This window comes from Phyllostomus hastatus, unplaced genomic scaffold (genome assembly GCF_019186645.2).
Source record: "Phyllostomus hastatus isolate PE091 unplaced genomic scaffold, TTU_PhHast_1.1 phas_contig_86, whole genome shotgun sequence".
Lineage (NCBI taxonomy): Eukaryota > Metazoa > Chordata > Mammalia > Chiroptera > Phyllostomidae > Phyllostomus > Phyllostomus hastatus.
The window spans coordinates 34246535-34534892 of NW_025333977.1; the positions used below are offsets into that span (position 1 = coordinate 34246535).

Consider the following 288358-nt stretch of genomic DNA (forward strand, 5'->3'; position numbering starts at 1 on the left):
ACCCATGGTAGTTATTAGCATTCATCAGGAGCTAGATGTTTGGCTGTGAAAGCAGGATGAATTAGCAGGGTGACACAGTTGCCAAAGAAAGCTAATGTGACACCAAGAGGAAAGGATGCTGCTCTGCACTTGTGTCGTGCCCCCCTCCCCCCTTTCTGGGCCACCATGCTGTGTTTGGTTCTGGGAATCGCACTTTAAGAGGGACTTTAACAAACTTGTTTTTCCAGAGAAAGTTGCAAGAATAGGTCAGGGTCTGACAGGCATGATGTATCAGAAACCATTGAAGGATTTAGAGGATGTTTAGTCTGGGGGGGGATAAAAATAATACTTAGAACAAGGCAGCCATTTCTAAATATCTAAAAGCTGTCTTGCAGAAGAGAGGTGAGATTTTATTTTGTGTTGCTAGTGGCCGCCAAGTCAGGGCTCAACGGCGGGAGTTAATGACAGGCAGATTTGAGTGCAATATGAGCTGATCTAAGGCTCAGAGAACTGATCCCAGACGGGCTCCTTGGGAAGGTGGTGGTCTGCCCATCAGCAGGGCTTAGAGCAAGGTGTCTATGTACACACAGGTGCAGCGCTGGGCAGTCCGGCTGAGAGGTTAGGCCAACTGTTCTCTGGGATCCCTCCAATTCAGAGACCTCGGTTATCTCCTCCGATCTCTCTGATCTTTCTCTCTGATCTACTTCCTCCTCATTTTTGCAGTCTTTGACTTTCTGTTCCCTGTGAATAGCTTTAGGGTTTTAGATTTGGAAATATTTCTGTAATGATTGATAGCCCGGTTTAATGGAAAATAGGAGGGAAGAACATTTAAAAACAAAGGCAGTTTTGTTACTTTTAAGGACACACAGTAACCTGTTAAGCTGGGGAAGGAGCAGCAACTGGGGTCCTGTGTATCAGAAAGTCTTGTAAATGCTACAGCAAATGGCTTACTCTTTGCTAGTGTTTAAAATGCAAACACAACTGCTAAAGGCCTTTGTTCTTGAATAGACCAGGATCCTCCTTGTTTAAGCAATGCTTTTGTTAGCTACAGACTTTCAAAAACATTGTTACTGTAAGAATTCTATATTGTAAACTACTTTCTGGATTTATAATTTAAGTGTTTTTGCAAATTTGGTTATATTAAATTTGGTGTAGGAGATTTAGAAAAAATTTCTTGACTGCAGAAAAGCCATTTTCTTGAGGAAAATATTTTTCACGCATAGTTAGTGTTGCAGCTGGGAGGGTCGCTGAAGCTCCTCAGTGGAGTGGGCAGCTGAGCTATTTCCAGTATTTTGTCCTGTCCCTGAGTGGCAATTATGTTTCTGTCTCACAGTGCCCCACCTCAAACGTCACAACCTCCATTTCAGAAACCTCCACCTAGACCGAGGCACAAAATAGAACTCAGCAGGCTCAGGTTGGAGGGGGAGGGAATGGGTAGGAGTGAGTAACAGTTTGGTTAGGATCTCTGAGGCAGAGTCCTTGCCCAGCCCGGAGGATAAGAGTAGGGGTGTGGTGAAGACTGAGGGTGCTGTGCCTGGGTTCCAGGGCTTTTGGAAGCTAGACAGTCAGTTGAGGCAGGAATTGCTGGAGGGACAACAAAAGTGGCTCTTCACACCCCAGGGAGTGGCCAGTCAGGGCAACAAGGCAGGAGCTGAAAAGGCAGCAGGAGTCTGCAAGCAGCTGCAGAGCATCCATCGCCCCATCCTCCCAGGGCTGCTGCCCCCTTGCAGGCCGCCGTCCCTGAGGCAGCTGAGCCCACACCTCCTTGCCTAGCCCCACCCAGGTGTGACCTTGAATGCTAGGCTCAGGAAAACCTCAGCCTGAGGCCAGATAATAGACTTGTTGCTGGGGTCTAAATTCTGGGGAAAGGGGCCAGCCAGCTCTGATATGAAGTCCACGGCTTCACTTATTCTATTTGCTTTTTCATCCCAGACCATCATCCTCTCCAGGTCTCTTCTGTCTCAGGTTGCTCTTCTACAGGCTCCAGTTTCTGAGTTGTTCTAAAGCTTCTAAAGCCCGAGCTTGACTCTGCCCTCCAGAGTCCCTGCCCTCCAGTGCGGTGTGTGTAGTGGTTCTCAAACTTTTGTGAGCATAAAATATCAGATGGCAGGGTTGCACTCTCAGAGATCCTGATTTAGGAGTTCTGAGTGGGACCTAGGCATCGGCACCTCAGGTGTTTCTCTCCCTGCACCCCAAATATTTTATTTATTTATTTTTAGAGAGAGGGGAAGGGAAAGAGAACGAGAGGGAGAGATGTGTGAGAAAAAAATCCGTGGGTTGCTTTTTGCACACCCCCACCCCGGGGACATGGCCAGCAACCCAAGCATGTGCTCTGACTAGGAATTGAACTGGCGACACTTGAGTTTGCAGGATGATGTGACGCCTAACCCAATCATACCGGTCAGGGCTGGACTTCAGATGTTTCTAATGTAAACAGTCCATGGGTCACGCTTGGAGAAACACTAGTTTAGGGGAGAGAGCATGCATGTTGGGGTATGAGACAGAACTGAGTTACTTACTGTATTACTTGTTGAGCAAGTTAATTATCATGTCTGTGCCTTTGTTTTCTCACCTATAAGATGCTAACCACTTCACTGGAGAGTTTTCAGATGTCAGTAAGAATATATGGACATATATATGTGTGTGTATATGCATACAGTGTTTAGCAAGGGGTTATTTAATAGGATTTTTTGGCCTCCTTTCTCCTTGGTTCAACACCAGGGAAGTGGCAACAGAGAGTTTCAATTCTTCCCAGTTCTGGATTATCAGTGGAACCTCCCTGGCAGTGGGCAACTGTGGAAAGGTTACAGAATAGTCTAAGGAGCCTGCATGTCTTCAGTGCTCTGTGGTGGATCAGACAATCTGGATTCCTCAAGCAAAGGCATGAAAAGAAACCACCAGGAGGTCAGAGGTCAGCCAGCTGCTGTCATTTTTATTTGCAGTAAAACTACAGTCAGGACAGACATATATATATACACAGTGCATTACAGAACAAGTCCACGGCACTCTATGCAGGCAGACGGGCAGGCTGGAGCAGGCAACCATTATGGAACACATGTCTATGGGTGGGGGAGGCAGTGGAGGTGGACAAGCAAGGAGGGAAGGACCCTGGCACTGCACTAAGTAGTTACTGCCTCAGTCTCAGCTGGTAGAGCTTACATTTATGGGCCGCCGTTGAGGTGTGTTACGTACAACCTGTAGCTTCAGCTTCTGTCCAGGGTCACTCCAAACACTGAGGTTTAGCTAAGTTCCCTAAAAGGAAGCAGTGCTTTTCCATTAGTGGGATTGAATTCCCTCCAAACACACTGCCAGTTACAATGGGTAAAATAGATTTGATACACAGAAGGGAAAATGCTCACACTTCAGGAGTTGAGTGTGTGTGTGTCTGTATATGTGTGTGCAAGTGTGTGTATAAGGAGGAGGGCTTATCAAAGAGATTCCTTGCAGTGTTTTTTTTTTTTTTTCCATGTTGGCCGCCCCAAAGCAGTTGATTTCTAAGCATGATCAGTCCTCAAGAGGGAAGATCGATTCTCAGAAGGAGGGCTGGCAGTAGCCCTCCTGGGTCAGCAGGATGGGGAAGATGCATGAGAACAAGGACCCTGCTGTCTCTCCAATGGCCACAGCATTTGCCCCAGGTGAAGGCAAAATCACTGAAGTGGGAGGGTCTTTAGAGCCTCCTTGTTTGGTAGATCAAGAAAGATCTCACAAGGCTAAAGGACATGTCCAAGGTCACGTGGCTGAGTCAGGCTGTAGCCTACTCCCCGTGTTGCTCTTGTTTCCCAGGAAAGTTTCTTCATTCCTCATACCATAATGGAATGTGGAATGGCTCCCTTCCTCAGCAGCCTCTAGGGAACATTTGTCAGACTTTTCCAAGATAGTGGGGTCTTACTTGTTTTCTGCAGAGAGAGAAAAGCATTCATAAGAACCCCCTTCACTGGTGGCTTCTTGGAATTCTGATTACTTGCTAGCAACAACAACTTCTCTGAGATATCTACCGAGCATTGAGGACAATGGTACAGACAGGCACAAAAGGTTCTTCTTCCCATTCTATGGAAGAGGGCAGCTGTGCTGTCAGCTGGGTCAGCAACTTGCTGTAGGATCCTCTTCTTTTCCGTTCAGTCTCCTGCCTCTTGCTATCTAGGGAAGGAATAAACAAATAAAACGCCACATGTTGTGAAACCTGCCTCCTTGCCATGTGGCTTAGTCCCTAGACACAAGGCCTCTGTCATAATTGTAAGCTGCCTTGGCCAGTTCCCACAGATCAAAAAGGGCAATATCCGGAGCGCCAGGTACTGTCCCAGTGTGTAGACCTGGCCCAGGGGTCTGGGGGAATGGCTTTGGGAAGGAATTCTGTACATGCTGACATAGGAACCAATGCTGACTGGCCACCATTCATTATTCAACCACAATCGTCAGAGTGCAGACATTAGGCTACGCTGGATCCCAACTCTGTGTGCAAGATTGGACCCGACATCTAAAGAAGGGCCTTTCCAACAAGACTGGCCTGTGATTCCAGAACTCCCTGCTTAATGGGCTTTTCACGTTAATTGAAATAGTTCTATCAGAATTGTGAGTCTGACGGTTATGCTTACTTGTTCTGTTTCGGCTGATTTTACAGAAACGAAATCTTCTTAACTTCTATGGCCTCTGTCTCTTCTTGGTTTCTGGTTCTGCTGTTTTTACATGGAAACTAACATCCTTATGATCTGGATGTTCAACTATGTCATTTGGGTTAAGCTTCCCAATGAAGGTACTTTATGCCTGAGATGTGACTCAGAGGTAAAGAAAAAAGAAGAGTAGTATTGAACAGAGGAGTTTGAGTTAGACATTAAGGATAATTTGTTGAAGGGAGAAGTTGTGAGACACTTGAATGAATCCTGAAATTGGGCCGTGAACAAGGTCCTCTGATCTTTCTAGGACCTTTTAAGCACAGACTTGCCTAGAGATAACAGAGTGGGCAGATGTCCCCTTAAGATCCCTCTAGTGCTCTGATTTTATGTGTGAACACTCTAAAAATAGAATCATGGGAGGGGGGAGAGAAACAGTGTGAGAATAAAAGGAGAAAAAGTGAAAGAAGCAGGCACTGCGGGTGGGTGGAGGCTAAGAAGAGCAGGATGTGATGGGAAAAGATGGAGAAGTAAGAGGACTGCATTGAACCATGTGCAGTTAGGGGACAGTGCCTGGTACACAGACATTGTTTAACAACAAAATACTTACTACTGAGTAAGTAAATAATTGCTTACATGTTGGAAAACTGAGATATAGTATGACTTGCCCGGGTGTCTGTTGCTAATTGGTGTTAGGATGGGAAGCAGAGCTGGCCCCACGGGAGAAGCTGTGCAGGGCCGAGCAGAGGGTGAGGAGTGCACTTTCCGACCCGATGCTGTGTGGGCAGGAAGCGCCCTTGGGCCGTGGTCTGTGAAGCTCAGGAAGGACAGCGAGAACGGGCACAGACTCAGACCCCAATCTTCTCTGGCGCTGGCTCCAGCCGCCCAGGCCTGGAGTAACTGAGGCAGCAGAGAAGAGCCTTACTGCAAAGGGCCTCGTGGGGCCTCCCGTCTCCCCAGTAGATGGAGGAAAACCAAATTCTGACCTTTAACCTTCCCTCTCCTCTTGAGAGCATGACCTTCCCTCATTTTCTCTGTCTCTTCACTTCTTTTGAGCTTCCTGAGTACAGAGCCCAAAGGTTTCTTTCTGCCTTCAAGAAAGTGGAGTCTGGGGAAGGCAGGATCGACTTCCGGCATGACTTGCCTTCATTCTTCCTCTGGAAGGGAGATGGGAATTCCCACCTATTTCATCTCTCTCTGCCCTAGACCCTGTTCACAAATGTCTCAGGAGGCACATTTGAGCTGGAGGCCTCCGAGACATCAAGGAGGCTTCTGTCCTCGGGTCCCATTTTATTTCTCTCATTGCTCCTCTGGGGTGATCCAAAGAGCTGAGACAAGGGGCAGTGACACCATAAAGGGGGTTCAACACGTGTAAGTAAATTGGTCTTTTGAAAACTTATTTTCACCCATCAGGAAGCTGTGCTAGGTTTAATCACTGGGATATAGGAGGGAACACTGTGCTTCCTTGACTCCCCGCTACAAATGACTAAGGCATTGCAGTACAAGTAAGCCTCCCTCTTCTGAGGAGGTAGAGAAAAGAGAAATCTTATTGCCTAGACAAGGCAATGAGAGTGTGGTGAGCCCCGGCTGCCATCCATCTCCCTGGAAGGGCTGCCAGCAGCTCTTACATAAGCTCCAGTGAGCTCATGTGTTTTCACGCCCATCAGCAGATCCTGGGCTTCAGGGCCAAGGGTTAGGCTGGAGGAGGGAGCTCAGAAGAGACTGTGCTCTTCCAAAGAGGGGGCGCTTTGGGAAGAAAACAAATTCCTACTCTCAGGATGGTGAAAACAATTTTCATTTCCATATTAATTAACAAAGACGTTCATCCTCATGGCAGCAATGTCAAGAAAGGAGAGGGTGATGCGTGGTCTTATGAATGCCATGCTGTGGGGGAAGGGAGGCTGGGGTGGGGTATTTCATGAGTCAGGGTATGCAGATGTGCACTAAGAAACATGGTTAAGAAAGCTTTTCCTCTTTATGTGTGGGAAGCCAGATGGGTGCTCAGTTAGATCTGCCAGCCACAGGCTGGGAATCAGGCCATGGTTGAGTGTCAGGTCTTGATTTCCATTTGTTGCCACCAGCTAAGTTGTTCTTGAACAGAAAACAGGTTGAATATTCTGGAAACTGCGGTCACTCATTTTACCTGCTTCCCTTTTGTTTGGCAGAATCACCGAGTCAGCAGAATTTGCAAGCAAACCAACCAACACCTTGCCTTCTATCTTGTCCGGAACATCTGCAGTCAGCTTGCCTTGGCCACAGCAGCAAAGCACAGAGCAAGTAGAATGATGCCTGCCTCCCGAATACTTTGCCTATTGAAAGTAAAATCTCACCCTGCGTAAGTGAGCCAGACGTTCTCTTGGGTGTTGACACACTTCCAGTTCTGTTATGCCCTAGTGGGGGGGAGGCTCTGTCTGTACGTCTCAGTAGCTCCCCCCTCCCCCAGTCTAGCTTCATATTCTTCACATATGGGGGCAACAGTGATAATGATCTTTTATATGATTAAATGAACATGTAGACATGAGGCTTCCCTGTTTGACCTGCCCCAAATCATACTGTTTCCAGTCTTTCTGTAACTGCTAATGTTTTAAACAAATTTTATTTCAAAAATAACACGCATTGTTCAGGTAAATTTCTGACTCCTTCAAGTGCTTTGCATTTTCTCTCTGGCATCATTAGTGCTTGTAGCACTTCCCAACTTAGTGTCTTTTGAGAATTTAGTTAATGTGCTGTTTACCTTCCTCTTTCCAGATCAATCAGGAAGATTTTGAATATTTTGAATATGGCCAAACCCTTCCTCAGGTTCCTCTTTCTTTTGTAAATGATTCAGTCAGTTGAGAAATGACTGAGCTCATATAGACACAACACCCTGAAATCTTGTTCCAGAAATGTGGAGGGCACACACACACTTCGACACTTAAGAAAGGATCCCCCATAATGATGTGCGTGTGATATTTTGGTGTGAGATGTATGTCATGACATCTGTAATTCACGTCAAAATATTTTGGTGAAAGAAAAGATAAAATAAATACGGCAAAATGATAACACATTATACTCATGGCTCTACTTTTCCGTATGTTTAAACATTTCATAATAAAAGAAATTATTCCCAGATGTTCTAATTCCAGGAAGTATATTTAACTGGGGAGTGGGGGGATGGGAAGCTTTAGAAGGCTGACAGGGAGGGAATGGGAGGTGGAAATTGCTTAATCCTCTTAGGTTTATTATTATTACCTTAATGCCTGACAATAGCAGACTATGATGATAGTAAACCCTAAATAACAATTCAGTGACACCCTCTATTATTAAAACCCTCCCTGCAGTTGGGTTCGCTAAGCTAAACGATCTAGTTCTTAATCCTTTTACCTCAAGAATGTTGGGGAGAGAGGAAATATTCACCAGGAAATATTTTCTTTTTTTGAAGATCATGCCATTTTCTGGTAACCAATTGGTACCAGTTTTCTTAAAAAAAAGGGGACAAAAATAAAATTCATTAATAACTGAAAATACTGTTGTCTCACCCTTCAGCAGAAAATACTACCTTTCTGGACTTTTTTTCTGGATTGACACTTATATTGTGAGGTTTATAAATTCCTTTCCTTTTGTACTAAAGTAAAAAGAAATGACCATTTTATTATCCCTCATCTTGTAATTCTTAGTAAGATTTCATTCTACAAAGAATTTTTTTGGAAAGGAAAAAGTTCATTTTTTTTTGCATTATGCTAGAAGCAGCAAATTGTGATCCATCTCACGGATTTTTAAAAGGGCACTCCGAATCTCCATTCCACCTTTAGATATCAGTTACTAAATTGGATGTGTGACTGCCTGACCTCATTTCACTGCTCCTGATCTTTAATATAGTCTGTGTATCTTTTCATATGACCTTTTATATTACGTGAATACTCTAGTCTGGTAGAGTTGGTTGGTAGGTGTTTATTGCTGGCTGTCTATTCTCTGAGTAATGTCTTAGGATATGGCCAAGCTGGTGCCTTGGAGAGAAGACCTAACAAAAGGGCGGTGGGTAAGCTGTGCGTGGGCCTTCTGCTGCCCAGATCTGCTCCTCCTCAGCGTGCCTCTGCGTGCAAATGAATGGTATTTGCCGCTTCTGCTCTGTGGAAGGAGAGAGGCCTGGATTTTCAGTTTGAGAGGGAAGTAAGTCATGCACGGGGGACTGGCTTTGGTAAATCCCTGTCACCGTACTTGCAGCTCAGAGCAATCAGTGATGGCACTACACGCATGAGCGTGGAGTTTGAAGGCAGACGGTGGCAGATCTAAATCCTGGATCGGCTACCTGAGGTTCGCTCTGTTTCTCAGTTTCCTTGTTTGTCAAAGGGGGAACTACATAGCACCAACTTCATCAGGTCCTTGTGAAGTTTAGAAGTGCTTGTAAAAGTAATAGTCTTTGGACTGGACAATAAATGATAGTTGTTATTTAATAATAATTTCATCAATGCTTGGACATTTTCATTTTCCCGTTAACTCAACTTTAAGCTTAAAAAACAAACAAACGTTTTCTCAGTCCTTTCTTCCATTTTTGGACCATAGTGCCCATCCTCATCTCCCTTGCCCAAATAAACCTGCCAAAAAAACCCAGTTCTCTATCTCTTTCATCTCATGAGCCTGTATCTTATTATGTGGATCTCTTACTGTGTTGTAACTCCACCTCTGTGCTGTTTTTTTTTTATTCTTTGTTAATTCTGACTTGATCTCTAAGAAGTAGAATGCAAATATTTCTGTCTTTCTGTCCAAGTTGAACTTCATATTTTCTGAATCATGAAACTGCCCTCCATGTGACCTAGAAAGCCCTCTGATGATCCATATTTAGCTGTATCCATCACTCAACAGATGTCTGGGTAGTTAGAGGCCCCCATGAGCTCCCTCTACATCCTGTGGTTTCAAGTTCCTGAGTTGTTAGTTAAAAAGCTTTCATCTCCACTCCCCCACCCCCCCTTCCCTTATCTATTCCAGGGTAGAAGGACAGATACCCACTATATTCACTATAAGTATTACTTCATTGAACAAATATTTACTTATTATCTACTACACGTTAGATGCTGGGTTTGATGTTATCCTCTTTACTTCCAAATTGCATTTTCCTGATTTGACCTCTTTAGAGCAGTCCTCCACGTTTTCTGATTACTTCTCTAGAATCTGCATTGAGCATCCAATTAAATGGTGTCTTCTATTTGCAGTGTTTCCTGACCCCTGGGAGACTTAAAGGTTTAATTGCAAACTCTGAAGCCTTGCTGTAGTGCACCTGCCACTGCATCCACAAATTTCAGGGTAACATACATTTACCGTGGGCTCTGCCTAAGGCAGTTTAGTTAGCAGGTGAGGCTGTAGGGCTCTGCTTGCCATCCTGCACCATGGATGTGAAGAATGAAGTGGTAGCAACAGTGGAATACCCCACAAGTTAAGTAGCTAATTTCCACGAACCTTTGGTTTTGTGTCTTTGGTTTCCCACAGAGATACCCATGAGGAAAATTCCTCTCTGTTTTTTGAGCTTTCTGGATCTTCCCATTAGATAGCATCTCTTGGCATCTGAAAGGCCGCCTGCCATTCTGTTCTCCTGTGGAACACAGATGGCCCAGCCCACGCCTATCACTAATGAGGATCACATGCAAACCCTTCTTGCTGGAGGCTCCCTTCCCCAACCCTAGCCCTCCTTCCCCAAGCAGGCCAGTCACTGCTGACCATGGCATTTAAGTCTGAGAAGGGTGCTTGCTGCTCTCCCACTCACGGAGTTAAATAGAAAATCTATTATGTAGGCCTCGGGAAATGAGTCCCGTTCAGCTAGCATCTGAAACATTGATTAAGGGATGGCTGCCAACTTGATTGCAAGAATGAGGTACTGGGACCCAGCTGTCCATGGAGGTTGTTGAGCTCAAATGTGGACAAGCACTGGAAATGCTTAAGTAGGAACATGATTAGATGGCTAGACAGGGGTTGACCAGGTAGGAGATCAATTGGTCAATGCTATCTAATCTTACCCAGGATGATAGTAGTGGGGGGGATTAGTATTTAAGAATGTTAAAGGCACCAACATATAGTAGAAAAGCATACATTTTGATGTCAGATCCATGTCAAGTCCCAGCGCTATCACTTGCTATCTGTCTGACCTTGGACAAAGTACTTCACCTTTCTGTATACTAATTCCTTAGCTGTGAAACAAGTACAATGACTACATCATAGGCTACTCTAAGGATTAAATGGGATAGCACATAAAAAGACCTAGACAAGGTGTCTTGCACCCAATAAATAATAAGTGGGAATTCCCTTTGCCATCTCCCCTTCCTGTTTTCTCTTTGTAGTGGAAAGTTGAACGATGCACTCCAACATGGTGGACTGTCCGGTGAGCTAACAATGACGGCTCCACGTGAAATTCTGTACAGTCCTGTTTCTCTTTCTCTTTTTTTAATCTGAAACTTGATGGATATTTGAGATGTGGATAGTTTATTTCTTATTGTTGTTGCAAGTCAGATGCAGGTCTGGTATTTATGACTAGGAGAAGAAGTCCAAACTACTAATGTGGACCCCGATAAAAGGCAAAATTTCTTTTGTTCTTAATCCATGAACTCATGCCTTTAATTCTTACAGCTGCCACGGAGAGATCACTGCCACTGGCTCCCCTCGAGGGTACCAACGAGTCTGACCAGTCCTTCCGTGTGTGTGTGTGAGTGTGGTTTAACTGGTCAGCGCCCACTGACCCAGAAAGCTCTCTGGGAGTCACTTTTCACTCTTTCAGACAAGAGACACGGAGGTATGTTGTCCAAGAGGAAATAATAAACCTATTGATTTAACATTAATACCTACAAAAATACTTCAACAGCTTTTTGGACAAGGTAGATCAACCACTGCTTGTTTCCCACCCAGCTGGGTCAAGGCTCTCCCTACAAGAGCTGGTGGCTGTTCATTCCCCCACAAGGCAGCACTTTCCTTTTAGGTCAGGGCTAAGAGCAGTCATTAAACTGAATAAAAATAGACCTCTTTACAACTGTGCTCTTTAAACCTAGTGCTGTTCTGTGGAACCACACAGAAGTCTGACCCCTGGCAGCTCTCATGTTTTCTCCTGAATTTTCTCCTAATCCCTTCCCCATTCAGGGGACAGTCTTTGGTTCTTGCTTGAAGACATGTAGAACAATGGGAACATGGGAACAATAAAAGTAGTCAAATAATCATCCCTGGCTTGTGTGGACTGAGTGCCAGCCTGTGAACCGAAGGGTCACAGGTTTGATTCCTGGTGAGGGCACACGAGAGGCAACCTATTGACATATCTCTCAGACATTGATGTTTTTCTCTTTCTCCCTCCCTCCCCCTCTCTTTAAAAAGAAATAACTAAAATCTTTTTTAAAAGTAGTTAATCACATAGAAGAAATAAGAAAGAGTGTCTTAAGAATGAAGACTTTCCATCCTAGAAAAGTGCTTTTTGGAGTGTTGTTGCAGAGGATGGCTACTTGCACATTCCCTTCTTTCCTGAAAACAAAAAGAAGAAGTGGTGGGCTTAAGCCAGGGTTTCTAATCTGTCGATGTTGGCAGGCAAATAAAGGCCTCTCTGGTTCTTTACTGCGGGTTCTTCGAGTTAAGCCTCTCTATGCAACTCCTAGAAGGAGATCGAGTACTGGACCACAGGCCTCTTTTTTTCATGGAACATTTCATGGTTACTAGTATTTTGTGAAACACCTTTTAAATAAACATGATTTCAGATATGCTGTTTGAAATAACTTCCTGATAGATTATCACTGGGTCCTGGAACTGGTGGCAAAGAAACACTCCGAAGTTTCCTTGCTTGGAGGGTTGGTAGACTCTTCCTCCCTCCCCTTCCCCCCTCCTCTCTTCCTTTAGCATTAGCGCGACGCACCCACCTGCCTGCAAGTGCTGAGGAGTAGGCCTGCGACAGGGAATCTGGGAGTCTAGATCCTCCCATCCCATGATTCTATTTTTATGGATCCCAATTTGTGGTAGTGTTCCACAGAAGGTACTAGCTGGGACAGGAGGTAACTGAGAGCTTTGGCCAGCAGGAAAGGGGGATAGAGATGGGAAAAGTTGATGCAATTATTTTTGGCAGGAGCTGGAACCAAAGCAGCAGGAGAGAGTAAGTTTTAAGACTCTCTGGCAAAGAAACTTCCTAATCTGTCACCGAGTATGTGTAAAAAAGTGATTAGTGTGTCTCTATATTTATCATGATTACTCACAAATATGCAATTTACATAATATATACAGCACATTAAGTACTATGTTACCTTATATAATGTGCATATGTATAATGTATATGTATGTTATGTAACGCCAGTCTGGAGGCTCTTCCAGGTTCTGCCAAGTATTTCCTAATTTATTTGGCAATTTTAACATATCTTTTCCATCTGTGGAAAGAACTCTTTTGAGAGGATCTGGTCTCTGACCTGAAATATAATCATCCTACTAAGTCTATCTTAATTCTCAACTCAATGAAGGAAACCCACAAAGACCAAGCTGTAATGAGGCACAACTCCTAGCCCATTAGTCCAGGGACAACACAATGTGTCAAAGATTTCCTGTTTTATTCTTTTTATTGCCAGTGGGGTAGAAGCACGGGGGCAGGTGAGAACATGTCTGTGGCATGGCCAGAATCAGAATAAGATGAGGAATAAGGACTGGATCCTCCCCTGACTGCCTGTGTGACTTTGAGAAGTTACTAAACCTCTGTAAGCCTTGCTTTCCTCATTGTCAGGATTGGGATGATAATAATACCTTCTCTGCCAAACTCAAAGGTTGCTGTGAGGTCCACTCTGATGAGTTACTCTCTAGTAAGAAACCACAGTCACAGTAGGTAAGGGATGAATTGCAAGGTGAGAATAAACAACATTAGGCTTACTGAAATTACCAAGTTGGAAGTGCAATTCCACCCAAGTTTGTTACACTCTGGCTCTAAGGAAGACTTGGGACATGTCCCTTAAGCAACATTGTAAGTCCCATGCACTACAGTAGAGGGGGCAGAGGGCCAGTCTCTGCCTTGTGAATCTTTGAGAATCAGTTTCATCTGTTCATAGTGCCGAGTGTTAACAGCCTCAATGTTGGGGGATCAGGGCAGAAACACATGCAAAACTTCTGTAAGTGCCTTAGAGTAAGTGATCCCAAACCCGAACCTCTGTGTCAGAACCAAGTGGCTTCCAAGATAGTACCTGTTGTCATTCTGGAGCTTGTTGGTCCCATCATCATGGATGCCATCACTCAGGAGATTCTTCGGGTGGCCCGGTCTTCTCCTTGCCGAGTGTTCTGCACTGTTAGGTTCAGCAGGATGGTCCTCAATGTCTGTCCTACATGGTCCTAGAAGACTGCTTCCTTCACAGTTAGAATCAATTTGTACACACAATCTTAATTTCCCCTTCCTTGTGCAAAGCTCCTGACCCAGTGCAAGGAGATTAGAGGAAGCTCAGTGGAACAATGTCCAGTGGGCCCAGGTTTCCCCTTGAGAAATCTCAGACAGTGTGGAGGCCTGGGAGAGCAAAAGTGTTGAGGCAAATGTTTCTCCTACCAAAGAAGCTCCATAGGCACTGGCCCTCGGGAAAGGAAGGACATGCTGGCACCTGCTGAATGAAGCCCACTGAACTCTGCTGAGACCCCTCTGGGTACTGGCTGGAAGTACCTTGCAGAAGGTACCTCAGTCCTTTTGTGACTCTCCACTGAGGTTATCCCAGCAGCCAGGGTTGTTTCCATACTGAGAGTCTCTGATGACCACAATGAGGTGATAAGTGGAGAATGCGATGATCTGTCCATTGCCTTCAACCCCAGACCAACTTCTTACCAGTTCAGGCCAGAGAGAATCTCTGGGAAGCATCACAAGGCCTCATTTTCTCACGGGGGCTTGTCCCATCCACACATGTGTTGCACATTCATTCTCCCCTGGCAACCTGGATCCAAGTGGAGTAATTTCTCAGCGACCAGAAATGACTCTATTCCAAGGAGTGTGGGTTATTTTCTCTACTGAATATCTTAGATGGCACCTTTCCCAAACCACATTAGCCAAGATACGATGGACAAGTCTCTTAACTAACTTTCGTGAGACTCAGTTTCCTTATCTGACAAATGGGAGAATAAATCCTGCCCAGCATCTATTTCATGGTTGTTTTGAGGATCCAGAACAGAAACTCTCAGTGTCTCTGTGATACAAAGCTACTTTCATTTTCCTTAAATCTCACAGCCACCATGGGGCAATGTGTCTTGACATGGAAATGGTGGAATGAGGGAGTAAAAACTTTATCTTTCCCATTTTCTGTTCTTATACTATGTACTTTTTTTTTCAATCGGGAAAAGTCCATTAGTAAATAAATATTTATATTTATAAATATATATGCTACATATATGTACACACACATAAGACCATCAGAAGGGGCTTCAGGTCATACTCTGGGAGTGCTAGGTGCAAAGAGGTGGGGGCAGAGAGGAACCTCCCGATGGTTTGTCTACTGGTCTCCTCAGCAAACGGCCCTTCCCTCCTGACTCTCTGCCTTCGGGAATACACTGCCACCAGGACTTGGAACTCAAACAGGAAACACGCTTTGGCTTGAAAAAGAAAGAAGCTGGGGGTGTTTTTTTCTTCCCTTTTTTTACACAATATTATGACACCAATTTGAAAAATAAATCCCAGTTTCTCTGCTTTCCCTCCCAGGTGTTCACAGAACTAAGAAAATAAATACCACATTTAAGGTGTCCTGTGCAGGCAGCTCTGGGGGCTCTTGGAGCCGTCTCTAAACAAACACAGCCACCAGGAGAAGGAGAAGGCTTCGGGAAATAACAAGTGCCCACTGACAGCGCAGAGAACCAAGAATGGAAACACAGCTTTCCACAGCCTTTCTGCCTCCTCAGCAGGTTCAGGGAGAAGCTGCCGCTCGAAGGACAACCAAGAAACCAACGTGCACTGGCTGGGCTCTGCCAAGGGTTATGTTCTGAGTGTCGGAGGCCGTTTGTCTCATTACAGAGGGACCTTTGTGTAAGTTGTCTGGAACAGGAGCTCATTCCCTTGGCCACATCCGATCTCACCATGGGCAGGAAACCTGCAGCCCGCTCCTTGCGAGTGTCCATGAGGAAACTTACAGGGCTGGTGGGAAGAAAGGGGGGTTTTTCCTTCAATCTCAGAAAGTCTCACTCAAGGCCTTCTGGGAGTGGGGGCGGGGGGGGTTGCTGCATGAGCCAACCATACCCTGGTGGGCCCTACATCCATTCAAAATGTTCTGCTGTCACTGGCTCTGTTGGGGTATGTCCGTCATTGAAATAGAGAGAATGCATGGCAGGGTGAAGATTTCCTCCTAAAGGGTGGCTTCATTTCCACTGGTTAGAGAGGAGAGTGTGTGTATTTGTATGTTTGTGTGTGTGTGTTACAGTTTCTTGTTTTCTCTCTTGGTTTAAGTGGCAATCAGCACACAGTTTAGTCTTTTGAACGGCTCTTCCTCCTCAGCGAAAAGAAGCTGCTCTTCTGGGGAGGTCCCATCATCATGGGTGCTTGGTTCTTGTGAGTAATTTTAATCTAAAAGCAAAGAGGCAGAAATGAATTAGTGGCACACAAAGCCCAGTGGCCTGTGGGAGAATGAGTCTCAGAGAGGAAGGAAGGCCAGCTTCGGGTTGGAAGGAGCCCTGTGCAGAAGGACGACTGTCCTTGAACAACTTCAGAATTGGCAACTGGATCCTGATCAGGCCTGGCGTTTGGCACTGCTGGAAGTGAGGGGCGGAAACACTGGGGACAGACAGGTGTGAGCTTCCCACGTGGTAATCAGCTCGCACCTGTCTTGTATCCTTGCTATTCATAGACTTTCAGAATGTCACAGCCGGAGAAGACCTCAGGGCCCATCTCATTCAATCCCTCTGCAGGATAGAGGCCTAAGGTCACACCGAGTGGGGCAGAACAGCCAGGGCCCAGTTCTTCAGATTCCCAGCTTCCACTGCTCCTAGCCATTCCTGCTTAGGCAGTGCCAAGATGTCAACCAGTAGCTCAAAGTTGACTTCCTGTCTGACCTCCGACTCTAGCATCATCATCTGGAGAGTTTCCAAGTGAGTCTCTTAGGTCTTTCCTCTTTTCTGTGCCTTCCAGGAAAGACCTGACTTTCTTTTAAAAGTGTGCGTGTTTCTTTTCTGCTTTCCTTTCTATTTTTCTTTTTTAACTTTCAGGTTTTATGAGTATTTTCTCCTGTAAACTTTAAGTCAATTTGAAGTGAAAGACACTGGTGAGTTCTCATTTTTGCCTTTCTTCCCAATCTTATCCCCAGGGCATGGCTTCAAAATGCTTAATCCCTGTTTGCACGTGGCCTGGTGACATTGCCACACCAATAACCTGCATTATTAGTCTATCGACAACATTTATCAAGTATGACGTGTGTTCAGAGTGTAGAAAGATGATGTGGAAACAAGAGGCACTTAGGGTTCAAAGACCTGGGTTTGGGTCCCAGATCTCAAAGATTTCCCAGTCTTTGGAAAAATCCTTCAACCTTCAAAACCAGATCTCGTCAACTGTAATATGAGGATATTTGTCCTGTTTTTCTCACAAATTTGTTGTGAAGATCTAATGATAGATTGTCAATGAAAGCCCATTGTAAAATGTAAAATGTAAAGTAACAGTTAAATAATTGTTGTCTTACATTGGAGGAGAATCTATGAGCCCATTCTTGTGGTTTTTATACATACCTGAAAAGGACAGTGTGACCACAGAAAGCAACACAAGAACTATCGGGGAGACCCATCTACATGTTTACATTAATGCAGCATAAACCAAGTGGTGTCAAAAAGAAGTTAGGTAAGGAATGAGAAGAGTCTGAATGGAGTATTTGAGGAAGAATTTTAAGATCTGAAAGGGAAGGAAGGAAATGTGTTGCTGACAAGAGAAAGAGAAGGCACTGGGTAGAGGGCCTGCGTATGAACTGGTTGAGTGGGGAGCAGGGATGGGAAATGAGGTTGGGGATACAGGGGAGGCAGTTGGCATAGAGCTTTCAGGGATTTAATATGATGTCATGGGGAACCATGACAACTTTTTAAGCTGGAGAATAACATGATAAAAGAGTTTGAGGGAAATTATTCAACAGGTGTTGCCAGGGTGAACTGGAAATGGGGGAGACTCTGGCCAAGAGGGGTGCTCCTGCAAGCCAGGCTTACAAGGGCCCAGGATATGGAAAGGAAAGGGTGGGACCAAAAGATGTAGAGAATTCCTGAATGATGGGAGCTGAAAATGACTTTGATGTTGGTTCCCACCAGCCTGGAGATCTAGAAGGGGAGTCCATCCTTCTGTTTTGTGGTAGTCACCAGGGAAGAAACCAAGAACATACCAAGCACCATTTTGTGTCATGTGCCTTATTATGGACATTATATTTATTCCAGAATTTATGGAAGGGAGGCACAGACATGGAACTCTGACAGCACTTCTCTGTGGCATGTAGTTTAGCATTCTCTGATGCCAGCAATTTGTGGCACACTTCCTTGTGGTAAGCCTTCTCTTACTCCCTCAGCGCACCAGTCCCCTGAGGGGAAGCACTTTGTCTTCTTCACTTTGGTATTCCCTCAGCCAGTGCAGTGCTTATTCAGAGCACACGCTATGCACGTACTAACTGGTTAGCACACCAAGAAGAGAGAGAGAACGTCCCGGCATTGGGGAATGGCTATGCTCAGGGCAGAGTGGCAGCTGGTGCATTGCCTACATTTCCCGCTGATGGAGCCCATTTTTTTTAGATGATAGGAGACCCTGGCTTCTCCTTTTTCTCCCTCTAGCCCAGCTGTTTATTCACTTGTTAGCACCTCCAGGGCAAAGAGGAGGAAGTGAAACTCAACTCCCTCTCATTTGGTTTATCAGCAATTTTGATGAAGGCCTTGATAGGGTAGGAGTTTGGAGATCCTGGATAACATGAGATTTTGATATGGCTTATGAGTCTAGTAATACAGATAACTGAGAGTTGACTATACATATACACACTGAAGGCAAGAAATAAGAGATCATATACTTTTTTGGAGTTAAAGAGATGTCAGTCCCTTACCCCCTCATCCCCATATTGGGAGGAGCTAGTGTAGTTAAATAGCGAAGATCTCATTTTAGAAGACAGCTGGACGTGGCTAAACCTGACTTTTAAACCCCTGATGGAAAGAGAGCATTCATGTTTCTGTAGTTAGAACTCAAATTTCTCTGGTAATTGGGCAGGTCAGGCAATTAACTAAAGTCTCTGTGATTTTCTTAAACACCTGTCATAATATTTACAACATCTGACAAGCACTAGGGACAGTAGCCCCATGTTCTTAGTTCTCTGCTCTATTATACAGAAAAGTGATGCAGTAGACTCTTGTGTGATAGCTCAACATTCACAAAACGACTGCAGCATATAATGCCCCCTTTAAAATGGAGTAAATTTTAAAATTTAACTAGTGCTGGGAGTTGACTTTGTTTGGGGGGCCGTCTTCTGGAAATCATCACATTTTTATTACCTCGAGAAAAGCAATAAACTGAGCGACTTATTCCTGAACGTCGTCCTCTCAGGGCAAATAATTCGCATCACGCCCAGCAATATGGCCAATAACTGCAAGTGCAGGCCCTTCCCTGATCATCAGGGAAGCACCCAAGCCTGCCCCAGCTTCACTTAGAGATAAATAGAAAGGCCACCCTGAAAGGTCTCAACTCGTCTTTGTGACATTTTAAAAAGTCAAGGAACTATTCCTGCCTAAAGGGAGCCTTGGGGAGGAGAGAGGAGTTCGCTCAGTCTCTCAGGGCTTAGCTATTTCTGGGTGCTCCAAGACCCTAGGGTGCCCTGCTTCATAAGAGTGTTTCCTGCCATCAGAAGCTCTCAAATGTAGCTGGACAATTGGGCTTTGCTAGCGGTGGAGCAGAAGTCTGGCATTTATCGATAAATCAGGAAGTTCAACAAAATGATCTGTTCTCAGTGTGGCCCCCAGATCAGCAGCATCAGCATTTCCTGGGAACTTGTCAGAAACGCAGATTCTCAGGCATCCAGGCCCACTACACAGGAAAACCAGCAAGCTGTGTTTTAGAAGCTCTCCAGGTTATTCAAATGCATACTCAACTTTGGGAATCACTGAACTAGACAAGTAGAATCTTTCTAATTTTGGGATTGTACTACCTTTAACTCTGGAAGAAGATTCTTAATTTCAAGGTTCAGGTGATGCCGCCTCACTGTGATGTTAAAGCATGAGAGATCATCTTACAGTGCTGTAAGCACAAGGCGATTGTTTAAGTTATGTATATTTTTATACATGTATCCTAATAAACAAATATATGCTCATCTTTGAGAATTTAGAAATTATGGATAAAAGAACAAACTCACAGTAGCCAGAGAGGAGTGGGGAGAGGGATAATAGGGGGAGGGCCATCAAGGAGCATGTATAAAGGACATGTGGACAAAGCCAAAGAGGATAGGTTCAAGGGTGGGGGATGGGTAGGGTGTGGGGGGGGTGAAAATGGAGACAATTGTACTTGAACAACAATACATTTTTTTTTGTCCAGAAAAAAAAGAAATTATGGGAAAAATTTAAAAATCATCTTAACGGAATTGCTATTAACTTTTTGGTATGTTTTTTCTAGTTTGTTTCTGTGCTTCTATGTTTTTAATAACGTTGAAATCAAATATTTTCACTTAACATTATTTTGCAAACATTTCTAATATTATTAAAATACATTAAATATAATTTTCAGGGGCTGGAAGTTATTCCATTTGAGGAATCTCACAGCTGATCTAACTCTTTCCATAAATGTTGGGCTTTTAGGTAATTTCCAATTTTTTTGTTATTATGAATAATATAGAAATTGACATTTTTATACATTGGTTCCTGTATTTCTTGTAACCTGTGTTTTATTTAGAATAAATACCAAGAAGTATTTGAACAACTTCAAGGTAAATGAACTGGATTGATGTATATTAATGTTTGCAAGGATCTTCTTGATACATGGCTCCAAATGCTTCCCAGAAGAGCTGTATCAGTTCACCCTCTGGTCTCACTGGTTGATGGGCCTGCCTCCCCACACCCCTGACAACAGTGAATATTACAGTATCTTTAAAACAGAAACAAATTGTGCTAATTTGGTAAGTGAAACACGGCAGGGATCTCTCACTACTTTAATTTGAAATTCTTTCTCCCCCTTTTTCTTAAATTTTTATATTAAATATTATTTCATAGGTTTACTAGCCCATGGCATTTCTTCTGTGACTTGTCTATTCACAGCTGCATTCCTAGTATTTCTCCTGCTGGTTTCTAAGAGCTCAGCGTACATTATGGGAATTAACCTGCTTGTTGAGATCGCTATTGGACACATCTGGTCCTTAGCCTTTGAAAGATGTATATTGATTCTTGACTTGTAGAGACTTAAAGTTGTTAATAGTCAACTATGTCACATTTTCCTTTTTAGAAAGTCCTTGCTCACAGTGTGATTATAGTCACCTATATTTTCCTCCTAGATAGTAACATTTAATTCTTTAATAGAATTGGAGTTTTTCTGTTTTGTTTCTGGAGTATAGTTTGAGGTGAGAAGTTGGTATATAATGACATTTTCTCAAACAGGCAATTTCTTGGATAGCATATGTTAAAACAGTCCATTCCTTTCAAATTAGTTTATGATCATCCTTTTTCCCTTCATTAGTTTTTATGTGCTAGGGTCTCCTAGGGCCCTCTTCTGTACTGTTGATTTATCTATACAATACTGTGCCAACTGTTGTGGCTTTATAGCTGTTTTAATATCTTGTGGGAAGCCCTTCCTCATAGTTCTTTCATTAAATGCCTTAGCTATTGCATTATTTTTTTTTAAGTTAAAAAACAATTGGATTTTGTTTGGGATCTTTACTTAGAAACATGTTTCTAAATTCAAATTTTTTTTTTATATTTGTTAAGTCTTTAAGTCTTCCTTTATTTTTATATCTTTCTTATTATGTAATGTATTGAAATTAAATAAAACAATTACTATGTTTATATGTGTATCTTTATTACACTTATTGTATATTTTTTATACTTTACTATCTATGATCATTGATTTTCTCTTTTTGAAATTAGATTTTCAAACATTTGACATGTTTAAAAAACTAGATCTATATTTTCTTGTTTTTTAATTATTTAATTTCTACTTCTACATTATTTTCTTCACTCTGCTTCTTCTAAGTTTGTTTTAGTCTTGTTCTAATTTTGGATTTTATTATTACTTTTTTTTATCTTTTTAAAATGAAAAATGATGGATGCATATGAGACTCTGAATATACCTCCAAATACAATTTAAGCTATATTCTCTGTTTTGAATGGAGGCTTCTAATTTTTATTATTTTTTAAATAGTCAGTAATGGTGGTTTTGATCTCTTGAACCTATTGTTCTTTAGAAAATTTTAAAGTCTCTGAGTAATTAAATTTTGTTTGTTTATTCACTTAATCTATTATTTCTAGTTTTATTGCCTCATGGTGAAATAAAATAACCTTTGTAATTTCTGCCTCTGGATTTTATATAGATTTTTTGTAAACTAGTTTATGATCTATTAATTTGTTTATAAGTTATTGAATTATTTCATCCAAGTTTTATGTCATTTATTTTTTTGCTACTCAACTTCAAAGGCAGAAACAAATATTTTAAAGCCTCTCACTCCTGTATTGCTATCAACTTTTTCTGATATATCAATTTTTTCTTCAGAATATATATTGATACTGTTTTTCACACTATATATTTTGATTGTTATTAAATATCTAAAATTTTATGACCATTACATCTCATATTTGAGTGTACTTTTTATCAAATAAAAATGAACTTTTTATTCCACTGTATGCTTTTGGCATGTTGGAAGGTTAACTTTTCTAAAATTAATATAATTAACAATATCATTTATTTCTTTCAAATTATCTATCCTTGATAAAGGATACAATAAATAGATATAAATGTTCTTTTGTTTTAGGTATATTTCTTATAAGAAGAATGTCATTAGATTTTAACCCAATATGAGATTACTGTTATTTATTAAGGGACTCAAACCTTTATTAAGGGACTAAATTTTTGTCATTATTGATCTCTTTAGTTTTAACCTTTTCATCAAACTTCAAAAAATTTTAGATGTACCCTGGCTGGTGTGGCTCAGTGGATTGAGTGCAGGCCTGTAAACCAAAGGGTTCACGGGTTCGATTCCCAGTCAGGGCACATGCCTAGGTTGCAGGCCAGGTCCCCAGTAGGGGGATGCACGAGAAGCAACCACACATTGATGTTTCTCTCCCTGTCTTTCTTCCTCCCTTCCCTTCTCTCTAAAAATAAATAAATAAAATCTTTAAAAATTTTCATATGTTTACTAGTCATTTGCTTTTTGTTTTTGCTACACTGATAAGGTTCATACATTTTAAATTCTCCCAGATTTGAAAGGTGTATGCCTTGTTTTTAGTTTCACTAAGTAACTATTTAGTTATTAAATTTTTTTCTGAGTAATACTTTTAATTAATTATTAAAATAAAAAGATACAATGAAAAATTTAGCATATTTTTACTAGTCCTTCAACAATGTCTCCTAAATGCTTTCAGCCTTAGTTAATAGAACCTTAAATTTGGGATCCAGGCTACTAATGTTTACACTATGTATCTTCTTTTGCAAAGAATGATTTTTGCCATTTACATTCATTTGTATAAGTGTATTTAACAGTTTTTTAAAGCTTCATGTTAGTTTAGCTAATTTCAATTGTTGCCAAAAGTTCTCTTGTGCTGTGACGTCCCACCATTAATCTTTTTATTCCGAACCACTTCTGTGCACCTTCGGGAAAATGTTTCAGTAAGTGTACTTCTGTTTTAATTCTTGTAAGTTTTAAGAATGGCTTTCTCTTACCTTCTGTTATGGACTGAATGGTGTCTGTCCCCCTCCCATTTCTATGTAGAAGCCCTAACTGCCCATGTGACTGTGTTTGGAGCTAGGACCTTTAAAGAGGTAATTAAAGTTAAACGAGTCATAAAGGTAAGACTCTAATCCAATAGCACTGGTGTCCTTACAAGAAGAGGAGGGCACCAGAAGCGCATGTTTACAGAGAAAGGACCATGAGGGGAAACAGTGAGAAGGTGGCTGTCTGCACGTAAGGAAGAAAGGCCTCCCCAGAAAGCAACCCTGCCAGGCCCTTGGAATTGAACTTCCAGCCTCCAGAACTGTGAAAAAATAAATTTCTGTTGTGTAAGCCACCCCGTCTCTGGTACTTTGTTATGGCAGCCTGAGCAGACTAATATACCTTTACGTATGGGTTTCCATGGACTGCATACCATAAACTCATTGGGTCACGATGTTTTTCATAGTGCACTGTAGTCTCTGAAGAGTGGCATGGAGAGAGAGTGGAGGTAGGGCTTGGAGAAGTATTTGACTATTTCAAAAACCAGTGCTTGGGTTTAGGGGAGTGATAACCCAGTTTTCACTGAACCAGGTGGGACAGGGTTTGATGTCTTCCAGGCTTTAATGTTTTTTTTTTTTTGAGACAGGAGGAGCTTGGATAGATTTTTCTCAATTTGGCTCCATCGAAATTATAAGTGTAGACATTTCCCCCATCTGTTCTAATTCTAACAAGGTGGTAAGATGTCATTAGTTTTTGGTATAGTGTGTTTTCTTTTTCTTAGTCTTTGTAGAAACATGAGATTGAGGTAATATTTTTCAGAAAAATGTCTGCTTTTTATGGAAGATGCCATCACCACACTCTGTCCCTAGGAGCCAGTTCTATGCTCTGTAGAAGTTACATGGAACAAAGAGTTCATAGAAATACACCTGCAGTTTAGGCCCACTAAAATCTCATGGAGACCCTTTTCATGTAGAAGACCACTTGATGTTCTCTGAAGGGCTCAGAATAGCAGGTTTTTGAGGTATCCGAATACTCCACCAGGGCGAGAAAGCTTAGAAACATTACTTTTGTCTTTTGAGATCTGTACACTGAAGATAGTATAGAGAATATTGCTAATGTAATATTCTCATGAGCACCCTGTGCCCTGAACACCAGGACAATGGTCTCTCTTCACCACAGAGTTTCTAGCTGGGTGTCTAACAGAGAAGCAAGTGAGAAGACAGGATGCGTGTCTCCTGTAGTAGTGCTAAGTGGAGAGCTAACATAGGTATGATAGACATAGGTATCATAGGTATGATGAGTCAGGGAGTTAGGATGTCCCTTTTGTTTACATTTGTTCATTTGTTCAGTCCTTTGTTCACTGTTCAACAAGTATTACTGCACAACTATCAAAAAAGCAGGCACAGTAGGTGCTGGGTGAACACCATAAACAAAATAGATAACTCATGTGGTTCCTCTTTCAGTGGAGTTTTTCAGATAGGTCCTCAGAGCTGTGGTGAACCCAGGGTGACTGTGTCCATGCACTGTGGGAATTCTCCCCCAGAAACTCTCACGGGTGACTGGTTGGAAGTTGTAGGTTAAGTGTGCAGATCCCAATTATATATAAAGAAGCCCTTCCTAACAATTAGACTTGTTCATCAGCAGAACAGTCTTCCTTTTGGAATGGTAGGTTTCCTGCCACTGCAATGATTCAAGCTGAGGCTCTCAAGGATATTGTAGATGAAGTCTCAGAAGAATTGAGAGCTCTTTGAAGAGGGGTCCACGTCTCATTCAGTTTTGGAACTGGTGCCTTACAGTGCTTGGCACATAGCACATATTCAATGAAAGCTTGGCAGGTAAAAGAATGGGTGGATGAATGAAGTGGAAGAGGGGCTACAATAGATGATTCCTCAAAGCTTGTGCTACTCTGGGATTCAGCAATTTCATATTAAGTCAGTGCTCCAAAAGGACCCCAAATAAAGCTACCCTCCCTCAGCTCAAAGATTGGCAAACTTACTGTGCAAGGTGGCTGCATCCAGGGCTCTCCATCCACTTGCATTGGCAGCAGCTTGTTTGTCCTGGAACCCCAAGAACCAAGATAACACAGTGAGCTTCTTGGAGTCAGAGAATCAGGGTTGTCCCTTCCAGGGAGACAGAAGTGGGAAGACCTTATCTGCCCAGCTAGGAGTAGTTCTCCAGGGCTCTCCTGGGGGGTTGTTAAAAACAGATTCCTGAACCCACCTCAAAGATACTGACTCACCAGGTCCAGGAGTCTGCATTTTGATTAAGTGCTATGGGTGATTCTGTTGCTTTGGTTCTCAGACCCTACTCTGAGGAACACTCTCCTGGGTGAGCAGAGAAGTCCACAGAAGCCTGGGATAGAGTGGCCAACAGGTATGGCAGCACTACTGCCGAGCGGACCCTCAGTCCAGCAATCAGCCGGAAGGTGTGCAGATGGTACCAGAAACTTCACTTTGAAATGGGGAAGGTTATGAAGTGGGAAAAGTCCTGGTTTCCATGTTGTGTGAGGGTTTGCACCATATCAATGATGTAATGTCTCTAACCTGTGTAAGAGACAGCTCAGGTGTGTGTGTCTTGCCCCAGATCCTAACCATTCCCTCTTTTATCTCTTGAACAACACTACACTCTATGGTTGCATGAACCGTGGACTTGGCTTAGCTGGGAAATAAGGTCATTGGGAATATTGTCCCCATTGGCAGGAGGAGAGAAGAGAAAGTGTTCCTTTCTTGCTTGGGACAAAGCTTATTTGGCGTACGGACTGTTAAAAGGAGACACAGGTCTTCTTACTCTCTTTGGCTGAAGAATTGTGAATTGGTGCTACATTAGCTTTAGGAGAAAAGGCTGGTCCTTTCAGAAGCCTCTGGTCTAGGTGAGCAGGGGGACAGATCCTCCCCACTGGCCAGGAAGCCCTCACCTGGCAACTGCCTTGTTTTTGAAATTACAAAACGAAGGAGGCAAGTTGTGTTTTAATGCAGATGATTCTCTGACTGACCCTGGGATATTTAATGATAAAAAACAATAAACCTAATAACAGAAAAAATAATAAGAGGAGAGAGTGGATTTTTGTTTTAGGGGCTGGGGAGAGAATCTGGAAAATGCCCAGGAGGATGAGGCTCCCGGCTCACCCCCTCTGTTTCAATTTGGCAACGGGTCTACTGAATAGGAAGATAAATCCCTCCCTCTTTTAGAGGGCTGTTTTTTGACTCTCCCAGGATCAAGGTGTTACATTCTCTGTGATCTATTTAAGTTACAGCTTAGAAGTATAGCTGACTAGGCCTACTCAGTGTCAGGGTCATGGAGACTGGATGGGGAACGGAGTACAGAGATTAATCTGGAAAACAGGGGCCCCAGCCCAGCAGCAGCCCAGAGAGAAAGAGGAGCAAAGCTTTGGGGGAGTAATAAAAAAGACAGAGAAGCTATAGAGAAAGAATGAAGAAAAGGGGTTAGTGGGATAGACCTTCAGCAAAGAGATATCAGGAAACAAGCTTAGGGGATCATTCTGAGGGATGCAGGGGCGTGTGAAGAGCAGTTTCCCTAAATTTGCTCTGAGGTCACTTGCCCAAGAGGTTCTGGGAGAAAAGGGGTCTGTGGTCAAGTAACTTTGGAAAACCTGCATGCTGTGGTCCCCTCTAGGAGATCCCCAAGGCATGCTAATAGATTTGATCTGTAGAAACTGAATGGGAAAGGGAAAGGAATAAAGACTTCTGAAATAATCAGGTGGAGAAGAATCTGACTAGTTGCACTGATGAAACAGAAGCATCTGAAACCAGAGGACCCTCTCCTTTAGGCTCCTTCTCTTCTAGGAGCCTGCAGTGGCTGACCTGTGTGGTCCACACCCTGAGAGTCATCATCCTCTTACCCAGTTAGGATGGGTTTCCTGATGTGGATGGTTTAGTGCTACAAAGACATATAGGAAATAGTGTTACTAAGGCCATTATCCAAAAAAGAGCAGAGCAGAAAACCTGGTTGTTGTCAGAGTGTGCCCTCTGGCATACATCTAGCGTTTTAATTTGTAAAGATTAAAAAGGCAAGGAGTCTCAGGAGTCCTGTTTAGAGAATTTCACCAGTTCATTCTATGATAACAGCAATCTGGTGGTAGCGGTCCCCCTAGTTCATGTTCTGGATGATGGCATTATATCCAGTTTGGGAAATGGTCTCCAAAGAAAGACCTTCTTTATAAGTGTCACCAAGCTTCTACTTCCCCCACCCCCACCCCCACCACTAACCCCAACCCCAACCCCAACCGTGCTTCCCGCATTCAAATCCAGGTTGGGAGACTTGGAGGCTGCTGGGTAGTGAGGCGCATACCTGATGGTGACAGAGGAGCACTGGGCCAGCCTCCGGCCCGCACTCTTCAGGCCGGTGTAGATCTGCCCCATTTCCATGGCTCCCTCCAGCCCCACCACTTCAAGCAGCTGGTCACTGAGGTCTGCAGAGTGAGACAAGCAAAAGCAGCACACACGCACCTCTGTGTTCCTCAGGCAGGGTTTGGCCAGAAGATCTGGTCGTTAGCAGCCGACCCAGACCTGTCTGTGTCTCTTCATCTCCCACCACGCAGCATTTTCATACTCATGCTGAATAGGGAATTTCATCAAAGGCCATTACATATATCTTTTCATGAACAGAAAGCTAGTTCTAGTGCAAAAAGGTTATGATTCAGAATATGAATATGCACCTAATGGGTAGGTTGGCATATCAAGAATGTGGAGTAACATAAATGACGAACACACTCTTTCTGAAATTATTTTCAAGTTAAAATGACATTGGCTTGGGATGAATACAGGAAGGAATGTTGATGAAGTGGTCGTTATCCGTAGCTGGACCAAGTTTCTCTTCTCTGAATGTCTGAGTAACAGCTTGGCCCTCCTGATGATGACTGATGGCTAATTAACCTCAGTTCTGGCCTTGCGGCAAGCCAGTGGTGAGCCAGCCTCCTTGGACATCCTTGGGGAAATCAATGACCTCTTTCAGGACACCAGGTGCTCCATGCAAGCCAAGGAAAAGAATACCTCACCTTCACCAGATTATTCTGTGTCCGCAGTAGGAAAAGAGGAATAGAAAATGCTAGCCTTCAGCCCAGAGTCACATAGTATCGGTGGCCCCCCCACAGCTGCAGTTCCCTCTGATTTGGCCCCTGGAAGGTGTCCTTCTCCTCTAAGTTCCTGAGGCTTAGACTGTGCCTGCCCGATTGCTTGTGAAAGCAATAGTAGGGTTAAGATTTGATGTTGGGCCCAAGACTCATTTTTATAGCACCATTTCTATTTATTTAAAACAGAAGCAAAATAAAAGGCAGATTCTTTAAAAGCTTCAATTCCTTTGCCTACTAGGACAAAGGTAGGTACTTATCTCATATGTTGTAGCTAATCACTAATATCTTATTAATATTCACAACTAGAAAATTGTGTCTGTGTTAATGCTTTTTTTTTTTAAACAGTTTCTGTCTTGTAAGGAACCTCCTGATATATTGTAGTAGTGTTTGTTAGCATTGGCAAGCAGATATTTGGGTTTGTTTTTACTTCTTTTTGTTTAAAAGACTATTGGGTTTGTTTTTACTTTTTTTGTTGTTTGTTTAAAAAACATTCTCTTGATGGATGTTTTCTAGTGAAGGCAGTTAAACAAACCACCGTGCTGACCACGAATGGGTCAACGTCGCTCATGTCTAACCTACTGTGCTCACTGACAAACATCGACCGCCAGCAGATCCAGAAACTACCACAGTCTTTCTGTGGCAGGTACATAGCTTTCTCCCCTCCATCCACTGACACTCCCATTCTCCTTCTCTGGTACTCTTTTCTTTTTTTCACATCTATGAAAAGATGCTGTCTTCTTAAAGTCTCCATCTCGTTTGGACTTTGAACAAGAAGTCATTAAAGGGCAATGTTTGTTTAGGAGAACGCTCCAGGCTCTCTTAAGGAGTTGACTTCCAATAAACAACACATGTCTAAACCTCTAGTCACTTAATTAGTTCCCTTCTTACAAAAGGGCATTAAATAAGCATTGGATACTCCTAGCTTACTGTGTCATTTCAATAGTGTCTGTGAAATCCACATGGGAGAGAGAGGGAGAGAGAGAAGGGAGGAGGAAGTGGAGGCAGAGAAGGAGGAGGGAAGGCGAAAGAGGAGGAGGACAAGGAGAAAAGAGAAATACATAGAGTGTGTCTAGGGGTGAGGAGGGTTGAAGAGTTAGTTATGTTGATTTAGAAGAAAGGAGGAGAAAAGAGAAGCAGAACCTGAAAGTTTCTCTAGTGGCAGAGACAGAGAGATGTCTTATAAAGTGTTGCTCTTTGTAGCGACTTTGGTATCTGGCAGAGCTGTGATAGTTCAATACTTTCCTTCTTTGAAACATTCCCTGGTAACAAAATGTTCTAAGAAGCAGAGGACTTAATGGACTCAAGTTTTTCCAGCTTTTACAATGCCTTGGTCTTTTAACAAAATTTCCTGTTGAATGGCTTTAACTCTAAAGTTGTTATCACTTCCCACACATTACCTTGCAGTTACCACTTCCCACACATTACCTTGCTTCCTGGCTCTAGAAGAGAAGTAATGAAGGCTGATCTCATCAGCATGGTGGTGGTGGGTGTGTGGGGGGCAGGGGCTTGCACAAATGTGGGACTGAGGAGATAAATGTAGGAGCTAGGATCTTTGTACACTTTTTGCTGTTCTGCCTTTGAATTTGTGCTCTGAATCTTCTCGCATGAAGGAGCTAGGGTGACTCCTGTCTACTGCTGAAGGAAGGTTCGGCTGCTCTTCTCTTTCTCCCCCATCGCTCAACTGATTTTTCTTTCAACTTTCTAAATACAATGCCTAACAGGAAGTTTGGAGGTAAAGAAACCTACAGGATTTACCTCTGTTTCCTAAAACTTACTGGACCATGAGATTCTTCTTTTGTGTGATACCTATAAACAGTTCATGGTCATTTTCTTTGGGATACATTTTAGGAAATTCTGGCATCACTGAATTCCCTTTACTGTCTCTAGCACAGAGATACTTAGGCGCAAATTAAATTTGATATTAAAATGAAACAGAACAGAATGCAAGTCAATGACCAGGCACACAGAACAATGAAATGTTCCAGACTTAGAATCCAGCATCAGGACAACTGGTATACCAGGTTTTTTTACTTTAGGTACCAATGATTCAGAGTGTGGTTTCGGCAATCCATACCCCAGTACTGTCTTCACACTCTTCACCTTATTAGTTTTTAAGATGAAATGTGCATGCACCTTAGTAAAGCAGGAATTAATTTATTCACTCATTTATTCATTCAATAGTTACTGAGTAGCAACCAACTACTAAGCACTGTGTTAAGAACTACAAATACAAAGCATTTTAGTTTTGAAGGATTTTTAGCCAAGAGGGAGAAAAGTGTTAGGTGGAGAAAATGCTGTAACTGAACAACAGGAGTAAGGAGGCCTGGGTAACGGATTCTGACTGGCCAAGGTGTGGAAGGGAGGTGTCACTGACACTGAAAGAAGGTTTTGTAGGATGATGCCAAGATAATCTGCTGGGTTAAGAAGGAGAAAGAGAAAGGACATTCCAGGGCCAGGGATGCCCATGTGTATTACTGGATAGTCACAGGATGCAGAGAGAAATTCATTTAGCAATATACTCACTTGAGAATTTTGCTGAAGAGTACAAAAAATATTTCTCCCTAAGGACAATTAGTGTCTAGAGATTTATTTCTTTTTTTACAGAATTATAAAAAGAGGGTCTCTGGGCTGCGCACAAGCTTGCAGCCACAAAGCCAGGCCTCTCAGCACTGTTCTGGGTACGGAAACCCTGTGGAGTGCCTTGTGTGCAGGGAGCCCTACCAATACGCACTGCCCAAGGAAGAAGAAACAGGAACAGGGAAATGGGACAGGGGGAATGTGGAAGCAGAGGAGGAACAATAGCAGAGGAGAAGCAAGGACAATAGCATTTCCGATTTGGCCCACTAGTCTCCAGTACACAGTTTTATAAATGCAAGTCTGCTCATGTCACGCCCAAACCAAAAATCCTTCGGGCACAGCACTGGTAGTGGGGAAGAGAAGACAAAATGTGCAGTCTCTCACACCTCCGATGAGAGTGGATCCTGGCAGAAAACTTTTTGGAAAGAAACTTCGATACTGCTGATTCATTAATTTTTTTTTTTGATACTGATCACAAACAATCATTGACAGAATCTAAGTTTATACAAATACAAACATCATATCACCATTCATAATACAGGCATACCCTGTTTTATTTTGCTTTGCCTTATTTCCTTTTTTTTTTTTTTTTTACAAATTGAAGGCAAGACCTACCAACAAAAAGGTTGCCACCTGCTTTATTGTGTTTGGAACTTAACCTACCATGTCTTGGAGGTATGCCTGTAGTGAAATCTCCTCCCCCACTTCCATCTGTTTGAAAATAGTTAAATAAATTATATGGTATCCACATGATAGAATTTTATGCTGCGATTAAAATATTTAAAAATTTTCCAAAACCTTAAATTGGATGCACATGTTATAATGTTAAGTGCATAGAGGGCACACAAACTTACTCGTGCAGCCTGTTCTCAACTATGTCAGAACACGCATAGAAGAAAAGGACAAATCACCCTAAAATCTTAACAGTGGTGAGTCCTGGAGTATTAATTTAAAGGTGATAGTTATTATGCTTTTCTAGGTGTTTCATATTTTCTGTAAGTATGTACTAGTGTTATAATTTAAAAGCCTTAAAAGAAAACCTATCAATATCAACTGCTCTTCATGCTTGTAAAGATGGGGTAGACTTCCTGACTCAATGCCCAAGGCCCATTGCCATCTGGCAAGAGCCTTCCTGCATGGTTTTATTTTCCAGCAATGTAGGACTAGGTACCAGCATCCACATGTAGTGCCCAAGCAAACCCTGCTGTTTCCCTCCTTTGTGCCACTACACGTGCTGTACTCCTGCTTGAAATGCCCGCTTCCACTTTGTACTGTCCAACAAAACTCAGCTCAAGTGTCATCAACTTCAAGAAACCTCCCTGGGCTGCCAGGCCTGCAGTCTGATTTAGATACTCCTCTTCCAACTCCCCCGGCAGGTGTGGTCAAAGCAAGGGCAAGGGGCTGGATGTGTTGATGTGACAGCACCAAAGGGCTGGTTTGAGAGGGGAAGAGCTGAAGGACTGGATGAAAAGGGAGAAGGCCGGTAGGAGACCTGATGAGTTCTAGGAGCAGGTGTTCTGGGATGGTGGGAGACACAAGGTTGGAAAGAGATGCTGTGAGCAGCGGTAGTACATGACAAGTTCCACCTGTGCCCCAGGGGTGGGCAGTCAAAAAAGAGGGTGGTGACAAGGATGAGGCAAGGAGAAATGAGGCAAGTCCAGGAGTTCCTAAACTTTGCTGCATGTTAGAGTTAACAGCAGGTCCTCAAATCATGTCATTTTCTTCAGTGTTGTTTCATTGTAACATTGAGGAAATATCACAGGAACTTAACTCTTTGGTTTCATTGTATGTCATTTCCCTTAAAGTCACAGACCCTATCTATGATATTAAGTGAGGACTTATTGTATCTGAGGAGTTTTTACAAATAATAATGCCTAGGTTGCACCTGTACCAGTTAAATCAGAATGTGTGGGCCTGGGAGCTAGGCATCACTATTTGCTTTTAAAGATTCCAAAACAAAGCACAGTTTGGGAACTGCTGGGCTAGGTTTTTGGATGGATCATACCCACAGGCCAGTGTTTTCCGCAGTGTGGTCTTGGAGCAGTGGCAGCATCGGCAATGCCTGGGAACTTGTTAGAAATGCAAATGCTCAGGCCCCTCCCCAGACTCCCTGAGTCAGGAACTCTGGGGCTGTGCCCAATGGTCTCTGTCCTAACAAGCCCTCTGGAAGATTCTCAGGCATGCTCAAGTTGCCCCAGACATGTGCAGGAGTTGGCGGGGAAAGGAATGTCAACAAGTTACTTCCTAATTGCTTTGATCTAGAGCTTCCTCAATTGAAAATTGGGAATTAGGAGTAAGATACTGACCTCAAAGTACGTTATGTGATTCAATGGCAGAGCTGTACAGGAAAGAGTGGGCAGTAAAAATATATTAGTTTCACTTTCCTTTTCTGCCACATCCATCCTGATTACTACCAACAATCTCTAACTGTCTATCCACCTTATAAGAGCTGTAAACAAGAGGCCCCAAACCAAAATATTTGGGCAAAAACATTAAAAAAAATCTTCCATGTTCCTCATAGTTTCATACATTCAGAGAGGCTGCAAATCCAGGTGAGCTTTAGATTAGGTGGACATCCTGCTCAGTCTGTTTTTTCCTCCTCTAATCTCTTCCCAGATTCTGCTCCTTTGTCTACTTCTTTGATCCCAACAGCCCCGTTTTGCTTTTATTTTTTTAGTCCTCCTCTCCGTCAGGAGGAGGGGCTGGAGCTCAAAGCTGACAGGTAAGGGCTGGCAGAGCTCTTACAGTTAGGAGGTACATCCGACCTGTCTCCTCCCCTCTTAAGACCCTTTACTGACTCTGGAAGTCCAAAGGACAATGTTTTCGTTTCTTAGCCAAGCGTGCAAGATCATTTGCTGTCTAGCTCTGTTCCCTGCACAGCTATTGCTCTGGCTGGAGAAGTCCCGTTTACCCTCCCAGGGTACCCCAGGCACCATGCTTCTTCCTTCTCCTGTGCTGAGGTGGTGGATCTCACCCACAACATTTGTTTCTAGTCATCTCACTCTCCCAGATCCACTGAAAGTTGTAGGCAGGGCTGTGTTCCTGTTTTATTTCTTTGTATCCTTAACAACTAGCTCAGCCCCAATAAATGTTTGTTGAACAAACTAAAGAAGATACATGCTTTAGTGTCAAAAACCTTGACAGGTTTGGCCTAAAAGAGGGAAAGATAATGATTACTAATTAATAATAATAATGATAATGATAACTACTTGCTTTGACTGAACTGAGTAATTCATGGGACTTTCTTCCATGAATTAATTTATTTAATTTGCATATAACACATAATGGTGACCCAGTCTAGTTTTGCCTCTTTCCCTGAATGCATAATGTTTCTGCTCATTCTAATCTTGGCTGCTGGTTCACATTAATGAAAACTGTCATTTAAGATGCAAGGGAAACACGGGATATATAGATGTGATGATCTGTGCTCTTCACTTACGGTGACCTAGGGAAGTGTGGGAGATCCTTAGCCAAACAGGATGCCCTGCTACCCTCAGTCCAACTTCCACCCCATTTCCCTCTCTATCAACCCTCCAGGATGTAGGGCAGAGGGCTGCAATGGGCCAGCCTAGGAAATCTAGCAACTGCCAGTGTGGGTACTGAAACCCTGACCACGTATGTGGTAGCACCAGTGTTTCGGAACCATCCCATCACAGTGTTGGGGGAGCATGCGCTCTACCCTTGGGCAGCTGTGTGATGCAATAAATAACCTGCAGGTACGGTCCCTTTACCTGGGTTACAGCAGTACAGGTAAACTGAAGTGTTACCCCCCTCAGTTTGGGGGGTACACTAGCTAGCCAACGCTGATCTGAAGCTCTTCCTGGCAGGGGTGTGTGCCAGACTCTATGAAATTCGCCATTGATATATTGATAGGAATTGTGTTGAATCTACAGATTGTTTTGGGTAGTATGGACATTGTAATGACGTTACTTCTTCCTATCCATGAACACCATGTGTTTCCACTTACTTGCATCTTCTTCAATTTTTTTCTTCAATGTCTTATAATTTTCTGAATACAGGTCTTTTACATCCTTGATTGTTTATTCTAAGGTATTTTATTATTTTTTAATGCAATTGTAAATGGGATTGTTTTCTTAGTTTCCTTTTTCTGACATTATCAGTGTATAAAAATGCAACTAATTTCTGGATATTTATTTTGTATCTAGTTCATTTAATGAATTCATTTATTGGTGCTAATAGATTTTTTGGTAAAATCTTTAGGGTTCTCTCTATATAATATCATATCATCTGCAAGTAATGATAGTTTTACTTCTTTTCCAGTTAGGATACCTTTATTTCTTCTTCTGGTCTGACTGCTGTGGCTAGGACTTCCAGTACTAATTTGAATAAGAGTGGTAAAAGCAGACATCCTTGTCTTGTTCCTAATCTTAAGGGAAAAAAAGGAAACACTTTTAGTTTCTGCCCATTGAGTATGATGTTGGAAGTAGGTTTTTGTATATGACCTTCATTATGCTGAGGTATGTTCCCTCTATTCCCACTTTGCTGAGCATTTTTTAGTGTAAATGGGTGCTAGATTTTATCCAATGCTTTTTCTGTATCTATTGATATGATCATGTGATTTTTATCCTTCCTTTTGTTTATGTGGTGTAATACATTTATTGATTTGTGAATATTGCGTGCAATTTTGCATCCCTGAAATAAATCCCACTTGACCATGGTGTATGATCTTTTTAATGTATTGCTGGATCCAGTTTGCTAATATTTTGTTCAGGATTTTAGCATCTATGTTCATTGGGGACACTGGCCTATAATTTTCTTTCTTTGTAGTGTTCTTATCTGGTTTTGGAATTGGGATGATCCTGGCCTTGTAAAGTGAACTTGGAAGTCTTTCTTCCTCTTGAATTTTTTGGAAATAGTTTGAGAAGGATAGGTGTTAAGTTGGTTCTTTGAATGTTTGGTAAAATTAATCTGTGAAGCCATGTGGTCTGGGACTTTTATTTGTTGGGAGTTTTTTGATTACGGCTTCATTTTTATTAGTTGTAATTGGCTTATTCATATTTTATGATTCTTCATGATTCAGTTTGGGAAGATTGTATGTTTCTAGGAATTTATTTATTTATTTATTTTAAAATATGTTATTTATTTATTTTTAGAGAGAGGGGAAGGGAAAGAGAAAGAGAAGGAGAGAAACATCAGTGTATGTTTGCCTCTTGAGTGCACCCAAATGGGGACCTGGCCCACAACCCAGGCATGTGCCCTGACTGGGAATCGAACTGGTGACCCCTTGGTTCACCAGACAGCACTCAATCCGCTGAGCCACACCAGCCATGGCTGTTTCTAGGAATTTATCCACTTCGTCCACATTTTCCAATTTGTTAGCTTATAATTGTTTTTAATATTTTCTTACAATTCCTTGTACATCTTGGTGTCAGTTGTTACTTCTCCTCCTTCATTTCTGATTTTATTTGGATCCTCTTTTCTTTTTCTTGATGAGTCTGGTTGAAGGTTTGTCAATCTTGTTTATCTTTTCAAAGAACCAGCTCTTGGTTTCACTGCTCTCTCCTATAGTTTTTTTTTTAGACACCTTTTCATTTATTTCTGCTGTAATCTTTATTGTTATTTTTTTCTCTACTCATTTTGGGCTTTGTTTGTTGTTCTTTCAAATTTCCTCTTCTTAAATGAACACCAATCAGATTAGATCAGGGCACACCCTAACTGCCTCATTTTCATTTAATCACCTCCTTAAAGGCCTTATTTCCAAATAGTGTTACTTTTGAGGTGCTGGAGATTAGGGCTTCAGTATGTTAATTTTGGGGGGAGGTGGGCAAAAATTCTCTCTATGGACAGGAACAATAATAAAACCTACTTCATGGGTTATTTGGAGGGTAAAAGAGTTTAAGAATGTGAAGGTGTTCTGTACATAGCAATTAATAATGTCCTTATTGCTGTGCTACTGAGAAGCTGGTGTGCACTGGGGTTGTGTGGGACCTTCTTACTCTCCTCAGAATGGAAAGGTATAAGCCCCACACTGCCTTGTGGTGGGGCCAGGTTTAGTCCTCACAGTCTAGACAGGTGAGTGTAGTTAGCCGGCCTCTCTCAGGCTTGGCCTGCTGACACTGTGGCTGGTGTCACCTTGGGCTCCTCTCCTGCCTCCAAATTTCCATGGAGATGGGCCACGTGCCCCTGGTGGCTCAGGCACCCAAAGCCCAGCAAAGCCACGCACTGATCTGCCCGCTTAAGTTTCCCACTGGGATTCGTTTGTGCAGATGAAAGACTGCTCCTGGCAAAAGAGCTTCAAAGCCGCTTAGGAGCAGGGCAACCTGAAAATAGCCTGGGGGTGGGGAGATGGAAAAGACCCCAAAAGATCGTTTCCTGGTCTTCTGAAGGGGAGGGGTCTTTGGGACGTCCTTGGGCGCAAAAAGTGAGTAAGAAAGGAAGACCGTAACTGGCCACACAAGAGCCCCACAACTCACAGTGTTCCCACCTGGTATCTCAAGTATCCCAATCATAACTAACTTGAAGAATGATATATGACCAATACGTTCTTTAGAGATCTTAACTCAGACACAAGATAGAGGCAGATGGCCCCTGGCCAGCCAACTACCCAGGTAGGAGGGCTGATTCTAAGGCATTCTGTAAATGCAACAGAAAGAATGTTCTCCTGAGACAGGTGGTGTAGCTTAGACTGTGGGCTGCAGACAGACTTGAGTCTGAATCCTATTACTTGTCACTCACTAGTCTTATTATCTTGGGAGAAGTCACTTAACCTCTCTTGAGTCTTTTATCTGGAAAACGTGGATAGAGCAGCTCACTGGCAGGGTTGTTGTGGGGCTCAGAAGTGAAGCCAACAAGTGCCCTGTAGAGAGAGCACACACAGGCCCTCAAGAAACAGTTGCTGTTATTGTGGTGTTTTGTTTTCTTAGAAAGGGACTTCCTCAGGAAATTTTGATTTTGCTACATGGTAAGTGCTTGCCCTTCTGCAAATGGTTAATTAATGTAACCCAGAGAAAGTAGTGCAGGAGGAGCAAGGGGGAGGTCAGGAAGAGGGCTAGGGGGACAGGCATGGGAAGGAGAAGAAGGAGCAGAGGCAGGGAAAAATAGGGCGCTGAGGAAGAGGAGTGTAGAAATTCTATGAAGATCAGAGATAGTGTGACCTTGAGATTTTAGGGTGACTGCCCCTACTAGTGAGTAAAGTATCCATATTTCTTCTTCTTTTATTCAAAAACAAGGAGGATACTCATCTTTTTATTCAGAAATGAGGTCATTAGTTCCTTTCTTTTCCTTGTGTGTGCGAGTGTGCAGTGCAACCCCACGATGATCAGGCCTGCCCTTGTTCCTGGGCTGAGCAAGAGGGCAGCAGAGCAGGGTCTCAAGATCTTTCAGGCATCGATTTGACACCCCTACTCCAGCTGGGCACCCCCTCTGAAGGGAGTTGCCTTTGTGCCCTGGCCTCATCACACTGGCTGCAGGTTTCTTCTGCTCCCAGGGGTCTGTAAAACCCCACAGGGCATAGAAGTGGTCCTGGACTCTGGGTAATCCAGATGGAAGCAGGCAGAGAAGAGAACCAGCAGAGCCTCTGCTTTCTGACGAGGAGAGAGGCTGCAGGATCAGAGAGAGAGGGAATGTGTTGGCCCAACAGGAAGGGGTTGGGATTTTGGTCTCTTCTCTGGCTATCTTGTGTGATCTTGGGCAAGTCACTTCCGTCCTCAGGGCCTCCATTTTCCCATATTGGGGGTTGGGGTGCTCTATCCTTAAGGTCTGTCTGAGTTCTTCCAATGATGTTAGTGGAGGCTGGATTTTCTGACTGTCTGGGTCAAGAGCAGACTGGCGGCAGTTCTTGCCATTCCTCACACGGTGCAGAAGACGGAATGTTCAGCACAGGCCGATGGGCAGGCAAGTGCTGGCTCACAGTGACCAGTGTTGTTGCTTCCTGAGAGCCTACTGGAGGGGTGAGGCCGGAATCCTCCATTCCAGGTGGCTTTCTCTTCTGGGGTTGGGCAGGCTTCTGATGAAGGCTCTGTACATGGGGGAAGGGGCTTCTAAATCTCTCTATGCTAAGAATCAGGTGTTTCGGAAGGGGAGGAGTGTGCTGGCAGGGTTGTGTGGTGGGAAATTTCTCAGGAAGACAGGATCTCCTGGAAATGGCTCTGAAGTAAGGGTCTAGAATCATCATGCCTCAGAAAAACCAAAGGTGAGCATGTCTCGTAAGGCTTGGGAAACAGTGGAGCTACAGAAAATCTTGACCTGGTGGTCCCAGTGAGGACATGGAGAGATTGACCATTCCTGGGCACGACTCTAGGCCAGTCCTAGAGCTTTACAAAGGTTATTGCTTTTAACCATTGTGGCAATTCTGTTCTGTAGAAACTATTATCTCAATTTAAGAAAACAAACAAACCAGCAGCAAGACTATTCTTGAGGCTTGGAGAGATGGAGGAACTTGTCTAATATCACAAAGTTGGCATGTGGTAAAGCTGGAATTCAAACCTGTCTGACTCCAAAAATAAGCTTGGTACAAAGGACTCAAGGCAGAGACAAACTCTTAAAGTGATAGGGTGTCTGAAGCCAGGGAAGTGAGCTTGGTATGGATGGGGTAAGCCTCATCTCGCCTTCTCTCAGGATTCTTGGCAACACAGTTCTATTGAGTGGAAAGCTGAGTTTCTTGACCTGATAGCAAAAGACCAGATGGTGTATTATTATCTGGCATTACTTTGCTCACTGAGCTCAGGAAACTTCAATTTCAGGCATAGTGTATGTAATAAAATGAACCAATGGTGAGATTTTCTAGTTCAACTTAAACCTGATTCTCAGGCATGACACACATAAGGCACACTGTACAGATGCACACCGACCAAATGCATCACGGCTCAGAGAGAGGCTCACACCACCTACCTGCCCCAGAAAGGCAAAGCTAGAAGGGAGCTACAACTGGGAGGGGTGTTTTCTGGTTGTCAGCTCAGGATCAGCCAGAAATGGGGAGGTAGCAGAGGGTACGGTGGTGTGTTCAGAAAGAATGCCACGTCTGGAATTCTAGGACTTGGCTCTAGTTCCAGATCCGCCAATTAGTGTGGCCTTGGACAGGTCAATTAACCTCTCTGGGCCTCATTTTTCTAATTATAAAGTGTCTCTGTAGGGAATTAAAATAAGATGATGAATGTAAAATGTTTCTAGCATCTAGTGCTAAATTGAAGTAGGTGCCTAGCAAATGTTGAATAAATTGGCCTGAAAATGGGAAGAGAGGGGACCTGGCAGCATGCTGAAGCTGGGAGAGACGCAGGCCCCTGTTTAAGGGCACCCATTCTGTGAACAGGAGCTGCTGGCATCGGGGAGGGGGTTGGCTGTGGAGGCAGACAGGAGAAGGCTGAGCTTGCGGGTAGACATGGGATCCTGTTGGCTGGTTTGGGGGGTGGTGCATCTCCCACGTGGCAATGTCCTTCTTGTCTGTCTCCCACTTCCTGTTGACTTTGTCCCTCTTCCTTTTTGGGCATTGACTCTCCCAGTTCAAGGTCTTAGAGAGCTGTTTGTCTGTCTTCTGTACTGGCCTCCCCACTGGTCTCCTTGCTACTAGTTCCTTTCCTTTTCCTCTAATCCAAACTCTCCTACTAATCCTACTCTCACCTCCTGGTGCTCCTGGCTTAAAACCCTTCATCTCTTCCTGTTATTCAAAAGATCATAAACAAATTCCATGGCCTTGTTTTTGCTACTTCTGTGTGCTAGTTTCCTGGCCCATCTTCCCCTTCTCTCATTCACTGTCTTTTCACATCCTTTTGAGCTTCAGGTATTAGCACACACAGCACATTCTATCTTGTTCATTCATTCCATTCATTCATTCATCAAATATTAATGGATCACCTTCTAGGTGCATGGCACAGTGCTGGACAGCTGGGGATAGAGTTTCTAAGGAGGGACCCTTTTTTCCTTATTTTCCACACTCTTATGATTTCCACACTTTGTTTCTGCTGCTCCATGCTGTTGCCTCTCATGCCAGTGTTAACATGGTTGTTAACATGAAATATACATATATTTCCTATATGTATACTGTGAATCACTGAAGGGCTAGACCATGTGGTCCTCTTGCTTGCATCCTCTACAGCACCTGGAGCACTAGGTTCTTGAAGGCCAGGCTCTATTGTGTATTGTCTGTGTGTTATTAGCCTCAGTGTCCTCAGCCACAAGATAGATTAAATTTTTTAAATATGCAATAGGGTTGGCCCATAAGTAAGTGCTCAGCAAATAACAGCCCAATACATACTTATTGGTTAATTAAGAAGATGAAACACTTCTTGCACGCATTAGAAACAGACCAAGAAGAACACTAGCATTGACGCTGTGCAGAGCATGTGGCCAGCATGGAATTTCACTGTGGGTTGGGTCTCAGGAGGCAGCTGATACAAAATGGCTGAGCAGTGGATACAGGGGAATGGGGCTGTGCGGGGACCGAGATGAGGGAAGGATAAGCGGGAAAATGTAAGATGTCTAGGCCTGCCAAAGAGACAGCCTGGAAGTTTCTTCTGCATGTGAGAAATGAAAGGTTCCTTGGCTCTGTGGTTCTGTTTTGAGAAGCAAACCTCCTAAGGCAGGATTTAAGTTGGAGTTTAACTCCAGCTCGAACCTGTGTGAGCAAGTTTCCTCTGCAGAGGCTGAGCAGCCTCTACCTCAGCAGCCCCTCCCAGGTCTTTGGGCGGGGGGTAGTGTGAGTCTGAGTCCTCTTGATTTAGAAGTCAGCTGGAGAAGAATGAATGCTTGCTTAGCTTTGAATTTCCAGTGAATTCCAATTGGGCCAGGGTGTGTAGAAAAGAACTGTGTGTTTAAACAGTAGGACTTAGCTCTAGTTTCAGAACCACCTTTTCATGTGACCTTTCTGAAGTATTAAGTTTCTTCCTGGCATGCTTTAGGGGAGTGGCCCGCCCACCAGTGTAGTGCTTCTCAGGCTTTAGTATTCTGGGGAATCTTGTTAAAACACAGATTTGGCTGCAGGACGTCTGGCCTGGGACTTGAGGGTCTGCATTTTTGACACTCTCAGGTGACGCCAGTGCTGCTGGGTGTGAACCACATGAGGTTCTAGTACAGGGTTTGGCAAACCGCAGCTTGAGGGCCAAATTCAGTCTGCTGCTTGTTTGTGTAAGTAAATGAGCTGGGACATAGCCATGCTCTCTTGTTTATGTATTCTCCATGGCTGCTTTTAGGTTAATGGACAGAGATGAGTGGTTGCATCAGAGACTCTAAGGCCCACAGAGCCTATTTTAATAGTTACTATGAGGCCCTTTATAGAAAAAGTTGGCCAATCCCTGCTCTAGTGGACCTAGGGCTGGCCTGTGTGACCTAAAAGACTAGCATTTCAGTCTGGGTTTGGCGAAGGGCAAGCGACTTCACCTTGCTAGTTCTCACTTTCTTTACCTAGAGGATAAAATGATCTCTAAATTTCTGAGAGACCTGTGACTCCAGGATTTCAATGCTACATAGAAAACATCACAATTTCTATAGAAACAGGCATCTGAGAAACAGGTTGTGTGGCCTTTATGGGGAAGATGCAAAAATATACCTGGTCTCACTTGCAGAGTCCAGCAGGCAGCCCCTGCCAGATGCCACAAAAGCAACTGCCTGATGTTGAGTCAACTGGGAATGGATAGGGGCTTAGGAGACTGTGGACAGGAGGCAGGTGGGAGGCGGACCTCCAGGGCCAGCTGTGAGGGCAAATGCATGACTTTGGGTCGCTAGATTGGGCAACAGGTGAAGCCATTAATAAGGCAGGGAATGTAGGGGGAGCAGTGGGTTGTAGAAAAGGAAGTAGGGTATGTAAAGAGGGGAAAGATAATGCCTACTTTGGGGCATGTCGATTGCAACAGGGGCACCTGAAGCACTAAATGACAATGCTGTGACTTCCTGTAAAAAGCAGAACGAAATCTCCGTAGGCCTGCAAGTGTTTGAGAGGAATGACATATGTGTTGCCATGGTTACTTCCCAGAGCTGAGGGGAATCCCAGGGCACACAGTCCCCCTCAAAACTCCCCCAGGCTCTTTAGGGGTCACTCACTCTATCTCAGCCCCCAGGAGAGACTTAGCCAGAGAGACTTCTGTGAAACGCACACTTTCTAGAAACATTTCTATTTTTTTCTCAACCCAAATGAGCAGTGAGTGGCCAACTAGGGCTCACTATGATTGTCTTTCTGGTCAGATCTGTACTGAATGGGAAAATTGGGAACCTACAATCTTGGATAGCTTTTGAAGCTAACAGGTCACTTTCTATTATGGTTTCACATAAGTGAAAAGCAAGTCCCAAGAAACAAGAAACTCATGTGCTTGCAATTACTACATTGTCTGCTCTGAGCTCTAGCTCCTCACCTGGGAGTGTGACTCTCAGATGGCTGCATGGCATCCTATTCCCTTGATTTGGAATTCAGAGGATGGTCCCTATGACGAGTGAAAATCCATGCAGGCAGAGGATGCAGCAGATTGAACCATGTGTATCTGCATAGTAGTGAAGTCAACTGACTGTGAAGCAGGAGGGTTTTCCCTTCGCCAGACGAGACCTCGGCATCTGGGCGAGATCTGATGACTGTATGCATTTGTCAGGAGGGAGCCTCTGTGAGTGTCTGCTCCATTGGTTTGAATACCAGGCTAGCAAGGTGCACCCCTGAGCTACACTCTGGCCTGCTGGCTTTGCTGTGGTGCTGGGTAGCCATATGACTGCTTCTTAGCACTTACCACCTAATTATGTGCCTATGTGTGGGATTATTTTATTGACTCCTGGCTCCCATGCTCTATACTGGCTATGTATGGGGACTGTGTCTGTTTTTGCTCATTGTTACCCAGTGCCTGGCACTTGGTAGGTGCTTCATGAATGTGTTGAAAAAATGACAGAAAGCATGTCCCCACTGCTGGGAAATGGACTCAAAATGTACATTCTACTGTCTGCCTCCCTGTCTTTGTCCACCAGGAACTGCAATGAGTATAAACCGGTGAAGCTCTAGGGAGATTTTGCCCTCCCTCTTCGGAATCTTGTCTAGGATACCCCATTTGTCATACAAATGGGATTGACTACGAAGTCACTGAAAGTAATGTTGCTTTGATATCAAATAGCCAGAAGGGCCAAGTATGGGTGACACTGCCTCAAGGTTGCTGCTGGCTCAAGCCTGAAGGCTGGACTGGGGCAGATGTGAGCCTCAGTGAAGTCTGAGAAAAGGCGTTGGAAGTCTCACATTCATATCTAGGGTGGGGCCAGAGAGAAACAATGGCACGGCTGCCCAGGGCTGTGCTCTCCAACCTCACTGGGACCGACCCAGTTTTGTGCCATGCCCTTGGTGCTTCAGCCGGACTCAAGACTTAGCACGCTTATCCTAACCTTGCTTCACTGGGCAGCCATCTCTGGTAACCACTCCCCTGGCAGCAACAGCCAAACACACTTAGGCACAGTGACAACTAGATTTAAAGGGAATCTAGACCAAATTCCTGAAGGTCAAGACAGTGAAATTCTAAATTTGGTCCTTTTTAAAAAATCATACATTAAGTACTTATCACCTTCCACTTATCATGTAATGATAACTCTGAGTACTATTGATCAAGAGCTCACCGTGTTCCAGGTACTCTGCTAAGTGCCCCACAGGGGTGATCTCATATAACCTTCAAACAAGCGGAGGCAGAGAGACTATTGCCGTTTCCATTTTGTAACAGGGGTTCAGTGAGTCAACCAACTGTCACATGGCTGGTCGTGGGAAGGCCTGGGTCTTCTAGCTTTTAGTTCAGTGTTCAATCCCTTACTCTACAATGACTCTCAAGTACAAGTCCTCTAAGTTATAGCTGAATTACTTATTTGAAAATAGCCAGCACATCTTTCACTTACCAAATGAGTTTGTAATGGTTCCATGAAGTGGAATTTGCAGTCTCACTAACACTCACATATAACTCTTTATGAGACTGTTCCCCTGCCCAAGATCTTTCACTAAGTGCCTGTTCCCATCCCGCTCCCGAATTCACCGCCCACTGTGCGGGCAGACAAAGGCAAGATTTGATCTCCCTCCCCACTTCCCTCCAACAAACGTTGCTGTAGGACAGCGTGAGCCAAGTAGAATGTTAGGCTTTGAAGGGGACACGAACATGAACACATGCTCCCCATTTTCTAGCTACCGGCAGAAGATATGACGAGCATGCACATGCCTATGGAACAGGGCAACCCATCATCAGTGCACTGTCAAGACAGAAGGCAAAGCTAAATGCTCTAGGAGTTCAGAGCTGGACTCACTTCTGTGGGCCCCAGGAAGGAGAGGCCCTTGGGGTAGGCCCTGCAGGAGGAGTAGAATTTCAACATGAGTATGTGGAGACTTTCCCGGATGGGGTCATAAATTCTTCCCATTTTATAGGTATCTGGCTTTTGAAATACACACTGTAAGACCGCAAATACATTTTCTAGTTGGATACTAGCCACTTAGGGCTAGGCTAGAAATCATGAAGTTGGATCTGATGCCACCACTAGACATAAATTATATAAGCCATACCCCTCCTGTGGACCTGTGTTTTTCTCCAATATGAAATGGACGGGAGTGGGCATACCCTTGCTCATGGGCATCTGCTTACAATTTACTTGATGTTAATATATGCAAAACTATTTACAAGCCAAAATGAAATGTAAGAGACTATCTGTCACTATTCTTATTGGTGTTATAAAAACTGAAAAGAACCAATATCTATATATGTTTCATTTATCCAACAACCTTTTTTTGACTAGCTACACTGGGTCAGGCACTGGGAATACGAAGATAAATAACGTCCACTTGCATCCTTGGAATCTGAAAGGCCTGGGAAAGGAGGCCCTGGGTACAGTACAATTGATGGTGTGAGTTTAACGTGCTAGGACAAAGGCTGGTCTGCAGTTTGGCATGAGTTCTGCTCTTTCTTAGTGATGGTGCAAGTAGATGGAAATACTGAAGATAAAAACTTCAAAATCAGGAATCCAACTGGTATGCTCCAGCATGTAATGGGATTAAAGGTAAGGGGAATTTTTTTAAAGGTTCGAGCTTAAATTATGTTCCAGGAACTTTCATATCCATGATCCTCACAGAAAGCTAGGTGGTATTATGCCCTTTTCAGAGATGAGGAAGCTGAGACTCAGGGAGGTGAGGTCACTTCCCAAGGTTTAGAAAACTAAAGTGTAAATGTAAACCCTAGTCATTTAACTGCTTGGTGCTTTTCCCAGTTCCCTTTATTGCTTTCTAATCAGCTTCTTTCTTTCTTTTTTAAAAGATTTTATTTTTAGGCAGAAGGGGAGGGAGGGAGGAAGAGAGGTAGAGAAACACCAATGTGTGGTTTTGCGTCTCTCGCAACCTCTACGGGGGACCTGGCCCTCAACCCAGGCCAGTGTCCTGACTAGGAATCGAACTGGTGACCTGTTGGTTTGCAGGCCATTGCTCAGTCCACTGAGCCACACCAGCCAGGGCATAATCAGCTAATTTCTTACGGAATTCATTCCATGCTAATCTTGACCGATGATCTCTCTTGGATTGCTTTTCTAAGGGCAAAGATGGATTTATAAGGAAGATTTGATACTAACCCCTTCTATTGTCATTTTCCTCTTATACTTCCTATGATACAGTCCTTCCCTCCTACTACTCTTTCCTGACTCCACTCTCACCTCCAGTCCCAATGAAATTGCCAAGGAGTGAAGAATCCCAACAAATGAAGAGCCTACAAAGAGAGACCCTTGCCTTCTCAGCTGCTGGCCTATAAACTGTGGGACAAAACACACTGAAAGAAGGAAGGAACTGGCTATACAATTTTGTTCAAGGAGTCCACCTACACCAAACCTGTCCATGCCTTAGTTTTGTGGGGCCACAAAGAACCTATGATCTATAGAAACTAATATGATTGTTAGCCTCACCTATTTTATAGATAATGAAAATTAAAACCCAAGAAGGTGAAAGGACTTGCCCAAGGACACACACCAGTACGAGGCAGTATGAACTGCAATCCAAGTCTCTTGACTCCCAAGATGATGCTTTCCCACTAAAGTTGTCTCTTTAGCTTTTCTCTAATATCTCAACTTATATGAGATCATGGCTTTTTCAAAAAGAAACTCAATGCTAGTGTCTCTGCAAAGCCCAGAAGCCAGGGTGCCTTTCTCAGCCTCTGCTCTGATCAGCTCATGTCCTCCTCCAAAGAACAGGAAGTAGCTTCATTTTTAGCTCTGAAAGCACATTCTGGGGCTGAGAGAGGGGGATTTGGGGAAGAGAGTTCCTGTATAGGGAGTTCCTGTATATGATGGTCAAGTGTGATCAGCAGACACATTACTCTTGCTTGGAAGGGAAGAAATACGGTCAGATATGGAAGGGGAAGATGTAGGTTGTCCTTGCATCCTAAGCAGAAAACATCCCCAGCAAGAGCTTTCCTAAGCCCCTGGGCTGGGGGAGGGGAAGAGTCTTCCCTGATGCTGTTCTGATGGGACAGATGTCAGAGTGGGAGTTGAGGTAGGAGTATCAGGGTGGGAAAAATTTTCAGGAACTTTCTACAATTTCCAGTGCTTCCCCCACCCTCTGCTAGCACCCACAACTTCCCTTGCCAAGGGTGGAAGAAGGAACACATTATTCAGTTTAATAATTTATACAAATTGAAAAGTTTACTGTGAAATAAAGGGGACTTAAGAGGTCAACAGAAATAAAAACTCCCGAGTCCTCTCTTAAAGGGTGGAGATGTCAAGATGACACCTCTCGATGATTTCACCTGGAATATGACAATCTGGTTGTCTTAGAGATGGGTTCAAAACAAGCAAGTAACCCTTCCCTATATAAGTGGTCAGCCAAGTTTTGTCTCCTTTTACTGGTGGGATCACATCCAATCTTAGCACTGATAGGCTGGGAGAGACCTAGATTCATGAACACTTGTCTATGTCTGTGGTTCTCAAACCTCACAATTCATTAGAGTCATCTGGGGAGCTCATTACCAGGAACCAACCCAGAAATTAATTGGGTATATCTGGGTTAGGGCCTAGGAATCTGCATTTACAACAAGGAGGCCTGGTTTAAGAACCAATGATCTGGTTCAACCCCATCTATTCACCTATCAAAATTTTACATATGATGTTTGGTTTATAGCAAAGGAAACTGAGATGTCAAAAAGTAGGTTAGTGGCAGCACTTGGACTCTAATCAAGTCTCCTGTCTCCTCTTGTGATGTCTTTGCGAATGCCTTCACACATGGCTTCTCTTCCCCAGCTCACCAGTCTACTGAGTACCCCTGAGGACCAGTGGGACCCTTTCCTCCAATCCACAGAGCAGTCAGAGTTGCCAAAAGCTCTGATTGAGTCCCCACTTGGTTCATTGGTGGACACGGCTGGTAAGGGGTAGAGGTAAAGGTAGGTTTAAGGGTACTCTTAGAGGGGAAGGAACAGCTGATGGCTACCAAGGCACACTAACAGCTTGTTCCAGGCAGAAAGAATAGTCAGTTCATGGATGCAGCAGCCTGCAGTGCTAGAGAAGCCAGAGGGAGTAAGGCGGAGAGCAGTAGAAGATGAAGTCTCAGAAGTAATGGGAGGCCAGACCATCTGGACCCTCCAGGTCACATGAAGGCCTTTGGCTTTTACTCCGAGCCACTGCAGGATTTGGAGCAGGAACATGACATCACCTGACACCTTTTGGCAGGGGTACCCTGATGCAGTGGTGGGACAGGCTGTACAGGGCAGGGGTGCATGCAGGAAATGCAGTTAGGAGGATTTGCAGCAATCCAAGGGACAGAAGATGGTGGCTTGACAAAGGTGGTAGGAATGCAGTGGTGAGAAGTGGGTGCACCCTTTACTTTTAAAACTAAAGTTAACAGATTTTTGATAAATTGGATATGAGATGTGAGATAAAAAGAGGAATCAAGGATGATGCCAAGTATTTTGGCTCCAGCAACGGGCAGGTTGGAGCTATCATCAGCTGAGATGGGGAAGGCTGTGGGTGGAGACAGTTTGGGGGAGGGACATCAGGAGTTCTGTTTTGGACTTGCTGAGTCATTGGCACTCACGTGGTGTTTAAATAAAGTCTCACCACTGGATGAGGTCATCAAGGAGGGAGTGAGTACAGACAGAAAAGAGAAGAGGGCTGATGACCCTGCCTGGGGACCTGCCAGCAACAAAAGGTTAGAGAGAAGATGAGGAATCAGCAAGAGACTGAGAAAGAGTAACCAGTGGGGGAGGAGGAAAACCAGGAACGTGTGGAGTCCCAGAAGTGAAGTATTTTCAGGAAGAGGGAGTGATCAGCTGGGTCACATGCCACTGACAGATGAAGTGAGGTGAAGGTTGAGAACTGACTACTAGAAAGAGTTATTGGAGGGCAGTGGTAACCTTGACGGGAGCAGCGTTTGACTCCTGACCTCATGGAGTCCCACCGCTTGACTACTGACTGTCATTAAGAGCTCCCTTATTATTCATTTTCTCTTCTCAATTAGGTTGGAAACTTTGCAACACCAGGGATGATGAGTCAGTGTGTCCGCAGAGCACGAATACCGCCCACCTGAAGACCCTTTTACCAGGGCACTGACCTAGAGCCATCTTCCTCATGCCTGACTTACCTTGGACGCAGAATTTCAGTTCCTTAGGGTCAGTGACAACCTTTCTGCTTTCCCGGATCATAGCCCGGTTCTTTTTGGTTTCTCCCCAGAGATTGGTGCCACCGTACATGCTGGGAATGTTGAGAATGGCGATGCCTTCAAGGAAGATGTTGCTCAGGTCCACTCCAACCCCGTCACACTGAGGGGCAGAGAAAAGATCATCCGTTAGTATCGTCAGTACATCCTAATACAAGGTTCTGTGTGTGTGTGGTGGGTGGTGGAGGCTCTCATGAAAGATGTGATGGGCCCTCAGCCACCAGCCTGCCTCTGTCAGAAGCTGAGTCTTGGGCAAAGTTGCTCAGACCTCATGCTATGACCACTGCAGTGGGATGGAGGAGTCCTGTTTTGGTCATGTCCGGGGAAGATGGCACAAGGCTCCAGAGACCAGGTCTTTAGGTCTAAAAGGGCTTTGGGGATGGTTCACAAGGCTACTGCAAACCTGTTCTGCAGTCCAGCCACTTTAGCATCAATTCCGACCCTTTCTAACCATTGTGAAGATTTGGGTAGGACACTGAGTCCACAACCTAACAGAGTAGTTTCTCAACAGCGACAGGGAAGTTTCATTTACCACCTCTTATCCCTCCTGTGAAAGCAGACGACTTTAAGAGTTGGAAGGCTTTCAGAATGTCCCTGTCTCTGCATCTGCATCCTAAGTGCAATTTTGGCATATGTGCTTGCTGATGTAGCACAGTCTGTTTACCCAATCTCTACCACCCGCACCCCCCGCCAAGTACAAAAGACCAGAAAGCTTGAATTTGCCAGTCTCATTTATCAATAAATTCAGACCTCTCTGCCATAATGTTTATCAATGCAGCAAGAAATACATTAGCACTGATTCTGTTCGTCAGGATTGTAGATAGTTCACTTCATTTACAGAACAAAAAACTGGACCCAGGGAGGTGAGCTAAAATTGCACAGCTGAAAAATAACAGCAGGGGTTCTAAGTTGGGAATTTCACTGTAAAACCCAAGCTCTTCATCTTGCTTACTGTGAGTCAGGAAAAATCGAAAGCATGCAGCCAAAATCCATGGTCTTCAAGGTTATCTACAAATCCAAGCTTCTAGAGATTTCTCAGCAGAGGAGGAATAGGAAGGTAGGGCTTGTTGTCATTCACATTAGCTTACTTTCTGATTTCTTTGATGCTCTTCATTTATGGTATCTTATCGTCATGACTTGTTTTACCAATTACAAAATGGAATAGAGTGTGCTTCTCTGGTAACCAGAAGAACTCACTTCTTCATGGGGGACTTCTGATTTTTTAAAGGTTTCTTTATGTTGAACCAGATGCTCTTTCTTCCTGCCTTAAGCCATTAGTCCTAGTCTCCTTTTTCAGGCCAGACAGAATGACCTTGTTCCTCCTCCATGGGACAGCTCAGCAGATACAAGATGAAACATCATCATCATTGTGCATGTGTGTTAAGTATAGTCATCTGCCAGGTGAGCTTTTATATACATCCCATTCATTACCTTCATAATAATCTTGCAAGCTAGTTACTATGACTCAAATCATTCTCCTGCTACCTGAGACCTTGCTGGAAGCATTCTAGCACCCCTTGGCCAGACCCATGCTAGTCAGAGCCTTGCCAACCCGTACCTGCAAATCTATTCTTCAGGGTTCTTGAACTAGCCGTCATACAATGATTTCCCAGAACCCCAGGCCCTCTTAGGTCTCAGGAAAGGTGGAAAAGTGACGAGCCAGATTTGGGAAAGTGGAGCCAACAGTGGTAAACTGTCGGCTTAAATGGAACACAGGCCCTGAGCTGCTCCCGGGCAGGTTTCTGAGCTAAATCCTCCAACAGTTCCATGACGTAACCCGGCCCCCTGAGGCTGCTGGGACTCAGGGGGTTCCTGGGGAAAGCTCAAGGAGGGCGGTGGTCCCTATGCGCTCGATTAGCTATCCCTAATTTGAGACTGAGCTAGCCGGCTCCCCTCGAGGCTGCGCTGCAGTGGAACTCAGGTATTTATAGACCAGCTTTGGGCTGAAACAGAAAGCTCTTGTCCTGGGTAGCGAGACAGACAAGCCCGCAACCGTGCTCCCAGTGTACGTGGGCGGAGAGGTGCTGGACCGCGGGCGTCGGAGTCCGAGGCGGCGCTGCAGGCAAAGAGGGGTGGAGTGCATCAAGGCCAGCCTGCTCCTACCCACTTGGGAGCGGCTCAGGAATCTGCCCGAGCCCGGGCCGGGAGCGACCTGCGCCTGCCTCCTCCCAGCCCCAGCTCGCTGCTGCAGCTGTCAGCCACGTTCACTGTCGGTTATCCTCGAGCAGAAGATACCCAGAGTTCTGGTTTCTTTCTGAGCCCCGGATGGCTTGTTTGTTTGGTGGAGGGCCAGTGTATAGGTAACCAGAGACTGGGTTATGAAGTCAAGGCGCGGTTATGTGCAAATGAAATGTACTCGGAGTTCGTATTCATCTTGTCCCTCCCAATTCATCTCCCCTGCCCCCATCTCGAATCCCCCAAATCCTCCTAATTGTGGGCAGAACTAGGATCCACCAAGTTCTCTGTGCACCCTGAGTGGGACTGAGAGCAGAGAGGTGAGGGAGGGAGGGCATCGACGCTTCCCTGCCCCGGCTGTGGGCCTTTCCAGCCGCCTCCCTTCTCCCCGCGCTCCCCTCGCCCCACCCTGTGCCCGCCCGCCCGCCACGGTGACCTGAAAAGGCTGCGGATGTGAACCTGCTCTCCCCAGAGCACGGCCGCCTCCATTTCAGTCCTAAGGATCCTATTTCTGAAGGTCCTCAGAGAAGGAGATCCCATAATTTATTTGATGACCTGTTTCAGTTTTTAGCAACTAGGAAATTCTCCCTTCTTCTAACCTGATTCACGGTGCCACAATTACGGGGATTCTCTGGTTCAGAGCGCTGACTGTTTTTTTTACACACTCCTGCCCTTGGGCTGCGTCTACTCGCCGGAATGACCGCCCCCTGCCCCCACACCTCCCCGGCCAGATATTAGGGGCCACCCAGGCTTCAGTGGCTCTGGGGGCCCTTGCCATCTTTCAGCTTGACATTTTCTTTCTTAAGTTTCCTGCCACTGTGTTATATTGATTTGTCCCTCCCATCTTTGATGACTCTTTCTTGGTCTTTCTCTTCATCTTTTTATTATGGGTATTTCCAAATATAGAGGGTTGTAGAGAGAATGATAAATCCCACGTACCCAAAATCCCAGCCTCAGCAATTGGCAGTTTACGGCTAATCTTGTTTTAACTCCTCCCCAGTTCGTTTCCCCACCTCCATACTGAACTATTTTTTAGCAAAACCCTGATACTCTAGCATTTAATCTATAGATACTTCTGTATGTGTCTTTAAATAAGACTCTTTAAATAAAGAATTACCCAACACTATTATTACTCTTAAAAATGTAACAATAGTTCATTAATATCAATAAATATTCAGTAATTGCTCAAATTTCCTCCATAGTCTCATTTAAAAAATAGTAAGTTTGTCTGAAAAATATATAGATCAAATTTGGTTGTCTTTTAGTTTCTTTTATCTATAAGCTCTTCATACTTTATTACCTTGTTTTTCAATATTTATTGAAGGAAATGGGTCATTGGGCCTGTACAGCAGTGCTTCTTAGACTTGAATTGTGCATGAATCACTGCAGGATTATTAAAATGCAGATTCAGGAGGTCTCAGGCGAGGCCTGAGACTCTGCATTTCTACATGCTTCCTGGTAATACTGATGCTGCGTGTGTGATGGACCACACTTTGAGAAGTATAGCTGTAGCTTTCCCCAGATTCTGGATATTTCTGATGCATCTCCTGAGGTGTCTTTTAAACATTCTCAGCCCGTCTCCTCTATTTTCAGTAAGTTGATACTTTCACATCAAGAGGCCTGATCAGATCAGTAGGGTTGTATATTTCCTATTGTATCTCATCAGTCAGTTGGCTTGTCTCAACCTGAATCCATTATACAGATCAGTGGAGGATGATTCTTTCTTTTTTTTCTTTTTTAAGATTTTTATAGAGAGGGGAAAGGAAGGAGAAGGATGGGAGAAATATCTGTGTGTGGTTGCCCTTCTCATGCCCACTACTGGGGACCTGGCCTGCAACCCAAGCACGTGCCCTGACTGGGAATTGAACCAGCAACTCTTTGGTTCACAGGCCCACACTCAATCCATTGAGCTACACCAGCCGGGGCTTAGAAGATGATTCTTATCACAGTTCCTTTCTCAGCTTTACTTCCAAATTTCTACAGATGCCATTTTTCTCCATGAATTCTTACTCGTCCACTCTCCAAAAAGGATCTCGCTCTTTCTTCTCTGTGTCTACATTCTCATGGAATGAAAGACCTAAAGAGTCTTGAAAGGTCATTCAATGCAATCACTACATTTTATAGATGAGAACAACAGAGGTTTAAAGAGATGAAAGAAATGGCTCAAATCACACAGGTAATCAGGGTCAGCATCTCTGGAATTAGACCTTTGGTCATTTGGATTGACAGCCAAGAGGTCATGAGTGATTTTGTATAGAGGAATTTTTTGGCAACTGAATGAGGGCCAAAGCATAGAAAGCCAGAAGGAACACTAGATTTGGTAATCTCTAATCACTGAAATGAGAACAATGAGAGCGAGGGTAAGTGACCTTTCTAGGTTACACAGCTATATCTTGCCAGAGCTAGAGCTTAACTGGGGACTTTGGGGGTGATAGTGAGGGAGCAGTCAGAAGCACCATGTGGTTGGGGGACAATGGGGCAGGAGGGAGAACATTGGATCTAAAAGAGTAATGCAACTGAAGAAATGGTTGTTCACAAATGTTTGAGGCAGAGAAGATACTCAGTGAATTCCTGTTGGATGAATGGATAGAGGGAGAGGAAGTTGGGAATGCCTAGGATGGAAAGTAAATTGTGTGCAAGAGAAGATGCTAAACATGGTGGTGGGATGAGTATTGGCCTGGAGATGACACTGGAGCCTTTTCCTTTACAAGTGAGTGAAAAATGGGAGTAGGGTGTGTATCTGCATGTGTGTGTGTTATTGCGAGAGAGATGGGGGAAGGGAGGTAGAAAGAGAGAGAGAAACATTGTTCGGCTGCCTCCTGCATGCACCCCAACTGGGGACACGCACCCCAGGCATGTGCCCTAACCAGGAGTTGAACTAGCATACCTCAGCTTTGAGGGATGATGCCCAACCAACTGAGCCACACCAGTCAGGGTGCAGTGGAGGCATTTTTTGAGGAGGAAAAGGAGTTAGGCAACATCTTGGGAAAACAGTATTTCAATTACAGCGTGGAAGGAGGGAAAAAGCTGAGGAAGAGCAGATGACCTCTGGACACACTTGAATAGAAGTTCCGATGGGTTGAGGCTGGGATGGCAGTGGGCAGAAGAGAGTGTCCTCCCTCGGTGCTTGGCCTCCATGACAGAGCCTCCATGTCAGATGCACACTCAAGGGCAGAGAGGTGGTTAACATAAAGACCTGACCAAGATCACCCTGCCTTTTCTTGAGGGATCAGGATGCTGATAGCTATTAGGTGAAGAGAAAGCACCAGTATACCACTCTGTACAGCCCCAGGTTCCAGTAGGGTCCTGCTACGGGTGAGGTGGTAGTGTTCGTTTACAGTGGGAACATTTCTGCTTTGGTAGGTGGGGAGGATGTTCTCTCTGTGAACTGGTGTGTCAGATTGGAATGTATGTTAGACTATGGGGGAGCCTGGACACTGGTCCAAAGGCCTCTTTGATTTGGAAAAAGGAAAGTAGCTGAGGAACAGGGTTCGCTGGGCTCTAGCAAAGGCCAGGCATGGTAGCCGAAACTGATCTGCAAAATAGGCCACAGAGCTGGGCCTACTTGCTTTTGTTTCTGCTGTACTCACTGCCTAAACTACTCATCAGCTCTTCTCTGCCTATTAAAATCCTACCTTTCCAGCTTAAAAGCTCTCTGCTCTGTGAAGCCTTCCCCAGTGTTCTAGCTAGAAATTTATATTCTCCCTCTCTGAATTTTCATTGCTTTGTTTTTGTTTCATGTGGAATGTATATTCTGACATGTATTTTGCATATTTGCCTGTTTCCAGGAGACTGGAAGCTCTCAGAGGGCAGGGCCCATATGTGCATTACACTGCTCTGGGTTCTCCATAGTGCCTGCCATGTCTTACCCATGTCACATGGCCTGTATAACTATTTGTTAATTGAAAGAAAGAACACGTGGAGAAATCCCAAAATGGAAACCAAGGTATTCCTTAAAAAACCTGAGAAAGTTTTGCTCCTTCCAGATGGTTCCCCACAACTTCCCAGGATGAATAATATTGACAGAATAAAGTGGACTGAATGTCCGGGTTAGGGAGAGATATGGAAGGTTAAGCCAAGTCTGCAAGAAGAGGCCCTCAGATCACAGCTAAGAGAAATCTGTATCTGAACAGCTGGTAACAAGAATAGGGCACAGGGGCACAGTTTATATGAGAGACATTAAGAGATAGAAGACAAAGGCATCTGTTTGTCCACTGAGCAGGATGAGAATCTATTTACTCTGCTAAATCCTGGGGGTGGAACAGAGATGGGACACAATTCCTGTCCTCAAGGTCAGGTTGATGCTAGAGGCAGCAGTGCGCTGCTAAAGGCTTCACAGCAGGGTCTCTGGGTGTGAGGGGGGTGGGGCGGGGCGTTGAGTAAAGAGAAGGAGAAGCTCTGATCGCGGTGTTTGTTCCCTGGTGTAAATACTCTCACTATGGCCAGTTTCAAACTACCAACGGACATCACTGAGAACAGTGTTGGAAAGACGTGTGCCATCGTGCCATCAAGCGAGCTTGCCCCAGCCCCCACTGGGAAGAAAGTAGACATCTGCATATCTGCAGGGCCTGTGGCCAGAACAGAGAAATTTACTGGGAAAGAAAGAAAAGCAGCCAGGGCAAACAGTGATGTCTGTTTTCCCTAGAGAAGAAGTCAAGAGAATGTTTTTAGTGTCGATAAAATGATGTGTCTCCTGAGGGAAGAAAAGGTGATAAATTGAGGGGTGTTGATGAGTGGTGATAGCATTATTAGAAAGATAGTCCAGTACAATTTAAAAAAAAAATTGGCCTGGCACGGTAAATCTTACAGGACAGTGGCTTCCTTGCATTCAGAGGGGCTGTTTTATATCATTTTAGGAGCTAATGTCTGTTGTGGGCAGTTACATACTGATACTGATGCACACGTTATATGGTTAACATTAATGTACATCATTTATTGAGTAACTTGTAAACCAGGCAGCTTGTATATCTTATGTCTAATCCTTACAACCCTACAGTGTTGGTATTTTTAGGCTTGTTTTTACAGATGAAGAAACATCGACTCAGTGAAACTAAGGAAGGTCCTTTTTTTCCAAATTCATGATAGGCTTCATAAACATTCAGGTTTCCGGCATGAGGTGCAAATGATGAGATCAAGGAGACAGCCCAACTTACCTATACAGTATGTACCCGACTCCTGTTCATCTCCTGTGCTATAGCCTGAGGTCACTTGTGGAGTATTCTACATACAAGGGATTTGCTTCCTCATTTTAAAGAGCACACTGGAAAAATATGGAGTCTGGCAAGACAGGAGTGGTCCCCATAGTCACAGGTCTATGCCTCAAGTCTTATAAGGAGCTGGGGATGTTGAGTTCAGTGAAGATCAATAAGCAACAGCATGGAGAATAGATCTTCAGCCCTGTGAAGGGCAGTCATGTGGAGGAGCAAGAAGGCATGTTCCGTGTGCTGCCAGAGGGTAGACACAGGCCCAGTGGGTAGGGCATTCAGTGATATATCCCACAAACACTTACTGTGCACCTATTTTGTTTCAATCATTGTGCTAAGTACAGGCAAGGGAAGGATACGGTGAGGAACAGGACACACGCCCTTGTTGGACAAGGGAGAGGAACTTTCTAAAAGTCAGAGCTGTCCAGCAGTGGAGCAGGCATCTGGAAAAGTAGTGAGCTCCCTGCCCTTGGAGTAGTCAAGAGGAGGCTGGATGTGCACTTGGCAGCCTGCGCCAGAATGAGTGTATTGAGTGGTAAGTGGGACTCAATTCCCTTCTAGATCAGGGATTTGGAGTCTATGTTCGTTCAGCCTCGCTTTGGCAGGCCAGAGCGCTGTTCTGAAAAACGTGTCATCTGACCCCCCCTTCCCACCAGCCTTGCCCACCCAGCTGTGTGCTCTGCCTTTTCTGACAGTGAGCTGTGGTGGGCCAGCAAGACTGGGAAGTGGCTGCCATCTGTGACAGGGATGATGGAGTTTTGGCGGGTTTGTGTGGGTTCAAGGAATGCAGCATCGAAGCCATGTACACACAACCTGCTTAAGAACATCCCATGGGCAGAAAATGTTTTCTTCCTCTTCAGCCTTCCTCTGTTGCTGTGCCAGGCGGGCACAATGGTGCCTTTGAGAGGGGCAGCTGCAAGGGGGTGTTGGCAGGGAGGCTGGAAGTAGAGCACTGCAGCTGGGGGGAACCAAATTCATTTCCAGGAGTGAGCCTGTAACTGGGTGCCAGTTTCCAAAAACAAAACTGCTGTTTCTGAGAGCGCGGGGTGGTGGGTTGCCTCAGAGTTGGACAGAGGGCAAAGCCATTTCCTATCCGCTGCTCCACCCTCCCCAAGTTAAAGAAACCTGGTGTGTTGGGGCATTCTTGCTCTGGATGCAGATTAATAAGATTTTCGGTCTGTCTGAGGAGCTCTGGCTAACTTGGGGTGGATGGGGCTTTCTGTGGGGTCAGAATTTCCTGCAGACAGAGACCAGGGCTGATGGCCATAGGGACTGGCAGGGCTCAGAGGCAGGTAGGCTTTTGGGCCATGAGAGAGGGCTCAGAATGGAGACCCCCTTCTTCTGCATTTCAGGGTCACTTTCTCTGACCCCTTAGCTGCCTGGCACCCTCGGTGCCATATGGGCTCTGCCCACTCACTGTCTTAACTCTCTTTGGTGGGAAAGAGGTGGGAGAACTCTGGCATTTCCTGTCCTGGGTGCACAGTTGTCCCACACCCTCTGCGACTTTCAAAGGTCCCAGCAACAGCTCAGAGACAGGCGTGGGAGATCTTCCCACTCACCACACTGTTAGGAGAAGGTCTGAGTGCCAGGCTGCAGGCTCAGCCCTCTCCCACTTTGTGTTACAAATGTAGCAAGGTGGGCCCTGACTGGTGTGGCTGACAGGTTGGGCATTGTCCTGCAAACTGAAAGCTTGCTGGTTCCATGCCAGAGCAGGACACATGCCTGGATTGCGGGCCAGGTCCCTGGTTGGGGGTGTGCGAGAGGCAGCTGATCGATGCTTCTCTCCCTCTTCTTCTGCCTCCCTTCCCCTCTCTCTAAAATAAGTAAACAAAAATCTTTAAAAACAAATGGAGCAGGGTGGGTCCCTTTTATTTTGGTGGCTTCCAACAAAAAGGTCTCACTTGAGGCTTGTCAAGTAGCAATTTCTATTCCTGTTCACACTAATTATGAGATTTTTCACACTTTGATTCAATTTTACAATCAATACAGAGCAATTACTTCACTTCAGGCATTGTGCGAGGCCTGGGGATACTGAACGAATAAGATGGAGTCCTCGCTGCAGACGGCAGACTGCCTAATAGGTATGCTAAGTCCCCAAGGGAACCCCACTACCACTCAACAGACACGTGCACTAATCAGGTAGACAACGGCAGTGCGGCGCAGAGACCACTTCCCACCGGGAGTGCTGGGGCACCATGGGGGCCCTGGGCTTGAAACTCGTCTGAACTTGCAGTACTTATCTTCCAGAAACTCAGTTTCCTTGTGTAAATAATGGGAATGATAGACAGCATGCAGCATGGTTACAAAGATTAAATAAGGTGATGTATGCAAGTGCCAGGACAGAACCAGTCACCAGGTAAGTGCTCTGTAGGGGCTGCTGCTGTTATCAATGTGATGACCCTACGGACTTGAGATATAGCACGTACATGCACACAGTGGCATCCATCTGCTACTTTGTTAGGTTTTGTGCCGTTCCTAGAACAGTCAATTCTTCTGCCTTCTTAATACCTCTTCTGTAAAAGACTAGGATCAGCAAGTTTATTACTTCACTGACCAATGCAGAGAAACAAAGACCTATCTACTATAGCCAATAAGACATATTATATATAATATTCTCTGTCTGTTTCATAACTCAGTTGTAGAAGTGGAGATGGGTTGAAATAGTTTTCTTCCCTGAGATCACTGAATCTCCTGAGTGTGGAAACAAAGATCATGAATTATTTTCACTATTCTAAAAAGTCTAAGAGAAAGAATATATTTGCCACTGACAGGGCCTCACAGTTCATTACTACTTAGAAGATGCATTTGCCTGGGGAAAGTTTTCTTCTACTAAGGGACCCTGGCAGTAGAAATGTTAAGCTTGCTGAGGCCGGGGTCAGCCTGGAGATCTTCCAGGAAACTTTTAAGGGGATGCCTAATCCAGCATGCTAAGTAATGTGACCCCGACCTTGGTCTTATGAGACCTCCTTGGGCCTTGTCTAACCACTGGGCTGCCTATCTCCCTACTACTTTGTGAAATGTGAGCGTGAGAATTCATCCTTAAAAGTTATTCCAAAGTCCTTGGAAGACACAAAATATGGATAGCCAGGAGTCTGAAGACAAAGGAAATCAAAGCAATTCATGAAGAACAAAGGAAATGAAAAAGAACAGGAAAATAAGAGCATATGTATGAATGGAGGCTTGAAGTGAAATACGGGGTACACATTTGAAGGAAATAAAAAGGAGCGTTGTTTGAGAAAAAGGAGAAGTTATGTGTCAGAAACTGCAAGCTGACAGTAGAATTTTATAAGAGAAGACTGGCAGAAACAATTGCTTCTTAGTAAGCTGAAGGACTTTAAGGATCAGTGAAGGAAACTTGTAGTTAGTTCATGGCTAAAGAGGTGGAGAGATAGGGTGGATGAAGCTGTGTTTAAAAATGGATAAGGATTTAAGAAATGGAAGTCCTAGAGGTCCTCCAGAGAACTGCTTTTAGAGAAACAAGGGCTAATACTACTACAGAGTGAAACAAGGCCAACACTGTAACGGTGGTGAGATTGTGGGTTCCTTCTCCTTTGCCCTTCTATAGTTTAAAATGTTCTACCACGAATTTGATTACTTTTATAACCAGGAAAAGACTGTAGTGAGCATAGTCGAACGGAGCAGGAAGAAACTGGGGTGAGGGCATCACGAGCGGAGAGAACTGTAGGATAAGCAAGAAGAAGAAATCTGAAGTGGCAAGAGCTGCCTCGGGTGGTCTCACAGCAACGAGGAGGCGGGAATGATGGAGTCAGTGGCCTTGACTGAGGAAGGGAATAGACCAGAAGCAGGATCTCTCTCCAAGGCCCCTTCCTGCCTTCCTTTTGACTCTAGGGTTTGATGTACAATCAGGTTGCCACCTTTGATTTTCCATAAACTCAAAATCCCTTCTAATCTCTTCTCAGCTTTCTTTTCCCCATGAACATGCTTTCATGTCATCTCCCTGGGGATTGCTGTGGCTGGGCTGATGGGCTGAGCACCTGGCTAGTTCCCATCTTCGTTATTCCACGCTCTGAAAGGCCCGACTTGCCTAAGCTGAGAAGGTTTCAATGATGCCAGAAGAGGCCAAGGTGCTTGAAGATTTCTTCTCTTAGAACTGAAAAGTGTCCAATATTGCACGTGGACACCAAGGCAGAATGAGAGAATGCCTCCATTTGGAGCTGGAGAGCCATGGGCTCTCTTCTGCCACTTACTGGCTGGGTGAACTTGGTCAAGCTACTTCACCTGTAAAGTCCTTGACCTCTCTCTTTTGAGAAACAATGACACTTGGTTGGAATGGAGTAACTGAAACTACCTGCGCAACCTGAAAGTAATCAGATTCATTATTTATTAAGCTTCTTTACGTGCACATGGCTGTGCTAAATGTTGGTTTCAGAATTTATGATTCTCATAGACAGGGCCCACATCATGATATAGGTTAACTATCCTTAGCACCACACCCAGTGTACTCCCTTTTGTAAAATTAAACTTGTAAAAATTTAGGTGAAATTTGCATAACACAACATTAACCCCTTTAAAGTTATAATTCAGTGGCATTTAGGGCTTTCATTCACACTGTCTTTTTAAAGTGTTAGAATGACACAATTATTTGGGTTGGTTCCATTTTGTTGTGATAAAAAAAATGCTACACTGTACCTCCGTGCTTGTCCTCTTGTGAGCTCAGGTGTAGCAAATTCTGTAGGTCAAGGTTTGAAGAACCTGCTAGGTCATACGGTCCATAAAATCATTCTCAGTTCAGCACTTACTGCCACTGCCAGACAGAGAGGTTTATCACTTATGTTCCCAATGGTAGTGCTTGCGAGGCCCCATTTCTGCCCCTCACGGTTCTGGTGGGGTACTCACTGCAGAGCAGCCGAACGAGCTAGCTCCATCAACAGCAGCGCGGAAGGATCTCAAGAACGTAATGGCGAGTGAAAAGGTCAAGTTGCAGAGTGCAAAGGGGTGGTGGGGGAACTCCGTTCTGTCTGTAATATTTTTTTGGTTAAAAAATACTTGAAGAGAATAAAACAAAATATTGATAAATATCCATTCTAAGTGAGAGGGAAAAGGGAGAATTTGACATACTGTTCTCAAGACTTTTTAAAGTAGTATTTTTTAAAAATAACTCAATTGAAAAAGGGGGAACTGATGTGCAGAGATTTCCAAAAAGCACTGGGTATAACAGATTATTTTTGAGCAACTTCCAAATTTGGACTCACTTTTCCCCATGCAGAGGTTCACATTACTGGAGCTGGCGCGCCTTCCCTTGTGAACGTTGTTTTAAAGGAGATGAAATATCAAGGAATTTTGGAAGTTCTTATTTTTAGCTGGTAGAATGAAAAATTTCCACAGCATGTAAAATAAGTGCTCGAGTCGCAGCCTGCCTCGTTCGCTCCACCTAACTATGATCACATCTAAAAACTTTTGCAAGGCTATTCTGGGCCTGGGGTGCGGAGGTGACTCACTGTGTCCCTCCCTCACCCCACCCCCCTCCTGTTTATTCAAGTGAAATCAGATTAAAATGAACGTCAAGGGCAGCTTTGGAAGGGAAGTCTCTCAGAGGCTGAGAGACAGCCTTAGGCTGGGGCTGAGGAGAGTCACGTGGATGTCGCCTGCTGGCTTCTTCGTTAGAGTCGCGGACAATTCACCGAGCACCCATTTCCCAGGAATAGCACTGGTTTTCACAGGCCTTTCTCTGTGTTCCCGTGAAGGGAGCATTTAGGGTGAGCATTTGCAATGTTTTTTTTTTATGCTTTCTTTTTGATAAATGTAAAAATCTCATGCTTGCTTTTTAATGTTATCTGTGTTAACATAAATAAAAGTGCATGAATAAAAGTGGATCAGATGCGCCCTATACCGGGGCGGGGGCGGGGGGAGAATCTCTGCTGGGACTAAAGTGCTAGTAGAGTCCTGGAACTCCCTGGTTCAGTCAAATCTGTATTTGACGCCTGACCTGACCACTCATAGGCTGTGGGCTTCAGGTGAGCATCTTGCCTTCTCTCAGCTTCTATCCCCTTCTCTGAAAAGGTGATTTGGACATCAGGGCTGCTTTGCAGATTCTAAGTAACTTAGCACCTTTGCCAGTTACTTAAAAAAACAAACAAACCCGAAACTCTGAAAACTTTAATTGGAATTATAGCCTTGGGAAGTAGGCTAACCCCCCTTACCCCATCTTATAGATGAGAATACTGAGGCCCAGACACACAGTTTAGCAAGTTACTTCACCTAATTGCAGAACAGGGCTAAGGCCCAAGGTCTTGGACATCTAGGTGAGGCCCCTTTCACAGGGCCAGCCTTGGCCTAGTGTCTGCGTGTGAATCTTCTCCCCTGTCTAGAGTGATCTGGCTCAGGCGGCACCCTGGGATCCCTGAATCCCATTCCTTAGCACTCATTAGGTGAGTACTCTATTACCTCTTATGTGTTCTGTCAGCTGGGCTGTGAGCTTAACTTCAGGGGAGACCAAGTCCCCTAGTCTTTCTCAATGAGCCGCTAGCCTCAGAGAAACAGGTTGAATTCCATGTGAGAGGCTTTTAATGGAGACTTTCCCTGCATAACCTCATTTTAGCTCCAAGTTTCACCACCCAGCTCTTTTCTTTTTACCAGCAACACACACACACACACACACACACACACACACACACACACTGCAAACAGATTTTCTTATCTGTCCCCTGAACCCTTTACCTTTTGCCCTTTCTCAAGTTGCTGAAACTCTCAGCCTCAGTTTCCTCACCCGTAAAGTGAGGACATCAATGTCTGCCCTGCATACTCTGTGATGTGGGTCACAATGAGATGCTACATAGGAAAACCTTGTGTAAACGTGGAGGCAGCTTTCCTCTCTGACTCCCGCCCACCGTCCAGCCTGAACCCACTCCTTCCTCAAATGAGGAGGAGGACTGTGTCTTCTGTTCTGGAAGCCTTTGTCAGCAGACCTCCCCAGCTGCCTCAGCTGAGAGGGAACCAAACGGTCCCACATTCAGTCAAGGAGGAAGAAAGAGCACATCAGTGCTGAAGAATTCACTGAGTTTCTAGCACTTGTTAGGTGAAACTCTGTCTCTTGGCTTCTAAGCTAAACTCATTCCAGGAGACCTTCTCTCTTACCAGTTTTTAAGCAATGAAATCTCAAGTCAAGTTACTTAATGTATCTGAGGCTCAGTTTCTTCATTTAAAAAATGTGATAGTACTTTCCTCATTGGGTTACAGTGTCAAATGAGGACACACAATGGGAAGCAGTCAGGGCATGTGAAGTTTTTATTTTTCTCTCTCTTCTGTTTGCCCTTCAAAACCTCTGTGCCTCCGCTTGTTTTTCCACGAAATGGGGATAATAATACCTGACCTAGGGTTGTTGTGTGACTATGGAACATAGGCTGCGGTAGGGCTTTGAGATGGTGATGTGCAGTATAAATAGCTGCCTGGGGTTATTCTCAGGATAAGATGGCCTTGAACTGATGGGTGTGCTGGTCCTCCCAGGCCCGAGCTGTTGTGTGCAGTGGCCACATTTAGAAGGTCACTTAACATAGCTTCTTTCACTGGTCTTCTGGAGGCCCCTGATGCTCTCACGTCTACCTGGGGTGCTCTGCAGCCTCCTCACACCTGCCACTCACATGCCTCACCCTCTTCTGTCCCTCTGCTCTGGATCACAAGGCACAGGACTGTCCAGTTCACAGCTCTCTAAATGCAAAATTAGTGTCTGCCCTAATCTTGCCAACTGTCAGGAGCCGCCTGTCACATGACACCCCACCCCTTAGCCTCATGAATAAACACTAAAAAGACTCATTATGAGGAGATAAGGAAAACAGGAAGTTCCCCTAAAAACCACCACCCTCCCCCCACCAGAGGCCACCAGCATCTCTAGCAACCATAGGATCTGTCTGCTCTGCACTTGAGGAAGAGCCCTGGTGTCTTGGACCCAGAGGAGACTGTGGGCAAGGCTGGCACAGGGGTGGGAGCAGGATTCAGGATTTGGGAGGGCAGGCCACAGAGGCAGCAGGACTGAGCTGCTCTATTCTGGGCACAGTTTCAAGGCCAGCTGCAGGGAGAACAAGCAGTCGCTGTGCGCCTGCAGCTGGCAGTGGCTAGGCCAGGGCTGACCCTCACTTAGGGTATATTTAAAGAGACCCCAGTAGAGGGTCGTGCCAACAAGAAAAATGCACACTCTCTGGCAGCCACGCTCTCTCCAGCCCAGCACTCTCCTTCTTCTTGCAGCTTCCACACAATGGATTTACAGATCAACAGGATGGCTGGCTCCTTGGCCTTTCCCAGATGTAGGTGGTACCACGGGGGACATAGTCAGGGACCCTAGGCCTCTCTGCCATATAACTGAGCTGGTTAAAAATTCAGGAGATTATCTGGATTGGCTCCTCCCACCCTGGGGTTGGTAACTCAGCAACCAACAGGGAGAGGCAGACAGATGAGTCAAATGCAAGCATGGAATCTCTGGCTTTGTGTTTTGTTTGTGAACACTCCCTGTAAGTGCAGACTCCCTTCCGGCAGGGAGTGGTGGGGCTTTCCCACACTGCTTCAGGCCAAATGTTGCTTCTTATAGGGATGCCCAGGCCCCACTTGACTGCTAATGGAGGCTTAGGGACAAAGCCTATGGGCCACAGGAGCCTATCCTCTCTGGTTTGGGCTAGACAATAGGCTAGAATCCCATGGGAAGGTGGAGTTAGCAGCTGAGAACTACAGGCAAGGGAACCAATGGACATGAGATCCTGCAGAACAGAGACTGAGCCATTATGCATAGAAGTTTGGGCTTTTAGGTGGCCGGAGACCAAGAAGACCTTCTCAGAGCAGTGAGAGCACTTTCCCAGAGCAATCCAGCAGAAGTGAGGTGGGAGTGGGCAGCTTATCAACCCCGGAAGGGGAGCCGGCAGGCAAACTGTCTGAGGCAGGCAGGCTGCTACAAGCGCCGGAAGAATCAGTAAGACACGAGTGCACCGACAGGATCAGCTACATAGTTTGAAGGGCCCAGTTCAAAATGAAAACGCAGGCCCCTTTGTTAAAAAATTATTGGGAATTTCAAGATGGTGACAGAAGAGCATGAAATGGAGGGCCCGTCTGAGCGACTACAGAGGTTGCACACCTGCAAAGCCAACATTGGGTCCTCATAAGCTGGCCCCTCGAAGTAGCCATGAAAGCCCACGTGGGTGCACTGGGGGATGTCTGGTCATCTCTGACCTTAACTCTCTCTCACCCCTGCTGCCTTATGACCACCAGGTCCCAGATTTTTCCCAGGCTTGGGACGCTGCCTTTACTTCAGCAGCAGCTCCTCTCTGTGGGCTGGCGGCAGCTAAGTCTTTGCTGCCCTGCAAAGGGGGAATTGCAAGGCATGATTGGAAGATGGCTGAGGGCAGGAATGGACTGTGGCCTTAAAGTCCTCTGGGCTACTAGGCCCCAGAGCCCCAAGGACTCCCTGGACAGCCAAGAAAGGCCAGTGCAGTGACCGGAACCTCCTCTGAGTGAGGCTGCGGAGGATGAAGGTAAACATACGGACTTCACTCTGGATCACCAACTAAGGACCCAAGGGGACATGTCCTGAGGGTGTATGTGACAGTCCAGGAGCAGAACCAAGGTCCAGGAACCTTTCTCCCCACTTGGAACTTACCTCCAACTCTATGTGGTCGTGGAGTTTCTTGCAGGTGGCTGCAAAGGTCTCTGAGGTGCCAAATTCAAAGTACCAGAGCTTGTTCTTCATCCTGGACCATGAAGCAGAGACATGGCTCAATATTCTGTACTTGAAATGGTCATGTAAAACAGCTATGTTATCGGGGCTGGGAGGCCTCGGCCCTCCACGTTCCCCAAACTTCTGTTTTCGGCACTTGTTAATCAGATGAGCAAGGGTGGAAATTTTTTACCAACTGTTCTTGCTCTGAGCTTAAAGGAAAAAACTCATTCATTTCTTAGACATCATGGCTACTCTGGGTGAACTGCCAGCTGGTCTCTGAACTTCCTGGGGGAAGTTCCGAGCAGGAGACAGGCCTGTTTGCCTCTGTATCTGAATCAAGGGAAGAGTTCCATGGAAATCTACCAGTGGTGGCAAGTGACAGCATGCTCTGGTCACTGTCCTTTCTACCATGAATGCAGAAAAACTTCAGGCAGACCCTTCTCTTGGGAATAGTTGGGGTACAAAGGGAAGCTCATACAGCCTTTTGAGACTGGAGGGATGTACAGTCTTGGGGCAGTGGAGAGACAGCCCCACAATAAACCAGCCAAACGGGTGCTACTTTGTGTATGGTCTCATTGGGAGAAGCAGAGTGGAGAGAATTAGGCACAGGATTGCAGGCAAGGTGGAAAGAGAAGAAAAAGAAAAAGAAGTTTTTTTAAAGATTTATTTATTTATTTCTAGAGAGGGGGAGGGAGGGAGAAAGAGAGAGAGAGAGAAACATTAATGTGTGGTCGCCTCTCAGGTGGCCTAGGCATGTGCCCTGACTGGGAATTGAACCTGTGATGCTTTGGTTCGCAGCCGGAGCTCAATCCACTGAGCTACACCAGCCAGGGCAAAAAATAAGTTGTTTTGTAGCAGTTGTTTCCCTCACTTCTTCCTCAATTGTATTTGGCTATAACCATGTTTCATTTAGGTAGACCTTGTCATATTTGCTTCAAAGTTAGAGCTCATCATTTTTTGAGCTCTCAGTTTTTCAACATTTTCCTTAGTGGGGAAAAACAATGGGGTTCCCATGTAGCTGGGGGCTTTGCAAAGTCAGATGGTGTGTACTGACACTTGGTTGTTTTGATCAGATGGTCTCACCAGGAAGTGTTTCTGAAGGTATTCCATTCCTTCCATCCCAACTGTTGTCCCACTATCAGGGGCTGGCTATGAGAAGGGACACCTGTCCGGTTTATGAGCTGGCAGGTTTTGCTAAGGAAGGATTAAACAAAATCACATTCTTCTTGGCACATTCTTCAGTAGAGAGGAAGCTACCTTGTGTGTTGCTGATCCTCTGTGCTCAGATCTGTGAACTAAGAGATTCTCCAGAAGGAAGAAGGCTCTTATTTCTTCCTAGTTTGCCTTAGGCCATAGCAGATGACTTGCCAGAATAGCAGACACAACTTTTCTGTCTGCATTTCTCGAAAGGTCCACCCAGAACTCGAAGATAAGACTATGTTTTTCCATTGCTTGAAGATTTCTAAGTCCTAGTTGATTGGGAAGTAGCCTTTCTGACTCTTAGCTTGCACAAAAAGAAATGATAAATCATGAAGGAAATAAGAATAAGCAAGATTTGGGGAGTTATGCCTATCGTGCTGTGTCCCAGGTATGCACCTTCAGGGTGGCCAGGCAAGGGCCTGGAGCAGGCTGTTTCACAGCAGGCTTTCTCATCTGTATGCACCCTTCGCCACCCCCAGTGCTTTTGCTTTCTGTGCATGATGTGATGTGAAAAAATGTTGGAAAACATTATTCTAGGTCACAGTCTCTCTGCATGCACTGTAATGTAAACACAAGGCAAGTTGTGATTCAGCAGTTCAGGATTGGGGCCCAAGGAGACCTTGTTTTCTAACAAGCTGCTGATGCTGATCCAGGAACCATACTTCTTGGATCATCTAGAGACTTGGGAGCATCTAGAGACTACATTTGTGGTTCGGAAACATTAGTATTATAAGACTTAGCTGAGGGATGTGAATAGAATGCTGCTTCCTGGGCTCCCATCTGCAGAATTTCTATGTGATACTTGTAGGAGGGGGCCCAGGAATATGCATTTTTATGAGTGCCCAGGTGATCATTATGCAGGTGGTCGGTTGTCAGGACTTTGAGAAACATTGCTGTAGATCCCAATGAACTGACAACTAAGGAAGAGGACAGACCGATTAAAGCTGAAAGAGAGAATTTCTCAGGGAGGCTAGAATGAGGGTCAGTGCCTTTCAATAGACAGTGATGGCAAAAGACCCAATAACAGGAAAAACACAGATTGTCATAAATGTCAAGGTTGAGCATTCCTCTCCAGCAGCAAGAGCATCTCTGTAGCCAGGAGACCTGCTTTGTGATGCCATTTTCTTTCTTTTTTTTGTGATGCCATTTCCAAATATCACTCCAGGTCTGAATCATGACTTTTGAAAGTTATTGCCAGGAGATTTAGAGTTTTAATAAAAATTTTCGGAAGCCACAAGCTATTTCGTCCAAAAGTGACTCTTTTGATGATCTAAATGAGGTTAAGAGGTCATGGTCAGGTCAGTATTGAAGAATGACTAAAAGGATCAGACAGACTACTTGTCCATTGCTGCTTAGGTGTCCACCGTGGCTGTGTAACCTTTGACAGATTTTGAGGCCTCAGTTTCCTCATCTGTAATGGAGATAGTAAAAAGATCTGCTTCAAAGTGTAGTTGAGAGTAGATGAGATGATTAGAAAGCACTTCACATGATGCTTGCTGCATAGTAAGCTCAACAAGAATGTTCACTACTTATTAGCTATTATTTTAATGTCTTGAGTTGGCATATTTGGATAACACAGTCAGGCAAAAATGACAGTGCATACATGATACACTAAATTTTTGGGGGAACAGAAAAATATGTGATCATATTTGTCAGATCACATGTCTTGACTTTTCATTGAAAACATATGTTCACCACATGTCTAATCTGATAGATTTTTCCAGAGTCATAGATCACACCCAATTCCCTGGTTAATGATCTTGACTGATCACGTGATTGTCCAAAGGTGTTGATGGAGACTATGCTTCTGAGAAAGCACTCGTTTGGTGTGAGAAAAAAGTATTAATTCAAGAAACATTCATTGTGCCAGAACTAGATGGGAGTGTGCTAGGTACAGTGAAGAATAAAACGTGGCACTCCACGTGCCAGGCACCAGAGGAGGACAAACAAGGAGACAGACCGCAGTGCTGTGAGCTAAGCACTAAGCACTGTGGGTAGCTTGGAGGAGGTGACATTCAATTCTTGGTGCAGCCAGGGACAGTTAGGGAAAGGATCCTAGGCAGGCAATGCTAGGGTTGAGTTCTGAAGGATGTGGAAGGGAGCAGAGAAGGTGACGAAAGAGCATCTAAGCAGAGGAAGAAGCCGAGGCAATGGCACAGGGCAAGAGCGAGCATAAACCTGCTGGAGGGGACCTGGAGCTCAAGGTGGGATGCAGGAGGACTGGTCAGGGAGGGCTGGAGAGGCAGACGGGAGAAAGATGATAAAAGTTGGGGATGCCATGCTTCAGTGTTTGGGCTTTATCTTAAAGTCTGTAGTATGTCATGGATCATCCTTAAGTGGGGGTGGTGGTGGGAGTAGTGACAATAGTGACCTGATCAGATCTGCGCTTATTAAAGATCCCTCTGCCCCAAGTGTGGAGGGTGTACCGGAAGGGGTGAGTACAGACTGGAGGCCTGGAGAATCGTTTGGAGGTGGTATAGGAATCCAGGAGAGAATTGGGAAGGGCCTGAAGAAAGGCAGTGACAATAGAGTTTGGGAGAAGAAAATATATTCGCAAGCTAAAATGTAGGAGGTGGAATTCACAGCACTGGTTGGGTGTAAGGAGTGAGTCGGAAAGAGCAGTCCAAGTGGCACGCCCAAGTTTTTGTCTGCATAGCATGATGGATGGGAGGAGCCACTTACTGAGAGAGGGGCACGAGAGATAAATGCCCCAGTGGCAGCCCTTTCTGTAATCAAAAGGAAGCACTTGCAGTTTTTGGCCCATTCATTCATCCATTCATTCACCCATCCATCTATCCATAAAACACCTATTCAGCCCTAGTATGAGCCAGGCACTGTGTAGGACCTGGAGATAAGTGATCAGTAAGAGAAGTAGGGCCTCTGTCCTCACAGCTTATATACTTTTAATAGCTTCACATATAGGAGACTAGGTGTTCAAAATCTCAGAGTTTTTATTTCTCCTATTTTAGCTTGGGCAAGTTTAAATTAGAAGAGAATTCACTCTATTCTTATGGCCCCTTGTATTTTTGCACTCTGCTAGACATTTTACATATACTATCTCTTTCACTTCTCAGAGGAATGCTATGTAGCAGGTACTACTGCTACAAATAAGGAAACTGAGACCTTGCCTAAGGTAGCAAAGCAAGTATGTGCAGAGGGGTCACCCAACCCAGACTGTCTGACCTGAGAGCTGTGCTTTGCTACCCTGCAGCCCTGTCTTAGCATGTGTTTGCATGTTGTGTGGGCGGTGGTGTGTGCTCCTATTACACTTATGAGACTGCGGCGGTTCTCCTTCACCAGGTTGTTAAATGGATGCATTCGGGGACTGGGGTGTTAGCGGTGGCATCACATCCTGGGAAATGCTGTCTAATGAATGAAGAGCGCCAGGCCCTCCCAGTTTCCAGGGGCCAGCAGAGTTCTGGAGGAGTTTGGATCACATTTGTCACAGGAACAAATCCTATGTCTTGAATAGGATAATCCTCTTGGTCTTGAATTTATACAGTGTGAGGGAGTCAGGGAGATCAGAATTGACCCCGGGCAAAAACACATGCTCCTAGGACACCCTGTACCTTTCTTCTCTCAGAAATGGGGCAGAGGCAGTGTGCCCTTGAACTAGCTCAATCACAGAGTGGAACAGAGAAACCTAGGTGACAATCCTAAGCGGCTCTTCAGGCACCTCCCACTGCAGGTTCAACATAGGCCATGTTCAGCCGGTCATTATAACAGAGGGCAGTGTGGCTTAAAGTGAAGACCCCAGAATGGAATCAAGGCTTCCTGGGTTCACATTCTGACTCTGCCTTTTATAGGTTGTGTAACTTTGAGCAAAGCTTTCACTTTTCCGAGCCTCTTTAGCCATAAAATGGGCTAATACTTAACAGTGTTAAAAATATTAAATGAGACATGTAAAATCATTTATAACAGGTCTTTGTCTATAGAAGGTCCATGTCCCCTATACACATTAAAAGTTCATCGATTGAATGTTACTGATGCCTTGTCAATAATCAAAGTACTGTCTTCCTAATGAAGATCATTTACCTGGTTACTGAGAAAAATAGCTACTAGTTTTTATCTAAAATGATAGAAAGGGGAATTATTTGGTTGCCTGTTATAGCCACCAGAATCATTGAAAATACAAAGGCAAGGGTCATGGGGTAAGGACAGAGAAGAAAAGAGACTCCTGTGGGGATGAAGGCTGATCAGGTACGGTGGTTCCCAAAGCCCGGCAAGACTGAGGACAGCCACTCACGGTGGGGCCTGGAGTGGAGGTCGGCTTTAGGCCAAATGATATAAGAGAAGATAAGACACAGCATTTCTTTGTGTATGTTGGGGTGTTGTTGCCAAGGAGTTCACTGGCAGGCTTATCTGAGGTAGGTTCCCTGTGGGTTACGGGCTGCCCTCTCCCAGCTGCTGGGAGATTAGGAGGAAGGAAACCACACTCGCAGCCTGCTGTCATTGCATACCAGGACACCAGGGAGCAGTAATGTGGATTCTTCTGCACTGCTCTGTCTACACTGTCAGAGCAGATCTGTACAGCGGGGAGTGCTGACAGGTTCTTTGTTGATCTGCAAGTACAGAAAGCCTCTTGTCAGGGAGACTCTGGCTTTTTGGTTTCTCACTCTGCTAAACATCTTACATATACTATCTCTTTCCATTCTCCGAAAAACCTTATGAGTACTGTTGCTGAAAATAAGGAAATTCACAGATTGAAGTGAATTCCCCTTTGCCTCATCTTCCCTTTCTTCTTTTTTTCTTTACCAGCTCCAGCACCAGCACCTTTCCAAAGCCTTTGGTAAAACAGTATAGACATGTGATATCTCACAATTTGAGGGGGCTGGGGAACACAGCCTCCCCCTTCCTCCTCCGCCCCACCTCCCTGCTAACAGGGGCCTGGGTGCCGGTGTTCCTTCTTCTCTTTTGAAGATGTCTCCCAGCCACTCTCCTCTTAGCCCACATTGGAGGTCTGCTGCTGCACGTAGCATCAGCTTTTGCCTGGTTCATCTTCAGTTGTCCAAGAAACACGGCATTGAGAACCTGAGAGGCTAGGGGTCTAGAGAGACTAGCTCTGCCACTTTCTGACTAGTCAAGCTCTTTAAGTGCTTTGAACCTTCATTTCTTCTTCTGTAAAATGGGAACATTATTCTCTGCCCCCCAAAGTTGTGAAGCTCATGTGGCCAATGCACAGCACAGAGCAGGTGTTTAATGCATGGTGAGTGCTCACTAACTGTCCTCTCTTGTTGCTAGGAGACACAGTTACTGGAGACATTCCCCAGCGGCTGCTGGGGTGGAGGCAGGAGGAGTGTGCTGGAGGCAGGAGGAGTGTGGGGGTCTATCCCAGGCAGCCAATATTTTTTGAAGAAAATAAACTAACAGTGTTTTAAAGACTTCTGGAGTGTTTTTTCTGCATCTCTCTTCGTGAGCTTTTTTTGGCCCAGCATTTCTTCCCTTCTCATAATCACCTTTGAGCTAGAGATGACTAATCCTTAACCAGTTGTCCTGAGGCTGGTTTCCAGGTTTCCAAAACTCCCAGGTTCACTGTCAGGCTCTAAACTCTCCAGGTCAACCCATCCTTGAGGCAGAAGACCCTCATCTGTGCTCTGAGGGACTGTCAGTCACATGGAGCAGTGGGAAACAGCAGTGGCGACACTGTGGGTTGACTCTGTTTCGGGGTTTCTTTAATTTCCCCTTGCTTTATAAGAAAACCACATTGATTGCACACTAGTTAGTCGATCTGTTCATTTGACAGACGAGGGATTAATTAAAAACATTCTTTTATATTTGTTAGCAGTTTGGGGCTGGCTTCAGCCGCCCTGCTGACAGCCTGTGAATAGCAGTCCCGTTTTCAAGGACGGCCAGGAGTGAAACCAAGCTGGCTGCTGGGCATTTTTACCAGCAAAGGCAATGAGCTTCTGATGGCCCTTTTCTGATAATCTAAGGAGTTTTAAGGGCAACAGACTTTTGAAGTCATCAAAACATGAAAACATTTCTTTGGGCTTAGAAGGGTACAAAGAGGACACTACAGCTATTTCTAGAAATAGGAGCCCTTGAAGTGGAGGTGTGCTTCTTTGAGGTTTGGACTTTGATAAGCAGGTTCCTTGAGTGGGTTGTGATTCAGTTAGGCCTCCTGTGTCAGGCTGGCTCTGAACAACTGATTTCTAGGGTTTCTCCAAGCTCCCCAAATAACTTGAGATAACGCAATACAGGATGGGGGGAGGGCCCACGTGTTCCTCAACGGTCCCCATGAAGGGGTATGTGATGCCTAACTATCTCCACAGCTGCCATTTTTAAAAGAGAAAGAAATATGTGTTTTTATGTAAAATCTCCTGATTATTAGAGTTGGCAAGTCATTCAACTTTTCAAAAGAACATGGTTTGGCCCCAAACTACCCATCTGGGGAAAACTATGCCTAGCATACATTAATTATAAATTTTCATAAGGTTCATCTTAATTAAAAAACAAAACAAACGATCTCACTTATTGCTCTAGAGGGTTTTCTTTTCTGGGCTATTGGTTGTGTTATTGCTACTACTAGTGAAGATAATGGACTAGTGTCAGGTTATTAAGGTGAATAATCATCTAGCAAAACCAAGCAGCTATGAGAGCAACACAAAGGGCAAACACAGCCTAAGTTGAATCACAACCGAATGATGACTGTTAGTGATAATATCAAGAATGCTTTATCTGTGAACATTTTACATTTTTTGAATCTCAGGTGCCTTTGGTAGTTTAATAATGGTGTTCACCAAAGTTTAGATCAAAGGTTTAAAAAAGGTGGGGGGCGGGGGAAAGCAGGTGGGCTTGGTTCTAAGGCTGGGATGTCAAGTCCTGAAAGGGGCCCGTGGCCGTCACCTCACAGGTGCTGCAGAGGCCATCTGTGTCTCCTGCACAGCCAGCTGCCCTGGCCCATCAGAAAGCCTGTCACCACATCTAATCCACCCTGCATGCCGTCCCCCTGTTCTCACTGCTCATTGGAATGGGCACTTGGTGACCCTCAGGCACAGAGCTGTGGATGGAAGAATCTTTTCTAAGAGGGGCAGTGGCCCTTTGGTACAAGGGAAAGTGAGCCTCCGTCAGTCAGGAAGGAGGCTTTATAAATAGCTGTTTTTGTTCTCTGAGCATGACTCTTGTGCCCGCTGTTCCTGCCAGCAGATTTGTCTTGGCTCAGTGTATTTCAGCTTCATGGAGCAAGGTATTCCCTGGCTCTTTTTTCATGCTGGGGACAAGTCTGGTGTCATGGCACTCAGGAAAATCCAGGGTGGTGAATGGAGGGGTGGAGATCAGAAGTGGGTGGGCAGAAACACAGGGAACAAAAAAGATGGGAGAGCTCAGGAAGGGGCTAAAGAAAACAAGAAGAAACAGAAAAGAGGGAGAAAGCTGCCAAGCATTGGCAATATTTTATAGTATAAATATGGAATCCTCTTACTAATCTATGAAGATATTTAAGTCATTTTCATGTGTGAAAAATTACCTGTGAAATCCAGACGACAGATCATTTGCCCTTAAAGGACCTGTGGGGTCTAGGGATTCCCAGGCAAGAGATCACAGGTCCCAAGGACTCTTCCAAAGTGTGAAAGGAGTCCAGGAGTTTCTGTCAACATTTTGTAGTATTTGTGCATTTACTCATAGTAAAGACTGCATAGGCTAGCTAGTGGGTTATTATTATTATTATTATTATTTTGATGTGGAATGGAATTAAATCAATTACCTCTTAGTAACCAGAGGCACTGATTGAATGGTAAGTGGATGTTATTGAATAATAAAAATGGGAAAATGAATTATTACCTAGAACAGCTTTATGGCTGACAGAAATCTTAATCAGTATGGCTCCCAAGGTGGAGGAATGAATAAAAACAGTGCACTCTTTGATAGAACAAGGATGCAAGGCTTGCAGAACGGCTGCTCCATACCAGCTCTGGATGGGGGATCTCTTCTAAGGCATAACAGCCTTCTCATTGTACAGATTAGCAAACTGAGGCCAGTCCTTGATGATGCACTGGCTGGAATTCAAACCCCAGCTCCTGTTGCTAAGCCCCAGAGGCATCTGAGAGAAATGGAAAAGTCAGCCAGAGCCACAAAAGCTAGTGACTGCAAAGCTGGGCAATTCTCATTCTTGCCTGTGGGCTGGCTTGGCTCACAACTACTACTCCAGACATAGCCATGCCCCCCCAGATCCCAGCTCTAGGATGTGTGGCTCTGGCTGCTCAGGACCCCTTGGCACTCTTTGCCAAAGAGTAGTTCTGGGCCTCCCTACTGGTCTCTGGTCTCCACTCTTGCCCCAAAGTAACAAAGGGCCAAACCCACTGGCCAGAGCAGCCTCTCTATACCTTCAATGATAAGTCTGGGTCCCAGGGAATCTATTTTCTCTGAACAGTGGCCCTTCTCTTCCGCACAAGACAGTTTGTGTTTGTTTTCGTGGACTACAGACATATTCACCATTGGTAGGCACTCCCGAATTCTGCCTGGCACCTGGCAATATCTCCTCCTAAGGGCAGGACTGCAACACGAAGCCTGCCACAGTCTGCAGTCAGATCCTCCCATAACACGGAGACACACATGTGTGCGTGTCGGCACACATGCCGGCCAAACGGGGCTTCTCTGAGACTGTCCCTCCACTGTTACCACACACGCTCACAGACCTTGCCTCTCTGAGACCGTGGTCTCTCTGGAGCCCCACTGGAGAACGGCCGCAGTGATGTGAGTGCTGCCACATGGTCCTGCCACTTTGGGGTGACCCTCAGGAGAGACAGCTGGTGAGGCAGCTAGGGTTTTCCTCTCCTGAGGGCCTGAATCTCTAGAGTGTTTTTCCAGTTAGTATCTGTCCTTGCCAGGAGAAAATAGCTCCCTTCCCCCACCCCAAAAAAGAAAAAAAATCTCAGCATTTGGTGGCTTTTAGCAATCCTTTCTTCCTTTGAAGTTTTATTCATGGAACGAAAATCCCCTTCAGGCCGATTTGGCTGAGGCTTGAGGCCTCTGAATGAGCTTGCTCTCAGTTCTCAGAGAACAAAGTCAAACACAGGGACAAACCGAAACCCTGCTCCCGAGGGAAAAGGGCAGAGGCAGATGTGTGTCTCTCAGGTTCTCTAGTGACTGCTCAGCTGTTCTATAGCTCTGTGACTCTGAACCGTGCCTTTCCAGCTTTCACACACCCCCCAGCCCAGGAAGGCAGGCACAGTTACAGCCCAGGTGGGCGAGGACAGCTGCTTAGAACGTAAGCCCTGGACGAGGGCAGGCCACCTGGCTGGAACTGAGCTCCTGCTGATGAAGGCCACTTCCTGGGTCCTGGCCAAATAAGACCAGAAACTAGGAACTGCCCAGGCAAGCAGGGGCAAACCCCAGAAGCAGGTCTATACCCTCACTTTACCACAATTCCCAGGTGGGCCCCGAAAGAAACAGCTAAGCTTTGCCCTTTCTCTCTGCTCCCTTCTGCCCCCAGCCCCCCCCCCCCCCGCCCCCGCTGCTTTGAATCACTTATCCAGCATTCTGTATGTGCTGAAACTGCACTAGTGGCTTTACTAACCCAAGGCTCCTGCCATGGGCTCCTCATGTCTCCCTTCTGTGGTAGGTACTACGGTGGTCATTTTGTAGATGGGTTTGACATTGTTGCCTCTTGGCAAATGCAAAGCTAGATTGGAATGGTGTCATGGTGTCTGAGGAGGAGATACAGGCTGACTGAGCCTCCCTCACCTTGCTTCCTCCCACAACCGGCCTTTCTGAGTGTGAGGCAGAGTCCGAGATATGACAGGTCGGGTTACAAAAGTTCCTTGGTTAAGCCACTTGTTTGTCACTCTGAGCACATTTCCCCATAGAAACAACGTTATGTTGACATTGGGTTCCTAGGCTAACCTACAAAAGCCAATTAACCCATCTCATATCCAGTGTCTGGTTTTGGAGACAGCTTGGTGGAACTGAAGAAGCTCTAGTTAGAAGCCGTAAAGGCTTGGGTTGAAGCCACAAGTCAGTCACGCACTTATTCTGTGGCTTTCAGCAAGTCATTTAGTCTCTATTCTTCAGTTTCTTCTTCTTTGAATTGGGATAGCATTACCTGACTTGCAGGGGTTGTTAGGAATATTAACTGAGAATGACATGGGTCACAGGGTGTACATTCAGATAATGGTGCAATAGAACTCCACTGCTGTGTGTAAAACTGGCTTTGTGTCCTATGGCTTCTGAGTTCCAGCTTGAAATACAAGTGGCGTATCTTTCCTGCTGAATTTGGATTGGAGAATCTTTGCTTTCCTCAGTTCCCTGGGGGAGGGGTGGGGTGGGGGGGTGGGGAACTGGGCAACTCTTCCGCCTTAAAATCCCTGGTGGCCACCCTGAATTCTGGGCTGGAGTTCTTCTTAGGATGGGCCAGGATGTGTCAGAGGAAAGTGAGAAGGAGCAGAGGTAGGAAGGGGAGTAAAGAACATAATGTAAGGGCGCATCAGATTTCTCCTTCTGCTATGGCAGAACTACAAGATGATCTGGTTACTTTCTCCTGAGTTTCCTGTGCCTCCCACACCATCAACCAGGTGAATGCCTCCTGGTCAGAATTAAATACAGAGTAAGTAGTTCCCTCCTTGCTTCCTCTACCTTTTCAGTCATGAAATCATTAGCAAGGCAAGTCAACAATTCATTAGATGGGCAAGTGCCTGTGTAAATACCCTCTTGCCACCCCTATTTCATCTCCTTCCTATGCCAGTTAAAAAATTCTTAAATGGGAAAGCTCAGCCGGAGGCTCTCTGCCTGGGAAGACTGTAGTGTATACACTGCCAGCAAAATCCTTTCATGTTTCACCCTTTTGAAAAATCTCATCCATATGCTCTGGGCTTTGCTTCTGCTCTGACATTTGTGACTTCTTATACTTGTGTATATACTCCTAACACCCATTTCAGTGACTACGATCATGTGCACTTGTCACCGTCCCTGCCCCTCCCCCCACCCTGGTGTGACATTCTGCTGTGCGCTCAACCCCACCCTCTCTCTGCTATCATGCGTGTCTCCCCTGATGAACGCAACCCTTTCCCTTTGCTCCTTCTCTGTGCAGTGGGCAAACGTGTCCCCGCTGTGGCCATGACCCCCTGCTCCTCTCTACAGTTCCTCAGAAGAACGGCTTGGCACCTCTTCTGCTGGGTCTCTTATTTCTAGCTCACACCTGCTGTCCCTCTGTGGGCTGTGATTTTAGAGTTTCATCTGAACATTCTACTTTATCCCCCTTAAATCTCATTTTAAAGCTCTTCCATTTGGTCCTCAGGCCTCTGACCACAAATATCCCTCTTGGTTTTTGTGACAAGCTTGCCAGGGGCCTGTCATTCCAGCATTGAAATCCATGGGCCAGAAGAATAGTCCTTCTCAGATCAGCTACAGGGCAGCTCTCTGTCCCCCCACGGCATGCCTATTTCTTCTAAAAGTACCACTCGTGGCTGAGGAAGAAGCTAAAGCATCGCCTCCATCCCACGCCCCTCAGTTTCCTAAGACACCAGAGTCACAGATATGAGCCAGGAATCTCTGGTCATGTTACTTATTCTCACACCCACAGGCAGGAGGGAGACGGTGTATGGTTACACGTTTATGTGCATGCCTTTTCATCTCTGACGCAGGGGTTTCACCAGTGTGAATTCAGCAAAATAGAGGTCTCACCAGATGCTCTGGAGTAGGTGGATTCTGCAGTCAAGTACATGTGGGTGCTTTATCCTGCTTTTGCATGGTCTCCATAGGTGAGAATCTATATTATATTAAAGGCTCTACAATATAGTACAGAAAAGGAATATGTTAAATTTGGAATTTCCCAGTGTATTTGATGATTGATCCTCTACCCTCCATCTTTCTGTGAATTTCCTTTTAACTTCTTGCGGAATTCACTTTAACCAATGCTACTTTAATAGGTATCCAAAGGAGACCACCTGGGTAGCTACCTACGTAGGTTCTTATCAAACCTCACAAGGATCTTGTTAGCTGTCTGCTTTCCCTTCTGCAGGAGGTCCAAATTTATCCTTCTTGGGTACAGTCTCATGCTTCTATTTTTATTCTCCAAACAAGGATGGGGCATTTCCTATTTATTTCCATGTTACATTTGTTTATTAGTCAGACTCAGACTTTCTTTATGTTTCTCTTTGACTTTCTGAGTCCCTTTTCTTTCTGCATCATTTCTTTTACAACATCTAGGAACCCTTCAACAATGCAAATACATGGACCTCTTAAGTTTCCCTCAAGCCCATTCATTCTCTCTTTTGGTAGGAGACCAGCCTCCATGTGCAGCACCGATAATTTGTGACCAAGGTCAAGCAAGGAAAATAATTGGTCCCTATCACATCTCTAAGGGTATATTTCCTGGGCATCAGTGTGACAGCATGGAGCCCCATGGATCTTTTGGGGCTTAGAAATGTGTTTGTTTGACTTGCATATTAGTTTTTAAAATGGGAAGATTTTATATACACATGGAGCCCAGTTTCTCTTGAGAAATCAAATCTGTTAATACTTGGTTGCTTTCTAACTTGGAAACAATTGGCTGGAGCTAAGTACTGGCTGCTTCCATTACACAGGGCATATGCTCTCCACTTTGCTAGAGTCCCCACCACTCCTTAAAGCCTCACACCCACTCACTTCTTGTAGTAACATTAACTCCCTGGCCTCGGCTGGCATTTGGACTTGTGACCTCTCACACAGTCTTTTGTAGTTTCCTCCAGGAATTGTCCTAGAAGTTCCCTCAAAAATGTCTCCCGCACCTCCTTCCCAGTCTGATCCTTTCCATGTGAGATGTTGGCACCTTTGGTTATGAGTCCTAATATGTATTTGATTTCAAGGTCTGGCCAGCTACAGCAGGGTAAAAGCTGAAGCCATTGGCATTTGCAAAGATTACATACATAGAAATAAAATATCATCCCAAGTCCACATTTTCTGGAGAAAAATATTTTCAGTTGTTCACTGTTCATAAGTCAGGCACAACCTGGTTTTGTCAGCCATTTACCAGCCATGGAACACTGAGTAATGAACTTGTCCTTTAACTACTGGAGAAGTAGCTTAAGCTTACGTTTACCTTTCCTTTGATATTTCCACTTTGCAAAATTGGATGGTTATTGTGAATATGAACATTATACTATCAAGTCTTGATTATTAAAGGACAAATTATCCTGTCCTCAAATCTCTGCCTTTTTAACTCATTGACTTACTGTTGCCATTTCATTATTCTTTGGTGCACTCATCACCAGCTGAGTGGGGTGGGAAACACGATTATAAGCACAAAATCACAAACCAGGCCATCAGCTCAAATCAGAGGGCAGCCTGATACATTGTCTTCACCCTAACCATGCACACGTCTGCAGATGCCCTGACTGTGAGTGGTCTCCACTTCTCTCCCTGCCCAGGTTCAGACACAAGGTAATACAGAAAAGGAAAGGGAGAACCTAATTAATTAGAATGCTCTGTGCGGGCAGTGCCAGTAAAAGTTTTACTAAACTAACCGATTTGGGGTTTGTTTTATCCATGACATTCCTAACACCTCTTGTCCTATGGTTACCCAAAGTTGGAGATTACAGACACACTTTCAGCTCATTGAGTTCAAAGGCAAGGTAGGGTACTTGGCTTGATTGGCACTTTGCAGTGCTCTCCAAAATGGCCCACTTTCAAGATTAAAGAAACTCTTCATTCAACAGAATAGAAAAGATCTTGTTACTGGACAATGAGGAATTTCAATCTAAGTGTAGGTTCAATAAACATGAATATTCAACATTTATGTAAGTCCCTGATGCCTTGGCAATCTGAGGGTATAAGTACATTCTTGGAATGAGGAGAGCCCCTCTTTCATTGAAGAGCATTAGGAGATCAGGAAAATGTTCTTTTAGTAAAATGTGGAGTGGTAAGGCTAAAGAAAAAATTAATCACTCCTACAATTTTCAAAGTAGAGATTTGATGACCACTGCCTGACCCAGAGGGGTGTTTATAGAAGAAATACTTATACTGGAAAGGGAGCTACACCCTAAAGTTCCCTCCAGAGCTCCGGCACTATGAGTTATTATTATAGTTAAGAATCACTATGCATTTAAATTGGAGATTCTGCAAGGTAGTCACATATATACTGTGGCATGTTCTTACAAATTCCTGCAGTAACAATAGCAATAATAATTGTAATTACTACAAATATTATAATATTGTAATATTATAATAGTAATAAATAGCAAATCCATTTATTTATCTACTCTAATTCTCATAAGCAGCTTGTGAGATAGTTGTAGTTTCCATTCTTACACACCAGAAAATGAAGAATCAGAGAAGTGAGTAACTTTCTCAAAGGTACCAGCTAAGTAAGAGGCAGGGCGGGAGCTGAAACTCAGTTCTTCTGATTTTGAATGCAATGAAACCCGGGTGTTAGTTTCTGCACTTCACATAGGATGACACGACCTGCCACGTGAGTGGTAAGCATTTGCCCAGTGTTTCTTGAGAGGCAGTTCACTTATTTCACTAAAGAGGGTTACTGAATATCCTGATAAGTCCAGAACAAGCAGCTTTAAAAATTTCCTTTGGCCAAATAATAATTGCATTAAGGTTTTCTTTCGTAAATATTGATTTATATAAGGAATTAAGATTAATCATTTGAATGTTTCTTAAGAATATACCTACTCTTGTTTTTCAACTTCTTTTTAAACAAAATGTATATGTATGAACAGTTTCAGGAGAATACAGTGAAATGAATATGCTAATATCATCAGCTCTAACTGTAAAAATGGACTTTGTTGTATCACAAAATGCCATGAAGCGAAGGACAGTAATTCTTCAAAGTTATAATTAGTAAAGTATAACAGAGGGTGATGGTTAATAAACTCTGATATTCTTTTCTCTGGAGCTAAAACAAACAAACAAACAAACAAACAAACAAACAAACAAACAAAATGTCAAGCTAAGTTGAAAAACCACCTAAGTCAACTTCTGCATGAAAGAATCTGAAATCATGGCGCTGAGGAAGAAAGAATGACATGTGATTTTTTTTTCCAATATGGATATCTACCTCCACAACCAAATAACATGCTGCAGAGTTCAGGGTCTCTGTCTGACCTAACACCTTTCACTATTCTAACACTTCAGCAAGGTTCAGTATGTAATGGTCCCATGTTTCTAGGAGCCTTGACATTTTGGCTGTGGAAATACTGTGAAGGAGAATTCATTCCTTCATCAATTTGTTCAAAAAGCATTTGTTGACTGGCTGGCTACCTCACTGCTCACTCACTCACCTATAGGGTGAATGGTAGATCCAAGATCTTGCCGTAGCCGACTCCTACATGCATTTCTACCTCACTTCGGAAGGGCTCTCCTTTCCTCTCATGTCCAGTATCCACTCAGCCCTTCTTCTGCCCTGTGCCCGGGCTGCATCCCTCCTAGCATCTGGTTTCTTCTTTCCCCAGTGAATTCCCATTTCTCTCTCAAGCTCACAATCATATGTAACCCTCTTTCTGAAGTCTAATATTACCCACTTTCTCAGGTGCTCCCACAACACAATTGTTATGCATGTCCTCTTGTTAAAACAAAACTCACCATATAATGTATTTCCTTCTTTTGTGAGGGTTTGCAGGAATGCTGGTGCTGTGGGTTGAATTGTGCCCTTCAAAATGTCATGTCGAAGTCCTAACCCTAGTACCTATGAATGTGATTGTATTTGGAAATAGAGTCTTTGTGGATGTAATCAAGTTAAGATGAGATCATACTGGATTAGGGTAGGATGAGCCAAATCCAATGACTGATAACCTTAGAAGAGGAGGGAGATCTAGACAGAGAGACACAGGGGCACAGAAAGAGAAGGCCATGTGAAGACAGAGGCAGAGATTGGAGTGACGCAGCTACAAGTCAAGCAGTGCCAAGAATTGCTGGCAGCCACCAGAAGCAAGAAGAGAAACATGGAATAGATTCTTTCTTAGAGTCTGGGAAGGACCCAACTCTGCTGACACCCTGATTTCAGAACTGTAGCCTCCAGAACTGTGAAAGAATAAATTTCTGTTGTTTTAAGCCACCCAGTTTGTGGTAATTTGGTATGGCAGCCTTAGGAACCTAATGCAGTTGATAGTAGCTTCTGTATAAGCTCATCTTCCTAGCTACGCACACGGACTCCTGGAAATAGGGACTGTGGTAATCCGTATTTCCTCTTGGCCTTGACATGATGTTAACACAAACCAGATGCTCAACACGTCTGAGCTGAAGGAGGGAACATGCTCAGCACCTCCCTTCTGGTTTTAGTCAGTGGATCCCTCCAAAAAGGGTTCAGACCTTTCTGAGTGAGCAACTTTATGAACGAGGTGGAGAGATAAAGTTTAGCTTCAAAACAATGATTTATAGAAGACAAAGAGGAAAAGAATCAAAGTGGGAGAAAATGTATTAAAAATCTTGTAGGTGGGTTCAAAGAGAAAGTGGAGCCAGGGCTGGGCTGGTCAGGAAGGGAGTGTTCAGAATACTTTGGACTGCATTTTGAAGCGAGTCATAGGTGATGGTTAGGTCCCAGGAGGAGATGCCTGAGGAGCTAAGGGAATGCGTGGGGAAGGTGAGCAAATGATAAGACAGGACAGATGTTTGAGGAGAAAACTTGTTTGTTTTTGTTTTTGTTTTTGTTTTTTGTTTTTTTAATCCTGGGATATGTTTATTGATTTTGGACAGAGTGGAAAAGGGGGAGGGGAGAGAGAAATACGTGAAAGAGAAACACCAATCAATTGGTTGTCTCTCACACACTCCCCCACTGGGAATGAAACCTGCAACCTAGACTGGTGCTGACCAGGAATTGAACCCACAACCTTTTGGTATACGAGACGGTGCTCCAACCAACTGAGTCACTTGGCCAGGGCAAGGAGAAAAATTTTCTAAAGGGCCCTGAATGCAAGCAAAGCAGGTGAGTTTAAATTTTATACAGTGGGGTGTGGGCTGGGGCAGCAGGTTCCTGTGTGGCAGCAGGAGGACAAAAACACGGCAGCTCCAGGTAACGTGGGCCTGAGTGGGAAGAACATCCAGTGGGCCAAGAGCTGCTGGGGAAATCCTGAGGAGGGGACATCTTGGGGACCAGTTGGGAACTGAGGAACAAAGGAGCTGAGAGTTTTCTCAGTGGACATCCCAGTCAACGGCAGGTGGGGGGCAGAGGGATCTCATTTGTTGGGGGCAATGAGCTCACTTCTGGGCTCAGGGAAGACAATGTGTTTGCCATCCCAGCTGAGTGAAGCTGCCTTCTGTTTTTAGAAGTCTTTGAAAGACATTCCACAACTTCTCTCCAGAACTCACTTTGGCCTTGAACATGCCTTCAGTGAGCCAGGAGATTCTTTCTACCATCCCCCAAGAGAAGTACATTCCTCACTTGAGAAGCATATTTCCCTCCCCTTAAACATTCCTGAGCCAAGAAGACGAGTAAGGAGGTGTGGTCACCATGTTCTGTTGTGAATCCTTTACACACTTGAGGCCCGTTCCCAGTACATTTTCTGCTGCTGTCCACCAAAAATGCTTCTTGTTTATTTAAAGTTTTTTCATGGATCCTGTTAATTGTCTTGTGGTTCTTGCTTAGTTTCCTTCTTGGGTGCTTCTTTGGTTGTGGGGTTTCAAACTGGGTAATCAGAGAGGCAGGGAAGTGTAGCAAGATGTATGCAGTCAGGCAGACCTAAGTTTGAATAGCAGCTCCCCTGTTAACTAGTTACATGTTTTTGAGCAAGTTGCACAATCTCCTGAGCCTCAATTTTCTAATCTGTAAAATGGATCAATAATCTTTATCTCATACTTAGAGAGTTATGCCAATTAAAAATAATGTACATGAATTTCTCACAAGCATTCAATAAATGATGGCTCCCATTGTTAGTCTGAGTTGGGGTGACGCTGATTACATTGGGAATACCACCTTTCTAAGCCCTTTGATAAATGCCCTGATGGTCATGTGTGCTTAAAAAACTGTACAGCTGCAAGTTCAGATGGCATCTGTTGCTGCCTCTGATGGTCACATAAAACACAAACTGGTCTTTTTCAGATATAGCAAAACTATGTACAGAACTGAGAACCCTGCTAAGAGAACTGAATCTTTTTGTTTGCTCTCCACAAAAGGAGAACTACATAACATCAAATAGTTATTTTGCTTGCAAAGGGACTTGAGTAATGATGTCTTTAAAACTCTCATATCAACTAACCAAAATCATTGGGATTTTTTAAATTGAAAAAGACTAATAAAACTCCCACTGAAGATAAACTCACTCTAATCAGCCCCTTTATATAATTTTCCTTTAATAAGTTGTAAGTGCTACTGTGTTAATCATATTTTAAGTCAATGTATACAGTGTAATCTCAAGTAAATAAAATTGCACAGTGAAAGTGCTGAACAGAAATATGTTATCATGCTAAGAGTGTTTATTTCTTAGGGGAGCATATGATTTACTTTTCTACAACAAGCCTTAATGGTATAAAGAAAAGCTATTTAACAAACAGTAAAACAACCTTATACAAACATATTATCACCAATATTTAAAAATATGTATATCAAGTAAGCTGCTGAAGTGCACCAAAATGGCAATACTGTGTTTCTGAGTGATGGGACTATGAGTTATTGGGTTTTTCTTACTCTAACTTTTTTGAACTTTACATGTGATTTAAAATGATATTACAATATACTGTTTAAATCATACTATAGGATATATTACTAAATTATATAATAATAAATGTATTGGTACTTTATTGAAAAGATATTTTATCAAGATAAATGAAGAAAAAATGCCATATATTGCTACACTGATGACTCATAATGTGTGACCTACAGATATATTTGTCCCTCTTAGAAAATCACCAAATCCCAGAGTTTTAAGGGCTCTTTTGTCATCTAACATAACAATGATTTGATGTAGGATTGGCCTTTTTAATAATATTAACAATAATAGTTTGCACTAATGTGCCAGTTCTCTGTAATACTCACTTCAGAGGCATTGTTTCTTTGGATCTTTTAAAAATTCTGTGAGGTCAGGTACTTGTGGTAGGCAGACTAATGTCCTAAGGATGTCCCAGTTCTAATCCCTGGAACCCGTGAATATGAATATGTTAGGTTACATGACAAGGGGCAATTAAGGTTGCAAATGGAATTTCAATGGGCAGTCAGCTGAATTTGAGATGGAGAGATTATGATGGATTATTTGAGTGAGTCCAGTGTAACACCAGGGTCCTTTTTGGTAGAGGAGGGGGACAGAGAGAGAATGTAAGAGGGATACAATGTGAGAAAGTCTTGAGTGGCCATTGCTGGCTTTGAAGATGGGAGGGAGCCGCAATCCAAGGAATGTGGGCAGCCTCTAGATGCGGGAAAAGGCAAGGGATGGATTCTCTCTCCTCTGGAGCCTCCAGAAAGAAATGCAGCCCTTGATGACACCTTGATTCTAGTCCAATGGGATCTATGTCAGACTTCTGGCCTATAAAACTAATGCAATAAATGTGTACTTAAGTCACTAAGTTTGTGGTAATTTGTTACAGCAGCCTTAGGACACTAAAATAGTATTATATTCCAGTTTTACCGGTGAGCAGACTGAAGGGTTAAAAGAATAATTTGGTCAAGGCCACGCATGCATGGTTAGGGACAACTCCAGCATTTGAATCCAAGTTGTCTGATGACAGAACCTGAATCCATAGGCATCTGGCCCCACTGGTGCCCCCAAACAATTGCCCAGCATCTGCCTTAGCACAAAGTGTGGAACCCCTCCCCAGTAGCTCCCTGCACTTGAAGACGGTGCTAATTCATAAACTGACCTTATATTATTGGGGGCTCAAATTGGTCTACCCAGTCACTTTTTCCACTTGACTAATCATACAAAAATAACCTAATTCTTCCTTCCTGTGAAACACTTTAAAGATATCTGAGTCCAACAATCACTTCTCCCCAAGTCTTCTCTTCTTTGGGTGAAACAATCCCAAATTCAGCCCTTCCTTGTAACACATGGTCTCAAGTTCCAGGACTTGACTGACCTCTCCCTTCTGGAAAGCATCCAGACTGCCAACACCCATTGGAGGACCTAGCCAGTTCCTACCTTACTTTGAATTTGTGTATTTTGGTTTTCCTCCATGAGGTTATCATGCTGACCTTAACCCTTCCAAACTGGATTCTATACTATATCTTGAGTTCTTTGATGGAAATATTTCTAGAGCTCAATCAATAAATAAATACTGCTAACTTTTGAATTATCTGGCCTAAAAGACTTGAAAACATAGTTTGTTTTCAAGTTTCTTCTGATATTATCACAAACTGATTCCACTCTTTGTTGACGCAAATCACACCTTTCTTGTTCTAGCCTGCAGGGGCTGGAAGGAAAGGCCTGTTAAGCTGCAGTAAGGAGCTGTTTCCGTGAACGTGCAGCTTTGTAGGGAGACTTGTCACATCACGGGTGGCCCGTGCGTTCGTTCTGACATGGATGGGGGAGCCAGGCAGAAAATGAAGGAAATGTTAAGAATTGATGTGATTTTGTCATATTTAAAACATTTTGAATCTTTAGGGCAGAGAGAACTGTACATATTAAATATTAATAACTGCCTCCTAAAATCTTTGACCATCCACAGTTTTAAATGGTCCATATTGCTGTTCCCTCATTTCTGCAAAAAATCAAGGGCTGACTGTAAACAAATAAGATAGCCAAAAAGCAAAACAAAACAAAAACAAACAAACAGAAACAAAACCCTGGTCTTCTGCAGTTGCATAATGATGAGTGTCTGGTGAAAAAACATGAACCCATATTTCATTCATTTTGCTCTCTATTTCTCTCAAGGAGGCGTGGGAAGGATGGGGGATAAAACATTTTTGTGGGCTGGTATATAAACACTCAACTGAGTTGCTCTGTCAGAACTGACTGAGGAGTCAAAGGTATATCAACATAGCATAAGGTTTGCATTTCCTTTATAAATACCTACAGGTGTAAGAATAGAAATACAAAAAGCCACAATTTCATCTGGGGCTTTTCTGAATCCAAAATACTTAAAAATAGTTTGCAACATTGAGGGAAACAGGTGCAGACAGTTTGGAACTCTAGGTGCCTAGGGCCAGTCTCTCGTGGGTGCCAAGTACAAGATGAGGAGAAGGAAAGCCCAGTTCAGGCCACAGAGTGCAGACTACAATGGTGAGGATTTTGACCCTGCTGCACCTGCTGCTGTTGTGCCTTTTTGCTTGGGGAAGTCAAACACCTGGGCTGTAACATCGGGCCACCTCACAGGGCTCCTGGAAAGAATAACTTAGAATGGTTTCTTTTTTTGGTTAAAAAAAAATCTTATGTAATAGGCGATACATTTTATGCTGTAACTGCAGAACATACTGTAGGTATTCAAGAGAGGAGGCCCTTTTTTGCTAGAATTGTATGATTTACAGAACATCTCTGCGTTCATCTAAAGTGGGAGAAGATAATGAGAAAAGGGCAGTCAAAGGGCAGGTGTCTGACTGCCCAGGATCACTCACCTACCCACCAATTGGGCACTCCATGGCCCCCGCTGGTAGGCCCTAAGTACCCATGGTGCACACGGCACCTGCAATGCACTGCGCCACCCCTTACTTACTCCCACCCTGTTCCTTCTGTTACCGTGTGGCCTGGGGTCTGTGGCCCCCCTGCCTCTGTCTAGCTTACAGTTGGCATTTGGACTTAAAATCTCTAGTGTTCAGACCCCAAAATTCTGCCTGTTGGACACCCATGGAGTCTGTGGAGGGAAAGTTCTCTACAGCTTCAGTTCTAGAGAATCTAACCCTGGCAGGCTAATTGGTGCCACTCCTAGAGAGGGATTTGGGGATTCAATGTAACACAGTTGGTCTCCTCCAGCTTTTAGTTGTCCTCCAGACCTTCAGTTCAAGGGCCACGCAATGAGGCAATGGCCCTATGATAACTGAATCCCACGCCATCAGAAGACCTTTCATTGTTGATGCTTCATTGGTATCTAAGGCAATGCTTTCCTCATGCTTGCCATTCAACAATATTCAATGACAGATGTTTACTGAGAACCTACTAAGTGTCATGAACTTACACATTATCTCATTCAATACTTATAGCAACTTTGTAAGATTTTCAGAGGAGGAAGCAAAGGATTAAAGAGATTAAGTAACTTGCCCAAGGTCACACTACTAGTAAGTGGCAGAGCCAAGTTTTGATGCCAACTTAGACCATACCCTGCTGCCTCATTCTATAAATATCTCTTCAGTGCTTAGTTATTTTCAAGACATGTTTCCCACCTCTTAAGAAATCAGGCTGCATTACCCCTCCTCATTCTCCGTGGCCCTGGCTCCAGGAAAGCTAACACTCTAGAGCCTGTTAATTACTCAAGGGCTTTTAGGAAAGGTGGTCAGCTTCTGTTTGGAATGAGTACTGTTTCAGTCCCTTTGAAGGGACCAACCGGAGATATCTTGCTTCAGCCCAAACTGCTGAGGGACATATTCAAGTGGATGGCACTCAACAGGTTTGGAATAACACATTCCTCAAGTGCTCTGAGTTTCTGACCAACAACAAAAAAATTCTATAGTTAGACTTCTCGTTTTGGACACTCTCTAACAGTGATAGTGGAATTAGGTAGCTTCTGTGTATATATTACATACAAGCAAAACTCTTCATGGAGAGTTCATGGAGAAACTTCATGGGAGGCTGGTTCTTGGGTATCTGGAAGACTCGTAGCATCCTTGGCTCATCCGTGAATACTCAGAACTGCCTGTGTGAGGCACTCCCCTCTCCTCAGTGAAACCCTGTTTCTACCATTCTTTTACCTGCATTGCAAACTCCCCACTCTGAGCCCTGGCAAGTGTGTCTTTTTTTTAAATCTTTTTAATTAAGATTGCAATTATTTTTTTATTTTAAAGATTTTATTTATTTACTTTTAAAGAGGGAAGGGAAAGAGATAGAGAGAGAGAGAAACATCAATGTGCGGTTGCTGGGGGTTATGGCCTGCAACCCAGGCATGTACCCTGGCTGGGAATCGAACCTGGGACACTTTGGTTCCCAGCCCGCGCTCAATCCACTGAGCTATGCCAGCCAGGGCAAAGTGTGTCTTTTTATTAGCTTTTCTCTTCTTGCCAGGGCCAGGTCATGGGTGTGAGATCTGTGTGGTCTCACTGGCCCCACACTTACAAGGGCCTTGGGCTTGGTTTGATGCTCTGTCATCACCAACTTGAAATTCTTAGAAATTTTTGAACAAGGGGCCCTACATTTTGCACTGAGCCATGAAATCATGTGGTTGGTCCTGCTCTTTGCCAGGGAGGAGTCATTCCACACAAGTTAAGAGTGGTGGTCCCTGTTTACAACTCAGCAGGTACTTCCCCATGGTGGTTGGGGGGGTAAGAGGTACACCCTCTTTAGCTTCAATTTCTTCATCTCTGAAATGGAGACAGTAGCACTTACTCTTGCTTGTTACTGTGAGCCCTGAATGAGATCATGCATAATACATTCCTATCAGAATGTGCAATATATAATAGGTATTTGCTAGGTAAAATCCATGGAAGACAGAAGGTATAGTAAATAGTTTAAATGCTGGAGTTAGGAGCTGGGTTAGAATCATATCAGACTCATTGTGGTAATCATTCAACAATATATACAAATACTGAACCACTATGTTGTACATCAGAAACTAACATGATGTTATATGTCAATTATATCTTAGCTAAAAAAAGAATCACATCAGCCCTACTGCTTAAAAAGTTGCATGCCCTCGGTTAGGTGACTTGGCTTCTCCCAGCCTTAGTTCCTTTACCTATAAAATGGAAATGCTAACATTCACCTTTTAGAGTTGTTTTGGGATTTCAATGGCTAATGTATTTTAAAAACTGAGTTTATCACCTGCTATCTATTAGGAGCTCAAAAGGTAACAGTTCTTAGATTGGTTCCCTTATAACTCTATTTCTGCACTTATATGATACAACTTCCTGTATACTATATTACCTACTAAATGTAACCTCCTTGTATATGAAAATAATTTTGTGGAAAATTATTGAGGATTATTTTTCTTTCTTTGCTAGACTATGAATTCCTCAAAGACAGGGACCATGTCTTATTTCCTCTTGTACCCTAGAACACTTTCTAATGTGCTAAATCTCAGTTGTATTAAATCTTTCTTCTGCTGTTTATGCCAACAATAAGATGATAATTTTCATAACATTCCTAAATTAGCAATTAATATTTAGCTTGTCAATGATTGGGAAGTAGAATGTATTAAAAATACATTCTCTGCCATCAAAGGCCTTTTTTTCTCCTTGACTTTCACACTCAGCTCATTTTCTTGCATCCCTGCGTCTAGTTCTTGCTCCATTTACAAAGCAATTCCATCAGGGAACATAACTTAGTTTTGTGCAACCAACTACCTTCTCTAGCAACAACCCGTGTAGAGAGGCCACTGGGGGAAAGACTTTGCTGAAACCTCAATAGTTTGATGCCTGTTTGAATTCAAACATGCCACAGGACTGTGACTTTTAACGTTTTGAGGTTTATGGATCCCTCCAAGAACCTTTGGATAGTTACGGACATTCTCTCTAGAAAAGGAGATTCATCTTGCATACAATGTCAATGTGTCCTCAGAGCTCCCACAGCTCTCGTGCCTCAGGTTAATTCTAATTCTTGTTAGAACAGCCTTGAAAACTCGATGAACTGTGTGAAAGGCTGAAGTTTCCTGATAAATTCAGCCTCCACTAGTCACATTTCCATATTCAAAACACAGCAAAAACAGTTACCACTTCCTAGATTTAACCTCAGGGTTATCCCTGAGGGCCCAGCCCCTCAGCATTAATCGTAAGGGCTTCCAGCCAACCAGTGCCTACTTTTTGGAAAACCTAAATTCAGCAGAGTAAAAGGAAGCCTTGTTTGATAATATCGTTTACATTTCCAAATCCCTGGTATCAAGCTTTCTTCCTATCCCTTGTGGCCCTTCCTAAGTTTAGCTGCTGGTGTAATGGGGTAACCATGGCAACAACCACCTGCCTATTTAAAACTGTATCCAAAGCTAAATAAGGAAGCTTTGAGAAAATGGCTGCTCGCCTGCCTCTCAGTGGACAAATGGGGCACTCCTGGGTATTTTCAACATGAGCAAGCAGGGGGTACTCAAAGAAGCAGCATGAACTCAAAGTTCTTAATATAAAGTGTTCTGGGACCTTGTAAAATAGGGCCTACCTCTACACCACAATTTCTTCACTTACTAGCAAGCATGTGGATTTATATACAAATCCCCATGCCTGTCGTTCTAGGGGACCACATTACCTTGACCTCAACCAGGTGAAGGTGAGGCACGAACCTAACTGCAAAGAGTGGTCTTGTTAATGGGAACTGGGAAGTAGGAAGGAAAAACAGTCATCCAGAGCACGGTGAATTTGGTCATACTTTGCACTGAAATGCATAATTACAACATTTTTTTCTAGCAGAGGTGTTTTTCTAATTGTACTCAACCATGTGGATGATTGCTCTATTTATGTCATATGTTGACCTATGAATTTTTGGAATACAGAGCAATTTCTCCCTCCCTCTGTTCCCTTGCTTTCTACCAGCTACAGAGGTTTTGCCTCTTTCTGAGCCAAGAGCACACACAACTGATCACACTGCACAGCTTGCTCTTTCCCGAACACACTGTGTGCTTGCATTTCTTGGTGTCTTTGTGTACATTTGGTCCTTCTCCTTGGGTTGCCCCTCTCTTTTTGTCAACTCAGAAAATATGTGGCTTTCTGTGTATTGGTTTGGGCATCTTTGTCATTGGAAAGCTCTCCACACCAAGTTCCATGCCATTGGTCACCTGGATTCCCATCACTTAACGCAAATCCCAGGCATTTCCGCCTTCCAGTCTGTCTCCACCATTGGACTGAGAGCTGCTGACCGCCCCCCGCCCCTCACGTCTATTCAAAACATCTCTAGAACAGCACCTAGTACAGGTAAGTGGTATGTGTTCAAAAGACACATTCATTTTGAATGAATAAATAGAACCCTCATGGATTTCACAAGCACACGGGATCTTAAGCACATGTGCATGAGCGTGTATACGGATACCTGTATGAAAAGAGGACCACAAAAGTCTGCAGCGGGTGGGGTGTTTTTTAAAACTGGTTTTGTAAATAAACATGAGAGTGAAAAAGGTTGTGAGAAGATAATCGATTGACTTGTACGTTTGTGACTACAGTAGGAGTGTTCTGTGAGTGTGCGTGACCTGTGTGTGTGGGTGCGAGAGCAACAGAATGCACACCCTGACACCAGTTCAGCGACCATCGGATCCTGCGGATCACTTTTCCTGAGGCCGAAAGAGCTTCATTGTGTTCGGTTTCTGATCTCTAATAATCTAAAAACTTTCTTCTTCCTGGCTAACCTCTCAGGCTGTGGGGTCAGGGGAAAAGAGCAGGAATGGAAATGACGGAGTTTTTCGGGGGCTGAACTTCTAGTGAATGCTTCAGGCTCTCGGCTCTCCGCATTAACAAGATCCTGCCGTCTAAACTCAGGCCCGTCAAGCTCAGTGTGAATCCTTCCCCATCTGACCGAGGGTAGAGTGGGACCCAGGGGTCATCTTGAAATGATACAACAAAGAGGAAAAGGAAAGGATGAAAATTAACTAACGTGATGAAAAAGGGAAGAGAAAAAGGTAACTTAATCCCAGGGATAGCTAACTACTCACTTCCTGCAAATTCCCTCCAGCCAGCAGGGAGGGTTTGGTTTTATTTGCAAACGATCTGTTGTTTTTCTCTCTCCTCTCCTGTTTGGACCTAACACCCCTCACCCGAGGCAGACGGCAGAGGCTGCGACCTGGCGGGCTGGGGTCCCGCTGCCTCTGCTGCCCTCTGCTGTCGGGAGAGGAGGAGGCGACGCCCTCCGTGTCCTCCGGCCCCCCTCCCCCGCTGCCGCCCCCTCCCCTTCGCGACCGAGAGAAGCTGAGGCCCTGCTATCCTGCCTGCCCTCTCCGCAGGAATCGCAGGGGCTGGGGGTGGGGGAACGGCGCATTTGGCGCATTTTGGGAAAGCGGCGGGCCCCAGGAAGGGTTCCACTTAGCCAAGAACTGACACAACTCCCCTTGGCTGGCGCATTGCTCCATTCCTCCCACCCCCTGCTCCCTCCCTCTGCACAACGCTCTCTGGGAGGGGACGGGAGGCTAGGCGGCGGCAGTTTTCTGACATTGTTTTCGTCTTGGAAATGGAAGCCCTCCTTCCGGCAACGTGGCAGGAAAGCGAAGTCCCTGGGCAGCCGGGCCAAGAACACTCCGGTGCTATAGCAGGTGGAGGCCTCGGACTGGACCGCGGCGCTTCGCTGGGCGCCGGCAGCGCATACCGGCTGCCCCCCAAAGGCCCTCTTACCTGCTGTTGAATTTCTCAGGGTGTTTCTCTCTCATCACGTGGAACCGGTGTGCAATAGAAGCATCCTGGAAGGAGAAGAGACAGAAAGCAGATCCCTGGTTAGTTAGTGGTCATGACCGTGCAATGTGGAAGGAAGGGAAGCAAAGGTTCTCACTGGAACCCCCCAACCTCTGAGAGCCCTCCTCACAAGGGAGAACAGGTCCAGGGTTAGGGGCTAGTGGCATCCACGCTTGTAGACTCCTTGCGGTATTCGTCCTCTACCCGGCCAGAGTCCAGGGGGAGGGAAGGGGACGGCGGCGGCCCTTTGTTTGAGGAGAGAGGGTATCTGGATTTGGGAGCAGTGAGAACGCAGAAGCCCTTGTATGTCTGTGGGGGGAGGAGGGTTACTGAGGGCGAGCCTTTGGAAATGCCTTGTCATATTCACTTCTAGAAAAATGCTTTTTATTTTGGAGTATTTTAAAACAAGGAGTTGCAAAAAGAGTACAGTGAGTTCCTGCATCTCTTTCACCCAGCTCCCCCAGTGATAACTCCTTACATAACTACAACACATTGTCAAAACCAGAAAACTGACGTTTTCAAAGCATGTGCTATATTAACTCTTAATCACCCATAATAGTAGGAATAATTGGTAGCGTTGGATAACATGCCTAGTAGAGAATAGAAAGTCTGTTTAAACTTCTGGCTTCTTCTTGATTGCTCCTGGAAACAGCTTGCTCCAAGGTCCAGGAGAGGCTCATTGGCACATTCTATGGGCACTCTGCTGTCCTCCCATTAGCACACCCCTTTGCTGCTTTCCTGGCCACCATCTCCTCAGAACTCACAGTGCGGATGGCTCCTGGCGCCAGGCTTCTGGGTTCTCCATCCTGGGACCAGACCCTCTTTGCCCTGAGTCCGGTGTGTAGCCCACACTCTGTGTTGGGGCCATCTCGAGTTCTCATCATTGTTACCAGCATACTGTCTCCACAATGTCTATTTCTAGTACCAACCCTGCACTTCAAACCTAAAAATGAACTCATCTTTCCTCCTCAGACTTGGTCTTCTATGCTAGTTAATGGTCTGATTTTCCAGCAGAAGAATGTGTAATGCCCCCTTATTCCTCAAGCCCCATGGTCCCATGCCAGCGCTTTAGGTGCAGGTGATGAACTTTAGAAACACACAGGCCAGTTGGGCTGGAGTGGGTGAGTGACAAACATGAGAAAGCTGATTCAGATTTGTTCAGGGGTGGGGGGGAAAACCCAGAAACCCATTTACCGGAATATGCGGATAAAAGAGAACTGAAATTCCATACAGTGAATTCTCAGCTAGTGCATGTTAATTCTGTTTCTTAATGTGGAAACTCTACAAAATATTTTTTCTTGGAATTTTTTTTTGACATAAGGAGGTATAGTGCAGTGAAGAAACATTTTTTGAGCATATGCTGTGTGTGATGAGCAAAATACAAGCTAATGGTGGGGACAGAAAGTCCAGAGGCAAGTTAGGGGGCAAAGAGGAGCTTCTGTAGTATGTACACTTGGCAGAGGAGGAAAGCCAGCCAGCAGCCAGCCCCCTACTGAAGAGTAGACAGGGCAAGTCAAGGATATGGGCCTATTTTGTGGTTGGCAAGTACTCTTTGCTGAAATCATGTCTTAGAAATTTCAAATTTAAACTCTAGTTATTGATTTAGATTTTAGTTTAAGACACATGAAGCGTTGAAGGGCTTGGTTAGGTAGGCACCCCTGTGGACGCAGGACGCGAGAGGCACACACCCCGGGGGCCTCTGTCCTCTGTCCCCAGAGCTGCCTGGGCGGCGCTCCTGGCAGCTGTGCTCCGTGCTGCCAGGCTGCACCCACCTCCTTCTCCCTGAGCAAGTTTCAGTGAACACCCTGAACAAAATTCATGTGACATCTGTCAAATGCTTCTCTAGAATTCAAGAAAACATTCCATCTGCTTGTGTTCCTTTGAAGAACCAATTTTCTTCTGTCAGAAAAAAAAAGAAAGAAAAGTAAAGAGAAGAAAAAAAGCAATCACACGTTGCCTGGCATGATTTGTACTTCATGACTCTCCCGCCCCCAGTGCTGCTTCGACTCCTGGCTGTTTTATTCTCTGGGATGTGTGCACAGGCCCCCTCCCCCTGCGTAGTTCCTTTATCCTTGGCTTTTCCTACCTAGGTTTTGCAAAACTGCTTTTCACAAAGAGCAGCCTTTATAACATTATTAGTTAAGCACATGGGTCCTAATTTGACAATGTAATTCCTCGGTAAATGCGCAAAGTGGTGGAGGATAGTTGAGCAGTTCCTCTGCTGTTCACTCTTGAAAAGGCAATGTTGGTCCAGATTTGACCATGTTTCCCTCCCTGGGGGTTAAAAAGAGAGTTGAGGTTCACTTTTATCCTCCGTTGGGCTTCTCTCTGTCAGGCACTGAGCGGGCTGTCCTTACATTTAGTAATGATCTCATTTATATTTTGGAAACCAGTGCTACAACGGGTCAAAGCCTTTTTTGGTAATCATTACAGCAAAATGGGACTTTTGTTCTGAAAAGAGTGGGGTGTCGATGGGAACTGCAAGCCTTGTGGACCTGATGATGGCATTTTTGAAGACATCATTTTCTCGGGTCCCCTCTGTGAAGTGTTGGGTGAAGAGATGACAACAGTGAGGACACACGGCTACTCCTCTGCAAACTAAAAGTCCAGTTGCACAGTGGGACAAAATATTTCAGTACCCCTTCCAAACCTAGGCAGAAAGAATATTTTAAATTCTTTCCTTCATATCACACTTTTGAAATTTAGTGTGTATTTTACACTTAGAGAGTCTCTCAGTTTAGACTAGACCCATTTCAAGGATACAACAGTCGCATGTGGCTAATGGCTACTATATTGGAAAATGCATTTCTAAGTCCCTTTGGCAATTTATGAAGATAAAAAGACAGAGAGAAGACAGTAAAACAGATTATTTGAAATTTGGATTGTTCTGAAAAATTATGGCAGATTGGGGAATTGAAAAGAGTATAGATAGACCTTTTGGTGAAGACCCCCTTCAGTGAGTCCCATTGTTTTGGTACCTTCATGGCTCTCACAGGTGACGGAGAAAAACCTGAGGCTGAGGGAGTCCAGAGGTGAAGTTCCCTAATGGGCAGGAGGTCTATCACTGTGGAAACTGGGCTGGTGAAGTCTGATAAGTATAGTCTGTAAGGTGGAGAATGGTGCGTGGGGCAGTGTGGTGGCTGTGGCCTCTCCTTGGCCCCTGGGGTCCCCGAGCATCAAAAATAGATTTCATTGAATCAAGGGATTAGCTGTTCACTTGTCCTGTCAAGGCTCAGTGAAAGCAGAGCCTTTGAGGCATTCAGAGTTACACATACCCGAGGAATTATTTTGCAGTCCCCAACTTCCTGTCACTGATACCTGGCCATTCTGACATTTCTGCAAATCCAAAAATAAAGAGCAGAGATGAGGAGGCCAGAGAAGTCAGAGGAAGTAGTGTCCTGAATGGCTGTGTTTAAAATCTCTTGCCAATGGATGGAGTCAGAGGGACTGAGAAGGCCAACTATTTCAACTCTTCACTGAGGGGAGCTGGCATGTATGCGTGTAATGGGAATGTGGTGACAATGAGGCCACAGTCACTCCTTGGTTAGGCCAGAGTCCGCGCTGTTTATCTCTCTATCTATTGAATGGGTTCTGCTGGTAACAAGGGAACCAGTGAACTATCAAGGCAAATTCTTTACCAACTACGGGCACCACAGGGTGGTCATTGTCATCACCTCTGTAAGGCAAGGTAGCAGACATTTGATATTAATAGATATTCCAGGGCCTTCAAAAGCTGCAAAGACTTCGCAAGGCTCTCTTTGCCAAAGAAGTCCGACTCTAATCATTGTAAGGAAGTAAAACCGTGGGTTGGTTTACATACCTACTTCTCCTCTTACAAAGTTTGGGAAATCAAATAGGGAGCAAGAGCTTCTGCAAATGTCAGCCCCAGATTTTGTTAGGGTTGTCTGTTGGCTACTTGTTTTCTCAAGAATTTCCCTTTCCAACTTTTAAAGAGCGAGCACACAAACCCTGCAAACATTGAGAGAAGTCTAAGGGCACACCAAGGAGATAAAAAACGTCCTAGTTCTTCACCTCTTTGCAATAAAAATATTAAATATGTACGAGCTAAAGGTCTGTGGGGGGAAATTATAAGGAAAGATACTGTTAAGTTCTTGATAATTTGAAAGATGATTAGATTGCATTATTATAAGTCAGCCTAGGGAAAATAAATATCTTGACCACTGAGTGGGATGGAGGATCTGTTTGTATGCATTTCCCGGGGGGATGATTAGTTGGTCTTCTTCCCTCCCTTCCCAGTTATTTGCAAGAATGAATTAAAACCATGATCAGCGTTGGCTCTTGGGATTAAGCTTGGTTATCTAGTAGAGGGGAGGTTGTCTATTTTCTTTTACTGTGTTCATTTATTTGGTAAGCTAATACTAAGTGCTATTTTGTTTTTCTGTGTAGAGACAGACAGGGGGTGTCAGGAATCATGTTGTTTGTGGCAGCCAGAGTGTAGGTGTGTTCAGAGAGAGGATTTGGGGCTGAAGCCCCCGAAGGCAGCTGTGACTGTCACCTGCCCCCAGAGGTTCATGGCAGGCCACCCTGTCCTGCTGCTCTGCTTTCACTTTCAGCTGGTTGCTCATAGGTGCTGGTTTTCCCCACCTCTCTCTTTCTTCTCCTTGCTCTATCTCAGTTCTGGTTTCTGCTTCTGTGAAGAACCACTTCCTTTGACAATTCTCTGCTCTCGTAGGCTGTCTTCACTTGCTGAAGACTTTGTAGGAACCATCTACGTGAGAATTATCTCAGGGGCTTGTTAAAAATACAAATGCCCAGACCTCACCCAGACCTACTGAATCAGAGTACAAATTAGGATGGAATTCAATCAGGGGATGGAATTTGCATTCTGACAAGAGGCACAGGTAAGCTATCACACACTAAATTTTGAGTCATCCCCAGCCTCCTCCCCCCCCCACCCCCGGCCAAATGCTGCCGTGTCTGCCGTCGTGAAGGTGGAGGGGGTGTGCAGAAGCTGCGGGGCTCGTGGCCCACAGCTCAGTGGGCTCCGGATCTCGACAGCAGGGGCTCCCGGCTCCACCACTCACCAGCGCAGACATGTCTCTGTACCTTTCTAAGCTAAAGTTCCTTCTTACAAAATGTGAAAAGGCAATGACAATACCTACCAACAGAAAAACTATGCCTGGTATGCAGTAGGTACCCAATAAATATTAGCAAGTTATATCCTAGTCATTACAGGCAAAAGACTCAAATTTTTGTGAAAATGTCACGATGGAAAGCCCAAGCTCCAGAAGCCCTGTGAGTATGTCAGACACCTGTGATTTGTAGGAGGGGAAGACTGCATGTTCCCATCGGCGGAAGTGGAGCTCAGCAGGTGATCCAAAACAACAACAACAACAACAACAACAACAACAACAACAACAAGATGGGCATTTGAGCCAAGAAGAAGAGGGAGGAGTCTGCCTAGGTCACTGTCAAGGGGAGCTGGAAGAAACCTAGGGAAAGATGCCCCCACCAGCTGAGACAAAGGGAGCTGGGGAGATAAACAAGATCAGGGCACAGAGACCCCTGAATTCATGCCTGGTCCAACACCGCCATCCTCTCAGAACCCGATTGTGGGCCCAGCAATGCCTTTCTCTTCTGTTTTAGTGACAGAAAAAGAGCACTGTATTAGGAGTCAGAAAATGAAGGCAAATCCCTTAATCTGTTTCCTCACCTATGAAGTGGAAATAATACTATCCTTCAGTGTAGTCATTAGAATCAAGAAAATATCGGTAAATACGGCAAAATTTAAATCTTACAAATGTAAGGTATTACCATGATTAATCCTTTCTTTTTCCATGGTTCTTCTAGTCTTATTAAAAAACAAAACCTTTCCCTTAAACCTGCTCTTGCCTCAATATATCATCATTTCTTCTCCTTTCATGCTCTCTTTTTTTTTTAATAACCAAAATTGTCAAAAGAGGCACAGGTGAGGATGGGTGAGGAGGCAGGCATCACACAGTCTGGGTCCAGAGGGACTCAAGTGTGTATGACACTGGACAGCATCATTCCCCAGACAGGGACACAGAGCAAAGAGTGGCTGCAGAATGAGGCGCAGCATGAGTGTGCCAGCTCTGCCCCTTCCTCGTCCCGCGTCCTGAGGCCTCACCTGTAAAATGGAGATGGTGGGGACACGATACCTGCTGGATTGCTGTGAGGACTAGAATATGTAAAGGAGAGCACACAGTAGGAGCTCAATACATGATACCATCTTTGTTGTACCTCCATCCAAACCCCAGCTCTACTTATGGCAGTGATGGATCCCTTTTCTCCCCCATCCTGCCCCAACAGTTTGGGAAGCAGTGTCTACTCCGTCTTCTTTGGATCAAGAGCTGAGTTCATTGAAACAAAATAACTGAGCACTGGGGGCTAGGGGAAGAAGAGAAACGTGGGACGGTGTGTGTGTGTGTGTGTGTGTGTGTGTGTGTGTGTGTGTGTGGCAGAGGGAGGAAGAGACAGGCACAATTAAACCAATCCCTTCAATCTAATGCAGAATGAGCACATGGATGGGGTGAGTACAGAGGGCTGTGGGAGCACCAAGACGGAGCACAGAGCTCAGCCAGAGCAGTCAGCCGGGGGAGATGCCCCTGGAGTGTGGGGAATGGGGCTGAGAAGAGGAGACAAAACGGGAGAGAAGGAATTCTGAGAGCCGAAGCAGCCAAACCAGCTTGGGACCACGTAGTCCTCTTTGGAGAACAGAGTTCCAACTCTGGAAGCTCATGTGAGAGTCTCCTGCTGACCTTGCCCCTTGGTTATTTCTTGGTGTAGCTTTCCTTTAACTGCTTCGAATTATCCAAAGGGTAAATCTGTCTTTTGAAAATGACCTGTCTTTTCTTGTGTTAGTTAAAATTACAGGGGAAGGAATTTCTGCTGTCATCAAGGGTGGGGGCTGGGTGCGATAAAGATGTCCAGAGGCAAGGATGCTTGGACACAAGTCAAGGCTGGAGGTAAAGAGTAGGGACCCAGAAGGGAACAATGGTGGACGAGAACCTTTCCTGCCCATCTGGGCATTTCACTTCTATGCAGAAAGGCAATCCCTGGCCAACTCACCACGCCAATGGAGAAGTAGTTGTTCATGATGTCATACGGGACCTGGTCCCCATTCTCCACCTCTTCTCTGGGGATGACTTCCAGGTGCCAGCGGTCCAGCATCACCAGGGGGCTCTGCTCGATCTCCTTCAGGATTTTCGTCAGGCTTCCCCCTTCGTAACCTGCAGAGCATAACATTGCATTTGCCCCAAAGCAGACAGCTAAGTTGTTGCTGATGTACAGGCCACTCTCAGGGTAGGGAATCCCGTGGGCATCTGTGACCTGGAGTCCCCGCAGTGTGTCTGTGGGCCCTGAGTTCCCTGAGCCACAGAAAAGAAGAGGACAATACAGAGTAATTAGAAAGAAGCTGGGGAGATTTGAAAACTGGGGTCGATGGGGCGGGGTGGGTGCAGGCGGTACAGCTGAAGCAAGCCCCAGAGAATTGGTGGGCTGGGTGGCTGCGAAGCTGCACGTTGAAGAACAAAGGATCTATTTCCATACCATGTCATGTTGCAGAGGAACAGGGTGGTAGGCAGAAGTGTAAGATGACCCCCATGATTCCTGCCCCCTGCTCCCCTCCCCCACCCTCTGGCCAGTGTATACACCATTCAACCCCCTCAGGACCTGTGAATATAAGATGGGAGAGTCACTGTCCCAATTAGGTATGCTATATGAAACAGCTGACTTTTTAGCAAAGGGAGATTGATTGTCCTGCGTGGAGCTGACCTAATCAGGGGAGTCCTCAGAATGGACTGGGCTTTTCCTTAAGAAATAGATTGGAAGCTCGAGAGGGATTTGACATGAGGGAGATTCTCTGTTGCCAGCTTTGAAGATGGAAGGACCATTTGGCAAGTAATGAGGGAGGCCTCTAGCATCTGAGAGTGGTCCCAGCGGACAATCAGCAAGGAGACAGATCCCCGGTCCTACAACCATGAAGAACTGAATTCAGCTAACAACCTGAATGAGCTTAGAGGCAAATTCTTCCCTCAGAGACTTCAGTGAGGAGCAGAGTCTGTCTAATGCCCTGATTTCAGCCTGTGAGGGCCTAGGCAGAGAACCCCGTCACCCTGCTCCAGCACTTCCGTGGAGCACTTTAAGCCTCTACATTATGATAATTTGTTATGTAGCAATAAAAAACTAACACAGAATGTGAATCATAAGTGATAAGAGGTTAGTGGGAGACAGACAGGCTTTTCTTTCAAATAACACTTCTATTGTTTTTAATCCTTGCTGTAAGGCATTTTTTCATTGCCTTTTTTTAGAGAGAGAGGAGGAAAGAGAGAGAAGCATCGATTGGTTGCCTCCGGTGCATGCCCAGACCAGGGATCACATGTGCAGCCTAGGTATGTGCCCTGACCAGGAATTGAACCCCCAAACTTTCAGTTATGGGAGGACAATCCAACCACTAGAGCCACACTTCTGTGCTCCTGCTTACATTTGGGGCAAACTTGAAGAGTATTTTCAAGTGGCCAGGGCTTTGATCAGCTCTTTGGGGCATGCCCCACAAGATAGCACTGGTAGCACCTATATGGCGGAGGGCCTTGAGACTGTGAGGGAGCACAGGCTGGGTTTCCCGCATGAAATCTGTGCCGAGCTAAGCTGCCTAGATGCTCAGGGCCTGGGGCCACACTCTGCCTGTCCCTCTGAACAGAAGGCTCTTTTCTAGTCTCAGTGAGTGTCTGACGACCCTGAAAGCTCTTCCAGTGCCTACAAACTTCTTCCTATGGCTGTTCTCATTTACTGTGGCCCAAGCATATACCAGTCTCTGACCACTCACTGACCGCTGCTGGACCTGGTCTTGAATCGCTCTCTGAATTGATCAGCCACCTTAAGCCCCACTCTCGTTCTGCCTGCCAGACTGATCTGTGTGCCACTTGTGCTGATTTGAACTTCTCCACTCTCTGGAGTGTGTCCAGCTCCACGGGGGCTGTTGCAGTTTGCAAAGGTCTCATCTTAGCTCCTGCCCATTGCCCTGTAAGGTTACTACTCTAAGTTCCCCCTTAGGGAATTTTCAAAATGAGGACCCATGGCTATGGGGGGCTAAGATGATCTGGATGCGCCTAACAGTCGGTGATGTGGCTTTTCAGTCTGCGTTCTGAGTCTTAATTTAGAAGATCGGTAATTTGGGAAGGGGGGAGTTTATGCAGAAAACACCTAAGTGACCCCCTGCTGGGATGGGCACTGGGGGGCAGATAAAGAGGGCTCTGCCTTAAAGTGGATTTGTTCTACTGGGGAAAGCGGGCAGTAAGCAGACAGTTCCAAGAGGACAGTAACAACATAAGGGGTAAGCATAGGCCTCGGCATGGAGTGCAGGGCAGGAAATGCTCATGAAGTCAATCTGGCCCCAGAGTGGAGTATGATTCTGTGGAATGTGATCCCTAAAAAGGAAACTCAGCCTAACTTTGTGGAGCATCCCTGTCAACTGGAAAGCTTATCCCCACGGAGTGCCACTCACAGGCAGACTCACCTCCTCCCCAGCGGAGACATCTGGCCAGGTCATTTCCTGTTCCGAGAGGCAGGACAGCCACTGGTGGATGCTTTGCAAAGTTGGCCTTATCTGTAACCCATGTAGAGGAAGAGAGAACCATATGCCATGGGTTACAGAATGTTCGAGTTATCTAGTTACCCCTGGCCTGAGTCTGAACCCCTCCGTGGCGTTCCTTGTTTGAATACCTCCCATGACGGGGAGCACATCCCTTCCTAAAGTCTTTTCTTCCACCTGCAGTGTGTTGACCCCTACAATGGGTTTCCCCCCATATTTAGCAAAACCTGTCTCCCTGTAACTTATACCTCTTCATCCTAATTTCATCCTAATGTGTCCCTTTGGGATGATAGCACACCTCAAAAACTTGAGTTTGCAGAGTTTTATCCTTCATGATAACCAGCAATTATTACATTTATCCCTCAGACCAACACTGCTGGGTATTATCATTTTCCTCATAAATGAAGAAACAGGAACAGAGAAGGCAAGTAATGCCAGAGCCAGGATCCAAACGCAGAGCTCCACAGCTCCAGGGCCATGCCCGTCCTTTCTTCAAGGGCTCGGCAGGTGCACAGACAGAGACACAGGTGGGGTTTGAGACGCCAGGGAACAGTGGGGCATTTGAAAAACTGAAAATGTTACACCTAAAGTCACTCATGTTCGGAAGTTTAAACATAACATTGCATCTGACAGAAAACCTCCAGGTGTCCATTTGGTACCCAGGAAGCAGTTTGCCACTTCCACCCCCTCCACACCCCCCAGACTTGCAAATACACAGATTCCTAACCTTATTTCCCATGCTGGTGTGAAGCAGCCTCAGACTGCATTAGAGAGCGCACAGCAGACCATGGGTGTTTTAATCTGGCTAAAGATCTACAGCAGTAGTTTGGCTGACTGGGAAAGTCGGAGGCGCAGGCACCCAGGGCTCCAGGGGGCGCTATTTACATAAACCTCAGTTCACCTTGTGCTGGAGGACTGAGTGACAGGATGGGGGAGCGGTGGTGGGGGGCCGGGGCAATGCAGGAATCAGCAACCTACATGAGGTTCGTACTAGGGCTGCCCCAGCAAAACAGGAGTTCATAGGTCCCCCAGGTTGTCTGACTTATGCCAGAAGTGTCTGAGCTCAGTCGAGACCTTGGGCTGAGATTACTGATGGGACAGTTGAGATGGAGGATGGAGCAATGCAATAGACCCTCTCATCCTTCCCAGCGCCTACAGTTTGTGTTTATGTCTCCTTGCCTTTGCACATCCTGTTCCCTTTGCCAGGAAGTCCCTTGCTTCCTTAGGTCTGCTCTTTCTCCCGGAACCTCCTTCTCAGCAGGTCAACCATCCTCACAGTGTGGAGGCTACAAAGCTGGATGCCATCCTAGGTTTCCTTCTCCCTCACCCGACATCCATGTACTCATCGGTTTCTGTGTGCTTTCCCCTCAGCTATGGCTGCCAGTGCCTCCTCTTAGCCTCTAGTTCCACCCCCTCATGTGTTCTCCAAACTCCCACCAGGGTGGGCAATCCTTGAACCACACGCCCGATCACATCAGTCCACTGCTTTCACACTGTCGGGCTCCCCCCTCACCACTTCGCATGGCGCGCCAGGCCCTTCCAGGCTCTGCCTTCCTCTCTAGCCTCATCCTTTACACATCCTCCCTCCCAGCCAGCATGTCAACCACATCTTAGTGTTTTCAGTGCCTTAAATCATAGGCTCTGCATTGCTCAGCTCAGATGCTGCCTCTGGGAGGGCCCTGCCCCGATTGCCCTCATCAGCACCAGGTGCCTCTCCAGGATGTTTCTTTTGCACCGGGGAGGATCTCATCACACTGCCTTGTAACTGACTACTCATTTGTTCCCTGAATGTACTGTGACCGCCCTGGGGAACCGTATCTCATTCACCGCAGTATCTCCACACATACTTGCTGAAGGTCTATTACATGCCGGATGCTGTGTTAGTTGCAGAGGCCTTAACAGCAAGTGAAAAGGCCATGACTTAGGCTCTCATGGTACATGTAGCTAAAGGGGACAGACAGATAGGAATGAGGTCTTCCCATAAATGAGGCATCATTTCAAATTCATACTGGAAAGGAAAGGAATGTGGTCCTACAATAACGGGACGGAGGCTGCAGATATGTCAGGAAAGGCTTTCCCCAGGAAGCCACACATTGGCTGAGATCTGAAGAAGAAGCTGACCGAGCACAGACTAGGGGAGCATCCCAGAAAGGAGGAACAGCTTGTGCAAAAGTCCTGTGGTGGAAGGAATGGTTCATTCAAGGGTCTGAAAGAGGGACTGTGTGGCTTGAGTCTAGAGGGGGAGGAACGGAGGTATAAGGCCGGAAGGTGGGCAGCTGCTAGACCACCCAGGGCCCTGTTGATCATTTGAAGAGTTTTTGTCTTTGCCTTAAGAATAATGAGAAGCCACAGATGTGCTCCACACACACCATGAACCCACTGACATGCAGGAAAGATCACCCTGGCTATAGAGAGGGAATGCAGATCAAGGATCAGGGAAGGGACCAAAATGGGGTCATAGAGAGCACTGCGTAATTGCTACAGTGTTTCTTTAATGATGCGTGAATGAACACTGTGCAGTTAGGCCTCTTACCACTGCTTTTCCTCTTTGAGCCACCTGACCGTGAAAGCAGGTCATCTCACATGTCCTTCTTTCTGTTTTGAGCAGCCTCTATCAACTGTGTCCTCTGCAGGTGAACCTTCTAAAACTTTTCACCAAAGCCTACTCTCTGCTTCATGATGGAGAGGGAACCATGCAAGCAGCTGTCAGTGCTGCAGCCATCCGCCCTCTGCTGATCCGCTTTTCCTTCCTCAGTTCCCAGGGGATGCCTCCCACAAGCAGCTCAAGCCCAGGTGACAGGAGAGTGTGGGTGGCTGCTTGGCAGGGCTGTGTCCATGGAAACCAAAGTGTGTAGGGGACACGAAGGTGGCTGGTGTGCAGGTGCGGGTCCCACCCCCTCCGGGTGGTCTTCTTATGACCACCCCCCCACCAGAGGCTCAGCCTCCCCGCCCTGTTCAGGGTCTATCATGGCCCATCCCTGACTCTTCTCTTGCCCTCATCTCCCACATCCAGTCTGTCAGCAAATCCTCTTGGTTCTACCTTCAAAAGATACCCAAAATCTGACTACCTCTCACTACCTCCTCTGTTTCCGTTGTGTTCAAACCAGGGTCATCTCTCACTTGGATGACTTCAGGAGCCTCCAAACTTGTCTCCCTGCTTTGCCCTTCCTCTAACTCTGTTGTTTCCCTCCTTTGCTCAAAAACCATCCAGCACCTTGGGACTTCCCCAGTACGAAAGCCATATTCTGTATAATGTCCTACGCTTGCTGGTGACCTGGCTATATACTATTTCTGCTGCGTGCCCTGCCACTCTACCTTCACCTGCTCGGCTCCAATGCACTCTGCAGCCTGGCCTGCTCCTACCCCACGTCCTTTGTAGTTGCTGTTCCTTCTGCCTGAACTGCTCTTTTGTCAGGTATTTTCTCGGCTGACCTCCCTCCAGGTCCCGGTGCAAAGACCATCTGCTTTGCTAGGTCTTCCTTGACCACTAGGATTCAGATTGCACCCCTGGCCCCACAGCTGCATTCCCTTTGCCCCTTCCCTGTTATATTTTTATCACCTTCTGACACATTCTATGTTTCACTTATGTCTTTGTTTATTGCCTGTGTCTCCCCTGTAGAGGGAAAGCTTCATGAAGACAGGATTTTTGTCCATTTGCTTATTGCTGCATCTCCATTGCCTTGAGGAGAGCTTGGTGCAGGAAGTGCACAGGCAAGTTTTGTGGAATGAATGACAGGAAGACAGAAGCAGCCCAGGGCTTGTTACTCTGGGCTCAGTCTCCGACTTTGATGATGGCTCTCCCCAGCTCTTCCCTTTCTCATCCTTATGTTCCACGTCCCAGTGTTTACCTGAGTTCTCCAGGGTTAGATATTGAATATACTCTTATCCCAGGATTTCAGTCAGTTTCTATTATTTACTGGGGGTCATGTACCCAAGGAGCTGGACGCTCCTGATTCCCAGCTTGGGCTCTCCCCACTGCCCTTTTGAGCGAGGAGTATTGGGCACAGCCCAGTGTGGCCTTTCTTTGCTTGCACTGATCTGTGCTTTCTAGATGTGCCTTCTGGGCGTGGGCTCCTGGTGCTCACATCAAAGCAATGTGCTCTGGGAGATGTGCATCTGTGCATCTGTGTTTAGTGCTCTGGCCTTTGTCCACCACCCTGGATCTACCTGGGGTCTCAGCTCTGGCCCTCCCCCGACCACCCAATCCCTCCTGTCCTGCCACTGACGAAACCGCAGCCACCACAGATGCTTTTTCAGCAAAGCTGGAAACAAACTGTTACATCTGTAACTGTGGGAGTCTTTCCACAGTCCTGTTTCTTTGTTTTTCCACCCCAGGTAGGTATTTAGTCAAGCACTGCTCCAAGAGTAGAAACAAAGTTGACCAAGACATGGCTACATTTCTTTTTCTTTCATATTGCCGTCCTGGGACTTGAACTGTACTTAATGCTAGGAAACTGCAAAGGCCCCCCAGCCCATTCTTACCAATGCAATCCAAAATCCAGCCGACGGTCCCATCTCCTCCGCAGGCCAGGACGCGGAAGTCTGGAGTGTCACGGAAAAAGTTCAGTCTGGGAAGTAAAAGAAAGGCCCAAATGGTCTTGTTGACTAGATTGTGGCTGACCTTTGACACTGCTTGAGTGAGAGTCCTCCCCCACCTCCTTTCCTGGGAGTATGTTATGACCTTGATTCCTTTTGGGGTTGAAAGGGTCACTTAATGTTCTGAAATCAGAATTTACTAAGCAATGCCATTGAATCTGAATCTCAGGGGTCATCCTTGTATAAGGAGAATCTGACTCAACATTCAACACAGAACTTTTTTTTTCCTAGAAATTCTGTATGATTTGCGCAGAGGAATCCATAGTTTGCTTATTTTGGCAACGTTACAACTAACCCACAACATTTTGACTCTCCTCTGGCTGTCCTGCCCGCTCTGTCTTCACAACCTCCCATTTAAACCTGACGCACTGAAATAGCTGGGTCTGTATCCCGCTCTCCTGTGGGCCCAGACCTCAGAGGAGTGAGTACCACCGCCCCCGGGGGGCCTTAACCCTCACAGGACACTGTGGATAGAATCCAGAACCGTGAACTTGGAGGAGATACTATTGCATTCTTTCCTTCCCTAAGCTCTAACTGACATTTAGTGTTTCCTTCAACTGTGAAATGTAGGCGACAAATGCAGACATATTAACAACACCTGTGACTTTGTGAGGCGTTGAAATCACAGGTATCTTAATGTTTTACTGCAGGTATGAAAGCTATTTCATGCTATTATTTATGCTCATCACTACTTTTAATTTACAGCAGTTATTAGACTTGCCTGGGGAATTTGCTACATATAATATGTTAGGAAATCACATATATTTCCATACTGCAAATTTCTTTTCTTAACATTCTGATAACTGTTTTTGAATATAATTAGTTTCCCTGGTAATCCTATGTATTTCATTTTATGTTTTCAGAAATACTGGTCTGAGAAGGGGTCCTCAGGCGTCATCAGACTGCCTACCAGCTTCCTGGCGCGGAAAGGATGAGAACCTCTGCTTCAGCACAAACATGGCTCATGGACACCCTGGGGTGGGATTTGGGAAATGGAAGCTCCATATCTCCTCTTTGCCCACCCCGGAGGTCTGAGAAGACCCCTGGGGCTTTGTGAGTCACTGATGCACATGCAGGCAGATTCACATTCCTTCTCTTCCCCTTCATTCCCTGCTGTCCTATAGGAAGTGAATCCTGAATGGAGGCTCCTATCACCTAGACAGCCTGTCTGAGTACAGGCTGACCTCAGAGGTACTCAGCATCGCAGCCCTAGACGTTGTCACCAGGCTTGTCATCCCGGGCAAAAACAATTTAGAAACGATGAGGTTAAGCGACAGCGTTGCATTAAATCCTTAAAATGCCCCCAAAGAGAATAGGCTGGGAAAGGCATCTGTGGGCTGCTGCTCAGCTGCAAGTCATAAGGGAGCAGTAGCTGGCAGTCACGGTGGCTGCGGTTGCACCCGCGGCGGTGTGGTGGGCTCTGCTTTCAAATTAGCGTTAAATCATGGCAGAGGTGCTGACTCTGCACTCGGGTTTCTTTCTTCTTTTAACTGGGCCTTGCACTGCCACTTCCATACATGATAGCTTTGTGTCAAAAAACTGAAGACAGAGGCAGATTCCCTGTTTGGAGTCCTTACTCCAGCCCTTCTGCGAGGCTTGCAGAACCCAGTGTGGAAGAGTAGGTTAGGGGGTTGGGCAAAGTGGCTATGTGCTGAAAAGCCCAGCCCACGTGCATAGATCTGAGGACCTGGCCGCTACACAGCCTCTGGCCGGCACATGGTTCTAATGCAGCATCTCTTTCTGGTCAGAACAGTCTTTGGGTGCCTTCCAAGTCTGATGTTGGAGGAGACTGATAACAGGGACCCGCAGCTCATCACGTTAGTGCTAACACAAAGATCTGTTCCTCCCGCCAGATCTTCAGTCCAGTTGCAAAGGGGCTGCCTCATCTCTCTTTGCTCTCCCTCTCTAATGAGCAGTGAAAGAGCCAATAGGCATGTGACCAGAGCAGGGCCACAGGGAGCTTAACAATCTCTAAAATGGACAATTCAGAGAGAAAGTGATTTCATTGGATAAGTAATTGTTTTGATCCTACAATGACCCACAGCAGAACACGCAGCAGTGTTGTGACACAGACTGACAGTGATAGGAAATTCTTTCCTCCTCTCTGATGATTCAGTATGAAGATACCAGCTAACACGGCCTTACAAATAAGTTAAAATAATTTGCCAGCCTGCCTTTCCTGTCAATCAAATGAATGGCATATGCAGGAGGCCACTTTCTAGAGTCACATATAATGAGAGTTTCCGAGTATTTCCAGGAGAAAGTAAGAGCAGATATACGGAAAATAAGAAAAAATGAATAAAATGCCAAGAAGGGCAAGTCCACAAATGAAAAAAAGACAAAGAAAGGTGACAAAAAAAGGGATTCTTCAGAGACCAAAGGGGAGGGGGAGAAATAAGGAGTAAGGATTGTTCTCCATACCCTGGAGTAGGCCCCCCATTGTCCAGGTTGAAAACTTGTTTGGGGTTGAGCAGATAGTGGAATTTCCGAAGAATTCTATGGGGAAAAAAAGAAAGAGAAAGAGGAGAGGCAGAGAGGGAGAACATCATTATGAGAAGTCACAGTAGGGCAATTAACGGTGGAGCCCATTGATGGTGGGAATGAGGGTCCATTTAAACCCCATTGGGGAGAAGACTGAAGGCAGGCCCTGTAGGCCCTGAAGTCCCAGCTTCAGGTGCATCACTCATGCCCTAATTTCCTGGTTCAAGGCCTCCCCACTCTCCTAGACTCCAGCTCCCACCCCAGAAGTATCACCCCTTGCAGAAAAGACAGGGCATAGAAACTCAGAGAACAGAAGTTCCATTCTCCCAAAGCTTTTCCCTTCATGGAGACCTTCTCCCAAATGTTCTGTATGTTCCAGGTTGTACAATTCTGCTCTTTGTGGACTATACAGAAGCATCAAGGGATCCTCGATGAAAAGGTCACCCAAATCTTTGAATCAGAAGGAAACACAGTGGGTGGGGCTGGAGCAGGGGAGGGCTGGGGCAATGACCCCATCTAGGCTAGGTTTCAAGGCTCCAGCTTAAGCTAGTCAGGTCAGTTCAGAAGGGGTGCTCCACCCTGGGTAGGGGTTCTCATAGTTGTTGCTTCAACCCTACATACTATTATTTTTAACCTGGATTCCAGATCACATGCCATCTGTATGTTACCCCAGAGCTGACCAGGACCGGGAGGCAGAGCTGCTTTGCCCTTTCTCCCTCTCTCTTCTTACTCTCCTAGTGCTGCCAACAGACTGGGTATTTCCTTCACTGATGAGGTGAGTACCCTGCTTTCTCAGGGGCTGGATAGGTCAGGAAGTCCCAAATGGTAAGTCCTGCCATATCTCTTACTCAAGAAAATGCTTGAGAGATTAGGAAGGAAACAGGCACGTCAGAACTTGGTCTGACTCTGGGAGCCATAATAATAATGGCTCCTGTGACAGGCCCTAGGCTAAGCACTGTGTCTATTTTAATCCTCACAACAACCCTAGAAGAGGAGAAATTATTTATTTACAGAGGAGGAAACCAAGGCACTTGAACCAGACCATTAAGATATAAGTAGTAGGGCTGGGATTTGAACTCAGGTCTGCTTGTCTCCACAGCCCACTCTGTTATGGTTGAAGGGAAGAAAGGACCCAAGTGAGGCTGTTCCAGCCTCTCCATTTTGAAAAAGAAGACAACATACCTTTCTCCTTGTCTCCCTCCACTCTTGGGGTTCACCAAGACCAGCAGGGGGTGGGTACCCGGGGTGGGGATGATCTTATACTTAAAAAGGTAAGAGAAAAGGAAATTAGCTCTGTTTCAGCCAACAGGGGGGACAAGATGAGAGTTTACACTAAGATAACATCTAGGAGAGGTGGATAGGAAGCAGTTACAAGCATGGAGGAGAGGAGGGTGGGAGGTAGATCTTTGTCTACTGGCTGAGCCTTTGAGGGGGTGAGCAGCTAGGTGTCTTCAGCTTGAGTGGCCTATAAGTAGTGTGAATGGTGACAGGGTTTGAGGTCAAAATCAGAGTTGGGACAATGGCATCATAGCTTCAAAATATTTAACAATGGTGAGGCATTGTGCCCACAGCAGGAGATTAGGCTTTGTGAGAAATACAGCTGAATATGACCTTTGACGGTATGGCCATCTGGTCAAACACCTAAATAAAATAACACTCATGAAGTTAACCATGACTTCCACCCAGCACCGATTTTCCTTCTAGGAAAGTTCCACATTTCTCATTGTCCAGTGGGTCCCTTCAACCAGATGTCTCACCATCAGGTTGCTCCAAACCTCAACATGTCCCAAACCTGACCTATCTTCTTTCATCATGAAACTGGTCGTCTCTCCTGGCTCCCTGTTTCAGTTTAAGTGTAGTACTCTTATTCACCCAGTCACCCCGGGAATTCTTTCCCTGGAATGTCCCTTTCTCTCTGGCAGCTGTCTTTCTCTCTGGGATACCGTTACAGTATGCCACAGTAACCACACTGCTCGGGCATTTCCCAGCTCAGGTAAGCCTTGTAGGCTGTCCCCAGGTAGTTCCTTCCCACGACATCACATTAGTCATGCCACTCTTGCTCAGAAACCTTTAATAACACCTCACTGCTCAGAGCATAAAATCCAAATCTCCTAACCTGTCATCCAAGCATTTCAATATAGCCCCATTCGACTGTTACCTCTTAATTACTCTAACTCTCACTGCGGTTCCAGCTAAGCCCGGCTCTTAGCCTCCAGTGAGTGTGTCTCCTGCATTCCCACCCAGTGAGTCAGCTCACACAGATTCCTTCTCCTGCTCAGTGCCCGGAAATGCCCTCTTCCTTCTTTACAACCTTTAAAAAAATCTCTCAGCCTCAGGGACCAGATCAAGAGCTACTTCCTATGAAGTTTTCCTCAATTATTGCAACTGGAACTACTGCACTTGAAACACATAATACCTTCTGGATTTCTTTTGCGGTTACTTGTTTTTTGTTTTCTTTTTTAAAAAGATGTTATTTACTTATTTTTAGAGAGAGGGGAAGGGAGGGAGAAAGAGAGGGAGAGAAACATTAATGTGTGATCGCCTTTTGAGTGCCCCCTACTGGGGACCTGGCCTGCAATCCTGGCATGAGCCTTGATCGGGAATTGAACCAGCAACCCTTTGTTTCACAGGCTGGCACTCAGTCCACTGAGCCAAACCAGCCAGGGCTGTGTTTTATTTTCTTAGATAAATGCCTCAAAATGTCCATTGGATCTTAAATGCCTCAAAAGCCAGGTGTGTGTGTGTGTGTGTGTGTGTGTATAACTCTTCTACCAAGGGTCCCATGACACCAGATCCAGGAGTGGGGACTCAATAAACACTGTGGGTTTAGCTGAAGGACAGACTGATACAGAGACACAACTCTGCTCCATGTTCACGATCTCATGTTCACTTATCCAGACCCCACGCTAAACACACAGCAAACACAGAGCCATGCTGCTTGAAATGGACAGCACCATTCTTTACGATCTTTAGGAAAGTTCTTATCTGCTCCAGGGTGACTATCTGTGTGACACCCAGAGGCGTGTTGGAGCCTGAAGAGTAATTTTTACTTTTGGGGGTGGTATTCAAAACTATTTAATAACCTGTACAGCATGGGCACTGCCCAGTCAGTACAGATGCAGGGCAACCAATTAGATGCCAGCTGTGCACAGCTGGTGTGCCTGCACTGTGTGCCAGTGTGCGTGGGTCCGCGTTACCTGACTCTCTGGCCTTCCAGGTATCTAGAGCTTCCTCACATTATTGAGGTTCCCCATCATTGTTACTTACATTTTAATGTTCAAAATGGGGAGGGGAGGATGGGCAGTGCAGGGATTGCTATGTCCCTTTTCAGACAAGGAAACGTAAGGCTCAGAGGCACGGGAGGGGCCCTCATTTTCTATTTTATTTTCTGGTGCTCTTTGTACCTCACCAGGTTGTCTTTCCTGCAGTCTCTGGGACTTTGTGGAAGGCACAAAGAGACGATATTGACTGGTGAACCCTAGTAAAAAATGAATTGTTAACTATACATGTAAGGATAAAGAAGAACTTTTGGCTAGTTAGCTTCGTTTTGGCCAATTGCATTCCGGAGATAGCATGGCTGTCTTGGAAAACCCATCGAGTATTTTTAGACCACACTCTTGTTATTATTTAGGCGGTGAGCCTATTGACATTTTAAAAGCAACTCATTCCTGAAAAGGCGATAAAGGTCAATTTGACCAGCCATGGGATCTACCAACCTCCCTTCCCAACACTTGCCTACAGTATGTGGTCCAAGGTAATTCCAGAGGCTGGCAATAAAGTGTCTCGTGTGATATCATTGATCAGAGAAAGCAAAGGTTGAGATATGTTTCTCAAACCCTGTCTTCCTCTCCACAGCTCGGACTGACTCAGAGTGAATGCTCAGACTCGAGCTTGCTGAGTTACCTGCATTGCAAGTTCACCCTTAGCTGACACGCTGTCGTCAGACTTCCCTCCTGGCCTGTCCTGTGAGGAGAGAGGAGAGATAAGCATCTTTTTTTTTGGGGGGGGGGGAAGCTGAATATATTAAAAAAAGGATCAGAAGAAAAACAAATGGTTAATAAAAAGAAAGAATTAGAAAAACAATACAGAATGGCAAGGAGTTTTTCAAAGTGGCGCTTTGGACCTAAGAAAAGAAGTGTCGGCCTATTGGTTTCTCTAGGACTCCCCAGGCCTCTGTCATCGTTTGTGCTGACGTTAGCGTTGAGACACTGGAGTGGACGTGGGGAGAGGAAACACTCAGACTAACAGAAATCTAATTGTCAATTTAGAAGCTTGAGCTCTGAGAAGTAAGGTCTTAAATCCAGCTTCTCTGCTCAGTACTAGCTAAATGGAGTGAGGCTGAGAAAGTTATTTGTCTTAGTTTTGTTTGTCTTCTTTTCTTTGTTTTCAGATATGCCTATTATTTATTTTGTGGAGGTTTATTTTACATATAGTAAAATGCTGAAATCTCAATCTGCAGTTCGGTCCATTTCTGCTTACTTGTATGCCTTCATAACTACTGCCACATGTCATTCTGTTGTTACTGCTGACGCCCTACTGGTTTTGCCTGCCTTCTGAATTTCATATAAATGGAATGATAGAACATGTCTTTTTTTTTAGTGTAGTTTCTTTTTTTTCAGGATTATATCTTTGTGATTTTCCCTTTTTTCCATCTAAGCACAGTTTTTTTTTCCCTGTGTAGTATTCCATGGTACAAACAGGCCTCAACTTGTTATCTATTGTCCTGCCAGTGGTCATTAAGCTCGTTTCCAGTTTTTCACTGTTACGGATAAAATTGCTGTGAACATTCTTATGCACGTATTTTGGTGGAATAAATGTTCCTATTTCTCACATAGGAGGGACTTGCTGGGTTGTAGAGTTTTGCATTTCCAACTCAGTAGGTACAGCCCAGTGGTTTCCCCAAATGGTTCTTCTTCAGTTTTTAAAGAGAACAGAGCAGCTGGTCAAGTCGGGGATGAGATGAGATGTGAGGAGTCATGGGACCTGGCAACACCGTTAAGAGGGAAGAGAACAGTTAAGGTGTTTCGTGCTTGGTTTGAAAGAGGAAGTGTCAACGCAGAAGACAGAGACAATTTCCGATGCGGATAAAAGGAGATGAGGGCTGAGACTCTCAGGTAGAAATCGTCAGGGCGGGTGTTTGGACAAAGGAGAGAGGTTGACAAGGACAGGGAGGCCTGGGAGGCCTAGCCTGTGCAGGTGGGGACTGCGGTTCCTTGAGCTGTGCTCTGTCTGCAAGGGGCTGAGACCAACGTGCTTTCCTTGATGGGCCATTTCAGAGCATCCTGGGTGACCAGCAGTGGGAACCATCGCAATCAGGGGAGTTTTCTCTCACAATCTGGTGGGTGCAGCACTGACCTCACTTGAACTTGTGCTGAAGACACGGACCCTAAGAGCCGTGGAGGAAGCCGTCTGGAGGATGTGAGCCTCGGGCTGCTGCCTGCGTCTGAAACGTGCAGGGCGGTGGCAGTGGGGGGAATGGCGGCCCCGGCGGGGCGGCAGCACTTACCCGGGTGATGGGGCATATCGAGGTGGGCAGCAGGATGTGGTCTTTGAGCTCCCCACCATCACACACTGTGGATAATTCACATTTGCGGTGAAACTGGAGGAAGCAATGAAGATGAGTGTGAGTGAAAGTGACCAAGGAAACGTCAAATAGGAGGGTTCAAAGGTTACTGAGGAGGCAAGCTGTCTAGTGCTCCCCAAGTCCTGATGCGCTGCTGGCTTTGGCAGTATAGCCGAGTGTGTGTATGTGGTGTACGTGTGTGGTGTGTATGTTTTATGTGTGGTGTGTGGCATGGGTGCCTGTGTGGCTGTTGTGTGTGGTTGGGGCTGCCAAGTCTGCCGTGGGTGGACGAAGGGGGCCGAGTGCTACCCACGGCTGCTGCAGCAAAACGGCCACGAGTAGGCCGGTCTGTGGCGCTTCGGTGTGGCACCCCCTGTGGATTCCAGAGCTCCCCTGGGTGTTTGCTCCCTGAGCTCTGAGACACTGGAAGGAAGAACATCTTGTTGAACAAACTCGTAAGAGGCTGGAAGTAAATCCCTTGACTTAACCTCTGCATCTTAAGAGCTCTACAGTTTAATTTGGAGCCATGTCCTTTTTGAGGCTGAGCAAGGGCCTTGGTCTAGGGAACAAGACATGGCACCGAGTTTGCTGTGGCAGGGAGTTGGGCAGGTTCCAGATGTCTAGAGAGGAAGTGGACATTTGATGTTGCTGGTGGCAGCAGGCACAGGCCTCTGGCCCAGGCAGTGTGGCTGCCGTAAAGATTGTGCCTCACCCTCTGGAGCCTTGAGGAACACGATTCTAGTGTCTAATTCTTCTCCAACTCTGGTAGGGCCGCTGGCCCCAGATGACACCCAGGAGAAAAAAGTTAATGGTCCGGCCTCTTCACAGCTGACTGGCCACACAGACAGTGGATTGGCCAGCTTCTTCTGAAGCAGCCCTTGCTGCCCTGGTTCTGGGGGTGTCCTGTCTCTGGGCAGCTTGGTGATTCACTGGAGGCACTATCAGGCTTAGGGCACTGAATGGGGTTCTGGGCACCCCCTGGCTTCCCCTGGCTCTGCTCATGCCTTTGGCAGGATGTCCACTGCTCCCTGGCTGCAGCTTGAGCAAGAAACCACACTGAACAGAAGCAGGGCTGCTCTGGGCACCAACCCACCGTCTTCCGGCACCACACGCAGTGCCACGCGGTGACACTCTGGTAGCACTTGATACTTTTGTGGCACCGGTCACACTTGACGGAGGAGTTCCCTTCCACCCACGCGTGCTGCATCACCTGCAGGAGGGAAGGGAAGGATACCAGGGAAGGCTGCAGACCCACCCCCCCAGGCCCCGGGGCGGAGGAGAAGAGTCTGGGAGGAGTGCAGGGTGGGGGAGAGGGGCAGAGGGGTGGTTTCCTGTTCAGTTTTTGCACTTGTAGGATGTGGAGCTGCTTTACTGAACTGCACTGCTGTGGTCTCTCCCTGCCTAACCACCATTTTGTTCACTGAGGTAGATGAAAGGCCACTTTTCCTGTGCTTTGAATAGCTCATTCTCCCTGGTAGTCAAGCCTCTGAGCAGTATCTGGTCTGGCAGTCCATCTGTCTGTCTTGCGGAACTCCTTGCAGGGTGACGTGCTCATGTGCTCCCTCTTCTGGAAGGCAGCATGATGTGGGGAAACAGGAGGGCTTGGGCAGCTGACAAAACTGGTTGGAGTCACTGATCTTCCCTTTGGCAGCAGGGTGAGCTTTGGCCAGTTCCTGGGCCTCTCTGAGTCTCAGTTCCCTTGTCTGTAGAAATGGCACAGTCAGCCCCACCTCTGTGTTTGTGGGGGGATTAAATGAAATAGTGCCCTTGGAAGGGCCTTCCTGGCACAGTTCTGCCCTTTGGAGGTACCCACTGAGGGGTAACTTCCTTCCCCTTCCCTTCTCCTATGGGCCACTGGCTGTTAGTCAGTCTCAGCAGCCCATCAGAACCACCTGGGGAGCTCCTAGAAGTTCCAAAGCCCAGCGCTCACTCCAGACCAAATAAATTAGAGTCTCTGGGGGATGGGAACTGCCATTAGTATGTTTTAAAGCATGCTGGGTGATTAGAATGGACAGCCAAGGTTGAGAAGCTCTCCAGAAGGAAGGCAGAGGAAAAGTCCAAAGATATTAGTGTGGGTCACTGGCTGGTGTCTTTTACATCTGTTTCCTGGAAAGCTGGCTCTACTTCCTCCCTGCCAGGAAATGCCACTTCGGCGGCCCGGGGACCTGGAAACCACGGAGATGCATGTGTATGTGTGTGTTAGTGCAAAGTGACCCATGACACCCAATTCTGGGACCTGAGCCCTCGGTTGTTTCCCCTCAGAATTCTATGGAACTTCTCAAAGCTTTCCAGCAGGTTCCAGCAGGGCACCCTGGACCGCAGAAGGAATAGAGTATGGACTCCGGGGAGTGGGGGGAGGGGGCCAAGCCTGAAGGGCCAACTGCAAGCACAATATTAAAACCACATGGAATATTTGCATTGTGCCATCCATGTTTTCATTGAATAAAAGTTTCAGGTCACTTATCAATTAAGTTACTAGTCCTTCTCCCAAAAGGTTTTTGGTAAAATGCTTGTTCTAGAAGATGTGTCACTTTTATTTTGTAGCTTCTCGCCTTCTGCCATTCACCCTTGAGGGTTTAAAGAATCCATTTCGCTAATCAACGTGTCCTCTACAAGGTCACATTGAATTTATTCCAAGGCTATTATTATTTCTATTGCATGGAGAATAAAATGAGGCTTCAGAGAGGTTAAGTGACCAGTCCTAAATTCCATGGCTGATAAATGGTCAAGCAGAGCTTCATAGCCAGACCTTCTGACTCCAAGTCCATGGCTGTCTCCCAATACCACGTTGCCTTCCCCATCCTCTTCTGGGATTGGAAGAGGTGGCAGCCATGGAAGGACTTAGGTTGCCCCTGGAGACTCAGGCGATCGTGCCCTGCTGGCCCCTCAGTGGCTTCCCCCTGTCCTGTGTGTGGCAAGGGGCCAGTGAGCAGGCTGGGGGCCTGAGTCCAGGAGGTGTACCGTGTGTTGTGGTGCAGGCATGGACATGGAAAGCTGTGTGCATGAGGGTGGTACAGAAGTAGATAAGAGGCCATGCGGTGTCTCATGGGGCATGCATGTGTTTCCTCGCAGGCACCCTCGCAGGCACACGTGTTTCTCTCATGGAGTCCTTCTGGGGAGGGCTAGAGATATCCTCCCACCTGCTAAGCATCTCCTGACTCAGATCCGTCATTGGAATCTTCCACGCAGGAAGGAGTGTCCTTTCCCTGCTAATTTTGAGAAGAGGCGATTTCTAGACTCGGAGGAATGGCATCACCTAATGGCCAAGTTAGAAATCTAGGAGCCATTCCCGACCTCTTCCCTTCTCTCATTGTCTACGTCTCCATCACCAAGTCCTAGTACCTCCAAAAGATCTCTCTAGCTCTCCCTGCATCTTCTCCACCTTAACCAGTGCGACAGTCAAAATACTCAACAACTGGCACGGCTGGGAGACACTCAACACAGACGCAGCCACCGCTGTGCTACTGTGAACGTGTCAGCATAGCAGTGGGTGTGGACCCCACCTTGGCCCGGCCCTCAGGACAGCATGCCTCCTGCTCGAATTGTTGGGAGTTTTTTTCCCCTCGGATCCCTCTCCTGAACCATGGTCAAAGCAATTAACCTGATACGAAAACCCAGTATCTCGTGTGCTCAAAGCTCTTCAATGTCTCCTTAGATGCCTAGGAAACTCCTTCCCAACTCCTCAGCTGACCTCACATGGCCTTCCCAGGCTCGATCTCATCTTCAGAGCACAGCTCCTGCCACTTCCCTTTAAGTGCTCTCTGCCCCAGTCACAGCAAGCTAAGTACAGATCCCAGAATGAGCCACGTCTCCTCCATGCCTTTGCATCTGGGGGGCTTTGCCTGGGTGCCTTGCCTGCTTCGATCCCTTGTGAGTTCCTCCTGATTTGGGTTCAAGATACAAGTCAAATGCTACCTCCTTGGTGAAACCTTCCCTGACCTCCTCCTTGGTACGTCCTCTGTATGTCCCACACAATTGCTATTGTCCATCTTACTACTTTGTGCTTTGTTTCTGTGCCTGCTTCTCTCCCACTAGATTGCACTGTTCTCCCAAAGGCTGAAGACCATCTAATAACCTGCATGCCCCCTAGCACGGTGCCTGGCACATGGTGGGCATGAGGCAGATGCCAAATGAATTGATGGATGAACTAGATGGCTTAAGGGTGGTCCTCAAGGCAGAGAAGGAGCTGGATAAAGCTCCCAAGCCCCTTCCTGCCCAGGAACCTGGTGATGGACATGGTGCCGGGGACACAGCATGCAGAAGAACAAGGTAACAGTTGTCACCAACCTCACTGCCCCTTTTGGCTTTTGAGTACGTTTTGACACACCCAGGAATATTTTTGGACACACAGCGTTCGTGGACGGTATATTTACAGTCTGAAAAACAAAAGTAAGGAAAGAGCTTGTGAGTGACCACATAGGAAAGGTCCAGCCAGCCCTCCCCACGTCCCGCCCATTCCAGCTGAGGCCTGTGCCTGACCGGAGTGACCACTCAGGGGCCAGGCACATAGGGAGCTGGCCTTGCAGAACGGAAGTTCAAAACAGTCTCTAGTTGTTCATTGAGAGGAGAGTTCACGGTTACCTGCTAGACGTACTCCTTTGCTCTCCACCCTGCCACACTGCCTTCTACTGTGGGCAGTGAACTTGGCAGGAAACCACCCACCGAAAGATCTTTCTGCTTAAGGGCAGTGTGAGGAGTCATCCTCCTCACTCAGCCAGGGCCTCAATAGTGTGTGTCAGGGGTGCTGGGGGTGGGCCTGGGCCTGAGCTCTGGCTGTGCCATTCGTAACCACCCTCTTAATCCTGGGTAAATTGTTCCATATCTATGAAATTCAGGGTTTTCTCCAAAATGGGAATAAAATTGCCTCTCTTTCTCTTTGCAGATGTTTTGCAGAGATAATTTATACAAAACACTATGTGCCTGGGTCGGAATAATTTGTTCCCCAAATTATTATCGTTATTGTTGCTGATACTAGCCCTGATGACTATGCAATCAGCAGGGGCCCCCAGACCTGGAACCCTCACGTTAGGAGAGAGACCAGGTCTGTAAGAAATGTTGCAAGCAGGATTTGCATGGTGCAGGGAAGCACCGACGGCCCCCTTCCTTAGTCTGCTGATGCCCTTGGTGGACACTGGGCCCAACTCGGCTAAGAGGACTTTTGTGGCCGTGGTCACCTGTCGCCGAGCTCACATGTGCGTGTTTAGATGAAAAGCTCTGGTAACGTGACCGCACCCAACCATCCTCCCCACAGCAGCAGCTCCCCAGTCTGTGGTAGGCTCAGACCTGTCTATAGCGGGGGTGACTGGCAGGACTCTGCACCCAAAAGCCTTCTCTTTGCAGTCCCCTCCTCCACCTCCTTGAATCCACCCTCTTTCCCACGTCACCCCTGCTGTCTTCCTTCTCCATCGCTTTCTTCTGTCTCCTTTTCAGTCTCCTGCCTACTTCCCCTCCCTTGGTTTTTTCTCTTCTCTCACTTGACTTTACTAAGTGGATTATAAAGTGAAGCAAATGGATAGTTTCAATTTCCACTGCATTTACACATATATATTTTATGTTAGTATTAATAAAAAAGCCACCTAGGTTCCTCTGACGACCCAAAATATTCACTAGCAAAACCCAACTGAAATTAGTGTGAGATACTTTTTCATTATGTGTGAGCCTCAGTTACTTTTTTTCCAGGGCAGAGGGTCTGTGGCTGGGAACCATGTGGGAGGGCCCTCAAGCTAGGCAGCAGAAATACCCAGACTGTTTCTGGAATGGCTCACCCACGTGCAGCACAAGGTAGTTCTGGGGGAAAGCAGTCTGAGGGACGTTACTCACACGTGCAGCATAGGCCTTGCTTCCGAACGCCCATCAGCATGAAGTGGCAGAAGTTGCAGTAGGTTGGTTTCTTGAAATGCTTCATGGTCCAGGCGTGCCTGCCATCCCCCTTGGAGCCCTGGAGGGACAGCAAGGGAATGAATGGGGTGTGGAGCAGGCAGCCCCAGCTAGCAGAAGCCTGGAGCTGCCTCCTGCTATGTTATGTTTTCTCTTTTTCTGTACAGACTTTCTTTTCATATCTGGAAGACAAGATAGGCATTTATTTTACTGATGTAAGGATTCTTAAAAAATGGAAATTGCCAGAGGGAACTGGGGGTGGAAGCAGGCAGGAGAGGGTAAAGGGGGATACATGGTGGTGGAGGGAGACGTAACCTGACGTGGTGGACGCACAGGGCAATAATGTACAGAGGGTGTATCATAGAATTGTACACCTGCAACCTGTATAATTTTATTAACCAATGTAAATGCAATAAATTCAATAAAAATTTAAAAGATTGAAATTGAACAGAGTTCTTTGTGTGTGTGTGTGTTTTCTAAAATTAGCCAGTATTAAAAATTAAGAATATGTCAGCGGGAATGTGTGTGTGGGGATAAAATAAGCCTTCTCCCACATGGCTGGTGGAAGCATGAATCAGAACAGACTTTCTATGTATGTATGTATGTATGCATGTTTGAGCCTTTAATTGTTTATAACATTTGACACACAAATTTCCTTTCTTGGATTCTATCCTAAAAAATAATTTTTGAAATTAAGATGAACATTTTTGTGCTCTGTCAGTTGTTTGAGTTAACATTATTTATTTTGAATCATGCAAAACTGGAAATATCCTAAAGGTTTCAAAGTTACCAGAAGATTACTTGTGGTACAGCTGTATGATTTAATGTGAACTGGGCATCAGAAAGATATTTCCAAGGAAATGTAATGGCCTGGGAATGCACTCACAATTCAATGCTGAGCAAAAAAAGCAGAACGCACATCTGAGGATCTATTATAATCTCAGGTTTACATAATAAGATCTTTGATGCCAAGAAATGTCACCAAACTGTTGACAGAGGTTAGCTATGACTGGAAGCACTATGAATTTATTTTATTCTCTAATTTTTGGTTTTTGTATTTTCAAATTTTTTTACGGTCAGCAAGTACCCTCTCATCAACTTTCTGTACACAGAAAAAATAGTAAAGAGACAGTCAGAGAGTGGGTTAAGACATTTCTTCCTGACTCGGCTCAGGAGCAAATTCGTCCTATTCACTAGGTAAGCTGGGCATCACACAATCACACACCTCCCCTGGACCCCAGAGCCCCCCCTGCTGTCTAGATCCTGAGAGCACAGCCTTACTGAAGGCTGTGTCTTCAGAGACACCCCTCCACACCTGCTGTCCCCACACCTTTCCTATAGACTCCATCAAAGCAGCACCACTCTTGGGCTGGTCCTTAGGGTTGTAAAAACTACGCTTGTAAGCTGGTGAGAACTGACAGTTGGATACACAGAATCCAGTGGTGCTGGACTCAAACCCAGTTCTCACATTTGGGTCCCCCTGGCTTGCACTGGTCCCAGCAACAGTCCCCAGAGAAGCCCATATGCTTGTCCAAAAGAGGGTCCCCCCTGGTGCCAGGTTAAGCTCTTTTCTCCTCACCACCTCAAAACCCTACTTCTTCCAAGCTCTGAGTTTATTGAATTACAGACTTTTAATATAATGGTTTCTATAAGCAAAGCTTCTAATCCAGTGCCTCATAATTGAAACTTTTATTAAGTTCCTACTCTGTGCTAGACAGTAGGGGACACAAAACTAGAGTGCTTTCTTATGTGTAAGGAGACTGAGAGAAGTTATATAAATATCCCAAGACCACACAAATAATGACTGAATCAGTAGTCAAATCGAGGCTCTTGCTGGCCTCAGAGCCTATGCTCCCTCCATCTTTCCCCCTTCCTCCACACACCAGGGGTTTTCTTTAGGAAAGAGAATACAGCACTGTTCCGCAGACCCAACCCAAAGGACTGCCGTTTTACCTGAAAATACCTGTATTAGCTAAATCAGTTAGATGACTCTCCCTTTCTCAGATATTATTTTCAATAGACTTGAGGTAAGAAGCAAAACGACCTTGACTTGGGATGAAGTACCATGTGCACTTAGGTTATAGCACCATCATGTGGCTCTTCCATCCCTGCACACGGGCAGCTGCAGGATGTGGGAGCGACCTTCCCTGTGCACGGCAGGCTTTCTGCTGCCACTGCAGTTTCACTGGGAGACCGATGGTTCCCCAGACTTTTCAGTGGTCACATGTGGGTTTTGAAAAAGCCAGACAAGCAATGTGACTTTTAAGACATTTAGGAATGCTTTCTCAGAACCCCTATCTTACATGTAGAAACTTACAATTTAGAACATATTTAAAAATAAATACATGACACTCTTGGTTATTAAGAACTAAATTCACATTTGTTTTTTGTAGGTCCTTCCACTTGACCTTTTGCTCAACAACAGGATATCGAAATCCCATGCACCTGTCAGGACCAGGGCAAACATCCTCCGATATTTTCTCCCACTGGTCTCTCGCCTAAGTGTGGGCCATTAGAAGGTGAAGTATCTTTGGAGTCCAGTACAAATAAATTCTGACTCCTCTTTTTGCTCCTTAGGCTAAGAATCTCAGCTTTCTGTATGCATAAATTGGGGGAAAAGTACCTACCTTATCTGGTTGTTTTGATCGCTTTCTGCCTCTTAACAGATTAGTACTTTTTCCTTCTTTCCCCCCCTTCTCTCCTTCACTAACTCTTAGCATTTTTAAGCTTAATTTGTCAAAAAGATGAAATTCTTCCTTGAATCTTTTTCTTTTTGCTTAGTTGAATATAACCTTCTGGTGGGTGAATATTGTATCTGTGTCACCTCACAGAGCTCAGAACAGTATCTTTGTTTGCAATAATTTCGTACACGCTTGTCAAATGAATGAATACAGTTTAGCCGCTAACAGGTAAAAAGAGAGGACTTTTGGGCTGGCCTAGAGCATAGGTTTGCCCACTGGAGCAGAACCAAGGTGATATGTTGATAGGAAATTCCACATAGAGCTTAATGGTCCTGAAAGGTGAGAGACCTTTGAACTGAGGCCTGCTGACTTACGGAGTCGTCCATGCCCAGGAGGACCAGCAACGGGATGGTGGTCATCCCCCCGTGGACCCATTCCTGCAGAGACACAAAGCCGTCCCGGTCGTAGTCCATCCCCTGCAACATCTCCTTCAGTATCTGCAGAATCCACAGAGCAGCAGTTGTCCGCTTCCACCTCTGACGCCGTCACCCCACCTTCCACCCTCTTTTTTTAATTTCTTTTTTGCTGTGCATTGTCTGGCTTGTGTTTCACCCCCTTCCCCTCTGATTCACAGTGAGCAGAGCAGTGAGGGGAAAAATGGGGCTGAGGAGACCAGAGGTCCAGGCTTGGCTCCGCCTGACCTGACCGAGTGCCCTTGGGCAAGCCAGCCACCCCGACTCTCTGGGTTCTGCTTCACTCATCTGCAAAATGGAAACAATGTTGCTATGTATGCAGCACTGTAGTGAGGATTAGAGAAAAGGTCTATAAGATGTAACTTTATACAAAAAATAAAATGACTATTATTACCTGATGATGGAAGAAAATCTTTAAAATTCTTTCTAGCTCTAAGTTCTTTGATGTATGAGCTCCTGTTATAAAAATGTAGCTCTGATAAAAAGGTCTGGGGAATTAGTATTTGAATTATGTCTGCCCTTTCCCCTGCTGCCTATGGTTTTTCCCATCAGAGAAGTGGGAGATCAAGGTGTAGGACCCCAGAGAAGCTGCCTATAAGAAGATGAGTCTGGAAGAGCCTGCCCATTCTCTCCTGAGTGTGTCCCACTTTTCTCTTGGAAACTCACTCAGAAGTCACCCCATGTTTCCAGAAACTCACAGGCCTTAGCTCCGTGGGATCCCATTCAAGATACTGGGCAATGTGCAGCATTTGGTTGACAATACGATCCATCTCCTAGAAAACATCAAGAAGAGAAACCAACTGAAGATGCGTTTTTAAAAGCAAGGCTCAACATCGAACCCTGTGGGAAGATGGGCAGGGCAGAACATGAGAAGCAGCTGGTGCAATATGCTGGCATTTCACGGGGAGCTCACCCCTTGTTTCTGCTCTTATTTCTGCCTTGACCACAAAGCTCCGTGGACAGCAGATGCTCACAAGAAGCACAGTAGATGCTCACAAGGAGGCCAGAGGTATGCACAAAGTCCTCAGAACACTGACCTCCTCCTGGACCCATCTTCCTCCCCGCCCCCCCATCTGGGATTTGATTTAGCATAAGAAATACTCCTGTTTTCTCCTTTAAGATCTTCGCTCTCTCAAATGCTTACATACCAAACTGGTTCTTCCCTCCCTCTTTAGTGGATTCCCACAGCTTTAGCAACTTGACATCCATCTATACACCTTTCAGAGGCCAGTGTCAGCTGGATGAACTAGAACACTGCGTTGTTCTAGTTCAGGCACCGTGATTTAGATTCCTTTTGGCATCTCCTCTGTTTCCACTGTATCATGTCCAACACTGAAACCAGGACTCTGTAAACAGGAAATTTGCGAGGGGTTCACTGGCCAGGCTCTATCTAAAATCACACAGCATTGTTGGAGACTAAGGAATGGGTGCACCCCAAGTCCCACTGAGACGCACAAGACCAAGGAGGCATTTGCATCCTTGGGTGTGATCTAAGTAATAGTAAGGTAATAGTAAGGTCAATGTGGGGAGACATGTTGGTGAACTGAAGCAAGGTTCAAAAGTGTCACTTGCACCAAGTAGAATGCTGAGTCAGAGAAAGAATTTAAAAAATTATATTTTGCCCTGGCTGGTGTGGCTCAGTGGATTGAGCTCCGGCCTGTAAACCAAAGGGCCTCCATTTTGATTCCCAGTCAGGGCACATGCCTGGGTTGTGGGCCAGGTCCCCAGTTGGGGGTGTGCAAGAGGCAACCCCACATCGATGATTCTCTCCCTCTTTTTCCCCTCCCTTCTCCTTTCTCTCAAAATAAATAAACAAAATCTCTAAAAAGTTGTGTTTTATTTCAACTAAAAAGTCATTCATTGCAAAACTGCACATGAGGTGGTAGATGTGGGCAAGGAAGTAGGCAGAAAGATGGAGACGGCGTTCTGCCGAAGTTCTAATGGAAAGAGTTTGTGAGTCCAGTTGGGGCTAAGAGTCAACGAGAAAACAACATGATTCAGGAATTGAGGATTAGACAGATCCTTGAGCTGTGAGTGCTGATGGGCATTTTCAGGCAGCAGAGGGGGCAGGTTTCAGGCAGACCTCGCTCGCCTGATGTCTACCCGGGTCAGGCCACGTGAGGATGACTGATGAGTCATGGACCGGTGGGTTCAGTTCTGCGCCACATTTTAAGAATGCCGTTGACAAACCAGAGCTTGACCAGAGTGTGTGTTTAAGCCTGCCTTATGGGAAACAGTGTAGTAATCGGAAAATTTGAGCTTGGGGGACATTTCAGAGGAGATGTGGTAGTACCTCCAAATACTTGGAGGCTGATTGTGTAGAATCGGTTTTCCACTGGTCAGCTGTCCTGGTCAGCCACAGAGAGCAGAAGGGGTGTAGGGAGGGATTTGTTGAAGGCTGGCTTACTTTGGCCTCACGACTGTGGTGGGAAAGGGGAAGAAGTAGGTTTGATGCTGAAATTTCCCTGGCAGTCTAAAGGTGCCTTTTGTGCAGGAAGGAAGCCTTTCTAAGTCACCCTCAGCAGCTGGGTGGCCATTCTGAGGCAGCGGGTGAACGCTCCAGTACCGGGAGTGTTCACAAAGAGGCTGGGCAGCCAGGGATTCTCGGTGGGAAGTTGAATCAGGTAACTCTTTTGAGACTGCTTCCATCTACCCAATATTACCTTCCAAACATATCTGAAATTTAACTACTTCTTACTACCCGCAATGCTTCTACCCTGGTGCAACTTATCATCACTTCTGGTCTTGCTGATTTCAATAACCTCCTACCTAGTATCCCTGCTTGCACCCCTGCAGTCTAGACAGCACAGAGGCTAGAGCGAGCCTGTTATATAACCAGGTCAATCATGTCACTCCCTTGCTCAAAATCTCCAATAGTTCTCCACTTATCCAGACTAAAAAGCTAACCCTTTCAATCACCTCAAAGGCTTGATAATACTTTGCAAACTTTGTCTACCCTTCATCCTACTTCTGCTCTGATCTCATCTCCAATTACTGACTCACTCTGACCTCACCTTGAACTCTCTGCTACAGTCACTCTGGAATCCTAGTTAATATGCTAACATTCCAGGCACCTCTCAGGACCTTTGCACTCTCTGTTGCCTCTCCTGGAAGGCACTTCCTGTAGACTTAGTATTTCCTCGTGACTTACAGTCCCTCACCTCCTTCAAGTCTCTGTCAGATGTCCCCCATCAGGGAGACCTCCCTCAGCTCCTCTAGCTAAAAGTGTAGCGACCTCCAACACTTCCTTTCCCTCCTTTATTTTCCTTTTAGCACACACCTCTAGCACACATTTTACTATGTTTTTCAGTGTGTGTGTTTGCACTAGAATGAACGCTTCATGTGGGCTGCTTTTTCTCTTTGTCCGTTGGCTCACTGCTATATCCCTAGTGTTTAGCACATAGCAGATAGTTAATAAACATATGTCGACCAAATGCTTGAGAGCCTGTGATTCTTTGGTTGTTCCCTTGCATGACATAAAGCACAGCATTGCACTGTGGCTATAGGGCTCCCATAAAGACACTCGGGGGTTTGGAGGGCACTGGGATAGATGGTTTAGTTGGTATAGTGGACTTGTTCCTTTTCTCCTCCCCTCTGTTCTGACTCGGCCCTATGCACCCCAACCTCAGAGCCTTTCTGTCAGTGAGTCCCTTCTTTAACAGTGCCAGCCATGAAGACAAGGCCTGCATGACTCTTTTGCCTTCTCCCCTCTCTGCCTTATTCTTTTTCTATCCTTCCTGTCACTCCACGATCTCTGACCTATCCCTGCCTATTCCTGCCGGAGAGAAAGAGGGGTGAGTCTCAGGCTTTTTCAGGTGCAATGAGATAAGATCAGGTGTTCAGAGCAAACAGAACCAAACTCCTAAAGTTAGTGCCCTGGAGTATGAGAGGATGGCAAGGGCGACACCAGAGCGCACCTGCAGTTACCTGCCCTCCTCCTGCCCTCCTGCCCTGGTCTTGCTGCCTCTCCCAGCTCCTCCCCTCTGCTCCTGGACTGCAGCAGGAAATTGCAGGAAGAAGTTCTGAACCCATTAGGAAATTAAACTAGATAAGATACTAAAGCATCTCCCCATTCTGAGATTTTTATAATCCTGAGCTTCTGGAATCAAAAGGCAAGTTGGAGTTCACGCTCCTCCAGGCTGGCTCTTTGGAAATAGAAGGTGGGGGTTCTACTCATTTCTGCAGCCTGTGTTGAGACATTGCTATTCTTATAAAGATAGGACTCTTACAAAGAATTTTCAGACTCTTCCTCCATCTGTTCCTTTCTTCCCCAGCCTTTCGTGGATACAGAAGGGATATTTGAAGAGCTTACCACTTGATCCAGAAGACCGTTCTCATCTGAATCGTAGAGACGGAACATGACTGCAAGAAACACAGAGGTGAGGCTTGAGGCGTCCTCCAGGCACCAGGGACTGGCTGAAGCTTTGCTGCTGCCAGTTTTAGATCAGTTTTGACCATCACTGGGGCAAAGACTATTGCAGCCAGCTCTCCCACCCTCCAAAGGCACAGTCTGACTTCTTTCAAGAGAAGTAGGGAGAGGGAGGAGAACCAAGCCACCTGGCTTCTGGGACTGACGAGATCCATGTCATGAGAGTGATTCCCTATAGAGCATTCAGACCTCTCAGCATCAGTGGAACGCAACTCAAAGCATGCCTAGCTGGTGGTGGGGCAGGGGCACCAGAAGTATAGATGGAGCATTGCTTTTGTTGCACACAAAAGGGTGTGGAGTGAGGCTGATTCAAATCTTGGCTCTGCCCTACCACCTCTAGGGAGCCAACTAAGTCATTTAGGCTCAGTTTTGTCATCTGTAAGATGGAGCTTATAATGGGTTCTTTGTCTTAGATTTTTAAAAGTGAGGAATAAAATGTAAATTACATGCCTAATCTACAGTGCTTGGAATATAGAAAGCACATAGCAGATGTTATTTATTTTTATTTTATTTCATTAATAAACATTTATAAATGGCATTTAATAGGTACAAGTCACTTTATCATTATCAGTTATTTAATCCTTTGTAATGCTATGAAGTAGTTTCTATTATAGAAATTATTGTATTTCTTTTTCTAAAAGAAGAGCATGTCGACGTGGTATTCACAAATATCCTCTATCATGTTCTAGTAGTAGAGAGGTGATATAGGATAAAGAAGATTTGGGAGAGACATTTGAGCAAAGGACTAAATGTTCATTTATGGGACCTGAAAACTTGCACTCTGTTCACCTGAAAGGTGGAGAGCCTGCCTGCGGTCTCGGAAGGAGGCAGGGTGGGGGCAGAGCCCAGTATGTCTTCATTTTCCTCCCCTTCTGTAGCACCATTGCTCATGCGGCTTTCTCTGCGAGCCTCCCCTGACCCCCTTCCCCTACAGCCACTCTGTATCTCTCAGCATGCGCCCGCAGGGTCACAGCACTCCTGTGAAGTTGCCCTCGGGCTGTCACATCCTTCTACCTGTTGTAATGTCTCTGCAGCTCTTGTTTGTTCAGTGGGGCGTCCCTGGTTTGAGGTTAAGTGGTTTAGAGTAGGGTCATGGGCTTCTGATTCTTTGTGAGTCCTCAGAATGTCCTGGTCAGAGGCACACAGCATATAAGGCTGACTCGCCAGACCGATGGTTGAATGATGTGCAGAAGGACAAATGCCATATGATTGATCTCATGTATATGTGGAATCTAATGAACAAAATAAACTGACAGACAAAACAGAACCAGAGGCATGGATACATGGAACAGACTGATATATCTCAGAGGGAGGGGTTTCAGGGGGACTGAATAAAAGAAGGTGAAGACATTAGCCAAACAACATATAGGCATAGCCCACGGACACAGACAATGGTGTGGTGATAGCCAGAGGAGGGGCCGAGGGGCTGGGTGGAGGTGGGCAAAGGTGGGGAGAAATGGGGGACATCTGTAACAGTGCCAACAATGTTTAAAAAACAAAGAAGGACAGATTTCCCACTATGTTGCTCCCGGACCCTCAGTAGGGGAGACTCTAACACAGAGCTCTCTTAGTCCTACTGTGTGTGAAGGGTAGAAGCAGAAAGTGTGAGTAAGCATCCTATCTTTTAGCATCCTGGCCTGGGACAAGTCATCCTGTGCTTTCTTACATTTTCAATGAGAATAATTAAATCCACCTTCTAGGGCTATTATGCCGTTGACATGAGATGATCCACTGAAAGTGCTCAGCACATATAAGGTGTTCAATGATGAGAGTTGTTGTTGTTTTACTGCATTGGTGACCAGTGGGATTTCAGGCAATTATTTCCAAAAAGATATATGTTTGGTCATTAAAAAGAATAGCTTAACTTGTTTTTAATTATTAAAGTCAAGGGAGAATTTAAATTTGTTTGGTTTAATTATAAAAAAGAAAAAGAGATGAAAACTTTACAGGACAAATGACCAAGTTTCTGCAACAAAAAATTGCAAGGAAAAAAAATAAGCAAAAGATGAAAAGAAACTGAAGAGACATAATGATTGATGGCAATGCCTGGACAATATTGGCTACTGACTCAAAAAGTTAAAAATATGTAAGATAATTGGGAAAATGTGATATTGGCCCAAATATTTAATGATAGTAAGGGATCCTTTTCTTTAGATGTGATAATGGTATTGTGGTTATATTGAAGAACAAGTCATATTTCAGAGGCACATACTGAAATATTTACAGATCATAAATTATATGAGGTCTAGATTTTGCTTCAAAGTAATCTGGGCCAGAGGGAATGTGTGGGAGGTAGAAATAAGCCATGACTGACAGGAAACTGGTAATTGTTGAAGATGGCTAATAGGAACATTTAAGTCCATTGGACTCTCTACTTTTATCTATATTTGCAATTTTCTATAATACAAAGTTTTGCCATAGATGATGTCCTTGCCTTGGCATTACAAGATGAGTCTGAGAGCCACTGATGTGAGTGCCACACCCTCATTGGGAGTTACGAACAAATATAGAGTCTGCAACTCAAAATCCAGCTGAATAGTGGAAATAATTTGACATTTCACTTTTAACATTAGCCAGAAGGAACAGAAATCTGCTACATTTGCTTCCAAATTAGTGTTTAAGACTTGCAACTGTTAACACCTCAAACCTACAGGAATGATTTTAAGGTCAGTCAATGAGCAAAATTTCATCTGTTCTTGGCAAGTGTTAACCTTTGCCAGGCTTTTCCTTGCTGATGTTTGAATTTTGTTGATGTCTTACTAATTGCTGGAATTTTGACTTTTGCTATAACATGTATGTTTTCCCCTTAATGTCTGCTAAGGTCGTAAGAGGAGCCAGAACAATATACACATATTTTTAGCAAGGTCCTATCACCACCTGTTTTAAAAAGTTTTCCTTTAGGCTCACAGAGGCTGGTGAGACCGTCCCTGGAGTGAATCATCTGCAGGACTGTTTCAGTCACTGTGGGCTTTTCTTTCTGTCGCCAGCTATTATTTTCCTCCCGAACATACGCTTTTGAAACCTACTTTAGTAGCAGTGTGAAACCAAGCTCAGCTCCCTTAATGCACTAGCCCTCTTTCTCTAGAGGCCAGCAAATTGTGGGCGAAAAAAATGACAATATGGTTTAACAAGGTGGAGGCTGATTAGATCTCAAGAAAAAATTCCTCATAGTAATGGAGTTTCTTGGGCACAGAATATGGGAAGGAAGACAGATGCTGTATATCTTCCCTTGAAAAATCTAAGAGGAGGCAGCAGCTTCCTGGTTCTAGGCCCTCAGGAATTCCTGCCGGCAAAGGAGGGGAGTCTTGAAGTGCTGTGGAGATCTGTTCCTTTCTAAATCCTGGTTCTCAATGCCAAGGTCTCAGATGTACTTCCCACTCTCTCTGCCTCTGCTATTGTGCCCCAGGGTGGATTCTAGGAAATGTTCCTTTCATTGCTGAAGACGAGGCAGAAAAACCTCCCCGAAGGAGGCAGGACCCCTACCCATGGCACCAGAACAATCTCTGGCATGTTCACAATGATGGGCAGAACACTAGATCTTCTTCCTGGAAAAAGTTGCAGCCCTTGACACACCGACTACTTACACTCGAGCTTATCCTGAGGCCTGCCTGTCTCCAGCAGGGACAGGTAGCACACCACATCCTTCAGGGGCACAGTGGGGCCATCTGAGTCTGAGGACCGGGCAGCAGTGTTTCCCAGGGCAGTGGCAGCCACTAGGTCCTTAGCTGGCACCTGCTTCTCGGTGATCTTTGACTCTGTAATAGGCAAGAGGAAAGCATTCAAGGACTTACGTATAGTGAATATTAAATCCTTTTCACGGCGGAGGCAAGAAGTTCATATGTGTCTTTGAAAACATTGGATACATAAATATGATCAAATCAGTGGCAACCAGAAATCCAGTTCATGGGGTTTATGCCCTGAATGGACTTCATGCTGACTATTTTAAATGTTTATACCTTTGGAAGAAGTTCACCTATACTCTGTGAATTTTCAGAAAAGATGACAGTAATTTTTCATAATGTCAATAGCCAACAGATCAAAGTCACCCAATTTGTAAAGGTAATTTTGGCTTGGATTCCAAAATTCGGAGAATTGGTCATTTACCAATATATCTTTTCACAATTTTCTTCTCAAATACATTTAATGACAAATAAAAAGATGATTAGTCAAAAGAGAAAACTGGGATTGACATGTAATTAATTTCCAGAAACTAGAAAGAATTTCAACGAACTGCAAGCCGAATTAGTTGAATTAAGAAAATGCAGAGGTCGAGGGTATAATGGGACTAAATGGTAATGGAAAAAAATACAATAAAAAATTTTAAAAATGCACAAAATGGCTTACTGTACTACAGAAAGAAAGTGAGTTTTCCCTCTGAAGTTTTCCTTCTCATAGGTGGGAAAACACTCTGTCTCTTTCACATTCTTTGTCTTCTGGGCCAGAAATAGAAGGTTATTACTGACTGGAAAACTAGGTGTCTATATTTCACTGTGTGAATTATACTTTTCTGAGATACTCTGAGTGTTCTCTCTCTTCTCCCAACCTCTCTATATCTATGCACTCTAAAAACTATCTCTGAGTGTCCAGTGAGAGGGTGCAAGTCACAGAAAACACTAAAAAGGCCACAGCGAATGAGAATTCCTTCTGCTTGGGCAACAGGAAGAAGGTTGGAATGTTCAACCAATGGTCTGTCTTAGGTGATTCCAGAGCATGGCTCTTCCTTGCTGGGATAGGTCCCTCTCTGTGGTGTCTGCCTGGCCCTACGATCTTTCTTCTAATGAACGGAGACATCTAATTAAGACATCCATGAAAGATGGCCTCACAGGAAAAGGATTTTCTACTTTAAATCTTGAATCACAAAAGAAGATGAAAAAAAGGGCTCTGTACCTCCCTGGGCAACAGCCAGATAAATGGCCTTTCATGATTGACTGCAGGACACTGACACTCCCCATATACAAGCAAAAATCACTTCTCTAAGAGCAGGAAGTTGCTCTCAGACCCAGAATGATATAGATATTGCCAAGAAGCATGGTGGTCAAGTAAGTTAGCCAACTTCCATTATCGTCATCAATTATCTTTTCTCAAATATCGTGTAATGACAGCATCCCCAATAAGTCTTTCCTTGGTACCTCAGAAACTTTGGCCATAAAACAAATTATGGCCAGACAATGTGCTCACTCAGAGAAGGAAATGTAACTTCTCTCAGGTTCCTTTTGAAGTTCATGATGCTTGGACTAAGAGAGTCCATGCTGTATGGTCCAAGGCAACTCTCCATTCCCAGCCATGCTCTGCTTTCCATCCATACTGAGTTTCTGATCTCACCAGTCTTTCAGTTAAACATTGAAAGCTTGATGATCCATTTTTGTTATGATGAGAAAAAAAAAGATTTGAACTACATCTAGTATCCACTGGGAGAAATTCTCTCACCCTAGCTCACTGTTACAATGAGCTCTGATTTATTTGTATTATCTCACATCTATCCTGCTTTATGTATGTTTGAAGACACAATAAAACTGTATTCTCTATTCCCCAGCCACATCCCAAACCAATGTGACTCAATCTTTATAGACAAAAATGAGTAGGCAATTAGGTCTGACTCTCTGACTGTTTGTATTTAAACTTCCAAGAGAACCTGGGAGGGAGAGAGTCCTCGAGAGCCCTTCCATGGGACTAGGATGCCCAACTGATGCACTTGGATACTGAAGGTGCAGACTGAAGGAGATCTTGGAAGTCCATGACGAGTTTAGAATAAAGTACTTACCTACCTGAAACTAATATAATATTGTATGTTAGCTGTAATTAGAAAGACAATTGAAAATTTAAAAAAATGCATTTCTAGAGAGTGGCCCGAAAAATAATTTTTTATATTTATTGAATATTTATTATGTTTCCGGCACTGTGCTAAGCATTTTGTACACATAACTCACTTAACCTCCACGCCAACACATTATCATCTCATGATATAGGTGGAGAAACTTTGGCACAGAGACTTGTAGGAAAGAGCAGGAGCTTTGAGATTGGACAATTCTGGATTGAATCCCCAGCTCTGCAGGTCATATAGTGACTTACAAACTTTCAAAGCCTCCGTTCCTTACTGTGTAAAGTGGTGTGATTGTGAAGGCTAAATAAAATATGCAATAAAGGAGGTGCCTGGCAAATAGATCTTCAAAACAATGTTAGCCGGCTTCCCTTGCTCCTCCTCCCAACTTATTCAAACCAGTGCACATGAATGTTGTTGGACGTCAACCAGGGCACGCTCTTGCCTTCTTGCCCTACCCCCCTCCAGCCATCCACTGGTAGAGTCATCTGTCCCTTAGCCCAGAACTGTCACCCAGCCTCAGAATCCCAGCACATTTGTGTGACAGGGCCCCCAGAGATGGAGGCAGATGGGATCTGCCCAGGGGCAAACAATTACATGGAGACAAAGCTGCTGCTTAGGTTTTCCTTCTCTGCCCCAAGAATGAGGTCTTCCTCATTCCTCCCTGAATCTTGTATTCCAAAGACTTACCTGTATCAGGGGCACAGGCCTCATCTGCTTTGGCAGCATTATCTTCATTCTGTATATCAGAATCTGAAGAACAAAGAGAAGGTTTAAAGGCCAGCCCATGTCTCCAGCTTCTTAGATGGGCATGTAGGGGGCCTTCCCCAAGGTCTGGATTGCTTGGGTTGTATCTGTGGCCCCATCAGGTGTCAGCTGGGCTCATGCTTACTTATTGCGGTTGGCTGTTTCTCCCCCATTATATCCCAAGTTCCCAGAAACAGTCATTGCACCTTACCCTCCCTCTGGCAGTCCCATGCCTGGGTGCAGAAGCTGACTGTGTTCCACCCACAGACTGGCAGTCTTTGTGAAAGGCTCTCTTCTCCCTGATGTACATGAATCTGTGCCTTCTCCTCCCCCGAGCCTCCCCTATGATTCTGAGTGGCAGAAATTATGCCCTTTATTATTCCTCTTACTGAGAGATCCATCAGACAAGGCTTCCTGTGAGGTATTATGAGGAAAGGAGTCCTGGCCTCCTGGTCCTCTGGTCCCCAGTCACAACCCACAGGTAAGTTACTATGCCTGTGGGAAGTGGGTTAGGGCTGTAAAAACCATCTTCCGTGCTGGAGAATGTTGGTCCATGTACCTGGGGCACCAGCCTCGCTGTTACTGGTCCCCTCCTTTGGGTGCTCAGGAATCTCCTCTCTGGGCTTCTGGCTGAAGGCCAGGAAGAGGTGCGTGCTCAGTGGCTGGGGAAGGTCCACCTCCAGGTATGCCTTCATGAACAGCTTGAAGACATCATAGCTAATTGTCTGAGAAGAGACAAAGAGAGGAAAATCAGTGGAGAGACTCAAAGGACAGAGAACAGGGAGAGAAGGAAAAGGAATCCGGGAGCTGGCAGGCAAGGAAAATGGAAAGGGAAGCGGAAGGAAGTGGAAGTGGAGTGGAAGTGGAGTGGCGGGGGCAGGAAGGAAAAGGCCAGGAGGTGACAGAGAACGGCAGGCACAGGGAGCAGGGAGGAGGATGTAAGGAAGAGAAAACAGCAGTGGCTGCATGTCAGGGCTTAGTGGGGCACGGAACCACAGGAGGCTTTCATAACCAGACATGCCTAAATTTAGGTAGAAAAGGGAGTGATGGAGAATGAGCGTTGAGAGTGGAGGCCCCAGACCCATGTGTGAGACTTGTCTCTAATGAGCAGGACTAGCTCAGTGCCCTGGAATCCTGGTTAAGATGAAGAAGCATGTAGTTGAAAACGCAATGGAAAGAAATGGCTCTTTTGCGATACGTCAGTTTTCTCCTCGTGCTTTGAGTAATGTAATTCCTGAGGATTTAGGTCCTGAAAAATAGGAAAAACCTGGAAGAGAAAAGTACAGGCTCCATCCTTTATGACTTTCATAATTCACCTTCCTGAACAAACCTCAAGATAACGCGGGAGGGTGTCTGGCTCTGCTGCTCTCAAAACATGTCCTTGTGAAGGTTTTAGGCACTGGGAGAAGAGCAGGAAGCCAAGGACAGAAGGTAGAACCAAGAAATATGCCAAAAAGTAGAATGTCTCCCTGCTGTATCTCCCCCAGTACTGCCTGGCTTCTGGGCCCAGGCTGGGAGCGACCAGCCAGAAGGGGCTGTGGCACTCAGCAAACACTCAACAGTTTGCGGTGAGTCATCACTGGCTCGTGCTTTGATGGCATCGCATTCTTCATCAAATCAGCAGATGCTCCTGGAAATCTCTTGAGGAAGCACTACTCCAAGATCTGCTGTGCAGTCTTTTGTGAATAATAACAGCCACGAAGATAAAATCCCTTGTTGGGAGCCTACTTGGCTCTCCCTCTAAAATGTTGATAGCGTTTAACCCCTTGTCTCTTCTGGAAGCTCTGGGAACTTTCCCAGAACCAGGAGCTGGCTTGCATGTATACCATCAGGCTTGAGCTACAAAGTCTTGACCCCATAGGGAAGTCACAAGGCAGTTTCTACTTAGCCCCAGGCTGGGCTGTTCTTCTCCTTTGCAGATTGGAGGAAGCTTCTTTTGGTTCAAGAGAGGTTAATGCAGGCTCTTACTAAATAAAAAGGTCTTTAAGCAAAGGGTGGACTCATGTTTCCTGTGACAGCTACCAATCTCTGTCTCTATCTCTATCTTTTCTGTACCTAAGTCTCTATGTCTCTATTTAATCCTCTTTTTGTCCATCTCTATCCCCATAACCTTATCGGCACAGACTGTGTCTTCCTCACATATCCTCCTCCTTTTTCCAAGTATGCAAGAGCAAAATCTTTTTCTCCTACTTTCCACCCACTGTGACCCTTGACCCCACTCTCCCTACCTCTGAGGGCATCTTCTAGAATTTCTACCTGCAAGCATGTTCAAGGTCACTATTCCAAAGAAATTGCTGGCTAGTAGAGCTACTATCCTGTCCTTACCTCCTTCTTCATTTTTCTCCAAATGGACCACATTAGGCTCCTCACCTTAATTTCATTCACTTTGGATTCTGATCCATCCCCTCTGAACCTGCCCTCTTGAAGGTCGCAGATTCAGTTGTTTCTTCTTAGATTTGACTAAGTAAATGCTGATGGCACTGTTATTAATTTATTTTAAAGGCTCTTTTTGCATTGCTTTTTCCTTTGCTCTATTTTAATTAAATACTGTTTTAAAATGTAGTTTTGAGTTCCAAAATGTCTTGCTAATTTTTTTTGGTCAGCTTCAAATTGAAAACTGCTAGCATAAAATATTTCTGAAAAATAGATTGTACTAAGTGATTTATGAACAGAAATTTCAGTTAAATAAAGTCTAATGTAATGCTTTTATAAAAACAAAGCTGAAAGATCACCAAACAAGATCACTGTGAGACTCAGGAGATCTCATGACTGGTTCCCCCCTTCTTGAAGCTCAGTTTCTTTTGCAGCAAATTATGAGTGCTGGACTAGGCGAACTCAAATTCTAAACTTCTATTAGCTTCCTCCCTAAATCAGCTCCTCTTTCTGACCCTGCAGTTCCTGTTAATGTCAATGATACCACTATTTTCCCAACATTGCATGCTCAGCTTTGAATTCCCAGTAGTCTGAGACTAGTTCTTGTCTCTCCCTTATGTCTACTGTGCTTTTGCAACGTCTGTCACATCCAACTCTGTTTGTGGCCATTGCCCATCTACCGGCACTCTGACAAGGGGGCCACTGACCCTGGTTTCAGACTTCTCTTGCATGCATCCTACCCGCACGTGGCTATGTCTCAAATGCTTCCTTGTCTTCACCTCCATCTACTCGTCCTCCCATCTATCCTTCTTTGCCAGGTTGACCTTCCTGAAGCAGAGTGCTTCCCTACTCAAAAATGTCCGTGGCTTCTAATTTGCTCATAGGAGATTTGAGATCAGTTGTCTCCAAATTTCTAAAATCATGTGTCCCTCCACAATATTTTAAGTATGCTTTCTCATTTATCTTTACTTATAAATTATATACATGTACTACTGTGGTCCTCTACTATAATTAAAAACATTTACAAAAGAGAAATTAGAAAGTAGAAATTAGATTAAATAAAAATCAATATAAATAGAAGGTCTAATGTGTAATGTTTCCAGAGTCCAATGGGTTATCCTGTGCATTCCCTAAATCCTCTGGGATTCATAGTCTTCCCATAATCCCACTTCAACCAAGATTTGTAGCTACTTCAAGTTCTGAGACCATTCTGGCCTTTTCTCCTATTAGTGCCTATGTACACCTTCACACTCTGTCTACACTGATTTCTGTGTTCTTTCCTGGCCAACCCTCCATGCACTTTACGCAAACTGCTTCCATCTCTACCCATTACAGTTCAAGCTATCCTTTAACGTCTGATGACACCTTTTCCAGAAAGCCTTGGATGATCTCCTCTGCCTGAATTACTATACTTTTGCACCTTGGTTCCTATTTTGGGACCCTCATATTTGCTGCCTTCTATGAATATATAATTTTCCAGGATATTGACTGTGTTCCTTGACTAGATCTAGAACTCCTGAAGGATAGTGAAATGCCTTATTTCATCTTTGTATCACCCACACTACCTATCATAGTGTTTCCTGATAGGTACTTTAATGAATGTTGGATTTTGAATTGGTACAGTTGATTGTCAATTATTGCAGGGTCCATTCGGTCAACACATATAAACTGAGTCTCCTAAGTATAAGACAGCATGGGACACCACTGGGGAACACACCAATGAATTAAGCATTAAGCATGGGTCCATACCTTCAAGAGACTCAGATATATATGGTAAAGGTATTGAAATAATTCTAAAACAAGGTCCATAGTGGCGAGTACCATAGGAAAAAACTGACACATTGTTTTGAGAACTTAAAAAACAATAATGACTGAACACATGTTCAATTGTTTATGTCCCCATCCTGTGGCACAGAATGGCATAGAATAAGCCCAGAAACGCAAAGCATTCAGTCAGAAGAGCTCAGAGGGGACTAGATCTCCCCAGGTCACTGAGGCTCTAGAAGTTCAGTGATTTGTCCCTGCCAGCTAGTGGTAGAGTAAAACCAGAAGCTGGATCTTCTGACTCCTAGTCCAGTGCTCCTGCTACTGTGTCTGTCACAGGTCCCAGTGCTGACATCATGTTCCCTGCCACATCCTCTAAACAGCCCAGTTTCAGTAGGCCAAGAGTTATGACTGTGTGCCATTGTTACAATGATATCTAGATTAAGAGTGAGTAAGTTCTTTATGAGGACAGATCAGGCTCAGAGTAGCTGGCTGGTAAATTTGTGATGGGTAGGGAGTGGCTGGGCACTATGTGCAAACCAGGTAACTAACCGCTATGAGGCACATTGGTAATTCTCTGAGCCCTGGAGTAACGTCATAGCCAGTGCCATTGTTCAGGCCTCGTTTTTTTTTCTCCAGAAACTGCAACTTTTGTGCAAGAACTAGTTAGGCAATTGTTGCTGCAAGCTGTGTAAAGAGAATGTGTTAATTCTTACACAGGTCAAGAAAGAGGGTGGAGCTAGATGGATAGTTTACCTTGTGTTGGGCACTTTACATACACCATCTCTCTTAAGTCTCAAAACAACAGTGGGAGGTGGGACTGTTACTGCCATTTGTGGATGAAAAAGATTCTGAGAACATAAATAACTTGTTCAAAGTCATAAAGCAGTGTCAGAACTGATTTGTGCCCAGGTGTGTCTGAGTTTCAGGTGCCACTAAGCCACCGTGTCCCCCTTGTTCCACTGCCCTTGTCCACTTCCTGACTGTCTTCAGCTGCACTCTGCTCTCTAAAAAATCACACAGTGCTGGTGGGCCGGGGTACGCTTGGTGTGGGCAGCCCTGCCACTCTGCAACCCCACCTCGCTTTCCTAGCAACCTGCCCCTTCCCACAGCTAACTGGTTTCTCAATGAGACATTTTAGCAGCAGTAAGCCATCAGGTTCAAGAGAAATTAAACACTGTTGTTTCCCTAACCCCATGCTGGGACATTACACCTACTAGAAGGCAGCCACACTGTGAGAGAGAATGAAATCAGAGTGGCAAAGCTTCCCTGGGACACCACCGTGTCAGGAGCACAAAGAGTGGGGGGCCAGCATGATGGAGGTGGGGGCGGCAGCGTGCTCATAACAACCAAGCTGCTCCCTGCTTCTGAAAGCTCCCGTGGCCTTCACACCCTGGGTGGCCCTGACCAAATTGTTCTCCTCCCACTTGTCAGCCTCAGGGCCGACAGGCTGATTAGCAGCCCCCGCCAGGCTTTGTTCCTATTTGGAGGTGGGGTGGGGGAGAGGGTGGGAGACAGGGAGTTCTTTGCTGGCTCTGCCATCTTCCCCACATGGCTCCTCCTTAGGAATGTTTTTGAAATGGTTATATTCTTAGTCTAGCTTAGGTTCCAGAAACCTTCCTCTGGCTCTCTTCTCTTGGTGATTGGTGCATTTTCATCCAAAGTCCCTCCCAGATGTACCTGGAAGGCATGAACTCTGTTGATTTCTTCCCAGTGCCCAAAAGAGAAGTTGAATGATGGGTTTGTTTGAAGGATAACAATATGAATAAACAAGTGGTCAGCCTTTCCTCAAGTTTATCCTGTTGATTAGTCACTTTTCCGCAACCGGCCCTCATAAAAGGACCCAGGACCAGGGAAGAGAGAGTTGAAGTTGGAAAACATTCTTGGAAACTAGGACACAAAGAGAATAGTAAATAATGGGTACCATTTAAAAAAAAGCATATAGTTATTCTTTAGAGAGAGGAGAAGGGAGGGAGAAAGAGAGGGAGAGAAATATTGATATCAGAGAAAAACATACATCGGTTGCCTATTGCATGTGTCCCAGCCGAGAACTGAACCAGTGACTGCTCACCTTGTAACTGGGAACCAAACCTGCAACCCAGACATGTGCCCTGATGGGGAATTGAATAGGAGACCCCTCTCCTTACAGGCTGATGCTCAACCAACTGAGCCACATCAGTCAGGGCCTGGTACTATTTTTTAGGTGTCCTATCTAATTGTTACACACTTTGTAAAAAATTATATCATTTAATCTACCATCTGCAAATTTCAAGATCTTTTGTGTTGTTGTTCTTAACTTTAGGTCACAGATGAAAAATTGAGGCTCAGACAAGTGAAATACTATTCGGGGCTACATCATTGGCTGGCAGCAGAGGTAGGAATCTAATCTAAAACCATGTAAATACAGGATCGTGGCTCTTAAACTTGACCCTGTCAGTAGGAAGTTAAGTTTTAAAGAGTAGAAACTGTGTTTTCTCATCTTCATATCTTCTGTAGTGTCCAGCACAGTGCCTGGATGTTCGAGATGACTTGAATATGAAGGTGGGGGAGGTCTTGCATTCATTTATTTATCCAACACTTATTTATTGAGTGCCTGTTATGTGTCTCATACTTTCCTGGGCCCTTATGATATAGCAGTGAACAAAAATATTCTAGTGGGAGACATAGACAAATGAGTAAGTTATATAGTGTGACAGATGGTGAGAAGTACTAGGAAGAAAATAAGGCAGAGCTGGGGGATAGAGAAGGTGATATTCACTTAGAAAATAATTTGAGCCAACACTTGAAGGAAGTGAGAAAATGAATAATATAGAAGTCTGGGGGAGGAACATTCTAGGAAGAGGCAAAAGCAAGTGTAAAGTGCTGAGGACCTTGGCTTGTTTGATAACATCAAGGGACTAATATGGCTGGAAGGGAATGAGAGAAGGAGAGTAGCAAGAGATGGGGTCTGAGCATAGGGAGGATGTGCAGATTGTAATGACCTCGACTTTTATTCTGAGCAGGTGGTGGGGGAAACCATGAGAGGTTGTTGAGCAGAGCAGTAAAATGACCTGACTTAAGTATTAACGAATTGCTCAGGATGAGTGTGAAGACTAGACTTTAAAAATTGAGAGCAGAAACAGGTAGCCCAGTTAGGAGACTAGAGCAATAATCTGGGCAAAATACAGTGATGACTCAGGTCAGAGTGGTAGCACTGCAAGTGGTGAGATGCAGCTAGATTTTGGATATATTTTAAAGGTAGAAATGACAGTGTTTGCTGATCAATTGGATGTGGGATGTGAGAAAAAGAGAAAAGTCAATGACAATGCCATAGTATTAGGTTGAATAGCTTGAAAAATGGAGTTGTCACTTACTGAAATGGGAAGACTGCTAGTAAAACCAGGTTTTGTAGAGAAAGATCAAGGAGCTCAGTCTAGTGCATATTAAGTTTGAGATGCTTATTTGATTTTTAAACCAGGAGGGAAACCAGGAGAGTGTGGTAGCCTGAAAACCAAGTGAAGAAAGTGGAGGAGGATTTGACCATCCATGTCCAATGTTGTTGAGTAAAGTGGCTATTGAATTTAGCCACATGGAGATCCTTGGTATATAGACTAATGGTTTCAGTGGAGTGGTAGGGGCTACATGCTGACTGCAGAGCTTTCAAAAATGTGGGGAGAAGAGAAATTGGAGGCAGTGAGTATAGACAAATCTTTTACACAGCTTTGCTATAAAGGGCAGGAGAGAAATGAGATGGTAGTGGATGTGGAAGTGGAAACAGGAGAAAATTTTAATTGTAGGAGAAATGTCTATATGTTGACTAGAAAAATCAAATATATAGAAGAAAACTGATGTGAAGGAAATAGAAATAGGTAGATAGATAGAAGTGTCGCTGAAGCGATACTTGCCAAGAGACCAAAAGAAGATGGAATTCAGTGCACAAGTGAAGGGACTAGAATTAAGAGCATGAAGATTTCATTCTTAGTTACAGGAGAAAATGTATGTGAGTGGGTGAAAATCTTGTGGAAGGTCTCTTCTGTTTCCAGGTTTCCAGTGAAGTGAAAAACACAGTGATCAGCTGAACATGAAGAGGGGAGGGAGAGTGAGAGATTTGAAAAGAGAGAAAGCATGATGTAGTCTTCTAGGAGAGAGAGAGAGGGTGAATGGACGTGGGAAATGTATAATTCCAGGTAACCAATGGTTCATTTGAGAAAGGAGAAAATATGTTGAGAAACAAGATCTTCAAAGTGAGGAAGCTTCCAAGAGAAAAACAAATTATGGAAAGGCTAGAACATGGAGTTTTTAAAGGCTTGAAATGGAAATTTTCTTACCTCATGCAATTCATATTGTTTGAGGCTTCCACTCTCATTAAATTCAGACAAGACGTCCTTTATCTTCTTGGGAGAATCTGTAGAGACATAGTCCACATGTGAAACACTGGTGCAGAGCTAATGGGAGATGGGCCAAGTAAATTCTCCCTGCCTAACCTTTGCTGTAGTGGAACAGCCCCTCATTCCTAGGATCATATGGATATGTGTCACCCTTCTGTTCTTCCCTCTCCTTTCCTTTTTTCAGTATATTCTCTCTCTTGCTGGATGAACCATCTTACTAAAACACAAATCTACTCAGGTCATGTCCCTGCTCAAAACGCTTCAATGGCTCTCAGTTTTTCTAGGATAAAGTGTAACCCCCTTATCTTGATATACAGGTACTTGGTAATCTGACCTAGTCTATTTCTTAACTCTGACCTTAGCCTTCCAATCACCTCACTTTTCAGCCACATCAAAACACATTTCCAGAAATCCCTGAATAAATCGTGTACTCTTCATGGTGTTTCTTCTCTGTTTTGCAAACTTCACTCAATTCTCAGTGCCCAGCTTAAATATCCACCTTCTCTGTAAAGTCTTCCTTTACCAGTCAATCAGTCATCCCCTTCCTTGGTTCTCATGTGACTTGTATATAACCATAATAGCATTTGTCATATAGTGTTATTATTACCTTGTCTACCTTGCCCATCTCCTCGCTTATTTCTACATTGATAGCTGCAATAAGCTAGAGTGTCTTTGTCTAAGATACCAGAAACATCTGAACAAAAAACTTAAAACATTTAAATTTTTGTTAAATAGAATGGGTGGGCATTAAGCTGTGTGAGACTCTGTCCTTGGTGCTGAAACAGAAACTAAGAAGATTCTTGAAAAATATTGGTTTAGGAAATTCTGCTTTTCATAGAAAATAAATTAGAAACTACTGGAGAAAATAGTGGATTCTTTGGTGGGGGGCAGGCTTATAAGACAATTAAGAGTCAGGAAAAGAGGGTCTCTAATTTTTATTAGAAAGACACCCTGAATACATCAGTGTTGATACCAACACTCTAGACATTGAAGAAGACCAGGCTTTCTGAGTTCTCCATTTCATAATATTCTGGATGATTGAGAGCCTTTTAAGTTTCATTAATGCCACCATTTAGACATGTGGGCAAAGGCAATGCCATTAAAAGGTGACACAGTGTTCCTTGGTGTTCAGGTTCTTTGTAGAGGGGACTATGGTCTCTTAGGCCCACGTGAAATGCACGTGCTCGTGGGCTGGGCTGTTCTCCATGGCATTGCTGACTTGGATTCAATCAAGCACAAGTTATAATCATTTCAAGATTGAGACATATTGAAATGCCACAGGAAAATGCTGCTGATGCCTAAAAATGGACATTTCTCTCTGAAATTCAAAACAGATGTTGAAAAACTAATAGTTCTGTGAGTGAAATCCAGGCAGCAGATGCCATCAGTTTGAGCTGTTTCCATTCAATTCACAGAACACTATAGAGAATAGGATGCTGTGAGTACTGTTCATGGATTAGCTGAGGAGATGACCTGAACCACTGTGGTAATTAACAATAGCTTCCTTTTATTGGAGACCTTTACTACATATTCTCATATAATATACCCTACCATTCCATTAAAATTTGGTAATATTTTCTTCAATTTACTTATGAAAAATCTGAAATAAAAAAAAATAAGTGACTTTTCAAGGCATTGTCTGTGGGAGTGGGGGGTGGGATGGGTGGAGGAAGACAAGGGGGAAAGATTGGAACAACTGTAATAGAATAACAATGAAAAAATCTTTAAAAAGCCAATATTACTTTCCCTTAAGCACTGTTCATTATTACTGCTCAAACACTTGCTAACACAAGGAAAAGTGTAATTAATGCTATAGCGATAATATGAAGCTCTAGGAAGCATGGGCTGGAAGAAGTAAAATAAGTGGGGAGGAAGTCAAATTAGGATGGGAGTGGTGTTGGAGTGGAGACTTGGGTTGCCCCATAAAGATGTTATCATCTGAGTTATCACTGGGCTGCAAAGAATGCATAAGGTTTTGAAAGGCAGGCATAAAGTGAAGAGGGTATTTTCAGAAGGAACAGGGTGGACAAATGTGGAGATGAGTACCACAGAACATTTGAGAAAAGTGAAAACCAGAGAGTAGTTTGTGGCCAGATTTGTGGGGGCCAGATCTGAATGCCAAGTTAAGATCATTGATTTGAAATTGTTAAAAAATTTTGGGTAGTGGAATAACATAACTGGGTCTCTGTTTTCTAAAGGTCACTCTGGCAACCAAATGGAAGAGTTTAGAACTAGGCCAGAGCTCAGTTAATGCCATACACAAATTATATTCAAATTATTCTATGAGCAGCTTAGTTATTTTTTAAAAGCCCTTATTTTTAGAATATATTTTAGTGGGAGATTTTCAGCTCAGCCGGAGTGGCCAAACTGAAAAAAAAATGAAAGTGCATTTTGGAACAGGAGCCCTCCTGGTGTGGCTTCTGCAAGAATAGTATAGAGCATCATTCTGATTGAGAACCAAGAGAGTAATTTCATTTGAATTTATACTCTTTTGATTATTGTCACATTTTTGAGATTCCACAGTTCATCCTAGCAAAAATCCTTTGGTTCTCAATACTATGGATCTAATCTTGCTTTATATTTAAATGCATAAGATATATATCTATACGTAGATATACATTGATATGTATAGATTGCACACACCCCAACACATACATGCATATATGTATATATACACACACATTATACACACATATTCATCATATGTTTACATCCAAGTGAACAAGTTTTAAAAAGAGAAACTAAGTATTTATTTTAAAATTTCTGATTAGTATCTTAAAATTAAATAGCAAACAATGCAAGAAATTGCTAGCTCCTAGATTTCCCTGAGGGGTCTTCCTCACTCCACATTTACTTGTTCTATGGGCTTTTATGAGCTCACAGAACCAAGGCCTTTTCCTTTTGAAAAAGAGAGACGATCTAATTCTCAAATATGACACCCATTACTTTCTCCTCAGATGTTCTTTGATACTTTATTGCAGTGGCTGGTGTGGAGTGGATTGAGTGCCCGTCTGTGAATCAAAGGTCGCCGGTTTGATTCCCAGTCAGGGGACATGCCTGGGTGCGGGCCAGGTATCATCCAATAGGTGGTGCTCGAGAGGCAACCACACATTGATATTCTCTCCCTCTCTTTCTCCCTCCCTTTCCCCCTCTAAAAATAAATAAATAAAATATTTTAAAAAAATGTCATTTTTAAAAAAATGATCTTTAGAGAGAGAGGAATGGTGTGGGGAGAGAGGGAGAGGGAGAGAGAGAGAATGAGAGAGAAAACCATCGGTTTGTTGTTCCACCCATCCATGCACTCCTTGATTGGTTGTGTCCTGACGGGGGATCAAACCTACCACCTCGATGTATCAGGATGACGTTCTAATCAACTGAGCCACCTGCCAGGGCCTCAGAGTTTTCTTCTCAACAGATTCCTGGGTTGGGTTTCTCTCTCCTGGGGAATAAGTGGGCACTACTCCATTTTGTTTTGTCTTAATGAGGGGCTTCTTCAGTGCATTCCCTGATCTTACCTCAGGCACCATCTGTGGGCCCAGTAGCACAAGCTCAGCAGAGAACTCCCAGTCAAAGCCTGTATTACAACACCACCACCACACTCAGAGGGGATCAAGTTCTGTTTCTAAATGTCCATCATCCTTGGCAACAATTCCTATTTTGTTGAATGGTTAGACATTATCCTAGTCACCTTATATATTTTATTTAATGAACACAATGACTTTCTAGTGTGATAAATATCCCTATTTAGAGAATAAGAAACTGAGCTTTGTAGAATTTAAATGACTCTTTTTTGAAGGGCACACAGCTAGTGAGTGGGTGACTCTGATTTTTAACGTATCTAACAATGTGACTGGATTCACTGTCTGGATTCAGGTGCTGGGTCCTGGATTCACTGGACACATGAACACTGGGAAACGAGAAAAATAAGGCCCTTCCTTTATGACAGTGGCTCTCAAACCTGGCTGCATGTTATAACACACTGAAACCAGGTCTCATCCAGACCAGTGAAGTCAGACTCTTTGGGGAACCCAGGAATCAGTATACTTGGAAGCACCCTGCGGGTACCGATGTACAGTCAAGGTTCAGAACTGCTGTTCGATGAATGGGTTTTTATTAGGAGACATGAAGAATGCCTTAAGCAGCTGAACATTTTGGATAATTCTGTAAAAGGAAAAAATGTTTTTCACTCTGCTAAATCTAAAACCACCACGAGTGGCAGACATCCCCTGTTGTTTAGGTGGATAACACAAAGAACTCCACCCAACAGGTCATCCGACTCAGATGCTTGGCACGGTGGGGATATGTTTTCCATTAGCTCAGCCTGGCAGGACTGTTGGCATGCAGTTTTAGCCCAACTCAGGGGTGTAAAAGGCTTTTCTCTGTGATCAGGGTCACTGGTGGTAACAAATACCCAAGGAAGTTTCAATCCAAAATTGTCTCTTTATGCTCTATGTGCCAAGAATTCTGGGACCTTAACCAAGCACTCACTCTTAGTGTTTGAGCAAATTCAAAGCCCTTTTAAGGAGAAAATTTGGCCCTATTGACAGGCACCTTTGCTGCCTCGTTTGTGTGGGACAGGGATGCTCTCGTCTGAACATGCAGACAAATCAGGAGCTTCAGTGTCTATAGTTTATGTACTGCCTAAACTAGAACCAAAGTTTATGGACCATCTTCCAGTTAAGAACACTGAATATCTGAGCCCTAGTCAGACCACTAAACTTTGAAATAACTATAAATCAACATTTTCAAAAAGTGAATCTGAAAACCCACAGATGAGAGTGGAATTCTAAGGTAGTCTGATAACTCTCCATTCCTCAAAGTTCCCTGAGAGCCTCTCCAACCATAACATGCATCTGAATTGCCTGGAGATCAGGTTTAAAGCAGGTTCTGATTCAGTAGGTCTGGGTCAGGGCCTGAGATTCTGCACTTCAAATAAGAACCTAGGTAACATTGATTATGTCCAATAGGTGCACGGACCTCACTTTTGATGAGCAGACTTTAGGTAACCTTCCTGTATATCTGAGGCTGACTAGTAAGGCTTGCCTATGACAACATGGGAAAAAAACCAACAAAAATACAAAAATAAACAAACATGATGATGAGGCTAGATATTTTACAGATTGAGAAGACCATAAATGGCTCTCAGCCCTTGGAGGGAAAGACACAGAGAGAGGGGGAAGGAAAGTTGGCACATGAGGAGAAACAAATGACTAGACTTTCCTTTTTCTGATGAAGGTTCAGATATATAGGTTTTCTAAGTATTCCAGGGAGCCAAGAACACAGTGAGATGCACAAAAGCAAGAAGGAGGATTTTCAGGGGCCCTGGAAAAACGGAGATGCCAGGCCCAAGAGCGCTGCATCAGCAGGCCCACCTTTTCAGCCAGGTTGAATCGGGCCCCAGAGCAGAATATGAGGAGCATGTGTGAGAAGATCCAGTTTCTAGGCATCAGTCCATTCTTCCAGTTACACTTCTTTTCCAGTTCACTGTTTCTCCCCAGCCTGTAGCCCATTTCCTGGCATAAAACTGATGTTCCATAAAGATTTATGGAATGAATGAGGGCTAGAAAAGGGATGGGGCTCGCCATGCTTGTCCTATTTGCCCAGGGGCACAGAGAGAAAAGGTAGGCCAGCAGTTGTCTACCTTGGCTGCATGTTGGAATACCTGAGGAGCTTTCAACACTACTAATGTCAGAGTCTGATGCCTATGGGTTATAACAAAATGGTGCAAGGGTGCAGGGCTGTATGGGGTTTGGGCATCAGAAGTGTTTAAAGCCTCCCAGGTATCTCCAATGTGCTGTTTAAGGTTGAGGACCACCGAGACTCACTGAGTTAATGACTGGCAGGAAACCTGTGGAAGTGCTGGCTCTGCCACAGTACTGTATGGAGAATAAGAGAAAAAGACTTCACACTGAAGCAGAGGGAATTTGGGCCAAAAACCCTCTTTGGGATACTAAGATTTTCTGATTTACCATAAATGATCTGAATGGCTGGTATGGCTTGTTTGTATGAGTAAAATTTGTATTGTCAGCTTGTAAAATTTCCCACCTTTCTCCAAATAATTTGGCCTCATGAATCATATTCCAAATGAAGGTGGAGGAATGGATCAGACAACTGGTACTTTCTTGCAACTAAAAGTGTGGTCCTTGGACCAGCAGCATCAGCATCGCTTGGGAGCTTGTTCAAGATGTAGAGTCTCAAAACTACCCCAAACCTGCTGATTCAGAAACTGTACTTTAACAAGGTCTCTGGGAGATTCATGGGCATGTTCATATCTGACAGCCATTGCTCCATAGAAGTCTCTCCCTGTGCACAGAGTCTGTGGGCAGAGGCCAGTTATCAATACTGGAAAGAAGGCCAGTTGTGTTGAAAGAGATGTGGGAAGAGCCCTTTATGGGCCCAGGACCCCATGAACATTTGACTAACTCATACCCTCCTGCAAATTCAGTAGCAAAGTTTCAAGGAAGCTTACTTACAGCCTTCCATTGTTCTATAAATCAGTCCTAAACATTTTCGCTGACGCCCATATTAACATTGACAGGTCTGAATTTTGAGCTGTAAATTACATACATTTTAAAGTCAGAAACTTTGCCTTGCCTTGATATGATTTGAATAAAATATATTTCTGAATAGCACAATTTACAGATTCATTCTCTTTAAATGTTTGTTAAAATGTTGCTTTATTATAATTTAATTGATGTGTGTGTTTATATATATATATATATTTTTTAAACAATATATGGTTGAAGATTGAGCTCCTATGGGTACTGTTTTGTTTAATTTGTTGAAACTAAATTAAAGCAAATTGAATCTGACCTGGAATTGAGAACTTTGGTTCTAACTCTTATTCTGGGTGACCTTGGGCAAGTCACTGAGGTCTTCTGGACTTAGTGTTCTCATGTGTAAAATGGATAGGAGTTGGATTTAATAGTGTCTAAGGTGTTTCCCAGGTTTAAAATATCTACAAAATTAAGCAACCACTAGCAGGTGCAGCAAATCTTTGGTTTAATTTCTTAGAGAATTAAAAATCCAAATTGATGATTTACCATTTTTCTTTTTCTGAATAAGCTGGTAGTTCCTGTTTTTGATAAATTATTTAAAAAAACTGGGAATATATCCCCTCCACCCAAATATCAGGATTAGAAGGACAACAAGCCAATTATATGTTTGAAGCTGTTAGGGGCAGGGTCAGTAGGAGGAATCCCCATGTGCTCATGTCCCCTGAGGTTGAAAAACAACCTCTTAAAATGCAGAACAGTCACAGGGATGTACAGTACAGCATAGGGAATACAGTCAATAATATTCTAATAACTGTATGGTGTCAGATGAGTACAAGACTTATCAGGATGATCACTTAGTAAGTTATAAGATGTCTAATCACTGGGATGTATACCTGAACCTTATATAATATTATATGTCAACTCTAATTGAAAGAATAAAAATGATTACAAAAAGAAACTAAATACTGGAAAGGCTAATGAAGGTCATTTAATCAACAGACATCTGATGCTCTAATCTCCTCTGTAGTGTCTCCGCCAACACTGCCCACACAGTTCTAAGGGGAAAAAATTCAGTTGCTTTGAAGTCAATTCTGCTTCATCTTGGGAAGGTTTGACCATTAGGAACCAGTGTATTTCTTAATTTAAACTAAAGTCTTTCTTTAAATGATTTCCTCTGGTTAGTCCTAGGGCTGCTTCTTGAAGCGATTTAAAATTAACTTAACACCTCCTCCCCACAATAGCACTGTAGCTATTTTAATAAAATTAACCTGCTTTCACCTTTCCCTGAGTCTGCTCTTCTCCAGTACATATGCATAGTATTTTCAGCCATTCCAGGCTGTGAGGCTCCTCACCATTCAGGTGGCACTGCTCACAATAGTTACAGTTTGTTCCTATCCGTGGTAAAGTGTGGTCTCAGAAATGAATTCAGTTCTCTAGACAGGTATGATCAGGGCAGGACAGAATGTGGATATCAGTTTACCTTACTAGGCACAGCGAGTCTATTAATATTAATACATTCTAAGATCACAATCAGGTGTCTGGTTAAATAAAATGTATATGCACTCAAAAGAAATCTCTGCAAACACTAAAAACCATATTTCTGAAAAGTACGGCATGGTATGGGAACACATGACACAGTATATTGTGTGTTAGCTAGTCTCCGAGGCTGGCTGTCATCAGCTTTCCCCCTCCCCGTGTGAGTCATTCTCCCGAGACGCGGAGTCCTTTCCTTTACCACATTGAATCTGGGCCAGGCCCGGCACTGCTTTGGCTTATGTAATGTGGAGAGAGTTCCACTGAAAACCTCTGAGCTGAGGTGTTAAAAAGGCCTGGCAGCTGCCACTTTTACGCCATGGAACCCAGAGCCACATGTAAGAAGTCCAGGCTACCCTGGTGGGAAGAGAGGCCAACATGGAGAGGTCCTGGGAAAGGAGAAAGCCCTGGCAGGGGAAGCCCCCCTGGGGGACCACTGGGGAACCAGATGTGAGTGAAGAGCCCTACTGGACCACGTGAGGCATCTCACCCTGGCCCCAAACACTGTGGAGCAGGGGCTAGTCATCCCTCCTGTGCCCTGTTTAGAGGCACGGGAGAAAACACAGTGGTTGCTTTAACCCACTTAGTTTTGATGTTGTTTTGATGCAGCAATAGATACCTGAAGCATATTGTTAGGGTGAAGAAAACAACATACAAATAGCCTAAAATATATACTTTTTATATAATATTAGTGGTTATCACCGGAGATAGGATTATAGGTAGCTTTAAGTTTCATCTTCTGGTTTTTCAAAATTTTTACACTTGTTTTTATTTTGTAACAAAAAATTTCTTAGTATCACATTATTTTTTTTGACTACTGATTCACATTAAGCTTATCACCAATTATATACATACGTATATACATATATGTGTGTATACATATAAAATAAATATGTATGTCTCCAAGGGCAGTTTAACATGGCTTCTTCTGCAATAAAAGGCCACCAAAGAAGGTACAGTGTTTCTGCTATATAAACAGAACACAGCAAGAGACACCTGTTTTCAAATTTTTGGGCTGTCCTACCCAGTAAACCCTGTGGGGAAAGTTATCAATTCTCAGGCTGTCCACTTTGGTTATTCCTGTTCATGTGGTTGTGGAAGAGCAGTTGCTATGGCAATGCAATCTGACTGAACACCAGAATGTGTCTAAAATTGGTATAAGTGCCTTTTTCAGGATTTCCTCTGAGATTAATCATTTTCCAGGAACTATTAGAACAATGGTGTCAAAACACCTCATCTAGTCCTAGGACATGGACAAAATGAGGAAGGGTCAGAGAAGGACAGAGCTGGTGGTGCAAAGACCAAACCACAAAGGGGCTACTTCCTACCAGATACTCTGGTTTCTTTTCACCCCCTTCCTCTTCAATGGCTTTGCCACCTTTGGACCCCTCGGTCCCCTAGCTCCCTCAACCCTATACTCTTGTTCACTAGTTGTCTTGCTGTGTTTTCTCTTTGTGTCTCCTACTAACTCTTTTCCCTTTTCTGATGCCCAATAGTAGGCATATTCTAAATCCAGATCTCCATCCTCTCAGTTCTTTCCTCACTTTCTTGCTCTCTGAAGTGTCTTTATTCTTACTTTTTTTTCTTTCCTTGCTGTCTCCACACAAGGATTCCTGAGTCAGAGCTGTAGTCTAACCCTTCATGCCCACCCAACCCTACCACCTACCTTCCTGAGGCCCACAGGATTTCCCACTCAGAAAGTAGCATCTCTCAGGATAGGGTCCTACTTACTTTTCCATTTCTTTCCCTGACTCCCCCCATGCCACCCACCAACATGGACTCTATAGGTCCCCAGCCTTGGAACTGCTTGCAGTTCTTGAAAGCTACCTTGATGACTTTCTCACCTTGCTACCTTACCCAAGTCACGTCCTCTGCCTGGAACGTCCTCCCCATCCTCCCTCCTATTAGTGATTCTGGAGTCTGGAAGCAGCCCCCTCGGCTGTGCTAGATCTCCTCCTTTGTGCTCCCCACTCCTCAGCACCTATCACACTGATCATTGTTTGAGTCTTGTCTGTCGCCCCCTACTGGGCTGTGAGCTCTCCACAGCAGGATTTTCTCATTCATTGCTGGCTCCCTGGAGCCTGACACATATGAATGCATAAGTGGACGCCTGTCATCATCATCTCAAAATCAACATTACCAAACCATCCCCACCAGCCCTGCATCCTAATGTTGCCATTTCCCACAGATTCACAGGCTTTGAGGTATCTTTGTTGGCTTCCTTTTGTTCCATAAGTTTTGATGACACTTCCACTGCAATTTTCCACAAATTAGCATTTATTCATTGCCACATTCATCAGCTTAGTTCTGTTCCTCAGCTAGACTAGATTTCATCCAAAGGCTGCTGCCAGACCTCCCTGAACTGGCAGCTTCCTCGACCAGGCCACCCTGCATACAACCACCAAATTCATGGCTCTCAGTTTTGCCACCTTGGTCAACAGGCCATGCTTTGCCATGCAGGGCCAAGGCTGTCTGCTTTCCCCATCTCTCTTATGTCCTCCTCCCCACCTCCTGCTTCCCTTCTCCATGTAGCCCAGAAGTTCTCCTTACTACCCCCACATATGCCTCTCTTTGTGTCCCTCTACCTTTGCCTCCATTGTTTCTACTTCCTGTCCTCCCACCATCTACAAGTCACATTTAAATTGTCTTTCCTTCATAGAATTCACCCAGTGAAACCCTCTGTTATGGGTTAAGTTGTATCCACCCCATCACAATTTATATGTCAAAGTCCTAACACCTAGTACCTTAGAATGTGACTTTATTTGGAAGTTGTGTCATCGCAAATGTAAAAGTTAAAATGAGGTCACACTTTGGTAGGGTGGGTCCATTCCAATATGACTATGTTCATATAAAAAGGGAAATTTGTATTTTTCTTTAAAAGACTATTTATTTTTAGGGAGAGGAAGTGAGAAAGAAAAACATCAATGTGTGGTTGCCTCTTGTGCTCCCCCTACTGGGGACCTGGCCTGCAACCCAAGCAAGTGTCCTAGACTGGGAATTGAACCAGCAACCTCTTGGTTTGCAGGCTGGCACTCAATCTACTGAGCCACACCAACCAGGGAGTTGAACACTAAGACACACATACAGGGAAAATGCCTGTGAAGAGATAAAAGGAGAAGACAGCCAAGGAGATGAACCTGAAGCAGATCCTCCCTCACAGCCTTCAGAAGGAACCAATCGTGCCTACGTCTTGACTTTGGACTTCTAGCCTCTAGAACTGTGAGATACTTTCTGTTGTTCTAAGCCACCCAGATTGTGGTACTTTGTCACAGTAGCCTAGAAAACGAATACACCTTCCCATACCAATCTTCGCTGGCTTCAATTCCCTTCTCGGATATGCCCTCAGTTTAGCCACCTCAGCTACAGTCCTTGCCCTCTGCCTTAAATCTGTTCTCTGCTGGTGTCAGGGGCACATTTCTGACTCTGTGACAAGCTTCTGATTCCTCAAGGATAAGCCTTGTGCTTCTTTTTCTTTTGTGCTTCTTTTTCATCCTCCAGAGGGCCTGGTACTTTGCTGATCTATAGAACAGACTGAATTAAATGGAGTTTACCCTGGAGGGCAACGCCTTGCTCCTTGTCAGTACATTATTGAGTTTCTCTAAATCCATTGAGGTTGGACAAGAGGCCATGGGCTCCAGTGTACCAGGAGAGAGACTGGCCAGTAAGTTTCAGAACTCCTATTGACCCTGGGGAGTATTTGGGCCAGGAACCACAGGGAGAGATCATCTAGTCCAACTCTGTCATTTTGCAGAAGAGGATGCTGAGGCCCCAGATGGTTTAAAGCTATCAAATCACAAAAAGCAAGAGCTGGAGCTGACACTGAACCTGATCTTCTGACTCCCAGACCAGTGATATGGACTGGGGTATCTGCATCGTGGGAGGGGGGCAGGTTGCCCAATGGGCTTCATAAGGTGACCTGGGCAAGCTCTGTAGGGCAGATCAGCATGCTGCAGACCTAGTGATTTACAAAAGTACAATGATTGTGAAGGGAGAGGTGATTTAGAACAAAGGGGTAGGACCAGCAGTGCAGGTGAGAGCTCTGAAGACAGAGGGTTACAAAGTGATGCCAATGCACAATCGTGATGGTCACTCTGTGTGTGCAGAGTGTAGCAGTCAGTTGGCATTCTGCCACAGCCGGGGGAAATTCCTGTCGCCAGCCAGGAGATGCCTGGGGGGCAGGGGGGCAACGGGGGCAGACAGCTGGGTGCCAGCTTGTGAATGTAGGTGTAGTCGCCCCTGTGTCTTGATGCACTGAAATTGTTTCTGGGTGTAACGAATGAAACCAAGAGCCCCACTCAAAAGCCCAGACTTTTCCAGAACAAAGTCAAGAAACAGATATGCATCAGAATTCTTTATCTTACTCTGAAAAAAGATGATTACAAACAGAGTGTATGTTAGAGCACACAGTCAACATTGTGACCATGCAGCCTGCAGTTCTTCAGAATTATGCTCTGAAGAGGTTCTAATGACCTGAGGAAATATTTACAATAGTATGTTGGGTGGAAAATGCAGGCTTACAAGAAAAGGTAGATTCAGGAACTCAGCCACAGGGAGCAATGAACACAGAAGGGATGTGTCCAAAATGTGCACAGAGTTTAGCTGTGATTTTTTTCAACTTACTCTTTATTTTTTCTCCTGTATATTCCAAATACCTATGTTAAGAATGTATCATTTATAAACTGTAAAGATCATTGTTTTTATGTTTAAGACATTAATTCTGTGTTTTTAAGAAAATATAAGCTGCCATGGATGGGTGGCTCAGTTGGTTGGAGCATCCCCCATACACCAAAAGGTTGTGGGTTCAATTCTCGGTCAGGGCACATACCTAGGTTGAGGGTTTGACCCCTGGTTGGGATGCCTACCGGAGGCAACTGATTGGTGTTTTTCTCTCACATCAATGTTTCTCTGTCTCCCTCTCTCTCTCCCTTTCTCCCCCTACCTTCCACTCTCCAAAAAAACCCAATAAATATATCCTCAGGAGAGGATAAAAAATACAAAGAAAAGAAAATATAAGCTGTCAGGTGTGACTTTATTTTCTGTGGCCTTCTGCTCTGCTCTCCAGAAATGTTCTCCCCAACCAAGAAGAAATCCCACCCCAGATGGGTTAATTAATTTACTCACATTCTAAATATTTCTGGAGTTGGTCAAATTCTTCAGGAGCGAGGGAGACCCAGCGTTCTTCACTCATCTTGAAGCTGGATACGAACACTTGAGGCTGAGGATGGAGTTTTGTTCACCAGGGTGAAACCGTGGCCCAGCCCAGGACCCGGCTCATTGCAGGTATGTGATGGACAAGCCCTTCGGGAGAGGCGTCAGGGACCCAAGTGTCTATGGCAGTGGTGGGCCCCTCCCAGCAGGTGAGTGAAGGCCTCTGCTATTCCTCAGGGAACATCCTATCTGTAGTCAAGGTAAATTCAGAAATCCTTGCTTTTCCTGGGAAGAAATAGAAAAGACATGGTGAATGTGAGTGTTTGAACACATAGCCATCTTTTCTTATTTAAAAAATCTCCAAATTTTCTTTGCTGAAAGGTTTTAGGAGGTAATGGTTCTCAAGGGAAGGGTGCTTCCTCAGGGAGGTCTGAAGTGGACACAGACCAGACCAGCAGGACTCCAGACAAGTGGCTGACGAGGGTGGGGATGGGTGGCCTGTGGAAGTAGGTGGCCATACTTTTAAGCTCTGGGAAATTTTAAATGTCTCCCATGGAAGGTGGTAGTAGAGACAACTAAGGACATCCTCAAGGCATGAAAATGCCTCAGGCTACTGTGTGCCCCATGTGTAAGTGCAAGTACAGTAGCCTATGTGGGTGATTTGAAAGGTGAGCCACTCTCTCTTCCACTGACTTCTAAATTCCACCATTGAACTTCCTCTGATGAGTCACTCTGGAAATTCAAATACCCCCCAAGGCTGGCTAACTTCCTAGTGACTGAAGCAGTTCTCTTTCCTCTCAGAACTACAAAAAAAAATAGCAATCAGAGGACAGGCCTGTGGACACCAGTGCAGAAGATCCTGAGGGAGGAGAGGGGGAGGGATTAGACAAACACTTAACATCTTTTTCTTTGAGCCCCTCCTAGCTCTGTGGCTCTTATTGCCAGTCACTGAATCAGTTTAGTGGGCTAGGAGATTCATGTGGTGGGCCAGGCCGGCACTTAATAACATGAAATAGATGAGGAAAGAATGGAATGGAATGAAACGAAGTTGAAAATAAGAGTCTACCTCCTTTCTGTTATATATACATGTGTATAATAATCATAATGTAAAATGTATTTCTTATTCTGAGTTGAGGTTAAAAAATGTTGAAAAGACACCAATCTAATAGGAGGACACATTAAAGACTGATATTACCAAAGCACAAGCTCAGTTTCAGTAAGAGAGGACCCATTATGGAGTGTCAGACTTCAAGGCAAGTCTGGGGAGCCTGGAGCGTATGAGGAACGGCGGAGGGGCTGGAGACCAATTTGTGCAGTTTTCTGGTGGAGGGAACCTGCAAGGCTAAACTACAGCTGAGGGAAGATGTTGGAGGGAGATTTGGGCTATGCAAAGAAGACCTTTCACCGATCAGAGCTCTCCAAGAGTAGGTGGGAATGCATGACAAGGGAGTGAGATGCCTGCGTACCCTGGAGCATCTAAGTTCTAGTTTCTGTCCTTAAAAAGTCCAGTTCTCTCCGGAATCCACTGACCAGCTGGATTCTGCTTCTTGGCACCTGCTCTTATCAAAGTCCCCAGCTCCCTAATTGCCAAATCAAATAGCACCTTGCAGGCCTTCCTTGTTTCATTTGCTCTCTCTGCAAACCTTGCCATGGCAGAAAACAACCCTTGTGAGCCTCTTTTATCTTTGTAAGTGTTCCTCCTCCGTCTCTTTCTGCCTCTTCTTTTCTACCATTAAATATTAGGTGTTTCCAGAATACCATCCTGAGACTTCTCCCTCTACATCACCTCCTTGAAAGCTCCCATCCTCCTCCACAGATTCAGTGACTTCCTGTCATGCTGCTAGGGTCCTGCACTCTTTCTCCACTCCAATCTGAATTTACAACTGTCACTGTGACTCCTATGTCCCAAAGCACTCCAAATCGGCACTTTCCCAGGCCCACAACCTGCTTCTCATCTGCATTCTGGCTGTGCCCTGAGAGGAGCCAGTACTCAGCTGGAGCACCTCCCCCTTTCTTTCCTGCCAAACCCCTGGCACCAGTCCCAGAGTGTGACTGTCCACTGTGTGTTCCCTCCTCTTCATCACACTGGCCGGTTCATTAACTCAGACCCCCACCTTTTTTCTCCTGGTCTCTGTCAACAGCCTCCTCTTGGTCTCCCTGCCTTGAGTTTTGCTCTCCTCCTTTTGCCCGGCTCTAAATTGCCAACCAGATCATATCTCTTTGGGTAATAAAACTCTTCAGTGGTTTCCTTTGCCTATACAATAAAATGTAATCATCTTTTCATGGTACACAGAGCTCTTTATGATCTGATTGTTGTTTCAGTCCAAAATTGAGGAGTGACCTTTAAAAACATTTTCCATCACCCCAGGGAACTTAACATCACAACTGGTATTACCACTGCTGCTGAACACTTATTTTACACTGTGTTGTATGCTTTACATATGTTATCTCATGTAGTCCTCAACAACCATGTAAAGTAGCACTGCCTTCCCTCTTTTTAGATGACAAAGATGAGGCAAAGCACTTAGTGGATATGGTGAGGAGAAAGAAGGAACCCCCCAGTGCTTTTGTACAAGAATGCCTCTCTGATATATTGTTCTGCATACTTTCAGAAGCTCAGAGCTCTAAGAGGGCCCAGAGACACACGACATGATGGAACACCATGGAACTCAAAATCAGAAGGCAGGAGACCTGAATCTTGGCTATAACTCTTGTAGCTATTTAACTTTAGGCCTTTTTTTGGTTTCTTAAACCTTGGCTTCTTTATCTCAAAAGTGAAAATACTAATAAAAATTTCACTGAGTTAGTGTTAGAGTTAACTGAGTTAATATATGCAAAAAACCCTACCCCCAAACCCCACCTAGCACAATGCCTATCACACTGTGGGAACTCAATAAATAATGATTGTTATTATCCTATTGCAAACACAGTACAGCATTATGACTTAAACAACCAGCTGACAAGCAGTTGGGTAAATACAAAGTCTCTGTGTTGTGCTAAAGATTTCTGAACTTGATCTTATCCTGCTCCAGGTTGTGGTAATTTAGTGATTGCTTATCGAACTCTTATCCACTAGTTTAGCATCCACTGATGGTGCTTTCCAGGATTAATTATTACAATGATAGTGAATTCCTAATTCCATTGTTCCTTCTAGATTTATTAGTTGGGATTCTACTGTTAGGAAGAGTTTTTTCTTCTTTATTTTTACATCAATTTAAAAAATATTTTAATTTATACTATAAATACTATATACAGTATAAGTATGTAAAATGTAAATGTAATATATAAATATGCAAATAATATTTCTATAAATATGTATAAATGTACATTGTATTTAGATAGTATACATTTATTTATACTAATGGCTTCTTATGTTATTCAATGGGTTATAGTTCATTACTATCATTATGTGTTTTGATTCTTGAGTTGTCCCAGATTTGGTCAGTGAAAGTTCATTTGAAGTGGTTCTTTGTTCTCTAGACATAGTCCCATCATTCTTTGAGCATATTTTAATATTCTGGGACTACAAAATGTTTCAGGCTTATCTTGTCCTTCCTCAGTCCTAGTCCTAATATCAGTCATTTCCCAAGCCCTGATTCTTTTTAGTGGAGAATGGCATTTGAAACCAATGTGTGGGCACTAGTTGTGGTCATTGCTTCTAAGTCCTGTCAGGGACAGATTTAGGAAATATATGAAAGTATGTGTATACACACACACATCTCATCTCTGGCTATCTATTATCTATCTATCTATCTATCTACCTACCTACCTATCTATCCATCTATGTTAAAAAAAACCCCAAGTTCATACTCATATTTCCAAGTACAGCCCAACCCTACTATGTCAATTGTAGCCTTCCTCTTGTTCCATGTTTTTAAACTGCCTTCTAAAAAAAAAACACATCATTTCCATAATCTACAATGTACTTATTTGCTCAGTCCTGAGACACACAGGAAGTTGTTTCAGAACTGCAGCCGCCACATCCCTGTGGAAAAGAAAATGGAGCAGAAGATTTCTTTATGGTTCTTTTGTCTTTAGCCAACAGCACATTCTCAAAATACTATTTTTTAAAGTTATTTGGGTTAGTTCTTTCCCACTCCCATTAATTTCTGTTGGCATTTCACCTTAGGGTTTTTTTCTTTATTCCCATCAATTCTTTTTTAGTATGTTTCCAAAAGTCAGAACTTTATAAGAAGTTATTCTCAGAGAAGCATTTATTTTCTCCATTCTTTCACTCTGTTTCCATTCCCTTTTCCACCTTATCCCTCCTCACTCCTTCTGGTTTCCAGTTTGCTTTTCTGTGTTTATTTTTGCATCAGCGAGCAGATTCATTGGTATTTTCTTATTTCTCCTTCTTTCTTACACAAAAAATAGCACATTATGTATGGATTGTCTTTCACACATTGTTTTGCTCATTTAACAATGTATCCTGTGAAACACTTCATAACTAATCATAATATCTTCTTCATTTAGAGCCAAATTTGACTCCAACACTTAACTGCTTAAGGCCTTCAGAGGACGCTCTTGGCCTCCAGGATAAAGAGCAGGTTCTTTTGCCAGTTACAGAAGATTATCTCTGGAAAAGCTCATTTCCCCATCCTCACCCCAATTACTTCCTGCCTCACATGCTCCACATCCCAGCCAAATCAACCTACTGTCTACTCTTAGCATGTAACAACGTGAATGGCACATGGTTGGACCTCATAAACATTAGTTAATGGACTAACAAACACATCATGCCTTTAATCTACCTGGGATGCCTTACCCTCCTGCCTTCCCATGACAAACCACTACTCATATATCTGGTTACACTTCTTTTCTATAGCTTTTTGAACTCTTTGAGAAAACTAAGTTGTTCTCTCAGCTGTGTTCCCTTAGATCCTCTGTATTTATTATGGTAGCTGATGGTCTTGTGTTAGAAACAGACACCCCAAAAATATTGGGTTGGACAAAAATTTCATTTGTTGTTTTCCATAAAATGTTCTAGTAGCACTTAGTTGTCTTTAACTTCATTCAGAACAATTTTGTTAGATTGTATGGTGACAGTTGTTATACCAGTGTGCATTAAAAAAACCTATCTAAATTGGTGAATATGTATGAAGCCATTTTAATATTGAAAATGGAAGAAAATAAGCAGTACTTTTGGCATATAATGTTTTATTATTTCAAGAAAGGTTGAAACACACACATGAAAAAAATTTGTGCAGTATACGGAGAAGGTGCTGTGACTGAACGTGTCAAAAGTGGTTTGCGAAGTTTCATGCTGGAGATTTCTCACTGGATGATGCTCCATGGTTGAATAGACCAGTTGAAGTTGATAGCAATCAAATCAAGATGTTAACTGAGAACCATAAACATTAAACCACATGGGTGATAGCCGACACACTAAAAATATCCAAATCAATAAAGTTATCGGTGAAAATGAAAAATGTGTCTTTTATTTTACAGAGAAAACAAAATATACTTTTTGGCCAACCCAATAATTAGCACCCAAGCAGTAAGAATAGTGGCACAGCTATGTGCCGGGAAGTATGGGCCATCTAATGTATCTGGAGCAGGCACAGGGGAGTGGGAAAAGATTCCTGAAGGAACTGAGGAGGGGTAACAAGATAAAAAGATATATGTTGCAGTAACTCAACAAATGTTCATGTTATCATCACTTATGCTCCACTGTAGCTCAGAGTTCAACTTCCTGGTGAATGGAGCTGCACCATTCTTTATTTCTGTCAGGGAAGGTGAGAGGCTTGCAGTGCTGCCTGACTCTGTAAACGGTACCTGCTGACTGGGCTCTCCCACGAAGGCCCCCTCCGATTCTCTGGCCTTTGATAGAGAAGACAGCTACCATACAAGAGGGCTTGCTCCTGCCGACATCACCCGCATTTCCCTTTCAGCAGCCTGCCCTATCACTCCTGTCTTAGGTCCTCTTGACAGAATGAACAGTCATTTTATTACCACCCCGAACATCTTTCCTGACAGAAAAAAATGTAATAGCATTTTCTAAATAACACTCAGATTAGATATTGTCAGGCTTGGATGGAAGAAGAGTGTTTTCTGTCCCTGCAGTCCCACTCTGCACAATACTTGCAGCTCCCTGGGCCTCAGTTTCCTTGACTATAAAATGAGGGGGTGGGAATAATGGCTTCTGACTTATTTTTTAGCTCTGCAATTTCATATACTGGATCAAACTCTATTTGTTCTGAACAGATGTCAGCATGGAAATCTTAAGTCAGGAGGAAGACGGCAAATTCAATGGGTATTGAATTGCACCCCAGGTCTCTATTCATTTGAATGAATCAGCCATAGCCAATTATCCAGGAACAAACACCTCTTCATCTCCTCTTTGCTCTCATAAAAACATTAATTCATGAATATGGCATCAGATTGGGGGAGTTTATTTGTATGCCTCTGATGATTTATAACAAAACCATAATGAGCATATTTTTAAAAGATAAGAATGACTAAAAGCTAGAGAGATAAAAACCCCACTCTTGCCAGACTTGTGAGGAGTCACATCTTGATAACTGCCTCATCTCTGAGCCTTTGCTCCTACTGATCCTTCTTCAACTCTGTCACTCTTATGCAGCCTTTGGAGTTCAGTTCAAGCATCACCTACTCTAAGAAGCTCCCTTTAATTGTCCACAGTATGTGGGCATATCTTCTCTGCTCTCCAATAGCTCCTTGGACTTTTCTCCATGATGGTACTGACCACAATGGCCCTAGGAGACTCTGAGTTTCTTCAGGGTGAAAATAGCATCCTGCCCACTTTGTAGCTCTAGCTGCTACAATATCTCTAAAGCTTCACTTCTTGACCACTAGAAAGGTGGTTCTGAACCTTTCGGACTGACCATTTGTATGCGGCAGAAGATTCTACCACACCTGTTTGCATGTCCGAGCAGAAAAAGAACTGGGTGATAGGAAAGAATTGGAGAGGAACAAAAGACACAAGTTGACATAAAATTATTGATAATGTTATTTATGAGTCACTTATTTTATAATAAAAACATGAATCAGTGCACACATTTTACTAAGACTAAGACAATAACTACATTAATTAACTATAAACTATAATCTATGAGCTTATAACATTCACTTTATTATGCTTAACCTTATAACATGTTGGGAGTTACATAAGTTGCTTGACCTCATCAGTGAATTGTCACTACTGTAGTAGGGTTACTGGTGCTCCAGAAACCATGCCTCCTGATAGTTGTGCCCTTTTTAGTCCCTTCCCCTTGAGTCTGCATTGTGCCTGTGACTTGCTTTAACCAACAGAATGAAGTAGAAGTGACACTGGGACAGTGTCAGGCCTAAGCTTTGAGAAGGCCTGACAGCTTCCACGTTTACGTCCTTGGGAGCTGAACATTGAACTGTCATGCACAGCCTCAGCCATCTTGCTGCAGAGATGACAGAGAGGCCACGTGAACAGAGAGAGGCTTAATTTTACATGGAGGAGAACAGGACAACCCAGCTGATGATGAGACCTGAAGCTCCCCCATGTGAGGTCCCAGTGAAGCCATTCCAGCCAGCTCTCAGTCACTTAAGCCATCCCAGCTGTGGTGCTGGGCATGGAAGACAAGGAGCTCATTTGGATATTACAGCCTTAGTAGACATGATGGGGAGGAGAGATGACCTGTCCCTGCTGAGCCACACTTGAGTCCTGATGCACAGAGTCATGCAGAATAATAAACTAACTGTGGAGCCACTAAGTTTTAGGGTAGTTAGGTATGCAGTCATAAATCACCAAAGCAACTACATAAGCACTTTTGAGGGCAGATTACATATGTATCTGTTTAGCAAGAGGGTATGCTTGACTCATGCTTGAACTTGTATTAAAACCTAGTAATTGGAAAATTAGAGGCCTAAATACCTTTGATGCAATTATGTACCATTTCATGCTATTGGGTTAACCAAATATCCTCCACAAACTAATATAATAATGATGAAGTTAAATGAACTATAATTTCTAATTAGAAAGCAAGAAGAGCAGTATCTGAACACCACAACCAACTCAAAACAAGTCTGACATTGCAATGATAACAATGTCAGGTCACAGGATTCTAACCACCTGGCTGAATGAGGAGGCAGTAGTTGCTGAGCATTTAGAGGCAGTCTGACTTCACAGATAACTGAATTAGAGCTCCCAGGACACTTAGTAATGAGATAATTTGAGTTTATGAATAGCAAATATGAGTACTCCATAATACCTCATTTAGTAACTTACCAGCATACAGTCCTTATACAAACATAAAAATAAAAGTCTTGGGATTACGTGCTACCCATAGGAATTCAGAGACAATTTATATTTGAGGACTTTGCATCCCATTAGTGGTCTCAGACTGAACATAAGAATCCTTGCCTTCAGAGAGTTGTGAAAATGTTAGGCTGAACAGAGCTGCTCGTGTGTGTGTTGAGGAGGGCGGGGAGAGGGGGCGGTGGTACCCAGGAGAGGCATGCAGGCTCCTGGGAGGAGCAGAGATGTGCTACCTGAGGGGGCTGCCTTAGGTGCGAGCAGGTAGGCAGTGTCAGGCTGAGGAGTGTCTACAGCCCAGGACCATTGCAGCTTGTGTGTGGGTCATTCATTCATTTATTCATCCGTGCAATGAATCATTATATTGTAATAAGTCAGAGCAGCAGTTTCCATTTATAGACTATAGCGCATCTGGTGCTTTGCACACTGCATCTACAATAATCACCAAACCTGTGAGGAAGGTATTTTTCATGCCCACTTTATAGCTATAAAATGAATAAGAGACAGAACTGATGTTTGGATCCGAGTTTGTTTAGTTCCAAATCCCACTGTCCTTCCTTTCACCATACCACCTCCAGATGAATAAGCATTGAGTACATAAGGGCCAGACCCTGTGCTGGGTGCTGATACCATCAATAAGACAACTGTGGAAAGCCCCATCCTATAACCTGAAGGTAAATTGGAGGCCAGAAGAAAAACCATGGTATGCTCTTGGAAAGCCAATAGTATTTGAGGGGAAAAACATACAATATATAAAACATAAACACAATGGAATAGACTGCAAAATATGCAGGAAGTGTGAGATAAAACTTGAGACTTCAAAAAAACCTGCTCTTGCCCTGGGGCCACCTCTCACTGTTCTCAAAACGTGGGAGAATGTTCACTTGGCTTTGTCACTAGGGGTGCTACAGTAGAGGTGCTAAAGGAGTGGAGTTGTAAATTGCAACACTGAGACCTGATTCTGGACTCCACAGCTAAGGAACTGGTGTCAGGAGAGGACTGTGAGAGGAGATTTCCTTCACAAAATTACTACCAGGGGAAGGTGACTCATCTCCAGCATCAGGGAGCTAGCCTTCTGCCCAAAGCATCAAGCACAAGTCGGGCGTTGGAATGAGACACCAGAATTCAAATTTTGATTCTACCACTTACAGTAACAAGACATTAAACAAGCTGTTCTTCATCTCTAAATGGAGATAATAAAAACAGTAATGCATGGTTCACAGGGCTATTATGAGAATTACTTGTATAATGTTTATGAGAGTCATAGCAAGTAAAATTTCTTATCAGTGGTTCCTAAAGTGTGGTCCTCACACCAGCAGTGTTGGCATCACTGGGAATGTAACAAAAGCAAATTCTTGGAAACCATCCCAGACCTACAGAGATTCAGGGGGCGGGGGTCCAGCAATCTGTTTTAAGGAGCTGTGGAGATTCTGATGCTGGCCAGTGTTTTGCAAGCGTTGCTTTATATTGATGTAAAGGACAGGACTAAGAAGAGAAGCTTGGAATGCCTGAAGGGATTCCTCCTCCTTAAGGAAGACGGATTCTGGATCTCCCAAATCATTTCCACTTTCCTGAGGCAATAAAACATTATTGAAAAGCCTGGGGCCTCTGATTCCCTGTCATCCTGCCTAGCTCCTAAAATTCTCATGTTATGGCATATTTCCTGCAGAATTTTTCTTTCTTTACAATCTCAATCTATGTTTTCACACTCCTCCTGGGACATTTTGTGCCATGAATATAATCTCATGTGGGCACAGAACAGATAATAGGAGTTTCCTACCAGAAAGTGAAGGGGCAAAAACAAACAAACAGAAAAATCTGAGGTGGTGAGAAAATGACAGCTCTATTCTCGCCACAGCTCATCTCTATGTCCGAAACAGAACTTTCCAGGAAGAGACACTGCAAGGCATGGTGTGGGGCTCAGGCAGGTCTAGAAAAGACAGCACTGGAAATGTACCAGGTACTGTGGTGACAGTGGTGTGGCATGTGCTCTTGTGTGTATGTGTTTTAACAGTAACCATGACGAAACCACACCAAATAGACAACGTTCAAGTTTGGAACAGTGGGTGAAACCACATTCAGGTTGGTAAGTTCCTGTGGGCCAGGAGAACTTGTGACAAGCGTGCCCTTGAGCATTCTCTGCTTCATTCTCCTGCTCTTCCTTCTCTGACATCCTCTGATCTCCCATTCTCTAGTTTTCTTTTCTTTTCCCTTCTCCATTTGCTGCTGCTCATAACAACACAAAAAATAACCACTATTTATTGAGAACCTGCTACCTGTTCTTCATTAATATAATCCTTATAATAATCTTTCAAAGTAGGTATTATTATGCCAACATACCTAGGATCAGACCCTGTGCAGGCAGCTGAGCCGTCATTCAAAAGTCATACATGTCTGCCTGAATGCAAAGCCCATACTCCCTCTGGTGTCTCTGCTCGTTTTCATACCTGGGAGGATTGTAAACTGCCTGAGGATTCATTTTATGGTTCATGCCGGGAGCCCAGGATTGAGTTTGTGGAAGGCTCTGGGCAGCCATGTGCCTCTTCTTCTACCAACTCCACAGAATCAACAATGTCCTAATGGGCAATCATGCAGTAATTCAGCACCATGGACAACAGCACCCAGAGGCACTTACACCTCATTCTGACCCTAGATAATCTGCCCCTGGATGGCCCCAGAGGTGTCTAGGGCCCAGCTTGTAAAACAACTCATTAATAATAGCTAACCTTCACAACATGTTACACTGCCCTAAGCAATTCACATGAATTATCTGGTTGACTACTCATAATAGCCCTGTGAGGTAGATAAAAATATTTTGCCCATTTTAAAGATGAGTAAACTGAAGCACAGAGTAACTTGTCCTTGGTTATGTCACTACTAACTGATGCATTCAGGATTCAGATCCAGATGATCTGCCTTTGGAGGTGTCCTTCGCCATAATGCCACGCAACACAAAGATAACAGGGGCACTGTAATCACATGGCAGAACCTGGAATAAGACAGTCATCAAGAAAATTTATCATAATCAAGAAATTTATCATGATTTTTAAATAATATGATTTGAATAAGGCACAAAATTTGAACTATTTCATAGGGGCTCATCAATTCCTGTTTCAGAGACGCCACAGTTTGATGAGGTTTTGGTAAACTAGTGAGAAAGACACATTCCTTTCCCGAGTAAATTGGAGAAGGTGGAGTGGTGTGGACTACAGCCCGTGGGTCTAATCCTGGTAAATGTTAATATTTAGTAGGTAGGTGACTTTGAAAAAGTCACTTTCACTCTTTCTCGTTTGGTAATTGCAGAAAGTGGAATAAGTGATATTTAAGGTTCCTTCTACCAGTAATACGATTTCTTTCCAGAATTGTTAGACATCAACTCTTTGTTCTTGCCACATAGGAACTGGTGCCATAATTTTAGGCTGGGAAATGTCATTTGTTTTTCTACTCATCTGAATCATACATCATTGGATAAAAACAATAGTGAGGTATTATTACCACCTTGTCAAACTGTTAAAAATAAAGGTAGGATCTTTATCGATTAGAAAGCACAAAAACAGAAATTTTCCAACACTTCTGGTGTGGAAGTAAGTTAGCCAAAATAGCACTCTATATCAATAGCCTCAAAATGTACATTTCCATGTAATTTTAAAAGTTTATCTTAAGAAAGTAACTATGGACAATAACAACAGCACTACCTCTGTGACTACTACTACTACTTCTACAAGATTTGAACTCTAAGGATATTTGTAGCAGCATTGTATATAATAGCAAAAAAACCCCAAACAATTTAAATGTCTCACAATACAGGACTGTTAAGTACATTTTGGAATGTGCATCTAATTAAATACTCTGAAGTCAATGAAACTCAGTAAAAAAAATTATTTGAATCCATGGGGAAAATGTCTTATACAGATGAAACATCAACAACCACAAGTTAGTTAAAATGTTAAACTACCTGGTGGCATAGCTCAGTGGATTGAGCGCGGGCTGTGAACCAAAGCATTCCAGGTTCGATTCCCAGTCAAGGCACATGCCTGGGTTGCAGGCCATGGTCCCCAGCAACCGCACATTGATGTTTCTCTCTCTCTCTCTTTCTCCCTCCCTTCTCTCTCTAAAAATAAATAAATAAAATCTTAAAAACCCCATATTATTCTAAAAAATGTTAAACTATATGTTTTTGTAGTAGTTGAACTGTGCTAACCAGATCCTTCTGGAAAGAATGATTTATTCCCTCAGCTCCTTGGGAGTGCTGCTGGTAGACAGCTCTCTGTTGTCGACTCTTTTCAGGAGTTGCCTTAGCTGCAAAGAGCTGCCTTGCTCAAGGTCATGTCCCCTTCCTGGGCAACCTACATCCAGTTGCTGAATGATACAGAAAGGAGGGGTATAGAGGTCTGGTCCCCTCACCCCAACTGGGAACAACTCAGCAGGACCATCTGAGTCCAACTTCCTTTGCCAAACCCTGCTCTGTCCCTTCACTTCCGCAAGTGCTGATCCCAAGAGCACTTTAAAATTAATGGCAGTCCTACACTGCAATTTCCATCTCAGAATCTGCTTCCCAGAAAATCTGATCTGTAACAGTATGAACATTTAAAAGCCCTACATATTCTTAAGTAACTCCTTGTTTTTTAAAAAAGAAAAAAACATGAAAGGATTGCATATAATTCTAGTAAATGTGCAGTTTGCTTATAGCAATGCCTAAAGGATACTTTTAGCCTTAAATGAATTTCTTAGAAAACAAGAAAGATAAAAAAAAATAAGCCAAGCCTCCAACTCCAGAAGCCAGCAAAAAGAAAAAATCTGAATAAAGTTGGGGAGGCCAGTGCTAAATACAAAGCCAGAAAGTAATGAGCTAGCACACAAAACAAAACAACTAAACAGTTAGTAAATAAAACCAATATCTCTTCTTCTCATTGTTGTTGAAAAAATAACAAAACAGACAATTCCTTGTTGGGGGAGAGAGAGAGAGAAGAGGAAGAGAAGGAGCAGAAGAACAGGAGGAGGAGAACCACAAATATTAGGAAAAAAAGGGACACAACTATAAATGCAAGAAGAATTTTATCAAATTATGAGAGAATAAGATATTTAAGTTTACAGCACTACATTTGAAAGTCTAGATGCAATGAAATTTTTTAAGCAAATATAAATTATCAAAAGCAATTCAACAACCCAGTTATTCACCTCTGGATATTTATCTAAAGAAAATGAAATGACTAATTTGAAAGGATAAATGTATCCCTATATCCATTGCAGCATTACTAGCAATAGCCAAGATATGGAAGCTATGAGGTGTCTATCAATAGACAAATGGATAAAGAAAATGTGAACCCTGGCTGGCTAGTTCAGTTGGTTAGAGTGTAATTCCCATACACCAAGGTTGCTTGTTCAATGCCTGGTCAGGGCACATACAAGAAACAACCAAAGAATGCCTAAATAAGTGGCATATCAATTCTCTCTCTCTCCCCCATCCTCTTTCTCTCATTATATATAATGAAATATTACTCAGCAAGAAAAAATAATGTAATCTTGCCATTTGCACTAACATGATTGAACTTAGAGGGTATTATCCTAAGTGAAAAAAATCAGACAGAGAAAGACAAATACCATAATTTAACTTATGAGTGGAATCTAAAGCAAACAAGCAATCAAACAAAATAAAACAGAAACAGACTCACAGATACAGAGAACAAAGTAATAATTGTGGAAAGGGAGGGGATAGGGGTGGGTGAAAAAGGTGAAGGGGAATAAGAGATGCAAACTTCCATTTATAAAATAAATAAGTCACACATATTTAATGTGCAGCACAGGGAATTTAGTCAATAATATTGCAATAACTTTGTGTGGTGACATGGTTACTATCTTATTGTGATCACATTGAAAGGTATATAAATGGTGAATCACTGTTGTACACCTGAAACTAATATAAAAATCTATGTCAACTACACTTTAATTTTAAAAAAGTGATTCAGGAAGTAGAAAAGCCTGACTAGTCCGATAATAACTGATGAAATTGAATCAATATTCAAAAGTCTCCTTTCCTGACCTCCCTCATTCAGACAGTATTATGGGAAAGTTATACAAATCGTCAAGGAACAGATAATTCTTCTCTTACATAAGTTGTTTCAGAGCACAGAAAAGGATGTTAAGTTACAATTTACTTTACAAGGTCAGTATAACCTGGTTACAGAAGATGAATAGGGAGAGCACAAATAAAAACAAATTACAGAACAACCACCTTACTAAATTAAGCAACCCACTCCATAAAATAGCTAAATCCAGTAGAGAATTAAAAGAACAACACACAGACTTTATTCCAGGAAAGCAAGGATGGATCAAGATTACAAAACCTATAAATATAATATACTTTTTAGCAGAATAAAAGAGAAATTCATATGACCATTTCAATATAGTAAAAAAAATCTCTAAAATTTCACATCAAAATGTTACAGAAAAGCATATACACCTCTAAACACATTAGAAGGTAAATGGAACACCCTTTACTTCATAACAGCTATTGCCAAAACTCCACAGCAACTTCATACTTAAGTGGCAAAACATTACTAGGAATGTAATGTACAACGTGATGACTGGAGCTTACACTGTGATAAGTTAAGAGAGTAGATCCTATGAGTTCTCATCATAAGGAAAAATATTTTTTCTTTTTCTTTTCTTGTTCTTGTACCTACACGAAATGACAGATGTCAGCTAAACTTATTGCAGTAATCATTGTACAGTGTCTATAAGTGAAACTATTATGCTGTAAACCTTAAACTTATACAGTGGTATGTATGTCATATCTAAATAAAACTGTAAAAAATAAAGCAACAAGATACTCTGGGCAAGAATATATAAATGTACACTTATTTAGAGAATAAATGGCAAGTATTAGAAGCATCACCATTAAAATTAAGGACAAAATAAGAATGCACATTAAGATGTCTACTATTTGGCAATCTACTAGAGGCCCTAGACAACTGAGACTGAGAACTAAGAGGTGCACACATTAGAACAGAGAAGATGAAAGTGTCACAATTTTTAAGTGACTTGACAGTATACCTAGAAAAACCAAGGGAATAAAATAACAAAAACTATTATATTTTAGCAAAGTGACTGTATGTAAAATCAAGATTAAAAATGAAATGCTTTCCTTTATACAAGCCACATTCAAATAGAGAATAAAGCATAATAGAGAAGTCTCTAATGAAAAGTGAAATGTACCCTGGAATAAATCTAACAGGAAATGTATAAGACCTTTGTGGAGAAATCTATAAAAATTTACTGAAAGACCTAAAGGAAAATCCAACTAAATGGATAAATATCTTAACCATGGAAAGGATGGCTTAGTTTAGTTCTGGTACTCACTAGCTCTGTGATCTCAGAATAATTTAAAAGTCTTAATTAGGCTGAGACCTAGTGTCCTCATTTGTAAAATGAGAATAACAAAATCTCCCTTATGCAATTAGTATAATTATTAGAACTTTTAGAAGGAATTGGTATTTTTAAAAACTTAGAATTATAGGTAATATTTTAATGGTGCAAACATATGTATGCAACTGCAAACAGAGAGAGATGAAAGGGTGCACAGACATAGTAGTCATCTCCACGGAACACAAAGAAATTAGAAATTGCCATTCCATTGTCTGTAGTGCTTTAATTATTTTTTAAAAAGATAACTTACTATTTATAGAATCTTAAAAATATTTTTTAAATTCCACATTTTCACCATCTTAGTCTGCTTGTTTCTGTTTTCACTGGCACAGCAAGTCAATCTCCTTAAAGTTCACCTGCATCGGTTAGAGATCAAGCCTTGTAGCACGTTGATTTGAAGATAGATAGCTGAGCAGTTATTATGCGGAGCACACACTTATGTGTGCTGCATGTAAATGCATCATCTGTGTGGGTTTACATTATGAGCAATGCACATCATATGTCTCCTTGTTCCTTATGAGTATTATATGCATATATGTGAATTTTAGCATTTGGAACTATGCATAAATATACATCATGGTTAAATAAAGGAATTACCTACTTCTGAAGTTCTTCTACACCAGAATTGTTATTTTGTATACCATAATGGACTTTTTCTGTCTTCTATTTATCCTATCTTTTCCTGTACAGTTTGGTTAAAATAATATTGTTCAAAAGGTAATTTTGCTTGTACATTTACCCACCTCTTGGTATGTGTAAAATACTCTTTCTATGTGAGAAAAGACTCTTGTTTACTAAGTGTACCTGACATGCATGTGTTGAAGGGAGCAGCTACTGAAATCAAGACTTCAAGACTCCTAAGTTGGGTATAATTTAAAAGAGTTTCTTCTTGTTGTGAGATTATTTCTTATATTTTTTATTTCAATAAAATTATAGCTAACGAATTCCTCAGTACCAATTAGGGGCATGCCATTTCACTTCCCCCAAATCTTCCAAACTCATGAGCCCTATTTACTCAGGGGTGTGCATGGGTGGGGAGGGGGTGAGGAGGGGGTGAGATGTCAAGAGATCTACACACCAGGGCCTCTGAGTGAAAAGACCCTGCTCCTTTGTACCACTGGTGTCTGATGAGAAGAACAAAGCACCAGCACTATCCTATACTTGGAAGTCCAGATCTGTCAGAAATCAGGAAAGAGTATAACCCTGGAGTCCAACACACCTGGGTTTGCATCTCATCCATGACATTTCCTAGATTTGTGGTCTTAAGCACATTACTCATTCTTACTTAATCTGTCTGAGTCCAAGTTTCCTCAGCTGGAAAATCGGAATAGTGATATCATCTTACAGAGAAGAATGAGACATAATGAATACAGATTTCCTAGTAGTGCCTGGCATAGAGGGTTTCATAGGTGTTAATTGTGTTTCGTTCTTCTTTATCAAACACAGGTAAATGTACCATTAGTGCCTCGTATGATAGAGAAAGGGGTTTAAGATTAGAGAAGGCATGATTTAGGGATGAAAAATCTTAGACCTCAGTTTAAGGAAGAAGCTGGAAGGGAAAATAAGGCTTTTCAGAACCAGTTGTAAAAGATGAAATGATGTAAATTTTCACTTTCACTCCTAAGAAGCAATTAATGAACAAGGCAGAAAACTATGCCATCGGAGCTCTGTGGCGACTTCTGCTTGCAGGTGTTAGGAGTAGCTGCATGCGTGAGCTAGATTAGGATACTGGAGAGGTTGGCAAACGAGCACAGAGTTAGTCATGTGGCTGAATGTGTTTAATAAATGATAGTCCAACTGGAGAGATTGACCTCCCTGAGTGAATCACTTCGAACTAGACAAAAACAGAAAACAGAAATCAGCCCTCACTAAAGAAGGAAAAAAATCATTTGATTTGATTGACATTGTTTTGATCAGAGCATGAAATCACATGCTGAGTTTTGCTAGGTGAGCAAGACATTCTGTTGCTGATGGAATCACATGCATTTACACAGTTCTCCAATCGTTCACTAAGTGTGACTTTTAAGTATATAAATAGATCTACTCTCAAACTTAATCTTCCTCCCACCTCCATCCACTTTCAAAATGAAATAACATAGATTTTCCTCATTTTTCAATGGAAATGTCATTCTCCAGATTCAGTATGTTTGATAATTGGTATTGTGTTCCTCCGACCTCCTTCCACCTCTAAAATCTGCATATCAAATCAGAAACCAACCTACCAAGTTTTGTTTTATATTATCTGTCAGCTCTGTCCTTGTGACAGACCTCCAGTTTTGGGGTAACAGCTTCCTCCCCAGCCTCAGTAGCTGCCTCCAGTCTTTATAACTTCCTTGCCCCATTTCAGTCTGCTCTGCATATGAGCACTTTACAAAAGCTACTAGTTTCAATTATTCTCTTTCTCAAGGACCAACAATTGCTTCTTATTGACTATCAATTTGTGTCTAATTTATTTTCCAGGCATTCAAGGTCCTTATCATCTAGACTGAAGTAATCTCCCACTAGTTTTGGATAAGACAGTGAAAAACTTAGTACTAGGGATAATAATGGTCATGAATTCTTTCTGCTGACAGTTGGGATGCTGGGCTAAAAAGAAAGCAAACAATGTTAATACTAGACTCAGCTTCCCAGGTCATAATTCATCATATGCTGAAAGGGAGAGTTCATGTCTAGTAATGAAAGGCTTGTATCTCGTAAGTATGGGTGGGTCAAAGAAGTGGAATAATTTCATGAATCTATCAGAAAGTGCAGATTTTCTTGTAAAAAAAAAGAAAAACACAAGAGGGGAGGTGCCTGGTGACACATACAAGCACACACATGTCTATGGGATTATAAAGAGTACGAGAAACTGTATGTATGGGCTGATATGTCTACACGGCAACATGGCTTTGGACCCAAAATTGGTTTATAATGGGAATTTATGATCCTAAAGCACCTAGAGCACCTAGAACATCTTATGCATGAGCAAAAAAGGGCAAGGAACATATGTGATATATGTGATATTTCCGTGAGCATTTTCTATAGGCCACTTGGCTACAAGGAGGAAAGACAGGGTGCATTCTTAGCCACTACCATTCTGGCACAAAGGAAGTTGAAGCAGTGAAAGAGAACTTGTACTGGCTGAACATTTACAGAAAGCCTCATTTGACTAAAAATAGAGCATCATACAAATGTTGTTATTTCCCTTCTTGACATGGAGTCATAAAGCTTTACTGGATGAACTCCTCTGTGTTTCATTCTGACCAACAGAAAGACCCTGTTTGCTGAAGCAAGCAAAAGAGATGTTTTAGGAGAAAAAAGCCATTCCAACTCCAAGGTCATGATTGCCAAGAACGAGAAGCCTGTCTGTAATAAATAGCTAGAAACTCTAGATTAAGGCTAAGACAAGAGGGAAAAGAAATGATCCTTTCAAACAAAACACACACACACACACACACACACACACACACACTCACAAACAGTGCCTGCAGGACTAACCCATAGTTTTATATCTGAAAAGGACATTTAGAAATACAGAGAGGAAACACATACACAAATGTATATGAACACAAATGTATATGAATTGTATCTGGAAAAATAGCTTGAAATGGTCTGAAAATAGTAAGAAGAATAAACAAACAAAAACTATTGGCCAAAAAAAAAAGATTAGGGGAAGTTTGGGAAGTGGACTGGTTAATTTCAGAGCAAGAAGAGCAAAGAACAGTTTGGACACTGTTTGGGAACAAAGAGGACCAGGAGAACTTCTAGTGGAGGTTACTGAACACTTTTATTAATCTTTGAAGATTTTTGTAGAACAACAACAAAAGCCAAAGGGCTAGCAGCAAGCAAATATAATCTTATTTTCCATTTTCAAAAAAATGGAAGACTAATCTTAGTCAAAAATCCATGTCATATTATAAAATGGCTCTAAAACAAAAATCACATATAATCTTATCACCAACCATAACCACAATTAACATTTTGCTGTAAATTCTTTCTAGAATTTTCCCATGTATAGATGCATGCATTTAAATTTTGTTAAACTTATTTAAAACATTTTTTTTCTCTTAACAGTACATGGTGACCATTATTTGGTGTTATTAAACATTCTTCTATGAAATATTGTTTTCCATGGCTGTGTAATATTTTATTGTGTAAATGGACCATAATAATTTATTACTTGTTCCCCATTTAGTTATTTTTTATTGGCCATTTATAATGGTTAAGTCTATGATCTTTACTATTTCTGTTTTGAAGAACTTGCTGAGGTTTTATTTGTAACCTAATACAGAATTAATTTTTGTAAATGTTCCGTAAGCCCTGGAAAAGAAATTTCATCCTCTGTGTTTTAGGTAGTATGAAACACACACACACATTGCATAATACCTAGAATACAATTATGCAGCATGTATGCAAGTATATCTACTAAAATGCTTATGAAATATTGAGACATTTTCATCACATTTAAATAAAACTTTTATACATTCCAAAAAGTAGAAATTATCCTGACAGTAAGAGAAAAATAAAACTGAAGTAGAGTTACTCTGGGATAATTTATTCTAGAAACGTGATGTGGTCTGTGCACATCCCCCTGCCACTATCAATTCAGCCTGCAGGGAGAACACGACTCAAGACCCGTCACTTGACAAGCATCAAGTCTACAGAATACTTCCTTCTTTAAGAATGAGTAAAGAGCAAAACAGTAGCTAAGGAAAATCAAGATAAGGGAGTAAAGAGTAGCATACAGAATAAAATAAATGAGCTCCTCCAGCTGGACCTCAAAGGACATTTTAGGAGACTGGAATTCTCTGAAGAGGGCAAGAAGCCACGGCCTCTACAAATCAGAAGAGAGCCGGAATTGGCTGAGATGAAAATGAAAGATGGTCAGCAAAGATATGAATGAGATACGGAAGGGCAGCCAGAAAACTAGAACACAGGAACAGAATTAAGATCTATTAGGTGGAACTAATGAGCAGAGTTTATTCTATAGAAAATCAAATAACATATGTGGAGGAAGCAATGTCATAAAGGACAGGTAATTAGTACTAAAGCCAATTTAAAATTATGTCTAGATAAGTACTGTAAGCCCAGTTTCAAAACAGTATGCAAAAGCAAAATTCAAGGAGAAGATATGCATTTTACAAAAAGTTGTGAAACAACAAACCTGAACTTGAAACCCCAGATTACATTTTTAAAAGCCTGAATAAACTGGTGTCTGGAGACTGTAGGAAAGGATGGGACAATGACAATTGTTCTGAGTTGCTTGTTTCAACTATGAGAGAGTCATTTAATTTTTGACATTTTAGAAAATAATAGTTACATAATTCCTGTTTTCATTCATCTATCTCTTACCAGGGGTGCCCAACCTTTTGGCATCTCTGGGCCACACCGGAATAGGAAGGGTTGTCTTTGGGCCACATATTAAATACACAGACACTAACAACAGCTGATGAACAAAAAAAAAGGTTTAAGTAAATTTATGATTTTGTGTTGGTCTGCATTCATAGCCATCCTGAGCTGCATGCAAGCCGTGGGCTGTGGATTAGATACACTGAAGTCTAAGAAAACATACCCTATATGGCAAAATAAAGGAGATAGCAAAGAAATATATTTTTTAAAGATTTCTTTTTTTTCAGATTTTATTTATTTATTTTTAGAGAGGGAAGGGAGGGAGATAGAGAGAGAGAGAGAAACATCAATGTGCGGTTGCTGGGGGTTATGGCCTGCAACCCAGGAATGTACCCTGGCTGGGAATCGAACCTGGGACACTTTGGTTCCCAGCCCGCACTCAATCCACTGAGCTACACCAGCCAGGGCTGCAAAGAAATATTTTTAAAAATTAGCAGTATAAAAATGATGAAATAAAAAACTTCAGTTATAAAAATTAAGAGAAATGAACTAAATAACCTATTTTAAGTAAGGTCTTCAAATTAGGTCAAACTAAAATCCAACCATATATTTTTTACATAATCATTTCTAAAATGAAATGATGTGCAAAGATTAAAAGAAAAAGCAATGAGAAAAGGTATAGCAGCCAGATGCAACAAACTCTAAAACAGAAGTCATGATATTAATATGAGACAAAATGCAATTCAAGAAAAATATCATCAAATAGGACAATGTGGGTTGTTCGCTGTGACTGAAGAACCCAGTTCACAGTGAAGACACACTGCCATGGGAATATATGCTTCAACAAGTGCTGATAGATGGAAAGGTCATGTTGCATACAACACTCAATGATGGTGAAAGATTTTAAATGCCACTCTCAGGCTTTTATTTATCAAGTGATCAAACAAGAAATAATAGAAATACAAAAATTGTGTAATATAATGAATGCAATTATAAACACACACACACACACACACACACACACACACACACTCACACACAGTCTGTCCAGAAAAAGTCCATCCATTGTTAATAAAATGAGAATGGTTTGTGCGACATCAATTAACCTGGCAGCCAAGGAGCGTGGACTGGAATGCACAGGTGTGAACAATGATGACTTCACTGTACTAGTCAGTGGGGGTGGTAGACATCATTGAGTGAACATCTGTACTGTGTGGTCATCGCATTCAAAATAACTGAGCCAGTAAAGCAATGAATTTGCTTCACATTTTGTGTTAAGCTTGAACATTCCTCCACAGAAAATATTTGGATGATTCAGAAGGCTGCAGCTAAGGGTAACTGGTGATTGGCAGCTTCATCACAACAAAGCCTCTTCTCATTCATCATGCCTCATGCAAAGGTTTTTGGCAAAACATCAAATCACGCAGCTGACTCGGCCCCCATACAGCCCAGATTTGGTGTCCTGCAGATTCTAGCTTTTCCCAAAACTAAAATCACATTTGAAAGGAAGAGATTTCAGACCACTGCTGAGATTCAGGAAAACACGACAGGGCAGCTGATGGCCAGTGTGAGGTCCCAAGGTGTTTACTTTGAAGGGGACTGAGGCATCATTTTCCTATGTACACTGTTTCTTGTATCTTCTTCAATAAATACCTCTATTACAGAGATATAATATGAAGATATTATATAAATATCTTCATGTAATATGAAGATACAAATATTATATATTTATATAATATCTTCATATTACATGGGTGTATACTTTCTGGACAGACCTTGTATCTATACTCTTTCTTTTTTTCCCCATTTTTTTCTTTCTGTCCCATTTTGTTTGAAACGACATATATTTAAAGTTAGTTTTTTAACCTAACACGCCTCTTTGTCTTTTAATAGAAACAATTAAATCATTCACCCTTAATGTGATAATATGTTTGACCTTACTTCTAGCATCTTATTTTATACTTTCTTTTTTTTTGTTCCCTTGCTATTTATTAGTTTTTAATATTGGCTATAACATTCCAAATATTCCTCTTAATTTTGAAGTTAAACATATAATTTCTAGTTTTATGTGCATTTGTTCTCTTTCTCATTTAAAATATATTTAAACTTATATTTATCTATATGAACAATGGAACAATAATCAAAGTTTCCTACAGTACAAGATGAGAAATTTAGCACTTGAGTTTTCTTCTGGAGTAATCTGAGTTTTTAGCCCCCAAATATTTTAAATTTCTCATGTACCTTTTTCATTAAGAATGTTTTCTTGACAGTTGCATTGCTTCGTAACCATATTGACAACATTTAAACATTAGGTCTATATTTGACTGGTTCATTGTTCACCTCATGTCTTTTATATCAATCACATCTTCTCCATTCCCAAATTTTAATGTTCATTAATTTCCCTTTGACCAGCATATATTGAGTAAATACTTTTTTCAGTAAAGGATTTTAGTGGTCAACATTCTGAGTATCTTTCTTGTCTGAGAATATCTTTCCTTTTTCCTCACGTATTACTGAATACAGGATTCTGAGTCATATGATTATCACCTCAAAATTCTATAAGCATAAATCAACTTCCTTTAACACTCAGTGTTACAAAGTCTGACACATGCTTTTCAAAAGACATTATTTTTATGATTGTATACTAATAGATTTTTTATTTGTTTAAATTAATAACTTTCACTAGAAAATACTTTTAATATTTCCTCAGACACATGGACTATTTTGAACTGAAATTAGAAAAAAATTAATGTTTTTTTAAATTATAACTCATGTTCCATTTCCTCTTCCCCTGAAAAATTCTGATTTTTATACTTAATGTGTTGAATTGTAGCTTCCATTTTTTTCTCTTATTATTTCATTTATTTATGTGTATATCAGTACTGTAAGAATTTACACTCATCTTTAGTTTTCTGCATTATTCTAATGTTCATGCTTCCATTATGTGATTTTAATTCAACACGATATTTTTCATTTTAAAGGAAGAAAGTTTCCTAATCTCAGACTTCTCCCTTTTGACAGTTTTTGCCATGTCGTCTTAATCTCTGTAAGTATAACTTGAAGATTTTTAAAAAGTTTTTCTCTTTTATTACAGTGTCTATTTTATAGGGAGACATTATTTTTGTATTCTTAGATGTCTCCCTTCTTTAGAATTGCTAAAGACTATTTTAATGAACTTCCACCAGGTGTTTACTGAGAGTGAGTCCTGTGGTGTGTGTGTGGACAAGGCATGTTTGAGAAGGCACTAATGTGATTGAGAAGTGTTTCCTATCACCTATATGTATGTGTGTGTATATATATGTATGTATGTGTATATATACATATACATAAACATATATATGTACATACATATTTACTTTTTAAAAATGATAGTAAAAATGCATAACATAAAATTTGCCATTTTAACCATTTTTAAGAGTACTTCAGTGGCATTAAGTACACTCATGTTGTTGTGCACCACCCCATCCACCTACAGAACTTTTTTCATCTTGCAAACTAAAACTCTATATGACTAATGATAACACCCCATTCTCCCCTCCCACCAGCCCTTGGCAACTACCGTTCTATTTACTGCCTATAAATTTGACTATTCTAGTAACTAACTATAGAAATGATCCCTGAAAATATAGTTTTAAATTTGACTATTCTAAATACCCCACATAAATGGAATCATATAGTATTTGTCTTTTTGTGATTAGTTTGTTCCATTTAGCATAACATCTTCCAGGTTCATCCACGTAGTAGCATGTGTCAGATTTTTATTCCTTTTTAAGGCCAAATAATATTCTATTATGTACATATACCACATTTTGTTTATTCACTTATTCATCAATGGACACTTAGGTTTCTTCCACTTTTTGGCTACTGTGAGTAATGCCGCTATAAACATGGATGTGGAAATATCTCTTTGTATCTCTATTTTCATTTCTTATGGGTATATATCCAGAAACGGAATTGCTGGATCATACAGTAGTTCTAGTTTTAATTTTTTTGAGGAACCTCCATACTGTTTTCTATAGTAGTTACACCATGTACAATCCCATCAACAGTGCTCAATTTCTCCACATCTTCATCAATTATTTTTTTTAAATCATAACTATATTATGGCTATGAAGTAGTATACCATTGTGGCTTTGATTTATATTTTTCTAATAAATTGTGATATTGAGCATTTTTTTCATGCAATCATTGGCTATTTGTGTGTCTTTGGAGAAATATCTTTCAAATCTCTTGTCCAGTTTTGAATCAGATTGTTGTTGAGTTTTAGTTCTCTATACGTTCTGAATATTAATCCTCTTTCAGATGTGTGATTTGCAAATGTTTTCTCCCATTCTTTGCAGCCCCTGCCACCTTAATTTAGAGATGCTAGTGAAATTTTTCTAGGAGTCTCTTCTTTTTCATCTTCAGGCCAACTTTTCCTTCCACTCTGGTGACTTATAGGTTGGTTGGGTTTTCTCTCAATTCACCCTTGTGTACTATCTTTATCATGGAATGTTGTCAAAATTTCTAACATGTAGGTTATATGGTACACCTTCTGGTTGTCAGTACTGTGATAAATATCCTAAAATATCTTATGCATCAATATTTTGGTTATTTCAAAAAAATTAAAGGAATGGGTATAAGTTAAATGTGTATTCTTCATTTCCCATTTTTAAGGTCATATTTCTCAAAAGTGGTAGACCTGAACCAAAGCCTCCTGACTCCTGGTTAAAATGTTGGTTCTGGGGCCCCACACTACACCTTTGAATCATAATCTCTGAGGGAGAGTCTCCAACCAATTCTAATATGAGTGCAAATTCAAGAACTGCTGAGTTGAGTGCTGTTTTGTGAGCACTTAGAAGACACAGCAATGAACCCTTGGAACTAACCAAGGTTCACACGAAAGTCATAGCAGGTGATTCTTAATATCTTTTTGACAGGTATATGTTATGTAACTCAGAAATGTGGTAGGCAATAGTTGTATCCAGAATGTCTGATAAGGTTTCCCATGATTCTTTTCCCCAAGGTTCTCTTGGCACGAGAGAGAAATATCTGTACAATGCAAAGATGGTGATAATGTGCAGGCAAGACCAGGGCTGGTGTGCAGTGCCCAACATAGGTTCTGATACTCTAGGGTGGTTTTTAGAGAAATTGTAATGCACTCATAAGAGGTTTGCCAGAGGAGCTATGGAATTAAAACCCTGTAATTTGAGAAAGTAGTGAGGAAGTATCTTGTTTAGTAATGTCTCTTAACTCTACTGAACACAGTGTCACTTGGGGACCCTTAAAAAACTACTCAATCCCAAACCCCAACCCCAGACCAATTAAATCAGCATCTTCCCACGTGAGAATCACAACTGCTATTTTTGCAAAGCTCCCTGGGTTATTTTAATGTTTAACCAGAGTTGAGGACCACTGTTCTAGAAAAAAAAGAGATCATATTTTCAAATTTGTAAAGCTCACATGTGGAAGAGGAATACAAGCATTTCTGTAACAAATGCCATGCCTGACTTTTCACCTGGCAGAAGTGGACATTTGTGCAGCTGAGTCAGCAAATGGCTACTGCCACAGCTCACCCACCAAGCCCAGACTCTAAATGCTGTGAGTAGTTTCCTCCCCTTATTAAAGAAGCATGGAACTCCTTGACACGAACCTTTCAGATACTGGCAATACATGGATTGAGATAAATGAAAATTGACTCTCTCATGATTTCATCTGCTCTGGTGGTTTCACCTACTACTTATGCTGATCACTCCATAATCTGGGTCTATAGCTACATGGCTCAAATATCAACCACATCTCCATCTGGAGCTCTCACTGATGACTCAAATGTAACATGCCTTGAACTGAATCATTATCTAACCCCATTCTTGCTTCTGTTTCTTGTGGTCGATGGGGCAACTGCTGTCCCAGGCACGCAAGGCAGAACTGGGAATTATCCTTAGTTCCTCTGCCTCCCTCGCTATCCTTGCACCTACTTCATTACCAGTTCTTTCCTGATTCTATGCTTCCCTCCATCTGAACTACCTTAGCCTTCATGTTACTCAAATTCCCAAAACAGCCTCTCAGTTTGCTCCCTGCTTCGTGTCTTCTCCCCTCCCAACACTGCAGTAGAAGAGTTGCTCTAAGTTAAAATCTGACCATGTCAGTTCCCACTTAATTTCTCAGTACCCCCGCCACTGTCTGTAAGAAAATAACCACACTCTTTACCTTGATAGACAAGATGCTCCTGCTCGCATTTCCAGACTCATCTCCCAACATTTCTCAACATAGCGCTAAACTGTAGACAAGGACTGCCTCTGAGCCTTTGTGTATGCTGTTCCCTCTACCTGAAATGCATTACTCACACTCACTTCTTCATTTAACTTCTATCCATCCTTTAAATTTCAGCTTAAGCTCATCTACTTCAGGGAGTATTACCTGACCTCTTTGGTCCAATACCTTCCTCCTCTGACTCTCATCTAGATATAATACTACATGATATCTGATTCTGACTGTGTTCCATACAGTTCCACCCAGCTCCTGGAAACCCAGTTAGTCCAAATCCCAGAAACTAGTCCTATGCCTAGTGCAGAGTGGGTACTCAAAACAGTTGTTCATATGGAAATTAATACAATTAACTAATAATAATAATACAAACAATTCTGTGTTTTGTGTACTCAAAACTGTAAGCCTACTTTTGCCCCACCCTGTATATTTGCTGACTTAGTGTTGGTGAAATGATTGAGTGAATCTTCTCAGGGGTACCTTTGCCATTACTTGTGTGATTTAAGGATTAGGAACAGTGGGGGCTTCCTCAACTGTAGGAAAATATGACTCCTGGCTTCTTAATTGTTGGGAAAGATCACTTTGTGGTCAGCCAAAGCCTGCGGGACATCCTGGCATGAGAAAAGGAAGGAGACCGACTTCCACCAATGGGTGTTCTTGGCTAGGTTCTGGGGATCATGGACATGTTGTTGATGAAACCTTAATGTGGGGACTATGGGGGACTGGATGAGAGCACCCATTCTGTGTGACTCTCAAAGATACTGGAAAGAACACTCTGGCCTTCTGGGAGATCGAGAGAACATTTTCTAGTTCTTTTTCTCTAACTGACAAACAGAGGCCCGAGGCAGTTGGTGAGGTGCCACAGGCTGCTGTCCCAGAGCAGAGAGGTGGAGAAATGCAGCCAGGAATGAAAACATTTGGGCCAAACATTTCAAGCATTTTAACATTTTAGGGTCAAAATGGCCTTGCTGACCTCTGGCCTCTTGGAACTTTCACACCAGATCAGCCATTGGGAAAATGAAAGCTTAGTTCCTATGTAGAAGATACTGTTTATGCCTTAAGTGAGGAGAAAACTTACGTGGGCAGACCACACAGAAAGGAGTGATGGGTCCAAATGACTAGCTGGGCAGGCAAGGCCGGGGTTTGCCAGCTGCTGTGTGACCACTGAGTTTTACCTTTTATCCCTTTTCTTGCCATAGTTGACTTTTCTAGATCATAGCCATTACTTTGGTAAAATCACACCAGTGAAACAAGGCTGGTGACATCCTTGCTGCTGGCCTCACACCTATGACTGGAATCAGGAGGGGTGATGGATATGAATACATTGTTTTCTAAGTGTGGTACACATGTAAAGGACAGTTATTATCATTGCGATTTTAATTATTTCAACAGTCTTTCCTACTTGAACTGTTTCTTTCTGCGCTCTTGCCCTGAAATGGACAGGGCTCCATTTCCCACTTGGAAAATAAACGCTTTCTTCCTTTCTCTGTTTAAATCATGATCAGGGCAGAATCTTTAATTGGTACTGAGGTATCAGGGATTTCAGAGGTTTATTCCAAGAGAAACAAAAATAGACACTTCACAGAAAACAAGAAAACAAACCCTCTGGCTTCTTTAGAAACAAAGATGAAAAGGAGTTACGTCCTGGGGAAAAGTGGCTGACCTGGGCTTCTGTCCGAGCTATGTGACCCCAGGCAGGGCACCTCCCCTCTGGTTGGAGGATTCCTCATTTTGAACAGGAATCAGATGCCTGGGATCAGACGCTCTCTTGACTCCTTCCCACCATTTTTAATGATGCTAGAGACTCATAGGTCCACTGCAAATTAATACAAGTCTTTTGGAATAATTGAATAATATCCCAGGGTGCTAAGACAACAGGCAACTGAGATGACTAGACTGCTCTCTGTAATCTGTTCAGAATCATAGAGTAAGGAAGCCACCACCACCACCATCACCACCAATAACCACCACCATTATTGCCACCAACCACCACCACCACCCTCACTAGATCTATGGGCACCACCAGCACACAATCACCATCACCACTATCACCACTACCACCATCATCATGACTACAACCATCACACTATGCTATCACCATCACCACAATCACCACCAACCACCATCATCACCACTAATAACCATAACCTCATTACCACCAACACCACCATCACCATCACTACCACCATTGTCATTACCATCATCACTACCACCCCTACCACCATCACTTTCATGGCAATATACAGTTCTATTTTTTAAAATGGAAACATAACACAAACATTTCTTAACTTGTGGGGTTGATATTAATCCCAGGAAACATTCTGGGATAAGATGTGTAGTGAGATGTTAGGACTAAAGTCATCAAAATAGTTTTTGTCAGACTAACAAAATTGCTTCTTTGACAATGTTATTGGGTAGGCAGATCAGGGAAATCCCAGTGATAAAGAATATATGAACTATATTAAGACCTTTGATAAGATTCTTCTGATAATCTTTTGAAAAAAAAAGGAATAAATATGGGCCAAGTGATAGTGAAATAAATTTCCTAACAGAGTGTTGTTTGGTTATTGAGTTAATGACTGTATTTCAGGAGCATATAGTGGGATGCCTCAGCATGGTATAGTTCGTCATTTTTATTGATGACTTAGTTGAAGAGGTCATACTTATCAGATTTGAGGATGACAGGGAACAGACCAGAAGGGACAGTAACTAACAGAATCAAAGCCAGAAATATCTGGGCAAGCTGGCCAGATAGACTGAAATGAACAAGCTAAAATTAGGAGTAAATGCAAGGATTCTGTATTTGGGTCCCAGGCAGCATTTGCACAAGCATGGAGTGGGGGAGGGGGTAGATGATACACAGTTCAAGAGCAAGTTTAAAAGAGAACTGTTTTTTTTTATTGTTGTTGTTAATACTAAACTTAACATGTATTACTAGCATAGATTCCTAATTCAACCTTACAGGATTTCAACAGAAACATAAAATAAAGAAAAAGGAAAGTAATATTCTTACTCTACTTAGTGCTGATTAGGCCTCCCTTGAGATTTTGTATTTTATTCATTAAGAATGAAGACATTAGAGAAAACTGGGGCCAGAGTGATAATGATAGTAATGATGCTGAAACCAATGGCCTATGCGGCAGGGTGGAGCAGTGGAAAGGGCACTGACCAGCGAGTGTGAGCCAGGCTGTTGGCTATGAGATCCTGACCAAGCAAGTATTTCTGGAGCTGATGACAGGCCTCCCTGGGTAGAAACAGGGATGGTGGTAGTTGGCTGGTCTGTTCTGCTGAGGAGGTTTTGGCTGTCTGGTTAGGCCACACTATTTGTGGGTTCCTTTCTCCCTACCTCACCCATCAAAAGATAGGGCCTCTTAAGCCTCCCAGCAAGATTTTACACTCTTGAAAGGCCATTAACATTTGCAAATTATACAATTCTTTCCCTTGGGAAATCATAGACGCCTGAGTTAAAACTCAGCCTGTCCTACTAGCTCTGTGACCACTTGAATTTTCTGAGACTCACTTTCCTTCTTTGTGAAATAGAGTTGACACCAGGTTCTGTATGATGTGAATATTGAGTGAGACAATGCATATACAAAATATAGCACGATGCGGGGCACATTGTAGTTGCCCAATAAACGGTGTAGCTAATGTTACTACTACATTGACTACCACCATCCCTCTTTTTTATTTCTCGTCCTCCTTCTCTGCTGACCAGGCACGTGCTTGTCTCAGAGAGTACAGTAGAAAGAAAATTTGTGCTCCCTGTCTGCACAAGCTTATAGTCTGACCAGCACTATCCAGCTGAACTTTTTGCAATAATGGAAATATTCCACATGTGTATTCTCCAATATAATAGCCAACAGCCACATGTGGCATTTAAGCACTAGAAATGTGACTGATGTGACTGAAGAACTGAATTTTAAATTTCATTTAATTTTAATGAATTAAATGAAAATGGAAATAGTACCATGTGGAAATAGCACAGCTCTAGACACCTTTCAGGTACATTTCTGAGACTGGCCAATAAAGATGCATCAAAAGAGAAATGCACATAAAGCACTAGCATAGTACCTAGAAGATTTTCTTATGTGCTCATTCATCACATTTAATTATCTACTGTGCATAAGTCCTACCTTCCGGGAGCTCACTGTTGAGTGGGGGATATGCAGATAAATCCTTTTACCATAAGAAGGTAAGTGTATGCACAGGTGCTACAGGTGCAGCAGAGAGACTTCTGAAATCCAGACGAGGTGTGTAACCCAGATGAGCAATTGAAGGACATCTTAAGACCTGAGCAGTCTTGAATAAGCAGATTTCATAGTGGGGGCTTAATGGATACTTATTCCACTTACAACAACAGATTATATTCCAGGGCCACTAAGCCCACAGCTGGTAGCACAGGTGGCTATGAGGAAAACCAGGGAAAACTCATAGCTGGGGCCAATTTGTTTTCTTCGAAAACTTCCCGTCTTTTGGTATCATCTGATTCCATTTCTCTTCTGTGGCCACAGTTTCATCACCTGAGGACATTTTTTGATGCTGTACATAACCTTATTTTTTACTCTTTTATTAGCAGTCACTAACCATGAGTGATTTGAGGAGGGGGAAGGCAGTGAACTGTTACACGTGAAGTGACATCAACTCCTACTGTGGTTTGGCTGTGGAATTCAGATACTTACTATAAACAAACAGCTCTGTGAACATGGCCAATCTGTGAAGGAACTGCTACGGATCAGTTGGGCTGGCTGAATACGGCTGTGACAGTGATGCCCGTTCACAGGAGCAAGGGCTGTTCTAATTTCTAATTGCTTGGGTGAAGAAGGGGGATCTTAGGCCCATTTACATATTTTACACAAGAGTCACAAGAGTTCAAAATGGATATGGGACATCAAACCAAAGAATTCTGCAGCTGATATAGGTTCACATAAAATAGGCACAGCTTTATATTGTATGGTTTTAATAATCATACTTGTGCATATGAAGCAACATTATCTGTGTGATTCCTCCTCCCACGAGACCAGGGAGATGCTCATGTAGCCTGGCTTGGTTGCGTGAGGCCCTGATATATGTGAGATGCCTGAGGGTACCTGCTTTGACTGTGGCCGAGTTGCCTCTGCTGGATGGAGGTGTAAACTGACGTAGCCTTTTTGAGAAGCAGCTTTTCATATATACCACGGGCCTTAAAACATTTATGTCCTTTGGCTCAGCCATTCTACTTCTGGGAATCTATCCAAAGGAAGTATTTGCAAATGTGTACAACAAAGACTTTGCCCAGGATACTGCACAGTTACCTGTAGTTGCTAAAGACAGGAAACAACTTAAATGACTAACAGTGTGATAATGTGCAGTTACGAAGATAATGTTCATGAAGGACTTTTTCTATAAGAAGGCAGAGAAACAGTTACAGAAGCCAAGCAACCACCCAGAAGTCAGACAGACTGGGTTTGAATCTTGGCTTTGCCACTTACTTACCAGCTGTGTGACTTGGGCAGGTCACCTGAACCATGTAGGGTTGATAATACATAATACTTGTCTTAGGAGGACTTCTGAGGATTAATGACACAATGAATATAAAAGTACTTAATACCTGCAAAGTACATGTTTTAGGTACCCAATAAATGTTGGATGTCTGTGGACTGTAAGATTTCATGGCATAAAAATAGATGGCAAGGAAATATGCTGATATATTGACAATATGGCATCTGGTTGAACTGTGGGTGCTTTGTTTGATTCTTTGCACACTTTTCAACTTCCCAAATTTCCTACATTCAATACGAATTACTTTTATATTAAAAGAGTATATCATAACGATGTAATACAATAAGATATTTAAAAAAAAGAGTTTGACCACAACAAAACAGTACTTCTCTCTTTCTCCTTCCCTTCCAGGGGAAGAGCTGGAGGTAGCCTTCTGCCCCAGAGATCAGCAGGGGAGAATAGAGCTGCTTTATGGCTTCCTCCCCTGGCAGAGCTGCACACACGGGCACAGCCCAGACCCCGGGAGTGGGGGCTGGCTGAATTCAGGGCCACTTGTTGAAGGTGCTCTTCGAGTTGGGGTGGGGGACAGGGAACAGATGTCCTTAGCACATTCTGCTATCTCTGGGAGTCTAGATTCCAAGATGCTCTAATGTTATCATTTCCTCCCCGTGTCTTAGTTAATCTGAACCAAATACTAACATAAAATTGTGAGGTGAGAAAGACTCATCTATTTGTTCCCTACCTCCAGACCCCTCCCATAAAAATACCTGTAATAACACCTACGTCTACAGCACTGTACATAAACTTTAAGTGAGATTCACAAAGAAAAGGCTTAGATCGGGGGGCACAGCAGGGAATAGCAGGAAAGTTAGTCTAGTTGAAGCTGCTTTATTTAATGAGTATAGTTAATATTGGGAGTCTGTGGCAAATACAGCCATTACTAGCACCACAAACGGCAAGGTCCCTACGCACTTTAGGGCATATCTCTGGAATGAGAGGGTGACCAAACAGTGAGGACATTCGCTCCCTAAGATCTAAAGTCTTTCATTGACAAAGAGTGTAGCCTGTGCTCCAGCAAGTCTCTGTCTGCTGTGTTTTAGACATAGAATCTCAGGCACCGAAATAACGAAGTCGTTCCGGGGACTGGAACCAGAGAGCAGTCCTTGGCCCTGTGTCTTGACGGATGCCCTTCATCAGTGACACCCCCTGGTCCACACCTCCAAACAAAAGGTGCGTTCCCCCAAGCACCCAAAATGAAAGAATGACAAACAGCCCTCCTGGGCCCTCTTCCGGACGGCGAGGTCATCCTATGCTAATGAAGTCAGAGCAGACTAACGCGCGGAGCCTGCCTGCTAGCTCGCCCGCGGGTTCGTGGTTCGTAGTTCTCCCGCGCGCCACTGCGGCGCAGCCACAAAACCTCTCGCGCTGCAGCAGACCCATCTGCCTCCGGGGGTGGGAAGTGGGGGGAGGGGTCTTGCCCGCCACTTTGAGTTCTGCAGCTGGATCGCGCACATCTGGGTGATGCCTCCTGGTTCCGGCCCCCTGCTTTCCACTGCAGTGATGGCGGGGATGGGGGCGGCGCATCAGAATCACCTGTAGGGCTTTTCGAACTCCACAGCTCCCTTCCCAAATTCTAGTACACGCTTCCAGAGCAAGGAAATCTCAGAATACGCAGGGTGAGGTAGATTGGTGGAGTTTTTAAGCCCACAGGTGATGCTAGATGTGCGCCCCTCAAGACACACACACACACACGCACGCACGCACGCACGCACACACGGGCACATGTCTTGTGACTCGGAGACTAAACAGGTCAGCTTTACATTCTCTCCCTGTCCCTTCTCTCCTTCTCTAGCTCGCATTTGTGAACGTATCCGTGTTCTCTTCAGCTTCCCTTTAAGCTCTCCTAGCCCAGGAGCTTTGCGGAGTGCCCGAAGTCCTGAAACCCTGAGAGACGGTCAAACCTTAGGAAAAGTGTCCCCCACTCCTTGCCGCCCTCGTGCACCCTGGAGGGCGAACTGGATACCAAGCAGCCAAGGTGAGAAACCTGTCCAGTCTCTTCAGCAAACTGCCTGGAGCAAGGCCGCTTCCCGCCTGCACACCTTTGAGGTTTGGAAGGTTCTCCCAATCCAAGAGGGAGCCTGTGCCCCACCCTGAGCCGCTCCCGTGCCTTCACCCTAACAGCGGGAGATGTCCTCCTGAAGAGACTTTGGAGCAGGTGGCACGGTCAGGGCGGGCGCTGTGGCCTTGGTTGCAGCTCCTTCCCCTGGCCACGGGACCAGCTCCTTCTTTGCCCTCCTTTTCCAAGTTGCTTCAGCCCACGTACCCAAGCCCAAGCCTCCCTCCGCTGCGCCGGCCACTCTTACCTCTCACCAGGCAACACTTGGTTGCGCGGTTCCCCGGAGCGCTCCTTCCTCGGAGCTTATTCCCTTACTTGGGAGGAAAGAGGAACCAAGAGACAGAAAGGGGACCGGAGCCGGCGTCTGAGCGTGTTCCAGCCCGCGCAGCCCGCTCCGGGAGGGGATGGCAGCCACGGAGGGCGCCACGGAGTTCGAGCGGCCCTGCTGGGTTCAGGCAGCGCTGGGGTCTTCTGCCTCCTCGGTTATCCGCGGCTCCGAAGCAGTCCTCCTCCGCTACCGGCTACTACAGCACTGCGGCGCCCTGCCCCTAGCGGTTTGGTAAGTCCCGCTGCCACTCTCAAGGCCGAGCCCTGCCCCCGGGCGTAGACCCCGCCCCCACCACACACCCGCGAGAGCGCGCGCGCGCGCGCGCGCACACACACACACACACACACACGCCACCCACAAACGCGCGCGTGCGCGCACCCACGCGCACACACACATGAATGTGGATCTGCTCAGTGGGAACCCGCGCACCTTTGGTGCAACTTGGGTGCGGGCATGGTTTGGGCACTTTTCACTCGTAGGGCTTGGGTTTGGGAGGAGGAGTTAGCTCAGGAGTTCTTAGAGGTTGCAGCAGTGGGGCTCCGCAGGGCACCAGAGGCCTTCTGACTCGGGGACGGAGGACAACTGTTTGACAAATGAAATACCCACTGGGCATTTCCACAAATCAAACAAGTCCAGGCTGCCTTAGTATCTCGACCCAATAAGAAAGAAAACATCAAGAAGTTCTCTCAGATTCCCAGGAACTGCGTGTCTGTAGCCTCCAAATCCTTCGCTGCTCAGGGGCACATTTCCGACATCTCTGACCTTGGTGGCAAGGGCCTGATGGCTGTTTGATCTGAAAAGATTTGCCCATCCTCAGATATGGTGGAGAACTTCACAGGCCCATCAGAGCTAGGCTCTGAACACCACGTCAGGTCTCAGAGACTGAGGGTTGTTAATTTCCTTCTCCATTGCTTTTAGATGATTATGGACTGTTCTCCTGCACAGCAAACATGCCATATCTTCTTTTAAAAATGTAGACAAGTACAGAAAAGGCTCTGGGGTGAGGGGTAAGGAATGAGGGCCAGCATTGGCCAAGGCACCAGTGACTTGTTGCTTCTTTTCTTTCCATGACGTGTATGTCTGCATGGGGCAGTAGTGGTGATGGTGACACTACCTCAGGCATGTCACACCAGCAGGATGACTTCTGTCCATTGCACACTACATTTAGAGTCACCAGGAATTTGGACTCTCATCTGTAAAATATGTGGAGTTTACCAGTTTCCCCAGCTGAGAATTCTTTTCCACCAGCAGGCAGTGAAGGTCCCCGGTCAGGACTGCAGCCAAGAAAAGCTTTCTGCAGATGCAGAGGCGCCAAGGGGCCCTGAATGTCTGGGCATTTGAGGGAAGAAGCCTCAAACATGAATGTCAAATGTCCCTGAGGACCCTGCTGGTCAGTATCCATATTGGGTCATCTACAGGCAGGCTGATGGGACGGACAAGGAACTGAGGCTCAGAGATTTCCCCAAGGCTCCACATGGCAATGAAGGCAGGGCCGATACCAGACCCCCGTGTCCACACTGCATCCTACCATCACTATTCACTTCTCATTCTACCACCCTGGGCTGGTTCTCAAAGCTCCCTGTAGCTAGACTGAAACAATCCTGGTGAGGAGGCTCTCAAGTTCTCTATCTTTACTCGTTTCCCCTTCACTCGCTGACTTCTTCATTTCACAGCTACCTATTAAACTTCTACTTTGTTTTCAGGTACTTTTCCTGACTCTAGTCCTGGGCCTCACTTGGGAAGAAGAGGAACTGGGAGAGAGAAAGAGCTTAGAACAGTCTCTGTCCCTGGTAGAGGAGAAGGCTGGTCACAGCCTTAACTGATGTATTTTCACTGTACTAGGTGGGGTGGATGCAGAAGACACAATCCTTGATTTCTAAACTTGCATTCTCTGTGGAGGAAAACGCTCATGTACATGTCACAAGAAAAACATGCTTGCTCTGTCTATTCTTGACTCCTTCTAAAGAAGGAGAAAGGGAGAGATAGCCTATATTTAGCTGAGCATCATGATAGATTTGGAAATGTGTGCTTGCAGGTAGGGGCTGGGGCAACACTGAGTTGTTCTATTAGAGCAGGAAAGAAGTTGGGTGCAAGGAATAGAAAAGACATGCAGACACAGGGTGCGGAGACTTGACTTGGTTGGGAGCATACTGAAGATTAATGAGAGAGAAACTCTGAGAACAGGGCTGCCCAGCAAAGATTTAGAGAATGGGAGTGCTCACAAAGATTGGCAAATATTTTGCTGGTGGGACAGGGGTGGGGGCTATGAAGTCCCTGTTCTCCAAACTCTCAGAAATAAATCATTTGTAAAGGCATTATTTTCCCTCAATTTGTTTGTGAATAGATTCCTTTGGGCTACTCAGGATGGTGCTGACTGAGTTCAGCATGTGGGTTGATGCAGGGTGAGTACAAAGAAACCTGTATGGACAGATGGCTTAATGACAGTGGACCCCTGAGTGACATGCTAGTGTCATGTGGGGAAATGGTTACAGAGGTCGAAGCAACGTGGAAGGCAGGGAGAGCTGGGGCTGGGAAGAAGCACCAGGCAGACTAGTTATGTTAACTGAGACATCATGGAGGAGGTACATTTGTGGTGGAGTTTGAAAGGGGAGTAGGGACCTGACGCAAAGATCAGCAGGACAAGGGCACTCCAGGCTGAGGGAAAGACAAGTGCGGAAGGAGGGCAGCTCATGGTGAGTTCAGGGCCTTCAGTGGAAGAAAGGAAGGTTGGGACACTGTTATAGAGGGCTCCCAAGTGCCTTGCCAGCAGGGTGAACTTCAGGCTCTGAGTACTGAGGAAATATTTAAGATGTGCATTTTTGTTGTTTTTGTTTGGTTTTGACAGGGAAGGGGCTGGAAAACAAACTTGGAAGCCTCTGATGCTCCCTGACCGGCTTCCTGGTCAGAATGGGGCTGGGGGCGCTTGAGGGGAAGAGCTCACTGCTGCCCTCACGAGGAGCCAGTGCCCAGGTGGTGGGAATATTTCACAGCATGGGGCTGAAGCCCAGCCCACGTTCCATTAGCCCAGCCTTGCAGCCTGGCAAGGCCATGTCTGCCTGGGGGAAGGGGTGCCTTTTCTCTAATTTGCAGAGGTTGGACGTAGGCTAACAGAAACCCTGGCTGCTGACTTTGTCTTTGAAAAGGCTGCAGCTACAGTGAAACAAGTGAGGATTTACTAAGCATTTATTGAGCAAACACAAGGTAAAAGGGAAAGAGTCTTGAAGTCAGGAGTAATTGTGAGCCTGAGCACTCCTTGCTCTTCAGTGACACTCCAAGATACACTCAGGGTGCAGAGGAAGAAGCTGACTAACGCCCCTCAGAGCATTTGCAACCTGTGTCGGTTATAAAACAAACACTCTGACCAGTTTAGAAGGAGCAGTAAAAGGCAGTATAAATCAAGTGCTAAACTGTATAGTGCAGATTCTCAAGATGTGAGAGGAAAGACCTCCTCTGGGCTTGAACAGTCAAGGAAAGCTTCAGGGAGGAGGAGGTCTGGGCTTCTGAGTGAAGCGCCTGTTGGCTCTGGATTGAAGAGAGCCATGAGCAAAGAGGCAGAGGCAGGGGAGCTGGAGGCTTCTGAGCCGGGTTTTTAGAACCCGTGGCTACTCGAATGCCATTCCCAGGCATAGCTCAAGCACTCTGATGAGTCACCGTTGTTTCTGAGAGACAGAGCATTTTTGGATATTTAACTGGCTCGGCCCTTTACATTCCCTGAGACTTCGCAGTTGGCAGCGGACACCCTCCATGTTGCTCTGGGAACACATCATCCAAGCTGGCAGAAGATGCCTGATCACCATTGCCAAGGCAAAGCCAGGGCTGAGTCAGGTACCTGTGTCTGGAAATTTTTATGTCGGACTGTCTCTGACAAGCTGGGTGAAGAGCGTATGGCACTGTATATGGCTGAGATCACAGAGTTGGGGTCAGTGGAGCGGGACCAGGAGAGCTGGGTTCAAGTCCCTGCTCAGGATCTCAGTTTGCCTTTCTGGGCCTCACTTTTCTCACCTACAAAACTAAAGGATTATATCAGATTGTCTCCAAGCTGCCTTCCACCACATATTTCATTATTTCATATGGGATCCTTCTATTTTATTACACAAATACAGGATGGTCAACTGATACTAGCCAAGTCATGACTTTAATTCTCCTCTTTACTTTGATTGTGAAGGTAGGACCTGCTCTTTGTCACAGTTTTGCCATGATCAGGAGCCGTACATTCAGTTCTGGGAAGGTAGACAGGTCAGCCCCTCAGTGGGCCTCAGTTTTCTTATTGGTAAATAAGGCTTTTGGAAACGGTCTCAACAGCCCTTTCTGGCTCTGATACTCTAAATACTGTCAACTGAGCAATTTTTAAGTACTGCCCCACAACTGGGGTGGGCATCTGCCACAAGGCAAGCTGGGAAAATCCCCACAATAAAACTGATAAACTTGGGAAAAAAGAGATGCCCTGAGGTTTAGTCAGAGGAGAGGGCAGGGGGGCCTGGGGAGCTGGATGAAAGTAGGTGAGGGGATTAAACAAAAAAGTATATAAATCTCACAAAGGCACAGACAACAGTGTGGTGATAGCCAGAAGGAAAGGGGTAAAGGGAGTGGAGGGAGGTGGAGGGAGAGGGAGGCAAAGGGGGGGATAAATGGGGACGGAAAGAAGCTTCACTTTGGGTGGTGGATGCACCGTGCTGTGAGCGGACGATGTTTTGTTGAGCTGTGCACTTGAAAGCTGTGTGCTTTCATGAACCAGCGTCATCCCAATGAATTCAATAAAAAAACTAAAGTGACAAAAATAGAGTTACAAACAGACCAGTTAGATAAAGTTGGAAGACCTGGGTCTGTGTCTAGAAGCCTTAGTTTCCTCTTCTGCAAAATGGGGGATGGTCATGCCTGCACCACTGAGTGGGTGATGATTAAATGAAGGAGTGCATGTGAAAATGCTTGTGTATTTGGAAGTACTATGCAAACAAAAGTTATTAAAGATAGTCTGTTCCCCCAAGTCAGTCTGTTAAAAAACAGACAAACAAACCCAACTGTATTACTCACTTGCCTGCTTCCTAGGAAGCAACAACTCAAGTCAGCAACTGTCTCCACACTCCTAAGGGTAGTAATATTTGAACATGAAAACTTACCACAGGAGCTGGCGGACTTTAGTACTGACTAACAGGCTGCAAATCCACCCCATGCCTAGAATACTGCAATGCCATTCAAGCTGCTCACAGTAGATTGCTCAGGAACTTTGACTGGGTTTATTTGAAAACAAAAGAGACAGATATCCACCCAAGTTTCTGTTTTGATGACTGCCTGTCAGGAAAGGGGTGGTGGAAAGAAGGCAAGGGAAGTATGAGTAAGTAGGGAGAAAGAGAAAGAGAAAAGCCTTCCTGTAATATTTTGGGCAACGGAAGCTAAACTTAATGCTTTAATGAGCTTGTAAAAAGGCTAATTTTGGTGCCCTCACATTACTCTGGATCTGTTTGTTGCTCTGCCTGGTCAGGAGACACGCTGTGGAATTCTTCACGGCTGTTCCTGCAGGGGAAGATTTCATGCGGACCCCTGGGAAGAACCACTGGGAGGAGGAAAAGGTTCTCATTCCGTGAAAACTGCCCAACTCACAAAACTTTTGAGAGGATCAGCTCATTTTTAAAAACATTAGCCACTTCTTTATCTCTTTTTATCCAATGTAGGAGACAAAATGTCACAATATTAAGAGAGCCCCTAACTGCTGTTATTTCTCTCGCCCATTCTTCCCATGTGCTGCTGCCAGAACTACTTTCTGAAAATATAAACTCCAGAGCCCTCCCTTTGCATAAAAGCCTCAAATTTTTATCCATAAAATGGGCATGGTAATACTTATCAAGCACAGGTTTTTGCAGGGGTTAGAATATTTATAAAAACTTTAGCCCAATGTCAGGCACACAGCAAGTTCTCAGTAAATGGGATTATTGTTATGACTGCTTTAGGATAGAGTTAATATTCCCTAAAATGGCATTCAAGGTCCTCCAGGGAGTGGTCGCCGCTCACTCATCCACTTTTTCTTCCGGTAAACCCTTCAAGGACTCAGAACGTATGTTGACTGGCTCCATCACCCAAATACACCTTGTGCCCGCCCCCTCTGCACTCTCCTCAAGCTGCTCCCAAGGCCAGGAGAACTGCCTTTTCTCTCTCTCTTGCTCTTTTTATAGTGCCACCTCTTAAACCCACCCCTTTGAAGTTAATTATCCTCTTTCCTATACTCCCACTGAAATCTGTTTATAATTTATTCCCGTACTTACAAAACGCTGCTACACATCCACTGCTCTGCCATCCCTAGACAACAATTGGTCTTCCATAGACTACAACTTAATCATCTTCCTATCACCCACAGAGTAGGGATGAATAATAATTGGATTGAATTTAAAGAAGGCCACTGGATATCCCTATTTGGCCTCAGTTCTACCATTGAGGGAAGGTTTATTCCCACTTTCAAACCTGTTCAAGAGCTGCCACTCACTGAGTGCTGCCATGTGCCAGGCACTGTGCAGAACTGTATGTTAACTCTCCCCCAAGCCGTGTGGGTAGGGCACTGTCAGCTTCGCTCTCCACAGACGTTATTGCTCAAGGTTTCCCAGTTGGTATTAGAAACCAGAAGCCCCCTAGTGCACTGTCTCCACTTCCTCTAAGCGAGTTTCTTCCATACTGAGCTTGCCTGAATTTTCATTCTACAGCATTTGTGAACACATTAGACTGTACAATATAAAACTGGTTTATTGCTGCCTGGCTGCATTTTTGGCATCTTTGTCTTGATTCTCTAAGTAGTTGTAGAGCAACATAATAATAAAAATAACCATCTACTAAGCACTTATGTCTTTAGCAACATACACATTAATTCTACAAAAAGAAAGGTGTTATTGATCCCATTCTACAAGAGTTTAATTGGGAGCAGCTACTGGCAGAGGAGTACTAGGGGTTGGGATGCTCAGCACACAGGCTATTTTCCAAGAGGTACAGAGTTTTTTGCTGTTTTCATCACCAGCATATCAGCTGAATCTCAGCTCTCTCAATGTTTGTTGAATGAATGATGGAGTTTCTTTTATCTCCTTGGCCGGCACTCTTACCTCTAATTCCTGATCCATACATATCTTTTGCAGGTAGTCATTGCCACTTTCTCCCACCACTGAGAAGGCATGGGAGGAGAAAAGAGGAGCACGGCACTATAACAAAGAGAGTCTCAGGAGATGAGACTTTAGCTCTTCCAGACAAGCAGCGCTAGGTATGTCCTGGGCCAGACTTCCCTAGTGCTTCTTAAAATGTATATTCCTGAGCTCTCCCCCAGACCCACCCAATCTGTCTCCCTGGGACGAGAAGCCAGAACTCTGCATTTTAAACAGGCCCTGCAGGTGACTCATGGGGCCCCTGAGGTCTGAGCATCACCGCCTGTGCTCAGCTCCTGTCAGGGACCCTTTGTAACTGCAACTGCTCCAGATGCAACTGGCTTTTTCTCATCTATCAGCAGCCACAATAAATAAAAAGAAGCCATTTAAAATTTCTTTTTATTGCTTCCTGGTAGTGCTCCTTGTCCAAAGTCTACTGTAGTTTGACACATTCCATATGTCTCTTTTACGGTATTTAAAATAAAAAATCACTTTCACAGTATATCTTTATGGCTTCCTATTATTTTCCACTGCAAATGTTTCACATTAGAGCTTCCTTGTCAGTTACTCTTCTTAACATGGTTCTATGAGAAACTGTATTCTGAATTTCAAACAACGATTTCATAAATACGCATTCAGAATGCAACATGTTTCTAAGGAGGAAATTGTCTATATTTTAAAGTGTGGTAGTTCTTTGTCTCTGAGAAAGTGGCTTGGGGGATGAGTTTCCCCAAATGGCCTTCTCACAGAATCATGGCCGGTTTCGAAGCTGACTTGTTCTGCAACTTGTTTCTAGGTGTTCCTGGGAGTTTTGCCAGTTTGCCGTACACATTTGAAATGCAGGAGGTGGGCCCCTTTTTTCTCACTTGTGAATTTGTTCACTTAACAAATGCATCATGGATACCTCTGATGTACCAGGTGCTGTGCTAAGCATTGGGGGTTGAGACGGGAACCTCCCTCTCTGTCCCCAAGAGGCTCACAGTCTAGTAGGAGGAGCAAAATGACAGATCACACAGGGAAGGAGTTAGTGGTTAGAAAGATGCTGTGGGCTTAAGGTCTAAAGGGGAGAGAGTCAAGCAGTTAGTGGAAGGATGAAAGGAATCTTGAGTGCCTACCAGGAGTTATTATTATTCATTTATATACTGGGAGTAGGTACTCGGGACTGTGACCTCCATAACTCAGTGACCCCAACCTCTGCTGGGCTAGGCATATACAATGGCAGATGTTCCCTTGATATTTGTGACAATAGCAAAAAATCATTTCCTTCTGCTGGGGTGCAGGGTAGGGCTGGAGGCAAGGGGAAATGGACTAGGGACATTTTTCAAGTGGGTGAGGGGCAGGAGGTGCAACTGAGAAGTGGAAGGCAAGGAGGACCCTGCATTCTAATGTTTTATAAGGGCTAGGAGCTCAAAGAGACGCTAAACCTGTTTTCTGCCACTTCCTTTTGTTGGTCTTAGTTTTGCCCATTTTATTTATGAGTATAAAATGCATCCTTTTTGTGTATGACATCTCTGCAGATGCTTGATGGCAGCTTTTGTGTTCCTCATTCCCTCCTCCTTCAAACATTCACTCATCATTAATTCTGGTGTCCATCCAGTAAGCATTTATTTACCAAACAATCTTTATCAGCCTACTTTTCCCAGGCACTCTCATAGGTGCTGGGGGTATGGAAATGAAGAATGAGCCTTGTGTTTAATGGGAGGACTGGCGTGTGGACAAATGATGACACCATGACCTCGCAAGTGATCTGGGAGAGAGAGGCACAGGGGATCCAGCTGAGGTAGGTGGGTGGAAGAGGGTTAAAAGGAGACTTCTCAAAGGCAGGTGACGATACCTAATCTGTGTCTTCAATGCTTGTCAAGGCCTTCCATCTGCCCTTCTGTGACACTTGGGGCCTATTGACAACCATGGATAGTGGTGGACCCAGGCCCCTACCCACTGGCATGCTGGACATGATGGTGTACATCTCTTCCCAATTCTGCATTCAGTGATATCATGTTGGTGGTGTGAAATCAGCCGCAGAAGGAGTATTTACACCACTGAAATCCACAAATGCTGTAAATCAGGCACCCCTGCCCTACTCCGCCAGAGCTGGTTGTCATACATGTACTAGCACATCATTGGCCCTACCATCACACCCGATACCTCATGTGTGCTAGAAACTAACACACAGACAGGGAAGAGGTGGAACTTAGTTTCTGGTCCTAACATATAAATCACCTACCTACCTTCCTAGCCTTATGTCTCCGGGCTCCTGGGTAAACTCTCCCCGGGGGCCCTCATTGGGTCTCTCAACAGAAGCCCAACTGAGTGTCTAGGACTGATGGGGTGTGCCACTATGGGGTGAGAACCAGTGATCAGATTTCTGATGGTAGTTCTCCTAAGGGTGATGACAATAAGAAGGTAGATACTGCTGCCCACACAGCTCTTCTCTAATGTTCTCCCTGGAAATATCACTATCATTGATGCATAAACTTGTGATTTCCTCCTCAGGTCTTGAGGCAAAGCTTAAGCACATTACTGCAAGCTTTCAATTTCTGTATTGCTCTGTGTTTGATTAAAATTTATATACATTTGGACTTCACCTTCATGATCTTATCATGTTAGCTTAATGTAGAAATAAATAGCAGAAACATGTTGTTTATGCTCTTGCTTTTGGGTGGTCAACGGTGATGGAGAAGAGTCTCCAAACTGAGTTCCAGAAGCTGAGTTGCATCATTGGGTTACTTTGTTCTAGATGACTGTCTGCTTCTTGTATTTGAAAGGATTAAACTCAAAATCTGTATGTACTTGGATATTTCCTTCCTCAGCTTAGGTACGGGTGTTACCTCATCTCTGCAACATCAATAAATAAATAAATAAATAAGTAAATAGGAAGAATAGGAACTTGGCCAGTTTGCCATCAGTCCACAAATTCAGCATCAGCTTATTTTGCTGAATTATGGATGCTTGTTTTTCTGTACTCTTCTAATGACAAGTACATTTAACAGTCATTTACAAGATTGATTTATGCCATTTAGCTCTATGCAGTTTTATACTTAATTTCTAATCTTCTCTGGAATCTTAATGCTATTGAGAAGGAAGGAAGGGTAAGAAGGAGAACACACATCATGTGCCTGCTATGTGCACTTTCTTGTGGGCTGTGTCATAGTAGCCTTTCAAAGAAGACACAGGATCCTGAAGCTCAGGGGAGGGAGTTAGGTGAGTTGCCCAAGGATCACATAGTTGGGGTGGTGGTAGCAGAAAGCCACCAATTCCGTCAGAACCAAGACCCAGCCTCTTTCCACCTCACTGCTTCTCCTCATGATCCCCAGATGTCTTCAAACTCAAGGGAAGCCGATGCCAAATCTTACTTTTTCACAAACCAAGAGGGGCCTCCATAGCTCCTCAGGTGAAGATGTGTCTGGAGAATGTTCTGCAGTCAGTGTCCTTCTAGGATATGGGCAATTGGCCAGATTGTGTTCCTCTTAGGTCTGGGTTCCTTCAGGGGTGCAGGATTGCTGCTATGGTTGTGCAACACAGAGAACCAGGCCAGGAACAGCTGGAAGGTAGTCACAGCAGTAACAACTACTGAAATTAACTCATCACTTCCTCCCCACTCAATGCCTTGCTGGGCCAATTCTCACCCTGGTCCTGTAAGGGAGGTATTATCCTGAACATTTTATAGGTAAAGAAACTGAACCCCAGAGAGCTCCCATGACTTGGCCAATGCTGCACATCCAGGCTTATACCTGGGGTTGGAACCCAAGAATGTGGAGCTCTAAAACCTGCACTCTTTTTATTCCATGAAGCCACCTTCTAAAAGCAAATTTAAGGTCCATTTTCTTCTTACTATCCCATTGTAGACCAGGTTTAAGATTCTTATGTGTATGAGTTGTTTGTCATCTTTTGTTGTTTTTATTGTCTTTGCTTTTAATTATCCTTAAGTTTATCCCTGATATTCTCCCCAATATTGTGTCTTTTTTCTCTATAACAGCATCTGGGGTCATCTCTGACCTCTTTCTGCAGGACCCTAACCTGTTGTTGTTGTTCCTTCTCATCAGAGCTGCTGCCCTCCCCCTCCCACAACTGGAATCAGCGGAGAAAAAGTATAGTCACAATGAGCATACCTGGATGGTTAGGACAATAAGAAATGACAAATTTTGGTGTTCTGCAAAGTGAGTGAGATTGCTGGGTAGAAAATTTAGAAGCATTTCTAGACCCAGGCATGGCTACTACAGCTTCCAGAAGGACTTTCCAGGAAAACTGTCATATTGGAGAAATAATCAGATTGGTCTTGGCTAGTTGGGCTGTTCATCTTCCTAGAAATAAGGCTTGGGGAGGTGACACCTTCAGATAGGATCTAATTGTTTGCCTCCATCTGACTGGATTCTATACCAATAAGTGGAACATTTAAAATATTACCTCCAATTCAACATGTCCTAGTTTCAACTTGTTTCCTAACGTTCAATGAATTTGCTCCTCCACTTATGTTCCTTTCCATAGACATTGGCTCCCCCCAAACTGCAAAGCCACGCAAGCTGAAAGCCTCAGGACCAGTGGTACATCCCCTTTCTAGCACCCTTTCCATCTTTAGTCCCTTGATAATGGCAATTTATTTTGCTTCCTTGTTGATTTCTAAATCTGGTGGAAGAGAGGCAGGTTCTTCATTATTCTACTTCCTGTCTTCATTTAGACTCCCATCATCTCTTTCAAGATGACTGTCCTAGTCATTATCCCTACAAGCAGCCTAGTACTAATACAATCCAGACCCTATGGACCCTGTGCCCTATAGCCAGAGCAAGCTTCCCAAAATGCAAATCTCATCATATTGTGCCCCTGTGATTTTGACTGTTACAATTTCCCCAATATTCTCAGTACAAAATCATTAACTCCTGTGCCCAACCTATAAAACCATTTGTGACTTGGCCCCTGCTAACCTTGCTCTGAATCATTTCTCACCTCTACCCACCCTTGTCTATACTTCAGACATTCTGAACCACTGGATTTGGGGCTTTAAGTAGTATGTATGTATGTATGTATGTATTTTTAAAGATTTTATTTATTTTAGAGAGAGGGAAGGGAAGGAGAAAGAGAGGGAGAGAAACATCAATATGGTTGCCTCTTGAGTGCCCCCTGCTGGGGACCTGGCCCACAACACAGGCATGTGCCCTGACTGGGAATTGAACCAGTGACCCTTTGGTTCACAAGCTGGCACTCACTCAATCCACTTAGTCACACCAGCCAGCACCAGTTATTAGTCTTTGAGACTCCCCTATACAACATATTTTATACCCTTTTTTCAGGTAAAAATTCTGAACCTCAAATTGCACAGCTGATAAATGGCAAAACCTGATTTTAAAGACAAGTCTTGCTTTTTCTGAAGAACAAGTTCTTTCCAACAGACTAGGGGAGCCTGGCATACTTTGTGGAGTTTAACAGGTCTGCAATGGGGGAGATGTTGGGGAATGAACAACCTCTACTCAGGAAGTCCTGTCATTATCTTGCTGTGGCTCTGTCCTTTCTCTCTGAGCCACATGATATCACAGATGTGAGGGGTGACTGAGCCCCAAGATTAATAATCACTGCAAATTTCACTGTGACCAAGGAGAAAGCACACCATTCATCATGTGAACTGTGCTCAGATTCCATTGCTTGAGTTTAATCAGACTAATGAACCAGCTGGCTTCCTTTCTAAAGTGATTTCTGCTCTTTCCATTACTGAGTAACAGCACAGCAGGATTTGAAAGGGAGAGGGAAGAAAATTCAGCTGGGAAGAAAAAAAAACATCCTCCAAGTTAGCCAGCTGATGGGTTGGCTGTGCTGGGAGAGGTGGAGCAGAGTGTCCAGGGGAGGCCTATAACCTCTCGGTAAATATCCCCAAGAAAGGAAGGAAATTTTTAAAGTGTAGAAGAAAGTTCCAGGTGATTTAGAAGCCTGTGCCTTCAGAGGAGAGCAGCCAGGGTGGTAAAGGAAAGTAAATCCAATCATGCACCCATTCATCTAACATTGGTTGATACCACTGTGTGCCATGGCCTATTCTAAACACCAAAGAAACAACAATAAACCCAACATTGGCTCTGATTCAAAAAATCAAGGACAATTGTTTTCAAATATATTTTAACCACAAAATCCTTTGTTCAAACTTAGCCTTATAGATAAGCTTAATATTAATACAAAGAATTTGTAATATTTGGCTCTACATGGCCCCTGATGAGGCTCCTTTGTACCTAAACAGATGGCAGAGCAGGACCAGGAGTTGTGGACCCCAAGAGCTGTCTTCAATCATTTGATGGGGGTCCTGACCATTCACTGTGGTCCCATTTTAGTCAAAACTTTATTAAGAAATAGCAAAAAACAATAAAAAAAACCAAAAACCAAAAAGAACACAAATAAACTAAACCTCTGAATCACTCAACTGCAGAGCAAGCGGAGAAATGGATGGCCCTCATAAGCAACTGGGACCAGGGGCTGAATGCCCCTAGGTCTTAGCCTCTCTTCTCTCCTCTCCTCCTCCTTCTCTTTCTCCTCCTCTCACCCTCTCCCTTTCTCCTCCCTTTCCTCTTCTCTCTCTCTCTCTCTCCCTACCTTTTAGTGAGTGGTCATGAACATGTGAGTGTCTATGTACTGTGCCATGAGACAGTTCACATGGACACCACACATTGGTCCATCCTGATCACCTAATATAAAGGCAGTTGACCAATCTGGAGGCTGGCCAGAAGCTATAATTTGGGCTTGTGTTGAAATGATCAGCTGTGACAAATGAATTCTCTATCTCTGAAAGTGGGAGCTGAGAAACGCAGAGAGAAGTTAACAGCTTTGGGAAAGAAGAGAAAAACTTTTATAGATTTAGGGTCTGGAATGGCTATTATGGATTGAATGATCATAGGTTTCAGTTTGTTCTGAAGAGTCCTAGTTTATCCCAGTAAAATTTTGGGAGTCTCCTTTAACTCTCCTAAATTTCTATTTGGATGAAAATTATTCAATCACCCTAATGGTATGTGGAATGAGAGAAAGGAAGGGAGAAGAGAGAAGACTGGGGTCAGCCCTTGATGAGTCTTGTGGTTCAGGGTAAAGAGTTTTGATTTTATGCTGAAGGAAAAGGAGATTTTAAATGTCAAAGTACAAGATCAGATTTAGCTTTTAAAAAGATCACTCTGATATGGTGCAAATAGCAGATGAGAGAACAGCAGAAATAGAGTCAAAGAGATCAGCTGAACAATCTAGGCGAGAGATAGTAGTAGTAAACTGGGTGACTATAGAGATGAGAAAAGCAGATATGTTCAAGGACTATCCAGGGGGAAGATTTGAAAGGTTTCAAGAGGCTGATTAAATTTAGGGGATGAGGAAGAAAAAGGTTTGAGATTAAACAATGATACCTTTCCCTAGGGAGGTGTTGCTGGTGGCAGAAAGATAGTGAATATAGTTTTGAACTCATTGGTTTTGATGGCCATCATAGTGGCAACTAGTGATTACAGCTTGATTAGGGAGAGCCACCTGGACTGGAGATGCTGAATGGGGATTGGTGGCTGGGGATGTAGCTTCATTCATGGTTGTGGGAAGGTTGCACAGAAAGAATGGTAGGATGAGGAAGAGAAAGAGATGGAAGAGATGACAGCGGAGGATAACACTCAAGCTCCCCATGCCTCTATACCTCTGACTTGCATTCTGGGTATATCTCTTCTTGTTACTCCCCACTAGAGACTATAATCAGTTTGAGGCCTGACACCCCCCATGAATGTTGAATCACCAACCACAGTATCTTTGTGTAACATATAATTAGTATATAGTTGGTACTAGATGATGGTAATTTTTTAAAGACCCATGTGACTGAGCACCAGATCTTTGATAACCTTAGGAGAGGGTTTTCACATGGTGTGTAGAGACAGGTGCCAGACTGTAGTGCTCCACGCAATAAGGGATGAAGAAAAAGCATCAGAAACTCCAGTTGCAATCTGGGCTGCCCCACTTCCCATGAGCCCATCCTCTCCTCACTTTGAAGGCAGTATTATTTTTAATTATTCTTGACAGAAGGCCTTTAGATACTTAGTCATTTGGAAGGGGATGAGTGTAAATGGGGGAATCAGAATATCTGGGTTTTCCCCTACTAAGTACAATGCCCCCAGAAAAAAGACAGCACCATGATGTAATAGGAAGTGCTGTGCTGTGTTTGAATCCTGGCTTTGCCCTTCCCAGGGTGCCATTTAGATAGCTTAGAATAATGAGAAGAGCTTTGGAATTTAAAATTTGATCAACCTGTTAATTACTTACCTAATAGTTTTAAGTCTCAACATCTCTGAATCTTCACATGTTCATCATAAAAGTGGGGATCTAATGACTGTCTCTCAGTTTGCATAGCTGATCCATGGGAGGTAGAAACCAAAACTCACAGAGTAACTTGGTGAGTAAGTGATGGAGCTGGGATTCCACCTTACCAATTTTGTTGCTTTTGTACTTTTGAGGGCACTCCACTGCCTGGCACATGGATGACTTGTAGATGCCCTCAACTCTTTTTTTTTTTTTTGAATGAAGCAAGGCATGCATAACTAGATAAATGCCTAGGTCAAAAACATGCTAAGTTCCCTTCCCTACCTCCTTTTTTCTTGGGACATGGGAAACCCCTGTTACTGTTGAGGTCTATAAATGGGTAGGAAATTATATGACCTACTGTACAGGCTAATTATGCAGGCTAGACTAGTTAATGCTGACAAAAATACCCTTCAGAGTGTTCACATAGTAAGTGCTCATTAGGTGATAACCAAAGTTGATTCTAGCTTTGAGGTTTGAGGTTAACTCTTCTAATAAGCTTTGCTGATAATGACAATAATGGTTGTAGTGGTGCGAGTAGTTGTAGTAAGAGCAGCATTAACTAACATTTGCAGAACATCAGAAATTCTTCAAGAGCAGAAGATGACTCTCATTGAAATAATCTCATTTAAATTCACAACTCTCTTAAACAGATGTCATTGTTTATTCCTATTTTTAAAGATTCAGATAGCAAGGCATAAAGAAAGAAGACAAGTCACTTGCCCAAAGTCATCTAGCCAGTATGTAGTAGAACTGGGATCAAATCCAGGGCTCAGGGTATCGGTGTAGCCTCCACCTCCAGTGGATGCCAACACATGAATCCTGAGGTTTGGTGGGAATTTATTTCCATAAGGAGTTTTGTGAGCTAGAAAGGAAATATGGAGACACCTTTGAGGAAGCACATGACTACTGAATAGACAGACCCAATTGGCTCCCTGGCTCTGATTCCCAAAGTTGACCTTGGGTTTTTGACAGTGCTAGCTGGTGGGACAGAGGTGAGGTCGTTGTCACTAAGCCATTGTCTCTCAATGATTCTCCAGCCTCAACCTTTGTTTCTATAGCCCCCTGGCCAACCAGTCCCATTCTGGATGCTTTACCAGCCTTGGTGAAGCCAAGGAGATGGAGAGAGAGACCTGGGTGAAAGGCAGGTGAGAGACTCACCCAGTCAGAAAGGAAAGAAGGAGAACAAGGAAACCTGCTGAGTGGAGCTAGGAACGTGGCCACCAGCTCATTCATCTGTATGCGCCAGGGGTGAGGGCTGCTGCAGAAGGCTCTATCTTGGCAGAGTCACTTGGATGTGGGCACTGAATCAATCAAACCTCATGGGCGCCGGTTCTGGGTTTCTGGGGCAGGGGGAGGGCTCTGATCCCATTCTCTGCTTCTCCTTGTCCTCTGCATCAATAATAGATCAATAATAGGATCAGCCTGTATGTGTGTGTGTGTGTGTGTGTGTGTGTGTGTGTGTGTGTGTGTGTGTGGTGTTTCCTATTATAGAGGCAGAAAAAATGGAAGCCCTAGAATCCATCCCCATAGGTGAGCTCAAGACCAGAACTGTGTCCTATCACTTTGCCTGTAGTTGCTCTGGAGTCCTCTCCCCCAGATTCTTGGCAAAGCTGCAGAGTTTCTGATTCAGTGACATTTTACAGGATCACTGTGTTCTTTCTTCAGAGCCATTTGAGATAGAACTGAGAACAGGAAGCCCACTGTCTCAGAGGATGGCATCAAGAATGGGGCTCCCCAACCAACTAAAGGCTGCAGGATCTCAGCGTATTCGGGGAGAGGAGGGAAAGAACCAACACCCTTTGTATTCTAGGCCTGGAATCAGATATTGTCACACATTATCTTTTCTTTTAATCCCCTCAGTAATACTAGGAAGTGGGCAAAAATGTCCCACTTAATGGGTGAGGAAATTAAGCTAAGAGAGATAAAAGTGAATCACTTAAGGCCATTCAGTGAGTAAGAGGCCTAAAAAAATTTTAACACCAGTTCTTTCTAATACTCTGTGGTGATTCTTCCTTATGTTATGCAGCCCAAACCTTTGTCACAAGCCAGAGATCCTGGGACACATCACTAGCTCATAAGGATAAGCTGAATGGTGTGAGCATGGAGGAGCTTACACGTGCACAGTGGATCATTGTTTCTTGTCCCTTGTACTCACTCTGAATTTAGGTTCTGTCAGAAATTCTCATGGAAAGAAGATGAATACCAGATTGAACTGGCCACCTGCATGCACATAGGCATGGATGTGTACACACAAAATCAGACAGACAGACAGACAGACAGACAGACAGACACACACACACACACACACACACACACACCTGTCAAAGATTTTTGGAGCTGGAAGAGAATTTGTAGGCCATTTAATCTAAATCCCTTATTTATGAATGATAGTTCCAGCAGCTAAACTAAATAGTCTTCCAGTTTGTGCCTGGATAGACTGTAAGACTTTTTATAACGGGAGGAATTGTTGTAAGAAATAGCAACAAATGAGGTGTGACCCCAACAATGCACAGGCTTATACTGTAAATACCCAGACTGTGTGGTGGTAGAAGTTACGATGGAGATGATAAGGATGACAACAGTAGTGAAGGAGGTGGTGGTATGATGGTAGACACAGATGTGGGGATAATGATGTTGGTGGTGGCAGAGGAGGTGGAGGTGGTGGTGATGGTGGCCGTGGAGGTGGCAGCAGTAAGAGTGGGAGTCAGAGTGATGTCGGCAGAGGAGGTGATGATGGCCAATGATGGTAAAAGTGGTGGTGATGGTATGAAGGTGGTGGTGTTGGGGAGGTGGAGGTGATAATGTGTTGGTTGTGGTAGTGTTGGTGACTAGAGAGGAAGGGGGAGGTGATACTAGAGGAGGAGGTGGAGATAAAGATGAAAGTGGTGGCAGTGGTCTTGGAGGGAATGGTGTTTTACCCTCTAAGATTTAGGGTGAGCTGAACTCACCAAAATCTGAGGAGCCAGTGTACACACAGAAAGGTGCAGGCCCAGTAATGGTGGCAGGTAAGGTCTTTCCCAGAACACTGAACAACTGCCCATATTACTTCAAGGTACTTCATTGCCGTGAGGAAAATGAGATGATTATAGTTCTCCTGGCCTGTCCAGCTCAGGGTGCTAGTTGGCCTTAGTGGCCACCCAGGTTGGAATCCTGCTGGACACAGCCAGTGTCTTCCATTCCCAGGTGGCCCGAAGACAGGTCCTTGTGGCCTGGCAGAATTTTCAAAGCTTCTGTGGGAACACTTATGATGGAAACATAAATCCACATATTCAGAAGCATTTCCTCTGATAGTGGGTGCACTCATACACACCTGATACACTCTAACACCTGTGCACAGTCACACACGGCTTCTGCAGAAGCTCATGCTATTTGCCTTTAAAATCCATTATGCATAGACTGGAGTGTGTGCTTGATGTGGCACTGGCCCGCCTCCGCCATCCTGATCCAGGCGGGGTACATAGTGTCGGCAGCTGTGCCACTGACTCAGTCGCTGAGACACCACTAGTGAAGAAAATCAGTATGCTGTTTGCCTGTCTGAAATGAGAGCACGCCAGATGAGGAGTCAAAGAGTGGCCTTGACAGCAGCTATGGACAGTCCTCCTGTTGACACCAGGCTTACCTTCTGTTTAGTTTTTTTTTTAATTTTATTTTTCAATCAAAGTTTATATTTAACATTATTTTGTATTAGTTGCAGATGTACAGCACAGTGGCCAATCATATACTCTACATAATGATCTCCCTGATATTTCAGGTGTCCACCTGGCACGACACCTAGTTATTACGATATTATTGACCATACTTCCCATGCTGTACTTGGCATCCTTGTGACTATTCTGTAACTGCAAATTTGTACTTCTTAATCCCTTCTGCAACCCTTCTCCCCTTTGGCAACCAACAGTCTATTCTTTGTATCTATGAGCCTGTTTCAATTTTGTTTGTTCATTTATTTTGTTCTTTAGATTCCATATATAAGTGAAATTACATATTTGCCCTTTCTCTTTCTGATTTATTTCACTTAGCATATTACCCTCTAGGTCCATACAGTTGCAAATGGTAAGATTTCATTCTTTTTTATGGCCAAGTAATATTCCATTGTATATATGTACCACTTTTTCTTTATCCAGTTGTCTATTGGGGGGCACTTGGGTTGCTTCCAAATCTTGGCTATTGTAAATAATGCTGCAAAAACATAGGGGTGCATATATTCTTTTAAATTATGTTTTAAATTTCTTTGATTATATACCTAGAAGTGGAATCCCTGGGTCATGATAGACAGTTCCATTCTTAATTTTTTGAGAAACTTCCATACTCTTTTCCACAATGGCTGCACCAGTCCTCACACATTCCCAACAGTGATTGACGGTTCCCTTTCTCCACATCCTTTCCAACACTTGTTTGTTGATTTATTGATGATAGCCATTCTGACAGGTGTGAAGTGATACCTCATTGTGGTTTTAATTTGCATTTCTCTGATGATTAGTGATGTTGAGCATCTTTTCATATGTATGGCCATCTGTATGTTCTCTATGGAGAAGCATCTAGTTAGGTCTTCTGCCTACTTTTTAATTGAATTGTTTGTCATTTTGGTGTTCAGTGGTCTGAGTTCTTTATAGATTTTGGCTATTAACCCTTATTAGATATATCATGGGCAAATATCTTCTCACGTTCAGTAGGTTGTCTTTCCATTTTCTTGAAGGTTTTTTGTTTGTTTGTTTTTGCTGTGCAAAAGCCTTTCAGTTTGATGTAGTCCCATTTTTTCTTCTTTTATTTCACATGTCTGAGGAGATATCTCAGGGAAAAGAGGCTTTCTGTTTAGCTTTGGCAGCTCTCTCATCTGTCAGGAGTGACATATGATACACCTGATGAGGGAACTACCACTCTGTATTATCTATATTAGCTAGTGTGACTTACTGCCTTCCCTTGGTAATTAGCTATTTCCAAGGTTAGTTTAGTATAGCCTTGACCCTATAATGACTTCTGCTGTTTATTATGCTCCACAGTATCTCTTCCCCACAGAAGCATGTGCAATTCATTCTGCATACACTCCTCCATCTGTCATCCCCCAGTGCCCCCAGCAGTACTACACAATCACTGATTCACTCAAGTGTCTGCCTTTAAGATGATCCTTTACTTTCTCAGGTGAGGGGGGTAATAATCTCTGAAGCAAGAAGGTAGAAGAGCATGTTAGCATCACTTCTTCTTGGTGCCTGCTTCTTGGGAGGTGCTTAGAAAATTAATGTTCAGTGAAGGGGCACAGATGTTTTCACAGTTTTTTCAAGGCCACGTTAACTGCAATGCATGGAAAGGGTCAACTCGAAGTTTCAACAGACAGCCTCCAGGAAGCAGAGGGTCTGACTCAGTGCTGCCAGCCCACAAAGGCAACCTCCTCAACCCATGGGCTATGAATATGGCCACCAGGCAAATCTCTACCTAGAAAGGTTTGCACAGGACAATGGCACATGTTGGTACTTGGCAGTTCTCCAGAGACCCAATTTTAAGGATTTCTTCCATCTCCGGTTGCCTCAATGAGCACAGGGTCAGCCCTTGGCAGCTACAACCCCTTGCAACTCTGGACAGTGACTCAGACATTGACTATAAAGAAGAAGTCAACAAATCTTAGGCACGGTGTGTACCTGGCACTGTGTATCTCTGCCATCCTACTTGGCTCTCAGCCTGCAGGCAAGAAGGGGCCCCCAAATTCTAGCCAACTGCACAAGCAAAGGCTGGGTTTAAGGAAATTGTCTCTTTCCTTGATAAAATTATACCCAGCCTCTCTGTATCAGATTCTGTTGGCTGCCAACTGAACTTCTCCAGTGAATCCTGATTTTACTCAGGCACCCACCAATTGTCAATTATAGCATTTCACTGGCATCTTTCACTGGTCCTGGTGTGAGAGTATGGAAAGTGTTTCATTCAGACTAAGGAATTATAGTCCGTGCTTGAGGAAGCATCATACTTCCTCAATGCCCAGGTCCCATGTAGCCCTGATAGTCATTAGCAGCCATCTTAAAGCCACAAGGGAAACCAGCTCTAGGTGGAAGCTGACACTGAGGACCACTGAGTGGAATGGCAGAAAGGACTTATGTATTTGATCCCATCATTGATGCACAGATTGTATGGTGCCTAGGGCCTGCCTGCCCTAACCTTGGGCTCCTGTTACATCAAATTTCCTTATTATATCAGTTAGATGCAACATGTTCCATTTCTTGTAGCCCAAAGGATCTTAAGGGATATGTGCTGTGCAGGTTGGCTGGGGAGAAAGACTTTCCATGTGTAGAGACTCAGAAAAACAACACAGCCCAACTCTTATTACCAAAGATTCACCTTCCACAATGATCTCAGAGTTTGCTACTCCTCTTAAATGTCCTAACCTCAATCTTCCCTTAAAAATTCCCCTGTAGAAGTGATGGAAAGTGGGGCAAGAGCCAAGTAAAGGTCATTGTTCCCCCTCTGGCCCTCCCCCACAGACAGAGCTGCAATGCAGCAAAGAGGGGTGCCCTGCTCTGGCAAATACCTAAGGCTCCTCTCCCTTATAACCTAACAGGTATGCTGAGACAAAGAAATATAGCCCAAATGAAAGAATGGATCAAAACTTCAGAGAGAGTACTAAGTAACAAGGAGATAGACAACCTATCAGAGGCAGAGTTCAAAACACTGGTAATGAGGATGCTCACACAAATGACTGAGTTCATTCACAAAATGAAGGAAGAAGTGAAGGCTATGCAAAGTGAAATGAAGGAAAATGTACAGGGAACCAAGAGTGATGGGAAGGAAACTGGGACTCAAATGAAGGATTTGGACCAAATGGAAGAAATAAACATCCAGCCAGAATGGAATGAAGAAACAAGAATTCAGCCCTGGCTGGTGTAGCTCAGTGGATTGAGCCTGGGCTTCGAACCAAAGTGTTGCATGTCTGATTCCCAACCAGGGTACATGCTTGGGTTGCAGGCCATAACCCCCAGCAACCGCACATTGATGTTTCTCTGTTTCTCTCTCTCTCTCTCTCTCTCTCTCTCTCTCTCTCAAAGTGAATAAATTAAAAAAAAAAAAGAAACAAGAATTCAAAATAATGAGGAGAGGCTGAGGAACCTCTGGGACAACTTTAATGCTCCAATATCCAAATCATAGGATGCAAGAAGGAGAAGGGGAAGAGCAAGAAATTGAAAACTTATTTGAACAAATAATGAAGGATAATTTCCCCAATCTGGCAAAGAAAATAGACTTCCAGAAAATCCAGGAGGGTCAGAGAGGCCCAAAGAAATTGGATCCAAGAAGAAACACACCAAGGCACATCATAATTAAGTTACCCAAGATTAAAGATAGGAGAGAATCTTAAAAGCAATAAAAGGAAAGGAGACAGCTACCAACAATGAAGTTCCCATAAGGCTACTGGCTAAAAAGAAAACTTATAGACAAGAAGGAGCTAGAAAGAAGTATTCAAAATGATGAAAAGCAAGGAACTACATCCAAGATTACCCTATCCAGCAAAGCTATCATTTAGAATGGAAGGGCAGATAAAGTGCTTCCCAGATAAGGTCAAGTTAAAGGAGTTCATCATCACCAAGCCCTTATTGTATGAAATGTTAGAGGGACTTATCTAAGAAATAGGAGATCAAAAACTATGAACAGTAAAATGACAACAAACTTACAACTATCAACAACTGAAACTAAAAAACACAAACAAAAACTAAGAAAACAACTAGAACAGGAACAGAATCACAGAAATGGAGATCACATGGCGGTTATCAGTGGGGAGGGGAAGGGGGAGAATGGGGGAAAAGGTGCAGGGAATAAGAAGCATAATCAGTAGGTAAAAATTGACAGGGGGAGGTTAAGAATAGTATAGGAAATGGAAAAGACAAAGAACTCATAAGTACAACCCATGGACATGAACTAAGGTGGGTAGGGAATGCTGGAGGGTTGGGGTGGAGGGGGATAATGGAGAGAAAAAAATTGCAACAACTATAACAGCATAATCAATAAAGTATACTTAAAAAGAGAGTTCCTTGTAGAACAAAGGTCAGGCTGAGTTATTTAAATAATTCTGCACCCAATGTTCAGGGATACTAGCAGGAAAATAAGTATAGGGAGTAATTTGCAACTAAGTAGTCTGGTTTTCAAATATGGCTTGGTCGTCTTCAGATTGTGGCTTTGGGTTTCATTCAGTCTTTATATGCTGGGTGCCGTCTAGCACCTATGAGTCATGCCTTAGAAATCCATGCTTTCTGACCTCTAGTCTGGCAGTGAGGGAGACCTCAACAGGAACAGGAATCTTCACTCCCTCCTACTTAGTTTTCTGTGTCAGGTCATGCCTCTTATTGTAGTGACTGACTCAGGAAACCCCATCTCAACACAGTACAATGACATGCACACTGATACAACAACAAGAAATGGGCCCTAAGGGGGACAAGAGGATTATTTTTTTTTACAAGAAATGCAATGGGTCATGCCTTTCCACCTAGCAAGACCCCCAAAATCAGCTGGGCTCATGCCTGTACAGCCCAGGCAGAATACCACATATGAGAGACATCACAATACATTCCTTCCATTCCCATAATAGTGAAATGTGGCAGGAGCAGAAGACTGGGGCCCATAGCCTGGGTTTCACTCTATTTCTGTCACTTGCTTGTTGCGTGAACTTAAGCAAATCACTCAGTCCTTAGAGTCTCAGTTTCTTTTTTGCATAACCCTACTACATAGGTTGTCATGAGGGTTCAAAAGAAAAACTGTCTGTCACATTAGCAGCTTCCAAATACATGGTAATTAGTTTTAATTATCAGTAACCATTCAGCCCATCTCCTGCTTCCTTCTGTGACCTATTCCAGAAACTCCCTACTGTGTCTTGCAGCTCCTTCTTCTGTGGGGCCTCCCATCATCCTCAGATCTGGCACACAGTGTATTCTTTCCCAAGTCACAGTACAGGTGGTACACTATCCTGACAATATCCCACAGACATTTTTGGAGAATGACCGCGGGCACCTCCAGGCCCAAGGACTCTTTCTGTCTAGATGTGGCTACTCGGGCTATCCTCCCATCCATCCCATCTAGATAGGACCAACCCTGAAGGCTTTTAAAGACTCTGGTTGCAGCCAGACGAGACTGTTCTGTCCAGGGAAAATGACCCTGTAAAGCAGCACCCTTAAAAATACTGGAGAGGTACATGGCTTTCACTTGAGCTTTTACCATTTCAATGAGATGACGGCATTGAATGGCGAACTGTGCCAGCTTGGGAGAGAGGCAAGTTGGGCACTGCCAGCATAGTAAACAGTTTGATCTCTCTAAACAAGGCCCGTCTGCCTAGGGTGGACCAGAGCCCACAGAATCTCCTGGGGCTACTGGAGCCAGATGCCTTTCAACGGGTTTTGCCATCAATCTTAATAAATATAAGGAGGCAGCAATGGGCATAATAAATCCGAAACAATCCTGTCCTGAAAGGCTTATGTTCAGAAACCCTCACCATTTCAAATCAAGTCAGCCAATATTTACAGGGCATCTCCCATGAGCCTGCCACTGTCCTAGGCACTGGGATTACAAAGATGAGTAAACTCTGTCTTTGTCCTGGAGAGGCTTAGTGCCAGAGAGATGAGGGGGTGTGGCTGCTGGGGGCCAAGTAGAGTAATAAAGTATTATAGGTTTCAAGACAGGGTTATAAATGGGGTAAAGATGGCACACTAAGGAAAGTGGGGTCAGTTCCCCTGGGAGCTGGAGGTCAGAAAAACCTTCCCAGTGGAAGTGACCAAGATATGAGTTTCACAAATACTTACTGTCACTTAGCTGGCACTAATTTTGGTGCTAGAGGATTCACAAAAACCCTGTGAAGTTGTTATTATTATCTCTGCGCTCTTCAAAAGATGAGGAAACATAAGTTCAAAGGTCACATGGCTCATTAGTGATACTGGAACATTGGCACAATTAGAAGCATCAATCTGACCATCCAAGTAACAGACATCCTAACTTAGGGGATCTATTTTGCTCATGTGCACTAACTTCAAACAAGTAATTATGTAAGTAGATACCCAGATATGGACTCATCATTCTGGTGACAGGAAAAATTCATGCAAGTAAAGCCTGCAAACAGAGAAGCTAAGGTAAACCCCCTCCTTCATTTCCACTTCCTTCCTCATTATCTCTCCTAGTTATCTCCCTCAGAAGCTTTAAACTTGACTAAAAAAAAATTGTTGCCTCCAGAAGTCATTATGCCACTATTTCATCATGTTGGCCTTGAAATTGACAAAGAGCCTACTGCCAAGGATGCTAGAATCCGGTAGACTGAGAAGGGAGGGACAGCAATGGGGAGCAGGGGGCAAAGGGGAACAGGGGGAAGTCCTGCAGAGCTATGGGGGCCTAGGGCTAAGGGATGAGAAGACAGGGTGAGTGTGGAGGCAGAGATTAATCTCGTGGGGAGAAGCAGATATGGAGAGTGAAAAGGAGATACTTGAGCCACCCAGGGAGAATGAGCAGGAAGTATAATATAGCTGGGCTCAAAAGGGGCATAAAAAGGTGATTTCCATATATTCAGTCAATCTTGGTTACTATTGCCTAGACCCTTGTGTCCCAGACCTGAAGCCTCTTTGGGGGATACTGTGCTGAATACTTAAAAATATAGCCTCCAGTACTGGAACTACTGGTTTTTGAGGAACAGATTCGGCAGGCCTGGTTTCACTTAGACCTCAGGCTCTCCCCTCAGTAAAGGAGGGGAGTGGGAATCAGCCCAAGTGACCTTTCCAGCTCTGACTTTCCAGGATTTCAGAGCCTGTCCATCTTTGCTGGATTCAGTGGAAAAGAGAGGAAGCTAAGAGCCTGGGGACTTAAGGCAGCTCTGCAGGACCATGGGAAGAGGCAGCAGATTTAAGAGAATCAATAAACACACTGCTACTTAAGGAATCTTCTTAGCCCTACCCTCATCCACATAGTTTTCACAAAACTCTTTTGTCAGTCTATCATAGTTCCCTTTCCCCAAGTAGACTCAGTTTTTACTGAGCCGTTACCCATGGGCAGAATACATCACCAATGTGCAACCCCTAGCCCAGGGTAAAAGGCTGAATAATGTCTTTTAAAGATACCAGGTCTAAACCCCTGGAACTATACGCATTACCTTATTTGGAAAAAGGAGGTTTGCAGGTGTGACTAAGTTAAAGATTTTGAGATAAAGTGATTACCCTGGATGATCCAGGTGTGCCCTAAATTCAGTACCACATATCTTTATAAGTGAGAGGCTGGGGGAGATTTGACAGACAGAGGAGAAGGCCATTTGAAGATGCTGGCTTTGAAAATTGCAGTGACTCGATACAACCACAGCTAAGAAATGCCAGTAGCCACCAGAGCTGGAAGAGGGAAATAGATTCTCTCCCAGAGCCTACAGAGGAAATGCAGCCCTATGACACATTGATTTCTGCCCAGTTATACCGGTTTTAGACTTCTGGCCTCCAAAACTGTGAGACAATAAATTTCTTTTTTTTTTAAGGCACTGAATTTGTGGTAATTTGTTACAGCAACCATAGAAAATGAATTCAGCCGGCCTTATCCTGCCCCTAACACATTCTGCACACACGCCCTGCATTCTGAGTGTGCCACGAGCCTGCTGTTTTCTCAGAGTGATGGGGCCATCTACACTCTCTGGATGGGTTGTGATAAAAAAGCCATGAACTAGGAAGTACGGAGAGGACCTGAACTGGATATCCAGTTTATTGCCTACTTGTAAACATAGGACTTAACCTTTGCAAACCTGCCTTCTCATCTGTGAAATGGGAATGGTAGACAAAACATAATAGACTTAAAGTCAGTTTATCACCTTTAAAGCTCTCTGTACACTTACTGTTTTTCACTAAATCCTGCTCTCTGGGCACAATCCTGGGCTGCTCCCTAGTGACATACAAATAAGAGTCAGATTGGGAGAATCTTCTATGGCCCTTGATATTTCCCACTGCGTTGTTTTCTCTGACTCTGTGTGACAGGAAGCAGTGGGACAAGGTGTAATTGATCCTAGGGAGGATTTATGGATGCAAACCTTTTCCCAGCCCCACTAAACTGGAGTCACTGTTCTGCTTTATTCACATATTGGAAAAGACCATAAAAATCCTAGGCCTGTTCATGACCTTAGCACCACCGAGGTGAAAGGACCTGGCATGAGCCTGATAAGTGGTGGATAATGCTTTATTTGCTTCATGTCTCCAGTGCCTAGCAAGAAGATGCAATAAATTTTTACTGGATGAATAAAGGAATCAATGGATATATGAGAGAAAGAAAGAAGAAAGAAAAGAAGAAGAGAAACATCTACAAAACCTCCAAGTTGCAACCTTCTCCTATCTTCCAATATAATTCCTAGCAATACAACTGGGTTTCAGCCTCAGCTCCCTGCCTCACACTGCCTCCCTGGGTCTGTGGTCAGCACTTGGCTAGGACAAATGCTTGCAAGTTCCCACCAGACAGTCACTTCCAATACCAGCAAGCACTGTGTATGATCCTCCTCTAAATTAACTGGTTATCTGTAGTCACAGTCCATGTGGGTTTCAAACCACTACATTGGGCCCAGTGAGAGCAGCAGAGAGTTCTGGTTTCCAAAGATGCATCCTCTGTCCTATATTCTGTTTTATGTCCATCTGTGCCTCAGGCCAGCAGCAGCAAAGTTAGGGTCTTCTGACTTCCATTTCGCTGGGTCTTGCTTCTTTCACCCTGGCTGCTAGAGTCCCAGTGTGGTTCTCTAGACTACTCCGTTGGAGACATATCTGGGAGAGAAAGGAGGACCAAAAATTCCTATAGATTAAGTGGAACTTTTGAGAAACCTGACTTTCTTTCTTTTGTACTGGTTGTTAACAGTAATACATGCTCATTGTATAGAGCTTGGAGAGTACATAAAAGCATAAAGTATCAGAAAAAGTCATCATAATTCCACCATCCAAGGCCAATCACTGTTAACATTCTGGTAAATTTCCTTTCAGTCATTTTCCTATAATTTTTAGGTAATTGAAATGATAAAGTATATAAAATTTAAACCATGCTTGCTAAATGTAATATTTAGTATAAACCATTTCTCATATCAAAAAACCTCCGTTAATATTATTTTTAGTGGCTGCATAATATTCTTCAATCTAATATTAATACTGATTAATAGGTGTGACCCAGAGTTGGCTTTCCCTCAGTGTTCCAACTTCATCTTATTTTCTTTGTTCCCTGTACAATTCATTTTCAGAAGAACTCAGCATGTTTCAGCTCTCTAAGAAAAATTAGTTCATTCTAAAGTAACAATGAGCAATGAGTAATGTTGACTTTTACTGACAATTTCATAGAAAAGAGAGAAGACTCTATATTGCATATCCTAAAGCAAACAACTTTAATAAACACATCCCTTAACCACTTCTGATTTATGTTAAGCCCCTATGTGGCTGCAGCACCAGCAGAACTTTTTTTTTTGTTTTTCCTGGTTCTTCTTTCCTTCTTCCTAGGTATCCGTCCCCCACCTTGGCCATATTTTTGTAATTACTATAAGAGTTTCTAGCTTCACAGACTTACATTCTTCCTGAGACTCAGAAAAAACAGTCTCTGAACACTTGGATCACCTTCTCTAGGAAGGAATTGTGACAGTCATTTGACACTTGAATAGACCTTACAAAAAACTACCTTCCCACTCCCACTGACCTCGGTTATCATCACCGAAGCATTTCTTCCAGACACATGAAGTGCTTTACCTGAGGGTACATGACCTTCTCAATTTTGTTAAACTGGTCTATAATAAAATCTCCTTGCTTTGTTTTTCATGGGATAAATTCCTTCTTATTTAGTTCTGAATAAGAGAAACCTGTTTTAAGAAGAAACTTTAAAACTCTGTATGCAAATATGGAACTTGTGTATGTGAATTCCATAGATACCCAGGAAATATGGTCATATCCATCACCTTGAACAAAGGGATATTTGATTGGGAGAAGAAGGGAAGAGAGGTAATTTATACAAAATAATTAATAGTCTGTAGATATATTCAGTGAAAGAGGGAGTTGGAGGGATGAGGAAGCCAAAGCCAAGGGCCAGGGAGGTATTTTGTCTTTTGGGATGGTCCCCAACACCCTCAACAGTAGGCTTGACTGGGTAGGCCTGGAAGCCACCCCCACCATCCCCCAATTTCCCTTATTCCCCCACCTTCACCCCTGCCCCAGGGTCCTGCCTAGAACACTGGGTCCAGTAGAGCACAGCTCACTTCTGAAAAAAAAACATAGCACATTGGAGTGTGTTCAAAGGGGAACTACAGCAACCATTGGAAGGGCTACAAAGAAAGCCTAAAAGAAGGGGACAGTGGCTCCATGTTAAGCACCCGGAGGAAGTATGGTAGGAGGGGTAGGGGCAACACTCACTTTAACCAGGCAAAGATGGCCTGACTTGGAGAATCCTGAGAGGCTGTATGTAATGGGAGTGGCAGAGGTCCCAGGGAAGAAAGCTCCAGGTGGGAGATGTAGCAACTCCCCACTGTTCTGTGAGCTGAACAAAATCACTGCTTCCTCACAGTGTTCCTTTGTGAACAGGAAAATAAACCATTCTACTGGGAGAGGTGCAGCTAAAGAGAAGCATGGAGGGACACCCCCTCCACAGTGCATGGCTGTGCCTAGAGTGAGGGGAAAGACTGCCAGGGGGAATGCAACAGAGGGTGAAAACTGTGGTGCCCCCTTCTGGGAGTCTGGGGACCTGCACAGCTGGTGGTAGTTCTCAGCCCCTTGCCCCACCCACTAACTATCTTCTCCATTACAGCAGCTTCCTAGAAGGAGGGGCTGGAGGTAAGGGTGGGGTAGGGTTGCAGATTTAGCACAGCCCCCCTTCACCCTCCCCAAAGAAACCACCTCACAAGCACCTGTTAAATGTGAATTACAGATAAACAATTTTTTTAGTGTAAATATGTTAAAAAATTTTGCATGGCCACCCTAAGATGACAACAAAACTAATGACTGTCCAAGTTTCCTGTCTAGTAGAAAAATAGAAAGTTAAAGAATAGGGAACTCCAGATGTTGGGGAATGAAACAGAAAGAGGGAGGGAGAGAGAGAGAGATTAAACCATCAGCACTGTCACTAGTTGAAGACAGATACTTGGGGAATTCACAAGAAGATGAAAATGATATTTAAGAAACTTGGTTCCAGCACTTGTTTGTTGGTTTATTGATGATAGCCATTCTGACAAGTGTGAGGTGATATCTCATCGTGGTTTTAATTTGCATTTCTCTGATGATTAGTGGCATTGAGCATCTTTTCAAATGTTCACTGACCATCTGTATGTCCTCTTTAGATAAGTGTCTATTCAGGTCCTTCGCCCATTTTTCGATTGGATTGTTTGGGTTTTTTTTTTTAGTTTTATAATTTCTTTATGAATTTTAGAATTTACTCCTTATCAGATATATCATTGGCAAATATGTTCTCCCATTCAGTGGGTTGTCTTTTTATTTTGTTGATGGTTTCCTTTGCTGTGCAAAAACTTTTCAGTTTGATGTAGTCCTACTTGTTTGTTTTTTTCTTTTGTTTCCCTTTCCTGAGGAAATATATCAGAAAAATATGTTGCTATGAGCCATGTCCAAGATTTTACTGCCTATGTTTTCTCCTAGGATTTTTATGGTTTTGAGTCTAAAATTTAAGCCTTTAATCCATTTTGATTTTATTCTTGTGTGTGGCATAAGAAGGTGGTCTAGTTTCATTTTTCCAACACCATTTATTGTGTAAAACATCTTTATCCAATAGTATGTGCTTGCTTCCTCTGTCAAATATTAATTGACTATAAAGGCATGGGTTTATTTCTAGGCTGTCTATTCTGTTCCACTGATTTATGTATCTGTTTTATGCCAGTGCAATGCTGTTTTGATTACCACAGTCTTATAGTATAGTTTGATATTAGGTAGCATGATTCCTCCAAGTTTGTTCTTGTGTTGGTAAGAATGTGAAAAACGGGGAAACATTTTGCTTTGTTGGTGGGAATACAGATTGGTGCAGCCACTGTAGAAAGCTGTATGGAGTTACCTTAAAAAACTAAAAATGGAACTGCCTTATGACCCAGTGATTCTACTTCTGGGAATTTATCTGAAAAAACCCAAAACACTAATTTGAAAGAATATACACACCCCTATGCAATGTTACGTATAATTGCCAAGATATGGAAGCAGCCCAAATGTCCATCAACAGATGAGTGGATAAAAACAACTATGATACATTTACACAATGGAATACTACTCAGCCACGAAAAAGAAGAAAATTTTACCCTTTGAGACAGCATGTATGGACCTGGAGAACATTATGCTAAGTGAAATAAGCCAGTCAGAGAAAGACAAGTACCATATGATTTCACTCAAATGTGCAATCTAATGAACAAACTGAACTAACAAGCAAAATAGAGATAGACTCATAGAGAGAGAGCAAGCTCAGAGCTCCAGGGGTGTAGGGGGTGTAGGACTCAAATAAAAAGGAAAAAGGATTCATGGACATGGACAACAGTGTGGTGATTGTGGGAGTAGGGGGTGGATGGAGGTAGAAGAGGGGATAAGGGGGATAAATGGTACTAAAAAAATACACCTACAAAAAACACCTGGTTCCCCTGTAAACAGAAAATTAATTTGTTTTATGTGAATTTTCTACTATTTCTGTGTTCTTAAGATAACACCATCTTTTCTCCTCATTAGGATCTTTTGTACATAAACCATCAGAACTGTGTTTTTGAGAGCTTGTCTATCCTCTCCAGCTGCCCTCTGGCCATGAACCTCACCATGAAAAATAGGTATCAACCTATTTTTGCAAAGTCTCTGATAGCTGCCTGTCCCGTTTCCAGGGTGGATCTTTGACTATGTCCAGCTATCTACCCCACCCCCATTATCATGAACTAACTGTGAGACTACTTGAACAATTTTTTCCCCAAAGTTCTTCACAACCTGCCCCCCACCCTCCACATTTCCACCACAGCTTCTTCATTGGTTGGAATTTGCTCAAGAAAAGTTTATCTGCTACTTTCTTTACTCCCTCAGAGATAAAACAAAAAAGCAATGAATGTGTCAGATGCTCTGCTTTTCACCAAGAGATGTTTTCACAGATCTGAATAGTGTGAGTAGCTTACTGTATTCTCCCTGGGGCAGTTTTATGATCTGTATCTGAAACGCATCCTCTGTTTCCTCTCTTAGGGCATGTTCTACTACATCGGTTCCTATCTTGGGTTTTCTCACTTGCTCCTTTGTCTGGTGCTACTCTTGGGAGCATTGTGCATTTTCTGGAAGCCCTAAATCTTTTTGACTCTTCTCTGTGCTCTGGCCTTTTGGTAATGGGTATGTCCTCTATGAATGGCTTCTATCCTTCAGTTGTTGTATTTTAAGCCTTGAGACCCATAACAGTCTGACACAGAGAGACATACCAGAGCATGTGGGCTGCCCTTTGGATAACTTGCTTCATTTTGTTCACCATCCCTGCACTATATTTTGTGAATGGACAGTTTTGGACAACTGTAGTGAGAAATATTATTTTGGGTGCCCCATGCAGGCACCTCTGAGTCTCTTACTCCTCTTGTTTGGTGGACATCTGTTGCTTTGAGGGACAGTGTTCCTTTTCTTTTTTGCTTCTGGAGATAACAACCTTTTCTTCCTTTGGGAACTGCCCTCATCCCCAGCCTCACCATCTTCTCATTTCTCTGTTGGAACCAACAATTGGCAACATTTCACCCTCTGGCTGCAGGGAAGGGTGAGTCCCTCAGGCAGTTTTATGCCATCTCCGGAGGTATGCTCATGAGAAAGCACATGTGCCAGTCTGGGTCAGTCTTCACCTGGGCGCACCTATGAGGTCATTAGTGGGGTGATATAGAACAGGACTGTAGGTAACAATTCTCTCCTTCCCTTCTGCTAAGGGAACCCTGTCCTTAAAGGCAGGTAGAGTCGAGGGGTAGAGAGACAGAGAGATCTGGTGACGTCATTTGAGTCCCTGCATCCAGTTATACCTGTGGCCACCTTACTCCTAGACTTTGATTTTTTGCTTTTGCTGCTCTGTGTTGAGAAGATTTGCAGCTAATGAATCCTGAACAATGTGCACTTGGTATCTACTATTCTCCCCAGATTTAACTGATGCTAAGCAGGTACCTACTTTGTTCCAGCACATGTATTCTCTCCCACAGTTCTCGACATCAGCCCCATCAACTTGCTGATCATTCCCACTGTACAGGGAAAGGAACGAGGCTGCAAGAGTGCACAGCTAGTCAAGAGCTCTGCTGGAATCCAAATGCACATTGTCTGACTCCAAATTCAATAGTCTTTTTCAAACTTTTTAAAAATTATGATTCACAGAAAGAAATTTTTACATTATGGTCAAATACACACATATTCTGTTAGGGTGAGCTATATTAAAGTGTATATTTGACTGTTTTAACCTAATTAATGATAATTTCATATAGTTCAATCTCTGTATGTAATATAATAGGAACAAAAATATCAAGAAACAATACTCATTATGTGTATTCCACTCTAAGATTTCTATTCTATCCTATTTCATCTTTTAAAATGCTGGTCACAACCCCAAAAACTGATTTTATGATACCTGAAAAGACATGACCTACAGTTTGAGAAACCATGGCATCTGACACATTCATAATTTGCTTTCTGTTTTATCTCCCAGAGAGCAAAAAAAGTAGCAGATAAACTTTTTTAGAGCTAATTCCAACCAATGAAGATGTGTGAAGAAAAGTTTTTACACAGCAAAAGAAATCATCAGCAAAGTAAAAAGACAACCCACAGAATGGGAGAACATATTTGCCAATGATGCATCTGATAAGTAGTTAATATCCAAAATTTATAAAGAAGTTATAAAACTCAACACCAGAAAAACAAACAATCCAATTGAAAAATAGGCAAAGGACTTGAATAGACACTTCTCCAAAGAGGGCATACAGATGGTCAGTGGACATTTGAAAAGATGCTTAATGTCACTAATCATCAGAGAAATGCAAATTAAAACCACAATGAGATACCACCTTACACTTGTCAGAATGGCTATCATCAATAAATCAACAAAAAAAAAAAAACAAGTGTTGGAGAGGATGAGGAGAAAAGGGAACCCTAATGCACTGTTGGTGGGAATGCAGACTGGTGCAGCTACTGTGGAAAACAGTAGGGAATTTCCTCAAAAAATTAAAAATGGAACTGCCTTATGACCCAGCAATACCACTTCTGGGAATCTATCCAAAGAAACCCAAAACACTAATTCAAAAGAATATATGCACCTCTGTGTTCGTTGCAATGTTATTTACAATAGCAAAGGTTTGGAAGCAGCCCTAGTGTCCATCAGTGGATGAAAAAAGAAGGAAATCTTAGCTTTTGCAACAGCACGGATGGACCTGGGGAGTATTATGCTAAGTGAAATAAGCCAGTCAGAGAAAGATAAGTACCACATGATTTCACTTATATGTGGAATCTAAAGAACAAAATCAACTAACATACCAAATAGAAAAAGACTCATAGATACAGAGAACAGATAGATAGCTGTCAGAGGGGTGGGGAGTTGCGGGCTGGATGAAAAAGGTGACTGTATATGAAAAAAAAACCCTCATAGACACAGACAACAGTATGGTGATTGCCAGAGGGAAAGGGGGAAAGGGAGGTAGGAGTGGGTAAAGGGGATAAATGGTGATGGAAGGAGACTTGCCTTGGAATGGTAAACACAATACAATGTACAAATGATATGTTATAGAACTGTGCATGTGAAACCTATATAATTTTATTAACCTCACCCCAATAAATTCAATTAAAAAATACATGTGACTTTCTGAGTTTGTATTTGGGAACAAGGGTCCCAGATCAGACATTTCCACACCACTTCAGTTCATAGGTTAATGAAGAGTCTTATGCTAACAGGGATGAACAATTTTCGATAACAACATGTGACCTGGAAACAAACTCATTAATTTTCAAAATGTTGCTCTGTTCTGATCTATCTGAAGCCTGGGGAAGCAGAACAGTGGTCCTGACTGCAATGTGCTTTGCAAAGTATAAAAGATGTTGAGCTTCTGGAGGCCGGGCCTGTGAACAAGGAACCAGAACAAAGGTTAGGCTGTCACCAATAAACTCCTCTCCATAAAAACAGTGAGGAGGACCAGCAGGCTTTGCCATATGTCAGGGGATTACTCTGTGAAAAAGCACAAGGTTGGCTGCCCACCAAGGCCCTGGGCTCCCAAACAGAGCCTGAGTCCTGGAGGGAGAGAGATCCAGCTAAAAATAGCTGTGACGTCCCAACGTTGGTTTTCTTTCTGTTTTTCTTTTTTCTTTTTTTTTTTTCAGTGAGTTCATCTAAAATAGCCTGGTGACAGATTTTTTTCTTTTTTTTTCTTTTTTTTGCCTTTTAAGTGGAAAAAGGAAAACAGGGAGGTCAAGGGCTGAAGTTAAGCTTCTAAGAAGCCTGAAGTTTCTGCCCAAATACATGAGGTGTCAATCCGGGGCAATGGCCACGTCCACTCCCATGTGCAGCCACTTCCCAGAAGAGACGAGCCAAGGCCTGGGGGTTTTCAGGGGCCAGCACAGACACCCCTGGCCCTGTGGGTGTATAAAGGAGCTAACTAGAGACTGGACAGGCAGCCTGGCATTAGAAGGTGGACAGGCTTCCAGCTTGGGGGAAGGTCTCTGAGATCCAGCCCTGGGCCCAGCATTTCAGGAAACCTAGTGACAATTTTGAAGTGTTTGGGAAGCAGCAGCCCAGATCTCTTATTCAACCAGCAAGCAGGTCAGAGTCAGGATGGCCCATTGTCACTTGCACAAACAGCCCTAACCCAGGGAAGTGGGTTTACCTGGAGCTAAGGTCAGGTGAGGGAGAGGCTCTGCACAGTAGGTCAACTGCTTAAAAATACTTAGGGAATTCACTCCTCTGTTCTGGATTTCTCCGCCCTTGCCACAGGTGGAAGATGTCTGTGTCCCTGTTTGCCTCCCTGACCCTGGCCTCCCGAAGCCCTGTGCTCTGTGGGGCAGCCTGACTCAGACCCCTCGTGGTGGAGTCCTCCCTGAGAGGGGGCCTCCACCTTGGGCACTCCTGTGGAAGACAAGCCCTAGGTCAGGCCTCAGCATCACAGACGGAGGCAGTGCTGCTCCCTTAGAACCAGACCAACCCAAGGACAATGTAAAGCTGTGTGATTATAATGGTGTGAGTTCAAACTGTGCTTTATATTTTGTAAAGTGCTGCCATCTACACTATCTATTTGATTTCTTTCACAGCTGCAGAGGAGGTTAGGAGGAAGGTTCATTCATTCATTGAGCAAAAATTGCTTCAACTATTTTACAGTTGAATGAACCGAGGCTTGAAGAAGATGTGTGACCTGCCCAAAGCTATATATACAGTCAGTGAATTTTAGAAAGGTCAAGTGCAGATCCTGTCTCTCCATCTATGCTCCTTCCCTACCTTGCAGAAGTTTCTTTGTGGGGTGGGGTTGGGGGCGTGTTGTGGAGGGGAGAGGGACCAGATTGCAGATGGGATGTGGCCAGGTGGGATTCAGTATAGATGGTGACAGACAGGAGGCGACATTGGCATGTGCGAGTCTGTGTCCTACTGCTAGCATTCGAGTGTTGCCCCTTAGCAGTGTGTGGCCTTGGGCAAGAATTCAGCCCCTACGATGGAGTAATCACTGAGTGCACCTCACACGTGGTCAGGACTAAATCGGATAATATGTGTTAAGCCTGGTATAAAATAAATGCTCAATAATTTTAGTTACTTTATTACTATTATTTTCATAATGTTCATGGTCCAGAGCCTAATATCGTGTTGGCAGACTCAGAAGCCTGGTTTTGCCAAAATACCAAGAAAAAATCTTGTCTCCAAGATTGATTTTTCAGGTCAGAAGACGGGTGTGCACTTTCCAAGGTTAAGTGTGGCCCTGGCTACAGATTGGAGTCTGTGTTCTGTCCAAGGGGGCTTCGCTCCACCAAGGCAGGTAGGTCCAAAGGATCTTGTGGGCTTGGCAGCCGATCATGCACTCCTCGTCACAACCCCCAGGTTAATGACATTGGGCCAAGTCTGACTCAGCCATCTTCACAGTGTAGAGTGTAGAGAGCCGTTCACCAATGTGCTCACACATTCATTCATTCCCAAATGCTTTCTGAACACCTACTATGTGCTGGTGCTGCTCTGGCACAGGGTTATGGCAGGAAATAAGACAGGCTGACTCCTCCCCTCCGGGACCTTACTTTCTAGGGCTAAACAGGGCAAGCTCTCTCCCTGCCTCCAACCAAGGGTGCTGGGAGTGGACAGGACTGACACTTACCCCTCACTCTTGCTGATGCCAGCAGCCGTCTTTCTGGAGACAGATATTTCTTTGGGGGATGTTAAGGTAGGATTTCCCTCTGGGTAAAATGCAGTCACTAACATGGCATCCCTCCCCCAGCTGCTGGCTGCACTGCCATGCTGCAGCCCAGACTCAGGAACATAACCCTACAGCCTGGTGTTGTGGGGACACATACCCTCCCCTGTTCCTAACATTTCACCGTCCCACATCACCCCGCTGTGGCCCCTCCTCAGCTCCTCATCTCTGCATCCCCCCCACCTCAGTCTCCTTTTTCTTAACATCCTCCCTGCCATGTACTCCATTTTATCCTCTCCCGCAAACCCCAAGCCTCCTGGAATCTCAGCTCTGCCCCTGGGCCTCCTCTGGTCTTGACCATGCCCCTGCTCCCCCTCCCTGAGCCCCACACTTCTCCCTGTCCCCGGGGATCCTCTCCAGGTGCAGCCTTGCTGACAGAGCCCTTCCTCTATCAGATCTTGTCTCCACACCTTCTTTCTCCCTGACCTCCCAGGGAGTGGTGTTCCCTCCCCTGATGGAATTCTCATTCTCTCCAGGCCTCACTGACCACCCCCTGCCCCCATCCCCCAGCAGTGCCCCATCCACCACCTGCCTTCCTCCACCAACTGCAGGCCCTCCCTACTCTTGGCCCTTATGACCCCTGCCCTCTCACTCTGGGGAGCACCTTCTTTCTGGGGCCAAGATCTGCCCTAATTTTCATACACATATTTCCCCCTTAAACAAGAGATCCCTTCAGTATTTTAAATTTTAGAAAAGTATGGGGGGATCAGGTTAAAAGGAAATATTACATAGAAATGGTACAGAGAGTAGCAAATATTTCAAGACTTGAGAAGATGAGACAGGATAGTGGGAGACAGTGAATGAATATACCCAGTTGGGGACCCGTTAAATCTTCCAGACCCAAGTGCTGGACTGTCTCTTAAAGGTGGGTTGCCTATGACTCATAAGATCGTCAGTCATGGGCTGATTTTGGAGTGACCACTCAGAGGCCCTCTTATTTCAGGTTCTGGAGGAAAGCCTCGCACTGGGGTCCAACAATTACACCTTGCCCAGCAGTAGCCAGGGGCGTTCAACCTTTTGGCGTCTCTGGGCCACACTGGAAGAAGAAGAGTTGTCTTGGGCCACACATTAAATACGCCGTGACATGTAATCACAAAATAATTCATAATGTTTTAAGTAAATTTACGATTTCGTGTTGGGCCGCATTCGCAGCCATGCGAGACTGCACGTATCCTGAAGGTCCCAGCCTGGACACTCCCGGGACAGTTTCTCCTTAAGAGCGGGTTTTGTCTTCCAAGTTACCTTGTAATGAAACAGGAGCTCATTTTCCCATAGAAACTCTTAAATATAAGGTAATTAAACACCAGACCAGTATGCAGAATGCCATCACCCACAAAGCTGTTGCCCGCAATTTTAACTGGCCTGGTGAGTCTGGCCTATGGATCCTGAGGGCCACCCCAGGCCTGTTGGCAGGAGACTGAGAACCAGGGCACAGAGGTGGCACTAGAATGACAGTTACCCGGGAGACTGGTCTGCGTGTGAGCCATTGCCTCAAGGTCCTGGGGAGGTCTTATTAAAAATGTACATTTCTAAACCCTACATGTGACTTGATAAATTAGAGTTTAAGGATAGAGTGTCCCAGGAATCTGTTTTAGAACTAGGTCCCCAGGTAATTTTTATACATCCTAGAATTCGAAGACCATTGGCAGCCCCCGGAGCACTCGGGGTGGGAACGGATGTGGCGCCAGGAAGATTCTACCATTGACCCTGTTTTACAGATGAGGAAACGTAGGCCTCGGAGGTGTCACCTGAAAGTGGCCTAAGTCTGGATGTGGACCCCTCGGTCTGAACTGAAAAACCCACGCTCTTAGCCACTCTCTTACCATTTGTTGAGTGCTGACTGGTTGCCAAAATGCAGCAGACACTGAAGCCACCAAGGCCATCACAAGGGCTTTGAAACCCAAAGAAAATACCCTTCCCACTCCTAGCCCTTGGAGGTGCTCAAGGCTGCTTCCTCCTCATTATGCTCTTCATCTTGCCGGCTCCTGGGCTGTAGGAGCAAAACCAAGAGACCCCGGAAACACCCTTCCCTTGCTTTATATCTCCCAGGGCAAGTGAGAAATTACAAATGACCCGCATTTATTCGGCTGTGAGTTCAGAGCATCTGGCATAGTATCCAGTGGTATGTGACATAGTATATGGCACCTAGCAGGCATTCGAAAATATTAAAGGATAAGATGGATGGACACCCTGTTTGCTGGTGCACCATGCCAGACAAGGAGAATTTTCAGGGAGAAGAGCAGGAGCGGTGGGGGATGGGACGTAATCTGACAGAACAGGAGCCGGCTGATTTAGAGCACATCCGTGTGGCATTACATTTCTTTTCAAATGCAACTCAAAATCCACTTCCTCCGGGAGCAGTGCCAAGCGGCGTCCCAGAGCAGGACAAGTTGTACCTTCACGGGAGACTGGGAAGCTGGAGGGTGGAAATGCCATCATTAATCCACAAGCCGCAGGGGGGTGGCAGCCCTGGCCTCCACCAGGAACGGCAGGAAAAATAAACAGCGCTCGAGTCTTACGCCTCCCCTGTGCCCCCGACTGTGAAGGACTAAGAAGGCAGGCAGAAAGGATTCCAGCTCATTTACAAGCCTCGGCTATTTTTAGCTCATTGATCCCTAGGGGGGGCCTGCAGGGCTCACTGGTTTGAGGTGAAAGCTGGGGAAAGCTCTGTAATTCTTTGCATCGGACCAGGTACAGTACTGCCTTCACCAGGTACTTACTGGCCTCTCGGACTGAACTTCTCACAGAGCAGGAAGGACACAATCAGAGCCAGGGAAGGGAGCGCACTGATAGGAGAACTGAGCCATAGCAAGAGGCAGGGAAGCCCGTGCCAATGGCCAAATTGGGTCAGAAAGAGCAGACTTTTGAATGCAAACCAGGATGTGTGACTAACTGCCTCCGCAGGGCCAGGTGCTTGCCCGGTGGGTGGTGGGCGCCTTCCCAGCCCTGCAGGGCCCATGGGAGAGACCTCATCTCCTGCCAGCCTTGAGGACCAACTGATGACAATCTAGAAGCCCCCTGCTTTTCCTTCCTTTCCCGGAGCCCTGAGGTCTTTTTGTTTCTTAATTATCATCCCTTCCCAAAAGTGGTAAAGGAAAAAGAAAGGAAGCAGTTCAAATTAAGGCAGCTCTCTCCTCATCATCTCTAGTTTAAAATCTAAATGGTGGGAGAGGTGAAAACCACCTCCTAAAAAGAGATCACCTGCGGATTTTGTGAATTACTGATGGGTTTTGTTATCCCTGCTCTGTTTCTGATTGGCACAGATAATCCATACATGGCTTTTTTTTTTCCTCTCCTATTCTGGAAGTAAGGGAAAATGATTGTCTGGCTTTCCTTCTCTCTAAGTATAGGCTGCTTAATTTAAGACACTTTGTGAAATTACCTTTGTTCTCATGATTTCTTAGCAAATAAGTGAGTCATGGTAATAACTCGATGCATGTTAAGTTGATTTGTAACCAAGAAGTGGATAAATTGAATTTTTGTATTTTTGTAGACTGAATCATATTTTCAACACCCTGGAGAGCTGAACAGCCATAGACTCGCTAGTGAATCCTCTAGAGAAAACTCCGAATCCAGCCCCTCGGCAGCCTTGGATGCAGTTGTCTGTGGCCTCCGTGAGACAGTTGTGACTCCCTGGCCCCTGCACTCACCTGACTGCCCTCCCAGGTCACTGGCTGTGCTTCTCAGTGTCCTCTGCTGTCTCCTGCCTCTGCCAGACCTCGAAATACTAGAGGGACCCAGGGTTCTACCTTTGGTCCCCCTGTCTTCATTTCCCTCTTCCTAGATAATCTGAAGGGTGCCCATCCCCTGCATTCCGCTGACTCCCCAGTTTTTATCTATAGCTGGTGTCAAGGTGGAAAATGTTTTCTTCTACTCTTCTAGGTTCTTTGGCTGGTCTAATAATTAAATTGACATACAACACGTTAACAGGAGAAAAACAAATTTAATTTCATGTACATGGGAGCCTCATCAAAATATGAGACCCAATGGCAGTCAGACAGTTGAGACTGACATGCCATCGTGAGCTAAGGAATGGGACAGGGGCCTGGGGCTTCAAAGGGGAGGAGAGCGATTCACAGGAAGATAGAAGAGCGGGTCTTTGGTAATGAGATGTTTGCCTGTCAAGCAGGTAAGACTTCTCTGTTTGGGCCACGTCCCCTAACTAAATCCTTTTAGGCGATTAAGGAAGAGGTGAAGGTTTTCCTGAAGTCTGCTGGGTCTTGATTGCCTTCAGCTCAAAATAATCCACATGTCAAAGGGGCACATTTGGGGAGGCATATTCTGCTCCCCATGAGCAGAACTCGCTGGATCTCCTGTGAGTTCCAAATGGACAAACACCACTGCCAGCTAGTAACTCATTCACATATCCGAAGGCATCTCAAACTTAACGGGCTGGGGGCAGGGGGTGGCAGGCAAAACAAAACTATTATTCTTCAAAATACGTGTTTCCCCTAGATGCCCCATCTTAGTGTATGGAGCATCATTAACCGAGTTGCTAAGGCCAAAACCCAGAAATCATCCTTGACTCCATAATCTTATTGGTTCTAATCCAATATGTAATCAGAATCTGGCCCCCTCTCAACACCTCTGCAGCTCTGGTTTTGCACAGCCATCGCCTCTCCCTGGGCTGTCCACACAGCCTCCTTCCGAGGTCCCTGCTTCCACTCTTGCCTCCCGGTCCATCCTCCACAGAGCAGAGCAAACCTTTGAAAGTGTAACTCAAATTCTACCACTCCCCTGCTTAAAACCCACACTTGGAATAAAGTCCAGGTTCCTCATCCAGGCCTTCAGGAATCTAAATCAAGAGCTGACATACCAATGCTCTTGAGTCAAATAAGCAACCCCTCCACCTCCCACCTGTTTTTGTAAAGAGAATTTAATTGAACACACCTATACCTGTTTATATATAAATCATCCACGGATGCTTTACCATCACAAGGTCAGAGTCAAAGAGTCCCAACAGAAATTGTGTGGCCCTTTATAAAAAATGTTTGTCTTCCCCCTGCTGTAAATGACCTGGCTCCTGCCTACCTCTCCCACCACCTCTCCCTTTATTCCCTGCCTTTCATAATGTGTTAGACACCCTGGCCAGCTTTCTCTCCCTTGCCCATGCTTGGCCCTCCCATAGTAGCATCTTTGCACTTGAGGTTTTTGCTAGGTTTGCTTTCCCCCCAGATCGTCACATGGCTAATTCTTCATCATTTAAATCTTGGCTCATATATCACCTCCTCAGAGGTTATTATTCTAGCCAAAGCGTCATCAACAGCCCATTAGTCTTTATTATATTTGCCTATTTTCTTTTCTTCATAGTACCTCTCACAAAGGGGAAAATGTCTATGTCCATGTCAATGTGTATGTCCGTGCCTGTGCCTGATAGACGCCTGTATCTGTGACTATGACTGTGTGTTTATGTATGTTTATACTTATGTCTGTGTCAATGCATATGCCTCTGTATCTATATCATCTATGTATCTGTCTAGGACTGTGCCTGTCTCTATGTCTGTGCCTGTGTCTGTTTATATGGATGTCTATGCCCGTATCTATGTTTATGTCTATGTGTATCTATGGCTGCAAATATGAAAATATGACTTAATTATCTATCTTCCTCATCAAAATGTAAGGAGCTCGAGAGCAGAGACTGACTTATTTATCTCTATGTACCCAAGACCTACTACTGTGCTTGGAACATAGTATACCCACCGATTAAATATTTGGTGACTAATTGATTAAATCTTTGCAAAGCAAATCATTCTTTATGATATAAATAATCAGGCTTTACTTTGTTATGCAAGTTCAGATGTTTGTGTATCAAATGTTCTTGATTTTCTATATACTTCTGTGCTGGCCAAAATTCCTTGGAAACTATATGTTGCTATTTTTGTTATAATTAATTTCTACCATTGAGGGCTCAGCATCAGCTAGGTACTTTACATATATTATCCCATTTTACTTCTTACAACAACTCTGTGAGAGACACTGCCACCTTCCTTTATAGGTGAGGAAATGGACATGGAGTTGCTAATAACTTGCCCTGGGTGACACAGCTAGAAATTTACAGAGCCAGAGTTTTAACCCATAACGGTGTGACTTCAAACCCCATGCTGTTACTGTTACCCCAGGCTGTGGGTGAGTCCTTCCCCCGTGCTGTTCCTCCATAATCATCAAATCCTAATGCATCAGTGTGTTAGTTTATACCATCCTGTCAGGCTCTAGCAGAAATTTAGACATCTCTACACCCATCCCACCAAAAGCACGAGCTGCTCCCATTCTTCATATTCCTTCTCAACCAGAGAGCTGGCACTGGAGACCATTCGAAGAACCCAACACACCTCCCTGCCCAGATATTCTGTCATTAGTGACTAATTTGAGGTGTCTAGAGATTATTCTGCTTTTTAGAGTTTCTTGTAAAAGTCAAATAGTCCTGGGCAGAGTAATACTTTATCAGAGATGAGCTGACCCTGAGTGTGGAACCCTGGAGAGGAAGGCCCAGATGGAGTAGAGAGATGTGGAAGAGCTGCAGACCTCACTTGTTCATTTTGCTCATCCTCAGCAACGTAGAACATTTAATGACAGAGAAGGAGGTTCTCCCCGTGACTGAGTAAGCAAAGCCAGGTTATAACCTGATGTACTGTACCCAGTGTGTACAGCGTGATCCACTTTCCCACATGGGAAGACCCCATACCTACCAACAAGCTTATTATGTCTAAGTAATGAAGTAATGAGTAATTTTCTTTTCCATTTTTGCTTTTATATGTTTTCTCCAGTGAATGAACATGCATTACATTTTTAATAATACAAAAACCATAAAGGAAAGGAAATCTCTCCCACTGGCCCCTTCCTTTCCCTCCTCAAGCCTCCACCGTGGTAAACTTATAATAGGACTGTTCCTGTGGCTGCAAAGGGTGCCCTTCCTCCAAGTCCTCTTGGTTCCATTGTGTCTTGCACACAGCTGCTTTGTTACAGCGTAGTTCAGACCTTGTAGCTGCTCAAGCCAGCCCCTACCCAAGCAGTTGCTGTGCACAATAGCTCGCTGGTGCTTGCAGCTGGGACAGAGCTAGCTCTGAAGAACAGGAAGCCCTGTGGCCTGGGTTACCCTTGCAGGGTGGCAGCTTTAGAATAACTCCTTTTGGTCATCACCCCAGGGCCCCAGTGGTGAGTTATGGCTCTAGATGGGAACTCACCTCAGACCACTTAAGGGAGGGAGCTTCCCCAGGTAGTTCCCCAATGCCTTGAAGCCTCAGCTCCTGGGTTTCACAACCAACAAAGCAGGGGTAGTGAAGTCAGGTGCTGCAAAGACCCTCCTCCTGCCCTTGAACACAGGCACAAAGGAGCCTCAGGGAAGTATAATGACATTCTGGGAAAACACTGGGCACACATTTATCTCAATTACACATTTTTCCTGCATTAGCTTGGAAAACTGGAGGAAGACAGTCTGCCTAGAGAGCACGCTGCTTATCGAATCAGGCTCAGCAGTAGACATTAGTCTCTCACTGCTAGGCCATTGCAGCGGGTACAGACCAAGAGGGATCTGGGATAATGAAATACCATTAAGTGAAAAGAGCTTGTTATAAAGTAGAGGGAGTCCATGTTTGTGAATGCATGTGAAAACTATTTGCATACTACGAATTTTAAAAAAAGAGTGGAACCCAGGCAACAAATGTTTCAAGTGGTGATATTTATTTACTAGTACATATGAGTGCCCACATATATGGCTTTTCAGTACTTTCAGATATTTTCAGTGGCCAGTGTGTATGGTTTTTGGAAATAGATAAAAACACATATGCTTTTAGAAATGGAAAGTAATAAGAGGCGCCAAAACAAACAAAAACCATTGTGATTTCAGCAGTTCCTTATACAATTTTCTATTCTTTTATGTATGTCTCAAGTTTTTATAAATTTAAAAAGCATAGATAATTCCACCACTTTGACATAAATGTTCACATTTTTAATGTTGCTTACATTATTTTTTACACCTATAGTAACATAATTCATACTCTATTTAAAAAATTTAGGCAAATAGGGGACATCTGTATCTTTGCTACATTTTTTGTTCACAACCAGTGCCGGGCAGTAGGTTTAACAGGTTCATCTTTGTTAACCGATGTGATGTGTGGTGTGAATGAACTGTTTTAGGCTCTTGTGCCACCAAAATACACATTTAAAAAAATAATTTATATTCCTGGTAAAGGCTAGGCTACCTGGCTTGATCCAAACCATAGGCAGTTTTTGTACTAATTATTTAACAGATATTTGAATAGCCATGAACCTGGTGAAGAATCTTGCCAAAGTCCAAAAGACAGGTAGTCAGCTGGTGGGGGAGGGGCATCCACCCAGTTCTGGGGCTCCTATTTTAATAATGCCTCAGTGAGCTTTTCAAAATTGAGGAACCCGAAACAAAGGAAAAACCAAAAATCTGTTTTTAACGTCGAGTATATTGAGAAATAATTTATATATAGTAAAATTGACCTGTTTAGTATGCAGTTCTGTAAGTTTTAACAAATGCACACAATTGTCAAATGGTGAAGATAGACCATTTTCACACATGAAAAAACAAAAATCTCAAAATGAATCATAAAGTATAAAACCTAAAACTGTGAAACTCTGAAAGCTCATTGAGGTGTTATTAAAATAGGAGCACAAAAATCGGATGTTTAACTTTATTTTTTTAAAAAACTGTCAAATAGTTTCAAAAATACCTTTGAGCCTCTTTGTAGGCAACCCCTCCTGCTCCTCCCTGCCCTTGTCAACCGCTGATGAGTGTTCTCTTGGAAGTTTCGCCTCTTCTTAATGTCATGTGTAATTTATGGCATAGCCTCTTGAGTTTGAATGCTTTTACTTTCCAGAATCCACCTGAGCTTCACCCATTTTGCTGTGTGTGTCTATACTTTGTACTGGTGATTAGTATGCATTGTGTAGAGGTTCCACAGTTTGTCTGTCTGTTCACTGGTTGAAGAACATTTAAAGAACATTGTTTCCGGTTTGGGGGAATTATAAATAAAGCTATTGCAAACATTTCAGTACAGGTTATTGTGTGAATATTTTCTTTGTTTCATACTCAGGAATGAGATTGATAAATCATGTAGTTAGTATATGTTTAACTTTACTTAACAAAAGGACACTCTAAAATAGTTGTCAAAAATTCTGTACCATTTTACATTCCCACGGGGAATGTATGAGAGATACAGTTGCTCAATGTCTTTGCAAGTATTTGTTCTTTTTTTTTGGTTTTTGCCATTCTAATAGACTTATACACCAGGCTCATGGTGATTCAGACACATTTCATTTGAATATCCCTGGTACCTAATGTTATTGAAAATGTTTTTAGGTTCTTATCTCCTATCCATAAATCTTTGCTGAAAAGTATGCTAAAATCTTCTGCCAATTTACAACATTGGGTTGTTTGCTTTCTTGTTATCACTTGGAGAGTACTTTCTATATTTCAGAACCAGAGGCTTTGTCAGATACGTGTTTTGCCAATATTTTCTCTAATTCTTGGCTTGTCTTTTTTTCTCTCTAGTATCTTTTTTTTCTTAAATATTTTATTTATTTTTTAGAGAGGGGAAGGGAGGGAGAAAGAGAGGGAGTGGAACATCAATGTGTGGTTACCTGTCATGTGTACCCTACTGGGGACCTGGCCTGCAACCTAGTGACCCTTTGTTTCACAGGCCCGCACTCAATCTACTGAGCTACATCAGCCAGGGCTCTAGTGTCTTTTGAAGAGCAGGTATTTTAATTTTTATAAGGTCCTATTTAATCATTGCTTTCTTTTGTGAATCTGACTTTTTGTGTTGTATCTGAGAAATCTTCATCTAACCTAAGGCCACAAAGGCTTTCTCCTATGTTTTATTTTTCTAGAAGTGTTATGGTTTTGGTTTTACATTTAGGTCTATGATCTATATTTAGGTTGTTTTTTTTAATGTATGATACCTGGCACGGATCAAGGTTCTTTTTTTTACATTTGCCCGCCTATTTGCCAAAATCACCTTTGAGTGACCTGTAACGTGGGTTTACCGGACAGTTAAGTATACATATGGTTAATTACCTATTGTAATTGTGTTTGCCTATGTGTCCTCAGTAAGTCCTGTAATTACCCAGTTAGTCAAGCATTTCTCCAGTAACTGCTATAACCCATGATATTAACCACTGCCCTCAAGGTGTTTACCATCCAGTGTAAGAGAAATGTGTCCCAAGGACTGTAAAATGATGCATAGAGAAAGCAGCTACATATCATCTGCCCAAACATGACATTTGAATCATATTGATAAGAGGGTGTAGCCAAAAGGGGGCCCCCAAGAAGGGATTTGGAATGGGGTCCAGAACTCAAGGTGTCCAGGAAATATTAGGATGTCCTCACCTCTTCCCCTATAGGTGTGAGGTGGGGGAAGTGACACAGGGAGCAGGAACATGCAGAGCTGTTTTGTGCAGCCACATTTAACATATTTATAGACTTTGGCTGGTCACTTAGATATGTTCAATAGCTGTGGCCATGCTCTGAGCCAGGGAGATGGAAGGAACTTCCCCCCAAGATGTAACTGCAGGGCATGTCCCCCAAGTTACAGAGCCTGCATGTGAGCTTGGAGAAGATTGGCTCCATGACATGGGGCTACACCTGCCCAGACTCCCGATGGCAGCCCAGTAAACCTGGAATAATACAGGAATACTGGCAGGTGTAACTAATTGTAGGAGTAGTCAGAAATGGAGGCACAGAGGAAGACTGGTGAGGAGATTAAAACCTAGACTTGGTAGCCATTGAGGAGAGAGCCACATGCTTCTGCCAGAGTGGGGACCCCCCCAGCTTTAGTAGGGGGAACCACCATGCAGCTTTAGCAGATAATCAACACTTGGCTTTGGCAGAGTGGCAACCCCTCCTCCCCGCAGCTTTGGGGAGATCCATGAGGTTTTGCCATGAGGTTTTGCCACTACAGCTTTAGTGGAGAGAGGAACCATGCGGTTTTAGCCAGGGTGGGGACCCCTGCAGCTTTGGTAGAAGAGGACCACATGGCTTTGGGGTGCTCCTTTTGGCCGTGTGGCCTGGGAAGCAGGAGAGACTTTGCCTGGAAGAAGGGTGAAAGAACTCTTGCCAGTAGGCATGAGAAGGTGTCACATGGCTTTGGATTAATTGGAAATCCTACCTGGACAGCGACACAGCTGATGGTACCAGGAGCCTGGTTCCCGGACTTTTGTTTCTTTTCCTGAGTTACAGTATCCTGAATTAGGGCAGGGGGAGAAGGAAGCATTGTGGGTGTCTGTGGGTATCCTAAAGGACTTTGATATTTTAATGAAGACACTAGGTCACTACTTTAAGTCTGTATAGCTTTAAATAAACATTTCCTTTCCTTTTCACAAATCTCTGGCATTGAAAGATGTCTTTCCTATAAGGTGGCAGACATAATGAACGGTGGAGGGGGGGTCCTTTCAGTAATAGTATATTGTCTTTATCCCCCTTGGCCCCTTTGTTCTGTAACAATATCATAATTCATGTCAAAAGCCTACTCAGTTATTCAGGAAGAAGCTATGGCAGACTAAGAATGGAGATGACTGAGTAACTGACCCATCTCTTTGGACAACTGGCCCATGAAGGACATGGCAGAAATGCCAAGTCGGAATGTTTGAATGCTTCCTTATAAATGACAGGGACCTGAATATCTAAATGGGAATACTATATTAAAATGCTGGAGAACTAGTTAGAATCTTAATCTTGAGATAACTCATTTTGCAGCTTTAATCAAATCACTTCAGCATTCAGGGCCTCAGTTTCCACATCTTTAAAGTGAGGAACTTGGACTAGATATTCTATGTATCTCTTTCAGGAAAATAAATGCGAAAACTGTCCAGTGTGGTGCTATAGCACTGACACACTGAAGGTTACTACCATACCAGGTGAGGGGATAGGTGATAGAATAAAGGACCTAATCATCAAACCCTCAGGCAAATATAATATATGGGTGGTAAGAGGATAAAAAAATATTTCTCATACTAAAATTAAGACAGATTTATACACCATATTTATAGAGGGGTAAAGAGAATTCCTGAGAAAATAAATTAGTGGACATTACTGATATTTTCAATAGCTTGTAACAAGATTTTGTGCAAAGTTTATTAGAGTGTTTTTCCCATATTATGATACCTCAGTCCTTCCATTATGTCTAGGGGCATGTTTAAGAGACAGGAAGTAAGAGACACAGAAAAAAACAACACTTTTCTGGGTGGTGAACTAGAAAGACGAGCAATCCGAGTAAGGTATTGGCCTTAGTTAATATTTTATGTTTCACATGGAAAAGAGTGAAACTGATATTAAATATCTCCGATTTGTGAACGTCAATCCAATGGGAACAAACTCCTGTGTAATCTTATAAATTTGGAAGTTTTAGGTAAGCCAAATTCTATTTATAATATCATGTACAGCCAAGGGACTAGTTAAGAACAGGACAGTGACTTTGATCATTCCCAAAGATGGTAATTTCTACACTCTAAGGGTCTGCAATGTCAAAATTGGTGAAAGAGGCTGGAAGCATCACACCTGTGATGGAATGCAGATCACCTCCCAACTGAATGCGGGTTAGAAACATCCTGTCATTGTAAGGCAGTGGGGAGTCTCCAGACTAGGAAACCTTGAGTGAATCAAATCCTGGTTGTTGAATGTTAAGGAAGATGAAACTGAGCTGAAGGATTATATAGTGAATGGAAATGCTGCCACAGGAGACCAGATGGAAAAAAAAAAGAAAGAAAAAGAGGCTCAATTTAGAAATATTAAGACCTGACATAGAATATGATCTGCTATGAGTATTAACATTCTGGAGAGAATACACTAATATTTGTTGCAAAATACCAGAATGAATAGGAAGGCCCAGTGAAGCTTAAAGTGCATACATAATAGATCCTGACGCTATGAATCTCGTTACCGCAGGAGAAACCCAAAAATGATCATTTCAACAATTTCACACCAGAATTAGCTAATAACCTGTTGGGTTCAATTGTCCATTGATTCCAAGGAATCTAATGCTTTCAGGATGATATCATGGAAAGGCTGCTTGCCATCTTGATACCAGGAAGCCAATAACCAAACAAATTTTCCTTCACTTCCTATGAGATCATAAAAAGTACTAACTTTTACTTTGCATTCAGAGGAATCTCATGCGGTCAGCAGCTATAGTTTGTCAAGGCTACAAATTTACATTTGAAGGGAATGGCTTCTGCAGGTTTACTTTCCCAGGCCAAACCAGCAGCTTCCAACGTGAGGCCCTCCCCTCGCAGGGTTGGCTGTGGCTGTCTAACCAGGGAAAGGAAGTCTTAAGTGGCCTATTCATTAGCTGTCCATTCCTGCGTTAATCATTCTCTTGACCCCACTGAAATATTTAGATAGTTATAATGAGCAACCAAGGGAATTTTTACAGTCTCGCTCAGATTCTAAAATAATATTATACAGTAAAAGTAAAATTTGAAATTTCACTTTGAAAAGTACAGTGCATTAATTTCAAGCCTACTTGAACAGGTGACACCAGATGCAAACAGTTTGGTGGTATAATCACTTAAAACTTACAACAAAGATAACCCAATACATATTTAGGCTATTGCAAGGTAATTGTGAGTCATGTAATTTGATTCACTAAATGAGTTAAGTGTTCAAAATAATCCTTCTTTGGAATCCTTTAAAGAAAGAACCCTGATGGCCCCAGAAGGGCTGAAGGAACTGGTGGATAGGCAGTACAGCCAGTGGTGGACGCGGCTGCAAAGGAGGTGGTTTTCTGTCATGGCACAGCTGAACACACAGCTGTCCTGAGAGCTGTCTCTATGTGATTGCTTTCTCTAAAAATGAGATTTCTGAAACAGCATGTGTTTCTCTAGTGGGTCTTCATCTTGACCTTTGCTAAGGGCATGGAGTACATAAAGAGTAACACATCAGGCCTGCCCTTACCATAGTATTCCAATTCTAATTCTAAGCCCAAGTACGCTTCTCGTGTTTCCAGAAAAAAGAAAAGACAAGCAGTGGTATGGTGGCGGGTGGGGGGGTATTGTGCAGATACCACCTGAGCTCAACTGGAGGAGATACAAGGAGGGTTGACATGACTTTTGGGGCCAGCTGCACAGAGAATTCCAACAGCCGCTGTGAGTGTCTTTGAAGGGGAAACTTATGTAAGATTCCTTTTAATTTGCTCATGACTTGCTTAAAAACCCAGCAAACCAACGGAGTAAATTACTTTTGTTCTCACTTGAGGGGTATCTACTAAGAATTCCAGGGTTGATTCTTTAGCAGGGCTGATATCCAGCCAACACACAGGCAAAGCTGCCCCAGTTGTTAAACACATTAAAAATATTTTTGTGCTCTTTGGAAGCGAACTGCTGCCTGAACCATGTTGAGCGCAGCCAGCTACCTTATTTGTCCTGGCTGCTCCACTGGGACCCACAGACCTCTGCTCACCCCAGCAACCGAAGGGTGAATGCTTAGCTCTGAAGGACCTGTGCTCTAGTACTGCAGTGTTCACTTTCTACCCACTGTTAAATATTTCAGTTACCCTGTCTGTTCCCAGACATTGGTTGTAATTGACACTGGTGACCCAACTGGGCAGTTATTAAAAAGTGACCTAGTGCAAGATGACAAGGGAGATGGGTAGAGATGGGTGAAGAGACTACCACCAGGTTACTTGGTGATGGTGAGTGAGGGGCTCCTAGACCCGAGGGGCCTTGGGTGGACTGTGTGAAGGGTTCTCCTTGGTCCTGAGTGGTAGAGCAGTGCCCCACTGCTGCCTCTAGGTGATGTTGGGAAGAACACATCACAGCTGAGAAGCAATAGGAGCCCCAGAGGAGGACGGTCCTATGTAAATATGCAAGAGGATTAAAAATAGGAAGAGAAAATGAATCCAAACCACCAGTGTATTTTCAGCCTGCCAGGGTCCTGAAGACCTGCTTCTGATGCACTTCAATGTGAATGGCACTCTTACCAAAATAAGAGGGAATTTAGCCCAACTGAGGGACACAGAAGGAAGGTTAGGGGAACAGTTCTGGATGGGGTAGTGTCAAAGTGCCCAAAGAATGTGCAATTCCTCCAGAGAGTAAATGCTGCCAGAGCCCCAGTCAGCACGCGCACATGTGCTGTCAGGACTCACCGCACTCACACACGGCCCTTTGGCATGTGGTATAAAATTTGGCCACACAATAAGATTTCGTTCATTTAGAATGTGTTCATTGTGTTTACTAATTTGTCTCAATTAGAACAGAAAAATGAATGAGTAGGCTTCTTGCAAAACTTTCAAGCAAATGCTTTATTTATTATAATTGCTTATTCCATCCATACCCATTCCCTCCACTCTCTTGTTTTTATCCTCATCCGAGGATGTTTTTCTCACTGCTTTGAGAGAGAGAGAGAGAGAGAGAGAGAGAGAGAGAGAGAGAGAGAGAGAGAGAGATCAATTGGTTGCCTCCTGTATGTGCTCCAACAAGGGAATCAAACCTGCAACCTTTTGGTGTACGACATGATGCTCCAACCAACTGAACCACCTGCCCAGGGCCCATTTCCTGCACTCTTCACTCCCCTGTGGTCAGTCTAAGTCTTTTTGAGGGACAAATGTTTTTTGTTTAAGTGGCAATCCCTATTACAGAGGAATTTTGACCTTCACATTCCATTCAGGCTCAGAGGAGTGAATCCCTACCATTAGGCTTTTGAGCAGTATTATGATGGGTGAGAGGGGGCTCTTTGGGTGTTTGGCTCAGTGTAATTCATGTTCCCTGGTCTTGGCAGAAAAGGTCCCTGAACCAGCAGGTACTTTACATTTCAGGGGCACGGCTGTTCGTGCAGCCAAGATGTCTCTGTTTCTCATCGCCAAGCACCAGCATGACAGATTTGCCTTAATCAGTTCAGGCTGCTCTAACAAACATACCATAAACGGATGGTTTAAATGACAAACATTTACTTCACACAGCTCTGTTGGCTGGAAGTCTGAGCTGGGTTCTTGGTGAGGGCCTTCTTGCTGGTTGAGATGGTGACTTCTTGTGTCCTCACGTGGTGGAAAGACAGAGAGCAAGAATTCCAGTCTCATCTGACCAGGGCACTCTCCCATTCTTGTGACTGCACCTAAACCTGATTACCTCCCAGAGGCCTCCTCTTCCCTAATATCATCACACTGGGCGTCAGACCTTCAACATACGGAGTTTGAGGGGGATACAAACACTCAGTCCGTAGCAGGACTTGATAGAATTAGAGCTGAGGAATGTCTCAGTTTCCTGGGCATTAACACCATCAGCTGGGTCATTGTGGAGCATGAAGCAAGGGGGCGCACCAGTGGGGGTGGGGCAGGCAAAGCAACAGTTTGAGAGAGAGACGGGGGAACATCGAGGAGTATTTATCATTGACAAGAGAATTGCTGGCCCATAATAACAGTAAAATGCAGATCAGCTTTAAGTCGGTTCATCACTAATTTTTTGTTCTCTGCAGACAACGTGTGCCTTTATTTATGGCATGGGTGGGGCTGCTCCCACAGCTAGTACTACCACCCCCTGCTCAGCTCACCGAGACACCACAGGGTGCAGCTGTGCCTGAGTTCTTGAACACCTGTCACAGTTGTCTGTGAAACCTGAAGTCTGAGAAGTTTTCTCAGAATAAATTGATGATGGCCAAGTTAAGAAAGGAGGCGGAGGTAGGACAGGGATCTTGGATCCTTATGTACCACAAGGGCATCACTTCTGGCAGGAGGGGAGAGACGGATTCTTCTACCACCCTCCTTCCGGTCTCTGGTGACTGCAACATCACAGGACGACCAGCTTGTGTCCTCTGGTTGCCAGGGTAATTTAAAAATAGCTTCTGTAGCCAGGGAAGGGGGTGCAGGGAGAGAATGAAGATAAGTAGCCTTTTGCAGGAAAACTATTGATAGTGAATCCTGCCTCGGCTTCATCTAGAGTGAGAAGTCTCTTATGTTCACTGTGCTTCTTGCTGTTCTTTATGTTCCATATTTTCTCCAAGGGACACATGAAAAATTCTAATACAATTTTTAAAAAATGCATGTTACCAAGGTGAAGGTTGTGTGTTCTTCCCTCAGACATTTAACCCTTAGACACATCCTCGTGAAGGCAGAATAGTAGCGTGGCAGCAGAAGCGGCTTTCTCTTGCCTTAGGAACTCCCAGAGATTGTAAAGTGAAGGCAAGGCTCCTTGGAGGCAGAAGGATGGACTAGATGACCATCCCAGCTCCTAAATTCAAATCCTTACTGCATGCTAACTTGCCCAAAATCTTTTCGAAGGAAGCTATTCAGAACCCGCTCCAAGGTCTGGCATTGTCGTCAATCAAAAGGTTCTTTCTCACATTTAACCCAAACCCCTCCACACTGGCCTGAAAGATATTCCTAGTGGGCTCAGGGATGAGCAGAGCACCATGGCCAGGCACCCACCTAGAAGCAGCCCTGGTACAGACACCACCTGCAGGGCACTGGGGCACGGCCTCATTGAGGTGGGGCATGGAGGAAGACTGCCATTTGAATGCTTTGTTGCCTCGTATGTTTTTCAATTATGTCTGGTGACTCTGACCAGGCTGACAAATCTCACCTTGGGCGGGGCCTTAGTGCCTCCGCTCTGTGCCAGGACTTCAGCTCCTTCTTCCGTAAAATGAGGAGTTAACCTTGATGAACTCTAAGCCTCCTTCCAGCTCTAGGGTTTGACAAGAGTTGTTTGGAGGTAAACTATTGTTTCTGCAGTGTTTACAATGTGCCCAAACCCCATTTGCCTTCGGATCTTTGACACGGTATGAATTACCGCACACACAAGTCTAGGGTTGAGGAGCACACTGGAGGCCCAAGGACTTCCTCCAGTCCACAGCGATGGTTTGTTTGGGCCCACAGTGTCATAAGGGCACAGAACTCAAAAAGAAAAAAAGTCACATCAATACTTAAAAATAGGCACATTCTGAATAAACATCTGTATTTTTGGATTCTCCTGGAAAATGATAAAACCTGGCAGCCCTGGGCTCTCACAATAGCTGGCTGCACCCCAGGGGGTGGCTGCCCCTTTTGAAGTAGAAGTTGTCTCTTCCGGTGCCTACAGTCCTCATCATTTCCCACAGTCTCCAGGACTCTGAGGCTGAATGGTAGTTTCCACATCCTTTTTTCTTACATCCGGTCTTCTTCATTCATTCATGCTACCCATGTGGCCCTTGTAAGCATCTCAGTTTGCAACTTCTGATAAAATAAAAGCTCTTCAGGGTCAGAGATCACCTTTGTATCCTCTGTAAAGCTTAGCTAAGTAAGAACACACGGAGGTCCTCAATAAATGTTTGTCCATTGCAGTTATTGTATTGTTTCTAGCTATCTAAATGAAAGGTTTGTCAGGCAAAGTCAAATGATGCCTGTTTTGGGGAGTTTCCTGTGTTCCTACATGAACCTCTCTCCTTCCTCAGTGGCCACCACTGGCCCTCCTCTCGTGAAACCTTATTTCTAGCCCTATCTCTAACCAAAGGAGGTTTAGCTTAGCCCAGCTTCTCAGGAGAGGTCTTGGCAGTTATCTCCTTGGAGACAGAAAAGGGATTTTGGGCTTGCCTCACATATCACTTTTGACAGTTCAAAACACAAGAGCTTATTTTTTATGTGCCAACCATGCAAAGACAGAATCCTCATGCTGTTTACTTACACCACGGGTTTGATAAGCTGCCAAAAAACACAGAGATGGCAATTTCTAGAGATATGGGGGAGGGAGGTGGTAAGAAGTTAGGGTCTACTCATCAACTCCTTATCTTCACTTTCAGCAGAGCCTATTTATTCTCAATTCTCCACTCCTTTAATAGTTCTGTTCTTCTGAGGACTCTATCTCTGGTCAAAGGGAAAACATACTGTAAGGTAAGATAAGTGGATCACAGGGTAAGTCAAGAATAATCAATTAAAGTAAGTGATTTGAGGAAAATAATGTATTACACATACTTTATTTAGAAATAGGGCAGCCATATAAGTTATCATCCAAACCAGAACACTTAGGAGAGGGAGAGAGGGTACTAACTGGATAGGACCTGGGGACTACAGGCACAAATTGGAACTGTCCCAGGAACACTAGTATTTATGGTCACCCTATTTAAAAATCAGATGTCTTTGTTAAAACAGCCTAGGGCAATGATTTGCTTTCATGGCAAGGCTGAGTGCCTCCCGGAGAAAATATCTTGAGCTACTTATAGCAGAACCTGCTGTAGTGGGGAGAAAGAGGTCATAGGCTATTAGGAGAAATTTCCAAGTGGCAGTTCCAGCTTTTATGGTTGTCCATTTATCCGTTCATTAGAGGGCATGCAAAAGTCATCTCCATATTGGCTCTTACCTCTCTACGCTGTCATTTTCAACTTTATCTCCCTAAGTGATGTCAAACAGGTTTAAGTAGTCAATTTACCTGTAATGCTGGTATTTAGCAGTATCTTAGGGAGGCAGCAGCAGGTTGGGGAAAAGAAGGGAGCTCTCATGGAAACTGGTAGAAATAATATTCATTGTCACATGAGCATCTATTATGTGCTAAACCTCATTAAAAAGCAGAGGAAAATGACCCACAAGATAGATATACCACAAACAATTCTAATGCTATCCCTTCCAAGGTAAGGTAATCATTATGTTCACTGCTGTAGCAAATAAACCTGAAGCCTCAGGAACTTCAATGCAATTAAGGTTTAATTTTTGCTCATGCCGCAGTCCACTGCGAGACAAGATGCTCTGCTGACTCAGAGATCCAGGCTCTACTATCTCAGCAGCCTTCAGTTCTAGCCATGGGATCGGGGGAGAAACAACATGACTTTACACTGGAGCTGCGTGGCCAGGCCTGAAATTGATATTCAACACATCCACCCATTTATATTGACCAGAAGTAGTCATGTGACCCCAACCTAACTGCAAAGAAGACTGAGAAATGTAGTCTTCTTTGATGCCAGGAAGAGATTAGTGAGTATCCGGCCAGTTTCTGGTAACATGGTGTCATCACCCCTTTACCAATAAGAATGTGAGGCTCAGAGGTTAATAACACTCAAAGGTCAAGCAGCTAAAGTCACAGCAGTTGAGATTTAAGTGTGCCTGACCGCAAAGACCACATTGTTTCTATTATCTATCATTTTATATAATCTGCAATACAAAGGGGAGAAACATCAGCCTCAGCTCATTTCCCAAGACTTGGTCTGCCTACTTCCCCTGGTTTATGACAGACTGACTTTAGATCTGGCCATTTACGCACGCTCTTGGAGGCCAGGACGCACTCGCTCCTCCCAGCGGAGTCAGGCTGCACTTCCCTGGGGAGGTGCTCTCACTTATGAAGGTCTTTGGTTTCCCCCAGCAATGTTTCATGGTTTGTTTTATTTTTAAATAATTTTTGTGTTTCATTTACAGTTGAAATATAATACTATATTAGTTTAGGTACACAACCCAGTGATTAGACATTTATATAACTTATGAAGCGATCATCCCAAAAATCTAGTACCCACCTGGCACCATACATAGTTATTGCAATATTATTGACTGTATTTCCGATGATGTATTGTTTTGTGGTTTTCAGCGTAAAGGTCTTGCACGTCTTTTCTAAGTGTTTCATAGACTGTGATGCTATTGTAAATGATATTTAAAATGTTCAGTTTCTGATGTTCATTGCTAAAATATAGCAATAAAATTGATTTTCGTGTATTAATCTGGAATCCTGTAACATTGCTAAACTCCCTTATTAGTTAGATTAGCTTTTTTGTAGATCCCATCATTCCTACATGGATGATCATTTCATTTGCAAATAAAAACAGTGTCAGTTTTCCTTTCCAAATCTGATTATCTTTATCTCTTTATTTCATATCATTGTTAAATGTCTGTGTGTATGTGTATGTGTTTGCACATAATATGTATAAAGCTTGATAATGATTCTTTACATTGGCAACTAAATGTACATCGAACCCTGGAATTGCGAATAGTTTTATTTGTATAAAAAGTTAATAATATTTAATTAAAATTTAAAAATAAAATAAAAGTTAAGCTTAAGCTTTATATAAATATTTTAATAAGTATTTAAAATATATTTGATTACATGTTAAAATATATTCTATTTATTATAATCTGTATTTTGTATTTTAAGTAATTTTGAATAATTTAAGTTTTTTATTTTTGACACTTTCTTTTTTAAAAAAGTAATTTTTCCCATCACCATTTATGCCCCATCTCCCCTTCCACCTCCACCTGCCTCCCTCCTTGCCCCCCTGTAATCACCGCGCTGTTGTCTGTGTCCATGAATTCTTTCTCTTCTTTCCTTTTTTTGCTTGATCCCTCCACCCACTCCCCAACTCACACTTTAATTATATTTTATCAAATATAATCAATTTTGGATCATTTTAATACAATTACATCTTAAGATTTAACTCCTTAGATCAGTGCAGTCTGATAGAACTGTACAGTGACGGGAATGTTCTGTGTTTGTGCTGCACAGCAGGGTAAGCACTGCTGAGCGCCTGAAATATGGCTGGTGCAACTGAGAAACTTAATTTTTACTTTTATATAATTTTAAATAATTTAAATTTCATAACCACATTTATCTAGTTTTTATCATATTGGACAATGAAGCTTTTGGTCATTCTTTCCCTAGAACACAAATTGAATGAAAATTTTAAGTACGATTACCTAATCAGTGACCCTGCTAGCGTAAAAGCAAAAAAAAAATGTTATTGAAAATAATTTATGAATTCTGAATGTCTTACTTATTACTCAGATGTCACAGGCCCATCAACAGAACTTTTAGTATCTTTGGTAATAATTATGTTCAGTCACCTTTGATATTTTGTTAATTAGAAACCTTCAGCTTTACATATTTTTTTCTGTTTACCATTATAAAGATATATTTGTTAAGGGAGGATAGAAAGTGTGTTGTTCAACTGTGATTTATCACTTTTAAATATAGGCATATAATAGATATATAGGCCTTTGATTTAATGCTTGCCCTAGCTGTTGCAAATTTTAGGGCTGGGTCTCCCCAGACCCTAGTTGTACCCCCATAAAAGTAGCAAAACCACACGCTGGTCACTACTGTCAGGCTCCTGGAGTACCACCCCACTGACTTCGCCTACTACCAGCTACCAGCTGCGCCTGCTTATCTCCAGCTCCTCTAAAATCTATTGTTGACTATGAGCTGCACTTCCAATCCTGCAGGTGCCCTTCCCATCTACCTAGTACTGTCTGTCAGTCAAAGTAAAAAACTCTTGGATCATTTTCAAGGAGCATCCTGACCCACAAAATAGCTGCAAGCCACCATGCCTTCCTCTAGGAACCTTTCAACTCTCTTTTCTACGTTGCCTGAGTCTGTGTGCACCCATTCCTACAGGGTGAATAATTCTCATGGACTCACAGCATTGAGTTAATTATTTTTATTATGATCTCGCATAAATATGTACAAGTAAAAAAATAAACTCCTTATGCCTATGGTACTTATTCAACTATGAAGCTCAAATAAACTTTCTAGATTGAATCTAAACAAAACTGCAAAATCAATCAACATTAGTTTAATGTGATAATGTTTAATGGAAACTCTTATGTTGAATTTAGCATAAAAGTTATATTTTAGTGTCAGTTTTTAAATCTATTTTGTTTCTGTATTTTAAATTTAATAATTCAGAGAATGCCCTGAATTATTTTTAATATGCAAAATCATATTAAAAATAACCTTTATTTCTTATTTGAAGAGAATCAGGACTTATATTTAGCCAAACTTTGCCCTTGAGTGCTGACTTCATTAGCTCTCTGGCTCTGTGTAGGAAGGGGCCCATTGCAGTATTATTGGTATTGAAAATGGGCATCTAATTCCATTAGATTTCTGAACTTGGAGATGGAATTTTTTCATTGACTATTTTTAAATGTCTTTACTGCTAATAAACTGAGGTTCACAGGGTAAATCCCCTCTCTGTCACGAAGATGGTCCTGATGGCCAGGGCCCCCTCTTGTCTATGCAGCCCCTCTGTACTTTCCTGCCCTCTCCTGTCTCACTTACCTCTTTGAACTCCTTCAAAATGTGCTGCCAACATAGCTGGATACAATGTAAGTGTGGGCCTCGAGGTGCATGGCTCTGTTCCAGTTGTGAGGTGACCCCCCTCAAAGACCCAGAGTGTGTTTTATATATACATATTCTAGTTCATCATAAAAGTGAATACATGAAACTTACAAATCCTCAAGGTTATCTCAGGAAACCCCATGGTGTCCTTAGGTAAGTGGTTCTCAGAGCATGTTGTGTAGCTCCCTTGGGGTCCCTGAGATCTGTTACTGGGGTCCACCAGGTTAAAACTATGTGAAATGTCAATAGATATAATGCCCATGAACAAAAACTCTGGCTAGTCAAGCAAGCATTAAAGTCAGCATTTGCTGCCAGCGTCACAGCTTTAAAATCAGCTAACTCTACTACACAGTCACTCTACCTTGAGCAAATGACCTTAATGCCCAGGTCCCCATCCTCCCTAGAATCTGGCCTACAATGAATTCTGAACTGCTTTTTCTCTTCCATGGTCTGGGATTTACATAGATGCATCTATGATGAATCTATATTTACTTGATAGTCACAAGTTACCGCTGCTATGGGAATGAATTGTTTCACCCAAAGGAAATGGCAGGGATGGTGAGGTGTTATCTGAAGTAATTCCAGCTGGGGTGGAAATCTTATAATCATTGGGTTACTCAATACTTCCCAGGTATCACTCCATTTTTCACAATTCCTGTTTTTGCCAATTAGGACAATATAACATTTACCATAGACACTGTTGTCTAGGAATTGAGCTTCCGCTTAAGTTCTGAATCGAATCAGTTTCTGATCTCATTCTGCAGCTCTCTACGAGAAGGCAAAGCACAAGGAAACAGTACTTCCTGAATAGGGTCAGTTTCTTTATCTGCCTGGAGCAGTCCAATCTGGACACAGAGTCAATTCCTTTCCCAGATGAAATTACTCTGAGCTATTAGAAGCGGTTTATCCATTCTTAACCAGAAACTTCATAGCCTGTGTAATGGCATCTGTGATTGCCCCAAACCTCATCTTTGGTGGGTACCTCACTTGGATCCTGAGACCAAAATACGAGAGCGTAATGAACTGTTTCACTGCGGGGAACCACGGACGCACCAGCTTTCCATCCAAGATGTGGTTATTCCCACTGTTCTCCACTCAGTGGCATTTCAATCTGATTCATGTCTCCACTGAGGGCCTCTTGCAACTCTACTCTTTATACTAATTTCTGTATCAGTTAGGTTTCTATGTGATTGCAAAGATTCCCTTTGGTATGGGGAATGTATACAAAGATGCACAGGATTAGTGAAGTAACAAGGGAAGCCATCTCTCCAGCTGTCTAGGCCCTCTGGATCCACATGCTGCTAAGAGTGAAAAGTGCAACAAACTTAATGAGGAACCAGAACAAAAAAAGCTCAGGGTTGTCTGGGTAATGACCTTAGTTTCAGAGATCTGCCCGGCATTTATACTTCCTAAAATAGAGAGTTTGACTGAATCAGGTGGCCACCATCCAAATGGAGTGCCTCTCTCGGGAGTTAATTTATGCCAACACTCCCATAGCGTTTAGCCTTTTTCATATTCAGTCAATCAATGTGCCCGTCATTTGGGGTGAAGTCATCAGGACTGTGCTACTCAGTTCACTTGGCAAGCACCATAGCAATTGATACAAAAAGGAGCCTCTTCACATCCCTTTTGCAACAGGGTACCTGTTGGCCAGACATGCATAGAGACTTCGTGAATTATGAATGAGTGCCCTCAACCAGTTCAGAATGGTTATTTTCAGGGGACATTTTTGTAAACACTTATAGCTAAAGTCCTGGTGAGGCTAACTTCAAAATAATGACTCCAGCTTTGAGGCAGCTTATATGTTCAGTGAATTGATTTTTCAATATCTCTGTTACTGAGCTATTGATTGAGAACAAATTAGCTCTAACTTCCTTGACAGTTTTTGCAAGTGACTTATAAATAGCACCCCCAGAGCCATGTTAACTTTTAAAGACGCCAAGCGGAATGATTAATTAAGTGTCTATAAATACAGACCAGTATTTCCCAAACTGTACCCTGCATGAAACTGCTGCAAGAAATGTTAATAGATATGCAGCAAAAATTAAGTCTAAAAATGAATAAAAGAAATGTAAACACTTAAATCCATGCTCAGAAAATATTGGGAAGAATTTGTTTGCTACAGGGGCCTCCTCTTGGAGAGGTTTTCTCCAAATCAGCATATTTGAAGCCCTGAGAAGTTTCATTGTGAAGAAATACGTTATTTTATTTAATTATTTCCCAAATTTACCTGAACACAGAAACGTTTTTGATTTTGCCTCATGCTCCCCCAGCTTCTAATTTAAGGTAAATTGACATATGTAAATTTTAGGTCAGATGTATGATTTTGAGAAATGTGTAGGACTGAAATGGAGCAGGGTCATGTATATGCCCTTGCCTTAAATCAGGCCCTCAGGAAGCACATTCTGAGATAAGGACTAGTGTGTGGAAGTTTACTGGGTTGTGTACTCAGGATGAACACAGGTGGGGACTTACGGCCTAGCACTGGTCAGAGGGAGAATTTGAACTGTGTTGTAGTCATAACAAAGGCCTCACACTGTCACAGGGGCTGTTTGAAGCTGGGATGGCCCCTCAAAGTTGGCTCGCCTCAAGGCAAGAGGCTCATACCCTTCATCACTAGGCTGTCTGCATAATAGCGGGCATGATCCTGGGTTAGGCATCACTCTTCCATTGAGAGTAATTCTTGGAGAAGGACATAGCTGGAGTCGCCAATTCTTAGAGAGGTTGTCAGCAACTGGAGGGAGCACAGGAGCATCCATCACAGCCCACTCTGTGCCACTCAGAGCCTGGCGTTTTGTCCAGTGAGTCCTGGGAACAGCTCCTCTAGATTCCTGGTTGGTCATTTTACATGGGGAAACTTGCAAGAATGATAGCAGCCTCATGATGCAGCGCCTATAAAGGTTGCAACTGATACTCATCATCTTCTTTGACTAGCTTTCCAGATTCCCCTCAACCACAGCTGGCCACTCTGTCTGTCTAGGTCTAGGTGGCTTACCTGGTGTGATCAGATTTATATCCCTGAGGGTCTGAGCCTCATGGCTGTCACAGCTGCACATCCATTTATTATCAACATTGGATGCTGAGCATTTTCTACCTGCCTTTGTAGGGTTATAGCAGCCCTACCTCCTCCTTATAGTGGAGCCAGTGACCTCTGCCAGGATGGTGTCTCCTTTCCTTTTCATGTCTACTGTTCTCTTAGCACAAGTCAAAAGTGGCCCCCTGAAAGCCATAGTTAAAAGTTTAATGGGAATCTTGCTGGGACCCCTGCTGGAAACATTTGCTCTCTGAAAAACAGAACCTCTGAACCCATAGAGCTCAGTTACGAGGATGAGAAACAGATTCCACAAATGGGTCACTAAGAGTGACAGTGGGTGTGGCAAGTCCTAATTCTGTCCCTCGTATTCTACTTCCTGAGGACACAGCGCCACATCACAGCAGCTGAGTTAGAGCAGCAGCTCTCAAAGTTTTAGTCTCAGGACTCTTTTACTCTCTAAAAATTATTGAGAACCCCAAAGAGCTTTTTTTATGTGGGTGATAATTATCAATATTATATTAAGATTTAAAACTCAGAATATTTTGAAATACTTCTTTTCATTTGAAAATAGCAGGGAGGAATCTATGCCATATTAAGAGAAAGAACATCTTAGAGTAATTATTATAAAATTACTTTTAGTAATAGAATAACAATAAAAATCTTTTAAAAAGAAATAAAAAATAAAATAATTACTTTTATCTTATGGAAACCTGAGGCCCATCCTAAAGTGAAAGATTGTTCCAGAATATGAAGGAGCATGATAAAAACCAAGACGTGGGAAGTGAATTTTACTTGTCTTGGTTTATAATACTTGAATTAAGAAACTTATGAAATATGTTAAAATTTTAGTAAAGTTTGTCCACTTTAATGGGCTTTCCTCCTTGATTTACTGATTGATGGCTTTGCCAACAATATAAAGGGTCATTCTTCATTTCCGTGTAATCTACCTACATAGCAAAAATCCTTTATGTTAAGTTTGTTATATGAGGTCTGTCCAGCAGATATCCAACCATGTAATATGAAAAATAGAGACATTTATTGAAGAAGATAGAAGATACACACAATATACAAGGAACATTGTACATAGGACAATGATGCCTCAGTCCTGTTCAAAGTAGGCACCTTGGGACCTTACACAGTTCCCCACTTTCCACAGGCTTCCCTGTCATATTTTTCTGAACCTCATTGGTGGTCTGAAATCTCTTCCCTGTCAAAGCCCATTTTAGTTCTGGGAAAAGCCAGAAGTTGCAGGGTGTCAAATCTGAGCTGTAGAGGGGCTGAGGCACCTGGGTGATTTGATGTTTTGCCAAAAATCTCTGCATGAGACATGATGGATGAGCAGGCACATTGTCATGATGAAACTGCCAATCACCAGTTGACCATAGCTGCAGCCTTCTGAATCATCCAAATAGTTTCCACGGAGGAATGTCCAAGCATTACTGCAAAATTTGATGCAGATTCATTGCTCTACTTGCTCAGTCATTTTGAATGTGATGTCACACAGTACACATGCTCACTCAATGGTGTCTACTGCCCCCACTGACTACAGTGAAGTCATCATTGTTCACACATGTGCATTCCAGTCCACTCTCCTTGGCTGCCAGGTTACATCAATGTCACTCAAAGTATTCTTGTTATATTAACAATGGCTGGACTTTTTTCCAACAGACCTCATACTCCTGATAATTTAGAGGAAAATCTCAGTTATGAAAAAACCTACATGTTCTTTACGGTCATGTCACTTTCTATGTTTAAAAAATATTTTATTGTTATTTTGATTAAGTAGATAATTAAGTGTTGTTTTCAGGCACCTATGATTCCCATCTTAATCAAATGTCCGATTCTCCTCAAACAACTTTTGTATTTTTATCTTCCCCAGATCAGATCCAAATATAGAAATAAAGAAAAAGGAATGTTTCAGGATATCTTTTATACTGAAATCTATTTTGAGATTTCCCAGAGCGTCCTTGGAAAATCACAAAGATTTGTTCTTTTACCTTTTAAAAAGACTGATGCCAGAAATAATTAGGTTTTTTTAAAAATGCTACCATTGTAAAGTTTCATGGGAAAAGTCAAATCAAAAGAGACACTCAGACTTCCCTAGGTTAAATTTGGATGGGTAAAATATTACTTATGTAAAGATTTCAGAAATTATATGATTCATGGGAAGTCCCTGGATATGTGTCAGTGTCCTCACTTCTCATAGTATATTTTAACTTCAGAGGAAACATTGACCAAAACTCTGTTGAGTTTTTAATATTTGTCATAATCCTAGTAGGGCTTGGCCTTGTATTAGACAATAATATAGTGTTAATTATAATTTCAATTATAATTTAGAATGTTAACTTTGTCACAGTTTTCTTTCATTTGAATCTAGTATTTTCTTGTCACTTGTTTTCAACCAGGGATGTACATCAGACTGACCTATGGAGATTTATAAAAATACAAATGTGTAGGACCTATGCCAGATTTACTGAATCTCTTTAAATTATATGCTTGGTATAATCTTGGTGTATTATATATATAGTCTTATGATTATTGTGCTATATATATTTTTTTAAAGATTTTATTTATTTATTTTTAGAGAAGGAAGGGAGGGAGAAAAAGGGAGAGAGAGAAACATCAATGTGCAGTTGCTGGGGGGCCATGGCCTGCAACCCAGGCATGTGCCCTGACTGGGAATCAAACCTGCGACACTCTGGTTCGCAGCCCGTGCTCAATCCACTGAGCTACGCCAGTCAGGGCATTGTGCTATATTTTAATGTTTTTCTTTTATAAGATTATGTTTATCCATTTTTATAAGCAGATATTCTCTGACTTCTCTGAACAGAGGTTTTATCATTAGTCTTAGAGACATGCTGTCTAAAGCTGGTTTTGGAATGATTTTATCATCTTGTTATGCATGTCACTGAAGCAATCAGATTTCCTTGTCAGTTACATTATTCTTATTATGAACTCTCATTAGACCTTTACATTGGAAAATTATCAGTAATAAGTCAACCGCAGCCATTTTCTCTGTGGCCTAAGATAGTTTTGATTTATGCTGATGCTCGTGAAGGCTCTGTTATCAGCTAGAACTGACTTTGTCTTAAACAAAGGACCAACATGGAGCCCCATGGACAAGGACTGTACTAAGTACTACAAACAATTGACACTTCAGAGAACAGACTCTTGGGTACAGGCTTCTGATGCATCTCTTAAGAGATTTCAGGCCATACCAGTGTGTTGGGTGAGGATTTCCAGAACTCTTTTCCATTTAAACATATATGGGATCATGAGACTGCTATTCAAGATTCAGTTGAACAGGAATTAACTACATAGGACAGAATGAACTGATGAGAAAAATTTTATTGTGATTATTTGTTTGGAATACTGTGGATGTTAAATGTTCAATTTTCCAACTATAAAAGCAAGCACTTTTTCTCCTTAAACTCTCTGTAATCCATAACAATTCAGTAGACTCTGCTTTTATGTACTGAAATTAACATATAAAAATTATATTGGATTCTCACTGTTCCTCCTAAAATCAGAAACTTTTATTAAGTCTCCTTACTTATCATGGCAATATAGTTATTTGCATAGGGTTACTAAAAATCTGATTTTTTAAAACCAGAATAAAATTAAAAAAGCAATTATGCAACTAAAGCCTTACCTGAAACATCATATTGAGAATGATGCTCACTTAACAGAACTTAAGGGGGCCAATGCTTATAAAGTCTTCCCAGGAAGACTGGCCTGAACCTGGTTCTCAGGGTTCCAACCTGAAACTAAAGGATCCACTGCCAGATGGCTCAGTCCTGTGTGTGATGGCAGCTCCTCCCTAGCTGTTGGAACCCTGGGTCTCTCCATAAAAAGTGAGTCTCCTCATAACATGGCAGCTGGATTTGCCTACATCCAATCATCCAAAAGAGAAAGAGAACAGGGAGGAAGTCCCAATGCTTTTTATGACCTAGTCTCCAGGTCACGCTGTCAACTGTGTCTCATTCATTTGTTAGAAGCGAGTTACTAAGTCCATCCCACAATCAAGGGGAGTGGAATTAAGCTGCACCTCTTGAAGGAATATAAAAAATTTGTGGACATATTATTAAACCCACCACAAAGGCAAACTAGGATTTGGCAGCTTCCAAAGCACATGCTTTTCCATATTCTAGGCTCTTTCTTCACCCTTGGGTAACTAAAGGTATATTTTAACGGATGAAAACCATCTTGTAAGAAGTAGCAATAAAATGAAGCCAACTATAATTGTGTGCTATAATAGGAGGTACAAAAATGACAGAGAAGAATATTAGGTCCAATTGGGATGATCTGGGGAACTTCATGAAGGAAGCACCCTTTGACATGAGTCTTGAGGAATGAGAGGATTTCAATGGTCTAAGATTAGAAGCCAGGGGGAGGACTGTCTGGTACAGCAAGACAAATGTTAGTACAGAGGCAGGAGACAGTACATGCTTGTTGTGGAGAGTTGAGGACAATACAATGTCACTAAAGACAGTTAAAATTATGAATGTTTAACTTTAAAGAAGAGAGTGGTATGGGATTATGCAGCAGGGATCTCATGGAGGAAATAAGGTTGGTTGGGGTTAGACAACAGGAGGCCTTTTATGTCAGAGTGAGGACATTAGAAAATCTAGGAAAGCTTTCTGTATGGGAAGAATATATGCTCACCAGAAATTAGTACGTTAACACTATACCATATATGCTCCAATCTACACACTCTACTCCACTTTGTTGATTAGCCCAATAATGCTTATTACAGAAAGACAACAACAACAATAGCAAGAACATCTTTTCTTAACTCCCTTTCCTCTGGCTCCAGATGTAATACATGATCATGCCTTGCATTCAATTGTTATGCCTCTTTAATCTCCTTCAATCTGGTACCTTTCCCCAGTCTTCACTTGCTTTCCACAATCTTGACATTTTTTAGGAGAATAGGCCAATTGTTTTGAAGAATATTCCTTAATTTGGGTTTGTCTGATGTTTCTTCATGATCAGACTCCGATTACACTTTTTTTCTTATTTTTTTTCTTTTATTGATTCTAGAGAGAGAGGAAATGAGGGAGTGAGGGAGAAAGAAAGGGAGAGAAACATTGATGTGAGAAAGAAGAACTGATCGGTTGCCTCTTGCATGCACCCCAACTGGGCACTGAACCCACAACCCAGGCATGTGCCCTGACTGGGAATCAAACCTGTGACCTTCGATTTGTAGGACAATGCCCAAACAACTGAGTCACACCGGCCAGGGCAGGTTACACACCTTTGGTGGGAAAACCACTGAAGTGGCATTGTGCTCTTGGTGCATCCTAACAGGTGTTGCACAGGGTCCACTTGCCCCATTAATGGTGCTGTTAACTTCTATCCCTTGGTTAAGATGGTTTCTTCCAGGTTTCTGTGTCAAGTTAATAAGCATTTTGTTAGTAATTAGTAAGGATTCTGTGGGGATATACTTTGAGAACAAACAAACATTCTGTTCCTCAGCACACTCTCACCCATTTGTTCCAGCATCCACTGATGATCCTTGCATGAATCCATGGTTACTATGATGCCTACCAAGGGGAGATTATCTAACTTTGTAATGTCTTTTATACCTATTAGTTGGTTTTCTACTATAGGGAAGAGCTTCTTTTCTTTCTCTTCCATCTATCTGTTTGTTTATTTATATAAACATAGACTCATGAGTTCCTATTATATTCAATAGGTTGTAATAAATTAGTATCATTATTTATTCTGATGTCCACATTGGCTCAGATTGACCAATTAGAATCCCTTAAAGTTGGTTAGATTATTTGATTTTTAAAAGAGGTGGATTTTTCCATTCAAATATGTCTCCAAATAGTATAAGTGAGATCTTAAGAGCAAATGGTGTTAAGAGCAAATGAAGTGGAAAGTTTAGGCAGTTTGCCAGAGGGTGAGGGCGAGCAGAGTTGCCTTTACTGGATTAGTGCTCCCCAAACTGTTCCAACTTCTCACAGCTTCTTCCTTCTTTCCTGTCCTAAAATGGAATTAAATTCTGGAACTCGGACGGACCTTAGAGATCATCAGGTCTATGGTTCCCAAACACTGGCTTGTGCCAAGGACTGTGAGTAAAACCCCTGGAGAGTTGGTTTAACTGAACAGGTGCCTTCCTTTTGAAATTCTGATTCAAGAGGCAGACCCCAGGTGGGCAATTTGTATGTTTATAAAGCTCCCCAGTGCTCATTCCTGTGCTCAGCAACCTCACCCCCTTGCACACACACCCTCCTTTCGCAGGTGACTCAGAGAGGGACGTCAATGTGCTCTCTGTCACGCCGTTAGCGCCAAACTAGGAGGAAAGCTGAGGCTTTCTTGGCCGGTTAACAGTCTTGTTTTTTGTCTGCATTGTGCTGCCACCTTCCAGGTCTTTGAAAGCTCCCACCTTTTTGTCCACTTACACCCTCTCAGCAATACAAATGAGGAATTTACAAGTAAGACAGGAAAAGAATGCCTCTGCTTATTGACTTGATAATTATTTGCAAAGTACTTTGTTTATTTTAAGCTCATCCTTAGAGTTTAATCATTGGGAGCTTTTAATAACAATAACAATAACAATAACAATAACACCCACTTCGTATAGTTGTTATGAGCATTACTCTAAAATCTACATAGGAAGGCCTGGCACTTTTGCTAGGGAATGTGTTAACCATTTCCCCTGCCCCAAAATACACACAAAATCAACCTTTAAACAATTTTTAAACCTGATTTCTACATAACAGCAATTTAGTCACCTTCTTTGCAAACCTAGAAACCACCCAGTGTTTTGGGAGTTTGGTGGCACTACTGTGAAGGAGGAAGAACTTGTTACAAACCTGCTTATGAATATGGATAACCATGACATAGTGGCTTATAACCATGCTTAAGACCTCAAGTAGTGCACAGTTCATCTTTTCACTTGGAATGTCATTTATTAAGCTTCAGCTACCTGCCAGCACCTTCCCCCTGTAGGGCAGGCTGGTCCCAGGGGACTAGGACCTCTGGAGCACCTTGAAGGATCTCACTTCTCCATCCTTCCACTGTCACCCAACTCACCAGGGCCTTGGCCTCCAGAAGAGGGTGGGCTCTCCTGACGTTATGAGAGAAGGAGAAGCAAAGAAGCTGTTTGGAGTTGGGCCAGCCAGGATCTAGAGACAGACAGAGTGACTGATGGGGCTGTATTGTTCTGGACAATCCAGATACAGATTCTTAAAGCTAACCACTGGAGGTGGAGCAAGGCAGTGACTGCTGTGTGTGTGGGTAACTTTAGCAAAGGAGCTTAGCAACGCTGCTCATTAAAAACATTTGGTCTAGGAATGCATAAAGCAATCACAATAACTCAGCACTTAGGGGCTTATGGTGGTTTTAAAATAACTCCACAAATTCTTTGAATCTCCTGCCTTTGAAGCAGCCTAATTGCTCTCTATTGATTAAAAGTATATAGGCTGAAATGATGGAACATGACTTCCAAGGGTAGCTATAAAAGACATTGCACTTTTGCTTGGCTCTCTCTTTAGGATCATGTGCTCTGCAGGAAGTCAGCTGCCATGTCATGAGGGCACTCAAGCAGCCTTGAGAGGAAACAAGGTACTGCATTCTCTTCCCCGAGGTGTGTGAGTGAGTCATCCTGGAAGCGGGTGCTCCCGTCCCAGTCAAGCCAACAGATGACTACAGTAGCCCCAGCCAACATTTAGGCACAGCCTCATGAAAGACCCCAAGCCAGAGCCACCTGGCTAAGCTGCCTCTGAGTCCCTGACCCACAGACATTGCAAGGTAAGAAAAATGTGTTTTTTAAACTACTAATTTGTGTAGTATTTTGTTACATAGCAATAGATAACTAATCCCAGGCTTCTAATTTTTTTCCATAGCAACGGTGATTGAATGAACTATATCAAAAGGTAAACCAGACTTGGCTCGAACACTCATTGACAGAGAGCTTTCTTCCTACCAGGGCAGCCCCGGGGTGGCCTGACCACTCTGAGTGTCATCAAGTGCTGTTCTCACTGAGCTGGTTTTGGCATTCCTGTAACTTCCATTCCTGGTTCAAGGTGTGCCCAGTGAAGCCAAAGTGAATCTTCCCCTCTTTCATGTGACTGCCCTACAGATACACGAAGTCAGTGATTATGCCCATCCCTGCATCCTGCCACACTGGCCAAAGGAATAAGGAAGGGAGGCAGTACATTTTGAGGGGCCCAGGAAATGAGGAACAGTCTGGAATTAGGCCCAAAGCTTTCATTGATCAGTCTAAGAGGGACTGGATTCTGAGAGGCCTCTGGAAATGAGTGGCACTAGTCTGAATCACTCGATAACGACAATAGCAGTAACACTAATAATAATAATAATAATAATAATTACCACTAACATAGCACTTACTGTGTACCAGGTTATGTTCTATGTGTTAAATCATTTAATCCTCGCAACAGCTCATTATCGTTGGTCCATTTCACAGACGAAGAAACTATGGTGCAAAAAAGTATCAACTTGCCTGGGGTCCCAGAGCCAGTAAGTGGCAGAGCAGGATTTAAAGCCAGGAAGCCTGGCTTCAGATGACATATTCCTAGTGACAACTCACTACTGCCTTCTCCTCTGGGCCTACTCATTTCAGAGTCACAATAAAAGCTTGTATGGAAACAGAAATAATAAGAGCTATCATTTACGGAGTGTCTGCTATGTGTCAGGACCTGGCTTGAGTGCTTTGCATGCACTAGAAAAGGTAATGCTCACTGTTAATGGAATGATTCATTGAACATTTATTTATCAAGCACAGACCCTCGCTGGCCCTTCTGGAGACAAAACAGTGACTCAGACTTAGGTTTTGCTCTCAAGAAGTTTTTAGTCCTGGATGTATAAACGTGGTACATAAAACGTATACATACAGGCAACAGTTAAGAATTGCTGTTTTGGTGAAGAATAGATAGAGCAATGAGACACAGACAAAGAGAGAAAGATGAGGGTGTGGGCGGGACTTGAGTTGGCTTCTCCAATAGGCAGCATTTGAGCTGGTTCTTGAAGGATGCTACCATTGGGGAAGAAAGAGATGGAAGCAAGGCCTTCTAGAAAGACAGGCAGCACCAGAGGATAATCAAGCTATGCTCTAACTGAAGACAGGACAAGGAATGTACACATGGAAATGTACTGAGGGCATTTTTAGTGTCATCCCATATCCACCATGTGATTTTAGAAGGACCCATGATCTTGAGGCTGCCATTTGCTTGGTTGTTGCAAATCCATCCCAAGCTTTTGAAGGCTGAGGTCTCATTTGCAGGAAATAGAAACTGTCAGATCCTCGGGGCCCTCAGGACACTCATTAATCATGGTGAGAAATATTGATATTAATAAACCCTTCCGCCTGGTTTCCTGTCATCACCAACCCCCACCCCACCCCCAACCACCACCACCAGTTTCTATTTGGAGAATAAAAGTGGCGGAAATCCAAGATTCACACTTCTTGCAGACCTGTTGGATAAACACTCATACACACGCACGGGAACCATTTCACACCTCATGAATGGGGTGCAGGTGTCCAGACTGCATGGCAGGAACTTGAGAGCTGCTTTCACGTGGATTCCCTCTCCCGTGGGCCTGGCAGCAGTGGGTAAGGCCCTGCCCCCACTTCCTGCATGTGAGGCATCTGTATGCACTGGGCAAAGTCAGGATGCTGGTTCCCAGGTTGGGAAAAGCCCCCTCCACGGTGGTGGGGCCTGCTTTCAGAAACCTGCCCTGTCTGAGATCTCAGGAAAAAAGGCAGATTTAGATTTGTGAGGCCTGAAGCTTATACAGTTCAGGGGCTCTCTTAAAGAAAAAGAATACCAAGTTATGAATACAAGGTGAGACTTGAAAGTCTGTATTTATTTATGGTAGAATGAGAAAAGAAATCATAGAGAATTTCAAATCTAAAAAATGTTGACAAAAACACCACCAAATTCAGAAAAATGGTACAATATTTTCTTCCTTGCCTAACAGACGACCAAAATAGGTTTTCCTATTTTGGGGGAGCTTCGTATTCTTTGGATCACTTCTTCACGGCAACAGTTTACTGATAGTTCTGCCTGGAGGAGACAAGTCCATCTTATCCCTAACAGGCTTACTCAGAATTGTTTTGTACTGGTTTCAAGAAGTTCTTTTCTGCTTCACAATTTATTATGGGAAATGTCATATAATGTTTGGAACTGATTTGTCAATTTGAGGAAAACTCCAACAAAGTTTCTTTCCTATATAATTGCAAGACTCCAGAGCATTTCAAGTTCTCTCCAGCAGTGACTAATCTTAAACACTCCTTGATTTGAGAATTACTCACTGACTCATGAATCAGTTAGTTAGTCATCCATGTCCTTATTGTAGAGGCGGATCGTGAGTTGCAGGTTATCCCACAGGTGTTAGTTACCTCACAGGTATCAGCAAGAAAGGCAAATCTTTCCCCAGTGTGTTCACATGATTCATTCCTCTTCATTAACTGGGTCACTAAACAATCCAAAGTCTATTCATTAGTATCCCATTGGAAAGTTATCTCTTCTTCTTACTGAAATATTGCTTTTAATATGATTAAATTTTTTGGTTATAGTTCTATCCTTGCTGTCAGAATAATTTCTATTTATTTCACTGCTTTTCTTTTCTTCATTAACTTTTTCCCTGAAATTTCTCTCGGTTCTTGAATAAATGTATTTAAAGATGACAAAAGAATGTACTCATAATATATAACAAAATTGGGAGTCTATACTCTTATTTCTTTTATTGAAATGCTGCAAAATGTCTTTCCAAATTGAATTATAATGGCATATTGAGCTTTATAGACTTTTAAGTAAACACTTCCTTCTTATTTGTATCTGAGTTTTTCATCTGAGTCTTTCAAAATATATTTCAGTCTTTTAAAGGTTGTTGTATCCTTGTTGCAAGATGAGCAGGTTTATAATAGCAGATCAAGCCTTATCTACATAATTCCAGTGCTGGGTACTGAAGGACACAGTCACATGGCAATGAAACCTCCTGTTGTGCACATTTTGGATAATAGAAACATTCCTGGGAAACCATTCCTACACCAGACAGCCATATAATTATGAATTATATGATTTCAAACCATGTAATTATATCCCAATAAATAGAATAACTAAATTAAATATGTCACCAACTCAATTTCTCCTTAGCCAAAACCCCCAAGTGCCCCTGGGCATTACGACACTATCTGGCATGGGGGGGGATAGCAGGGAAGAGGCTGCAGTGGAATGAGACAATGGTCTTAACTAATTGCAATAAAAAGTGTTATTTTAACGGGAGTACTTCACTTGAAGAAACTCCCAGTGACCAAATATGGAAGAATTTGAACAATAAAATAAGTAATGATAATAATGGATTGTAACATAAAAAAGTGAGTATGAGTTCATGGTGATACAAATAAAATAATTGATTTTTTAAAGGAAGAAGGGACAGATCTTTCCTTAAGATTTCTAATTAATACATGTAGAAGGGAAGATGAAAAATAGAAAATTGCCATTTGGCAAATATCACAGTAATAATTTTTGTGGGCAAGAATCATCAATGGATACTAAAATCAGTGGGTAAATTGGGATGATAAATAGGATATTTGCATAGTATCAAACTATCTCCTCATCAGATACTAATTACTGGGGGAAAATATAAAACTTTACAAAGGAGACACTTGTCAGACACCACCTCAACCAAAGGTCAAAGTTAACATCAGTAATGAGACACATCAGCATCAGGTACAACCCGAGAAGAACATGTCACTGTCACACCAGTGTACTCTAGGGGTCCAGTGGCTTGGGGCATGCGGGAACATCTCTTGGATAAAGGACAAATTATTGCAATTCACACTTCCTACCACTAAGAAAGAAGCTCAGTGTCTGGTAGGCCTCTTTAGGATCTGGAGGCCACTTAGTGGTAATACTCTGACCCATTTACCAGGTGGCATGAAAGACTGTCAGCTTTGAGTCACAGCAAGCCTAAGATGCAATGCAAAAGCCATACTACTTGGGCCAAATGTTTGTACAGACCCTATTGATATTAGATTTATCTGTAGTAGAAAAACACTATGTGTAGCCTTTAGGATGCTCCAAGAGGATAATCACAATGTAGACCTCTATGGTTCCGGAGCAAGGCCATGCCATCTATAGAGGAGAGGATGCAGTTAACACCCTCAACCAAAGACCATTATATGATTTGATATCTCTAGTTGGTAGAATACATGGGTCCAGAAACCAAGGGATAAAAGTAGGAAAGGCCCCACATACCTTCCTTTTCAGGGTCAGTTAATGCTTCTCATTGCTGCAGCATTAGACTCTGAAAGTCTAGGGTTCTGATCTCCAGAGGGAATATTTGCATCAGGGAACATAGTAAGTGCCACATAAACTTTAAGTATCATCTACCACATAGTCATATTAAGCTCCTTCTGCCACAAGAAGGAAGTGAGAAAAGGATTCCCCATACTAGTGGGAGTAATTGACCCTGACTGTCAGGGGGAAGTAGGGCTGCTGTTGCACAGCAACACTGGTTGATATACTGGGGCTTTTCTCAGTACACTCCCACATCTTCTGATAGTAAATGGACAAGTGCAATAGTTGTGGCCAGAGAGTAGAATTCTGACCTCAGAGCTCAGAGCTCAGGGGGTGATAATTTGGGTTATTCTACCACAATAAACACCTTGACTGGCAAAGTCAACAGTGAAAGCAATATAAAATGGGTACTGTAGCCAACTGCAGCCACCTAGATTATAGATCATTTCTCTGGTCAGTGTTAAAGGGAATCAACCAGAATCCCAGAAAAGTTGTTTCCCAGATAGATTGAACTTACTGTACAAAGCTAGTGGATTTGACCAGTGCAAACAGTGGATTGCATCTACTCTGTTGCAACTGCATCACGTTTCAACTCCTCTGTCTGCTCATCAATCACCCTGCACACAAATGTCTGCTACAGTCAGGATTTTGACTCAAGACTCCAGAATTTTCTACATGCTTTTGACATGTAGGAATAGGAATGTTTGACCTACACCAAATGGCCCTGACTACTATGGATGAGGGGGGAGGATGTGAAGCAGGCCTCCTACCAACCCTACAGGGACATATAGGGTAAACAAGAAGTAAATTTTGCTGTTTTCAGTCATTGAGAGGTACTGATTGTTGTTACTGCAGTATAATTGAATCCATTCTGATTGATGCTGAATCAGTACAATACTTCTGCCTTTAAATTTTTATAGTAGTTGGGTCTAGTTTAGAGGTGGCCCAGGCCAAACCTCAATTTATGAGGTAAATGTTGGTCAGAGCTTATGGGAGAGAAATTAGAATCGAGCAAGAAAGAGAGAAATGGAGTCAAAGAGGTTGAGTGCTGTCTCATTGGAGCTTTTCCTGAACCTGACCAAGATTTGCAGGATGGAATTCACTTTGAGTTGCTTGCAGTGGTTGCTGGACAAGTCTGGAACTTGAGGATGAATTGCTAGTCATTGGGTCATAGTTAGAATTGGTTGGCCAGCTGTCCATGTGGTTTTAGGTCACTGCCAAGGGCTTCTTGTGTGTAATCCAGATGGATCTGGACTCAAGTGGGAAGTGAGTCAATGCCTGTGTTGATGGTAAAAATAAAGATTAATAATTCTTTGTGTTCCATGTTTTCGTTCAGTAGGAGGCAGGGATTCAAGACAAAGACCTTGACACGAGACAGAGCATTCATAGACAACAGAACTTGAAGCCCTTTCCAAAGAGGCTAATGGTTTTTGCTGATGAAACTTAACCAGGCATCAGGCTTTACATCATGGCCCTGTCTGCCCAGGTGGGTAATAGCATTTTCTGAGCCTGTGAATAGTTCCTTGACACCCTTGTTAATGCTCTGCAATATAACACAACGTTATCTCGCTCAGCAATGTTCTGTTGATCTTAGCTGCTAAGTTAGAAACCAGGGTCTCACTCATTAATATTTCATGAGTCAAGTCTTGGCAATGTGTATGTTGTAGACCTAATCAACCATAGAGCCACAGGCAGTGCATCCGGCTTCTTCTACCCAGCTTCTGCACAAATCTTGGCCAGTTTATTGTTTTAATCCCATTTTGATATTCTGTCCCCTCTGCTGACTGCAGACAGTGTGGGCATTGACAGCACTAGTGATTCTGTAGTCTTTACAACTTCAAGCCCTGACCTGTCACATGTATGTCCCTGTAGCTGTCGAGTATTCCAAACCTGGGAATGAGGGTTTTGTAGAAATCTTGCTGATCACGTCTCTATCAGCCTTGGCACGTGGATATGCTTTTACCCATCTTGAAGAGACACATAAATTACTAAACATGTCCCTAAAGATAACATTTTCTTTATCTGGATAAATTTAGCTTGAAAATTAATTTCAAATAGCTCCCAAAAGAGAGAATACACTTACTTTCTTTTTCCTGACAGCCCTCCTTACTCCCTCTTCAACTGTGAATCTGATAAACAAGGGAGCTCTGTTTGGCCAGACTAGAACATTTGGGAGCATACTGGTCAAGCCTCATGTTTCCCAACATTCCTTCTTTGTTCCCATGGGTTGTGTCATGGGCTATGGTGAGCAAGGTAAGGAAGAAACTCCTTTTGTGTCAAAATATGGGCACAAAAGATGCCTGCCACACCAAAGCTTATCTCTAGAGGTTCTGACCTGAATTTGGGAGCTCATCCAAAAAGTGCTCTGCTGATGAAAGTAACAAAGATGCAGTCTGAGAGTAATGGCCTTGGCTGTGCTATGAGCTAAACAAAATTCTTCTTGTGTAGCACAAAGACACTAGAAGTTTAATCCCTCCAATGTCATAAACTGCCCAAAGGCACAGCGAGAGTCAGACTTTGAAGAATTGAGAGTACCCAACTCAGGTCGGGACAGCAGGTTTGCCCCTCAGGAGTCAAAGAACTGCCACAACCTCCTGTGGAGAAGAGATTGCATCTCAAAGTCTAATCCTGTTCTCTTTTCTTTGGAAACCAACTCTTCCTTACAATGTGCTAGGCACTGCTGAATCTTTCATAACACAATAATCCTTTGAGATAATCTTATCTCAGTTTCACAGGTAGAAGAAACCAGAGCCCAGGAGGCTAACAGAGTTGCTGAGTCTGGATTTGAGCCCAGGTCCTTCAGAGCCCTTGCACTTCCCCTCTGCTTTGGCCCTTCCCTTCTATGCAAAACAGTCTTTTTTTTCTTTTACAGTGAAAGCTTAAGCAGGAGACTTGCTGATGAACACCTACCTATGTCAAGGGAATGTGGCAGTAGGAAAGAGATCTATTTTATTCATATGTTTGTTCGTTCTTTCATTTATTCCTCCATCCAGTCACTTAACCAATATTTGTTGAACTGCTACTATGTCCCAGATACTCACTAGATGCTGAAATAGGTAAACCAACGGTCCACTGAGGATATCACACACTAAACAAGTATACACACAAATAATTACAAACTGGGATAAGTGCCTTTTTTTCCAAAGTCCATTACCATCTGGAGCAGCAATATTGGAAAAGCAATTTCAGTTGTGTGGTTGGTAAATTGGAACTTTTGAGCAGCACATCTCAAAAGAAATATGATGCAAACCACATATGCAAGTGTAAATTTTCTAGTAGCCACATTAAGGCAAGTGAAAACAAAAAATGAAATTAATTTTAATAATATATCTTATTTAACCAAAATATTACTTCAACAAATATTTCCCTATTAGTGAAATATTTTACTTTTTTAGACTTCAAAATCCAGCACATCTCAGTTCAAACCAGTCTCGTCTCATGTGCTCCTTATACATGCTGATCACAGCTGCTATGTTGCACAGAACATCTGTAGTCACTGATAGTGTGACTCTTGTCTGTGCATTGGTGGTTTTCAGCCTTGGCATGGGAATCACCAGATAATCATATGTTCTCATTTAATGGGTATGGAGTGGGCTGGGGTGTGAGAAAGGGATTGCCTAGGTATCAGTATATTGAAGAACTTCCCAGGTGATTATAAAGTTTGACGATGGCTGAGAACCACTGTGCTAAGCAGTAGCAGATTTGCACCCAAAGTCTTCAGATTATGCCAGGTGACAGGCCTCAAGGCCCTACATTCCAAACCAGTTCCATAGCCTGCCTGCCTCCTCCTCCTGCAAGCTCAGCCTGGGCCCCAGGCTCTAGGCTGAGGACCTCATTCTGGAATGCTGAGTTATTGTGGGAATCTGCCTGGTGGCTCTAGCCTTGAATTTGTCTTGTTTTTGTCTCTTCCTTTTCCTGTGCCCTGACTCCTCTGAGAATACCTAATGTGGGACTCTACACTTTCTTTTACCTGTTGGGACACCTACCACTTTTTATCAGGTCCTCCTGATGTTTCAAATTCGTTGCACCCCACCTCCCTTACCTCATATTCTCTGAATCCCTGGTCCCACCAGCCTGGCTTCTCTCTCTTGTTGCCCTCCCACTTTCCCATGGCACTTGGTCCACCTTCCCTCCTTGCCCAATCCATATCAGAGAATCTCAAGCCCAACCTCCTTTAACATCCTGTGATGTTAATTATGCTAATCATAATAGGCTCACTAATCTTTCTATTTTTATTCTTTTCTTCTTATCTTTATTTTTAATTTTACTTTCTTTATTAGTCTCCAGTTGCTTCTCCTGATCTGATCCATGTTTGCCATTCCCAGAGGAGAGAGTAGAAAGTCTAATAAACAGCGGAGCTACACTATTGTGTGTTTGGTCCTGAGCTGGCTTGCTGACAGCTTTAGGGAGCATGGATAGGGCTACAAAGCCAGTGGAGAAAACTTCTCTGGGAAATTTTGTCTAAAGTTCATAGTTTTGCTTGTGGTCACTTGTGCAAGGCTCGCATGAGGTTTGTTTGTTCATTGCTTCCAAAGAACTTGAGGACAGCATTGTTATAATCAGCCCTGCGGTCCTGGTATGAGGCTAGCAGAACCCTTGACTGAAAAGTTAATAATTTCTAGGCTATTTTGCATAAACTTATAGCTGGTATTCCCAGAGTCAAACTTGTCAGATAAATAAAATTAAGCCTGTGAAGTTGTTACCTAAAACCTACCACAATTCTATTCCCACCAGGAATTTAAGGAAAGCAGAAGACTAAAAAGAGTGAGAGAGAAAAATTTAAGTCGGTTTATGGCACATATAGAGCCAGGACTCAGGCTCCGCTGTATGCCAGGGTAGGAGGGATAGCTTTCCCCAGCTGTGGCAAATTCCCATGGCCCCGGGGAACTAGGAGGGATTTCTAGGGGTGTCAACCCTTTAAATGTAGCATCCAAAACACTGATTTTCCCTAAATATGTAGATGAGGTAGATAAGGCATGCGGCTTGGATGAGGTTCATTACAGTGAGCATACTGCAAAAAGAGTCTTACAGAGCAGAGAATGGAGCAGTCAGGTGGCAGAGAACCCATGTACCACTCAAAGGACAATCCATAAATGAAAATTTAGCTTTGGGAAACAGTTAAAGTCATGAAGGTAAGTTTGTTCTTTTTTAAATTTGTAAGATTATTCTCAGGATTCTTTTTGATAAAGAGTTCTGGATTATCTATAATAGGGTCTGGTTTACAAAAGCCCGTCTGTTCACAATACACAATGGTTGTAAAGACCAAGTGCTTTGGTTTGTTCACAAAAAAAGGAAGAAGATCATATAGGAATGGAGGGGGAATGTCTGATTGACTCAGGCGAGCACCTTTCCTGAAATTCTTAGAAGTGGCTATTTTTCAGCGATTGTCCTGGCAGCTTACAACTATAACCAGCTTGTAAGTAAAACAATGAGGAAGAAACAAGAGCTGTATTGTCACACTAGCATCAAAGGTGATGGAAGATGAGAGAGATGGACCGGGACAACTGAGGACAGCCTGTGCTGCAATGGAGATGAGGCTTAAATCTAGACGGGGTCATGATCCAGGAATCAGACAGGCAGGTAAGAACCAGGGGGTCCATGGAAAGCTAAGAATAAAGCAAAGCTGTGGTGTTGAGGTCTGTAAAGAAGTGGAGGTTCATGGGTTCTGAGGCTTCCATCAGGCATAGAATCAGAAACTGGAGTTACAGGTAATGTGGAAACTGGAGGGGTTATCCACTCTGGCCAAGGAACCCCAGGCCCTTTAGATGTGGACTAGACAAACCCCACCTCAGAAGTATGAAATCTCTCGTCTGGAAGGTAGAACCACAGGTCAGGCTATAGACAAGGACTCTCATATGATGGTTTATATTTGGAAGGGGTGGTGGCATAATATCCAAAAGAACAGGAAATTAAATCTTACTCTCTGTTGCTTCCCTGTCTATCTATAGTTCCACACTCTTATCTTTCTGCAACTCTTGTTACCTGAATGAGGTACATAGCCAACTTGTCAGGGATCCAATAAGGGAGATAAGATGATCTTTCCAAAGCCTTGTCTTCTGCACATTATTGGACTGAAGAAAGTTCTCCCAGGAGGGAAATTAAATCCCAAGGACCCCAGCATTTGACTTGCCTTTTTTCTTTCCTTTCGCTGCAGATTTTGTAAGTGGTACCCCACTATAGAGAAGGCCCAAGCCACTTCCAACAATGAGGAGCAGCAGACACAGCAGCCTCTTCTGCCTGCTCTGAGTTTGGAGGTTTAAAACAAGGGAAGTAAAAAGACAGAGAGCTTGGCACACTTTATCATTTTACCCAGAGCTATTTCTGAGTACAAGTATCCTTAGTGGAATGTGTAATGGGGGAAGATGATCAAAGACAGCACTTTGGAGAGGCAGCATGCATATTTAGGTTAATGGGAACAGGAGGGGAGTGGGGAGGACCAGAAGCAAAGGACCTGTAGCAGACAGTTAAACAGGCATGAGCAGAGCAAGGACGATAGTCTGGGCATGGAAAGTCACCAAGGTGGAAAGCCCCAGGTGCCTAGAAATGGGCAAAACTGGGCTGAGACGTCACCCCCAGGGTTACCTTCCCTCCCCTAGCATACCTCTCTCTGATCATGCAGTTTAGACTCCCTTTTTATCAGTGGAAAACAAGTTCTTGCTGTGTCGTGAGCAAAAGAATTTCCTGAGGCCTGCACGGGAGGATGGAGTTCCATGCTAAACTTTATTGATGATATAAAATCAAGAGGGAAGTTCCCCTCCTGATTTCCCAATCTCCCATCTTTGTCCATCTCACTACGGAAAAAGTCCAACTGTGTCCTCAGCAAGGCCAAGACAAAAGCCAGAGTTTCTCTGCAGTCCAGCATCCTGCTAGCTCAGCATGTGTTTCCAGATGCACTTCATTGCTGTGCTGGGGTACTCAGGCTTCCTCCTAGAACCTGCATGTGGAGTCTGCATGGCTATGGGCCACGTGGCTCCTGAGGTCACATGGTTATGGAGAGAGGATGCACAAGTGCATGGGGTGAGTGTGGGGTCCCAGGGAAGAGAGAGAGAGAGAAAGGGTAGTCCTGTTGGAACCCACAGGTGGCTGCTAAGTGATTTCAGTCCCCATACAGGTAAGCTGAGCTTGTTCCCAGCTGCTCCGGTGTCAGAGTCCACGTGGCTCCAGTCATTTGGCTGCTAAGGCCACACAGCTATGGAGAGAGAGCACAGAGGGCAAGTGTGTTACCAGGCTGGGGAGAGAGAGACGGGGCTTCTTTGTTCCCCTGGGATTATATTAGCTTGGGCTTGGAGAAGATGAGACGATTTTTAAAATTGACCAATCAATTTCCCAGGCTCTCATGGGCTTTGGATGGGTCTAATCCCTTAGACTGACAGGCCTCTATAGTCCAGCACCTCCCTCTGTGCCCTGCTACAATCCAGTACCAGAGTGGAAAAGGGAGGATTATTAATCCCCCTGGTGGAGCAAAGCTATGGTCCCCTGGAATGTGAAGTTGTATTTTCCTGGTTAATCAAGCAGGTTCATGCTCCCCATTTTATTAAGCTCAATGTCTAAGTCCCATTGCTACTCCTTTTTTTTATTAATAATTAGTTAATTACTGATGGTAACACCCTGACCTTTCACATTGCTGGTCATGCAGTTCAGATCCTCCCCTGAGCTTTTCTTCCCTAAGCACGTTGCTGGTCATGTGCGTTAGACCCCCTTAGAAGAAAGATGAACAATGGGGCCATAGAACAGCCCTTAAGCATTAAGCTCCCAGGGCAATGAGGTTCTGACCTGCTTCATATACATCTAGGCCTCAGTTGTGTTGCAGCTCCAGGCCTAGAAAAGCAGCAAAACCAGACAACTGATTCCTTAGCTGACATCTGGACCAGCTCTGCCCTGGTGCTGACCAGTCAGTGGAGACCAAGGGGACAAACTTAAAAAGCTGATGAATATTTTCTTGAGATCCTCCCTTGAGATTTCCAGGTAAAAGCCCTCAAGACTAAGGACCCAGTACTTTCCCTCCCCCACCCCCACATTCTACCCCCTGCCCCAACAAACACACAGGCACTCACCCCATCCCTTCCTCTAGGAGGATTTGTTCATTTTCTTTGTCTCTCTCTTCCCCCTAGGCTCCAAGGACCCTTACTGTGCCTCTGTAACTTTTTTCCTGAGAACTTGAGTCTTGGCTCTGAATTCTTCTCTCAACCAGAACTCAAGAACTGAGGTTGCTGAACAGAGGTCCAATCACGGTAACACCTAGTGCCATTTTGCCTCCAACAGAGCAGCCCAGTCAAATCGCTGCAGATACTGTATTCTCCTGTGTTAAGTAGCTCCTTCCAGCAAGTCCATTTTTATCATTAGCTGAGACAAAAACAGAGGAAACATACTGATGGGATCTGAGACACCATGGAGTTGTAAAGAAAAAGAAAGCATTAAAGAGCAGGATTTGGGTCTAAAATCATCTTAACAAGATTTGAAAATTTGAATTTCAGCAGATAAATGGAAATGGCTTCACTACAGACCAAAAATCGCAGTCACATGTACAGAATGAGTGAGGCATGGCTTAACAGCAAGCAAGGAGGACAGAAATATTTTGGACTTTTTAGCTGAGTGCAAAATTAGCCTGGGCTAGCAGTGAAAGAAGGCTGCCAAAACATGCTAATGTGGTCTCCTGAAGGGCTGTGAGTTAGTAGTCTACTTCTTATCCATACTGACCTGAATGCCACAGGGGGCTGCAGGCAGTTTTGTGGAAAGGACTTCTGCAAAAGAAAAACAGCAAGGGTGCAAGTGGTAGTAGGATGGTAGCGAGATTCCAAACCATGCCACGTAAAGGGGAACTGAAGGCCCTGGGCACATGGCCTGTGTGGGAGAAGGCCATGGGCGGGTGGTCTGCATAATTTGTAGGGCCCAGTGCAAAATAAAAATGCAGCACAACTTGTTCAGGAAAGTGGGGACAAGGGCCATTAAAAGTACTAAAATATTAAGCTTTTACCATTAAAAAATATATTTTTTACCGATAAAAATAATGGGTAAGTAAATACCAATATATGAGTTGTAACAAAAACTTACAAGTTACAAAATAATAACATTTTGGTGCCATAATTTTCTGTAATATGATAATTATACTTTATTAATTTACTATTTTGACTGGTCACAAGGTTTTTTAAATTCATATTTATAGCAATTTTATTTCCAATCAATATAATTAAAGGCAGTATGAGTCGCTCTTGGCAGATGCAATACTATAAACTGACAATGGATCATTTTAATTTTGAGAATAATCTTTCTCATGATTCAACTCTTACTGAGCTATTAAGCATATTTTACAAGTTGTGGTAACATCGAAATAAATTTCTAATACATTATTTTGAAATATATATCTTAGTATGCATCTAGAACTGGTGATTCTCATGAAATATTTTTTCTAAATAGATTTAACTCTTCATATGAACCAGTTTTATGAGGTTTGGATTTAATTTTACACTAATTTTATATGGTTGTATTTTAAAGTTTCCTCTGACATTTCCTTTACCTTAGGGACATGGTACAAGAAACCGAAAATAGCTTCATGATTTTACATAGTTTGAAACATCTATTTGTGCATTCTATCACTGTATCTTACAAAAAAATTTATTTTACAACCGTCTTCTTATTAAAAATTGGCTTACCTAAAGCTTTGCATGAAAATTGTGTTTTTTTCCTATCAAATGCAATAATCTACATTTAATTTCTACACTAAGACTGTGCATATGTTGTTTTGCAATGTTGTAACAGTTTTAAAAACTAGAGTCTAAACTTTCTGAAGAATTCTACTAACTCCCTGATGCTTTTATTAAATTTTTAAAATTCGTTTTAGAGTGAGAAAGAAACATCAATTTGTAGTTCTACTTAGTTATGGATTCATTGGTTTTATCCTTGTATGTGCCCTGATCAGGGATCAAACCTGCAACCTTGGCATATTGGGATGATGCTTTAAGCAACTGCTCGTGGCTGTATGTCCTTATTTTGTAGTAATTCACTGACAAATGTTATTGTCTGAGCTTCGGCAGCTCCTGTCTCATGTTCATGCCATAGAGTTGATATTCATGCAGATGGGATCTGGGGACAGACAGGCATGTTGTCCCTCCTTGCAGTGGCCCTATTGCTGCTCTCATGCAGAGTTCTTCCTCCCTCCCAGGGCTGGCTGCTGTGGCCACCACTGCTACCTCTGCTGCTACTGACACTGTCATCACCACCAGTCTTGGCCCAGGTCCTGCCCAGGGTGCTCAGCCAACCACTTGGCTCACACACTGCCCACTGTGGCAGCAGACTTGGAACCATGCATTTCACACTGCTCACACACACATGCTCCATTGTCCCATGAGAAATTCATTCACAGAGCACAAGTTCTGGGATAAATGATTAAGAATTCACCACAGCAACAGCAGAGCATTAAACTAGTTGCTGAGTCCCTATGAGGGTGGGCCCTGTGTGACTGCTTGTGGAAGAGGGTAAGGCATGTGACAGGGGTTCCATGCTGGACTTAAACAGGCCTGGGCATGCCCTAACTGAGTAGTAGGGTGGGCCTCGCACATTCATTTTCTTGTTTGTTCCCTATACAAAATGCAAAAAGAAGCTTGTGTCTCAGAAGGGAGAGTGCTGGAAGAATAAGATGGATCAGTTTCTGGACCCTGGCCTGCCCCAGGGACAGGCTTCTTACTAAACCCTTTGCAAAGACAGGTTGCAGGCAGAAGCTAAAAGAGCCATTTTTTTCTCAGGGACCTTGAGTGATGTAAAGACTCCACTGGGCTGCCTGGGGGCTTTCTTAGGTGACAGCATGGCACAGAGGCACCCCATAGCTCCGAAGGGAAATCAGCCAGTTGCTGGACCGCTGAATTCTCCATGAGGACCCAGCTGCTCTGGCCTTTCTGGACTGCAAGTCTGGGGGTACCAGGGGCAGCTCCTCACTGCAGAACCAGCAGGAGCAGGAGCAGGGGTATCCTGACCTCAAGAGGCTTCCTGCTTTGCACTGAAGGGGTGAGGTTGGAGAAGAAAGAGACCTGAGGAGCCCGAGGGAATGAAGGAGACGCAAAACCACTACCATTGGATTAGAATCATTGCTAGGATTCTGTACCCAAGGGCTGCTGAGGCCTAGGAGGAACAGGTTACAGAGAAGATCCTGGTTTTGCGTATTTGAAGGTTCATTGGATGGGAAATGAGCTCTGTGAAGAACATCAAAGTGTGTCAATGATGGGGAAACACCCTTTAGCAAGGTGTGAAGAACATTCTAACTGTCAAAGCTGCCCAGCCTTAATTCTGAGGCCGCTGTAACCCAGGACTAAAACTGTCTATGGAAAAACAGGTCTTTATAGAGGAAGGAATTAGTTACTCTTAAAAGCAAACTTTTAAGATGATATGCTTGATTTTCAAAATTTATATATTAAAATTTTAAAAAATATGCTTAATTTTTAAAAAGTGATATGCTTAATTTTTAAAAATATGCTTAAATTGGTCATATATCACAACTGACCAATCATGGTAAAATCTAGAGAATATGCCCAAGTCATATGAATTTAGAAATCTATTAAAACACTAGACAAACAAATTAAGAAACAAACAAACAAACATACAGACCACCATCTGGCCTTGAATCAGTTCCACCTGAGATTATGACTTGGGTCAGAAACCATAGGTAGATCACTGAACTTCTGGTCAAGGTGGAGGCGTCGGTAAATACCACTCTCCTCCTTGTACAACTACAGCAAAAAATACAACTAAACTACAAAACAACTATCATCCAGAATTGTCAGCAAATTGAGCTGTGTGGAAGTCTGACAATCAAGGAATTAAAGAAGTCACATTCTTCCAGATGGGAGGGAGGGGCAGAGACGCAAAGACACGTGGAAAGTTGCAGAGATGCGGAACAGGTGGTCCTGCGCCTACATGCGGTGGATAAAAATTAGGAAGAATACCTCAGGAGCAAGGGATCCTAGCCCCATACCAGATGTCCCAGCCCAGGGTTCCAGTGCCAGGAACATAAGTCACCATAATTTTTAGCTGTAAAAACCAGTGGGGGTTGGGGGAGCAGAAGAAACTGTGGGATTCTCAGGGGTCTTTTCTGAAAGGGTCTGCAACAGACTTAAGGCTCATGCAGACTCTGGGTCCAGCACTGGCGCACAGCAGCTAGAAGGGCACCAGTGGTATTCAGGGAGTAACTGAAGTGTCTGGCATCCTTGGCAGAGAGTGCTGGGGGACAGCTTCCTCCTAGACAAAAGTCCAGAGGCCAGGAGGTGGCATTGTCCCCTTTCTCAGCCCTCCCCCATGCAGAGTCAAAGAGCAGTGACAATGTATCAGAGCACATGAGTTTCCCAACCCTGGTGATTATTTAAGGCTCCACCCAATTCAATTTACAGATGCACTTTTCTGCAATAGGCCCGCTACTAAGACAGGGAGTCAGCATCTGTAGCTAATATGTAGAAACAAACACAGGGAGGCTGCACAAATGAGAAGACAAAGAAATAGGGCCCAAATGAGAGAAAGAACAAAACTTCAGAAAAAGAACTAAACAAAATGGAGATAAGCAATCTGTCAGATGCAGAGTTCAAAAAACTGGTTATTAGGATGCTCAAGGAACTCATTGAGTACTTGAACAGCATAAAAAAGATCCAAGCAGAAATGAAGATTACATTAAGTGAAATAAAGAAAAATTCATAGGGAACCAATGGTGGAGTGGATGAAGCCAAGAAACAAATCAATGGTATGGAACATAACGGGGGAAAAAAGCATTCAATCAGAAGAGTAAGAAGAAAAAAAAATCCAAAAGAACAAAGATAGGGTAAGGAGCCTCTGGCAAAACTTCAGACATACCAACATCCAAATCATAGGGGTGCTGGAGGGAGAAGAGAAAGCAAGAAATTGAAAATTTATTTGAAAAAATAATGAAAGAAAATTTCCCTAATTTGGTGAAGGAGATAGATATGTAATTCCAGGAAGAACAGAGAGTCCCAAACAAGATGGACACAAAGAGGACCAAACACACCAAGACACATAATTAAAATGCCAAAGATTAAAGATAAAGAGACTATCTTAAAAGCAGCAAGAAAAAAGCAGAGTTAGCTACAAAGGAGTTCCCATAAGACTATCAGCTGATTTCTCAAATGAAACTTTGCAGGCTAGAAGGGTTTTGAAACAAGAAGTTTTCAAAGTGATGAAAAATGAGGACCTACAACCTAGATTACTCCCGCCAGCAAAGCTATCATTTAGAATCAAAAGGCAGATAAAGTGTTTCTCAGACAAGGTGAAGCTAAAGGAGTTATCATCACCAAGCCATTATTATATGAAATATTAAAGGGGCTTATTTAAGAAAAAGAAGATTAAAATTATGAACATTAAAATGGCAATGAATTCACAACCATTAACAATCGAATCTAAAAAACTAAGCAAACAAATAGAATGGAAACAGAATCATAGATATGGAGATCATTTGGAGGGTTATCAATTGGGAGGGGCAATGGGAAGAATGAGGGGTGGGGAAAGGTGCAGGGATTAAGAAGTGCAAATTGGTACACACAAAATAGACAGGGGGATGTTAAGAACAGTACAGGACATGGGGAAGCCAAAGAACTTGAATGCCTGACTCACGGACATGAACTAAGGTAGGGGATTGCCAGAGGGAATGGGAGTACTGGGTGGAGGGGGACAAAGAGGGAAAAATTGGGACAATTATAATAGCATAATCAATAGAGTATATTTTTAAAAAGAAACTGTATGGCTCTGGCTAGTGTGGCTCAGTGAATTGAGTGGCCTGAGAACCAGAGTCACAAGTTCCATTCCCAGTCAGGGCACATGCCTGGGTTGCAGGCCAGGTCCCCAGTAGAGGGAGTGTGAGAGGCAACCACATATTGGTGTTTCTCTCCTTTTCTTTCTCCCTCCCTTCCCCTCTGTCTAAAAATAAATAAACAAAGCCTTAAAAAAAAGAAACTGTATATAGAAGATGCAGGGAGTGGTAGGGGGTTAGGGAAGGGGGTTAGAGAAGGGGAAGCTAGTGTTTTAGAACATGCTGCTGGAGGACCAGCTGCATCAGATACACCCTGAAGGGGAGGAGGGGAGGGTGCTGAAATACACCTTCCTGTCTGTGGGGGGCCCCCCCCCGCCCCCCCTCCCTCCCCCACCCCCTGCCAAGATTGTAATTCAGTAGGTCTGTTATGGCCAGGGGATCTGCATATCAACTGATCCTAATGTGGGCAGAAGCTGGAGAACCACTGTAGTGATAATGTCTTTGCAGCATTGTTTTGCAGCATTGTTCTGCTGCCCCTGCAATCACAGTGAGAATTATTGTGGAGAAGCCCTGAGTCTGTAACCCACTCATGTCCCCAGCCTGAACAGTACATAGTAGAAAAATAAGCAGGAGAAGCAGTAAGTCCTCAACTAATTTTTTTCACATGAATTAAATCTTGTTTTTACAAAACCACTTTAAAGATTTTCTAAAATTTCTCTTTGCAATCCAAACCATCTTGAGTACTTGGTGTAGGCAGCTTTCCCCACAGCATTCAAAACACTCCGCGAAGAGGACACTCCTACACAGGTATTGGCCCGGCTCTGAGCTGCCGCTGCCAAGTCAGCGTGGAACTGGGGAACAGCCGCATTTACCCATCGCATGCCTCGACCACTCCACTTTTAATGTGTTACATCTAGTCAGCACATCAGTCCAACAAAACGGGTGGTATCACCCACAATTTGTACAAGAGATGAAGCTCAGAGAATTGCTTAAAATTCCAGAGTAGGTAGTGGAGGCAGGATTCAAGCCAAGGATGATGGGTTCAAATCCTGGGCTGTTCGCAGTGCCCCCATTCAGGGACCGCCCTCACTCTCTCTCTCTGGCTTCAGCAGAGCTCTGTGAGATGGTAGTTATTAGTCAAACCTGCGCCCTCCCTGCCTTGCAGATAGGAGGAGGGAAATCACAGATCTTGTGCCTGGTCAGTGAGATGTTATTAGCTATAAATGCTGGTGTGAACATCTGTGAGGGTCAGGCAGATTATGTAAGTGAACACTTAAAAAAATTTTTTAAACTTAACTTAGGTCCACTTAGCATATTAAGTATATAAAAATAGTTTTTATTCCACTAGGAACCATGTTCCAGTTTTTTTAAGTACTTGGCCTTCTCTGTGTAGCTTTTGTTTTTTCTACCTTCAGGGAGACATGAGAATGATTAAAGAAAAATGTTTCACTATCATGAAAAATAGTGTTTGCCACTGTTTAATGATGTGAGGATGATAATAAAAGGCAACCAGTATTTAACCCCAGTGTTGAGGAGGCAATAAATAGTGGTTGGAGTTCTGTCAAATTAAAAAGTCTATGTCTTGTCTAAAGAGTATTATGAGCCCTGGCTGGCATAGCTCAGTGGATTGAGCACAGGCTGCAAACCAAAGTGTCGCAGGTTCGATTCCCAGTCAGGGCACATGCCTGGGTTGCAGGACATGACCCCCAGCAACCGCACATTGATGTTTCTCTCTCTCTCTCTCTCTCTTTCTCCCTCCCTTCCCTCTCTAAAAATAAAAAATAAATAAAATCTTTTTAAAAAAGAATAAGAATGTCAACAAATTAAAAAAATAAAGAATATTATGAAATATTAGACTCAAAATGTAAAATTTCTTCATTGTGTATTAAGAAGATGATTATAAGAAAGACAGATGATATATTCACCAGCAAGTAGCTGAACACCCACTATACCCCCTTCCCCTAATACATCACAATTACATGTTTTATTTTATGAACAAATACAAATCATGGCCCCTTTAAGAATTGCCAGGTGACCAGCAGGGGAGGGAGGGCCTCCTTACACTCAAGTAAGGAAAGGGAAGCAGGACCTTAGAATCAAAGGCCGGCAAATTCCAAAAGAGCATGAAACTCCAGACATATTTGAAAGGGGAAACAACGTTCATCCCGTCAGATGGTAAGGGCCTATCAGCTTCATGGGCCTCACTTCCTTTCTTGCCCTCCTGACGTACAGCACTGTGGTTTTGTGGATGAGCTGATTCATTCACCTGCATCACAATTGCTTTCAGCTCCATTATTGCCAATAATGACCCAAATGTTGCTAATGTTTTCTATTTTTAAGAGAAGCTAGAGAGCAATACATTTATGTGAAACTTCTAAATATTTCAAGGTGGGCTCAAATTAAAAATAAATGAATAAAACCTGATGTGGACCAGGCACAGCAGGTTTGGTGGCCACAATCAGTGCACCATTTTGCATCCTCATGGGGACCCCAGGGTATTACACCAGGATATCATGGTGGGGGAGGACATCTCTACAGAATCCCAAGTCAGGGAGGAGCTGTCGTTTGGGAGAAAAAGAACTAGATGAAGGACTGGCAAGACAGAAGAAAAAAACTACTGTCTGTGAAAGTTTGGTTTATCTTGTCATATCTATGTACCCTTGTAAAATTATGATTCATGAGAACAGGGACCATTTCTAAATTATCTTATTTTGCTGTGTACGATGCACACTTTTAGCCCAAAATTTTTGAGGGAAAAATAAGGATGTGCATCATACATGGGCATAATGATCCCATGTCTCCCATGTATAATGCACACTGAAACAGTGGGTACGCATTATACATGGCAAAAATACAGCATCTCTTCCACCAGCATCTGTCACAGCAAATGTTCACGGAATGGAATGGAATGAATGGTGTGGAGGGGAGGTATCCCACTCTGCCGACAGGCTTCACGGGCAGGCAGGTGTGACACAGGCCCCATTACCAAGTCACATTCTGAGTCTCACCATCTCCTGGAGGTATGGAAAGAACTCAGGTGCTCTGTCTTCCTCCTTGAGGTGGAACAGAGGAGGAATTCCTAATGAAATTAGTCTGCTGACTAAGGGCCACCTGTGAACAATCTAGGAAAATTTCTCATTTTTTCGGGTTGAGCTGACGGGGCAGTGGATACCACTGGCATCTGGGCATCTCATGGCAGCACACTGTTGGACTGAGACCTGGTGCAGCTCACTCACAAGGCCAACCCTCCCTCAGGGTTCAGCCCCTGCAGGAGCCAGACTCAATCAGGTGGATGGAATCAGGTGAAGAAGACAGGTCACCGGATTGTGCCTGCTTTTAGGGGATGTAACATTTACTTGCAGTTCTGTTGCTCCCCATTCAGGGAGGAAGGGCCACAGGGAGCCCTGGTACCCCCATTCCCAGACTTTGTGCTAGCTGGCTGGCCACGGGACCTCAGAAGTCCCCTCTCTCCTCCAGGCAGATATGTCCTCCTCTCAGAGGACTGGGACACGGGGCCTCTAAGATCCCTCCCAAGCCTCATGGTTGTTTGATCTTCAAGACACAAGATGACTCACAGCACCCCTATGGAGTCCTTCTGGGGCTTTTTGCCACCCCCCTCCCTGCCCCCCTCCACAGCCTCATCAAAGAGCCCGCAGCATTTGTTTTTCCCTAGACCTGCTCCCTGTGGTTCTCTCACCTGCCGCTCCTGTCAGGCCCTCGCAGGGTGTGAAACCACCTACTTTAAGGTGCAAAATTTCCAAAACCAACCAACTGTCCTGAGAAGGCATTTATTATATTTGTTTTCTCCTTCTGACCTTGTACTTTACTCAAAAAGCCTCTTTTAATTTCCTTTTTTTTCCTGAATAATTTTTCATATTGTATTTACAGTTTGAATGATACATTTGCCACTGGAATGGTTCCCCAAGTCCTAATTACTTCCCTCTTTCCTGTAGTAAGAAGCACAATTTACTCAATATCTACCATGTGCCTGGCCCCCTCCTCCCTCCTCTCTACCTCCTCCCGCTTCAGGGGGTCCATTCACCTTCATCATCTCGCTTTTCCATACCCTGTGAAGTAGGTATGCTGGGCCTTAGGAAGGAGACTCAGAGTGGCTGACATGGGCCTAAGGTCCCCCCCCCTCCACTATGGGATGGGACTCACTTGTTTCTGAACCCTCCCTGCCCTTGTCCTAAAGCCCGTGATGCATTCCAAGCATCTCAGTGCCTTTGGGTGCAGCACCAGGGATTAAACTAATAAAAAGTTAGATCTGAATCGTAAGACTTGGAAATATTTATCAAATATATTTTTTTATATGTTCCCCTGCCTCCCTGAACTCCAGCCCAGCACCTGGTATCCACGGTGGCTAT

General features: G+C 43.6%; 1 protein-coding gene across 7 annotated transcripts; it reads right to left on the reverse strand.

Moving 5' to 3' along the window:
* Window positions 1-2910: 2910 nt before the first annotated feature.
* On the reverse strand, window positions 2911-194390 carry DGKG (diacylglycerol kinase gamma). 7 transcript variants are annotated; one of them, XR_006787177.1, is made up of 27 exons: window positions 194120-194390; window positions 159005-159316; window positions 145794-145870; window positions 137909-138074; window positions 137293-137355; window positions 134369-134539; window positions 130668-130717; window positions 127054-127128; window positions 126257-126379; window positions 123145-123262; window positions 121612-121700; window positions 118418-118534; window positions 117268-117360; window positions 115665-115724; window positions 112944-113023; window positions 111702-111776; window positions 109167-109252; window positions 104610-104699; window positions 102164-102324; window positions 95057-95121; window positions 66574-66664; window positions 49522-49699; window positions 27671-27791; window positions 25359-25419; window positions 13742-16083; window positions 3975-4116; window positions 2911-3875 (listed from the first exon to the last, which is right to left on the reverse strand). XR_006787177.1 is itself a non-coding variant. In XM_045851421.1 (25 exons), the coding sequence occupies exons 2-25, from the start codon at window positions 159069-159071 to the stop codon at window positions 15985-15987; spliced, it is 2376 nt and encodes a 791-aa protein (XP_045707377.1). In that variant the 5' UTR covers window positions 159072-159316; window positions 194120-194390; the 3' UTR covers window positions 13120-15984. The 7 variants fall into 7 exon arrangements, 1 of the variants encoding a protein (XP_045707377.1); XR_006787179.1 differs by having other exon boundaries at window positions 2911-4116; window positions 126257-126319; XR_006787176.1 differs by having other exon boundaries at window positions 2911-4116.
* Window positions 194391-288358: the final 93968 nt, after the last annotated feature.

Coding starts and splice junctions, on each gene's coding strand:
- DGKG (XM_045851421.1), bottom strand. CDS start 159,071: ATGAGTGAAGAACGCTGGGTCTCCCTCGCTCCTGAAGAATTTGACCAA. Junction 102,325..104,609: donor ATGTCTCCGCTGGGGAGGAG/GTGAGTCTGCCT, acceptor TATGCTCTGCAG/GTTACGAAGGGGGAAGCCTG. Junction 25,420..27,670: donor TGCTCCTCTGTCACCATCAG/GTATGCGCCTCA, acceptor TTGGGGTTCCAG/GACAAACAAGCTGCTGCCAA.